At 44.5% G+C, this 288,358-nt stretch overlaps 2 protein-coding genes across 2 annotated transcripts; both read left to right on the plus strand.

Moving 5' to 3' along the window:
- The first annotated feature begins 19,008 nt into the window (after positions 1-19,008).
- On the plus strand, positions 19,009-43,500 carry LOC140198438 (HEPACAM family member 2-like). Its single transcript, XM_072259528.1, has 4 exons — positions 19,009-19,111; positions 26,227-26,535; positions 34,037-34,297; positions 43,406-43,500. Exons 1-4 carry the CDS (start codon positions 19,009-19,011, stop codon positions 43,498-43,500), a joined length of 768 nt encoding a protein of 255 aa, XP_072115629.1.
- A 31,760-nt stretch (positions 43,501-75,260) lies between these two features.
- Positions 75,261-219,682, plus strand: LOC140198124 (uncharacterized). Its single transcript, XM_072259067.1, has 17 exons — positions 75,261-75,463; positions 92,978-93,268; positions 101,120-101,380; positions 102,377-102,493; positions 108,567-108,668; positions 111,982-112,095; positions 122,643-122,744; positions 129,773-129,877; positions 151,727-151,837; positions 154,702-154,770; positions 160,633-160,746; positions 185,079-185,171; positions 203,296-203,403; positions 209,596-209,688; positions 212,076-212,171; positions 217,988-218,034; positions 218,536-219,682. The coding sequence occupies exons 1-17, from the start codon at positions 75,415-75,417 to the stop codon at positions 218,611-218,613; spliced, it is 1,950 nt and encodes a 649-aa protein (XP_072115168.1). The 5' UTR covers positions 75,261-75,414; the 3' UTR covers positions 218,614-219,682.
- The last annotated feature ends 68,676 nt before the right edge of the window (positions 219,683-288,358 follow it).

A 288,358-nucleotide genomic window follows, 5' to 3' on the forward strand; every position in this document is an offset into this window, starting at 1 on the left:
TTGAATAAACCATAGGATCTCATCACATTATATAAAGAGACTGTTTTGATAAATAAAGAGTTTCATATCCACTAACTTCTTCAGTGACTTAGTCACCGTTACATCATTTGAGGGCTGATCCGTGATATGCTGTTGACCCTCGAGCAGCCGAGGTCATGTGTATTTCCGATCTGCCTGGGCCAATGACTATGGCATCACAAAGCAGCAGGAAACATAGCAAAGAGCTGGAGAGGTAGATATAAATGTGTAGTTGTGAGTTTGTGTGTGTGATTCGTACCAGACAGCATTGGGTAGTTTGCTGAGACGGGGCCAGCAGTTGTGAAAGGTGGTCACTGACCATTTGGAATAGCAAAGGGATGCATGTTTCCTCATTCAGTGGGCAAAGGCATAAGTGTACCAGAACACTTGGCTAGTGAGGGAGATACTGTTGGGAACTGGCTACCGGGAACACTTGGCTAGTGTGGGAGATACCGTTGGGAACTGGCTAGCAGGAACACTTGGGTAGTGTGGGAGACACCGCTGGAAACTGGAACTGGAACACTTGGGTAGTGTGGGAGATACAATTGAGAACTGGCTACCAGGAACACTTGGGTAGTGTGGGAGACACCGTTGGGAACTGGCTACCGGAACACTTGGGTAGTGTGGGGTTGATGGCTCTGGGACTGCACTCACTGGAGTTTAGAAGAATGTGGGATGGTGGGGGGGGTGATCTCATTGAAACCTATTGGATATTGAATGGCCAAGACTGAGTGGATGTAGAGATAATATTTCCTAAGGAACACACACAAAATGCTGGAGAACTCAGCAAGCCAGGCAGCATCTATGGAAACAAGTAAACAGTCAGCATTTTGGGCCGAGACCCTTCATTAGGACTGGAAAAAAGGATGAGAAGTTAAAACAAGAAGATTGGGGGAGGGAGGAAGAAGTAATAGGTGATAGGTGAAACTGGGGAGGGGGTAGGTGAAGTAAAGAGCTGGGAAGCTGACTGGCTTAGGAGATCGAGGGCTGGAGAAGGGGGAAACTGTTAGGAGAAGACCATGGAAGAAAGGGAAGGGGAAGAAGCACCAGAGGGAGGTGATGGGCAGGTAAGGAGATGAGTGAGAGAGGGAAACAGGAAAGGGAATTTGAAGTGGGGGGGGTGGAATTACCAGAAATTCAACATGGATATTCATGCCATCAGGTAGGAGGCTACCCAGACAGAATATAAGGTGTTGTTCCTCCAGCTTGAGTGTGACCTCAGCACGGCAGTAGAAGAGGCTGACTGACATGTTGGAATGGGAATGGTAAGTAGAATTGAGGTGTGTGGCCACCGGAAGATCCTGCTTTTTCTGGTGGATGGAGTGTAGGTGCTTGGTGAAGTGGTCTCCCAATCCATGTCAGGTCTCAAGTGTCCACTATAGGATATTTCCAACAGTGGGGGAGTCTAGGACCAGAAGCCACAGCCTAACAATAGAGTTGTTGATTGGTAAGGGTGAGGAGAAGGCAGGAGAATGGGAATGGGAATGGGAATAAGAGTGGGAATAGGGTGGCATGCTAACACAGTGGTCAGCTCAGTGCCGTACAAAATCAGTGACCTGTCTTCAATTCCAGCTGCTGCCTAAGAGTGTGTATACGTTCTCCCCGTGATCGCGTGGCTTTCCTCCAGGCACTGTGGTTTCCTCCCACAATCCAGAGACGTAGCGGTTGGTAGGTTAATTGGTCATTGTAACTTGTCCTGTGATTAGTCTAGGATTGAATCAGGGAATTGCTGGGCGGCATCACTGGAAGTGGCAGTAGGGCTCATTCGACAATGTCAATAAGTGAATAGATAAATAACTCAGCTATGTATTTAAAGCGGAGGCTGATAGGTTTTTGATTAGTAAAGATGGGGAGAAGGCAGAATGGGGTTGGGAGCAATAATAAATCAGCCATGAGTGAGTGGCAGAGCAGAGTTGACAGGCCAAACAGCCTAATTCTGCTTTGTCTTACAGTCTAACTGGAGGCAACCAGTAGTTTTCACTGGGATCTTGACTGGAGGTTCAGTGACGAGAAATTTGTTCTCTGCGTTGGATACGTTCCTCCCTCCAAATAATGGGAATTCAGAATCGGGTTTATTGTCACTGACGCATTTCATGATATTTATAGTGTGACAGCAGCAGTACAGAACAAGTTATCAAAATCAAAATAAGTTACAAGCATAAATAGATATTGCAAAAAGGGGAAAACAGGTTGTGGGGATGTACACTGCTGATTCCTGGAATGCTGACTGTGGGTTTTTAATGCACCTGTGGAGGTTTAGCTGAGTCTTTGTGAATGGGGAGGTGTCCGAACCTACCTCCAGGAGTGTTTTGGAATGGTGGTGACTGTGAGCCTGGACAATATGGGCCATCATCTGATGGCTTGGGCAGAAGAACCCGTCAGTGTGCGGTAGCATTCATACACACACACACACACACATGCACACCAATAAACCCAGTTTGGGGCAGAACAGCATTCTGGAGCCGAGTACACAGGGGCTGCATTTCCAGTGAGCTGTGCTTCATCTGTGACCTGACAAGCTCTTCCACCAAGATCTCACACAATTGATACTGGTGTGATCTCAAACCATGGTGGATTTTACAAGGATGTTGCCTGGATTGGAGAGTGTGCCTTATGATAATAGGTTGAGTGAACTTGGCCTTTTCTCCTTGGAGCGATGGACAATGAGAGGTGATCTGATAGAGGTGTACAAGTTGAGGGGCATTGATCATGTGAATAGCTAGAGGCTTTTTTCCCCAGGGCTGAAATGGCTAATATGAGGGGGCATATTTTTAAGGTGCTTGGAAGTAGGTACAGAGGGGATGTCAGGGGTAAGTGTTTCACACAGAGAGTAGTGGGCACTTCCAGCAGCGGTGATGGAAGCCGATACAATGGGGTCTTCTAACAGACTCTTAGATAGGTAAATGGAGCTTAGAAAAATGGAGGGTTATGCGCTAGGGAAATTCAAAGCTGTTTCTAGAGTAGCCCACATGTTCGGCACAACATTGAAGGCCATAGTGCCTGTAGGGACTTTTAAGAGATATTTAGTTAAGTACATGAATGTGAGGGAAATTAAAGGATAGGGACATTGTGTTGGCAGAAGTGGTTCGATTAATTGGCCATTTAACTAATTTAATTGGTTCTGCACAACTCTGCGGCAAGCAGCACGCTTCATCAAGTTTAAGCTCCTTTCCTGCTGCTGCAATCAGGTAGAAGGTACAGGAGCCTCAGGACTCGAACCACCAGGTTCAAGAGCAGTTACCACCCCTCAACCATCAGGCTCTTAAACTGAAGAGGATAACTACACTCATCTATTGAGATATTCCCATGACAACTGATCTCACTTTCAGGACTCTTTATCTTGTTATTTCAAGCTCTCATTATTTATTTATAGATACATTTAAACAGTTTGTTGTCTTCTATCCTCTTGCTCTTTCATTGATCCTGATTCTATAGGTTGCTGAGTATACCCTCAGGAAAAAGACTCTTAGGATTGTATGTGATGACATGTATGCACCCTGATAATAAATTTGACTCTTAACTTTGAAGTTAAAATTGAAATACCTTTGCTACCCAAAAATACCCAAAGTCAAAAGGGATACACTCCTCGACAAACTTGGGAACATGGCTCCCTTTGTAAAATGAGACGTAACGAGCCTGGGTGTTATCCTTGGTTCAGGTTTGAATTTTAAATCCCACATAAAGAAAGGGAGCAGAGCACAATTACCACACTTAAGAAATATTGCAGATACATTTTTGCCACATAATTATGTAAAAACTAATTCACACCTATATATCAAATAGACTAGATTACTGAAATGCACTTTTACTGGCCTTCCAAAGCAACCTATTGACAAATTCAGCTCATTCAGAACACTGTTTCTAGACGTTTAACCAAAACCAGTATGAGGGAAGTTCTCACTCCCAGACTCAGGGCCGGAGTAACCTAGTAACAAAAGTAGCATATGCTACGGGCTCCGCCCGCACTAAATGCTTGTAAATTGCAGTCTGGTGAAATCGGCATTCTCCCCGTATTCTCACGATTGTTAGAGTGAGTTTTGGGTAGACGATTCATTTACACTTAAATAAATGACTTCAGCCATCAGTCTTCTGTTCTTTGACAAAGTACTGTGGATTGAGTTCATAACAATGCATTTCCTAAAAGCTGTGAACCTAGTTTCATTCTGATAATAAAATTTACTTTGCACTTTTGAGTTTTGGGGAACCGCCTTTGATTCTGAGAACAAACTGAGACTGACAGCTCCGGCTCCCGGTAGCAGCCCGTCCTCAGACACATACAGCCAATCAGCGAGTACCGCTGGGAGAAGCATGCTCTCATTGGCTGAGGAGTGTCAGAGGGCGGGACGGTGTGCGCTCGGAGCGGTGTGGGGAGAGGCCGGAGATAGGGGGCTGCAGTTCGGGTAAAGACTGCAACACCAGTCGGGGTCTTGAATCCTTCCAAAGGCAGAGGTGAAGAGACTGGTGGAGATTCAGTGAGATGTTTCTGCAACTCGGAGGGCGGCCGGTCTTTCCCCGCCGTGGATCGGGGCCTATTGTCTGGAGCTGCCTCCCTGACCCGACCCTTGCTGCTGGGGTCAAGTGAGGTCACTTTTTATTGTCATTTCGACCATAACTGCTGGTACAGTGCACAGTAAAAACGAGACAAAGTTGTTCAGGACTATGATGCTACATGAAACCGTACAAAAACTACGTAAAAGCAACCCAGAAAAAAAACTACACTAAACTACAGACCTACCCAGGACTGCATAAAGTGCACAAAACAGTGCAGGCATTACAATAAATAATAAAGACAATAGGCACAGTAGAGGGCAGTAGGTTGGTGTCAGTCCAGGCTCTGGGTATTGATGACTCTGATGGCTTGGGGGAAGAAACTATTACATAGTCTGGTCGTGAGAGTCCGAATGCTTCGGTGCCTTTACCGGATGGCAGGAGGGAGAAGAGTTTGTATGAGGTGTGCGTGGGGTCATTCATAATGCTGTTTGCTTTGCGGATGCAGCGTGTAGTGTAAATGTCTGTAATGGCGGGAAGAGAGACCCCGATGATCTTCTCAGTTGACCTCACTATCCGCTGCAGGGTCTTGCGATCTGAGATGGTGCAATTTCCAAACCAGGCAGGAATGCAGCTGCTCAGGATGCTCTCAATAAAACCCCTGTAGAATATGATGAGGATGCGTGCTGGGAGATGGACTTTCCTCAGCCTTCGCAGAAAGTAGAGACGCTGCTGGGCTTTCTTTGCTATGGAACTGGTATTGAGGGACCAGGCGAGATTCTCTGCCAGGAAATTTGGTGACAATAAACTGCGAATATAAAGAAAAAATAAATAAATGAGAAATAAATATCAAGAACATGAGATGAAGAGTCCTTGAAAGTGAGTCCAGAGGTTGTGGGAACAGTTCAGTGATGAGGTTACTGCATTTCAGTGAGGTTATGCCCCCAGCTTCAAGAGCCTAATGGTTCAAGGTTAGTAACTGTTTCTGAACCTTGTGGTGTGGGCCTGAGGCTCCTGCACCCTCTTCCTGATGTCAGAAGAGAGCATGTCCTTGGTGTGGGTATCCTTCATAATGGATGCTGTTTTCCTGTGACAACACTCCATGGAGATGTGCTCAGTGGTTTTACCCATGATGCACTGGGCTGTATCCACTACTTTTTGTATGATTTTATTTTCCAGGGCTTTGGTGTTGACATACTAGGCCACGATGCGGCTACTGTCCACCGCACATCTGCAGATGTTTGTCAAAGTTGTGCTTCTATTTGTCACTCATGGTTACCAAATGCAGTGGAGAACACTCATTTTCAAAACTGAAAAAAGATTAAAAATGAACTAAGGAGTGCCATGGGTCAAAACAGATTGAACAATCTCACACTAATGAGCATTGAACATGAACCTCTGTGTGAAATAGGACCTATCAAATGTGACAGTGGGAAAGTGTGTATGGAACCGGAGGAAATAGCAGAGGTACTTAATGAATACCTTACTTCAGTATTCACTATGGAAAAGGCTCTTGGTGACAATAGTGATGACTTGCAGCAGACTGAAAAGCTTGAGTATGTAGATATTAAGGAAGAGGATGTGCTAGAGCTTTTGGAAAGCATCAAGTTGGATAAGTTGCCAGGACCGGATGAGGTGTACCCCAGGCTACTGTGGGAGGCGAGGGAGGAGATTGCTGAGCCTCTGGCGATGACCTTTGCATCATCAAAGGGGACAGGAGAGGTTCTGAAGGATTGGAGGGTTGCAGATGTTGTTCCTCTATTCAAGAAAGGGTGTAGAGATAGGCCAGGAAATTATAGACCGGAGAGTTTTACCTCAGTGGTTGGTAAGTTGATGGAGAAAATCCTGAGAGGAAGGATTTATGAACATTTGGAGAGGTATAATATGATTAGGAAAACTCTGCACGGCTTTGTCAAGGGGAGGTCGTGCCTTACGAGCCTGATTGAATTTTTTGAGGATGTGACTAAACACATTGATGAAGGAAGAGCAGTAGATGTAGTGTATATGGATTTCAGCAAGGCATTTGATAAGGTACCCCTTGCAAGGCTTATTGAGAAAGTAAGGAAGCATGGGATCCAAGGGGACATTGCTTTGTGGATCCAGAATTGGCTTGCCCAAAGAAGGCAAAGAGTGGTTGTAGATGGGTCATATTCTGCATGGAGGTCGGTCACCAGTGGAGTGTCTCAGGGATCTGTTCTGGGCCCCTTACTCTTCGTGATTTTTATAAATGACCTGGATGAGGAAGTGGAGGGACAGGTTAGTAAGTTTGCTGATGACACTAAGGTTGGGGGTGTTGTGGATAGTGTGGAGGGCTGTTAGGGGTTACAGAGGGACATTGATAGAATGCAAAACTGGGCTGAGATGTGGCAGATAGAGTTCAACCCAGATAAGTGTGAAGTGGTTCATTTTGGTAGGTCAAATGTAATGGCAGAATATAGTATTAATGGTGAGACTCTTGGCTATGTGGAGGATCAGAGGGATCTTGGGGTCCAAGTCCATAGGACGCTCAAAGCAGCTGCGCAGGTTGACTCTGTGGTTAAGAAGGCGTACGGTGTATTGGCCTTCATCAATCGTGGAATTGAATTTAGGAGCCAAGAGGTAATGTTGCAGCTTTATAGGACCCTGGTCAGACCCCACTTGGAGTACTGTGCTCAGTTTTCGTCACCTCACTACAGGAAGGATGTGGAAGCCATAGAAAGGGTGCAGAGGAGATTTACAAGGATGTTGCCTGGATTGGGGAGCATGCCTTTTGAGAATAGGTTGAGTGAACTCGGCCTTTTTTCCTTGGAGCGACGGAGGATGAGCGGTGACCTGATAGAGGTGTATAAGATGATGAGAGGCATTGATCGTGGGGATAGTCAGAGGCTTTTTCCCAGGGCTGATGTGGTTGCCACAAGAGGACACAGGTTTAAGGTGCTGGGGAGTAGGTACAGAGGAGATGTCAGGGTTAAGTTTTTTTACTCAGAGAGTGGTGAGTGCATGGAATGGGCTGCTGGCAAAGGTGGTGGAGGCGGATACGATAGGGTCTTTTAAGAGACTTTTGGATAGGTACATGGAGCTCAGAGAAATAGAGGGCTATATGTAAGCCTAGTAATTTCTAGGGCAGAGACATGTTCGGCACAACTTTTTGGGCCGTCGGGCCTGTATTGTGCTGTAGGTTTTCTATATTTCTAAATAGACATTTCCAGTATCATCAACAAATTTGCTCATGCTAAATCTAGAAAATCAAACTTTTAAATTGTGGTTTTGTTACTTTTGACATTTGAAATTGATACCTACATGTAAGTAGTACTATTACTGAAGTGTCAGACATTTGTTGTATTATCTGGCTGTATAGCAAATGAAAAAAAATTGAATTACTTTACTATGCAAGTAAATAATTTATGTTTTAATACTTAGGTGCATTTTTTAAAATTTAGGGCCCCTTTATAACATATGCTACAGGCCCCGCACTAGCTTAATCCGGCCCTGCCCAGACTGCATTGGCTTCCCGTAGCTTTCAGAATTGATTTTAAAGTTTTCGTACTTGTTTTTGAAACTCTTAATGGTCTGTGACGTACATTACGGAATCATTTTCGGTTTATAATCCTGCTCGAGTTCTCAGGTCTTCTTCTGCCAGTCTCTTAAATTTAAACAATCTCCCTCTGCCTGGCCTGCTGAGTTCCTCCAGCATTTTGTGTGTCTGATGTCTCAATTAGCCAGTACTACATCACGTGAGCTTTTCTCTGCCTCCAGCCTAGAACATGGGAAAAACTCAGCAAGTTGGAACATCTTTGTATGGGGAATAAACAGTCAACGTTTCAGGCCGAGACCATCCTGTTTGTCTCCCTGACCTCAGTTAAGAAATTCACGTGATGCGATACTCTGCTCTGCATTGTGCCTTAAAATTTCACTCCGTAGCTGGTAAAATGTACCCATAACACTCTTGAATTAAATTGACTTGAGTCGACTTTATTTCTTACATCTTTCATGTACACGAGGAGTAAAAATCTTTATGTTATGTCTCAGTTAACATGTGGAATTTATAGTAATTTATTATATATAGTATGTACCACAGGACAGACAATAAAACATAAAAATACAATTGTGTCAGCATGAGTTAATCCGTCTGATGGCCTGGTGGAAGAAGCTGTCCGGGAGCCTGTTGGTCCTGGCTTTTATGCTGTGGTACCATCTCCCAGGTGGTAGCAGCTGGAACTGTTTGTGGTTGGTGTGACTTGGGTCCCCAGTGATCCTTCGGGACCTTTTTACACACCTGTCTTTGTAAGTGTCCTGAATAGTGGGAAGTTCACATCTACAGAGGCTGCAACACTCTCTGCAGAGTCCTGCCATTGAGGGACGTACAGTTCCCACACCAGGCAGTGATGCAGCCAGTCAGGGTGCTCTCAATTGTGCCCCTGCAGAAAGTTCTTAAGGTTTGGGAACCCATACCAAACTTTTTCAACTGTCTGAGGTGAAAGAGGCACTGTTGTGCCTTTTTCACCACACAGCTGGTATGTACAGACGACGCAAGATCCTTGGTGATGTGTATGCAGAGGAACAACCCCAGATCCATTGATGCCAATAGGGGTGAGCCTGTCTCCATTCCTCCTGTAGTCCACAACCAGCTCCTTTGTTTTTGTGGACATTGAGGGAGAGGTTGTTTTCTTGACACCACTGTGTCAGGGTGATGACTTCCTCTCTGTAGGCTGCCTCTTCGTTATTTGAGATTAGGCTAATCAATGTAGTGTTGTCAGCAAATTTAATTAGCAGATTGAACTGTGGGTGGTGACACTGTCATGGGTATACAAAGAGTAAAGAGGGCAGCTTAGGACACAGTCCTGAGGGGCTGCTGTGTCGAGGGTCAGAGATGAGGCAGCCCACTCTTACCGCCTGCCAGCGATCTGACAGGAAGTCCAGGATCCAGCTGCACAAGGCAGGGTGGAGGCCGAGGTCTCTGAGCTTCTTCTCGAGCCTAGACAGAATTATGGTGTTGAATGCTGAACTGTAGTCCAAGAACAGCATTCTCACACAAGCAACCCTTTTCTCCAGATGTGTAAGGACGGTGTGTAGAGCTGTGCCTATTGTGTCATCTGTCGATTGGTGGTGTTGGTAATGAATTGTAGGGGGTTCAGTGTGGGTGGCAGCATGCTGAAGATGTAGTCCTTGACCAGCCTCTCAAAGCATTTGCTTATTACTGTGGTGAGTGCGACAGGACGTCAGTTGTTCAGACATGTTACCTTGATCTTTTTAGGTACAAGGACAATGGTGGATGTTTTGAAGCAGGAGGGCACTCTACAGGAGGGAGAGATTAAAAATGTCTGTAAACACACCTGCCAGTTGTGCCGCGCACATGCTGAATACCTGCCCTGGGATGCAGTACGGTCCTGCAGCCTTGCGACTGTCCGCTCTTTGGAAACATCTGAGTACTTCAGCCTAAGAGATGACCAAGCTACCGGTCACATCAGCTGTAGGTCCCCTCAGGGGCTCAGTGGTGGCAACATCGAACTGAGCGTAAAAAGGAGTTAGCTCGTCTAGGAGAGAGGCAGCGATGTTGGAAACTCCACTGTGTTTAGCTTTAAAGTCTGATGGTGTGCAGACCTTGCCATAAGCTGCGTGTGTTGTTGGTGGAGAGTGAGTCCGAATGTTGTCCCTATTGTTGTTTCACTGCCTTGGTGACTTTGCGCAGATCGTAGCTGTATTTCATGATCTCCTGCTGATTACCAGCAGTGTAAGTTCTGTCTCACGTGGCAAGTGCAGCTCGCATGGAACTGTTGATCCAGGGTTTCTGATTCAGGAAGACCCTGACCAGTTTCTGAAAAGCAACATCCTTGTTGCACTTCTGGATGAAACTCGTGACCCCTTCCGTGAACTCAGAGACATCCTCATCATGGAAGATACTCCATTCGACGTCATCAAAGCAGTCCTGCAGCATGGAGGCCGATTGTTCGGACCAACAGTGGACGGTTTTAACTATGGCTGCCTTTTGTTTCAGCTTCTGCTTGTACTTTGGCAGCAAAGAGATGGTGGAGTGATCCAGTTTTCCAAACAGATGGTGAAAGAACGCTTTGTAAGCATTGCGGACGGGAGAGTAGCAATGATCAAGTATGCTATCTCCTAGTGTGCTCACTTGGATGTGCTGACAAAACTTTGGAGAGACTTCAGTCACCAGTGACGATGAAGGCAGCCTCCGGGTGTGCAATCTCCAGGGTGCTGATGGTATCGTACAGTTCCCTGAGAGCCAGGACAGTATCAGCCTATGGCGGAATATTCACAGCTATGATAATAACAGCCATGAACTCTCTGGGCAGCCAGAAAGGTCTACACAGCAGCACCACGTATTCCGAATCCAGGGAACAAAAGGATTTGAGTGCATGCACATTCTGGGGGTCGCACCAGGCATTATTAACCCTGAAGTGTACGCCATCTGCTTTACTCTTCCCAAAGTATTTTTAGACCTGTCCGCACGGAACAGGGAGAACCCAAAGAGCTCGGTGGCATGATCTGGTATCTCATCCATCAGCCAGCTTTGGGACCCTGCCTCCACTCCCCACCGTTCCACAGAATTTTAATTTGATGAAAGATGTCCTTTGGTCTGCCCAAAACTCAATGGTCTCCCAGCAGGGTGAGGTGTCCAAAAGGGAGTGCTGCGAGGGTCGCAGGCTGCGGAAGGACGCTCCGGAACTCGGTGCAGCCCATGCAAAAGGCAGAGTTCTGAGCAAGGCGAACGAAGGGACTATTTTAAGGGAGAATCACCTAAACCAGTCATGTGAGTCAACGGCGCAATGTCTGTTTCTTTGGCCTCTCTGAAGTTCACACTATGTAATGTACCAACCATGAACCCAAATGTTCTTTCTGAGCTGTCTCTACCTTTGTATATGGAAATAACTCGGAAAATATGTAGCTCAGGTGATAAATAGTTGGGTTGAGTTGTTTGATGATCTTGGCAATTAGGCTAGGATTAAATTGGGGCAACACACACAAAATGCTGGAGGAACTCAGCAGGCCTAGCAACATCTATGGAAGGGAGTACAGTTAATGATTTGGGCCAAGACCCTTCATTAATCCCGTCTCCAGGCTTCTTGGTCTTGAGGCTGTATGTGACACTTGAAACCTCACCAAACTCTCTCTGAGACAGTAAAAAGCAAGATCACTCAACAGACCCAACAACACAACACCAAAATATAGATCACAGGCTCCAACAGTAGTAGAACCAAATGTGAAAAAAAAAGTTGACTTAGTTGACTTTGTGGACCGTCTGCAGGATGTCATGGTTGGCCGTGTTGTTCGTCGGCACCATCTTCTGACTTACTTAAGCAAATCATCTGTACGGGGCCAGAGGCTGCCGACAGCAGCTCGACAGAGTCCTCTGTCCTGGGCCACTCTGTCAAGTTGTCCCCAGGTGTGGTCTACCTTCTTGGTGTATCCTTCCTCTCCCAGGGATGAGGACTTTGGAGCTTCTGTAGCAGTGGGTTTTTACAGGATGAGGTTGCTAGCCCCGTGCCTACAGTTTTGAAGACCCACACCTCACTTTAACAACAGTTTCTGCCCCACTTCCCTCAGGTTCTTGAACTGAACTGAAAAACCTAACACTACCTCAGACACTACCGTCCAGCGGAATTAGTCCTTACTCTTAATAATTTCTCCTTTGGCTCCTCCCACTTCCTCCAAACCAAAGATGTAGCCATGGGCACCCCTATGGGTCCCAGCTATGCCTGCCTTTTTGTTGGCTTTGTGGAACAGTCCATGTTCCAAACCTATTCTGGGATCTGTCCCCCTCTTTTCCCTCGCTACATCGATGACTGCATTGGTGCTGCCTCCTGCACGCATGCTGAGCTCGTTGACTTCATTAACTTTGCCTCCAACTTTCACCCTGCCCTCAAATTTACCTGGTCCATTTCTGACACCTCCCTCCCCTTTCTTGATCTTTCTGTCTCCATTTCTGGAGACGGCTTATCTACTGATGTCTACTATAAGCCTACTGACTCTCACAGCTACCTGGACTATTCCTCTTCCCACCCTGTCTCTTGCAAAAATGCCATCCCCTTCTCGCAATTCCTCCGTCTCCACCGCATCTGCTCTCAGGATGAGGCTTTTCATTCCAGGATGAAGGAGATGCCTTACTTTTTTAAACAAAGGGGCTTCCCTTCCTCCACCATCAACTCTGCTCCCAAATGCATCTCTCCCATTTCACGCGCATCTGCTCTCACCCCATCCTCCTTCCACTCCACTAGGAATGGGATTCCCCTTGTCCTCACCTACCATCCCACCAGCCTCTGGGTCCAACATATAATTCTCCGTAACTTCCGCCACCTCCAATGTCCAATGGGATCCCACCACTAAGCACGTCTTTTCCTCCCCCCCCCCCGCCGCTTCTGCTTTCCACAGAGATCACTCCCTACGCGACTCCCTGGTCCATTCATCCCCCCCCCATCCCTTCCCAGTGATCTCCCTCCTGGCATTTATCCTTGTAAGCGGAACAAGTGTTACACATGCCCTTACACTTCCTCCCTCACCACCATTCAGGGCCCCGAACAGTCCTTCCAGCTGAGGTGACACTTCACCTGTGAGTCGGCTGGGATGATATACTGCGTCAGGTGCTCCTGGTGCGGCCTTTTATATATTGGTGAGACCCGACGCAGACTGGGAGACCGTTTTGCTGAACACCTATGCTCTGTCTGCCAGAGAAAGCAGAATCTCCCAGTGGCCACACATTTTAATTCCACATCCCATTCCCATTCTGATATGTCTATCCATGGCCTCTACTGTCAAGATGAAGCCACACTCAGGTTGGAGGAACAGCACCTTATATTCCGTCTGGGTAGCCTCCAACCTGATGGCATGAACATCGACTTCTCTAACTTACGTTAATGCCCCTCCTTCCCTTCACACTCCATCCCTTAATTTATTTATTCCTCCCCCCCTCCTTTTTCTTCTCTCTCTCTGTTCTTCTCACAATAACTCCTTGCCTGGTCTCCATCTTCCTCTGGTGGTCCCATCCCCTTTCTTTCTCCCTAGGCCTCCCGTCCCATGATCCTTTCCCTTCCCCAGCTGTGTACCCTTTTTGCCAATCACCTTTCCAGCTCTTAGCTTCACCTCTCCCCCTCCTGCCTTTTCTTATCATTTCAGATTTCCCCCACCTACTTTCAAATCTCTTACTATCATTTCTTTCAGTTAGTCCCGACGAAGGGTCTCGGCCCAAAACATGGACCATGCTTCTTCCTATAGATGCTGCCTGGCCTGCTGCGTTCTACCAGCATTTTGTGTGTTACTACCTCAGACAATAATTTTTCTATCTCTCTTTCACTCTCACACTAGTGTCATTGTTGGTTTTTGTACAAGTGTAAAATATGAATATATTATGTTAATTTTACATGAACTTATGTTTGTAATGTACTGTGCTGCTACCTCAAGCAGCCAGTGTTCATGGCATTTATACCCAAGTATGCTTGGATCTGACCAATGCAAAGCTGAAACCTGAGGTGCTGTATTGAAGGCAGCATCCCGGTAAGTCTCCTCTATATTGTCCCCAAAGTATCACAGCCTTTCTGTTGTGTGGCAAACAGAACTGTACACAGAACTCCACCTGTGGCTGAATCAAAGTTTTATAAAGGTGTACCCTGACCTCCACACTCTGTATTCTATACCCTGACTAATGAAGGCCAGTGTCCCACATATCTTCTTCACCGCCTGTCTATCCAACTTTCTACATGGGTCCTTGTCAAATGCCTTATTGAAGATCACATTGGCTACATCAGCCACACTATCATGAACATATCTTGTTACTTTATAAAAGCCAGATAGGATCTTCCACCAGCAAAACTATGCTGACAATATCCAATGAACCCTCTGCCTTCCAAGTGGAGATTAATCCTGTCTCTAAAATTGTTTTTCCCAGTAACATCCATACACACAAGCCTGAGGATTCTCTCCTGAACACATCTGCGACATTCACTGTCCTCCAGTCTACTGGCACCTTCTCACCTGTGGCCAGTGGACGTTTAGAGATTTCTGTCACAGACACAGCAGTTTCCTCCCTATATCTTGTATTAAACCATCTAATACATTCATCATTTTTAATATTAACATACTGTAAAATATCCCCGTCCCCTTCTTTGAAACCTGCAAATAAAATATCTCCTTCATGAATATAAATGTGTAGTATTCATTCAAGACTTTGCCACGTCCTCTTGCTTAAACATCAATTGGCCCCTTGGTCCCTAACAGGTTCTGCTCTTTGTCTGGTTGCCCTCTTGCTCTCAATATCCTTATAAAATGACTTGAGAATTTTGTTAATCTTGTCTGCAGATTTTATTTCATGGCCTCTGTACGTCCATCCAATTTTTGCAAATACCACCCACACCTACACATTCAATATTCCTGAAGGACCTTTGCCATTTTCAGGATTCCTTTCCTGCTGAATGCTTCAATCAATCTTTAACAACCCTTCTTTAACCCTTTATCTCTAGTGTTTTCTGTACTGTACTTACCTTTCACATTGACTTTCAACACTCCCTATCTTACAGAGTGTTGGGTATACACTCAGTGGCCACTTTGTTAGGTACACCTGCTCATTAATCTGATCATGTGGCAGCAACCCAATTCATAAAAGCATGCAGACATGGTCCAGAGCAGGGCTTCTCAATCTTTTCTTCTGCTGTGGACCCATGCCATTAAGCAAGGAGTCTGTGGACCCTGAGATTGGTGCTAGACAGGGTAGCTTGACTATCTCAAAAACTGCCGAGGATTTTCCTGCACAACAATGTCTAGAGTTTACAGGGAATAGTATGAAAAACAAAAATAAACACATCCGGTGAGCAGCAGTTCTGTGGGCATTAACACCTTGTTAATGAGTGAGGTCGGAGGAGAATGGTCAGACTGGTTCACTCTGACAGTAACACAAATAACCACACGTTATGCAGTGGTGTGCAGACGAGCATGTCTGAGTGTACAACATGTATGTGAACCATGAAGTGAATGGGCTACAGCAGGGAAAGACCTACCCCGAACAAGAAACGTGTGCTTAATGAAGTGGCTACTGAATGTAGGTTTATCTACGAGCAGCTGCTCCCAGTCTACTTTTGCTAGACCCCATCAATTCGTACTGAAGGGGACCTTACCTCACATTAGGTCATTTACTTTGTAGAACAGAGAACACTATATAGATCACGATGTTGTGCGGACCCGTACAAACCTACTCAATGATCAGCCTAAACCCTCCATCCTGCATTGCCGATAACCAACCCCCATCTTTACTTATCCAGGAGCCCACTTCGAGAGTCTGTAAATGTCACTAACGTACCAGCCACAATCACCACCAGCAGAGCACTCCAGACATTTACCATTACTCTCTGTGAAAAAACATCTACCTCTGACACTCCGCTATATTCTCCTCCAATCACATTAAGAGTATGCCCTCTTGTATTGGACATTGCCACCTGGAGAAAGGTGCTGGATGTTCACTCTATTGATGCTCCATATTATCTGATACAATTATCTCAATCAAGTCACCTCTCATCCTCTTTTTCTCCAAAGAGAAATACCCTAGGTCGCTCAGCCTATCCTCATAAGACATGCTTTGCTTTCTCATCCAGACAGCCTCCTGGTAAATTTCCTCTCCACTCTCCAACACATCCATATCTTTCAGATAATGTGGCCAGAACTGAAAACTACCCCAAATGTGGTCTCACCAGTTTCATTGAGCTCTTGAACACAACCCCCCGACTAATGAAGGTCAACAGCCCATATACCATCTTAAACACCTCATCAATCGAGGAACCCCAAAATCTTTCTGTTCCTCCACACTACTAAAAATTCTGTCATTGAACTTGTACTCTGCCTTTAAGTTCGACCTTCCCAAGTGCTTGCATCCTATCTACATCCTGTTGTAGCCTACAACAACCTTCTACACTATCCACAACTCCATCAGCCTTCGCATCATCTTTAAGACCATGCACTTTCTTTCTCTAAACTGCCATGAAAGTTGCGGGGTTATGATCACTGTTGAGATTGCCCACCCATGTATGCTGCAGCCATATGCCCAGCTTCATTCCCTATGATCAGATCCAGTACTACCCCTTCTCCAGTACGACTATCTACATACCAGTATAATGACTGGTTGCATCATGGCCTGGTATGGAAACACCCATGCCCTTGAATGGAAAATCCCACAAAAAGTAGTGGATACGGCCCGGTCCATCACAGGTCCCTCCAACCATTGAGCACATCTACATGAAATGTTGTCGCAGGAAAGCAGCTTCCGTCAGGGTCTCCCACTGCTCTCTTTTCACTGCTTCCATCAGGAAAAGGTACAGGAGCCTAAACACTCACACCATCTGGTTCAGGAATAGTATTCACCCTCAGCTATCAGGCACTTGAACAAAAGGGGATAACTTCACTCGATTTCACTTCCCCCATCACTGAAAAGTTCCCACAACCAATGTTCCCTCTAAGGTTTGTGCACGCACACATCTTTTGCTGCTAGCGCACAAAAATTTTAAACTGTGGTCACCCTCTGTCTTGTTGGAATGCTATGTTTATTTCACGATCGTACACAATCACATTTCCTTTTCCAGTTTCTGATGTGGATGTTGTTGACATTATAGAGTTTGCGATGATTTGTCTGCAGATTTTGGAACTGGATTATTTATCCTGTTTTTAGTGAAGAAATGATTGAATCAGTCAGTGTGGAGTGGAAATAACATCACCTTCTCACTGGTACATCTCACAGATGTGTACTTAGCCTACTGATCTACTCTCTCTGCACCCACTGTATGTGCCTAGCACAGCTCAAACACTATAAACTGAGACTCAGCTGTAGCTGATGAATCAACTATTAACAGAAATTCAGATGGTGATAAATCAGCTGGTTGAGTGAAGTTGCAGTAACAACCTTGCTCTCAACGTCACTAAGTTCAAGGGACTGATTGTGGACTTCAGGAAGGGGAAGTGAAGGGAACACATACCAGTCCTCATTGAGGGATCAGTTTCAAGATCTGGGTTCAACATCTTTGAGATTCTATCCTGGTCCCAACGTATCGATGCTGTTACAAACAGGCATGACAGCAGCTATAGTTCATTAGGAGTTCGAGGAGATTTGGTCAGTCACCAAAGGCAGTCAGAAATTTCTACTGACGTGTACGGGGTCTTTCTTTTTTCATATGTTAAATTTAAAATGGCTTCTTTGTTATGTTATATTTGGGAATGCTTCTTTGTCATGTTAAATGCTGAGAAAGTCTCTAGCTGGACATTTGCTTGGGTTAATACAGATAGCAGGGTGCTATTAGCCAATGGGTGTTCATGTATCGTTTTTCGGATGATAATGCTGTCTCATATGACTGTGGATGGAGTTTTGACGGAGAGTCGGAGGAGAGACGGGGAGGACGGTGGACGTGTGGAAAGGCTCCAGTTGTCACTTCGGGTGGTCCCGAGCCGTGAGTCAACAGGATCCGGGTGGTCATCAGGAATTGATTGAGCTCCAGCAGTTGCGCACGAAGAACTTGGACTTTGATAAGTCTGGCGCCTCTTTTTTTTCCATTACTTCCTTTTCTGTATCGAATTTATATTAACTTCATAGACTTGGCAATATCTATAAAGTGTACTTGGTAAAACGTACTGGGTGTGCTGGCTGATGATTGATGTTTGGGATTGATTCCGGCGGCAACCGACTCCGTGGGAAGCGTTGAGGCAGGTGCTGGGTGGGATTTCCCCTAGACATTCCCACGGGCAGCAGTGGAGGCCAAGTCATTGGGTGTCTTTAAGGCAGAGATTGATAGGTATCTGAGTAGCCAGGGCATCAAAGGTTATGGTGAGAAGGCAGGGCAGTGGGACTAAATAGGATAAAATGGATCAGCTCATGATAAAATGGCGGAGCAGACTCGATGGGCCGAATGGCCTACTTCTGCTCCTTTGTCTTATGGACATATACGAGCCAATATAACTGAGTGTTACAGACATACAGTGGTGCAATTGTAACGAAAACCAATTTCCCCCGGGATCAATAAAGTATGACTATGACTCTTGCTGGTATAGCCACCTCAAACCCTGTCACTCCTGTTTCAGGTTCCTCAGCACCAACCGTATAAATCTGAGTATAATCACTATACTTTTCCATCCCATGATAGTTAAATGCAGTTACCAAATCAGTTTCATCTTTTAACTCGGACGTTTTTAGATTTCCAAGTAAACCTCATTCGCAGAAATAGTCACGTATTTATAGGCAGAAAACCACCTTGACTAGTCGTGCTTGCATCATAACAGTCCACCACAAACAAGTGGGAAGTTTCCTTATTTGCTACAGTGCTCTCACCCTCGACAACCAGTAGGAGTTCCCCACTTTTCCACTGCCAATTAAAACGCGAATTTAAAACTCATTACGCACGGGTTCTTCTGAAGATGCAAGTTTTTATTCGCCACACGTGGTTCATTTATTAACAAAGTCCATTTGTTAATTTTAAAAAGTTCGACTTCTTCACTCTAACGGTACCCAGGACCGGGCGGCTTCAGACTAGATTTTGCTCTCACATGAACAGCATGTCCCGCATCTGCAAACCCTCTTCGAAGTCGTGGCTCGCTCTTTTCCTGCTGCTGCTGTGTGTGTGTATGTGTATTGCGTTCCCTTCTGGAGGTAGGAAAGCCGGAAGGGGGTCGCGGGCTGGTTGGGGTGGGGAGCATTAGGTCGGAGTAGGTGTGGGTTCCCCGCGACCCGCCGTAGCCGGTTGAATCACCTCTTGATCCTGACTCTGACGTTTATTGCCGAGACCTCAATGGTGGTGAAAGATGCAATATACCCGGTGTCAAAACTGTCCTGCCGAAGAGGTCTCGACCCGAAACATCGACTGCACTGTTTTCATAGATGCTGTCTGGCCTGTTGAGTTCCTCCAGCATTTTGTGTGAATGAACGAGTTTTGAGTATTATACTAAAACACTAAACTGCTCCGCACAATTAGACCAAGCGCGATTTTGTTGTTTGCCGCTGTACCTGGTGTAAAGAGGCCGTGACTTTATACGTTTAAAATCACGAATATAGGTTGGGTTGACTCGTTCTCTGATCTTGGTAACCCCTTGAATTGAATGAATTGCCAAGGTCTGAAAGCAACTCAGCCCACCCACCCGAGCTACATGTTTTCCCAGTTATTTCCATATGCTAAGATAGAAACTTTGCAAAAATAACGTTCTGGTTCGTGGTCAGTACGTTACATAGTGTGAACATTTAGTGAGGCTAAAGAAAACGAGACTTGCGTAATTGACTCACATGACTAGTTTAGGTGATATTCCCTTTAAGTAGTCCCTGCTTTCGCCTCGCTCAAAACTCTGCCTTTTGCACTGGCTGCACCAAGTTCCGGAGTGACCTTCCACAGCCTGAATGAACCAGTCCGTTTCGGACGTCTCGTCGCGCTGGGAGACCACCGAGTTTCCAGCAGACCAAAGGCCACCTTTCAGCAAATTAAAAGGCTGTGGAGAGTGCAGGCGAGGTTACAAAGAATGCTATGCAAACACGAGGAATTCTGCAGATGCTGGAAATTCAAGCACACACATCAAAGTTGCTGGTGAACGTAGCAGGCCAGGCAGCATCTCTAGGAAGAGGTGCAGTCGACGTTTCAGGCCGAGACCCTTCGTCAGGACTAACTGAAGGAAGAGCTAGTAAGAGATTTGAAAGTGGGAGGGGGAGATCCACAATAATAGGAGAAGACAGGAGGTGGAAGGATGGAACCAAGAGCTGGACAGGTGATTGGCAAAAGGGATATGAGAGGATCATGGGACAGGAGGCCCGGGGAGAAGGAAAAGGGGGAGGGGGGGGGAACCCAGAGGATGGGCAAAGGGTATAGTCAGAGGGAGAAAAAGGAGAGTGAGAGAAAGAATGTGTGTATATAAATAAATAACGGATGGGCTACGAGGGGGAGGTGGGGCATTAGCGGAAGTTAAAAAGTCAATGTTCATGCCATCAGGTTGGAGGCTACCCAGACAGAATATAAGGTGTTGTTCCTCCAACCTGAGCGTGGCTTCATCTTTCAGTAGAGGAGGCTGTGGATAGACATGTCAGAATGGGAATTGGATGTGGAATTAAAATATGTGGCCACTGGGAGATCCTGCTTTCTCTGGCGGACAGAGCATAGGTGTTCAGCAAAACGATCTCCTAGTCTGCGTCGGGTCTCGCCAATATATAGAAGGCCACATCTGGAGACAGGGTGAGAAGAGGTTGCAAAAATGCCATCCCCTTCTCGCAATTCCTCTGTCACCGCCACATCTGCTCTCAGGATGAGGCTTTTCATTCCAGGACGAGGGAGATGTCCTTTTTTAAAGAAAGGGGCTTCCCTTCCTCCACCATCAACTCTGCTCTCAAATGCATCTCCCCCATTTCACGCACATCTGCTCTCACTCCATCCTCTTTCCACCCCACTAGGAATAGGGTTCCCCTGGTCCTCACCTACCACCCCACCAGCCTCCGGGTCCAACATATTATTCTCCGTAACTTCCGCCACATCCAATGGGATCCCACCACTAAGCACATCTTTCCCTCCAACCCCCCCCCCCTGCTTTCCACAGGGATCGCTCCCTACGTGACTCCCTTGTCCATTTGTTCCCCCCATCCCTTCCCACTGATCTCCCTCCTAGCACTTACGTACTTATCCTTGAAAGCGGAACAAGTGCTACACATGCCCTTACACTTCCTTCCTTACCACCATTCAGGGCCCCAGACAGTCCTTCCAGGTGAGGTGACACTTCACCTGTGAGTTGACTGGGGTGATATACTGCGTCCGGTGCTCCCGATGTGGCCTTCTATATATTGGTGAGACCCGACGTCGACTGGGATATTGTTTTGCTGAACACCTACGCTCTGTCCGCCAGAGAAAGCAGGATCTCCCAGTGGCCACACATTTTAATTCCACATCCTATTCCCATTCTGATATGTCTATCCATGGCCTCCTCTACTGTCAAGATGAAGCCACACTCAGGTTGGAGGAACAACACATTATATTCCATCTGGGTAGCCTCCAACCTGATGGCATGAACATTGACTTCTCTAACTTCTGCTAATGCCCCACCTCCCCCTCGTACCCCATCCGTTATTTATTTATATACACATTCTTTCTCTCTCTCGCCTTTTCTCCCTCTGTCCCTCTGACTATACCCCTTGCCCATCCTCTGGGTTTTACCCCCCTCCCCCTTTTCATTCTCCCCGGACCTCCTGTCCCATGATCCCCTCGTATCCCTTTTGCCAATCACCTGTCCAGCTCTTGGCTCCATCCCTCCCCCTCCTGTCTTCTCCTATCATTTTGGATCTCCCCCTCCCCCTCCCACTTTCAAATCTCCTACTAGCTCTTCCTTCAGTTAGTCCTGACGAAGGGTCTCGGCCCAAAACGTCAACTGTACCTCTTCCTAGAAATGCTGCCTGTCCTGCTGTGTTCACCGGCAACTTTGAAAGAATGTTATGGCTGCAGTTTAGTGCCTAGGGAGTGAAATTTCAAGGCATATTGCAGAGTGGAGTATTGCATTGCCTGAATTGGTTAATTGAGAAGTCAGGGAGCTAAATGGGATGGTCTTGGCCTGGAACATTACTGTTTATTCCCCATCCAAAGAGATCCCAGCTTTCATCCTGTGTTCTAGGCTGGAGGCAGGGCAAAGTGAGGCAACACTGGCTAAGTGAGACATCAGACACTGAAACGCTGAAGGAACTTGCCTTTAAACCAAATTTTAAAGTGTAGAATCAAAATGTGAACTATCTTTGATAGAGATGAGCAGCTGCAGAGGTAAACATGCCTTGATGGGAGTTGTGTGCAAATCATCTTTCTTCCTCTCCATAGGTGCAGCAGGTTTCGCAAATGAAACAAAGTGCGGCGTTTTATTCTTTTTTTTTAAAAAAAAAAGCTATACCTTTTATTAAACTCAAAAGAGTGCTTTAAAAACCCTTTACATAATTACGTCATCGCGTCAGACCAGCCTCTTAAAGTAAAACCCCAACGCAATGTCGGTGGTTGTGAATTATGTACCTTTCCGCCAATTACTTAACCTGCAGTGTTGACTGATCTCCCGGGGTACTCCAGCATTTTGTGTATTCCTAGTAATCACAATGTAACTTTATTTATCGACCACTTTTCATACAAATAATGCAGTTCAAAGTGCTTTACAGTGGGATAAAGTACAAATATGAAAACCGGATAGGATCTCCCACCAGCAAAGCTGTGCTGACAATATCCAATGAACCCTCTGCCTTCCAAGTAGAGATTAACCCTGTCTCTCAAATTGTTTTTCCCAGTAACATCCATACACACAAGCCTGAGGATTCTCTCCTGAACACATCTGCAACATTTACTGTTCTCCAGTGTACTGGCACCTTCTCACCTGTGGCCAGTGGACGTTTAGAGATTTCTGTCACAGACACAGCAGTTTCCTTCCTAGCTCTTGTTAGGCCTTGGGATTTTATCCACCTTTAGGTCCATTAAACCATCTAATACATTCATCATTTTAAATGTTAACATACCGTAAAGTATCCCCATGCCATCTTTGAAACCTGCAAATAAAATATCTCCTTCATGAATATAAATGTGTAGTATTTATTCAAGACTTTGCCACGTCCTCTTGCTGAAACATCAATTGGCCCCTTGGTCCCTAACAAGCTCTGCTCTTTGTCTGGTTGCCCTCTTGCTCTCAATATCCTTATAAAATGTCTTGAGAATTTTGTTAATCTTGCCTGCAGATTTTATTTCATGGCCCCTGTATGTCCATCCAATTTTTGCAAATACCACCCACACCTACCCATTCGATATTGCCGAAGGACCTTTGCCATTTTCAGTGTTCCTTTCCTGATGAATGCTTCATTCAATCTTTATCAAACCCTCTTTAACCCTCTATCTCCAGTGTTTTCTGGATTATCTTTCACATTGACCCTCAACTCTCCCCATCTCACAGTGTTGGGTATACAATTGAAGTCAGAAGTTTACATACGCCTTAGCCAAATACATTTAAACTCAGTTTTTCACAATTCCTGACACTTAATCCTAGAAAACGTTCCTCGTCTTAGGTCAGTTAGGATCACTACTTTACTTTAAGAATGTGAAGTGTCAATAATAGTAGAGAGAATGATTTTTTTCAGTTTTATTTCTTTCATCACTTTCCCAGTGGATTAGAAGTTTACATACACTTTGTTAGTATTTGGTAGTATTGCCTTTAAATTGTTTAACTTGGGTCAAACATTTTGGGTAGCCTTCCACAAGCTTCTCACAGTAAGTTGCTGGAGTTTTGTTCCATTCCTCCAGACAGAACTGGTGTAACGGAGTCAGGTTCATAGGCCTCCTTGCTTGTACATGCTTTTTCAGTTCTGTCCACAAATTTTCTATCAGATTGAGGTCAGAAAATGCGGAAAGCAGAGGGAGGAAGGGAGGGAAAGATGTGCTTAGTGGTGGGATCCCGTTGGAGGTGGGGATCGCAGGTGCTTTCCGCAGGGATCGCTCCCTACGCGACACTCTTGTCCATTCGTCTCCCCCATCCCTCCCCACTGATCTCCCTCCTGGCACTTATCCTTGTAAGCAGAACAAGTGCTACACATGCCCTTACACTTCCTCCCTTACCACCATTCAGGGCCCCAAACAATCCTTCCAGGTGAGGCGACACTTCACCTGTGAGTTGGCTGGGGTGATATACTGCGTCCGGTGCTCCTGATGTGGCCTTCTATATATTGGCGAGACCCGATGCAGACTGGGAGACTGCTTTGCTGAACATCTACGCTCTGTCCGCCAGAGAAAGCAGGATCTCCCAGTGGCCACACATTTTAATTCCACATCCCATTCTGACATGTCTCTCCACGGCCTCCTCTACTGTAAAGATGAAGCCACACTCAAGTTGGAGGAACAACACCTTATATTCCGTCTGGGTAGCCTCCAACCTAATGGCATGAACATTGACTTCTCTAACTTCTGCTAATGCCCCACCTCCCCCTCGTACCCCATCTGTTATTTATTTTTATATACACATTCTTTCTCTCACTCTCCTTTTTCTCCCTCTGACTATACCCCTTGCCCATCCTCTGAGTTCCCCCCCCACTTGTCTTTCTCCCTGGGCCTCCTGTCCCATGATCCTCTCATATCCCCTTTGCCAATCACCTGTCCAGCTCTTGGCTCCATCCCTCCCCCTCCTGTCTTCTCCTATCATTGTGGAACTCCCCCTCCCCCTCCCACTTTCAAATCTCTTACTAACTCTTCCTTCAGTTAGTCCTGACGAAGGGTCTCGGCCTGAAACGTCGACTGTACCTCTTCCTAGAGACGCCGCTGGCCTGCTGCGTTCACCAGCAACTTTGATGTGTGTTGCTTGAATTTCCAGCATCTGCAGAATTCCTGTTGTTGACATAATTACGTCATCTAGTCAGACCAGCCTCTTAAAGTAAAACCTCAACTCAATGTCTGTGGTTGCGAATTATGTACATTTCCGCCAATTACTTAACCTGCAGTATTGACTAATCTCCCGGGATACTCCAACATTTTGTGTATTCCTAGTAGTCACAATGTAACTTTATTTATCGAGTACTTTTCATACAAATGATGCAGTTCAAAGTGCTTTACAGTGGGATAAAGTACAAATATGAAAATACAATAAAAACTAAAACAGGAAAATAAAAGACAGATGTTAATAAATCGGTTTTGATCTGGTGTTTAAAAGTGTTAGCTGAGGCTGCATCCCTTAATTGTTTTAGGTACTGAATTCCACAGTTTAGGAGCTTGGTTCTAAAATGTTGAACTGCCTATTAGCTTTTGTGGGAGATTATCTAAATTTAAGAACATAGGAGAGAGACTACAGCACACAATGTTGTACTGACCTTCTAACCTACTTCATGAGCAATCTACATCACCCATAACTCAGATAGGCACATGGATAATGTCCCTAGTGTATCAGTCTCTACACTGCCCTCAGCAATGCACTCCAGGAACTTAACACTCTTATTATTAATAATAATAATACTTCTGACATGTACTAAATTCATAAGAGTTTTCTCGACCTCCAGCAGGACCACAATCTTAGATGTGGTTTGGATGCTTGCGTGCCTCAATGACCCAGAAAGCTACGTTGGCTGGAGTCGGGGTCTTGTGCCTTGACTCTTGGTAGGGTCACCAATGCCGAACAGGTGAAAGGATAGAGGCCAGGCTAAGCGTGGTCTTACTGGTCCTCCAGGTTTGGAGGTTGTACTCAGGGTGAGTGACTGACTGGTAAAACAAAATTGTTACAGAAACAGCAATGAAGAATCCTCCATCTGTGTGCGATAGTGTTCCTGGGTCTCCACCAGGAACTCGCATGGCTGACAGTGAAGGCTGAGCGATTGACAAGTTGAAGGAATCCCTGGACACTGCTGGAGACGGAGGACCTTCATTGCTGCCCTAAACATCAGTGGTGTAACAGGCAGAAAGTAAGCAGTTGTACTTCAACCAACACACGTCAATAAACTAACTTTGGATTGCTGGACACTTGGCTCGTGTTAAACTTTGCACAGTGTCAATGAACAGCTGGGGATGAGGAAACGGGTTTTATGTGTACGAATTTTCTACACTCTACAATATTCTTTGGGTAAACGTCAGCTAGCGTAGGATGCGTGGCTTTGGGATTTTGTTAATCAGCAGGGATGATATAGGTCACAAGTTCTACCTGTTTAGTGATGTCAGGTGCACCAGTAGCCTGTAGTTTTCTCGTCTGCTTCACTTCCCTGTTAACACAGGTTCAGTGATTTTTTTTCTCTCTCTCTGTTGCCCTCACCAGCTGAATGGGAACGGATGAATGGAATGATTGGTTCATCCGTGTTACTGGATCCTAAAGTCAAAGCTGATCCCAGCAAGGAAGAAATTATTTGGACGTTCATCGCCAGGCATAGAAGCCCTCTCACCATTTTGCATCGCATCCCAGATTACCTGAAGTGGGCAGAGCCCAGCGTGCAGTTCAGGTCGCGTTTACAATTTATTCCATCTAACGGCTCTCTGATGATAAATGGATTAAAGGCCGGGGACCAAGGAGATTACAGCTTCACGGCAGCTGATCGTACACTAAAAATAATACAGCTTTTCCTCTTCTGTGAGTGTTTTCATTTGTTCGTAATGCAGTTTAAAAATGGCTCACTGCAGGTTCTGTAGTTAATAAAAATCCAAACAAAACCTGCAAACACTGGAAACCAGAAATAAACCAGAAGATGTTGGGGGGGGGGGGGGAGGGGATGAAATACTTCAGGGCAGGCCGCATCCCTGGGGAATGAAATATTAAATGTTCAAAAGACAGACCCTTATTGGCCCTGAATTTATTTTTAAGGTTTTGAGGACAGAGGGGAGTTAGGGGGTTTAGTTAGGTTTTAGGGACAGAATGTGGGGGAATTCGAGCTCAAGCAGGAGCCTAAGTCTACACCCGCGCATTTGAAGGCCAACAATGAGGAGGTGGGACGTCCATGGTTGGGTGTAGGTCTGGGGAATAGTGGATGAGCCTCCCCCCCCCCACAAGGCTGGCAAGTTGTTGGCCGGTTCCAGAGTTGGGGTTCCATGTGGTTGAGATGAACATGCTCTGATGACACCACTAGGTTCCTGAATTGGCAAGTTCAGAGCCTGAGGCCCAGAGTTCAATGATCAGGGTAGCCTGGGATTGATGCCGAGGATCAAGACCCAAGAGTTGAACTGGAATTCTGGGGAAGTCAAGGCCTGCTGGCCAGAGCTGAGTCTGCTGGGTAAGTGGAAGATTGGTATCTCCAAGTCCTCTGGAGGCCGATCCTGAGGGTAATGGTCTGTGTGAGCATGGTTGTGAGGGAGGACTGGGGATTATATTATTGCTTGTTCTGTGCTATTCTGACAAGCATTGTGGAAATGCTATGTTGATGCAGGAATGTGTGGCAATACTTACAGACTGCCTCTGGCACTCCCTCACGTGTATTGGTAATGCATGAGATGCATTTCACTCTGCTTGATGTAACTAAACTTGCTCCTCAAACTTTCCAACTTTTAGGGTGGTGGTGAAGATGGCGAAGGCAATGGGCAGAATGTTCTGATTGGGTGAAGTCATGTGGTCAGTGGGACCAGACTAAGCTATCATGCCAGTGCAGTTTGTTGCTTGTGTGGTTCTGCTACAGTGGGCTGTGCCCAGCAGGTGAGACAGTAGGCAGTGTGAAAGAGAAGAGTGTGGCAAGGGAAATGGCTCTTGCATTTGAACAAAGAGCACGTATTATCATAAAGGAGGCGAACTCAATATTGAGTTCTGTAGCCTGCAACATGCCCAGGCGGAGGATGTGGTGTTCCTCCAGCTTGTGTTGTCCCAAAGAAGAGGGCAGGAGGTCACCAACCGGGAGATGAGAAGGGGCATAGTGAATTACAAGTGTCAGAGTGTTGAAGCTCAGGGTCACTGCTATGGACTGATTCATAAAACCATCACATAGCCTGTGCTTGCTTCCTCCGGCTTGGGGGAGACCAGGTTATGATCTCCGAATGCAGTCTGGCGAATGGGAAGAAATGCAAGGTCAATGGCTGCTTCTGCTGAAGTTCTCAGTATCTGGGTGACGGGGTGGGAGGGGGGAAGGGGAGTGCCTGCAACGCCATGCCTGTGGGGCAGTGTTAGACAGGAATGAATGTGTGGCCAAGTGAGCGATTCCCTACAAAGTGCCAAGGATTGGAATTGGAGGGGGTAGAAAGAAAAGAGATGTGTCTAGTGTGGAATCTTATTGGATCTGCTGGGAATAGTGAAAAATGATCAGTTAACTGTAGGGGCTGGTGGGGTGAAAGTGAGTATCAGGATTCTGGATCTTTGCTCATCCCTCTTGACTGATAGTTCTTTTTTATATATAAATATTAGACTTATTTGTCACATGTACATCAAAATGGATGGTGAAATGAATCAATTGTGTCAAATTAAATCAGCAGGGATTACACTGGGCACCAACAAGTTTCGCTGCCCTGCTGGCCCACAACTCGCCCTGAACTGTATGTTTGGAGTGTGGGAGAAAACTGGAACTTGTGGGGGAAAAAAAACCCCTGCAGTCAGGAGGGGGCGGGGGGACGTAAAAACTCCTCCCAGAGAGCAATGTCAATTAAACTAATCTCACATCTCTCACGACGTTCTGCCGATTGCAATGCCATTGTGCCAGTCTTTTACCTTGCCTCTTACATTTTGACCATCCAAAGATGAGAACATAGAGCATAAAATAGTACAGCACAGTACAGGCCCTTTGGCTCACAATGTTGTGCTGACCCTCAAACCCTGCCTCCCATATAAGCCCCCGCCTTAAATTCCTCCATATACCTGTCTAGTAATCTCTTAAACTTCACTAGTGTATCTGCCTCCACCACTGACTCAGGCAGTGCATTCCATGCACCAACCACTCTCTGAGTAAAAAACCTTCCTCTGATATCCCCCTTAAACTTCCCACACCTTACCTTAAAGCCTTGTCCTCTTGTATTGAGCAGTGGTGCCCTGGGGAAGAGGCACTGGCTATCCACTCTATCTATTCCTCTTATTATCTTGTACACCTCTATCATGTCTCCTCTCATCCTCCTCCTCTCCAAAGAGTAAAGCCCTAGCTCCCTTAATCTCTGATCATAATCCATACTCTCTAAACCAGGCAGCATCCTGGTAAATCTCCTCTGTACCCTTTCCAATGCTTCCACATCCTTCCTATAGTGAGGTGACCAGAACTGGACACAGTACTCCAAGTGTGGCCTAACCAGAGTTTTATAGAGCTGTATCATTACATCGCGACTCTTAAACTCTATCCCTCAGTTTATGAAAGCTAACACCCCATAAGCTTGCTTAACTACCCTATCCACCTGTGAGGCAACTTTCAGGGATCTGTGGACATGTACCCCGAGATCCCTCTGCTCCTCCACACTACCAAGTATCCTACCATTTACTTTGTACTCTGCCTTGGAGTTTGTAAAGTGTACCACCTCACACTTCTCTGGGTTGAACTCCATCTGCCACTTCTCAGCCCACTTCTGCATCCTATCAATGTCTCTCTGCAATCTTTGACAATCCTCTACACTATCTACAACACCACCATCCTCTGTCGTCTGCAAACTTGCCAATCCACCCTTCTACCCCGACATCCAGGTTGTTAATAAAAATCACAAAAGGTAGAGGTTCCAGAACAGATCCTTGTGGGACACCACTAGTCACAATCCTCCAATCTGAATGTACTTCCTCCACCACCACCCTCTGCCTTCTGCAGGCAAGCCAATTCTGAATCCACCTGGGCAAACTTCCCTGGATCCCATGCCTTCTGACTTTCTGAATAAGCCTACCTTGTGGAACCTTGTCAAATGCCTTACTAAACTCCCTATAGATCACATCCACTGCACTACCCTCATCTATATGCCTGGTCACCACCTCAAAGAACTCTATCAGGCTTGTTAGACACGATCTGCCCTTCACAAAGCTATGCTGACTGTCCCTGATTAGACCATGATTCTCTAAATGCCTATAGATCCTATCTCTAAGAATCTTTTCCAACAGCTTTCCCACCACAGATGTAAGGCTCACTGGTCTATAGTTACCCGGACTGTCCCTACTACCTTTTTTGAACAGGGGGACAACATTCTCCTCCCTCCAATCCTCTGATACCATTCCTGTGGACAACGAGGACATAAAGATCCTAGCCAGAGGCTCAGCAATCTCTTCTCTCGCCTCATGGAGCAGCTTGGGGAATATTTGGTCAGGCCCCGGGTCTTATCTGTCCTAATGTATTTTAACAACTCCAACACGTCCTCTCCCTTAATATCAACATGCTCCAGAACGTCAACCTCACTCATATTATCCTCACCATCATCAAGTTCCCTCTCATTCGTGAATACCGAAGACAAGTATTCATTGAGGACCTCGCTCACTTCCACAGCCTCCAGGCACATCTTCCCACCTTTATCTCTAATCGGTCCTACCTTCACTCCTGTCATCCTTTTTTTTTCTTCACATAGTTGAAGAATGCCTTGGGGTTTTCCTTTACCCTACTCACCAAGGCCTTCGCATGCCCCCTTCTTGCTCTTCTCAGCCCCTTCTTAAGCTCCTTTCTTGTTTCCCTATATTCCTCAATAGCCCCATCTGATCCTTGCTTCCTAAGCCTCATGTATGCTGCCTTCTTCCTCCCGACTAGATTTTCCACCTCACTTGTCACCCATGGTTCCTTCACCCTACCATTCTTTATCTTCCTCACCGGGACAAATTTATCCCTAACATCCCGCAAGAGATCTCCAAACATCGACCACATGTCCAGAGTACATTTCCCTGCAAAAACATCATCCCAATTCGCTCCTGCAAGTTCTAGCCTTATAGCCTCATAATTTGCCTTTCCCCAATTAAAAATTTTCCTGTCCTCTCTGATTCTATCCTTTTCCATGATAATGCTAAAGGCCAGGGAGCAGTGGTCACTGTCCCCCAGATGCTCACCCACTGAGAGATCTGTGACCTAACCCAGTTCATTACCTAGTACTAGATCTAGTATGGCATCTCCCAGGTCGGCCTGTCCACATACTGTGACAGGAATCCGTGCTGGACACACTTAACAAACTCTGCCCCATCTAAATCCTTGGAACTAATCAGGTGCCAATCGATATTAGGGAAGTTAAAGTCACCCATGATAACAGCCCTGTTATTTTTGCACTTTTCCAAAATCTGCCTCCCAATCTGCTCTTCTGTATCTCTGCTGCTACCAGGGGGCCTATAGAATACCCCCAATAGAGTAACTGCTCCCTTCCTGTTCCTGACTTCCACCCATATTGACTCAAAAGAGGATCCTGCTACATTACCCACCCTTTCTGTAGCTGTAATAGTATCCCTGACCAGTAATGCCACCCCTCCATCCCTTTTTCCACCCCCTCTATCCCTTTTAAAGCACTGAAATCCAGGAATATTGAGAATCCATTCCTGCCTTGGTGCCAGCCAAGTCTCTGTAATGGCCACTACATCATAATTCCATGTATGTATCCAAACTCTCGTCTGAGATAGCTGTACTTGAGCATTCGTAGAATTCATTCAAGAAATAAAAAGCAGGATAGACAAAGGAGAATCTGTAGATGTTGTGCATTTGGATTTTGAGAAGGTGATTGGCAAGGTGCCACACATGCATCTGCTTAACATGAGCCTGTGGTATGACAGGAAATATTCTCGCACAGATGAAGCAGAGGCTGATTATCAGGAGGCAGAGAGTGGGAGTAAAGGGAACCTTTTCTGGCTGACTGCTAGTGACCAGTGGTGTTCCACAGTGGTCTGTGTTGGGCCAATTCTTCTACATTACATGCCAATGATTTGGACGATGGAATTGATGGCATTGTTGCAATATTAAGGTAGGTGGAGGGGCAGGAAGTTTTGAGGAAGTAGAGAGACTACAGAAGGATTTAGACAGATTAGGAGAATGGGCAAAGAAGTGCCTGATGGAATAGTGTCAGGAAGTGTATGGTCATGCACTTTGGTTGAAGAAATGAAAGGCTAGACTATTTTCCAAATGGAGAGAAAATAAAACAAACTGGGGCACCAAGAGACTTTGGAGTCCTTGTGCAGTACTCCCTAAAGGTTAATTTGCAGTTTGAGTCTGTGTTGAGGAAGGCAAACGCAATGTTAGCTTTCATTTCAAGAGGACTAGAAGATAAAAGCAGGGATGTAATATTGAGACTTTATGAAGCCCTGGTTAGGCCTCACTTGGAGTATTGTGAACATTTTAATGCCCTTTATCTTCGAAAGGATGTGCTGAAACTGGAGAGGGTTCAAACAATGTTCACAAAATGATTCCAGGGTTAAACGGCTTCTCATGAAGAGCGTTTGATGGCTCTAGGCCTGTATTCACTAGAATTTGGAAGAATGAGGGGTGATCTCATTGGAATGTAGCGAATGGTGAAAAGGCCTTGTGAGAGTGTATATGGAGAGGTTGTTTCCTATGGTGGGAGAGTCTAAGACCAGAGGAAACAATGGTAAAATAGAGGGGTATCCTTTCAGAATGGAGATGAGGAGGAATTTATTTTGCCAGAGGGTGGAATACTTTGCTACAGGCAGCTGTGGAGGCCAAGTATTTATGTATATCTAAAGTAGAGTTTGATAGATTTTTGATTGATCAGGTCTTGAAAGGATACTGAAGAGGTGGGGGGAAGGCAGGAGATTGGCGCTAATTTTATGGCCTAATTCTGCTCCTCCATCTTGTGGTCTTGTAATGGAACATGCCTTTCATACATCCAATTGGTGTCACATCTCCTCAAACATTATAGGTACCCACAGCTTATTATCAGTCTACGTGTTTCTCAAGCTATCAGCTTTACACTGTCAGTTCTGTTAGTTCTCACCGCTGTAGCAGGCTTAATTTAGTAGGTGGGTGGCAGGGCTCCTTCCCTCCGCTAGCCTGCAGGTCACCCTTGTGCAGGGTGTGGCACCTACTTGGCACCGTCACCCCAGATCAGGGTCGCGTGAAGCCACGGGAGCAGCTGGTGAATGGTCGTACAAGCAGACGCTGCATATCACAGGTCCTGGTTCTACGACCACTGACACCAGGCAGACAATCTCTGAAGAGTATTATAACTGGCTGGGGTCACCCATCTTGTAAAGACACCGCACAGAAGAAGACAGTGACAAACCACTTGTGTGGAAACTTACCAAGAATATTCATGGCTGTATCCGACACGGCACATAAAAACCAACTGAATGCAGTAGGATGCCCTGAGTACCTTTCAGAAACACTAACAAAAATAATAATTCTGATGAGGTTGAGGCCAGGCAAGAGCATTTTCACAGCAAAAAAAAGGGGAAAGAAAGAGTTTGTCATAAACTTATAAATGGGCTTCAGTGACTTTTAGAACATTGCACTCTAGGGTGGATATTGAGGCCTCCAACGTTGCAACCACCTTCAGTAATAAGGTTTCAACTAAGAACAAGATGGAGTCCTTGGTAATAATGTCAAACACCCACACTTGGGTGGATTATAGCAGTCCAGACCTTAAAGAACTTGAGCAAATTTTTCAACCATTACTTACCTTTGTAGAGAAGAGTGGGGACAGTCTGCTGTTTTCCTGTCCCTGTTCTTCTCTCTGCCTTGACACCACATTAACAGCCATCCGTCAATTCCTGTTTATACATGGCAGTTGCCACACACCACCTCACAGGTCTGACCATGAGCTCACTGGGTGTGAGTTTGTTGTGATGCACAGTTAATTTATTTTTTTATTTATTCATTTACAGGATGTGGGCGTCACTAGCTAAGCCAGCATTTATTGTCCATCCCTAGCTGCTCTTGAGAAGGTGGTGATGAGCTGCTGCTTTGAGCCACTGCAGTTCCTGAGGTGTAGGTACACCCAAGGTGCAGTTAGGGAGGGAATCCCATGATTTTGACCCAGTGACAATGAAGGAACAGCGATATTTTTACAAGTCAGGATGGTGAGTGACTTGGGGAATTTCCAAGAGGTGATGTTCCCAGGAATCTGCTGTTCTCGTCCGAGATGATGGTGGTTGTGGGTCTGCCTTGGGAACTTTGTTGTTGCAGAGTGTTGATCTTTCCAATGCATTTAGTGTGTTGCTGGGCGGTAAGTTTTCATTAGAATTGTTCACCATTCATTAACCACACTCTCCCCTTTAGGTCCTCTATCAGAAGATCTGATCGCCATCAATACCATCTTCATTGGTTCCACCATCCAGCTCACCTGTAAGGTTGATGGAGATCCTCTGGAGTATCAGTGGTGGAAAAATGGAGTCCAAGTCTCCCATAATGACCAGATGATAGATGGCAACAGGACTCTCCTGATCCAGAATGATGCATGGAATGAGAGAGCCACATACGTGTGTGTGGCAAGCAATCCAGTCAGCTCTGTCAGGAAGGATTACATCCTGACAAGACCTGGTGAGCTAAGTTTTCTGAGGGTAGCTTTTCATCACCATCTTCTGTTGGTGAGCTTTAGAAAATAATCTGTCAGCACTGCAGCCGAGATGGCCAAAGGCGGGCTGGAGTTCCAACCAATGATGTGACGTAGAAAGTCCATCAGCTCTTTGAGTAATCCAGCTACTTCACATATCTCTTCCCTTTCCCAACTGCCCAATCAATGATCTTTCCAGAGCCTATGGAAGCTAAGAGTGTGAGTGCGAAAAGAGCAGACTCTGGTAAAGCCAGTCTCTTTTCTGCAGCTCAGGCAAGAAGAGTGAGCATTGGGTCAGAGCCATATCTTTCAGGAGAAAGGATGAAAGGAGCAGATTCGGGCAAGGCCGGTGTTTTGGGGCTGTGCAGGTGTGGAAATTGGCATCAGAGGCCTGACCTCAGCTGCAAATAAAAGTAGTCTCAAGTGGAGTGGCCATTGATTGAGTGAACCAGTGGTAGAGAGGGAAGGCTTTGGCTTGACAGAATTCTGCATGAACAGGTAAATGTGCATTTAAGAAGAGGCAAGCCTTTTTTGGTGTGGAGTAGACAAAATGGAATGCTCCTGTCAGATGTGGGAATTCAGCATATCTAACTGTTTCCCTGATGACTGCATCCGCGAGAAGTGCACCCAATTTCAGCGCCTGACTGACCGGGTCAGAGATTTGGAGCTGGAGTTGGATGTACTCTGGATCATTCGGGAGGCCAGAGATATTATAGACGGGACTTCAGAAGAGGTGCTCATACCCAGAGTATAGACTTCGGACGGTAGATGTGTGCCCACTAGGAGAGGTAAGGAGATTAAGAAGTCAATGCTGAGTTCCTCTGTGGCCATTGCGCTCAGCAACAAGTATACCCTTTTGTGTACTGCTGGAGTGGGATGACCCATCAGATCACGGCAGCAGCTCTGGCTGGTTCTGAGCCTCGACAGGGGAGGGTGAAGTCAGGCAGTGTCATAGTTATAGGAGACTCGATAGTTAGAGGGACAGAGAGGAGATTCTGTAGCCACAGAAGAGACACCAGGAATGTGTGTTGCCTCCTGGTTCTCGGGTCCATGACGTATCAGAGCGGCTGCAGGACATTCTTAAGGGGGATTGGGTATAACCAGAGGTTGTGGTGCATATTGTCACCAATGACATAGGCAGAAAATGGGAAGACGTCCTGTGCAGTGAGTATATAGAGTTAAGAAAGCGGCTGAAGGCAATGACCTTCGAGGTTGTAATCTCCAGATTACTCCTTGTGCTGTGGGCTGGTGCAGAGGACACAGATTCAAGTTCTTGGATCATTGAAACCTTTTCTGGGGAAGGAGTGATCTATACAAGAGGGGTGAGTTGGACCTGAACTGGAGGGAAACCAATATCCTGGCTGGGAGGTTTGCTGATCTTACTATGGAGAGTTTAAACTAGTTTTGGAGCCCCAGATTAGTAAGGGAAGGATCAGATCAGAAGATAGATATCCAGAAAAGTATTGAAAAGCAAAATTGAAATAATAGGTATGATGGGCAGGATGTTTTGAAGTGTGTATATTTAAATACCAGGAGTATTATGGGTAAAGATAACCTTGGAGCATGAATCAGTACATGGGACTATGATGTTGTAGTCGTTACTGAAACTTCTTTGAGAGAGGGGCAGGAATAGGTGATTAATGTACCAGGTTTTCAAAATTTGAGAAAAGATAGAGGAGGTGAAAGAGGGAGTGGAGTTGCACAAGTGATCAGGGATTATCACAGATCCGGTCAGAGGAGAGATAATGGAGGGGTCAGATACTGAGTCTGTTGGGAGGAACTCGGGAATAGGAAGAGTGCAATGATGGGATTGTACTACAGACCCCTAATAGCTACCAGGACATTGAAGAACAGGTATGTAATCAGTTTAAGGAAATATTTAAAAATGATGGGGTTGTTTTCATCGGGATTTCAACTTCACTAATATACTGTAAATTAGGACTTTGGTGTAAGATGTTTAGATAGATCTGAATTTAAGTATATCCAGGAAGGTTTCTTAAATCAGGATGTGGATGGTCCAATGAGAGGAGGAACTGACCCCCTCCCATTCTTCTAAATTCCAGTGAGTACAAGCTTAAAGTTGCCAAATGCTCTTCATATGTTAACCCCTTCATTTCTGGAATCATCCTCATGAACCTTCTCTGGACTCTCTTCAATGACAACACATCATCTTTTCTGAAATTTGGGGCCCAAAACTGTTGACAATAGTGCAAGTGCAGTCTGACTGGTGTCTTATAAAGGCTTAGCATTAACTCTTTTTTTTTATATATATATTCTATTCCCCTTGAAATAAATGCCAGCATTGCTTTTGCTTTCTTTACCACAGACTCAGCCTATAAATGAACCTTTTGGAAGTTTTGCATGAGGACTCCTAAGTTCCTCTGCACCTCTTTTTGAACATTCTCCCCATTTAGCTAATAGTCCACATGATTGTTCCTGTTACCAAAATGCATGTTCATACATTTCCCAACACTGTATTCTATTTGCCACTGCTTTGCTCATACTTCGAATTTGTCTAAGACCTGCTACAATCGCATTACTTCCTCAGCACTACCTACCTCTCTACCCATCTTTGTATCATCAGCAAACTTTGCCACAGAGCCATTAACTCCATTATCTAAATCATGGACAAACAATATGGAAAGCAGCATTCCCAATACAGACCCCTGAGGAACACCGCGAGTCACCAGCAGCCAACCAGAAAGGGCTTCCTTTATTCCCACTCACTGCCTCCTGCCTGTCAGCCATTCCACTGTCCATGCCAGTGTCTTTCCTGTAATGCCATTGGATTTTATCTAGTTAAGTGGCCTCGTGTGGCACCTTATCAAATGCTTTCTGAAAATTGAAGTAAATGACATGCACTGCATCTCCTTTGTCCCGGCCTGCTTGTTACTACTTGAACTCTAACAGATTTGTCAACCAAGATTTCCTTTTACAGACACCATGTTGACTTTAACTTTATCACTGGTCTCCAAGTACCTCAAAACCTCATCCTTAATAGTAGACTCCAACACTTCCTAACCACTGAGATTAAGCTAACTGGCCTATAATTTCCTTTCTCTTGCTGTCCTCTCTTAAAGAGCAGAGTGACACTTGCAATCTTCCAGTCCTCTGGGACCATGCCGGAATCAAGTGATCCTGGAAAGGTCATGACCAATTTAGAAACATAGAAAACCTACAGCACAATACAGGCCCTTCAGCCCACGAAGCTGTGCCGAACATGTCCCTACCTTAGAACTACCTAGGCTTGTCCATAGTCCTCTATTTTTCTGAGCTCCATGTAGCCATCCAGGAGTCTCTTAAAAGACCCTATTGTTACTGCCTCTACCACCGCCGCCGGCAGCTCACTCCACACACTCACCACTCTCTGTGTTTTTAAAAAAACAAAATAACTTGCCTCTGACATCTCCTCTGTACCTACTGCCAAGAACCTTAAAACTATGCTCTCTGATGCTGGCCATTTCAGCCCTGGCGAAAAGCCTCTGACCATCCACATGATCAATGCCTCTCATCTTATACACAAGATAACTGCATCATCTTATGCGGTCCTTAACTTTCTTTGTCAGCCACAGTTGCCTACCCCTGCCATTTGAGAACTTCTTCCACTATGGAACATGTCTATCCTGCAGCTTGTGTACTATTGCCTAGGTGCTGTGAAATGCAATGTTTCCATATGATATCCCTCATCAGATCTGTGCCAGCTCACAGGACAACCCCACGTCCCTGCTAATTTTCCCCTCTAATCTATTCTTCCACCATTTTCCATCCACCCTAGAAGTAATTTACAGTCATCATTTTGCATCCCAACCATTTCACTTATGGAATGTGGGAGGAAACTGCATTACTGAGGAAAAGCTGCACAGTCCCAGGAAGAGTATGCAAACTCCACACAACAGCCCGGGGCCAGGATTGAACCAAAGTTATTGAACTATGAGGAAGCAACGCATTTAGCATAGCATACATTTAGGGCAGGGGTCCCCAGCCTTTTTTGCACTGCGGACTGGTTTAATATTGACAATATTCTTGCAGACCAGCCGACCCGGAGGGGTGGGGGGGGGGTAGGGTTGCCAATGGACAAGAGTAGCAGTCAAATATGTTGTGTTTACCCCGAGAAAGACTGCAATAACCATGAAGCCTTGTGCGGGCACCAGTGCGCATGCGTGTACGGGCAGTTTTTTTTCTACAAATCGTTTTTGGCAATTCTGTTCGGGTGGGGGGGGGGTGTTAATCACGACTGGAATATCGGTGATAAGTGGCTAGTACACTCAATTTCATTTCTAAAAGGAGTTATCTAATGAATTTAATATTAAACACACCGCATATTTTCCTCGCATGGATATAGTGATAAGTCAATTATCGGGGAGGACGGGAGATTGAAGTAAGTGTTGAACGAACTTCCATTAGAAGTGGTAGAGGCAGGTTCAATATTATCATTTAAAGAAAAATTGGATAGCTATATGGACAGGAAAGGAATGGAGGGTTATGGGCTGAATACAGGTCAGTGGGACTACGTGAGAGTAGTGTTCGGCACGGACTAGAAGGGCCGAGATCGCCTGTTTCCGTGCTGGAATTGTTATATGGTTATATAAGTAAGTCTATAGCATCATAACATTTTAAGTAATGTTTGGATATTAAACACACAGCACAAATTTTCCCCGTATGAACTTATAAAATAATTGCAACACACCAATATCACTGAATCGGTGGGAGCCCTGGGCTTGTTTCCCTGCAATAAGACAGTCCTATCGAGGGATGACAGGAGACAGCGATACTCGAAGGGGGTTCCTTATGTCCAGTCTATTCTGCAATTTAGTTTTTGTTGCATTCATTGCAGAAAATCCTGCTTCGCAGAGATATGTTGAAAATGGAAGCAACATTTTCAGTGCTTTCGTGGCTATCTCAGGATATTCAGACTTGACTTTGATCCAGAATGCTGGCAGAGATATCATGTCAAACATACTTTTCAGCCCGCTGTCATTTGCAAGCTCGAGGAGTTGATCTTCTTCCTTCTTCCTGCGCTGACATGGATGACGCACGCGTAATGACCTCGCGTGCGTTCATGCTCAACAGTGCGTGACAGGGAATGAGGAATGGTGCAGCTGACTCATATCGCCAAAACATATTGTTTCCTCGTGGCCCGGTAGCACATACTTTGCGGCCTGGTACCAGTCCGCGGCCCAGTGGTTGGGGACCACTGATTTTGGGGGTCTGTAGTAGAATCCAAGGTTGTCAAGCCGAGGAGTGGTATTGGGGACAATCTCCCACTACCTAAAAGTGCCCCTCGTGGCATGCGTCTCAAATAGCCTCTGACAACCAAGTCCAACTCCTGTCCTTCTCGTGTGGCTTAGACTCTAAGCCCGGTGGAACAGTTTCTACTGACAGGAGAAGGGGTGAAGGTGGATCTTGGCACCTTAAAACCAGTGCTTCGGGTAGATGGAGCTCATCAGCCTGGGAAGGTAGTCCATCTAAGAGAGGGAAAACTGATTTCAAACCTCCGCTGCCCTGCGGCCATACCCACTCATGGGAAAGGCTTCGAGAGTAAACCCTGTGGACAAATCCGGAGCTGGAGTCCCTACGGCAGTCAGCCGTTGCCTTCAACCTCATTCTGGCAACTCCTGCGACAACACTGGTGCCAAGCTGTATCGGCCCTTGCCCTTCCCTTGGACAACATTGGTGGTGTGGACAGGGCAGACTTGCTGCATAGGCAACTGCCGGTCTTCAATACAACTTTGCCCAGTCCTGCACCCTGGAGAGGTCACTTCCAGGTGCAGATCCATGGTCTCGCGAGATTAACAGATGCCATCCTCATCATCAGTACAATCCCATCAGTGTGATTGCACCCTTCCCATTTCTAAGTTTGCTTTTATTCAATTTGGGGTGATTAAATTGGCGTGCGATTTTCAATGTCTTGCAGTGTCCTGTTGTCTTTGTGGGTTATTGCTTCATCGGGACAGCGGGGCTGTCTGATTGGTCCTGAATTCTTGTGTGTTCCAGGCTGTATTTCAGGGAGGCATGCCAACCCCTCTTTGTGGATCCTTGTCTGGTGAAACTCTGACCTCTGGCATGCTGGCCTTGAGCAGTGAGGCAGAGTATAATAGATGGAACGTTGTTGTACAGAACACTAGTGAGGCTGCACTTGCAGTGTATGATGAGGGCATTAGACAGGAACAGTGATGTCCATTATTAATGACCCATCTCCCCACCCCCCACCCACCCAGGACATGCCCTCTTCTAATTGTTACTGTCAGGAAGGAGGTACGGAAGCCTGAAGACACACACTCAGCAATTCAGGAAGAGCTTCTTCCCCTCTGCCATACAATTCCTAAATGGACATTGAACCTATGAACACTACCTCACTTTTTTCTTTTTAAATTTATTGGTTAATATTATTTATTTTTCCACTATTTTAATCTATTCCATATATACTTCCTGTAATTGATTTACTTGTTTATTTTTTTCTTTATATTATATTGCACTGTACTGCTGCTGTTAAGTTAACCAATTTCACAACCCATGCCAGTAATAACAAACCTGATTCTGATTCTAATTGGGATCACCTTTTCTCTGGCAAGTCCATATCAGACATGTGGAGGGTGTTTAAAGATCAATTGCTGAGAGTACAGGAAAAGTGAGTTCCTGTTAAAAGGAAGGACGTGGATGGAAAGATAAGAGAAACTCGGATATCCAGAGAGGTGATGAATTTATTCAAGGAGTAAAAGGAAAATTATGTAAAGCTTCAGAAGTTAATATCAAACAAACATGAGAATTATAAACAATCCAGAAAAGAACTAAAGAAGGGAATTAGCAAAGCCGGGAGGGCCATGGAAACTCCTTGACAAGTAGGATTGAGGTGAACCCCAAGGCATTCTATACATACATCAGAGTAAAAAAGGATAACTATGGAAAGGGGATGGGATCACTCAAGATTAAAGGGGGGAAACATTTGCTTGGATACAGCGAACGAGCACATAAGTATGTCAGGGTGTTTGGAAATCAAGGGGGAGGAAGTGTTAGGTGTCCAAGTGAGCATGAAGGTGGACCTGATGGGATTTACTCAGGTTATTGACGGTCTTTGATCAGTATCTGTGTGTTCTGTCTAGCCACGGTCGAGGTCCTGGAGGACTAGCGAGTGGCTAATATTGTACCTCTATTTAAGAAGGGAAAATGCTGAGAATAATAAACCGGTGTGTCTCACGTCAGTTATAAGGAAATTGCTGGAGAAAATTCTTAGGCGGCAGATATACGAGCATTTGGAAAACCACAGCCTAATTAGGGAGAACCAGCACAGCTTTGTGTGGGGCAAGTTGTGCCTTACCAACGATTGAGTTTTTTTGACAAGGAGTTCGAAGGTTGGGCAGTAGATGTCTAAATGGATTTTAGTAAGGCATTTTACAAAGTCTCTCATGGGAAGCTAATCCAGAAGATCAAGATGCATGGGGTCTGCAGCAAATAGACTGTTTGGATTCAGAACTAGCTTAGAAGACAGAAGGTAGTGATTGAAGGAACTTGTTTGAGCTGGAGGCCTGTAATTAGTGGAATTCCACAGGGATCTGTGCTGGGACCTCTGCTGTTTGTAATGTATATAAATGACCTGGATGAAAATATAGATGGATGGTTTAGTAAATTTCTGGATGATACCAAAACCGGAGTTGTGGACAGTGTAGAAGGCTGGGAAAGAATACAGCACAACTGAGATCAGTTGCAGAGGTGGGCTGAGAAATGGCAGATGGAGTTTAACCCAGATAAGTGTGAGGTGTTACAGCTCGGTACCAGAATGCTGCCTGGTTTAGAGAGCATATGCTATCATGAGAGGCTGGGTAAACCTAGGTTGCTTCCTCTGGAGTGCTGGAAGCTGAGGGTAGATCTGGAGGTTCACAAGATTCTGAGAGGCATAGGTAGTCCTGGATGCCTGATATGGTGAGAGGGGCAAATAAATTAAAGGCCTTTAGGAGAGGTTTGGATAGACACATGGATATAAGGAGGATGTCAGGGTGGCGGGGGGGGGGTGGTGTTGAATTGGTGTTTGGGTGTTTTGGATTTTCTTTTTGCTGGTTCAGTACAACTCTTCTATCTATGGAGATACTTCTGCAGCTTCCTGGTGAGTACGACATTAAATCAGCCTCCACTACAACTCTCTCAAAGCAATCCAAACCCAAAATCCCATTACAGACTGAGTTTGGTTATTACGTGTCTCGGTCATTAATAAAGAATGATCAGAATCAGATGTATTATCTTTGTCTATCGTGAAATTCATTGCTTTGTGGTAGCAGTACAATGCAAGCCATAATAAAAGGTAAGTTATGGGAAGAATTTTTAAGAAGTAGTGGCAAAAGAGAGGGAAGTGGTGAGATGGTGTCCGTGGGTTGTCAGACCATTCGGAAACCTGATGCTGGAGGGGAAGAAGCTGTTCTTAAACGTTGATTGTGTCTTCAGACTGCAAAATCACCTGGCAGAAGTGAGAAGAGGACATGTCCCGAGGCAAAGCATCCTTAATGACGACTGTCACTTTCCTGAGGCACCGCCTCTCGACTGGTGGGTAGGTTTGTGCCCACGATGGAGCTGGTTGAGTCTGCAAACCTGCAAGTTCCCACCCCCCCATCCTGTGCATCCAGTCAAATGCTCTCCACAGTACATCTGTAATATACCATGTCTTCGTGAATGGATCAGCCTGTTGGGCCCAGGATAGATCTTTCAGAGTTGTTGACACCCCGGCCTCCCCAGTGGCCAGTATATCGGCAATCGGGCAGAGATGGTTTGATATGGATCAGGGTGATGTTGCTTCTGATCCCATGCTGTGATCACATTGAGACAGTGAGGTGTGGCAGTACAGGGTGTCCCCCAGAAGCTGTCCCCTTCTAATGATGGGCTGGCCGTTCTGATGTTGATGACAGTGCACCAGGCTGCGACTGTTGAAACTAGATCCTTTGGGTTTAGAAAGTTGGTATGCCAACTGCACCCTCTGCTGTGACTGTCCTGCATTGCAAATTGTGATGCAGCTCTGTAACATTCCATTGGACGTGTCACCCTGTCAGATGTGTGTCAATGTGTGAACTCGGTGTCAGCTTACTGAGCTGTTTCACTCTGTACACTTACAGATGCGGGATATAGCAGCAGCCTTGTAATCTTGAACAAAAAATTCACAGTGATCGGATGTGGACTAGTCTGGTGTGTGATGTCCTTTGGAACGTAGAAGTAAGTAACAAGATTACCAACAATTCCATCACTTTCTGGAGAATTGGGTTACAGTGAAAACTTCCCATCCTGTGTCTCACTGGTACTTCAATTACCGGAAGTGTCGGGAAAACTCCAACACGTACCCCGTCTGTCCCTGACTGGTTACTGCCAATCCTGAACAGTTTTGGCCCGGATTTTATCGGGTTCTGCCATGAGCTCTCAAATACGGAAGTTTAGAAAAGACCAAGGTAACATGTCTGAACGACTGCTGTCCTGTCACACTACCTCAATAATAAGCTGATGCTTTGCTAGGCTGGTTAAGGACTACATCTGCAGCTTGCTACGATCTACAGTGGATCCTCTACAGTTTGCCTACCGACACAATAGCCACATCTCTACACACTGTCCTTGTACACCTGGAGAAGAGGATGCTGTTTCTGGACTGCAGTTCAACATTCAACACCATCAGCAGTCAGGATCCGTTCCAACTGTGATAAGACTGCTGAATGGATCCTGACCCGAATCTGGGCCATACCCTCCAAATATCGGGACCTGCTCTTGGTTTTTTTGCACTACCTTACTTCCCCTTCATCTTTTTACTCACACTTGAGTTAAAAACCAAGTTTTGCACAGGAGCAGGTAGGTACCTGGAATGGGTAACCAGGGGCATTAGTGGAAGCAGGCAGTTTGGTTGAGTTTAGGAGGCTCTGTGATAAACACATGAAGGAGAAGGGAGGGATACAGATGCTACACAGGGGACATTTAGTACAAACTGGCATCAAAATCCACACATTATTGCAGGCCGAATGGTCCATCTGGCTTTGTACTGTTGCAAGTGCTGATGATCTCTCTGGTTAACTGGTTGGGTCGATCCTGGGTGAGACTTGAGGAAACTAAGAAAGGAGGTTTCCTATCGTGGGCGAGTCTAAGACTAGAGGGCACAATCTCAGAATAGGAGGACATTCAGTTACAACAGAAGAGATGAGGAGGTGTTTCTTTAGCCAGAGGGCAGAGGGTGAGGTATCGATGGCCTCAGACAAAGGTGTGGGGGGGGGGGGTGAGAAACACGAGGTGATAGGTGATAGGTGAAACTGGGAGGGAGGGGTGGAGTGATGAGCTGGGAAGTTCATTGGTGATAAATACAGGGCTGGAGAAGTGGGGAGTCTGACTGGAGAGGACAGAAGGCCATGAAAGAAAGAAGGGGGGGGGGTGGAGGAGAGCACCGGAGGGAGGCGATAAGGTGAGAGAGGGAATATGGGATGTCGTATGGTAAAGGAGTGGGGAGGAAAATCACCAGAAGTTTGAGAAATTGATGTTCATGCCATCAGGTTGGAGGCTACCCAGATGGAACATAAGGCGTTGTTCCTCCAACCTAATTACTTCCAGTAATGTACCCCCCACTTTGCCATTCCCCATCCCCTTTTATCTCTCATCTTATCTCCTTGTCTGTCCGTCACATATGGAGGTTTGAGATCTGAGTTTTTCCTCTAGATGAGCTGCCAGCCACAGCTGATGAGTGCCATCTGTCCGAAGCAACTGGTTTTATGCACCAGTAACCCACCTTTGCCTCTCCTGTCAGTAGAAGCAGTTCTGCAGGGCTTATCAGCTAAGCACATATGAAGGCCAAGAGCAGGACTTGGTTGTCAGAGGCTATTTGAAGCACATGCCATTGGGAGCTTATTTCCAATACCCTCCCCCACCACTCCTGACAACAATAACAATCTTAAGGAACCCTCGCTATGACCACCATAATCATTTAGTCAATAAGTCCCCCATTATCACTACTCAACAAGAACCTGGACCCAATGCAGTTTGCCTATCCCCACAATAAGTCAAGGGCAAATGCAATCTCAATGGCTCTTCGAATGGCCATAGACCACCAGGACAATATAAACACCTATGTCAGGATGCTGTTCACCTATAGCTTATATGATGAGAATACACATAAATTAAGATGTTAGCTGGCCTGGGCTGGCACCAGTGGGGTCAGCAATTGGTCTGCCACCTGATTCAGGAGAAAGAGAGATAAGGAAAACAATGGAGCAGCATTTGGAGATGTTAATGAAGGGACGGGAGAGAGTAACGGAAGGAGAGCTGTCAAGATTGTCTCCGCCTTTGAACCCTGCACTGTTTGAAGTGATGGACAGGCGATACCCCAGCAGGGGGATAAAAAGGGACAGGTTCGCTAAGGCAAGACACACACAACACCCCAAGGTAACGAGACCCTGGAAGTGGTGCGTCTCCCACAAGTCGGTGGGAAGTTTTGGACGGCTGGTCGCAGGATCAAGCCATAGACGTACAGGGTGGAAAGGCACGATCAGTGGGAACCTGGTGTGTGTCCACCCTTGCCTGGGTGCCAGGTCCAGACTCCAACTGAGTGATCCATTTCTGCTGGTTTGGCAACCCAGTTACGGGGTACGTAACACTTAGCATTTAACACCATCATTCCCACAATCCTGATTGATAAGTTACAGAACTTATATACTTACCTCTGCAATTAGATCCTCAACTTCCTAACCAGGAGACCACAATCTGTGTGGATTGGTGATAATATCTCCTCCTCGCTGATGATCAACACTGGTGCACCTTAGGGGCGTGTGCTTAGCCCACTGCTCTACTCTCTATATGCACATGACTGTGTGGCTGGGCATAGCTCAAGTACCACCTATAAATTTGCCAATGATACAACTGGTAGAATCTCAGGTGGTGAGAGGGCGTACAGGAGTGAGATATACCAACTAGTGGAGTGATGTCGCAGCAACAACCTCGCACTCAATGTCAGACGAAGGAGCTGATCGTGTACTTCAGGAAGGGTAAGATGAAAGAACACATACCAATCCTCATACAAGAATCAGAAATAAAGCGAGTGAGCAGTTTCAAGTTCTTTGGTGTCAAGATCTATGAGGATCTAACCTGGTCCGAACATATCGATGCAGTTATAAAGATGGCAAGACAGTCGATGGTCGTAAATTTAGTCAGCGCTATCTTGGGTACCAGCCTACAAAGTACGCAGGACATCTTCAAGCAGCGATGTCTTAGAAAAGCAGCGTCCATTATTAAGGACCCCCATCACCCAGGGCATGCTCTTTTCTCACTGTTGCCATCAGGTAGGAGGTACAGCAGCCTGAAGGCACACACTGTGATTCAGGAACAGCTTTTTCCCCTCAGCCATCCGATTCCTAAATGGACTTTGAACCCGCGAATGCTACCTCACTATTTTAATATATATTATTTCTGTTTTTGCACAATGTTTAATCTATTTAATATACACATACTGTAATTGATTTACTTATTTGTATAGATGCACTGTAGAAAGCATTCTTCTAGGTATGGAAGTTGTCCTGTCCAAGACCGGAAGAAGCTGCAGAAGATCGTGAACACAGCCCAGCACATCACACAAACCAATCTTCCATCCTTGGACTCACTTTACACCGCACGCTGTCGGAGCAGTGCTGCCAGGATAATCAAGGACACGACCCACCCAGCCAACACACTTCTCGTCCCTCTTTCCTCCAGGAGAAGGCTCAGGAGCATAAAGACTTGTACGGCCGGATTTGGGAACAGCTTCTTTCCAACTGTGATAAGACTGCTGAACAGATCCTGACCCGGATCTGGGCCGTATCCTCCAAATATCCGGACCTACCTCGGTTTTTTTTTTTTTGCACTACCTTACTTGCCCTTCTCTATTTTCTATTTATGAATTATAATTTAAATTTTTAATATTTACTATCGATTTGTACTCCAGGGAGCGCGAAGTGCGGAATCAAATATCGCTGTGATGATTGTACGTTCTAGTATCAATTGTTTGGCAACAATAAAGAATAAAGTATTTATTTTTCTTCTATATTATATATTGCACTGTTCTGCTGATAAGTTAATAAATTTCATGTCACTTGCCGGTGATAATAAACCTGATTCAGATTCTGGTTCCTTTTCTACTGCTGTTTCCCTGCCTGTCCCCAAAGTCCTGGGCGGACAAGGGAGTTTTGCTCTGCCTAGACATTGTCAGCCCTGCGGTCTCTTTCTTTGCTCTCACACGCAGCAAGTCAAACTTCCCTGATCGGATCATACCTGTTATATACAATGGGTGCCTGAAATTCCTTGCTGGTGTGAAACCCACGGAGTAAATAGTATATCTTTACTCAGAGAGTGGTGGATGCCTGCAATGCACTGCCTCAAACAGTGGTAGAGGCAAATACATTAGAGACTTTAAAAAGACGTTTAGACAGGCACATGAATGTGAGGAAGCTGGAGGCTTATGGACATTGAGTAGGTCAGAGGGACTAGCGTTCGGGTGTTTTTGATTTGCTTTTTAGCTGGTTCGGCACAACACAGCATTTCATTTAAAGTCAAACCCACTAACACCCGGTGGATCAGCCAAGATTAGTAACTAACAAGGCAGTGGGACTCCGAATTATACCCGACAACCAATATCCAAGGCATGAAGGTACCTGGTCAAGAGGTCGTGATCTTGGTTTTTGACCCCAGTCCCATGAATTCTCACAGAATTATCAAATCTGAGGAAGGAGACCTGATTGCCATCTCCCTCAGCTGCTGGATCAGGACTCCCCCAGACTGAATACCACTCGGAGGCAGTCGCGAGAAGGAGGAGACAGGACCTACCCTGCTGACCAAGTTACATGGTTCTGAAAGGCATAGTTACATGGTTCTGAAAGACATAGTTACATGGTTCTGAAGGACACATCTGTGTTCGTGGGACAACAGAAGACATGCAAACAACCAGCAGGAGGGGAATCATCCTTAATGTCACCCACACAGTTTGTTGCAGGTGGGTTTGATCAGGAAATACTGATTATCAGAAGCTTGCAGTCTTATGATCAATAACGAAAGGCAAGAGGCAAACTCACAGTTTGGATTACTTGTTAATGTTAAAAATGTAATCAAGGTGATGAACACAACGATATGAAGTCCAAATGGAGTCCATCTCCAAAACTCTGTCAAGTGCAGAAATGTAATGATTAGAGACCTGATAATCTGAGAGGATTTGAAATGTTATCAAATTAATGATCTGTTCCATACCTGTATTTTTCTGGAAACAGACTGGCTTTGAAACGAAGAATGGTAGAAACAAAATCAAAAGCAGGAGAGGCACAGTGCAGGAAGCCGCCACTGCGAAAGGGTTCGAACCTGGAGCAAAGATCCCACAGTAATGGTCAGCAATTCACTCAGGAAATTAAACCAATGAGATGCAGTGATCCCATTCCCAATACTGAAGCTCATGCTTCTTACACAGCTCCTGGGGATATAGAAGTTGCTTTAAAGACTGCAGATGTACTCCATCTGCTTGTCCTGAGAGGGTGTTGGTGAGTCCCCACTGAAATCTCTGCTGTTCTCACACATTCCAGCACCAACGTGGCATATCCACAATTCTCAGCAGAACAACACAGAACAGAACAAGCAACAAAACAACAACAGCAAAACAGGCCCCATTTCTCCATCCCACCCCACACATCTTTAAACCTGGAACAGGTCTCCAGCCTCCAGCAGATTCAAATTTAGCCTGCAGACACTGGACTTCAACCACCCCAGGTGACTCACAGAGATTCGCAGAATGACCACTGGCCAACAGGCCCAGACTTCTGATTCAACCCTTGACGATTGATCCTTGGCCTCAATCCCAAGCCACGCTGATCACCAAACACTAGGCCTCGAATTCTGGGCTCGTTGGAGCCGTGACCCCAAACACCAGTCTCACCAATTTGCAAACCCAGGGGGTCGTTTGAGCTTGTTTCTCCTGCCCACATGGATCTCTGACTTTGGAACCTGCAGGCAACTCATCCACTCTCCGCTGGCCAGACATCTGACATGTGACCACAGCTACCTCCCATCAGTGTCGCAGACCTTTGAACGTAGAATGGTGACTCTGTCCTGCCTCAAATTCCCCCACATCCATCTCTCAACAACCTAAGTTTTTCCTAATTACATAATAAAGAACATGAACAGAACAGCACTCAAAATTGATGTAGGCTTGGGTGACCCAGTCCCTGGTGCCCTAAGCATCAGCAATAGCTTCAGTCCATCCATCACACCCCATTACTGTCTTGAGACCTTCCATCACATCACCCTGTCGCTGTTCAAACTCGAAGGATGTAATCTCTGCTTGTAACTTAAATTCTTAGTAAATCTACTCTTGTGTTGCACAGAGGTCAAAATGTATCTTCCTAGCCTGGGGCCCAGTATTGCTCTCAGTTCTCCAGCTGTGATCTCACCAGGACTTTGTCTGGCAGTGGCACAACCCGTACTCCCCGTGCTCCAGTTGTCATACGGTGGCCGTTGGTGGCGGAGCCAAGTGCAAGACACACACACTGAAGTACAAGGAACAGGACTTGACTAGAACTGGGACATGACTGGATGCATACAAGGAGCTGGGACAAGAACACAGACTTGGGCTAGGACATTGGCTTGGCAAGCGGGACCAAGACTAGGAACTGGGAACTAGGAGCCTGGGCTTGGACTCCGAGCCAGAGACTGGATAAGCACCCAGAACCTGGATCTTGACTTGGGCTCAGACTCCGGAACCAGGCAAGGACATGACATGGCTACAGGACTGGACATAGCTTGGGTTCCTCGAGGTGAGGACATGACGAGGTTTGGGTTCGGACTCTGAGCTAGGGACCGGAGAAGGACCCAGAACCTGGGTCTTGACTAGGGATAGGACTCCGGAACTAGGTGAGGACAAGACATGGCTGCAGAACAGGACGTAGCTACAGGACAGGACATGGAAATCCTGCACAGGACGAGGCACATAGACAGGACAAGAGTACAAAGCCTTGACTTGGACAGGACGAAGTTCTTGGATGTGAATAGGACTAGACAAGGTACTCCTGCGCTGGACGAGGCACAAGGACAGACGAGAACATGAAGCCTTGACTTGGTCGAGGGAGACAGGAATGCAAAGCCTTGGTCGAAGGAGACAGGAACGCAGAGCCTTGGTAATCTTGAGAGACAGGAACGTGGAACACAAAGCCAGGACCCCTCCTTGGAAACAGGATGTAGGGCCGAGACTCATACACAGAACACTGAGGGACAGATCTCCGCTCAAGGTAGTGGTAAACAGCCAGACCTACCCAGCAGAGGCAAGGGCACAAAGAGACGGTTTCCAACACAAGGTAGCGGCAAATGGCCGGACCTACCTAGTGAAGGCATGGACACAGAGACAGTTCCCAACACTAGGTAGCGGCAAACGGCCGGATCTACCTAGCGAGGGCATGGACACAGAGGCAGTTCAAAACAACGATAGACAGTTCCTTATATTGCTCCAGCGGTTGAACTTGACAGCGGCGCAGGCGAAGGTTACAGGCGAGGCAAGGCTTCAGGCAAGTTCAGACGAGACAAGGCAAGGCTTCAGGAGGAAGGTGAAGGGAAGGGAATAGTCTAGCAACCGAATCTTCTTATTCTTATTCTTATTCTTCCAGTTTAGATGCATCTAGGCGTATTACTGCCCTCTGCAGGATGTATAACTAATTATAGAACTTCAAGGAACTCAAATTCTCGAATATAACCTAGTCTCATGTATAAACTGAATAATAAACTCTTCAATCAGATGTTGATTCTCTTGTTGGCCAAACAAAGATTTAACAGAAAACCAAAATACATTTAAGCCAGATAGCCTTTTGAACATCATGCTTCTTTCAATTTTGTATTGATTACAGCTCAGCAAAACATGCTGGACTGTGTGTGGACTACGACAGTCACATCATCCAGTAGGATGTTTTCCTATTATCTTTAAGTAATAGTTTAGCTCACAATGCCTCAACCTAAGTCTCGTTAATTTCACCATATCTCTATGATTTAAAAGGTAACAGTCTGAGACCTTTCTAATTAGTGGGTGACTAGAAAAAATAATGCCTGCCCCTTAATTCATTTTTCCAATCCTCCTGCCACTTCTTCTCTATATCTTTCTTAATCCTACTTCTCAATTCTGCTCTGCCTAGGGGAACTCTAATTTCTACTTGCCTGCTCTGTAAGGAAGACTTTTCCTGCCTCTCCTACCTGTGAACTGTTTGATTCTCCATTCAGCATATCTTTGACTGCTTCCCACCTAAGCCCTGTAATACCAAGATATTTCTCTGCAGACTTGACTATAATTTTAATTTTTTCGGTTCTTTTGTCTGTTTGCGCTGAACAGTTAATTGCATCTACCAGAAACAGTACGAAATCCTTCTTACTCATAAGTAGTGTATCCTTATTTATCATATTACATCCTTCACAGTTCACTGGTTTATTATTCCCTGCATTTATTTGCTTGATAGTCTTCTTTTTCGCAGCAAATGCTTTCACTGCTTCTGCGTAACTGATCTGTTGAGTTACTTTTACATATTGTATCTCAGCTTCTTTCTTGCTTATAATGAACCCTTGATAAGCTGCACTGTGTTCCTCACCACAATTGCAGCATTTCAGCTTAGCTCCTGCCTCACATTTCCCATATTCGTGTTCTCCAGCGCATCTTCCATATCTTTGTTTCCCTCTGCAGACAGCCGTAATATGCCCAAATTTCTAAATTTAAAGCATCTTAAAGGCATTGGTCTATATATTCTGACCTCATAACACATATACCCCTAAATAAACTAGTTGGCAATCTCTCTTCATCAAAGTTGATCATAACCGATAAACTATCACACTTTTTCCCATTTCTCGTAACTTTCAACATTTGGCCTCAATAATTTTTGCTCCTTTTATGTTCTGTTTAATCTCATCCATAGTAACTTCTGTTGGTATACCCGAAATAACTCCTCTAGTCCACTTTCTATTGTTGGGTATTGAGCATTGTTCTTTTTTGCCGTAAATTTTATTTAATCTTATCACTTTGCCTTGCTGAGCACTATCCCAAAAAATCACTAATAGCGATCCATTTCATAAAATCTTTGCTCTTTTGACTTCACCTAGAAGTTTGTTGATTGTCTTCATCAAATGAATCGGGTTCCATTCACCAGAATATGCTCCATCTTCGCTCAGTGTTACAATTGCTTTAATCTCATCTTCTTTCCGTTGTTTTGTTATCCTATTTTGTTTGTCCCCGACTCCTTAGAGTTTGACATCTCATACCTCCGTTTCCTTTCCTCATTCTCTTCACTCCATTCCTCCATCTCAAACTCACTTTCACTATCTGTCGACCTGTTCATCCTACAGGATATTTTCTTCATCAACTCAGCAGTTGCAACCTCTGTGCTCTTCTCCAACTCCACAGTTCCGTCAGCGGTGTTAACCATTTTGTTGCTCGGTCCCCGGCAGGGACCTGCAAGGCACCTTGGGAATCATAGTCTCCAGCACACTTCATCTCAATACAATCCCACCATCTCATCTCTAATCCCAGCCAGCAAATGAAGCTGAACCCAGGAGCTGTTTATGTAGCCAGCCCAAAGTCAGACTCATGTGCCTCAAAGTTGCTGGTGATGCAGCAGGCCAGGCAGCATCCCTAGGAAGAGGTGCAGTCGACGTTTCAGGCCGAGACCCTTCGTCAGGACTAACTGAAGGAAAAGTGAGTAAGAGATTTGAAAGTTGGAGGGGGAGGGGGAGATCCAAAATGAGAGGAGAAGACAGGACAGGGAGGGATGGAGTCAAGAGCTGGACAGGTGATTGGCAAAAGGATCATGGGACAGGAGGTCCAGGAAGAAAGACAAGGGGGGGGGAACCCAGAGGATGGGCAAGGGGTATATTCAGAGGGACAGAGGGAGAAAAAGGAGAGTGAGAGAAAGAATGTGTATATAAAAATAAATAACGGATGGGGTACGAGGGGGAGGTGGGGCATTAGCGGAAGTTAGAGAAGTTGATGTTCATGCCATCAGGTTGGAGGCTACCCAGACGGAATATAAGGTGTTGTTCCTCCAACCTGAGTGTGGCTTCATCTTTACAGAAGAGGAGGCTATGGATAGACATGTCAGAATGGGAATGGGATGTGGAATTAAAATGTGTGGCCACTGGGAGATCCTGCTTTCTCTGGCGGACAGAGTATAGATGTTCAGCAAAGCGGTCTCCCAGTCTGCGTCGGGTCTCACCAATACAGAGGAGGCCACATCGGGCCCAGTCTACGTTGGGTCTCGCCAATATATAGAAGGCCACATCGGGTGTATTGCGTAACAAAGCTCCATTGACATGGTCATGCCTTGCTTGTACCATTATGCCTCACTGGATGAGTTCTCCTGCCTGATCTGGCTAAACACTGCCATGACATTTTCCTTGACTAGTAATGCCACCCCTCCTCCTTTAATCCCTCCTGTTCTGTTGCAGCTAAAACAATGGAACTCTGGAATATTGAGCTGCCAATCTGGCCCCATCTCACTAATGGCTATATTATGATTATGATTATGAGGACATGCAGTCCTCTTTTATTGTCATTTAGTAATGCATGCATTAAGAGATGTTACATTATTTCCTCTGGTGTGATATCACAGAAACACAGGACAGACCAAGACTGAAAAACTAACAAAAACCACATAATTATAATATATAGTTACAATAGTGCAACAATACTATAGCTTGATGAAGAACAGGCCATGGCACAGTAAAAAAGTTCAAAGTCTCTTGAAAGTCCCACATCTCACGCAGACGGGAGAAGGAAGAAGACTCTCCCTGCCATGTCCAACCACAGTCCGACTCTGAGTCGTCTGAAAACTTTGAGCTCCGATCAGCCCTCCGACACCGAGTACCGAGCACCATCTCTGCCGAACACTTCGACTTCAGCCTTGGTCGCCAGCAGCAGGCAAAACCGGGGATTTTGGGGCCTTCCCTCCGGAGATTCTCGATTGCACAGTGGCAGCGGCAGCGAACCGGGCATTTCAGAAATTTCTCCAGATGTTCCTCTGTGCCTTCTCACGTCTGTCTTCATCAAATCAGAATCATGCACGGCGTCCTACTTACAGATACGATATCATTTCACCGGAGAGCTGCGTGCGCTGCGTCGCGCTGCCATCTTCTCCTCCTGCCTCTATATTGTCATAATTCCACATGTTGATCCATGTCCTGAGCTCACCTGCCTTTCTTACGATACTTCTTGCATTAAAATATACACAGATCAGGACATGCTCAACCTTTTGATTCCTGACCTTGTCTGAAGTCTTAACAACATCTGTCACCACAACCTCTCCACTATCTGTCCTGGTTGCCTTGTTCCTGCAGTTCCACCCCTCCACACCCCCACACCCATGCGGCACTAGCAAACCTAAAACCTAGGATATTAGTCCCCTTCCATTTCTGGTGCAAACTGGCTCTTCTGTACAGGTCCTACCTTCCCTGGAAGAGAGCCCAATGATCCAAAAACCTGATGCCCTCCCTCCTACATTAACTCCATAGCCACATGTTAAACTATATAATCTTCCTATTTCTGGCCTATTCCTGAGATCACAACCCTTAAAGTCCAGCCATTTAACTTAGCAGCTTAATTCCTGATCTCACTTTGTAGAACTTTGTCACTCTTCCTACCCATGTCATTAATACCTGCACGGACCATGACTTAAGACCATAAGATATAGGAGCAGAAGTTGGCCATTCGGCCCATTGTGTCTGTTCCGCCATTCCATCACCGGCTGATCCAATTCTTCCAGTCATCCCCACTCCCCTGCCTTCTCCCCACGCCCTTTGATGTCCTGGCTAATCAATAACCTATCTCTGCATTAAATGCACTTAATGACTTGGCCTCCACAGCCGCTCGTGGCAACAAATTCCACAGATTTACCAACCTCTGAATAAAGTAATTTCTCCACATCTCTGTTCTAAATGAATGTCCTTCAATCCTGAAGTCATGTCCTCTTGTCCTAGACTCTTGTACCATGTGAAATAACTATGCCATATTTAATTTGTTCAGGCTCTTTAACATTTGGAATGCTTCTATGAGATCCCCCCTCATTCTCTGAACTCCAGCACTTCTAGCAGTTCTCCCTGTGACTTAAGCGTGCTGAGGATCATGGCACCTGGGAGGCAACATACCATCTGGGAATCTCATTCTCATCCACAGAATCTCCTTTCTGTTCATCTAACTAACAAATGCCCTATCACCATAGCTTGCATCTTCTTCCCTTTCCCTTCTGAATCACAGAACTATACTCTGTGCCAGGGACCAGGCTGCTGTGACTTTCCTCTGCTAGGTCATTCCCCCCAACAGTATCCAAAGTGATGTACCTGCTGTTGAGGGGGATAGCCACATGGATACTCTTCACTGGCTGTTTAACCCCTTTCCCCCTCCTGACTGTCATCCGGTTTCCTGTGCCTTGCACCTTGGGTAACTACCTCTCTATATGTCTTATCTATCACCGCCTCAGCCTTGCAAATGATCCAGAGTTCATCCAGTTCCAGCTCCAACCCCTTAAGATGGATTGTTACAAGCTGCAGCTGGATGGACTTTTCGCAGTTGTAGTCATCAGGGACACTGGAGGTCTCCCTGCATTCCCATATCCCACAAGAGGAGCATTTCACTATCCAGCCTGGCATCTCTACTGTTCCTAACTGAGCAACTATCAAGAAGAAAAAACAATAAACTCTGCAGGAAAAAAACTCTACCTACAGCTTTTTTTGCCTTCCCTGACTGAAGCCTCTCCTCACTGAAGCCTTGAGCTAAAGGCTCAAAATCCCCACTCTAACTCTGACCGCTCCAACAATGGCTACTCTGCTCGCCACGCCTTACATTAATTAGTTCTTGTCGATCAATCCTGAACGATGATTGGGCGCTGCTCAAAGCACCAAACTGCCAGGGGTCACTGACTTTTCTACTCAAACACGAAACCTGTGTGATCTACGTCTTCTCAGGCTTCTGATCTCTCTGATTGGGTGCTGCTCAAACGTCAATCAAAAAGTAATTCTCCCTATTCTGATAGTGTCTAGGACCTGCAATATTAACTCTGTTTCACCTTCCACAGATGCTGCCCAAACTGCTGTGTGCTTCTAACGTTTTTATTTTTTATTTATTTAACCACACAGCTGATACATTATAAATAGTAAATACCTAAAAGCAGGATTGATCTAATCCCAGGGAGCAGGGTTTCTAATTATTGCTTAATATAATGTAATGAACGGGTATTAAAATTTGTCACAACTGGAGGAAACACAAGTTCCAATGAGGAAAATTGGACTGTGCAATAGGATATCGACAGATTCAGTGAGTGGGTGACAACTCAGCACACGGAGTTTAATACAGGAAAGTGTGAGGTGAAGTAAGAGGAATCAGACTGTTATGTTAATGGAGAGGAATTGTAAATGAGTGAATTGCAGAGGGATCAAGATGTTCTTGTAAGGGAATCACAAAAGATCTGGTGCAGCAAGTAATTAGGAACAGGAGTGACATATTAGCCTTAATTGCAAGGGATTTGGAGTTTAGAGATGGATAAGTATTGTTACAAACAAGAGAAAATCTGCAGATGCTGGAAATCCAAGCAACACACACTAAATGGTAGAGGAACTCAGCAGGCCAAGCCAGTCCTGCTGAAGGGTCTCGGCCCGAAACATCGACTGTACTTTTTTCCATAGAAGCAGCCTGGTCTGCTGAGTTCCTCCAGCATTTTGTGTGTGTTGCTTGTCTCATAGAATTTTGTTTGTTAGTGTTATAAACCTTTCTGTTTGGCATAGTGTCCCGTTGTCTGTTTCATGTTGCTGGAACTGTGAATTAGGTTATTAAGTTTTGTCAATATATGTAAGGTCCTAGTGAATAGGTAACTCGCAATAACTCCCTTTCCAGGCTGGACCGTAAAGTGCATAAATAATTCAGGTGTGCTTCACTGTCTTCATGTCATCATTGGTGGCATACATCATTAGTGGTTATGGTTCTGAGAATTCCCTTCCCAAATGTCTCTCATTTTCCATTTCTCTCCACTACTTTAATTTTCTACCAAGGACCTTTTAGCTTTTAAGCCAGCTTTCTGTCAGCTTCCTTTATACAGGGTGTCATAGAACACAGAACATGACAGCACAATAAAGGCCCTTCGGCCCACAATGTTGTGCTGACCTTTTAATCTACTCCAAGATCAATCTAACCCTTCCCTCCCACATAGACATCCATTTTTTTTCTTTACTCTTCTCTTAAAAATCCCTACCACCACCCCTGCCAGCTCATTCCAAGCTCCCGCCACTCTCTGAGTAAAAGACCTATCTCTGACACTCCCCCTATACTTTCCTTCAAACATCTTAAAGTTCTGCCCCCTCTTATTAGCCATCTCTGTCCTGGGAAAATGTCTTATTCAACGTATGTGTGTAGAAATGACTGAATACCACATCCACAGAGAAACAATCTAAGATTGGTTCAGTTAATTCTTACAGAGTGTCTTTAATATATTGATATTTTTCAGTAAGAATGCACTAAAAAATGTTTCTATTTTTTGAAACCAGAAAAGCATTCCATAACTGAGGGAGCTGTGTGGAGAGAGAGAAACCACAAGCAAGCACATTTCCTGTCCTAGTGGTATCGGCAGTGACCAATGTCTTCCAAAGAGTAACCAGGGCAACAGGGTCAGAGGCACAGAAGGAAATGGTTCTCTACAAAAACTAAGTAGCAGCTTGTTCAGGTGAAATAATTGCTGTGTGCAAATGTACACACTTGGGATTTATACTTGGCTTCTCCGTCAAAAGATGTGTTCAACCAGGAGAGACATTACATTGGCAAATCAAAAGGAGCCAAATGAAACTTCTCCACAGGGAAGGGTAAACAATGATAAAATGATAAATTCATCACCACAATGGTGTCAAAATGGTTGCAGTGATGTGTTTGGTGTGGTCATGTTGTGGGTAGTGCTTGTCGCTCTCACTTTCAGCTTCCATCACTGGCTAGCAGTCTCGCAAAAAGGAGAGCTGAACGCGTAAGTCTCTCCCGGGCAGTACATAGCCTCTCCAACAGCAAGCCTCATGTACTGCCTCCTCACTGGTGAAACTGAACTCCTTCTGGACTCAGGCTGAACTACAGAGGACAGGGAGGAGGTCTGGCCCCCGCACGCGTAGCACGCAGGCCCACCGGCATGTGGACACGCCCTGGTGCTTGTGAACCACATCGCCAGCTATGGGTAAAGAGCCCCACTGCATTGTGGGCAGCCTCGGGGGAGACGAAGGCTACGGGAGTAAACCCAGACAGCAAATCTGGAGCAGAGCCCCTAAGGTGGCTGGACATCATCCTTCCAGCAGCTCCTGCAGCCAAGCTGGTGCCAAACGTATTGCTTCATAAGCTTTCCTTTGGACTACACTGATGAGGCCGAGAGGGGGATCTTGACGACTGGGCATCTCAGGATCTCCATACCTTTGGCCCAAGCTTGTGATGATGATCATCATTACCCATTGTCCTACAAGACAGACGGATGCCAACTGCCTCATATGCCTGATTCCCAAGAGCAATCCCACCTGCAATAATGACTACTGTCCTGTAGCTCTACCATTGCTGTTAATGAAGTCCTTTGAAAGGCTCCTCCTCCCACAGCTACAGGTGTTGGTGAGTGGGCTCACTGACCCGCTCCAGTTTGCGTGTAGGCTGAAAAGAGGCGTGGGTGATGCAGTACTAATGCTACTGCACCATACCTACCCACACCTGGAGAGGCCCGGATCATTGTTTAGGATGTTGTTTGTGGACTTGTCCAGTGCATTTAACACTGTGCAACCCCATCTCATGGGACACAAACTCCAGCAAGTGAACATAAACCCCCACCTCATACTCCTCATCCTCTCCTTCCTCACAGACAGACATCAGAAAGTGAGATGTAACGCTTATATGAGCACCAACAGGCAAATGTCAACTGGAGCACCACAGGACTCAGTTATCTCACCATTCTTGTTCACACTGTACACAGACGACTGCAGAAGCTCACACCCTGGCACTCAGTACACCAAGTACTCAGATGACACAGTCATCACTGACACTACCAACTCTGATGATTCATCAATGAGGAAATCAATAAGTTTGCTGGGTGGTGCTCAAACAGCTATCTGGACCTGAACCCAGTAAAACTAAGGAAATGGTAATGGACCTTAGAAAACAACAGTACACTGTCCTAACCCTGGAAATAAGGGCCCTGTTGATAGAGCGTGTTGGAGAATTCAAGTAACTCGGCATAACTATAGATAACAAAATCACCAAGACCAATGATACTCTCCAAGTGCCAACAATGGCTATTTTTCCTTCAGAAGATGCGGAAACTTCAGCTCCAGCCATCAATTCTCCAGACATTTTAAAAGTGCTTCATTGAATCAATATTAATCTACAACATGGTTTGGAGCAATGGGCACAACCAATCTCTGCCCACTCAACAGAATTGTCAGAATAAGTTGTAAAATCATTGGCCAGGAACAAGAATCACTCAGCAGCATCCATAAGAGATGGACAATGAAGCTCAACAAGTAGTAGAGGGCATTACACATACACTTCACACACACTACACTCTCATGCCATCTGGACGCTGCTACAGGTCCCTGCTCACCAGCATCAGAAGAGCCTTATCCAATTTTGTGTCTTCCTCCATTCACCTTCTCAACACCCAATTTTGAAAATATAGTATGCACAGCACCTTTGACAGTAAGAACAGTCAGTTTTATTATGTGTATTTGTATTTTCAATTACATGCAGTAATTCTGAGTATTTATTTTCTTTTGTGAGTATTTTATATTATGTTTAACTATATATAGTGTGCTGTTGTCTATGTTAAGCTTTGTGATGTCCTTACCACAAAGAAAGTTCCTCACAGAAAGTGAATTGAATTGAACTATAGCAATATAAAACTAATATCTTTATTAAAATAAGTATATTAAATAAATAGATAATGATATAAAAATAAAAACAATTACCTCCACCAACCCAGAAAGCCCATAGCCTTTGTAAAAGCTGGAAAACAACCACAGCCTCACCCCAGATTATTAGCTGGCTTGCTCACCAGGGTGTTTGACTGGCAACTGGAAATCACTCTTGGAAGCAATTAAAGTTCCCTGACTTCATCACATCATTGTCCCTGAGGCCTCACATGGTCATTCCGTCAGAAACCTCAGAGCCGGTGGTTCTGGTAGAACTGGCAGTTCCTTGGGAAGACTGGACTGAGGATTGAGGAGGCACTTGAGTGTGAGAAAGCCAAGTACCAGGATCTGGTAGAGTGGTACCAGAGACAGTGGTGGAGGGCATGATATGAGCCTATAGAGGTCTGGTGTAGAGGGTCTGCTGGCTGCTCACTCTGCAGAGACGATTCTCTCCTTGGTATTATGGGGTTTGCCATCACAGAGGCTGCTGAATGAGCCTCCAGATGGCAATGGATCAACAGATGTGACCCCAGGACCACTGCTGCTGGGACACAAGCCAGGGACTGATCAACTCTGGCTGGTTCACCTGGGTGAGAATGTCTGATGTTAAAGACCTGAAACACCTGATGACCCCAGATTACATCACTAGTGCATCCTCGCAGGTATCTCAGCATCTTTAAAAATAAAATCATAAACTATCAATATAAAATAATTAAAGTGATATGAGTGTCTGTACTAAAGATCTAAGTTGATAATGCTTTGATTATCATAAGGTTTAGACTGTGTGAAGTTAAAAAAATATAGATTTAATTAGTAGGGCATGTATGACATTAAAGTTAAATTATAAACTTTGAGTGGAACTTTACTGGATTTCTTATCGTTTCATTGGGACTAATCTCCATTGTAGCTTTTGGCCTCTCCTACAATAGAAATCACATATTTCAGCAAAGACAAAACTAAACAGAAATACATTACGAACATGAGAAAATCTGTCAGGCAGCATTTATCGAAAAAAGTTAACAGTAGACGTTTCAGGCTGAGACTTTTCATCAGGACTGGAAAGGAAAGGGGAAGAAGCCAGATTTAGAAGCTGGGGGGCGGGAAATAACACAAACATTGATTTCCCCAACATCTGGTAATTTTCCCTCTCCCTTTCCTTTATTCATTTCCCCCCTCCAGCATTTTACCTCTTCTTCTCACCTCTCCCTAATGCCTCTACTCTTTCCCTTTCTCTCATGATGCACTCTCCTCTCCTATACAGTCACTGGAGATCAAGACTGAAAACCTAAGGGCAAGATTGTTGTATCAGAAGGAAATGAGGAGTTGCTGTGCTCTGTGTTTCATGGAAACTTGGCTCACTCTGGACATGCTGGGTATATCGGTAAGACCCGAAGGCTTCTTAGTACATGGGATGGACTGAACTGCTGATTCGGAGAAGGCAAAAGGTGGGGGTCTGTGTTTCATGATAAACTCTTTATGGTGCAACTCTTCAGGGTTTTGTCATATTCTTCTTCCCCTGATCTGGAATATTGAACAATTAAGTGCTGACCATTGTGCTTACCAAGAGATTTCTCCTCTGTGATAGTGACCGCACTTTACATACCAGCAAAAGACAACATTAACCAGACATGGGAGATATTGAATGTGCGACCACTAAACAAGAAACAGCTTATCTGATGAATTCCAAATCATTGTTGGGGACTTCAATCAGGTTTGTTGGAAGAAATCTCTTCCCAGTTATCATCAGCATATAACCTGCAGCAACAGGAATCCCAACACAATTGACCACTGCTATACTATGATGAGGAATGCTTACCTTTCTATGCCTAGACAGTATTTCGGGAAATCTAATCGATTGGCTGAACTTCTCCTACCTACATACATGCAGGCGTGAAATATCACGGACGTTAAAGAGGTGGTCATGGGAGGCAGAGGAGCAGCTACAGAATTGCTTCGAGTTATGGACTGGGCAGTGCTCAAGGACTCGTCAGTGGATCTGAAAGAATACACTACAGTTGTCATAGACTTTATAAAAGCCGTTGCAATGTGTGTGTTCCTGCAAAATCATTCAAAATCTTCCCCAGTCAGAAGCCCTGGATGAGCTATGAGATCCACAATCTGCTGATGGCCTGAAAGTGCCATTCTGGTTTGCCGACCAACTAAGATACAAGGGGTCCAAGTACGATTTCCAGAAAGCCATCTCACGTATGTAGTGGCAATTCTAGACCAAACTTGAATCACTGACAGGTGCTTAACAATTGTAGCAGCCCTTGAATGCTATCGCCTCTTGCAAAGTGAGATGAAGCGACATAGGTGACAACAATGCCTTGCTCCCAGGTGAGCTCAATGCCTTATATGCTCATTTTCATCATCCAAACATGCAGGGACCTTCATGAATCCCCACAGCCCCTGTTGATGCTGTGATTTCAGTCTCTGAGGCCAATGTGAGAGTATCGTCCAGGAGGGTGAACCCATGGAAAGCACCTGGACCAGATGAGGTACTGGCCAAGTACTAAATATATGTGCTGATCGACTGGATGGACTGTTCACCAATACATTTAACCTCTCGCTTTGGCAGTATGAGATACCTAGCTGCAACAAGCAGGCTTTAATTATACTGGTGCCTAAAAAGAATGATAATATACCTCAACTGGATCCTCAATTTCCTCACTTGTAGACCCCAGTTATTGGGATTGGCAACAGCATTTCCTCCACAATCTACCTCGGCACCGTTGCACCACAAGGCTGTGTGCTCAGCCCCCTGCTCTACTCACTTTATACTCTTGACTGTGAGGCTCCAATGCCATATTAAGTTTGCTGACTACACCACTGCTGTTGGCTGAATCAAAGTTGATGATGAATCAGCATATAGGAGGGAGATTGAATATCTGACTGAGTGGTGCCACAGCAACAACCTCTCAGTCAATGTCAGCAAGACCAAGGAGCTGATTGTTGACCTCAAGAGGAGGAAACCGGAGGTCCCTGAGCCAGTCCTCATCGGGGTTTCAGAGGTGGAGACGGTCAGCAACTTTAAATTCTTCAGTATTATTATTTCAGAGGATCTGTCCTGGCAGTGCCTCTACCTCCTTTCATATTTGCAAAGATCCGGCTTGAGATCTAAAATTTTGACAATCCTTTAAAGATGTGTGGTGGAGAGTATATTGACTGGTTGTATTATGGCCTGGCATAGAAACACCAACATGGAAAAGCTTCCAAAAAGTAGTGGATATGGCCTAGTGCATTGTGGGTAAGGCCCTCCCCAACATTGAGCGCATCTAAATGAAGCGTTGTCACAGGAAATCAGCATCTATCTTCCAGGTCATGCTCTCCTATCACTGCTGCCATCAAGAAGAAGGTACAGGAGCCTCAGGACTCACACCACCAGGTTCAAGAACAGTTATTACCCCTCAACCATCAACGCCATGGCTCTAATGCTGTGTGCTGATGATCCTGCTACAAGTAAGTTTTTCGTTGCCCATGTGCACACATGTACTTGTACAGATGGCAACACAATTGACTTTGACTTTGAAATAGACCATCAATGTTTAGGTGGTATAGAAGTTGGCATGAAGGGTAAAGAAACATTCAAATTCTGAACTAGAACAGGAAGCATCACCAGTACAGTCATCAATGTACCAGAAAGACAGGTGAACAGAACTAAAGCAGATTTGCCAAACAGCTTGATTCCTTGTGGGTTCTTGCAGGCATTCATTTGATTTAGAACAGGCATCCCAACCTTTTTAATGCCATGGAAGCCTATCATTAACTGAGGGGTCTGTGGACCCCAGTTTGGGAACCCCTGGTTTAGGGGAAGGGAGTAGTGTTAAGCGGGAAGTTGTGCATGGTGAAAACCAAGCTCAGCCAAACAAGGTAAGGGGCACTGGTTGGTCCTTTTTACCAGGGGAAATCAAAAATCCTCATGATTTAGTGGTGTTGGATAAAATTCAGAGGGATAGACATTCCACGGGGAAAAGGAATCAGTTGGAATTGAGGATCTGGGAATTCATTTTGAATTCTATACCTTCTGAAATAAACCTGCACAAGAATGATTCCAGGAATGAGAGGATTACCATTTGAGGAACGTTTGGCAGCTCTTGGGCTGTATTCCCTGGAGGCCAAGAGACTGAGGGTAGATCTCATAGAAACATTCCAAATGTTAAGAGGCCTGAACAAATTAGATATGGCAAAGTTATTTCCCATGGTAGGGGATTCTAGGACAAGAGGGCACGATTTCAGGATTGAAGGACGTCATTTTAGAACTGAGATGCAGAGAAATTACTTTAGTCAGAAAGTGGTAAATCTGTGGAATTTGTTGCCACAAGCGGCTGTGGAGGTCAAGTCATTGGATGTATTTAAGGCAGAGATAGATAGGTTCTTGATTAGCCAGGCCATCAAAGAGTATGGGGTGAAAGCAGGGGAGTGGGAATGACTGGATGAAATGGATCAGCCCATGATTGAATGATGGAGCAAACTCAGTGGGCCGAATAGCCTACTTCTGCTCCTATGTCTTATGGTCTTACTTTTTTAAAAACAATTTATCCCTTTGTTAACTTACATTGACATGATGAATGGCTTGTGAACCAAGTTCAAGTTTAATTATCATTCAATCATTTACTGAATACCCATGAATACAGCCAAATGTCACCATTAATTTCATGCCCCACCACCTCCGGCATCTCCCATCCTGGACTGCTGCGACAGGCAAGTCCATGACAAAAAGCACAGTCCTTGCTTCAACTGAGGCCACGCAACTCCCCCGCTGTTGGTCTCACAAATAAACCAGTGACCCTGACTTGCAATATTTTACATTACCAATGTCCAATATTGTCTTGCAATCAAAAGGAAAATGTCCAAGACCATCGCTCGCTGTTAGACTGCGCACAGCCTTTGCACACCAACTCCAATGCTGCTCCCGAGCAGGCAACAGCACAGTCTGCACCAAGTGCGGTTACTCCAGCTCTTCTGTTATCACTGCTGGAGTAGACCTGCAGACCGTGGAGTTCTAGCTCTCCGGCAGTGTGTTGTGATCATAAAAAATATTTATAAAAGAGAAACACTTTTGTTTGGTTCTAGAGAAGCCGCTGCATCCAAGCAAACCACCATGTTACCAGTAACAATGAGTCCCAAGACAAAACGGTTAATAAAAATGATAAACCACACAAGCACCAAGTGCCACCTCATGATGAGGGTCCACCTGTCCCCAGTGTTGCAGAAGGTAGGCCTGACCCCACTACCGAGCAACACCCTGGTCAGCCGGATGCTGCTGCATTACCTGGCCTTTTTGGAAGAGTTCTTCCAAGTAAAACATCTTTGCACAAAAGTCCATTAGTCAGTGGTCAACAAGGTACTGCAGATACTGTGGGACAGGGACACTGTCATCCATGGGTTTGTTTCTGAAACAAGCAATCCAAACCATCTAGCAGAACATCCCATCACCAGATCTGACCAACAAGCACCAAGACCTCATTTGGTTTACAGAGAAAGGGGCCCTCAGAGTCGCTGCTTTCCTCTACAGATGACATATGACTCCCAGAGTACGCTACCCTCAGGATGGATATGATGGGGAAGGTCATCCGCCTCTTTACAGATTGTAGATTTGCTAAGAGGCTGTGGAGGCAGATGCAGGGGCCCAGGTTGATCCCCAGCAGCTGTGTAAGAGAGGACTCTCCGATCTACTAGCTGTTCTCAGGGTCACACACCAAGACAGACATCAAGTGCTGCTCGGTGATCAACAGTGAAAGACATCCTTTGCTCTTCCTGAAACTTGTTGATCTTCCAGCACAGTGAGATGTCCATATGGAAATGCTGCTGACTGGCACAGTTCAGGTTCCAGGGATGCATGCTGGAAGCTCCATACAGACAATGCTTAGGTTCTGTCTGGACTCCTTCTGCCTCAACACATGGATGGGTTGAGTTACTGTATATGACAAAACCCCTTGACCATGAAAGGGAAATCACCTCAGGGAGCTTTATGAGGGACAATGGCACTATGCTTGTGGTTTTCTTTAGAGTTTACATTACTGAGAAAAAAGACCATGAATGTAGAGTTCTTTTAATGTTATTTCTCATATTGAGAGAGCTATGGATAGTGTGAACCCAAGTGTAGAATAAGACCTAGAACTGGCTCAGACTCAGACTCAAAATAAATAAGATGACACAAATGAAGTGCAAAGGCAAAATCGCATACAGTAGTACGAGAAATAGAACTCCTCTGATTGAGCACTGAGTGCTCAGCATGGGACCTTTAAATATGGCCAAAATTTCTAATCTAAATTTATACCCTATGATTAAGCAGTTATTACGAATTTGGTACCAGTTTCATAATTTTTTTAATCTCAATAAATTTAACCTTCTTAGTTTAATTTATTGAAATTATTTATTTAAACATTCATTAGGTGATCCTACCTTTCTTCTTTGGAGGAATAAAGGAGTTTATTCCTTCATAGATCTGTTCCAAGAAGGCCGATTGATGTCTTTTGAGAAATTAATCACTAAATACTCTCTCTCGTACTCACATTTCTTGCAATATCTTCAGGTCAGACATTTCTTACAAGAATATTTAAGTAATTTTCCATATACACTGGATTCTAACCTGTTAGATATTATTTTTAAAATGAACCCTTTAGTGAAAGGTTTTATTGGGAAAATTTATAATTTACTGTTACAACAGTACAATTACCCTTCATTTAAGATTAAGCAAGATTGGGAAAGAGAGCTTAACATGTCCTTGATAACAGAGGATTGGTTGCAAATTTTGAAGTTGGTTAACTCTTCTTTGATCTGTGCCAGTCGCTCTTTAATTCAATTTAAAATTGTACATCATTACTATCTGACAAAGGAGAGACTGTCTAAAATGTTTCCTAATGTTGATAGTCAGTGTGATAGATGTAAAACCAAGTCAGCTACATTGACACATGGTCGTCTTCTGTATTGAAACATTTTTGGAAATCTATTTTCTCTACAATTTCTAAAGCTTAAAAAATTAATTTACAATCTAATAAATTGACAGTTTTGTTCAGTATAATCCTTCAATATATTCATGGTATTTCTATATCAGACCAACATGTAATTACATTTGTTACGTTATTGGCCAGAAGGGCTATTTTGTTGAAATGGAAAGATGCTTCTGCTCCCACTTTGATACAATGGTTTTCTCAGGTGATGCTATGTCTTAGCTTAGAGAAAATCAGAAGTCAAACTTTTGATCCTCGATTTGACTTTGAGAAAAGGTGGGGTTCATTTGCCTGCTACTATCATCTGATTTGAGTTAATTAAGATGGTTACCTTCTGATTCTTGTTTAAATGTATTTGAGTTGGTGGATTGATGTTTTTCTTTTATGGAAGCTTGTATGGTGTATAGCTCCAGGGTTGTGCTCCCAATGGTTTTTTTTTCATTTTTTTTTGTTAGCAGGGTTTTTTTTGTTTTAGTTAGTAGGGGTTCTTTTTTTCCCTTTTTTTCCCTTAAAATATTCTTAACACTTCATTTTTTCTTCTTATTATTGAAATATTATTTAGCTTTGTTAATCAGTTATTTGGTAATTTAACTCTTCATTGTACATATTGACGTGTCGACTTGATTACCTTAATGTATTTTTTGTTGATCTCTAATAATAATTAATAAAAAAGATTTTAAATATGGACTTTCCATGAGGGATTGTGGCAGGCTATAGTTGGCAGTCTGAGTCTTAAAGGTGCAACAGCAGCCAACTATACTCCAGGGAACTGGCGATGTTCAGCTTGGACCATGACAATTTCTTTCTTTCTATATTAATACTATCATGAATAAAGTTTATTTTGAAATAGAATAATGCTGTTATATCAACACCTATTCTTGTACGACATTACTGGATTTTTGTTCGATGAAAAACATAGAATTAAACGGGGAATGGGAGACAAAGGGGGCAGAAAAAGAAATTCAGATACCTATCAGCTCTTCCTCATCCTGTCCAATACTGGAACACCCTAAAAGTTACAGCAGAATTTTGCCCTCAAATATTAACATCAGAATCTTACTGCAGGGACTTGTGTTTTAACTGTGCCCCTTACATAACAGGAAACAATACACCCAAACAACACACATAAAAGTTGCTGGTGAACGCAGCAGGCCAGGCAGCATCTATTGGAAAAGGTGCAGTCGACGTTTTGGGCCAGGACCCTTTGTCAGGACGTCTGCTGCATTCACCAGCAACTTTCATGTGTGTTGTTTGAAATTCCAGAATCTGTAGATTTCCTCGTGTTTGCGTTTATGGTACACCCAAAACAGCTTTGAGGATCATGGGACAGGAGGCCCAGGGAGAAGGAAAGAGGTGGGGGGAACCCAGAGGATGGGCAAGGGGTATAGTCAGAGGGACAGAGGGAGAAAAAGGAGAGTGAGAGAAAGAATGTGTGTATAAAAATGTCCTGTCCCATGATCCTCTCATATCCCCTTTGCCAATCACCTGTCCAGCTCTTGGCTCCATCCCTCCCCCTCCTGTCTTCTCCTATCATTTTGGACCTCCCCCTCCCCCTCCCACTTTCAAATCTCTTACTAACTCTTCCTTCAGTTAGTCCTGATGAAGGGTCTTGGCCTGAAATGTCGATGTACCTCTTCCTAGAGATGCTGCCTGGCCTGCTGTGTTCACAACCAACTTTGATGTGTGTTGCTTGAACTTCCAGCATCTGCAGAATTCCTCTTGTCACACTTCATGTCGTTGCTTTGACTCCACTCACTTGAAAACTTAGTTTGAAAGAACTTCATTTTGTTGTTTTGTTGTTCACTCTAATCATGCAGGTGTATTTTCTTCTTTAACATAAAACACAGAAAAGTACAGCACAGGAACATGCCATGCACCCATAATGTTATGTCAAACCAGCTGAAAAGCAAATCAAAAATACCCAGACATTATGTTGGAAACCACATTTTTTAATTTTACTTTTTGTAGGATCTGTACTTTTTTTAAGAGACTCATGGTAGACTCACTGGCAGCAAGCTAAACTAACAGTGTTCATCACCTTTCTCATTTTTCATTGGCTAAGTATTACCCACATGATGTTATTGTCTTAATTATATAGTCTTTTAAGGATTTCTCTTTATCTTATCAGTAAAAGTGATAGATTTTGCTGAGGTGCCATTTTTATTCTTTATTTCTTTGTCTTACATCCCTTAACATTAATTCCCCTCTTAGCATCATTTTGCAGCCCTTTATTTAGTTTGCTTACATTTGTATGTTTGCTTGTACTCTAAAATAAACTAAAATCCTGGAATTAAGACTGCTCACAATTCTTGACTCCTGGAAAAACTCATAGGATCAGAAATCAAAGAAATCCAACAACTAATCCCTCCAGACTACACAATGTCCATATTCCTCCATCTTCTTTACATTTATGTGCTGATCTAAAAGTCTCTTAAAAGCCTCTAATGTATTTGCCTCTACCACCAAACTGGGCAGCGCATTCCAGGCATCCACTCTCTTAGTAAAAACTTACCCCTCACATCCCCCTTGAACTTACCCCCTCTCACCTTCAATGCATGCCCTCTGGTATTAGACATTTCAACAGTGTATAATTTAATCCTAATAAGATCAAGTATCTTTCTCGCTTTTGTGTGTGATAGTTCTTCAGTGGGGTTGACAAGGTGATGTAGTGGCGCCAGATCCAGGAGACACAAGCGATACTATAACCTGAAGCAGAAAATCACCAGGACTGAAGCAGGTTCATGACTCAAAACATCGATTAGCCCTTTTCCTCCGCACATACTTCAGCAGCTGAATCTATGCTGGGTCCAGGATCTCGATGAGCTGATTGTTTGAGTCATTAGGTATAGGAAGCTGATAGGTTCTTGTTTAGTACGGGCATCAAAGGTTACAGAGAGTTAGGGGAGAGGAGGAAGACAGGAGAACTCAGATGAGAGGGAAAATGATCGAATGGTGGGGCAGACTCGATGAGCAGAATGGCCTAGTTCTTCTCCTCGATCTTTTGGTCCTATGGTCTTAGGATGCAGGGCAGAGTAATGGTGAGCTGTTAATACCAATGAGGCATATAGTACTTCTTTTATTATGAAAACAGACTTTATTCAAAAAAAATATATTTACAATAAGAAAAAAGCATTGAGAAGCTTCTTTCAGTTACTGTGCTGCCGCGCACCTGTGCATCCTCAGTGCCCCTCAGTTTCCCAAATGATCTGGAGTTAATCCAGTTCCGACTCCTTGTTGCAGGTGAAGTCATCTGTGACAGTGAAGAATTCCCTGCCTTCCCAGAACCCATAAAGGAGCACTCCATTACTCCATTATCCTGTCTGGCATCCCCGATATTCTAAATATGCATTAAGAAATAAATAACAGAAAAATATTTACCCAGAGCCAAGGCCTTTTCTTGCCCGAGCCTCGATCAGCCAAAGCCTCAACTCCATACTTTAATAATGGCCCGCTCGTACATTGTTCAGCTGGTTAACATGTGGGCTAACCCCAGCACATCCTTAGGTTGTGTTCGTTGCTAACGCAACTGATCCATTTCAGTGTGTTTCAATTACATGCGATAAATAGATGAATCTGAATTTGATTTGTTGAATATTTCATTATTACTCTTACAGTGATGGAGTAGAATTCAGCATGGGCAAGCCTCCTCCTCATGTCTGTATGCATGAGATAAAGAATATATTAAAATCTCCCTATGCTCAGTTCCATAATGAGAAACAACCCAACACCATGTAATGTTCCACACTGGAACTAACTCCATGTATGTATTTAGGTCCCCACTGAGATTGACCCCTGTCACCTGCTCGATTAAAACTGAGACGGTACCCATGTCACGTTTGGCTTCACACCGAGATAGGCACCATCACTTGTCCTGTTCCACTCGCCGGGATACGTCATTCATTCCCGTCTCATCTCCTGGGTCTCCCATGACAAGGATTCTGCACATCTGGTGATGCTCAGCGCTGGGCAGTAGACTCTGTGTCTACAAATTTCACTCCATTTGAAGAGGGACCTCTTGTCCTGTTATGTGGCAGCAGTATTGCTGTTTTCTGCTGCTGATCCTGCATTGTGTGCCTGTTGCAGGGCATACGGACAATGGCACAGGTTTAATCAGGAGTCCCAGCACAGAATGGAGTCACAGGCATTGTGCATGGTCCAGTTTGGGCATTTTCACAGTGCTTTCTGTTTATTCTATGTTTGTTTGTTGGAGGTTGATGTGTGGGATAGGGCTTGGCGAATAATGGAGATAAAAGATGTTTACAGACCCTTCAAAGGTTCATTTGTTATCAAAGTATGTATGCGGTATACAGCTCTGAGATTTGTCTTCTCCAGATAGCCACGAAACAAAGAACCATGGAAGTCATTCAAGAAAAAACATCAACACCCACCCCAGCACAAATAAAAACTTACTAATCACCCCAAACAAAGTCACCAACGGCAACAAGAGCATCAACAACCCCTCCCCCCAAACCAGAAAAACAAATTGGACAGACCACAAGAACAACAAACCCCAAGCCAATCCTCGAACAAAAAACCTCATAAATTGTATTGCTCAGAAAGCAACAAGAAAGAACGGGCAAAAGCACAGAATATAAAAGACATGAAAGCAAAGAGAGTTCAGTCCAATCTATAAATTGTAGAATTTTGGTGGCATCCTCCAACAAACTCGAGGAAGAGGGAGACCAATTGAATGCAGAAGCAGAGTCAGAGCAGCGAGGAAGATAGGTCGTCACACAAGACATCTTATCCATTAGTAATGAGTGATAGACAGTCACCCACTGACACCTTATCCGGTATCAACGAATGATAGGCAGTCACTCAGACACCTTATCCAGTAACAACGAATGATAGACGGTCACTCAGACACCTTATCCAGTAGCAACGAGTGATAGACGGTCACCCACAGACACTTTATCCAGTAACAAAGAGAGATAGACAGTACACAGACACCTTATCCGGTAACAACGAATGATAGATGGTCACTTAGACACCTTATCCATTAATAAGCAACAGACGGTCACCCAGACACCTTATCCAGTACCAACGAGTGATCGAAGGTCACCCAGACACCTTAACCGGTAACAACAAGCAATAGATGGTCACCCAAGCACTTTATCCGGTAACAACGAACGACAGACGGTCACCCACAGACATCCAATCCAGTAACAATGAGTGATAGACGGTCACCCAGACACCTTAACCGGTAACAACGAACGACAGACGGTCACCCACAGATGTCCTATTCGGTAACAATAAGTGATAGACGGTTACCCACAGACACCTTATCCAGCAACAAGAGGCAGATAGTCGGCCCTGAACACTTGCTCACCTTCTGTATTGTTTCAATCTTCCTCAGTGCTTTAAGTGGCGATTAATGAACAGTTCATTCAGCACAATGGAGTCGATCGGGGACCTGCCATGTCTCTAAACTTCACCATGAGGCTGACCTCACTTGTCTCTTGGTATGTTCTTGGAGACAGCAGAATGCTAGAGCACTCAATCAATCTCCAAACTGTAAATCGCTGACTCTAACTGTTCCAGTAACATATCTGAAATAAAGGAAGATGTACAAGAAGTGAAATTATCAATTTTGTGGACTATCTGGAGGACATTACCCGAGGAATCGTTGTTCACTGGTAACATCCTGACCTTCGAGTTTATGATCAGAGTTATACATCCACAGTACAGACATGACAAACATACTTCAACATGAACTTAAACAGTCTTAAATTATACATACTTGTGTAACAAAGCTAAACGTGACACATCTGTTCCTGTGCCTCACTGTTCTATGTTTGATGACACTGAGTCCATGTTGACCACCAGCCATTCATTGAAACCAGTCTGAGATGGAAGAGTACCAACATAAACCAGAAACAGGTAAAGGTGACGATGATGAACCAGTGTGGTCTCCTCTCAACAGTACCAGTAGCCTTTCTGAAGGAAATCACAATCTGGGAGAGATGTGAGCCTGTACCTCCGCTCAGAATAAGGCAAGGATTGTCGTTATTCTGGCCTAGATATTTTGTTTTTGGATGTTGTCATGGAAGTCAGGAAAGTGGTTGGAGGATGTCTCTTATGGCACATACAAGGTACAGAAATGCCCAACCTTGAAAGGGCCAATGGCTGGCTGTCCTTCAGCAGCTCCCACCACTGCTGAAGGACACAGAGGAGTTTGCTGCAGGAAATTAGTAAAACCCAAGGAGTTGATATCTTATATATATGTACATACACTGGGTATCATCTTCAAAATATTACATATTCCAGAAAGGCTCCTGCAGACTGGATGGAAATAAATATGACCTATTTAAGTGAGACAGAAAGTAAGGAAGTCCTGACTTGTCAATTTGACATCAATATTTGGGAAAATATTGGGATATATTATGTATGCAATATTATTCTGTTGGAAAATAAGCAGAATTGGCATGGTCATCACAAAAGGGAAATCAGATGTTTCCAGCAGAGAATGTACCATAAAGTTGGCTGTTTGCCCATCTTTGTTTGTTTCTCATTGATTCTATTGTGTTTCTTTGTATCTACTGTGAATACCCCCAAGAAAATAAATCTCAAGGTAGTACATTGTGACATTGAACATCGAAATCTACAGCACATTACAAGCCCTTCAGCCCACAATGTTGTGCCTACTCTAGACACTTCCTAGAATTTCCCCAGCGCGTAGCCCACTATTTTTCTAAGCTCCATGTACCTATCTAAGAGGCTCTTAAAAGAACCTATTGTATCCACTTCCACCACCGCTACCGGCAGTGCATTCCACACACCCACCCTCTCTGTGTGAAAAACTTACCCCTGACATCCCCTTGGAACCTATTTCCAAACACCTTAAAACTATGCCCCCTCATGTTAGCCATTTCAGCCCTGGGAAAAAGCTTCTGGTTATTGACACGATCAATGACACTCATCATCTTATACACCTCTCATCCTCCATCGCTCCAAGGAGAAAAGGCCAAGTACACTCAACCTACTTTCTTAATGTATGCTCTCCAATCCAGGCAACATCCTTGTAAGTATATGTACTTTGATAGTATATTTACTTTAAACTTTGAAATTGAACTTCCCATTGGATGTGGTGTTTAAAGTCTCAGACAGGTTAGTGAACAAGTTTACAGCTCACTGGAATTGTGGGAAACCTGATGAATGAGGATTCACAAATGATATTCATAATCATCTTTGACTTCTGTTAACTAACTCTTAATCCACTCAAAATAAAGTAATTAACATTTAATACAGAAAGGAAAACCCAGAGGATGCAAATATTTGTGTAATGCTCTGTAATGTTTCACTGCTAATGTAATGGTTTCTCTGTAGCAGCAGTGTTTGGGTTATGACTAGAGATAATGGGGAGGTTTTGGAATGTGCACCATCCAATGAGAGGCATGTTGTTTCATTCTTATGTGTCTGAGAGAAGAGATTTGCGGGCTTTTGTTCAGGAGAAGAGGGAGAGAGAAGATGCCAGAACAGGGAAGTGGGTGCCTGTAGGACTGAGTGGACTTGGAATGGGTTCGGGAGTCGATGATGCCCGGGGGATATCGATAGAGAACTAAAAGATGGGAAACAGTGAGCTCCAATATGCGCATGAGACAGTTTCATTAAAATGGGCCCTTTTTCTTTTTGTTTTCTTTACTAACCTTATAGTCAAATTAAGAATTATAAATCTCAATCATTTAATTGCATATTGTGTACTGTTGTTATTTCATGGTACTGATTTGTAACAGGGGAACACATAATGCAGCATCTACCCAAAAAACATTTCTCAAGTTTGGCCGGGCTAGAGGCTGTCCCCGCCCCCCACCCCCCCACCCCCACCCCAGAATAATGCAGCTGGCTGAACCGGAGGGTTAGATGTGGAATTCGCTGTTTCTTGCTTTAAAAATTGTGAATTTTCTGTATATTAAAAGCAACCAAGCGATTGTGGGCCATGGGTACATCAGGCATGATCTAACTGAATGGCAGAGCAGCAACAAAATATTATTTATCTTGAATGTACTGTACATTGTCCCAATTAGAGTGAATTCAGTCAACTTGCAGTTTTATATTTAATGTGAACCACACCCCAAGTCTGACGTTCACCATTTCCTGATGCTGTTGGTTCCTCCCTCTGGTGTCCAGTCAGCTCGGTGCTCACCAGTCGGTGTCCCAGTCCTGGAGGCTTGAGGATCCCGGCAAGTTCGAGGTGCCGATCGGAGGAACCTGAGACTCTGGAACCATCTCTCAATAGACTGGGACTTTCGGCTCCCGCTTGACACGTGGACATGTTGTCACTCGTTCTCCAGTTCGTGCTTGTTATGGCTCACACGAAAGGTGAGGGTGAGCAACCGGGACCGGGATGTGGGATGCAGGATGGTTCACAGAGACGAGGGAAGTCAGCAGTCACGTGACTTCGGGAATGTTCTCGCCTTTCCCGGAGTCTCTGTCTAGGCAGGGTGCAGAAGAAATGTCTGGTGGAGGACGTGGTCTTTCTGAACTCCGGCTGTGTCAGAGAGGGGGGGGGGGGTTGGTCTCCATGGTATTGTTTTGGTCAGAGTCACAGGATGATGGAACAGTAAACGAGGCCTCTCTGCCTGTCATCAGGGTTTATTACCTTGGCGTGTGGGTGTCAATAGATTTATTGGGGAGCCCCTTTGTGACTGTGGAATTGACCATATTGGTTGATGCCTCTTAAAGTATGAACTGTAAATGGAAGGAATGCCTGTGAGATGTGTGACTTGCACCAGGAGGAGAGCTGTACACACTACACTCATCTACAGAAGCAGTTTGAGGTCCAGATCTCAGAGCTGGGGTCACAGCTGGAAAACCCTGATATTTCAGTGAGGCTGGGGGAGCTGTGGTAGCAGTTTTGTGGAGGTTACCCGACAGTAGGTTGAGAGTGAGGATGAGCACCTCTGCTCCATCTGCCAAAAGCCAAATTTCCGAGTGACCAAACATTTCAATTCTGATCCCCATTCCCATTCTGACATGTTGGTCTATGGCCTCCTCTTTTGCCATAATGAGGACATTCAGGGTGGAGGAACAGCACCTCATATTCCCTCTAGGTAGTCTCCTGCTTCTCCCCTTTCTCCCATGGTTCACTCTCCTTTCCGATCAGTTCCCTTCTTCTTCAGTCCTTTTTACCTTTTCCACACACCTGGTTCCACCTATCACCTTCTAGATAGTCCTCCTTCCCCTCCCCTCCCCCACTTATGATTCTGGTATCTTCATCCTTCCTTTCCAGCCCTGAAGAAGAGTCAGCCTGAGACGGTGACTGTTTATTCATTTCCACCGCTGCTGCATTCCTCCAGCGTTTCATGTGTGTTGCTCTGAATTTCCAGCATCTGCAGAATCTCTTGCGTGTATAGATTGAGGGTGTGTCTGCAGAGAAGGAATGGGTGGGAGCTGAGTGTGTGGATGAAGATAAGAAACTGCAAAAGCTGAAAACATTCATGAGGACATGAAAAGATAAGGGAGTTGGAATAGGCCCCTCAGCCCTTCAGGCTTGCCCTGTACTCAGTAAACACAGAAAATGCTGGAGGAACTCACCATCTCAGCCATCTATGGTAGGAATAGACAGCTGACATTTCAGGTCGAGACCATTAATCAGGACTGGAAAGGAAGGGGAAAGAAGCCAGGATAAGAAGGTGGGGTGAGGGGAAAGAGCACAATCTGGCAAGTGATTGGCGAAGGCACGTGAGCCAGAAGGGGAATGGATGGGTTGGTGAAGGGGGATCAAGTGAGAAGCTAAGAGGTGATAGGTGAAGCCAAGTGAGAGGGAAGGGGTGGGGTGGATAAAAGGGTGATGAAGTGAAAAGATGGGAGGTGATATGTGGAAGTGATAAAGGACTAAAGAAGAAGGAATATCAGAGGACAATGGACCATAGGAGAAAGAGAATGAGGAAGAGCACCAGAGGGAGGTAATGGGCAGGTGAGGAGTAGATAAGGGGTAAGAGGGAGCCAGCATCGGGAATGGAAAAAGGGGAAGGGGAAGAAACTACTGTAAGTAGGAGAAATTGATATTCATGCTGTCAGGTTGGAGGCTACCCTTATGGAATGTGAGGTTCTGCTTCTACAAGCTTAGCGTGGTCTCATCATGGCAGTAGAAGAAGGCCTGGGCCACCCATTTCAATTCCACTTCCCATTCTCATTTTGACATGTCAGTCCATGGCCTCCTCTCCTGCTGCAATGAGGGCAAACTCGGATGGGAAGAGCAACACTTTATATTCTGTCTGAATAGCCTCCAACTACCAGTAATGTCCCCTCCCCCCTTACCATCCCCATTCCCATTTTCCTCTTTCACTTCATCTCCTTACCTGCCCGTCATCTCCCTCTGGCGCTCTTCCCTCCTCCCCTTCTTCAATGGCCTTCTGTCCTCTGCAATCAGATTTCCCATTCTCCAGTCCTTTAACTCTTCCATCAATTGACTCAATGGGCCAAACGGCCCAATTCTGCCTCACTGTGTTTTGATCTTATGAAGTTGAGTGAAGTTATCCGCTCTGGTTGAAACAGTCTGAAGGTTGAAGGGTAATAATTGTTCCTGAACATGGTGGCTCCTGTACCTTCTTCCTGACGGCAGTAGTGAGAAGAGAGCATGACCTCAGTAGTGGCTGGGGAGAGGGGGACCGTGATGATGGACACTGTTTTCCTGCTCAGTGCTCTGTGTAGATGTGCTTAGGACTTTACTCGTGACGGACTGGGCTGTATCCACTACTTTTTGTAGGATTTTCCAATCAAGGGCTTTGGTGTTTCCATACCAGGCTGTGACGAAATCAGTCAATATACTCTACACCACACAGAAATTTGTCAATCAGAGTTTTAGATGTCATGCCAAATCTTCACAAACTTCTAAGGAAATGCTGTGCTTTCTTCGTAATTACACTTACGTGCTGGGCCCAGGACAGGTCCCCTGAAATGATAACACTGAGGAGTTTAAAGATGCTGATTCAATCCACCACTGACCACCACCCCCACCCCCACCACCCCCATGTGGACTGCCTCATGGACCTCCGGTTTCCTCCTCCTGAAGTCAATAACCATCTCCTTGGTCTTGCTGACACTGAGTGAGAGGTTGTTGTTGTGGGACCAATGGATCAGACAGCCAGATTTTTAATCTCTTTCAGAATTCCTGTTTCATCAACACCTTTGATTCTGCTAATGACAGTGGAGTTTTCAGCAAATTTAAATACTGCATTGCAGTTGTACTTAGCCTCACAGTCAGAGTGTAAAGCAAGTAGAGCAGGAGTCAAAGCACACAGCCTTGTGGAGCACCAGTGCTGACTGATACTTTGGAGGAAATGTTGTTGCCAATCCGAACTGACTGGGGCTGCAAGTGAGGAAATCGAGGACCCAAGTGCACAAGGCGGTATCGAGGCCAAGGTCAAGAAGTTTATTTGTTAGTTTTGAGGGGATGAAAGCGTTGAATGCCGAGGTATAGTCGATAAGGAGCATCCTGATGTATGGATTTTTGGTGTCCAGATGTTCCAGGGTTGAGTGACGAGCCAATGAAGTAGCATCTGCTGTGGACCTTTGTGTCAGTAGGCAAATTGGAGAGGATCCAAGTCACTTCTCAAGGAGTTGAATGTTTTGTCCCCAACCTCTCAAAACATTTCATCACTGTGAATGTAAATGGTACTGGATGATAGTCCCTGAAGCAGGTTCCATGTTCTTCTGAGGCTCCGGGTACAATTGAAGCCTGCTGGGAGCAGGTGGGCACCTCAGCATGCCGAAGCGTGATGTTGAAGATATTGGTGAACATTCTAGCCAGTTGATCCATTCGGGCTGAATGCTTTTCTTCGGTTCACCCTCCCAAAGGATGTTCTCACGTCAGCCTCAGAGACAGAACTCACAGGGTCATCGCTGGGGCGGTGGGAGTTTATGAAGGTTCTTCATGAACTGATGATCAAAGGGAGTATACAAGGCGTTGAACTCATCTGGAATTGAAGTCATGCCATCAGTAATTCAAGTTTAGTCCAAAATTGACACTTTACACTTGAGATGGCTTTCTGGAGATTGTACATGGGCCCTGTTGTATTTTTCTTTGTCGCCAAACCTGAATGCCTCTGATCTGGCCCTCAGCAGAGTGTGGATCTCATGGTTCATCCAGGACTTCTCGTGGGGGAAGACTCCGAATCATTGTTTGGACACACTCACCTCTGACTGTTTTTATAAAGTCCAATAAAACTGTGGTGCTTTAATTCAGACCCTCTGATAAGTTTTTGAACTCGACCCTGTCCACCTACTCGAAGAAATCCCATAGCTGCTACTCTGCCTCCCACAGCCACATCTTTGTTGTCCTTAGACTGGCAAAGAATACAGCACAATAGAGATAAATTGCATATATATGCAGATAAATCACAGATGGAATTTAACCCAGATGTCGCCCCTTGGTAGGGCAAATGCAAGGAGACAGTACACTATTAAGGGTAATATCCTAATCTTCTAGAAGTCCATGGAGGAGCACATCGCTCATGTCAGGGACATTTTAAAAAGGCTTCTAGACCATGGGCTTTGTGTCAAGTTGGAAAAGTCCAAATTTCATGTGATGACTTTGCTGGGGTTCATCATCTCAAGACAGACCCTACGAAAATCCAGGCAGTCAGATTGGCCACAACCATCCAGTGTCAAACAAGTCTAACGACTCCTGGGTTTTGGTAACTTTTCCCAGAAGTTCATCAGGAACTTCAACTTAGTGGCATCTCTAGTGATCGTGCTCACTAAGAAATCCATGGGCCCTTTTGTCTGGATTACTGAAGTGAAGACTGCTTTTGTAGAACTTAAACAAAGGTTGACATCAGCTCCCATCTTGGTTTCTCTTAACCCTTCATTGTGAAGGTGGATGCCTCAGACATCAGACTGGACGCTGCGTTGCATCAACAATCACCTTCGGATGGTAAATTGCATCCATGCGCAATCTTCTTCAGACGGCTATCCCCGGCAGAGAAAAACTATGACACTGGGAATTGGGAGCTTCTTGTGGTTAAGTTAGCCTTGGAGGAATGGTGGAACTGGCCCACTAATTGGTAATCATCTTTTGAGTGCCAAGGATTGAGTATTTATAGAGCAGCTGAACTGAGGTTTGGAGCTTAATTGTAACCCTACTAGTGATATTGTCTAGCATTCTGAACTTAAAGAGGGGTAACTTTGAAGATATGAGTCATGAATTAGCTAAGATAGACTGGCAAATGACACTTAAAGGATTGATGGTGGATATGCAATGGCAAGCATTTAAAGATTGCATGGATGAACTACAACAATTGTTCATCCAGTTTGGCAAAAGAATAAATCAAGGAAGGTAGTGCACCCGTGGCTGACAAGAGAAATTAGGGATAGTATCAATTCCAAAGAAGAAGCATACAAATTAGCCAGAAAAAGTGGCTCACCTGAGGACTGGGAGAAATTCAGAGTTCAGCAGAGGAGGACAAAGGGCTTAATTAGGAAAGGGAAAAAAGATTATGAGAGAAAACTGGCAGGGAACATAAAAACTGACTGTAAAAACTTTTATAGATATGTAAAAAGGAAAAGACTGGTAAAGACAAATGTAGGTCCCCTACAGACAGAAACAGGTGAATTGATTATGGGGAGCAAGGACATGGCAGATCAATGGAATAATTACTTTGGTTCTGTCTTCACTAAGGAGGACATAAATAATCTACCAGAAATAGTAAGGGACAGAGGGTCCCAGAGGGTCCAGTGAGATGGAGGAACTGAGTGAAATACATGTTAGTAGGGAAGTGGTGTTAGGTAAATTGATGGGATTAAAGGCAGATAAATCCCCAGGGCCAGATGGTCTGCATCCCAGAGTGCTTAAGGAAGTAGCCCAAGAAATAGTGGATGCATTAGTGATAATTTTTCAAAACTCGTTAGATTCTGGACTAGTTCCTGAGGATTGGAGGGTGGCTAATGTAACCCCACTTTTTAAAAAGGGAGGGAGAGAGAAACCGGGGAATTATAGACCGGTTAGCCTAACGTTGGTGGTGGGGAAACTGCCGGAGTCAGTTATCAAAGATGTGATAACAGCACATTTGGAAAGCGGTGAAATCATCGGACATAGTCAGCATGAATTTGTGAAAGGAAAATCATGTCTGACGAATCTCATAGAATTTTTTGAGGATGTAACTAGTAGAGTGGATAGGGGAGAACCAGTGGATGTGGTATATTTGGATTTTCAAAAGGCTTTTGACAAGGTCCCACACAGGAGATTAGTGTGCAAACTTAAAGCACACGGTATTGGGGGTAAGGTATTGATGTGGATAGAAAATTGGTTAGCAGACAGGAAGCAAAGAGTGGGAATAAACGGGACCTTTTCAGAATGGCAGGCAGTGACTAGTGGGATACTGCAAGGCTCAGTGCTGGGACCCCAGTTGTTTACAATATATATTAATGACTTGGATGAGGGAATTAAATGCAGCAACTCCAAGTTTGCAGATGACACGAAGCTGGGCGGCAGTGTTAGCTGTGAGGAGGATGCTAAGAGGATGCAGGGTGACTTGGATAGGTTGGGTGAGTGGGCAAATTCATGGCAGATGCAATTTAATGTGGATAAATGTGAAGTTATCCACTTTGGTGGCAAAAATAGGAAAACAGATTATTATCTGAATGGTGGCCGATTAGGAAAAGGGGAGGTGCAACGAGACCTAGGTGTCATTATACACCAGTCATTGAAAGTTGGCATGCAGGTACAGCAGGCGGTGAAAAAGGCGAATGGTATGCTGGCATTTATAGCGAGAGGATTCGAGTACAGGAGCAGGGAGGTACTACTGCAGTTGTACAAGGCCTTGGTGAGACCACACCTGGAGTATTGTGTGCAGTTTTGATCCCCTAATCTGAGGAAGGACATCCTTGCCATAGAGGGAGTACAAAGAAGGTTCACCAGATTGATTCCTGGGATGGCAGGACTTTCATATGAAGAAAGACTGGATGAACTAGGCTTGTACTCATTGGAATTTAGAAGATTGAGGGGGGATCTGATTGAAACGTATAAAATCCTGAAGGGATTGGACAGGCTAGATGCAGGAAGATTGTTCCCGATGTTGGGGAAGTCCAGAACGAGGGGTCACAGTTTGAGGATAAAGGCGAAGCCTTTTAGGACTGAGATTAGGAAAAACTTCTTCACACAGAGAGTGGTGAATCTGTGGAATTCTCTGCCACAGGAAACAGTTGAGGCCAGTTCATTGGCTATATTTAAGAGGGAGTTAGATATGGCCCTTGTGGCTACGGGGGTCAGGGGGTATGGAGGGAAGGCTGGTGCAGGGTTCTGAGTTGGATGATCAGCCATGATCATAATAAATGGCGGTGCAGGCTCGAAGGGCCGAATGGCCTACTCCTGCACCTATTTTCTATGTTTCTATATTTCTATGTTTGGTTTGTGCTCAGTTCTTGATCCAGTTTGATATCGCGCCTTGATCCTCACTTCAGATACTCCAGCGTCTGGGTGCAAGCAATCCTCATCAAGGACTCCCACCTCAATATCAGGTGGTTGAGTGATGTCGCAGCAACAATGTTGCTCAGCATCAGTAAGACCAAAGACTTGATAGTGGACTTCAGAAAGGGTAAGACATGGGAACACTCCAGTGGATAGGGTGAGCAATTTCAGGTTCCTAGGGGTCAACATCTCAGAGGATCTATCCTGGGCACAGCATATCGATGCATTTACAAAAATGTCTTGACAATGGCTATATTTTATAAGCTGTTTCAGGAGATTTGTACGTCACCAAAAGTTCCTCCCTGTACCATGAGGTGTATCGGGCAGCAAACTTGCCATTTCTTTAGCGTTTGTCTATTTGACGAGGCTGAGCTGCTGGCTTTTGTTCCAAAGTCTGAATGTTGATGGCACCTCACCACCGGCACAGACCTGTCACCAAAGACACTCACAATTTCTACAAGATTCAAGATTCAAGATTCAAAAAACTTTATTGTCATTCTAACCATACATCAGCTCTGCAGGGCAGAATGAGACAGCATTTCTCAGGGGCAGTGCAAATCATAACATAACAAACGCAACGCTAAATAATAAACATAACAATAAATAGTACGTGATGTGGAGAGCATTCTAGCTGTCTGGTATGGGCGTCTATTGCACAGAGTCAAAATAAGCTGCAGAAAGTTGTAAACCTAGCTCCATCATGCGCAGTAGCCTCCCAAGGATTCAGGACTTCTTCAAAGAGAAATGCCTCAAAAATGCGGTGTCCAGCATGACGGACTCCATCACCCAGAACATGCCCTCTTCTCATTGCTCCCGTCAGGGAGGAGGTACAGGAGCCTGAAGGCACACACTCAGTGATTCAGGAACAGCTTCTTCCCCTCTGCCATCAGATTTCTGAATGGACATGGAACCGATGGACAATACTTTATTTTCTCTTTTTGCATTATCTATTTAGTTTAACATGTACAGTATATATAATTTCTAAAATTTACTGTTTTTATTATTATGTATTGCAAAGAACTTCTGAAACATAAAAATAAATTTCACAACCTATGCCAGTGATATTAAACCTGATTCAGATTCTCATAAATCCCTCGGGCCTGATCAACTGTTTCCTACAACATTGCGGAAGTCAGGGAAGAAATTACAGGATCCCTGGCAGAAATGTTTGCATCATTTTTCTTTCTTTTCAAATCTTTTTATTATTATTATCCAGAATAAACACGAGTACATCAAAGTAAACAGCACTTACATGTCTCAAGAAATAAAAACATTATTTTAAGGATTGGAAAAAAATTTTGTGATGAGAAAAAAAACCCTCCTAAGCAAGAGAATGTGGGATAAAAAAACCCCATTAGGTGTTCAGCCCCAGAGCCATGCATCATACAAAAAGCTTCTAAAGATAAACATCAAACTGCCAGCAAGAAAAAATGTACCAAAAATTTACAATTAGATCGTGGAGAATCTATCAATTAACTCAAATGATAATAGTGAGCAAATGAATGTCATCTTTTCTCAAAATCAAATTTTTTATAATATTCTACAGAATAGCCATTAAGTCTAGGGGCTTTACCAGACTGCATTGAAAAAATGGCTTTATGACTTTCAGCTTCAGTAATTTGGGCATCAAGAATTTTTTGATCCTCAACAGAAATTTTAGGAAAAGCAATCTTTTGAAAGAAAGCATTCATTTTAGAAGAATCTACTGGGCATTGAGATTTATAAAGTTCAGTATAAAAATCTTATTAATTTCTTCATATTCCCAAGCCAAAGTACCATCTTCCTTTGAGTTTTCAAAATTTGCCTTTTGGCTCTAGACATTTTTAATTGAGATGCAAGCAGTTTATTATTTTTATCTCCAAACATATAAAATTGATTCTTCAACTTAGGCAAATAGCCTTCAATAGGATGAGTTAATAATAGGTTATATTGTGATTGAAGTTCCACCCTTTGTTTGAATAAATCAATATTAGGGGAAATAGCATAAATATTATCTAAGTCTTTAATTTGTTTTGAAATCTTATCTAATTCCACTTTAGTCTGTTTTTTAAAGCTTAGCTGAATAAGAAATGATCTGACCATGTAAAAATGCTCTAAATGTATCCCATATAGTTAATTTAGACGTACCCCCATATCATTAAAAAGAAAAAAAATCTTTTATCTGACTTTCAATGGAACTGACAAAGTCAGAGTTTTGCAAAAATGTCTGAGACATACGCCATGGTGGATGAGCAAGAATGACATCATCACATTCAAAAAGCAAAATCAAAGGCACATGATCAGATATAGCAATAGCATCATATTTGCATTTTTTAACACTAGGCAAGAAGCGAGGTTCTATTATAATATAATCGATCCTCGAATATTTTTTATAAACATGTGAAAAGAAAGAATATTCTCTGTTATCAGGATGTAGATACCTCCATAATTCAATCAATCCAAAACTGGTCAAAAAGGAGTTAATAAGTGATGCAGAGCAATTTGGAAGTCGCTGATTGGTTGAGCTCTTATCAATCAAAGGATTTAAACAACAGTTAAAATCCCCACCCATTATCAACATATATTCATTTAAATCAGGCAGTAAAGCAAATACCTTATTAAAAAAAGGATCATCTAAGTTAGTACTGTTCACATTAACCAAAACAACTTTTCTGTTACAGATTATTCCTTTAACAATTAAAAATCTACCATTAGAATCTGACTCAATATCCTCTTGAGTAAATATATTAGATTTAATAAAGATAGACACGTCTTTAGTTTTACTCTGAGAAGTGAAGTGAAACTGCAATCCCCTCCACCATCCAAAAAATCTATTTTGATCTCCCGGCCTGATATGTGTCTCTTGAGCAAAAATTATATCAGGTTAGAATCGGTTAAAGATTTTAAAAGTCTTTTTTTGTTTGATAGGATGATTCCAACCACGTACATTCCAACTAATTACATAAATCCGTTTAAATACCATACTATAATTTTATTTTACTTTACACATGTGCAGAGCGCATACCAATATGGGATGATCAAAAATGGGGGCGATGAAGAATACAACCACATAAAACACGCATGCTCCAGAACCACCCAATGGTAAAAAACTCCTAACTCTAACCACTCCCCCTCCCCAAAGCCCGAAAAAGGTAAGCACTCTATGATAGAATACAAAGCCGCTCTGCTTGTACAGAAAAAAATTTAAAAGGATTTTCTCTCCCTCTCCCTAGTTAAAGAAAAAACCAACTGACCTGGTAAGAGGAATGATAAAGTCTCAACAGAGGAAAGTGTTTACATTCCAGCATCTACAAAGATTAAATATTTATATTTAATCTTTTCTTTAAACAAGAAAGAACCAAAAAAAATGTTATCTTTTAAAAAGAAAAACCAGCGCCACTTTTTATGTTTAACATTATATCCCTAAAAAAAAATTAAATTCAATTATAAGATGCTATAATAAAGCAGAAAAAATTAATAGCATATTTAACCTTACTAAATTTCCAAAACTACCAATTAATAATAACATAAGTTATTAAACCCGCAACTATATATATATAAAAAGAAGCCCCATTAGTAGGAAAAAACTACCAATTAATTAATTAAGAAAGAAACAAAAAAAAGACATCAAACAAGATATTAGGTTAAAGGAACAAGTCCCTTTATCTTCTTTTTCTCAGTTGAATGTCTGAGTAACCATTTAGACAGTCATACTTGAACCATTGATCTTCTTTCCAAAAAACAACCCAATAATATGCAATAATGAACAACTCTCCTTATCTTCTTTTATTAGTCTCGCAATAAAGCATCCAAGTAACCTTCATAAATCTTCTTTCTGAAATGCCAATAATATACAGATAACCAAACAACCTTTCAGACAGTTCATTTGGTAGTGGCAGCAGGTATAGTTTGAACAAACTGCAATGCAGCTTTTGGATCAAAAATGTACAAGGAGGAGAGTTAGAAGGAAAAACTTTAATTCTTGTTGGGTAGCGCAAAGAAGGAAACAGTTTCATATCATATGTCTGTTTTATTGCCAGAGCAAATCTTGATCTTTGTTCCATTACCTCCCTCGGATAATCTTCATAAAAACGGAGCTCAGGTTCCTTAAATCTAAAAGCTCTCTGTTTTCTACCTGTCGCATTATTTTATCTTTAATTTTAAAATGATGAAAACAGACCAAAACAGATCTTGGCTTATTTGGATCTTTAAATTTAGACGTAAAAGCTCTGTGTGCTCTTTCTATAGTCGGCGGCTGTGATAAAATGGTAGGAAATCAGGTATGAAAAAGTTTGCCAAAGTAAGCAGTTAAATCTCCATCTTCAACTCCTTCTTGCAGTCCAACAATTCATATATTCCTTTGGCGAGACCTAGTTTCCAGGTCTATAATCTTATTTTGATATCTTTCCAAACGAGTTATAGCTTCAAACAATTTTTACTTAGTTGTCTTCAATTCCCCTTCGTGTGTAACACCCTGAATTTCCAAGTCTTTAAGTTTTTCCAGAAATGACTTGATCTCATTCTTATTCTTTTCCAGTTGATCTTTAATTGACCCATTCTGATCTTTAATTGAATTCAGTGTCCGGACCATATCTTCAGCCCATGGTGGCATTTCATCAGATCTTTCCTTTCCCATTACCTTTATCACTAGGCTCGGACAGGTTCTTCCCACTCCTCGTAGACATAGACATATTGCTCCCTGTCAAGAATCAGCAATTAAAAATTTTAAATTCGAAGTTTAAACTAGGGGGAGAGGAACAAAACTAAGAGCAGCACAAAACTGCTGCTACTCCATTTACAGACAGACGCAGTCTCCGTTTGCATCATTTTTAGCCGTGGGTAAAGTACTGGAAGACTGAAGGATGGTGAATATTGTACCCTTATTTCCAAAAGCTTGCCAGATCAAACTTGGGAACGATGGCTCAGTGAGTCGAATAGCAGCTGTGGGAAAGTTATTAGAGGGGATTTTGAAGAGAAGAAACAACCAGCATTTGGAAAGGGAAGGACAGATAGGGAAGAGCTCTCATGGCTTTGTGTGAGGGAAATATTATCTCATAAATTTGATTGGGTTTTTTTGAATTAAATTGAATTGACTTTATTACTTATATCCTTCATATATGAGGAATAAAAACCTTTACGTTACATCTCCATTCAAATGTGCAATGTGCAATTTATAGTAATTTATAATAAATATTATGTACTACAGGATAGTTAATATAACATAGAAATACAGTTCCGTCAGCATAAGTTAGGCGGTCTGATGGCCTGGTGGAAGCAGCTGTCCCGGAGCTTGTTGATCCTGGCTTTTATGCTGTGATACCGTTTCCCGGATGGTAGCAGCTGGAACAGTTTGCGGTTGGGGTGACTTGGTTTTCCAATGATCCTTCAGGCCCTTTTTACACACCTGTCTTTGTAAATTTCCTGAATAGTGGGAAGTTCACATCTACAGATGCGCTGGGCTGTCCGCACCACTCTTTGCAGAGTCCTGTGATTGAGGGAAGTACAGTTCCCATACCAGGCATTGATGCAGTCAGTCAGTCAGGATGCTTTCAATCATTCTTAGAATCTGAGGGGCCATACCAAACTTCTTCAACCATCTGAGGTGAAAGAGGCACTGTTGTGCCTTTTACACCACATAACTAGTATGTACAGACTACGTGAGATCCTCAGTGATGTTTATGCTGAGGAATTTAAAGCTGTTCACCCTCTCAACCCCAAATCCATTGATGTCTATAGGGGTTAGCCTGACTCCATTTCTCTTGTAGTCCACAATCAGCTCTTTTGTTTTTGAGGGAGAGGTTGTTTTCTTGACACCACTGTGTCAGGGTCATGACTTCCTCTCTGTAGGCTGCCTTATTATTATTTGAAATTAGGCCAATTAGTGTAGTGTAGTGTAATGAAGAGGTAACAAAAATGATTCAGGATTGGGGAGTAAGTGTTGTTCATGAGAACGTTAACAAGATCTACATGGTAGGCTAGTCTGTATCTGGATTGTTTAACAAGATCCACACTGGTGGCTGGTGGAGAACTTGCACCACATGGGATTTAGGGTGAGCTGTTCACTTGAATGTAAAATTGTCTCAGTGGAAGGAGCTTGAAGGAGAATAGTGTTGAAATTGCAGGGGCCCTGGCAGATATATTTAAAATGACGGTGTCTACGGGTGAGGTGCCAGAGGATTGGAGAGTAGCTCATGTTGTTCCGTTGTTTAAAAAAGGATTGAAAAGTATTCCGGGAAATTATAGGCCGGTAAGTTTGACGTCAGTAGTGGGTAAGTTATTGGAGGGAGTACTAAGAGACAGAATCTACAAACATTTGGATAGACAGGGACTTATTAGGGAGAGTCAATATGGCTTTGTGCGTGGTAGGTCATGTTTGACCAATCTATTGGAGTTTTTCGAGGAGGTTACCAGGAAAGTTAATGAAGAGAAGGCAGTCGATGTTGTCTACATGGACTTCAGTAAGGCCTTTGACAAGGTCCGGCATGGGAGGTTAGTTAGGAAACTTCAGTTGCTAGGTATACATGGAGAGGTGGTAAATTGGATTAGACATTGGCTCAATGGAAGAAGCCAAAGTGGTAGTAGAGAATTGCTTCTCAGAGTGGAGGCCTGTGACTAGTGGTGTGCCACAGGGATCAGTGCTGGGTCCATTTTTATTTGTCATCTATATCAATGATCTGGATGATAATGTGGTAAATTAGATCAGCAAATTTGCTGATGGTACAAAGATTGGAGGTGTAGTAGACAGTGATGAAGGTTTTCAGAGCCTGCAGAGGGACTTGGACCAGCTGGAAAAATGAGCTGAAAAATGGCAGATGGAGTTTAATACAGACAAGTGTGAGGTATTGCACTTTGGAAGGACAAACCAAGGTAGAACATACAGGGTAAATGGTAAGGCACTGAGGAGTGCAGTAGAACAGAGGGCTAAGGGAATACAGATACAAAATTCCCTAAAAGTGGCATCACAGGTAGATAAGGTCGTAAAGAGAGCTTTTGGTACATTGGCCTTTATTAATCAAAGTATTGAGTATAAGAGCTGGAATGTTATGATGAGGTTGTATAAGGCATTGGTGAGGCCGAATCTGGAGTATTGTGTTCAGTTTTGGTCACCAAATTACAGGAAGGATATAAATAAGGTTGAAAGAGTGCAGAGAAGGTTTACAAGGATGTTGCCGGGACTTGAGAAACTCAGTTACAGAGAAAGGTTGAATAGGTTAGGACTTTATTCCCTGGAGCGTAGAAAAATGAGGGGAGATTTGATAGAGGTATATAAATTTACGATGGGTATAGATAGGGTGAATGCAAGCAGGCTTTTTCCACTGAGACAAGGGGAGAGAAAAACCAGAGGACATGGGTTAAGGGTGAGGGGGGAAAAGTTTAAAGGGAACATTGGTGGGGGGGGCTTCTTTCCACAGAGAGTGGTGGGAGTATGGAATGAGTTGCCAGATGAGGTGGTAAATGCGGGTTCTTTTTTAATATTTAAGAATAAATTGGACAGATACATGGATGGGAGGTGTATGGAGGGATATGGTCCGTGTGCAGGTCAGCGGGACTAGGCAGAAAATAGTTGGCAGAGCCAAGAAAGGCCAAGAGGCCTGTTGTTGTGCTGTAGTTTTTCTATGGTTTCTATGGTTTCTATGAAGGAGGTTGGAGGAGGTAGTAATGAGTTGCTATTCAGATTGGAGGCCTGTGACCTGTGATGTACTGCAAGGATCAGCCCTGAATCCACAGCACACGGTTTGCTGCTTAATGGATTCCTGTCATCGTGGAGAGGTTTGCAGAATCTGGTCAAATGTGAAGGGTGTAGCCCGGAGGAGAGGTCTTGGACGCTCTCCAGTTTTATATTAGTTCCATCGCTCATGGAAATATTCTACTGGACCCATTGGATTGTCCTGGGCCATTGGGTATCTGCCGTAAGGGGGTATCCTGTCAGGACTGCACAGACAATCACCTCCCTGTTTCAATCCAGTTAACAGGAGTGACCTGCCACTCATTTCTAACTCATCACCTGCAGCCTATTTAAACCCAGATTTCATCCACAATCACTGTTCACACATACAGACCAGCCAGCCTCAACCAGTTATTCCTAGCCTTCTATTGCCTTGTCGTGTTGAGTTTCTGTTCTCTCTTGTTTTGTGGCCCCCCATGTTTTATCATTTTACAGTTTATTATTAAAGTGATCACCCCAGCTGCTCTGTGTTTGGGTCAAGTCTCCTCTACAGTTCCTGACAGTCTGGGGCTTTGTGGTAACTTTCTTGGGAAGTTGCATGATTACATTTTGACTGAAACACTCTGCTCTGGTTAATTAACACGTACACCTCACCCGTGTGGAGCGAGAGACTGGCCATCCTCGAGCCTCTCCCACCACTGCCGGTGACGTCACAGCTGGTCATTCTGGTTGGTGACTTCAACTGCATCATCGATGTAGCTGGTAGTGCCGACAGCAGGCTGGACAGCACCTCCAGATCCCTGATGAAAACAGTTAAAATAGACAAGCTGCACAATGCCTTCAGCACCCCTTCAGAAGGATGGTGATGGTTTACCGACTGAGTTGTACTCGGCTACGTGGACTGATGGGCCCAAACCTGCTGGAAGTGTACAATGCAATACTTCCAGCTGGCAGCACATCAGACTCCACGAGGAAGGGCAGCATTCCCCTCATATACAAGTAATAGGTGCAAAGGGGTGACATCAGAAATCGGAGACCCATTTTACTGTTGAATGTAGGCTATAAGATCCTGTCCAAGGCCATCACCAATTAGGACAAGTCTGTTCTGATCCACCTGTGCTGTACCTGGCAGGAAGATCTCATCCACAAACTGCATCAGCACAGGAGCACCACAGGGCTGTGTGCTTTGCCCCCTGCTTTACTCGCTTTGCACTGACGACTGTGTGGCTAAGTACAGCTCCAATACCACTTTCAAGTTTGCTGACAACACCACTGTCTTAGGCTGAGTCAAATGTGATAAATCAGCCTCTACTTCCTCAGGAGTTGGCAAAGATTCAGCATGACATTTAAAACTCTGACAAACCACTATAGATGTGTGGTGGAGAGTATATTGACTGGTTGTGTCACAGCCTGGTATGGAAACACCAATGCCTTTCAATCGTAGATCCTCCAAAAGGTATCAAATATGGTCCAGTCCACCATCAAGGAAATCCCTCCCAACCACTGAGCACATCTACACAGAGTGCTGTTACAGGAAAGCAGCATTCATCATCAGGAACTCCCACCACCCAGGTTGTGGCCTCTTCTCACTGCGGCCATCAGGAAGAATTACAGGAGCCTCAGGACTCACACCACCAGGTTCAGGAACAGTTATTACCCCTCAACCATCATCAGGCTCTTGAAACAAAGAGGATAACTTCACTCAACTTCACTTGTCCCGTTATTGTAATGTTCCCACAACCAATGGACTCACTTTCAAAGACTGTTCATCTCATGTTCTTGATATTTATTGCTTATTTATTACTATTATTAATTTGTATTTGCACAGCTTTTTGCACATTGGATGGGGGTGGGCATTCTTTGATTAATTTGTGTTTCTTGTAGTTACTGTGAATGCCCACAAGAGAATAAATCTTATTGTTGTATATGGTTACATATATATACTTTGCTAATGAATTTACTTTGTATTTTGAGCTTTGAATAATTGCCTGGACTGGACTGGGAAGATAAAACTGAAATTGGGACTGTGGGGAGGGCTTTCTCTATCAATATCTGGGAAGAACCTGGTCATCAGGTGTGAGGGGCTTTCAGGCTGCTGTACTTGGTGCAAGTGTTGCCCATGTCCCGCTCCTCCAGCTTGAGAATCACCCGAGCTGTTTTCAGGTTCATCTGGGGGTCCGAGATGGAGTGGGTGAGGCGCAGATCACAACGCACAAATCCCTGTATAACGGGAGCAAAAATTTACCCAATGTGTCCCTCACCCTGATGACCAACTTCATGTGTGGCTGCATCAGGCTGTGTGTGGAACCTAAATACACGGGCACCAGGTACCACAATGTGCTGAGGTTCTGCCTGTCCCCTGTGTTGCCAAGGTGATGAAACTGAGGGATGTTCCTGAAAAGGGGATGAATGAACCCCAGAGAAATCTGAAGGTGTGGCAGTTCAACTTTCTGAGAGATGGAGAATAGAGAAATTTGAAGCCAGTGAATTGACAGTTTTGGAGCCAGTGTAGATCAGAAGCACTGGGATCTGGCTTGAACAGGTATAGTGTGAGAGTGTTGGATCTGCCAAAGTTGATGAGGGGTTTGAAGTGGGAGGCTGGGCCGGAAAGAATTTTCACAACACTCTTATCTGAAAGACAAGTTCCTGTAACCCTGTAAAGAGTGGCACAATATCCATTCAGTATTATGTTCTCATTTGCTGTAGTTTCACAATGGTCTCTGTTTAAGTGTTTCACAGCCACCACATTTTAAATGAGTACAATTATTTTTATTAACAGATAAAGTTAAAGAAGAGGTTGGTCTCCTTGGCTCATCAGTTTTACTGGATCCTGAACTCAAAGTTGATCCCAGCAAGAGTGAAATACTTTGGACTTTCATCAGCAGGAGCATTTTGCATCATGTCCCAGGTCACAGCTTAGTGGAACCGAGTGACCAGTTCAAGTCTCGTCTGCACTTTAATACTTCTAATGGTGCTCTGACTGTGAAAGGATCAGAACATGGTGACCAAGGAGATTACACCTTCATGGTGGATGGACAAGAGCTGAGAATAATACAACTGCGCCTCTTTGGTAGGTAGCTTTATGTTTCATAGAATGTACAACGTCATTCAGGCCATTTGGCCCACAATGTTATGCTAACTTTTTAACCTATTCCAAGAAAAATCTAACCCTTCCCTCCCTCATAGACATCCATTTTATTTCCATCCGTGTGTTTATTCAGGATGTGATTGGGTACAGAATTCATCATAGTTTTTGCGGTTGTATTTTCCAGTTGAGGCTAAGTTGGGTGACTCCCCTGATAGAATAAACAGTGAGGTGTCAGATATTGAATGCAGCCGTCATTCAACCCCATCACTGTGATGTACCTGTCATCCCAAGGAGGAGCCCGTTCGGGATTTGATCCAACGTTCATTGCTGCACTGGTGGGATGAGAGAAGAAGAACTGTTTGTCAAACCTGAGGCTTGGGTTTTCTGTTGGAGAGAACAGAAGGAAATGGTTGTGAAGTGAAAGTGTGGATGGATGGAAATGGTGGAGAAATGGAAAAAGTAGCAAGAGAAGGGATGGGAGTGGAGGGAGGTACAAAATGCATCAGATCAGTGTGGGAAATGGTGAAAGGGGCATGACATGATGATGACAGAAATTTCAATAACAATGATAATAATAAAATGAACTTTATTTATTGAGTACTTTTCACACAGATGATGTAGTTCAAAGTGCTTCGAAGTGGGATAAAAGTACAAATATGTAAAATAAAATAAAATAAAAATAAACATGCAAATAAAAGAGAAAACAATGTTCATTAAAAGCAAGGTTGAATAAATAGCTTTTAAGCTGACATTTAAAAAGTGTCAACTGAGTCTGAATCACTTATAGTTTTAGGTATTGAATTCCACAGTTTAGGAGAGTAGTTCAAAAAAAGCTGACCTGCCTATTTTCTTCTGAGGGAGATTTTTTATTTCATTTTAAGAGACCGGTGGAAGAAAACCTGAGAGCCTGAGCAGGATTATGAAAGGAAAGTGATTCTATGATGTACTCAGGTCACAAACCATTAAGAGTTTTATAAACAGAGAAGACAAGATTAATACTAACTTTAAAAGATACAGAAAGCTCCTGGAGCTGCCAGATTCCACCCCACCTAATTTTTATTGGCATGTTTATGTGGGATATAACCATTGTCTGCACTGTGAAGTCAGTGCTATTACAAAGGAAAAAGTGCTAGGCAAACTGAAAGGTCTTAAGGCGGATAAGTCACCTGGGCCAGATGGACTACATCCCAGAATCCTGAGAGAGGTTGCTGAAGAGATAATGGATGCATTGGTCATGATTTTTCAAAAGTCACTTTATTCTGGCATGGTCCCAGAGGACTAGAAGATTGCAAATGTCACTCCACTCTTTAAGACACTAAGATCATAAGGTATAGGAGCTGAAGTAGACCACTCAGCCCATCCAGTCTGCTCTGCCATTCAATCATGGGCTGATCCAGTTATTGCAGTCATCCCCACTCCCCTGCTTTCACCCCACAGCCTGCTTTCACAACATCCCCTGGATAATAAAGAACCTATTCATCTCTGTCTTAAATGCACCCAATGACTTGGCTTCCACAGCCACTCATGGCAACAAATTCCATAGATTTACCATCCTCTGACTAAAGTAATTTCTCTGCGTCTCTATTCTAAATGAATGTCCTTCAATCCTGAAGTCGTGGCCTCTTGTCCTAGACTCCCGTACCATGGGAAATAACTTTGCCATATCTAATCTGTTTTGGCCTTTAAGCATTCAGGATGTTTCTATGAGATCCCCCCTTATTTTCCTGAACTCCAGGGAATACAGCCCAACAGCTGCCAGATGTTCCTCATACGGTATCCCTTTCATTCCTGGAATCATTCTTGTGAATCTTCTCTGAACCTTCCCCAATGTCAGTATATCCTTTCTAAAATTAGGAACCTAAAACTGCACACAATACTTCAAGTGTCATCTCACGAGTGCCTTATAGAGCCTCAACATCACATCCTTGCTTTTATATTCTATACCTCTAGAAATGAATGCCAACATTGCACTCGCCTTCACCAGCGACTCAATCTGGAGCTTAACCTTTAGGGTATCCTGCGCAAGGACTCTCAAGACTATTTGCATCTCTGCATTTTGTATTCTCTCCCCATCTAAATAACAGTCTTCCCATTTATTTCTTCCACCAAAGTGCATGACCATACACTTTCCAACATTGTGTTTCATTCGCCACTTCTTTGCCCATTCCCCTAAACTATCTAAGTATCTCTGCAGGCTCTCTGTTTCCTCAACACTACCCGCTTCTCCACCTATCTTTCTATCATCGGCAAATTTAGCCACAAATCCATTAATCCCTTAGTCCAAATCATTGACATACATCGTAAAAAGCAGCAGTCCCAACACCGACCCCTGTTGAACTCCACTGGTAACCGGCAGCCAGTCAAAGTAGGATCCTTTTACTCCCACTCACAGTTTTCTGCCGATCAGCCAATGCTCCACCCATGCTAGTAACTCCCCTGTAATTCCATGGGCTCTTACCTTGCTAAGCAGACTTATGTGTGGCACCCTGTCAAAGACATTCTGAAAATCCAAGTACACCACATCCACTGCATCTCCTTTGTCTACCCTGCTTGTAATTTTCTCAAAAAATTGCAGCAGGTTAGTCAGGCAGGATTTTCCTTTCAGGAAACCATACTGGCTTTGGCCTATCTTGTCATGTGCCCCCAGGTATTCCTTAATCTCACCCCCAACAATCAATTCCAACAACTTCCCAACCACTGATGTCAGGCTAACAGATCTATAGTTTAGTTCCTGCTGCCTCCCACCTTTCTTAAGTAACGGAGTAACATTTGCAATTTTCCAGTCATCCAGTACAATGCCAGAATCTATCCATTCTTGAAAGATCATTGTTAATGCCTCTGCAATCTTTCTAGCTACTTCCTTCATATGTACATTCCATCAGGTCCAGGAGATTTATCCACCCTCAGACCATTAAGCTTCCAGAGCCACCTTCTCAGTCGTAATTTTCACTGCACATACTTCATTTCCCTGACACTCTTGAATATCCAGTCTACTGCAGATGTCTTCTACTGTGAAGATAGATGCAAAATATGCATTCATTTCCTCTGCCACCTCTGCGTCTCTCATTACAATATCTCCAGTGTCATTTTGAATTCGTCCTATATCTACCCTGGACTCTCCTTTACCCTTCATATACTTAAAAAAACTTTTAGTATCTTATTTGATATTAGTCAACATCTTCTTTTCATAATTCATCTTTTCCTTCTTAATGACCTTCTTGGTTTCCTTCTGCAAGTTCCTAAATGCTTCCCAATTCTCTATCTTCCCACTAGCTTTGGCTTGCTTGTATACCCGCTCTTTTGCTTTTCCTTTGGCTCCAACTTCACTTGTCAGCCATGGTAGTGTTCTTCTTCCATTTGAAAATTTCTTCTTATTTGGAATATATCTGTCTTGCACTTCCCTCATTTTTCACAGAAACTCCAGCCATTGCTGCTCTGCTGTCCTTCCTGCTAGTGTCCATTTCCAGTTAACTTTGGCCAGTTCCCCTTAAGAAGGGAGGAAGGCAAATCAGGGAAATTATAGTCCAATTTGCCTAACCTCAGTGGTTGGGAACATTTTGGAGTTTATTGTTAAGGATGAGGTTTTGAGGTATTTGGAGACTAATGATAAAATAAGTCAAAGTCAGCATGGTTTCTATGAAGCGAAATCTTTCCTGACAAATTCTGGCATGGATAGCAGAATGGCTGACAGGCTGGAAGCAGCGAGTGGGAATAAAAGGAGACTTTTCTGGTTGGTTGCCGGTGACTAGTGGTGTTCCTCGGGGGGGGGGGGGGGTGGTCAGTATTGGAACCGTTGCATTTCACATTGTTTGTCAGTGATTTAGATAATGGAATTGATGGCTTTGTGACAAAGTTTGCAGATGACACAAAGATAAGTGGAGAGATAGATAGTGCTGAAAAAGCAATGTGATTTCAGCAGGACTTAGACAAATTGGAAGAATGGGCAAAAATGTGGCAGATGGAGTACAGTGTTGTGAAATGTATGATAGTGCATTTTGGTAAAAGGAACAATAGTGCGGAATATTATCTAAATGGGGAGAAGGTTCAAACATCAGCGGTGCAGAGGGAATTAGGAGACCTCATGCAAAACTCCCAGAAGGTTAATTTACAGGTTGAATCTGTGGCACTGAAGGCAAATGTAATGATAGCATTTATTTCAAGGGGAATGGAATTTCAAGGGGAGATAATACTGAGCCATCATAAGACACTAGTCAGGCTGCACTTGGAGTATTGTTAACAGTTTTGGGCCCCATATCTCAGAAAGGATATTTTGTCATTGGATAGTCCAAAGGAAATTCACGAGAATGATTCTGAGAATGAAGGGGTTAACATATGTAGGGCGTTTGGCAGCTTTGGTCCTGTACTCACTGGAATTTAGAAGAGTGTTGGGGGATCTCATTGAAACCTATCAAAAGTTACAAGGGTTAGATAGGGCGGATGTGGAGAGGATGTTCCCTCTGGTGGGGGTATCCAGAACTAGAGGGTACAGCCTCAAAATTGCTGGGCAACCCTCTAGAACAGAGGTAAGGAAGAATTTTTTTTTTAGCCAGACAGTAGTAAGTCTGTGGAATGCTCTGCCACAGACTGCAGTGAAGGCTAATTCCATGTCTATATTTAAGGCAAAAGTTGATCGTTTCTTGATTGGTCAGAGTATCAAAGGATATGGCGAGAAGTCATATGTATGCAGTTGAGTGTGATCCGTGATCAGCCATGATGGAATGGCAGAGCAGACTCGATGGGCTGAATGGCCTAATTCTGCTCCTACAGTGTGTCTTATGGACATATGGATACGTTCTGGGGCACTCTAGTGAAGATCGCTTTGCCCTGCAGTCTGCAGTGGGCTCGTGGTCCGACGCTGATCTGAACTCAGCCGAACTCTCACAACACGCTGGAGGAACTCAGCAGGTCGGGCAGCATCCGTGGAAAAGATCAGTCGATATTTCGGGCCGGAACCCTTCAAGTCCTGACGAAACGCCGACCGATCTTTTCCACGGAAGCTGCCTGACCCGTTGAGTTCCTCCAGCATGTTGTGAGTGTTGCTTTGACCCCAACATCTGCAGATTATTTTGTGTTTTTGAACTCAGCTGAAGACTACTGCACTCCTGGTTTGATTTTCGATATTGTGTGTGTCGTTTGCTTGCTTTTTTCTGTTTGTGAATGTAAGGGGGTTTCGATTTTTATGTTACTGCGGAGGCTAATTAAAATGGCGTCCTTGTTATGTTAATCTGGGGAATGCGGCTTTGTTGTCTTAAACGCTGAGAAAGTTTGCAGCTTGTTGTGGTTTAGAGGGTGATAAGGAATACGTTATTAACCAATTGAGATAGTTGTTATGGTTTTGGTGTATTTGAAGATACTGTTTGCGAGGGAGTTTTGGGGGCAGAAGGCGGGAGAGCGAGACAGAGGATGGACGAGGTGCTGTGAGTCAGCTAACAGGGTCGGACCCCGAGCAAGGAGACGGAGACGGATTCGTGTGGAGTGTCTGGTCGACCACCGTTGCTGGTCCCAGGCGGCCGGTCGAGGTGGTCCGAGGGGGTCGCAGGGTGAAGAAGAAGGTCCTTGAGCTCCAACGGTTTTTGTGCACGAAAAGATTGAACTTTGATAAGTGTGGCACCTTTTATTTTCCTTTTATATTTTATTCTCTTTTAATTATATAGTTCCAGTAATATCTATAAACTGTAAATCATTTAATTGCATCTGGTGTATTGTCTGTTATCTGGGCGGGGTGGGGTACCTCACACAGCATCCACACAAACTAATTGCCCAGTTTGCCGGGGCCGAGGCAGTTTCCCTAGACGACAGCGAGCCGAGCGACCCTGAGGGTGGCCAGGGGGGCTACACGAAATTTGTTCTTTTTTGCGCGTAGGGTGCCTGATGTTTTCTTGAACAGGTTCCATGGTGTTTCTTTATGTGACGGCTTGCGCGAGGATGAATCTCAGAGTTCTACTCTGTATGCATACTTTGAGTCTTTGAATCTTTGAATCCTGCAACAGCGCTCTTTGTACATTTGCTCAATGGTGGGGAGGGCTTCACTCATGTTGGACTGGGTCATATCCATGGCTTTCTGTAGGATTTTCCATACAAGGGCATTGGTGTTTCCATTTGCTGTAGTGCAGCCAGTCAATATGCTCTCCAACGCACATCTATAGAAGTTTGTCAAAGTTTCAGGTGACATGCTGAATCTTCACAAGCTTCTAAGAAATTAGAGGCACTGTTATGTTTTCTTTGTCTTTTATCCTGTCTTTAACTTCCCTTGTCACCCACGGAAGCCTCATCTCCCTTTAGAATACCTCTTCATCTACGGGATATATCTATCTGACACCTTCCGAATTGCGCCAAGAAACTCCAGTCTTTGCTGTTCTGCTGCCGTCCCGGACAGTGACCTCTTCCAACCGACTTTGGCCTGTTTTTCTCTCAGGCCTCTGTAATTCCCTTTACTCCACTGTAATATTGATATATTTTCGCCATCTCAAACTGCAGGGTGAATTCTGTCATATTATGATCGCTAATATCTCCCAAGGATTCCTTTAACTTAAGCTCTCATTTGTGACACAACACCCATTCCAGAATTACTTTTCCCCTAGTGGGATCAACCACAAGTTATTCTAAAAAGCTATCTCATATGCATTCTACAGATTTCCTCTCTTGGAATCCAGCACAAACCTGATTTTCCCAACCTACATGCATATTGCAATCCCCCATGACTATCACAACATTGTCCTTATTACAGGATTTTTCTATTTCCCCTTGAAATTTAAACCCTACATCCTGTCTACTGTTTGGAGACCTCTATATAACTCCCATCAGGGTCTTTTTACCCTTACAGTCTCTTCACTCTACCCACAAGGATTCTACATCTTTCAATCCTATGTCACCTTTTTCTGGTGATATGATTTCATATATCATCAACAAATCCACCTCACTACCTATGCCTACCTGCCTGTCCCTTCGATGCAAGGTGTATCCTTGGATTCTAAGCTCATAGCTATGATCTTCTTTCAGCCACATCTCAGTGATGCCCACAAACCCATACCTAACAATCTCGAACTGCACGACAAGATTATCTGCCTTATTCTGTATATTGCGTGTATTCAAATATATCATCATTAGTCCTGTATTCATCACCTTTTTTAATTTTTCACCCATGGTACACTTCATCTCATCCCACTGACTATAATTTTGCCCCATCATCTGCCTGTCTTTCCTGACAGTTTCACTGCACATTATCTAGTTGTATACCAACTGCCCACCGAGATTGAATCCTCCCCAACAGTTCGAGCAAACTTGACTGCAAGGATATTGGTCCCTCTCAGCTTCAGGTGCAAATTGTCCTCTTTGTACAGGTCATACCTTCCCCAGAAGAGATCCCAATGATCCAGAAATCTGAAACCCTGCCCCCTGCACCACTTCCTGAGCCACTCATTCATCTGTACCATCGTCCTATTCCTGCTCTGACTGGCACGTCTGTGAACCAGCAAATGAACATCTAAAGCAGAGATGAAACAGTTTTGAGTTTTTGCTTCCACAGCTTTGAAGAAGATCATTTGGAATCTTTGAATATTTTTGAGGCAGAAGTCGATGGATCCTGGATAAACAGAGAGGTGAACTGTTATCGTGGGAGATGGGAATATCTACCATCAGGTTCGCTGTGATCTTGTGCAATGGCAGAGCAGGGTCGAGGTTTAAATGGCTTTTATTTCCATTGTTGTGCATATATTTGATGTGTTGAACCGACTGTGCTTTTGTACCTTTGTACATATCTGGTGCAGTGTCACGTGGTAAGATTGCATTCTACATCAAGATAGGAATATCATGGTTTCATATTCTCTCCTTTAGATGAGCTGTCAGAAGGTTCCATATTGACCAACGTTGAATCACTGGGTTCCACGGTCGAGCTCACCTGTGATGTCTTTGGGGATTCGAGTGTGTTTCAGTGGCAAAAGAATGGAAGGAAAATTTCCGAGCATCACCAACTAACAGATGAAAACAGAACACTTGTTATCCCAAGCGCTTCATCTGAAGACTGTGGAGTGTACGCCTGCATCACAGCCAATCCTGTCAGCTCCATCCAGACAAACTACACCTTAATGTTGCGAGGTGAGCTTCATTTATGAATGACATTTTGCAGTTAAAATGTACTCCATATTGGTTTGCTGTTGAATGCAGCCGATGCAAATCAGTGCTGCAACAGAGGGAGGCAAAAGCTGAATTAATTGGGTTCACAGAATCCCAGAATAGTTATCAAAGAGAAGAAAGCAATTTGTCCCTTTAAGAATGGATTGGTTCGATCACTGAGCAAACAACTGAATCCTATTGTTCTGTTCTCTCCCCACAGCTCTGTAAATTCTTTCTTTCAGCTAATTTTCCATCCCTCTTATGAAATTACAGTTGAATATCCCTTCACTATTCCTGACGATGAATTCTAAACCCCAATATACTTTTAGTTCTTCTACCAATCACCTTCATTCCCACTCATGACTGGTTTTAGAAACTTTCACTGTGCCTTTCTTCCTCTTTATGCCTCTATCCATGAAGCCAAAGATTCTATCTTTGTCAAACTACTTTCTTAATCCTTTCTACAAATCTCATAACCCTTTTAGAATTGGTTCCTTGAGTTTGTATGCTCTTCTCATTCTTCCTACTCTTGGGAAGGGATCAATTGGCAGATAATGCACTTTACCGATCAGTTAGAACAAACTGCCCACATGTGCATTTGTGCAGTAGCCCCTAACATCAGCTGGAAAGTAGCACCAGAGTGTGTGGTGACGCTTGCAGTCTGCCTTGCCCTCAGCACATCCTCAGGTTGTGCTGGTTGTTAATGCAAACATTACATTTCATTGTATGTTGTGATCTACATCTGATAAATAAATGAATCTGAATAATCTATTCTTGACAGGTATAACGGTGCATAGTGATTAATGATTCACATAGTAGAGTCAGTCGCTGTCAGCCTGGGTCACAGATTGGTGAGATTAGTCCGGGGTTGGAACACTCCCTTCTCAACAGGAAATTATGGAATGTTATGGTTGTTGCATCATTTGTCATCCACTGCCCGTGAGACGTCTAATGATTTGAATTTAATTTTAATTTCAGGGTTTTCCCTCAAGGACATTATACTGATTGCCACATTGATTGCAGGACAGGTGATTTCTGCACCATCTCTTCATTTAGCCATGTTACCAGACCAGTGGAGGTGGAAAACGCTCGGAGGTATCTGTCATTGATTAATTTGCTCTTGCATGAACTTTCAGACACCACCCAGTAAACCTGAATGAACTTTAATATAAACAAGGGAAAATGTGGGAAATCAATTCACCACCAACCCGCCCCCCACTTCCCCTCTGTCCCAGTGACCTGTAGGATGCAATTGCCCATTTTTCCCAGTTTTGAGGTGCTTTGCAGTGACACGGAATACCTGAAACAGTCCTAGAGTCACCTCTGACCAAACTGCAGAAGATATTTGGGAGAAGTGGCCATGAGAGGAGCTGTCTTCATTCACCCGTGTTTGCTGCATTGTGTTGTCTCATCTCACTGTATCACCAAGTCTGTTCAGAGGTGGGACTGAGGGAAAGATGCCCTTTCATCCTGATGGTGGCTGTGCCTTTGGAAACAGGGACCTCTTTCACGTATACGGCAAAGTTGTGAAGGGAGATCTACTCCCCATCTAGTGTCAGAGGGTTTGAGCAGTTGTCTCTCAGACCTGCTGGTGAGTGTACAGTACATGTGGCTCTTTCTTTCAGACTCGGTGGCAATTCCTCTTGGGTGTCTGTCAAAGTATATTTTGAAAGAACCTCTCTTTCCAATGCTGTTTTCCACATGGGACACCTCTGTCTCCCAGAGTCAAAGAAGATGCAACACCTGCTTTATTACCTCTTCCTTTTCCCCATTCCTGGCACATGTATAACCCCTCAGTGTAAAGCAGTGAATGACTTGTACTCCCAATTCTATGCCCTCACAGCAGTTTCCTGCACATTGGAGAAACCATTACAGGTTGTTGGACACTTTGCAGAACACCGAGGGTAACAGTAAGCTTCCAGTTGCCCATCACTTCAGTGTTCTCTCTGATTTCCCGTCTTTAATCTCTTCTCCAGTTCCAGCAAAGCCCATTGAGGAGCAGCATCCCTTATTCCACACTGAGTCCCAAGAGATGCAATAATGAATTCATCAATTTCAGATAATCAGCCATTCCAGTTTATATGAGAACTGACCACTTCTGATACAAGATCAGAGTCTGTAACTATAATTCTGTTTTCCACTCTCCACAGATGCAGAAATGGAAAGCTAGAATTCTTTTTTTATTCCAGATTTCCAGCAATTGCAGTGTATTGTACACTGTCATTTTTCTTTTTTGTAATGTATTGTGTGAGTATTCGTAGCTTCAGAGTGCGTATGACGTCAGGACGTGAAAAAGGGTTGGATAAAAAATGGAGGTCTGGTGAATAAACGTTGGTTGTTCGATCTATACCGGTGTGCGAGTCACATAAATATTACATGGTGTCAGAAGAAAACGCGGAAAATAAAAAGGAAGAGAAGACACGTAAAAGATGTCACAGTTTCAGGCACCGTCAAGTTTAAGCCTACAAGGTAATCTTGCTGAAAACTGAAAAATATGGATCCAGGAGTCTGAGCTGTTTTGCACGGCTAGCGGCCTAGCTGAAAAGACGGAGAAAGTGCAATGTGCTACGTTTCTGCATGTGGCGGGAGAAGAGGCAATAAAAGTTTGCAACACGTTTGTCTTCCAAGATGATGAGCAAGAAAAAATTGAAGTGTTGAAAAAAAAGTTTCAAGATTACTGCGAACCGAGAAAAAACTTACCGTTTATCCGACACCGGTTCCTGCGTCTACCCTTTGGGATTTCTTCTGCAGCAGAGGTATTCCAGAGATCCGTGGCACAAATGATTGAAGGCCTAGATGGGGTGGTCAACATCATTGATGATTTGCTGATATGGGGTGACACAATTGAGGAACATGATCAGAGACAGAGGAAGCTCCTGGAGAGAGCACGTGAGTACAGCCTAAAACTGAACAAAAGTAAATGTAAGATCAGAACTACAGAGATCAAATACATAGGTCATGTGCTCAGTGCTGATGGGCTAAAACTAGATGATGAAAAGGTCAGAGCTGTGGTACAGCTACCACCACCCAAAGACAAGCAGACAAGAATTGAGGTTCATGGGCATGATACAGTATCTTGCCAAATTCATTCCCAACTCATCAGAGGTCAGCGCTCCACTCCGAAAGCTACTAGAGAGCAACACTGAATGGCATTGGGAAGACAAACAAAAGAAAAGCTTTGACACATTGAAGCAGTTGGTTACCATTGCACCAGTACTCAAGTTCTATGATGTCAATAAACCAGTGACGATGTCTGTGGATGCCAGTTCGGAAGGAATAGGAGCTGTTATACTGCAGGATGGGAGGCCTGTGGTGTATGGATCACGAGCACTTACGGACTGCCAACGCCGATATGCTCAAATCGAGAAGGAATTACTCGCCATAGTTTATGGGTGTGAGAAGTTCCACCAATATGTATATGGCAAAGAAATCCAGGTTGAGAGTGATCACAAACCACTTGAGAGCATCTTCAAGAAGCCACTCCACTAAGCTCCTATGAGACTGCAAAGCATGCTTCTCAAGATACAGAGGTACACTCTCACAGTCACCCATAAGCCAGGAAAAGAACTGCACATCGCTGATGCTTTGAGTCGTGCTTACTTCAAAGAGCAAAAGGAAGAGTTGCTAGGAAGAGAGCTGGAGGTCAACTGGGTTACACCTCAGCTACCCATCTCTGAGGAGAAGTTGAACATGTTCAGGAAAGTGACTGCAGATGATCCTGCTAAATGCTAAATGCTAAGAGACCTTACAATGAATGGATGGCCAACAGAAAGAAAAAATGTTCCAAAGGAAATGCAGAAATACTGGACATTTAAAGAGGAAATCAGCTATGCATCAGGACTAATGTTCAAAATGGCAAAACTCATCGTACCAAACCAAATGAGACAGGAAATGCTCAACAGAATTCATGAGTCACACCTGGGGATAGTGAAATGTAAAGAAAGAGCAAGAGACATTCTCTATTGGCCAGGTATGTCAACTCAGATAGAGGACATTGTGTCTCAGTGTGCTGTCTGTAATGAAATCAAAAACAGCAATCCAAGAGAGCCTCTGCTTCCCCACCCACTACCAGGAAGACCATGGGAGAAGATTGGCACAGATCTCTTTCGCTACAATGGTACAGAATATCCGCTTTGTGTGGACTACTATTCAAAATATTTGGAGATCACCAAGTTAAGTGACACATCCAGTTGAGGGGTCATTACTGCAATGAGGTCGACCTTTGCAAGACATGGGATTCCCGATATCGTCGTTAGTGACAATGGTCCACAATATGCCAGTGGTGAGTTCAGAGGGTTCTCAGAATGCTGTGAATTTCAACATGTTACTTCCAGTCCAGGGCACGCTTAGTCTAATGGACAAGCAGAGAGAACTGTACAAACTGTCAAGAACATGCTCAAGAAGGCACATAGCAGCAACGGTGACCCTTACATTGCTCTGTTTGAATACCGTAACACACCGATTGAGGGTGTGGGGTTCTCTCCTGCGCAGTTGTTGATGGGACGTCGTCTGAAGTCCAAACTGCCAACATCTACAACTCTACTGACTCCTGAAGGTAATGCTCAACTACATGACAAGCAAAAGTACAAGCAAATAATGCAAAAGAGCTACTATGACAGACATACAATACAGTTGCCAGATCTACATACAGATGAAAATGTCAGAATACAGAGAGGGGACACTTGGCAACCAGCTGTGGTTGTGAACAGACATCAACAACCAAAATCCTTCATAGTTTGCACGCCGGATGGAAGAGTCTACGGGAGGAACAGGAAGCATCTGCTGAAGACAGGCGAGAATGAGTTTCCACGTACAGATGCACGGGACATTTCCACAGATACAGACATGGAAACAAACGACACCAAGAATGACGCAGACCCCAAAAACACAGAGGTCATTCGAGAGACTGACACGGATGAAGGTCAAGCACAGTCACAGTTGTATCGCACACGGTCTGGGAGACAAGTCAAACTTCCAGCTAGATGCAGAGAGTAGACATACAGTTTGAGGCAAAGTCACACATGTCATAAGTTCCAAGGGGTGAAATAAAAGGTTTATTAGTCTATGTTAGTAAAAGAAAATACACTGCTGTTAGTATTGTAAAATACAATGCCAAATACAGTACAAGAAGGTAAGATTTTTTTAGTTTATGTCGTGGTTGTTGCACTGTAGGAAGGGCATACCTAGAGGCATTGTTTTGGTAATTCACAGTGTTGTAAAAAAAAATCTTGAGAAGGGGGATGTAATGTATTGTGTGAGTATTCGTAGCTTCAGAGTGCGTATGACGTCAGGACGTGGAAAAGGGTTTACAAAAAAATGGAAGTCTGGTGAATAAACGTTGATTGTTCAATCTATACCGGTGTGCGAGTCACATAAATATTACATTTTTCTCTTTGATTTCTCAGGATTTCTCTCACTCTTCTCTGTGACTGGAAACATCAGATCTCTGCACAAATGTTGTTTGTACTGCTGAGTACCTCCAGCATTTTCTATGATACACTCAGTGACCACTTTATCAGCTGCCTCCTGTACCTAATAAAGTGGCCACTGAGTGTGTGTTCATGGTCTTCTGCTGCTGTAGCCCATCCACTTCAAGGTTCGATATGTTGTCTGTCAAAGATGTTCTGCTGCACACCACTGTTGTAACACGTGGTTATTTGAATTACTGTCACCTTCCTGTCAACTTGATACAGCCTGGCCATTGTCCTCTGACCTTTCAAAGTTTTTGCCCACCAAACTGTCACTCACTGGATTTTGTTTTTTTTTTTCTTTTTAGGCCATTCTCTATAAATCCTAGAGACTGTTGTACATGACAATCTCAGTAGATCAGCAGTTTCTGAGATACTCAAACCACCACATCTGGCACCAACAATCATTCTACAGTCAAAGTCACTTGGATCACATTTCTGCCCCATTCTAGGGTTTGGTCTGAACAACAATTGAACCTCATGACAATGTTTGAATGCTATTATGCATTGAGTTACTGCCACATGATTGGCTGATTAGATATTCACATTAACGAGCAGGTGTACAGGTGTACCTAATTAAGTGGCCACTAAGTGTATTTCAGATTCTCAACATGTGGGGTTTTCCAGTCACTGTATTGTTTTGGACACATTCAAGACATTGTGTTCAGCTCCAGTCACCAGGCAACCGGATGGATTTGAATGACCAGACAGTGACGTTGCCATGGCTGAGCTGCAGGATTTTGCTTTTATTTAAATGCAGAAAGGTGACGATGGGAGATTTCAATGTAAGATGATCAATATCTGAGGAGAAGAAACCATTAACAATGTCAGTTAATATTTGCCCTGGAAGAGAAGTTGGCAGTGAAGAGGATCAATTGAACAAGAAGGGGCAAGATTAGAACGTGGATGGTATATCAAAGTTCAAAGTACATTTATTATCAAAGTATGTATACTATATACAACATTGAGATCCATCTCCTTACAGACAGCCAGAAAACAAAGAAACACAATAGAACCCATGAGAAAAGAAGACTGTCAAACACCCGATGTGTAGAAAAAATGCAAACAATAAAACTAAGCAGATAACATCCAGAACTGAAGTTGATGAAAGTGAGTCCACCGACGCGAAGCCTGACACAGACACATGGTGGCTTTTTAGATAAACTGAAATTAGAACTGAGATGGGATAGAATCCAGTGAGAGGGAGATGCAATTTCAACACCAGGGCAACAGGAACATTTGGCAACATTGATCCAGTGGGCAAAGGGATGGGAGAGAACCACAGAGACAGGTGGACAGTCTCAGTCACACCGATCGATGGGCATCTAACATGTTGTTGGAGCCAAATTACAGAGACAAGAGCAAATCAGGGATTATTCTTGCACTTCAGGTTAACCTTTGAACAAATAATTTAGTGATGGGGCGAAGACTGATGATGCTGAATCAGGTGCAGCTGGATCTGATGGTTTAGAACAGTTCTCACCAAGGACATTTACTGTTATGTCTTTTACATTTGGAGTGTTTGCCATTGGTAACAACTGGGGTGAGAGAGTAACAGTTAAAGTGGGTCAACGGTGGGATTGTGATCAATCCCTGGGGAGTTAGCATTGATTGATGTCCAGAATGACCTCCAGTGTCACAATCAGTCTGCTTAGATTGCTACCAGCTTTCTTACTTGTTTTTTTTTCATTTCTCCACAGGACGTCTGGGATATCCATTTTATTTTCTAAGCCTTTGGATCTGTAATACTTTGACTTTTACCGCCACATACTTTACATTAATTTATTGGTTTCTGGTTGAAGGTACGTGCCCAATACTCTTATGATTCACAATTATTTAATTCAGAATTGTTTAATGTAGTTTCTTGTTAAGGAGAACAAAGTAATTATTATTCTGGAATGATGTAGCTAAATAATGATATTTTAATAATAATGGTATTGAGGTGGAAACAGGTCAACCCTAATCCTAAGGGGCTGCTGAAGAGCTGGATTTGATTGAGGTTTAAATGATATCACAGTGTCAGCACACAGAGACCAGTAGTTTATTGTCTCTCGGTTAGTTTCTTGGAGTTTCTACCCAGTTCCCATCATGAGAGATTTCAGTGGGATGCTCAATATCACCCTCTCAGGACAGGCTGAGGGGAGTAACTACAGGACCCACATCCCCCAAACCATTGTGAGGGAAGTGTTGCATTTTCAGAAGTCTGGTCTTGGCCATTTAAACAAGTGATGGGGACTTCAGACGGTGTTACTGAGGCTACATTTACTCACTGAGAGGAGACCATGGCAGGTAGTCAGGAGCATCTCCAAGTTCCAGTCTAATGACACTGCGGTTTCCCGACAGGAGGATGTTGCACAGGGAATGACATCACCAGTGTTGTGGATGTGGAAACCCCACTAGGGTGTGAGGATGACCACTGTGCACAGCACACTATTGAATTTCTGTGGAGGGCATTTCCACTCTGGAAAAAGTAAAACACTGAATCAAAACGGTGCTTTGTAAGGGAATTTTTGTGGTAACGTTTCTCAGTCCCAACGTGTGGAAATAACTTCCATCTACCATTAATATCTTGAAAACTCCAATTACACCTGAGTAAACTGCAGGGAATGCAGTCCTAGTCTGTGTAATCTCCCATAATTTAACACTCCAGTACACCTCTAACTTTGGATGAGACATTAAACTAAGGAACCATTTATGTTCCCTGGGAGAATGTAACGGATCGCCTGGCGCTATTTCCTGAAGAGCAGCAAAGTTCTCACCAGTGTCCAAGAAATAATTGTCCCAACCAGCATCACAAAAGCAAATTTAGCTTGATTGTCAGAGACAGAGGTGGCAATGGATTACAAATAGTGTACTGTAGCGATTGGTGCTCAGCCCCCTGTTGTTTGTCATTTACATTAATGACTTGGACAAAAATGTAGGTGACATGATCACTATATCTGTGGACAACAGCAAAATTGGTGTGATAGTGGACAGTGAAGGAAGTTATCTAAGTATACAACAAGAGCAAGATCATCTGTGTCAGTGGGCATAGGAATGGCAGATGGTAATGAACTTGGGACAAGTACATAATTCCCTGGAAGTGGTGACACAGACCGACAGGATTGTAAAGAAGGTGAACGGTGTGCTTGCCTTCATCAGTAGGGCATTGAGTACAAGGTTGGGACGTTATGTTACAACTGTACAATCTTTAGTCAGGCCACACCTGGAGTATTATGTTCCGATCTTGTAGACACACTTTAGAATCAGAATCAGGTTTATTAGCACCGGCATGTGTCGTGAAATTTGTTAACTTAGCAGCAGCAGCACAATGCAATACTTAATATAGAAGAAAAAAATAATAATAATAAATAACTAAGTAAATCAGTTACAGTATATGTACATTGAATAGATTCAAAACTGTGCAAAAAACAGAAATAACTTATAAGATCATGAACACGGCGCAGCACATCAGACAAACTAATCTTCCATCCGTGGACTCACTTTACACCGCACACTGTCAGAGCAGTGCTGCCAGGATAATCGAGGACATGACCCACCCAGCCAACAGACTTCTCATACCTCTTCCCTCTGGGAGAAGGTTCAGGAGCTTGAAGACTCATATGGCCAGATTTGGGAACAGCTTCTTTCCAACTGTGATAAGACTGCTGAACGGATCCTGACCCGGATCTGGGCCGTACCCTCCAAATATCCAGACCTGCCTCTTGGTTTTTTTACACTATCTTACATCCCATTTTTCTATTTTCTATTTATGATTAATAATTTAAAATTTTAATATTTACTAATTTTAACTAATTTTTAATACCTTTAGTATTTAATATTTGTAATCCAGGGAGTGTGAAGTGCAGAATCAAATATCGCTGTGATGATTGTACGCTCTAGTACCAATCGTTTGGCGACAATAAAGTATAAACTATGTTCAAGGGCTCAATGTCCATTTAGGAATCAGATGGCAGAGGGGAAGAAGCTGTTCTTGAATCGCTGAGTGTGTGCCTTCAGGCTTCTGTACCTCCTACCTGATGGTAACAGTGAGAAAAGGGCATGGCCTGGATGCTGGAGGTCCTTCATAATGGACACTGCCTTTCGGAGACACTGCTCCTTGAAGATGTCCTGAGTACTTTGTAGGCTGGTACCTAGGATGGAGCCGACTAAACTTACAACCCTCTGCAGCTTCTTTCGGTCCTGGGCAGTAGCCGCTCCCCCTCCCCTGCCCCCGCCCCATACCAGACAGTGATGCATCCTGTCAGAATGTGATTAGATGAGAAAGAGTGCAGAAAAGATTCACCAAGATGGTGGGCAGAGTTAAAGTAAATTTTCACTGTAGCTCCCATTCACAGAATTTGTCTGAATTGTTCAGTCTATGTACATCAGTGAATAGATATGCAGAGTGAAAGCAGCTGTCAGAAACACTCCTGTTTCCTTCCTCTGTTCACCATCTGATGTTCCAACACAAACATCTGGAGTGATGGAGCTGGTGACAGTGTCTGACACGTCTGAGTGTTCGATGAATGCCATGTACAGCTTTTTCCTCTCTGATGGACTGTTGACCAAATCATGAAATGAGGGAAATGAGGTTGCAATCACGTTGAATGCAGTCAGTGAGGAATTTCCACCAGTGAAGAATTGGCATCAAGCTCCAGTTATGAGCAGCAGATTCTACGGAAACTGGTCAAAATTCGAATGGAAATTTCAGCAACTTTATATGAAATTTATGGGGTTCTCCATCTTCAACTGTTGTGGATGTTCGAAGGAAGAAACTATGGACCTTAATGAACTCCTTAAGGTCTGGCCATTGGAACCAGAAGGAGCAGCCAGTGCAGAAAGTGGCAGCAGGTGACATGTATAGACTGAGCTGGAGACCCATGTGGAAAATAGAGTGGGCACCATGAATGATCCATACTTGCCTGGCATTGCAGTTCAGTGTCTTGTTAATCTATACAGGGTCTGCTGGTGCAGGTCTGGGTCACAGGTTGGCACACTGGGTGGGAATTGGCATGTTCCCTTCACTGGGAGATCACTGTAAGAGATTGGTTGTTGCAACCACTGAAGGTTTTCATTGACATTTCTCTCGAGCTTTGTTACATGTTTGCTTATTTGATTTATTTTTAATTGCAGGCATTTCAGCGCTGGACTTTGTAGTGATTGGTGTGATGATCATAGGATTGCAGCTTGTTTCATTTTATATCAGTGTACTTCTGGATGTGACCGAGATCAGGGAGTTACTGGAAGGTATGTGTCATTGTTTAATACACACTTGCATATAAATTTGCAAGCAAATGAAATGTGACATATTTTCAGAAAGAAAAAGATATCAAATTAATTCTCGTCTGAATTATCAACACCCTGTCCCAACTCTTCCAGTCCTGTACATTTGGGTGAAGTTGTCCTGTTCATTCCAGTTATGAGCTGATGTTTTGCAGTGACAGAGAATGCCTGGAGATATTTGGGAATTGTCTCTGAACTGACTCCGGAGGGTCTTTAATAGAAGGGACCCTGAGAGGAGCTGACTCAATCCATTTGTGTTTCACATTGTGTTGAACTTCAATGTAACACAAAATCAGTTTGGGGCTGAGGACCGAGGGAAAGTTTCCCACTGATCCTGATAGTGGCAAGGTTGGGAAGGAGTAGGACTGTCTCCCTTGTGTCTCTCTTGGATACTTACAACAACATTTTCATTCGACAGCAGCTTTCAGCTCTGTGGCTTTTACCCCCAAATTCCTTTCCAGCTTATAAAACATCAAAATATTGTTATTCCTTCCTCATGTCCTCATTCAGGAACTTCCTGGCCAAGTCCACTTCAGAAATAAACTTTCAACACAGATTATAGTTCAAGAACAGTAGCAAAATCTCCAGCTCCTGGCATTAATATAATGAAAAGTACTGTGAAGCTTCAGAGGCAAATTGCAAAATAATATGTCAGCAAGTCGCAGGGAACAATAATGATGCAGGTGACCCTGGACTGAACATTGAGTCAGGTTTGAAAGAAGGAGCACAAACGCAGAGTTTCAGACTGGGAAACTCAGAGTTTGATCTTTGTAGTAAATCAAAGCACACACACCCATGGTGGAGCGATGAAGATCAGGAATTCACAGGAGGAGAGAGTTGGAGAAGTGAAGAAATTTCAAATGTATCTGGACCAAACTGTTGTAGAACTGGGTCAGAAACATAGAAACATAGAAAATAGGTGCAGGAGTAGTCCATTCGGCCCTTCGAGCCTGCACCGCCATTCAGTATGATCATGGCTGATCATCCAACTCAGAACCCTGTACCAGCCTTCCCTCCATACCCCCTGATCCCTTTCGCCACAAGGGCCATATCGTGCTCCCTCTTAAATATAGCCAATGAACTGACCTCAACTGTTTCCTGTGGCAGAGAATTCCACGGATTCACCACTCTCTGTGTGAAGAAGTTTTTCCTCATCTCGGTCCTAAAAGGCTTCCCCTTTATCCTTAAACTGTGACCCCTCATTCTGGACTTCCCCAACATTGGGAACAATCTTCCTACATCTAGCCTGTCCAATCCCTTTAAGATTTTATACGTTTCAATAAAATCTCCCCTCAATCTTCTAAATTCTAACGAATATAAGCCTAGTCGAACCAGTCTTTCATCCTATGAAAGTCCTGTCATCCCAGGAATCAATCTGGTGAACCTTCTTTGTACTCTCTCTATGGCAAGGATGTCTTTCCTCAGATTAGGGGACCAAAACTGCACACAATACTCCAGGTGTGCAGGTGTCAGGGAAAGAAGAAGAAGAATAGCCCTTAACTCAGCAGTGGAGTTATCGGGGCACCATCATGACGGTGTTTCCGTAGCAAGCTATTCCTGTTTTTACAAGGCCGAGTTGCTAGCTCGACGCTTAACCCGACTTTGATTCGAACTCGGGAACCTTCGCTCCGGAGTCCGCCGCTGATACTATTGTGCCACTGAGCGGGAATGGGTCAGGGAATGTGAGGTATAAAGATTTAGCAGGTTCTGAGAGCACAGAAGAGATTTTAATCATTAGGCATAATAACAGGGCACCTAAAACCAACATCCCTGAATCAGTAAAGATCACCATGGTTTTGTGAGAGGGATAGCATGTTTAATCCATTTACTGGCCTTTTTTTTACAGTGATAACGTGCTGTGGGTAAAGGTGGATCTGCTGTGTTTAGATTTCCAGTGAGCATTTACTGTGTCATATCAAAGGTTATTGTGGAGAATGTAAAACAGGAAGAAGACAGTCAGCATAAATGGGTCTTTTCTGATTGTCAGGATGTAAAAGTGGATGCCGCTGTGTTTGGTTCAGGGAACAGAGATTTTCATAATTTTCTGTAATGTTCTTGCTGTGGGAGATGAAGGTACCGATGATATGGTGGTTAAATTTGACACCAGCAGAAGGAGGAGAGTAAATTGTGATAAGGACATATAGAGGGTCCAAAGTGATGAGAATGGGCAAATCATTGACAAATGGAGTTGTAAGGTGGCAGAATGTGGAATTGTTCATTTTGTCAGGGAAAATGAAGGAGTGTATTATTGAAATGCGGAGAGGCTGCAGACGCAGAGGGAGCTGGGATCACTGGGTATCATTAGCAACTGTCTCAATTTCAGCTTCAGCAAGTAATTAGAGAAGGTAACTGAATGTCACATTTATTGTAGAGTGAACTGACTATACAAGAGATAAAGTTATCTTCAGTTAAATAGGACACGTTCACATTCAAGTTTATTGTCATCTGACTGTACATAATACAACCAAACAAAACAAATATTCCTCCAGACCACGGTGCACCCACAAAACACACATCACTGACAGTGCAGAACACAAAATATTACCACAAATACATTAATGAAACACAATTCAGAGTGCATGTAGTGTGCAGCACAGGTAGACAGTAAACAGCTTGCTGAGGGTGAGCAGTTTCAAGTTGCTGGGTGTCAGCATCTCTGAGGATCTATCCTGGACCAGCATCTTGATACAATTACAAAGGAGGCACGACGGCTGCTATATTTCCTGAGGAATTTGAGGACAACTGGTATGTCACCAAAGACACTCACAACTTTCTACAAATGCACTGTGAAGAGCTTCCTAACTGCTTGCTTCACCGTCTGGTATGAGGGGTCACTGTACAGGATCGGAATAAGCTGCAGAAAGTTGTAAACCCAGACAGCTCCATCATGGGCACCAGCTTCCCCAGCATCCAGGAAATGTTTTAAAAGGATGCCTCAAAAAGATGGCATCATCCATTCAGGCCCCACGTTACCCAGGATATGCCCTCGTCTCATTGCTAAGATCGAGGAGGAGGTAGAAGATCTGAAGACACTGACGTGAAGTTCCAAACCAAACTTGAATCGACGATGGGATCCTGGACAACTGTGGCAAGATTTGAATGCTATCACCTCTTATAAAGTTAAATCAAGTGATATGGGAGACAGCAGAGCTTCACTTCCAGATGAACTCAATGTCTTCTCTGCTCACGTTGACTATCAGAACATGAAGGAAACATCACAATCTCCCACATCCTCCGATGATCCGATGATCTGAAGTGCGGGTTGTCTTCAGAAGGGTGAATCCAGGGAAAGCATCTGGACCGGACTGGGTAACTGGCCACGTACTAAAATGCTGATCAACTGGCTGGTGTGTTCACCGAGATCTTTAATCTCTTGCTTCGGCAGTATGTGGTACCACCTGCATTAAGCAGGCTTCATTTACATTGGTGCTCAGGAAGACCGTGGTAACCTCCTTCAATGTCTATCACCCAGTTGCACTGAGATACGTCGACAGTGATGACGTGTTTTGAGAGGTTGGTGATGAAACATATCAGCTCCTGCCTGAGAGGTGACTTGGATCCTCTCCAATTTCCCTACTGGAGCAACAGGCCCACAGCAGATGCCATCTCATTGGCTCTTCACTTAATCCTGGAACATCTGGACAGCAAAGATGCAGACATCAGGATGTTCATTATTATCTACAGCTCAGCGTTCAATACCATCGTCCCCTCAAATCTAATCAATAAGCTACAAGTCCTTGGCCTCAATACCACCTTGTGCAATTGGATCCTGAATTTCCTCACTTGTAAACCTCAGTCAGTTCGGACTGGCAACAACATCTCCTCCACGATCTCCATCAGCACAGGTGTACCACAGGGCTGTGAGCTTAGACCCTGCTCTACTTGCTTTACGCTGATGGCTGTGTGGCTGAGCACAGTTCCAATGCCACATTCAGGTTTGCTGACAACACCACTGTCACAGGCCAAATCAAAGTGTTGCTGAATCAGCATACAGGAGGGAGACTGAAAATCTGGCTGAGTGGTGTCATGACAACAACCTCTCACTCAATGTCAGAATGACCAAGGAATTGATGACAGACTTCAGGAGAAGGAAACCAGAGGTCCATGAGCCAGTCCTCATCAGAGGATCAGAGGTGGGGAGGGTCAGCAGTTTTAAATTCCTGGATGCTACTATTTCAGTGGATCTGTCCTGGGTCCAGCATGTAAATGCAATTCTGAAGAAAGCCTGGCAGCGCCTGTACCATTTCCTCAGCAGTTGGCAGGGATTCAGCATGACATCTAAAACTTCGACAAACTTCTGTTTCTAACTTCGACACTTCTATAGATGTGTCGTGGAGAGTTTATTGATTGGCTGCATCACAGCCTGGTATGGAAACACCAATGACTTTGAATGGAAAACCCAACACAAAGTAACGGATTCATCCCAGTACATCACGGGAAAAGCCCTCTGAACCATTGAGCATATCTACATGAAACACTGTCGTAGGAAAGCAGCATCCATCATCAGGGATTCCCACCAACCAGGTCATGCTCCCTTCTCACTGTGGCCATCAGGTAGAAGGTACAAGAGCCTCAGGACTCGCACCACCAGGTTCAAGAACAGTTACTACCCCTCAACCATCAGGCTCTTGAACAACAGAGGATAACTACACTCAACTTCACTTGTCCCATCTTGAAATGTTCCCACAACCAATGATCTCACTTTCAATAACTCTGTCTCATTATCTCATATACTTGTTATTTTTTTGCATTTGCACAGTTGTTGTCTTCTGCACTCTGGTTGATCATTCATTGATCCTGTTATAGTTACTATTCTAGAGATTTTCAGGGCAGCACACAAGACAATGAATCTCAGGGTTGTATATGGTGATATTTTTGTACTTTGATAATAAAATTGACTTTGAACTTTGAACAATTGACACTCTGTCAAGACCCACGGGATTTTCACGTAGAACAGTACAGCACAGGAACCGGCCCTGAGGCAGAGTGTCTGTGCTGAACATGATACCAAATCAAACTCATCCCTTCTGCCTGAACATGATCCATATTCCTTCATTCCCTGCAGATTCTTCTGCCTGCCTGAATGCCTTTTAAATGCCTCCCCCACCCCTGGCAGCCCAGACACTTGGCACTCTGTAAAATAATTTGCCCTGCACATCTCCTTTAAACTTTTACCCATTGACCTTCAAGCTACAGCCTCTAGTATTCGACATTTCCACCCTGGGTAAAAGACTGACTGTCTACCACAGCTAACACGGGTCTTAACAGACATCTTTAACATCTCTCTGAAACAGTTCACTGTCCCTGCAGGTTTCCAAGCAGCCACCATCATTTTGGTGTCCGAGAGAGACAGTAATTGGCTGAAATGGTTACCGCCCAGTGACACTGACCTCAATAACCATGAAGTGCTTTGAGCAGCTGGTAATAGATCGTATGAAATCCCACCTTCCAGCTACATTGGACCCTTCCCAGTTCACCTACTACTCAAACCACTCATGTCAGAGCACCAATGAGAGTTAACCATAAAACACACACCTTCTGCTTCTGCCTTCCCTGAGTCAGCAGTTTGGTCCATTCTGTGAATCGTGAATCCCTCTGGTCTGTCTGCTGCATCCGGCGTGTCTGGAGAAAGCCACGTTTCGATAAAGCACACAATTGAGCAGACTCTCAGCTGCCTCTGATGCAGCAGTCTTGCCCTCAGATCCGCGATTTTGTTCTCCAGCGACGGCACATTTACCGACAGGATGCCGGGTTGAGGAGGCCTTGTCCCCCTGTGTTTCAGCGTGGCTTGGATCCCCTCTCCTGCCTCACTTTCGGACATGACGATGAGCCTTAAAGGCCCCACACCTGACCGGTCCGAGGCCTTTTAAATGTTATTAATGTTCCTGCCTCAAACACAATATACAGGTTGAATAACCCTTCTCTGAAATGCTCGGGGCCAGAAGTGCTTCAGATTCTGGAATATATAATGAGACAGTTTAGTATCGCCATGATTTCCGACTCTGAATTTATGTGCTACCAGTAAGCAGATTTTGTCTTACACTTGTTCATCACACATCTGTACCTCACAGTAAAAATTATTACATAACACTAATATAGTGAAAGTATAATGTGTGCAGGGTAACAAAAGCAGCACAGCAGCATCAGAGAATACCTGAATCAACAACAAACAACAAACAATGGCAGGATTTCAGTCTCCAGCTGCACTGTCGTGTTTTGATAAAAACGTTACAGCACACTGTATTTGTATTTTTTTTAGGTTTTAAGGTATAAAACAATCAGCATTGTAAACTTGTTCTGGTGTTAGATTTTCAACAGCTTCGATCTTTGCAAACTTATCACTGAATTTCTCGGATCGGAAGGTGCTTTACCATTGGGGATAGTCAGCTTGGCTTTTTGTGTGATAGTTCGTGTCTAACCAATATTTTAGAGTTTTTTGACAAAGTTACCACGAAAGCTGATGAAGGAAAGGCAGTGAATGTTGTCTACATGGACTTTAGCAACTCATTTGACATGGTCCCGCATGGGAGGTTGATCAGAAAGGTTCAGACACTTGGCTTTCAGGATGAGATGGTAAATTGATTAGACATTGGCTTTGTGGGAGAAGTCAGACAGTGGTTGCCTCTCTGACTGGAGGACTGTGACTAGTGGAGTGTCACAGGATCAACACTGGGTCCATTGTTTCTCATCAATATCACTGATCAGGATGATAATGTGGTTAACTGGATCAGTAAATATGCAGATGACACCAAGATTGGGAGTGCATGGTAGGGCACTGAGGAGTGTGGTAGAACAAAGGGATCTGTGAATACAGGTCCATAATTCATTGAAAGAAGTGTCACAGTAAGAGATGGTCATAAAGAAACCCTTTGGCACATTGGTCTTCTTAAATCAATGTATTGAGTACAGGAGTGGGCACATGGCCAAGTGGTTAAGGCGTTCAATTAGCGGGGTCATGAGTTCGAGCCCCAGCCGAGGCAGCGAGTTGAGTTCTTGAGCAAGGCGCTTAATCACACAGTGCTCTGCGACGACACTGGTGCCAAGCTGGGTGCTAATGCCCTTCCCTTGGACAACATTGGTGATGTGGAGGGAGGAGACTTGCAGCACGGGCAACTGCTGGTCTTCCATACAACTTTGCTGAGGCCTGCACCCTGGAGAGTGAAGACTTACCAGGTGCAGATCCAGGGTCTCACAAGACTAACGGATTGAGTACTGTACAGGAGTGGGATGCTATGTTGAAGTTGTATACAAAATTGGTGAGGCCCAATTTGGAGTAACGTGTCCAGTTTTGGTCACCTACCAACAGGAAAGATGTAAATAATGTTGAAAGAGTGCAGAGAAAATTTGCAAGGATGTTGGCGGACCTGACTTATAAGGAAAGGTTGAATAAGTTAGGGCTTTATTCCTTGGAACGTAGCTCACGAAATTATGAAGGGTATATAATTCATTGAAAGAAATACAAGCAGGCTTTTTTCCCACTGAGATTGGGTGGATCGACAAATAGAGGTCATGGGTTAAGTTTCAAAGATCAAAGTTTCAAAGTGCATTCATTATGAAAGAATGTAGAAATTATACAATGTTGAGATTTGTTTAGTTACAGGCAGTCACAAAGCAAGGAACTCAAAAGAACCCAATTGAAGAAAATGAGACCAACTCCCTAGTGCCCAGAGAGAAAGAGAAAAAGAAACACCAGAACAAATCATATAAACAAGAGAAGCGAGCAACAACAACAGCATTCCCAACCAAATTGAGTCTTTAGCAGACTATCTGAGCCGGTGTTTAAATTCAAAGTACATTTTATTATCAAAGTATGTATACATTATACAACCTTGAGATTCATCTCCTAACGGGCAGCCATGAAACAAAGAAACACAAACACTAACCCCATAAATATTAAAAAAGTCTAACACCCAATGTGCAGAGAATAAAAAAAATGTCCGTAAGAAAGTGAAAGAACAAATTCACCCATAAAAAAGGACCTTTGAACCTCCAAACCTCAGTGGTTGAAATTGCATTGATTTTGCAGCGCACCAGCTGGGCATATCCCACGAATTCGCTTTGCCTTTGCTCGTTTCTTCATTGCTTGAGGTGGTAGTTTACCACAATTTATTTAAGATAAAGTGTTATTAATAATGGTTTTAATTGAATTCCGTTGCTTTCGAATTAGCAGTAAGCTGTCTCATGCCTCCGGTAGTGCCATCTTAAATGGAAAAGTGAAAGGTGGAAAGTTTAAGGTGAAAGTTTAAGAGGAAATTTCTTCATTCAGAGAGTCGTGAGTGTCTGCAATGAAGTGCCAGCACAAGTGGTGCATGCGAGCTCGATTTCAATGTTTAAGGGAAGTTTGGATCAGTACGTAGATGGTAGGGATACGAGGGCTGTGGTCCAGGTGCAGGTCAGTGGGAGTAGGCAGTTTAAATGGTTTGGCAGAGACTAGATTCGACAAAGGGCCTGTTTCTGTGCTGTACTTTTCTATGACTCTATAGGTCCTGGCAACATCCTCAATTCTCCTGTGCACACTTTCCAGCTGATGGCATCTCTCCTGTAGGAGGGAGACCAAAACTGTTTCACTACTGTAACAGGACTGGGAACCCGGACATTCAAACATCAAATTTCCCACTGATTTAGGAGACGCCAACAAGGATTTGTGAATAGGAAAGGTCGGCTGGTGAGGGAGAAACTCAATTACAATGACAGTGGGAATCTTGAAGTTGGGTGTTGGGGGGGGGAACGTTAGTGTTTGGTCTGTGAAAGGGGTGATGTTGGAGGTTTAATAGGTGGAAAATCAGTCCTGTCAAGTTTGTTAGCATTCAGTGGGGAAGGTATGCTTCATGGGTAAGTTTAATCTGGGGAGGTAGTGGGATAAAATCTAGACTCAGATAAAATTCCATGATAGGCAACAAGGACAGAGAGAAAGGAGAGAGGCTGATGAATAGTCTGACATACAAGTCTCCATGGAGACAGGAGACTGATGAATAGTCAGACACACAGTTCTCCATGGAGACAGGAGACTGATGAATAATCTGACCCACAAATCTCCACAGAGACAGGAGGCTGATGAATAGTCAGACCCACAAGTCTCCATGGAGACAGGAGACTGATGACACTGGGATCAGGAACAGAAAACAAGTTGCTGGAGGAACTCGGTGGGTCAGCAGCATCTGTGAAGGTAAAGGGGTTGCACACACAAAATGGTCCTGCTGAAGGGTTTCGGCCCGAAACATCGACTCTACATTTTTCTGCCTAGCCTACTGAGTTCTTCTAGTGTTTTGTGTGTATTCCTCGGATTTCCAGCATCTGCAGATTTTCTCTTGTTTGAGGTAAAGTGGTTGTGAACATTTCAGGTTGAGACCTGACGCAGCTTGCTTTTTTTTTACACAAGCATTCGTGGTTTGGTTCATATAGTTGAAAAGCATCAAGGTGATGACCTGGGGGATAACTTTGGATTCTAGTTCATCTTTAAGTAGTCCAGCAGTCAAGAGCTGAATCTTTTAGTGATTAGATAAACCAGTTTATCAGACAGATGTTCAGGCCCATTAATCTTGAGTGTATAGTGATGGCAGAGTCTCAGGGGAATGAGTTATAGTTATAATGGGGAAAAGGGATTTGGTGATATCAAGAGGGTTTGATGTGGACTATAATGTTGGGAATTTGAAAGTGCATTTGTGAGGAAATTGAAAGAAATTCTTTTTCAGAAATGTGGGATCTGAAGACGGTGGGAATTTAGGTGGTCAGTGCAAAATAAGAAACCTGCTCTTCCACAGCCCCCTTTCTTGAGAGCAATTGGAAATGAACAAAAACCACTACAAGAGAGGTGTCCTTGGATCTTGTGCACTGCTCACCACTGGATGTCCTGGACAACCTCTCCCCTTATCTGTATTAAATATCCCAGCATTTGGACAGTTCAGCCTGTACCCTTGAGCTGTTTAGTTTCAATGTTGGAATAAGCCACTGCCTGATGCTGTGAGCAGCTGTTCCAGTCCTCGGCATCAGAACAGGATTCACAGTCAAACAGTGTAACCTCAGTGTTACAGCTGGGGTTGGTTTTTGTTAACACTGGCAACTTGATGTCAGTCTCAGCCCTTGAGATCATGAGGGAATACAGCAGAGAATATCGACAGTGGGCTGTTGCCTTATCTGCTGGACATGTCCAGAGGGAAGCTGCAGTGTATCTGTTTCCACATGCACAGTCAGTGGCTGAGGGTTTATCTAAGTTATCAAATGTAAAACAAATCCTGGTAGCAGCCACAAACTGTGTTTTGTGTCTCTCTGAGCTCCCCATTTGCTGCAGTGGTGAGTGAACTCCTGAACCTCCTTCAATCCAAAGCTCTGACATCTGATCCATTTCAGAGTTGTTTGGATTGCTTGATGTTTAGGACATGCAATATCATCACCAATCGAAACAACCCTGAGTCAAGCTCTGTTACCTGGGGCATTTGTCCATCGATGCATGTGTTAAATCATTCATATTGTCTGGTTATCAAATATTGTAATTTTTTTTTATTTTTGAAAAGGTTCTCACGCATTCAGAATTTGGTCGAAGTGTAAATACGTCTATAATGTTATCCTCAGGGATTGTTTCATCATTGCCTGGATTGTCATCATTACGATTTCAGGTATGTGGTCAAATAAACTTGTATGAAAATGATGAAGTCAGTTCTCTGCAGGGCGGTTGCAATGCATTGAGTATCTCAGTCAGTACATTGTAAGATGCTTTATCAGGACCACCAGCATCTGCAGTCCTCAGCCCCACAACTGGGTGCAGGGAAAGCTGCTGGAGGGTCAGACAGTAATGGCCAAACATCAACAGTTCAGAACACCAGAAACACAGCACAGGTCAGTTGAACACATACAGGTCAGATAAATCACTGGAGGGCACATAGATAAACCGCACTGAGTGATGGAACTTCCAGAAAACATTTCATAAAATCCCTGGCATTTCATATCATATCATATCAATCCCTGATATAGTATCTCAAGGAAGGGAAGGTATGGCAACAGTTTGTGGATGCTGCAATTGGCAGGAGGTGACCAATTGTATCCACAAGGATCTGTGTTGAGGCTGCAACTGTTATAAAAACGGGTTTGTTCCTTGGAGATTAGACAGCTAAGGAGAGATATGATTGGAGCTTTGAAGATATTAGTGCTGCGTGACAGCTTAGACAGAAACTATTTTGCAGGTTGAGCCTGGAACAAGGAAGCAGACGTCACAGAACAGTACAATTCAGGAACAGGCCCTTCAGCCCCCAAAGTCCATACTGAACAGAATGTTGAATTAAACTAATTCCCTCTGTTTGTACATTATCATATCCCTCTGTCCATACATACTCATGTGTCTGTCTAACAGCCTCTTAAACATTACTATTGTATCTACTTCATTATTCTCCCAGCAGCACATTCAACTGTATTTAAAAACACAGCACGGATCACCGGTCATGAATCTCCAGCCAGGAAAACGTCCTTCCACCACGACCCTCTGCCTTCCGTGGACAAGCCGATTCTGAATCTAAACCACCAAATCACCCTGGATCCCATGTATCTTAACCTTCTGGATCAGCCGACAATGAGGAGCCTTGTCAAATGCCTCAGTAAAATCCATTCAGACAACATTCACTGCACTACCCTCATCAACACAATTGTCACCTCCCCAAAAACACTCAGCTGTGTTTAGAATACATGACTTGCCCTGCATGAAGCCATGCTGTCTGGTGCTAATCAGGCCATGATTTCCCAAATGTGCCCAAATCCCATGCCTGAGAATCCTCTCCACTAACTTCCCTACCATTGATGCAAGGCTCACAAACCGATCATTTCTGGGATTATTCCTATTTCCCTCTTGACCAAAGGAACATTATCAACTAATCCCCAGTGATCCAGAATATTATCTATTGTTAGTGAGGGCAATAAAAATATCCTTGTGAAGGTGCCAGTCATCTCTCCCTTACCTCCTTCAGCAATTTGGGATATCCAGTATCTTATCAGTTGCTGATGATTTATCCACCTTGATGCTCTTCAAAAGATCCATCATCCCTCCTTCCTGATCTCAAAATGCCCTTATACATTGGCATGCCCAAACTGCTGTCACTATGCCCCATGTCCTTCTCCCTGGTGAATACGATGCAAAGTACTCATTCTGTACCTCACCTACATCCTCTGACTCCAAACATAATTACACTCCTTTGACCTGTAGTGGTCCTACACGTTCCCTACATTTCCTGTTGCTTTTAACATACGTATTAAATGTGTTAGGTTTCTCTTTATTCTGACTTGCCAATGACATTTCATGGTCTCTTTTAGCCGACCTTGTCTCCTGCTGAGCTCTCTCCTGGTACCTCCACCCTCAGGGGTCCTGTCTGATCTTTGCTTCCTAAATTGGACCTGTCTAGACTGGAAATTTGTTGCTTATTCTGCACATTACGTGTTTGATGGTCTTTTGTTTTCAATAGGTTTCACTGGGTTTTCTTGTTCTGTGGCTGTCTGTAAGGAGACAATCTCAAAGTTGTATATAGTATACATACTTTGATAATAAATGTACTTTGCACTTTGAACTTTTGAAATCTTAAATTAGCTTACTTTCTTTTTGAGCTCTGATCATCTGGTCTTTAAACAACTCCCATGTTAGATGTGGATTTGTCCAATTACAGCAGCTCACAATTAACTTCCACTAGCTCCTCTCCGATAATGTCATGGTTTGCCTTTACCCAAGTTCATACATTCATTTCCATAAGGTCCAGACTTATAATAATTTATAACTTAAAATGTAAGTAGTTGTGATCACGTATGCCAAAATGGTCTCCTGTAAAACGTTGGTCAGCTCTTTGGACTCATTTCCCAAAATAAGTTTCAGGATGGTCCATCCTCTCCTGGGACAAGTCACGTGCTGTTTCAAGAACCCCTTCTGAATGTGCTGAAGAAATTCTGCCCCATTTAAAACTCTTGCATGAAGGAAATTTAGTCAGTGTTGTGGAAGTTGAAGTCACTCACTCAGACAGCCCTGTTGCTTTTATACCTTTTGATAATCTGTCCACTTATTTGTTCTATCTCCTGGTGGCTATTGGACCCATAGTATAGGTAAAGATGGCACTGGTGAGACACAGCAAGACTTTATAGGCAGCAAACAAGACTAGTAACAATTCTATTAATTGTTTGAATTACTTGTTTATTTTGATCACATATTTCTTACTTATGTGGGTTTTTTCCAATGGGTTCCATTGTGTTTCTTTGTTTTGTGGATGTCTGTAAGAAGACAAATCTCAAGGTTGTCTACAGTAAACCCACTTTGATAATAAATGTACTTTGAACCTCATCTGAGTGATAGAGCTCCACCCATATTAGCTCAGTGGATAAGCCATCCAATATGTCCTCTCTGAATGCAGCTGTGACCCTCTCCCTGAGGATTAATGCAAACCCTCCACCACTTTTACAGCCCTCTCTATCTCACCTCAAACACCAAAACTCAGGAATGTTGAGCTACCAGTCCTGTCCCTCTTACAATCAAGTCCTGTAACGGACGCAACATCATAATTCCATGTACTGATCCAGGCTCTCAGTTCTTCTTCTGGAGTCATAAGAAGATAAAAAATAGGAGCAGGAGTAGGCCATCCGGCCCATCGAACCTGCCCTGCCATTCAATAACATCATGGCTGATCTGTCCGTAAACTCAGCTCCATCTACCTGCCTTTTCCCCATAACCCCTAATTCCCTTACTATGTAAAAACCTATCTAACTGTTTCTTAAATATATTTAGTGAGGAAGACTCAGCTGCTTCCCTGGGCAGTGAATTCCACAGATTCACCACTCTCTGGGAAAAACAGTTTCTCCTCATCTCCAACCTAAATCTTCTCCCCTGAATCTTGAGACAATATCCCCTAGTTCTAGTCTCACCTACAAATGGAAACAACTTTCCCACTTCTATCTTATCTCAAAAGACAAACTTCCGTTCATCAACCTGGCCATGCCTGAACCTTTGTATAGACTTGCTCATCATAACATCTGCCTTCGCCACAACCCCTCCACTTACTGTCCTGCTATACTGCTTCCTCTCAACCCCGCACACTCTAATTTAAACCAAATACGGTTTCAGACTGGTATTTTGTTTGACTGTTGGGAATTGTTTTTCCTGGAAGGAAATGCACACTATTATTTGTTAATTTAGTTATGATAATATCACTTTCTGTGTTGTGTGTGAGTTATATGTACTGTGTTGTGCCCCTAGGTCCAGAAGAACTTTGTTTTGTTTGCTGGTATACACGTACATAGTTGAATGATAATAAACTTGAACTTAAACTTGGAAACACTGTAATGTTTTGAGGAAATTGGACTCAGTGCTGTGAGCACTGATCACCCTTGTACTTGGACAGGATTTCCATGTTGGGGGTGTGTGGTAAAATCATTCTGTGTGAAATCCTCCTACAGGGGAACTGCATGGTAATTGTACCAGACTGGGCAGTCCCAGAACCAGTGGGTTTTACCATCACTGTTCCTGCAGCTGTTAATTACCAACCTTCATCTTCAAGGCTCCCAAACACCCTGACAGCAACTGTAGATTCTGCTGGTGCTGATTTCTGTTTCCTTTCTCCTCCAACCCTCAGTCACTCATTGACTCTGCTGATGAATTCTCTTTCAGTTTGATTATTTGAGTGAGTGAGGTGCAGATTTCCCAGATGTGTGTCTGGATCCTGGTGTTCCAGCCCCAAACCCGACCCCCACAAAACCCCAGAAAGTTTGGTGTATAGAGTTGGGACATGATCTCACCGAAGAACTGGAGGGGGGGAATTGTCAACTCCAGTTCTAGTGCTTTGAGTGTCTTCAGTAAAATCTGAATAAGCTGAGAATGCTCAGCAGGTCAGGCAGCATCTCTGGAGAAAGAGAGTAAATGTTTTAAATCGATGAGCTTCGATCAGACTGGGAAAATTTAAAATGTGAAAATCACTTCAGTGCAGAGAAGGATGAGGGGAGCAGAGCAAAGGACAGTGTGTGATAGTTGAGAAATCACAGGGACATTTGGAAGTTAGTCTCAGCCTGGTTGGTAATTGTAGCCCAGTAACTCCGTGATCTCTGTGACTCTCAACGTCCATCATTTAATGACAGTATTATAATGACTCATATACATTGACATCACAATGACATCACAGTGTCAGCTCACGTATGAGGCAGAAGTTTATTGTTACTGGGATCACATCCTCAAGTCCCAACCCAGCATCATCATGAGAATAGGAGGGGTTTCAGTGAGAGGCTCACCATCACCTTGTGAGGGCAGATAGATGAGGAATAACAGTGTCTTTAGTGCAGAGGAACTCTGAATTCTCACTCTCAGAGACCTCCATCTTTGGATAAGACCATAAGATATAGAAGCAGAATTAGACCATTTGGCCCATCGTGTCTGCTGCACCATTTCATCATGGCAGATCCAATTTTCCTCACAGGCCCAATCCCCTGCCTTCTCCCAGTATCCCTTCATGTCCTGACCAAGAATCTATCAACCACTGCTTTTAAAATACGTAAAGACTTGAACTCCACAACTGCCTCTGGCAATGAATTCCTCAGATTCACCACTGTCAAAGGAAATTCCTCCTCATCTCCATTTTAAAAGGACATCCCTCTATTCTGAAGCTGTGTTGTCTTGTCTTAGACTTCCTCACCATAGGAAACATTCTCTCCATATACACTCTATCAAGGCTTTTCAGCATTCGATAGGTTTCAATGAGGTTACCACTCATTGTTCTGACTCCTAGTGAAAACAGGCCCAGAGCTGTCAAACCCTCTTCTTATGACAAGCCATTCTATCCTGGAATAATCTTTGTGAATTTCCTTTGAACCCTCTTCAGTTTCAGCTCATCCTTCCAAAGAAACGGGGCCCAAACCTGCTCATAATACTCCAGATGAGGCCTCACCAGTGCTTTATAAAGTCTCAACATTACATCCTTGCTTTTATATTCTAGTTTTCTTGAAATCAGTGTTAACATCACATTAGCCTTCCTCACCACAGGCTTAACCAGCAAATTAACCTTTAGGGAATCCTGCATGAGGACTCCCAAGTCCCTTTGCACCTCGATTTTTTGTATTTTCTCTCCATTTAGAAAATAGTCAACCCTTTCATCTCTTCAACCACAGAGCATGACCATACACTTCCCAACACTGTGTTCCATCTGCTACTTCTTTGCCCATTATCCCAATCTGTCCTTCTTTAGCCTCTCTATTTCCTCATAACTACTTGCCCCTCCACCTGTCTTCGTATTGTCTACAAACCTTTCTACAACGCCATCAATTCCATCATTTTTGACTTGCAATGTAAAGAGAATCAGTCCCAACACAGACCCCTGTGGAACACATCTAGCACCGCAACCTGACCAGTAAAGGCTCCCTTTATTCCCTCTCTTTGCCTCCTGCCAATCAGCCACTGCTTTATCCATACTAGAATCTTTCCAGTAATACCACGGGCTTGTGGCTTGTTAAGCAGCTTCATGTGTGGCACCTTGTCAAATGCCTTCTTAAAATCCAATGTACAGGATTTGATAGTAGGGTCAATTGATGTTTTTTCTTTGTGTTTTTCCATAAGAGGAAAAGAGTTCTTCTCAATTTTGAAAGGAATACTTCTCTGAACCAGCATCACGAAAACAGCTTGTCTAGTTTCTATCCCGCACTGTTTGTTCAGTCTGTCTCAGTTCAGACTGGATACCTCATTCGCTCTGACTGCACTGAAATTACTTCACTGGCTGAGACTTGCTCCTGGACCAGAGACTGGTGAGAGGTGCAGTGTTTTTGGAGGCTCTTCATCTAGTTGGAAAAGATCACCATGACCACCCCCCCCCCCACAGAAAATGGCTAATTAAAAAAATTTGTAGGGTGTCATTGGCCAGATATTGAGAACAAGAGAAACAGCCTAAAACACAATCCTGTTCCCAGCAATTTGCAACATGAGTCCCTGATATCAGACAAAAAGCATCTGGTGACAATGAGCATTGATTATGCATCAGATAATCACGTGAACATTGTTGTTCTCTCCAAGAAACAGCATTGTCTCCTCAAATGTATCCCGGCCACATCATTGATATCAGCCAGAACTCCCTCTTGCAAAAGTAATGGGAAAAATTACTTGACAAAATGTGGAATGGAGCCAGTAGCCAGTTACACCCACTCACCCCTGCAAGGGTTAACACCTGGCTCTGGTTATCAGTGGTAGACGAGGCAGAGATGGATGAGATTGAAGTTGGGTGATTCAGTGAGTTTCGAGTGAAATTGAAGGACAACTTCATAACCATTTGTTGTGGATGTCAGAAGAATCAAACCATGGACTGTGTGGGATGGCTGGCTGCAGTGTAGTGCACTCCTCAAGGTGTGGCCGTTGGAACAATGGAAGATGCAGCCGGTGAAGAATATTGACAACAAATGACCAGGATAGATTAGACTGCAGAGAATAATTCTGGTCTGGAATAACAGGTCAGCATGTTGTTATCCCACATCGGAGGCCATGCAGAGTCAGTTGGTTCAGTCATGTAGACAAAGTTAGCAAGTCTGGGCAGAGGTTACTACATTTCCTGCCCTGTGGAGATAAGTTTGGTAATTTGTAACAACAGGCAGCTGTTATGATCATTTTTCTGATGAGTTGTTATGTTTACTTATTTGAATTTATTTTTATTTACAGGCCTTTCCACTGTGGGAATTGTCATTCTTGGCTTGGCAATCCTGCTGCAATTTGTGATCAGTTTCATTCCGATATGTCAGTTGATAAAGAAGAATTTGGACGAAGGTATCTCATTGTACTTTCACTCTTGTGTATCAACTCCAGTCACATCTACAAGTAATTTTGGACATTTTAATAAAAACAAGTTGAAAAGCTAAAAAGGATTATCCTCACCCCCAACGACCCCTCTGGATTCCTATGACCTGTGGGATGAAATTGTCTGACATTTTTCCCAGTTATGAAATCCTGATTTGCAGTGTCACCACAGTTGGAATGATTCTGGAGTCACCTCTGATCTGACTCCAGAGGGTCTTTAGAAAAAGTAGTCTCGAGAGGAACATGTCTCAGCTCACTAGAGTTTGATGCATGGTGTTGTCAAATTTCAGCATCATATCAAGTTGGTGTAAAGGATCCCGGTGATGGTGAGACGAGTGAGTGGGTGTTTAGGGCCTTCCTCATCCTTGATACAGTTGAGTGTGGGAAGGCCTCTCCTTCAGGCTGCTAGTAATCTTGCTTGGATATTTACATTGTTTATTTTCAACAGCACCTTCCAATCACTTAATACAAGGGCCAAAACATCAGCTGTGCTTTTTTCCATAGATGCTCTGGCCTGCTGAGTTCTTCCAGCATTTTGTGTGTGTTTCTTGAGAATAACTTAACCACACAGACTATAGTTATCCAAGTGTAACACCCTGGGAAAGGTTTCACTGCTAACCTAATGGTCTTTCTTTAGAAGCTGTGTTTGGGTTATCGTTAAAGATAATGGATGTTTGAATTGTGAACTGTCCAATGGCGGGAGTGTGTTTCGCGTTGTGTGCCTGACACCGGTGTGAGCTAGGTCTTTTGTTCAGCGGAAGATGAAGGGAGAAGATGTAGGAGAGAAGGGGTCATAGGACTTGACCCGGAGCGGGGCCATGATTTGAGGAAGCCCGGGGAGATCGATAGTAGTCCCCTGCGTTGAAGTGACGATGGATAGCCCAGCCATAAAGGGGAGAAGGAGTATGAGACTTGGGCGGAGCAGACCTCTCAGTTGTTAGGTGATTGGCAGTGCTCTGATGACATAAGACGACGGTGATTGGTTGAGAGTTTGAGTAGGCGGGCTGCTGTCGTTGTGAGAGCTGTAAAAGCACAGAACCTCCTTGCCACTTCTGCGGCCTACATGCAAGCACGAGAAAAGGTGTTTGGTGCGATGGGAAGCCCAATGGAGCTCATGACGAGGTTTCAGAATGTGTCAGGAAGAGGGGGAGAAGCTTTCTGTCTGCATTTTTCAACTGGAGAGGCAGCTAAATTGCTTGCAGCGTAGAGGGGCCATTCAGACAGCTGAGGTGAATCAGTTAACAATGGACGAAATACCGAAAGGCACCCAGTCCCAGAACGTGATCACTTGGGGTCTCCACCTGTCTTGTAAGACGCACAATCCTCCCTTGTTTGTTGAGCTGACAAAGAGATAACGGCATTTATATGTCCACTGGGATTCTTCCAGTTTGAAAGAATGCTCCAGGGTTTATCACGAGTCTCTGTGACCTTCCAGCGTATCATGGAGAAGACTGTGGGGGATATGAACTTGCTTGAGGTATTGGTGTATCTGTCAGCTATGTGGGGCACATAGTCTCATGGGATTGAGCAGCTAATAATCTGTCTAAGATAGAGGCAGTGACCACATGGTCAAGGCCCCAGATTTGAGAGATTTGCACTTGTTCCTCGGGTTCTGTGGTTACTATTGGAGGTTTGTGAAGGGCTACGCAAAAAGTGAGTCATCCTTTAAATCATATTCTGTGTGGTTACCCTTCCTTGGGGAAGAAAGGGAAGATGACAAAAGGAGAGGAGAGTGAAGAGTTTTTAGCCCTTCAGAGCCTTTTGGAGTGAGGTGGGATACGAAATGTGAAGAGGCCTTTCAGTTGCTGAAGGAGCTGCTGATAACAAGGACATGTGCTTGCTTTTGCAGACCTCCAATTGCTGTATGTATTTCATACGGATGCCAGCAGAGAGGACCTAGGGGGTGTGTTGTATCAGGATCAGGGCACAGGGTTGAGACCTGTTGTGTTTGTCAGCCTGAATCTGTTGCCCTCTGCGAAAAACTATCCCATGCACATCTTGGAGTCCCTGGCATTGAAATAAGCTGTGGTGGATAAGTTGAGTGACTACCTCTATGGTACCAAGTTTGACGTGAGGACAGACAACAATCCTTTAACTTATATCCTGACCTCGGCGAAATTGAATACCGCAGGCCATTGGTGGTTGGCAGCGTTGTCTGCCTGAAATACCGGCCGGGAGGTAGGAACATTGATGCTGATGCTTTGTCCCGACGTGTGCATGAAGGGCTGGACAGGGATGAAGATTGGGAGAGCGTTCCTGCTCCGGGAGTGAAAGCCATGTGTCTGTTTGCCATTACAGTGAAGGCAGACGGAAGGCAAGGGCAGGATCAAGCAGTAGATCAACTGAGAGCTTCTGATGGCTCCATTCCACAAGCTTACTGTAACTTGACTGCTCAGTTACCAGAATTTAGTCCTGTGGAAGTGGCAGCTGCTCAATGAGATGACCCGGGCATTGGTACCATTTGGTCTGTGGTCAAAAAGGGAGACCCGGCCCAAGCAGAGAAGATGAAACATGCTGCGGTGCCTCCATTACTGAGACAATGGCCCAGATTGGAGATAAGGAACCGGATCCTATATCGGGTCATGTCACCCATGGACTGACCTCAGGGTTCCCAGCTGGTTCTGCCTGAGAAGTATCAGAGGATTGTGTTATATTTTATACTTTATTGTTGCCAAAGAATTGATACTAAAACGTACAATCATCACAATGATATTTGATTCTGCACTTCCCGCTCCCTGAATTACAAATCGATAGTAAATATTGAAAATTTAAATTATAAATCATAAATAGAAAATAGAAAAATGGAAAATAAGGTAGTGCTAAAAAACCGAGAGGCAGGTCCGGATATTTGGAGGGTACGGCCCAGATCCGGGTCAGGATACGTTCAGCAGTCTTATCACTGTTGGAAAGAAGCTGTTCCCAAATCTGGCCGTACAAGTCTTCAAGCTCCTGAGCCTTCTCCCGGAGGGAAGAGGAACGAAAAGTGTGTTGGCTGGGTGGGTCGTGTCACTTCATGACAATTCTGGCCATTTGGGTGTTGGAAAGACCTATGGATTGCTCAGAGATCAGTTCTACTGGCCTCGAATGAAGCCGGAGGTCAAACAGTACTGCAAGTTGTGCACTCGATCCACAGGGGCGAAGACACTGCCTACAAGGGCCGCTCTGTTGTCCCACTTGCAGAGGGCAGAGCCCCTTGACCTGGTGTGTATGGATCTCCTGTCAATAGAGGCTGTTGCCAGCAACATGGCGAATGTCTTGGTCATTACGCCAGATATGCACAAGTTTTCCCCACCAAGGATCAGAGGGCGTCTATGGTGGGAGAAGTATTTCATTTATTATGGCCTTCCCAGGTGGATACATGTGATCAGGGACGGGATTTCGAGAGTAGGCTCATACATGAGTTACTGAACACGCTTGGAGTCGAGAAGTTGAGGATCATGCCCCATCATCGGCAGGGTGGTGCCCAGCCTGAGAGGTTTAATTGGACCTTGCTAGACATGCTCGGAACCTTGAAAATCAACAAGAAGAACAAGTGGAGTCGACATATTGGACATCTGGTCCACTGCTACAACTGTACATGAAATTAAGCTACCAGGTTCTTGCCATATTATCCGATGTTTGGGCGCCAGGCGATCTTTGTGGCGAGGAAGACATACCATTGAAGACATTTGTGTCTCATACGAGAAGGGAGGTGAAAAAGGCTTGTGAATTAGCTGAGGTCACGGCTGCCAAGCAGAATCAAGGAAATAAGAGGAGGTATGATCAAAATGTTAGGGTCTCCTATTCATGCCGGGAGACCAAGTCCTCATAAGGATGTATGGGGGTTCTTCTTTGTATGTTAAATTTAGAATGGCTTCATTGTTATGTTAATCTTTTAAACTGCTGCGTATGTGGATTAAAATGGCTCCTATGTTATGTTAAATGCTGAGAAAGTCTCCAGCTAGACATTTGCTTGGGTTAATACAGACAGCAGGGTGCGATTAGCCAATGGGTGGCCATGTTATCATTTCTTGGGGTGATAATGCTGTATCATATGACTGGGAACGGGGTTTTGGGGGGGAGGCGGAGGAGAGAGGGGGAGGACAGCAGACGTGCGGGAAGGTTCCGATCGATCACTCCAGGTGGTCCCGAGCCGCGAGTCGCCGGGGTCCGGGTGGTCCCGAGCCGCGAGTCGCCGGGGTCCGGGTGGTCCCGAGCTGCGAGTTGACGGGGTCTGGGTGGTCCCGAAGAACTTCCTGAGCTCCAACTTGTGCACGAAGAACTTGAACTGTGATAAGTCTGGTGCCCTTTTCTTTCCATTCCTTCTTTTTCTGTATCAAACTTATATTAATTTCATAGACTTAGTAAAATCTATAAAGTATACTTGGTATAATGTACTGTGTGTGCTGGCTGATGATTGATATTTGGAACTGATTTGGATGGCAGTGGTACAGCAACCGACCGGGCGGAATTTCCCCTAGATATACACGAGCCAATATAGCAGAGCCTTACAAAGAATTTGGAGCTACCTTTGAAGCATAAGTTGGCTGACCGCTGGACGGCTATGCCCTATGTAGTGGAGAGTCAGATGCTAAATGTACCAGTTTTCCGGGTGAAACCAGAGGATGGGAATGGGCCTGTCAAGATTCTCTATCAGAACCACCTTCTGTCTCTGGGAAAAGAGGTGCGGGTTGACCCAGAGCCTGATCTGGAGCCTACACCTTGTAAGAGGACTCTGCGGCATCGCAGGGTGACTGAAGGACCAACAGCAGGTGAGGTTAGACCGGCCCCCACCCCTGAATGGAATACTGACTCGGTGGACGAGGAAATGGGTTGTGGTATATGCTGCCTTTTGCTAACTCCCCACTGACTGAGGAAGAGATTCCCAACCCTTCTCAAGCTGAGTCAGATGAAATCGGGGGGACTATCTGTGGACAGACTGGGTTTCAGCGGGCCCATGAAGGGGATGTAGCGGGGCTCAGCATGGCTGAGGGGTCCAAATTGGAAGAGGGCACGAGTGATAGACCTGAGGAGGCCTCGCCAGGTAGACCAGAAGTATCGCAAAGTATGTCTGAACCTGAAGAAGCTGTATCCCCAATACCTGGGGATATGAATTGACAATAAAGTGGACTGGTCAAAGAACACTGAGGCTGTCTACAAGAAGGGTCAGAGCCGTCTCTATTTCCTGAGGAGACTGAGGTCCTTTAACATCTGCTGGACGATGCTGAGGATGTTCTACGAGTCTGTGGTGGCCAGTGCTATCATGTTTGCTGTTGTGCGCTGGGGCAGCAGGCTGAGGGTAGCAGACACCAACAGAATCAGCAAACTCATTCGTAGGGCCAGTGATGTTGTGGGGATGGAACTGGACTCTCTCACGGTGGTGTCTGAAAGGAGGATGCTGTCTAAGTTGCATGCCATCTTGGTCAATGTCTCCCATCCACTACATAATGTACTGGGTGGGCACAGGAGTACACTCAGCCAGAGACTCATTCCACCAAGATGCAACGCAGAGCGTCATAGGAAGTCATTCCTGCCTGTGGCCATCAAACTTTACAACTCCTCCCTTGGAGGGTGAGACACCCTGAGCTGATAGGCTGGTCCTGGACTTATTTCATAATTTACCAGCATAATTTACATATTACTATTTAACTATTTATGGTTCTATTACTATTTATTATTTATGGTGCAACTGTAACGAAAACCAATTTCCCCCGGGATCAATAAAGTATGACTATGACTATGACTAAGAAGTAGATGACGGGGTAAGGAGGTCTCAAAGCATCAGGAGACCCTCCCCACCCCCCCAGATAGGCTGGCCGATGTAGCAGAAGGGGAACTGACTGTGGCACCTATCACCTTCGTGAGCCATATCACTGCTTGGGTTGGACTTTATGCTTTGTATGAAGGGTGGTAAATTATCTCAATGTAATGAGGACATGACTAATTTTGGTGGGGGCAGAGTGTAACATCCTGGGAAAGGGTTCACTGCTAACGTAATGGTCTTTCCGCAGAAGCTGTGCTTGGATTATGGTTAGAGGTAACAGGTACTTTGGAATGTGAGCAGCCCAATGAAGGGAGTGTGTTTTTCTTGTTGTGTACCTGACACCGACGTGAGCTGGGTCCTTTGTTTGGTGGGAGATGAAAGGAGAAGACACCAAAGAGAAGAGGTCATAGGATTCGACCCAGAGTGGGACTAAGATGCAACGAAGCCTGGGGAGATCGAAGGGGAGATCGAAGGAGGATCGGCAAAGGGGAAACCATGAGCTCCAACTTGTGCACATTAGACTGTTTCATTAAAATGGGCCATTTTCTTTTCTTGCTTTTTCTGTGTTCCTGTACATGGTTCTAACTCTATAATCAAGTTCGCAGATGACACCACGATAGTTGGCCTGATCAGAGGGAATGACAAGATGGCCTACAGGGACGAGGTCCAGCACCTGGCTGTGTGGTGTGCCGACAACAACCTGGCCCTTAACACCCAGAAGACCAGGGATATCATTGTGGACTTCAGGCATGCTAGGAGCCACACTCATGTCCCCATCTACATCAACGGAACTGTAGTGGAGCGTGTATCAAGTTTCAAGTTCCTTGGTGTCCATATTTCCGAGGATCTCACCTGGCCCCTGAACTCCTCCATCCTGATCAAAAAAGCGCAACAGCACCTTTATTTCCTGCGGAGCATCAAGAAAGCTCACCTCTGTCCCAGGATACCGACAGACTTTTACCGCTGTACCATTGAGAGCATACTCACCAACTGCATCTCCATGTGGTTTGCAATTGTCCCGTATCAGACCGCAAAGCACTCCAGCGTGTGGTGAAAACTGCCCAGTGGATTATCGGCACCCAATTGACCACTATTGAGAACATCTGCCATAAGCGCTGCCTGGGCAGGGCAAAAAGCATTATCAAGGGTGCATCTCACCCTAACCATGTACCTTTTACTCTCCTCTCATCCGGTAGGTGCTACAGGAGCCTCTGCTCCTGCACCAGCAGGCACAGGAAGAGCTTCTTCCCTGAGGCTGTGACCCTGCTGAACCTCACATCACAGCGCTAAGCAGTATTGCATCCGTATTGTACTGTCTCAGTACTTTTATATTTGTGTGCTGTAGCACTTACTTTTTATTCGCAGTTATTTTCAAACTAACATGATTCTTTGCATTTCTGGTTAAGTGCTAACTGCATTTCATTGGCTTTGTGTCTGTACTTGGTAAAATGACAATAAACATAGAAACATAGAAAATATGTGCAGGAGTAGGCCATTCGGCCCTTCGAGCCTGCACCGCCATTTATTATGATCATGGCTGATCATCCAACTCAGAACCCTGCACCAGCCTTCCCTCCATACCCCCTGATCCTCATAGCCACAAGGGTCATATCTAACTCCTTCTTAAATATAGCCAATGAACTGGCCTCAACTGTTTCCTGTGGCAGAGAATTCCACAGATTCACCACTCTCTGTGTGAAGAAGTTTTTCCTAATCTCAGTCCTAAAAGGCTTCCCCTTTATCCTCAAACTGTGACCCCTCGTTCTGGACTTCCCCAACATCGGGAACAATCTTCCTGCATCTAGCCTGTCCAATCCCTTTAGGATTTTATATGTTTCAATCAGATCCCCCCTCAATCTTCTAAATTCAAACGAGTACAAGCCTAGTTCATCCAGTCTTTCTTCATATGAAAGTCCTGCCATCCCAGGAATCAATCTGGTGAACCTTCTTTGTACTCCCTCTATGGCAAGGATGTCTTTCCTCAGATTAGGGGACCAAAACTGCACACAATACTCCAGGAGTGGTCTCACCAAGGCCTTGTACAACTGCAGTAGTACCTCCCTGCTCCTGTACTCAAATCCTCTCGCTATAAATGCCAGCATACCATTCGCCTTTTTCACCGCCTGCTGTACCTGCATGCCCACTTTCAATGACTGGTGTATAATGACACCCAGGTCTTGTTCCACCTCCCCTTTTCCTAATTGGCCACCATTCAGATAATAATCTGTTTTCTATTTTTGCCACCAAAGTGGATAACTTCACATTTATCCACATTAAATTGCATCTGCCATGAACTTGCCCACTCACCCAACCTATCCAAGTCACCCTGCATCCTCTTAGCATCCTCCTCACAGCTAACACTGCCGCCCAGCTACGTGTCATCTGCAAACTTGGAGATGCTGCATTTAATTCCATCATCCAAGTCATTAATATATATTGTAAACAACTGGGGTCCCAGCACTGAGCCTTGCGGTACCCCACTAGTCACTGCCTGCCATTCTGAAAAGGTCCCGTTTATTCCCACTCTTTGCTTCCAGTCTGCTAACCAATTCTCTATCCACATCAATACCTTACCCCCAATACCGTGTGCTTTAAGTTTGCACACTAATCTCCTGTGTGGGACCTTGTCAAAAACCTTTTGAAAATCCAAATATACCACATTCACTGGTTCTCCCCTATCCACTCTACTAGTTACATCCTCAAAAAATTCTATGAGATTCGTCAGACATGATTTTCCTTTCACAAATCCATGCTGACTTTGTCCGATGATTTCACCGCTTTCGAAATGTGCTGTTATCACATCTTTGATAACTGACTCTAGCAGTTTCCCCACCACTGATGTTAGGCTAACCGGTCTATAATTCCCCGGTTTCTCTCTCCCTCCTTTTTTAAAAAGTGGGGTTACATTAGCCACCCTCCAATCCTCAGGAACTAGTCCAGAATCTAACGAGTTTTGAAAAATTATCACTAATGCATCCACTATTTCTTGGGCTACTTCCTTAAGCACTCTGGGATGCAGACCATCTGGCCCTGGGGATTTATCTGTCTTCAATCCCTTCAATTTACCTAACACCACTTCCCTACTAACATGTATTTCGCTCAGTTCCTCCATCTCACTGGACCCTCTGGGACCCTCTGTCCCTTACTATTTCTGGTAGATTATTTATGTCCTCCTTAGTGAAGACAGAACCAAAGTAATTATTCAATTGGTCTGCCATGTCCTTGCTCCCCATAATCAATTCACCTGTTTCTGTCTGTAGGGGACCTACATTTGTCTTTACCAGTCTTTTCCTTTTTACATATCTATAAAAGCTTTTACAGTCAGTTTTTATGTTCCCTGCCAGTTTTCTCTCATAATCTTTTTTCCCCTTCCTAATTAAGCCCTTTGTTCTCCTCTGCTGAACTCTGAATTTCTCCCAGTCCTCAGGTGAGCCACTTTTTCTGGCTAATTTGTATGCTTCTTCTTTGGAATTGATACTATCCCTAATTTCTCTTGTCAGCCACGGGTGCACTACCTTCCTTGATTTATTCTTTTGCCATCGAAAAGTTGAATCGAATCTAATCTAATCTATAAAGCTAAATTGTTTATGTGTATGTGGTATGCTGTCTGTTATTTCGTGGTACTGATTTGTAACGGGGTAACAAATCACGCAGCATCCACACAAACAGGAGGTTTTGGGGTTGGGCTCACATCTCAATCTCACACGTTTCACAGGGCTGGAGATTGTCTTCCCTAGACTTGCACAGCCGACGAGAATAGTGACAATATTTCACAAGAATAGTATCAATAGCTACTGGTGTTTGCAGTGTAAATGTTCTCTGCTGATTTACAGGTAAATTACCAAATGAAGTCTGTCTCTGAGAGACAGAGATCAGGAAAAAAGACAGATGACCCCTAGTTTTGTCAGAGAGTTGTATATTAAAGAAAAGCTTAATTGATTATGGAGGGATACAGAGCTCCAGCTGGGGAATTTCAAGATAAGCAACAAGACTGCTCAAAGCACAAAATGATAAGATCAGGTTGTCTCTGGTAACGGAATGAAACCATAAGGCACAGGAGCAGAATTAGACTGTTCTCCCAGAAACTTAAGCCATTACTGCTTTGCTGTCATCCCTGCCAGCATCTCCTTCCAATTTACTTTGGCCAACTCTCTCATACTGCTATAATTTATTTAAATCCCCTAAAATACTGCTACATCAGACTTTCCTCTTCTCCCTATCAAATTTCAAGTTGAACTCAAACCATACTGTGATCACTGTCTCCTAAGGGTTCCTTTACCTTTAGCTCCCTAATCACCTCCAGCTCATTACAAAACACCCAGTCTAGTATAGTTGAACCCTTAGTAGGCTTAATGACAATCTGCTCTAAAAAGTCATCTCTTAGGTGTTCAACAAATTCACTATTTTCAGATGAATTACCAGTATACCCAATATACAGTACATGCATGTTCAAATCTCCCATGACTATCATAATGTTGCTCTTTTAAAAGCATAGAAACATAGAAAACCTACAGCACAATACAGGCCCTTCGGCCCATAAAGTTGTGCCAAACATGTCCCTACATTAGAAGTTACTAGACTTCCCCAGCTGTACTTCTTCCTGTAGAAGCTACCTGGCCTGCTGCGTTCCACCGGCATTTTGTGTGTTGCTTGAATTTCCAGCATCTGCAGGTTTTCTCATGTTCCCCAGAGCCCTCTATTTTTCTCTACATACCTATCTAAATCTCTCTTAAAAGAATCTATCGTATCTGTCTCCACCACCGTTGTGGCAGCCCATGCCACGCACTCACCACTGAGTAAAAAAACTTACCCCTGACATCTCCTCTATACCTACTCCCCAACAACTTAAACCTGTGTCCTCTTGTGGCAACCATTTCAGCCCTAGGAAAAGGCCTCTGACCATCTACATGATTAATGCGTCTCAACATCTTATACACCTATATCAGTTCACCTCTCATCCTCCGTTGCTCCAAGGAGAAAAAGTCGAGTTCACTCAACTTATTCTCCTAAGGCATGCTCCCCAATCCAGGCAACATCCCTGTAAATCTCCTCTGCACCCTTTCTAAGGCTTCCACATCCTTCCTGTAGTGAGGCGACCAGAACTGAGCACAGTACTCCAAGTGGGGTCTGACAAGGGTCCTATGTAGCTGCAACATTACCTCTTGGCTCCTAAACTCAATTCCACGATTAATGAAGGCCAATACACCATATACCTCTTAACCACAGCATCAACCTCTGCAGCTGCTTTGAGCATCCTATGGACTCGGACCCCAAGATCCCTCTGATCCTCCACACTGCCAAGAGTCTTACCATTAATTCTATATTCTGCCATCATATTTGACCTACAAAAATGAACCACTTCACACTTATCTGAGTTGAACTCCACCTGCCACCTCTCAGCCCAGTTTTGCATCCTATCAATGTCCCGTTGTAACCTCTGACAGCCCTCCACACTATTCACAACACCTCCAACCTTTGTGTCATCGGCAAACTTACTAACACATCCCTCCACTTCCTCAACCAGGTCATTTATAAAAATCACAAAGAGTAAGGGTCTTCAGAAGAGTAAGGGTCCCAGAACAGATCCCTGAGGCACACCATTGGTCACCGACCTCCATGCAGAATATGACCCATCTATAACCACTCTCTGCCTTCTCTGGGCAAGCCAGTTCTGGATCCACAAAACAATGTCCCCTTGGATCCCATGCCTCCTTACTTTCTCAATAATCCTTGCATGGGGTACCTTATCAAATGCCTTGCTGAAATCCACATACTGTACACTACATCTACTGCTCTTCCTTCATCAATGTGTTTAGTCACATCCTCAAAAAATTCAATCAGGCTCGTAAGGCACGACCTGCCCTTGACAAATCCACGCTGACTATTCCTAAACATATTATACCTCTCCAAATGTTCATAAATCCTGCCTCTCTGGATCTTCTCCATCAACTTACCAACCACTGAATTAAGACTCATTGGTCTATAATTTCCTGGGCTATCTCTACTGACTTTCTTGAATAATGGAACAACATCGGCAACCCTCCAGTCTTCCAGAACCTCTCCCATCCACACTAATGATTCAAAGATCATCGCCAGAGGCTCAGCAATCTCCTCCCTTGCCTCCCACAGTAGCCTGAGGTACATCTCATCCAGTGCCAGTGAGATATCCAACTTGATGCTTTCCAAAAGCTCCAGCACATCCTCTTTCTTAATATCTACATGCTCAAGCTTTTCACACTGCTGCAAGTCATCACGACAATCGCCAAGATCCTTTTCCATAGTGAATACTGAAGTAAAGTATTCATTAAGTACCTCTGCTATTTCCTCTGGTTCCATACACACTTTCCCACTGTCACACTTGATAGGTCCTATTCTTTCACATCTTATCCGCTTGCTCTTCACATACTTGTAGAATGCCTTGGGGTTTTCCTTAATCCTGTCCGCCAAGGCCTTCTCATGGCCCGTTCTGGCTCTCCTAATTTTCTTTTTAAGCTCCTTCCTGTTAGCTTTATAATCTTCTAGATCCCTTACACTACCTAACTCTCTGAACCTTTTGTAAGCTTTTCTCTTGTTCTTGACTAGATTTATTACAGCCTTTATACACCATGGTTCCTGTACCCTACCATAACTTCCATGTCTCATTGGAATATACCTATGCAGAACTCCACACAAATATCCCCTGAACATTTGCCACATTTTTTCCATATTTTTCCCTGAGAACATCTGTTCCCAATTTGAGCTTCCAAATTCCTGCCTGATGGCTTCATAATTCCCCTTACTCCAATTAAACGCTTTTCTAACTTGCCTGTTCTTATCCCTCTCCAGTGCTATAGTAAAGGAGATAGAATTGTGATCACTACCTCCAAAATGCTCTCCCCCTGAGAGATCTGACACCTGACCAGGTTCATTTCCCAATACCAAATCAAGTACAGCCTCCCCTCTTGTAGGTTTATCTACATATTGTGTCAAGAAACCTTCCTGAACACACCAAACAAACTCCACCCCATCTAAACCCCTTGCTCTGGGGAGATGCCGATTGATATTTGGGAAATTAGAATCTTCCATCATGACAATTCTGTTATTATTACACCTTTCCAGGATCTGTTTCCCTATCTGCTCCTTGATACCCCTGTTACTATCGGGCGGCCTATAAAAAACACCCCGAAAGGTTATTGACACCTTTCTATTCCTAACCTCCACCCACAGACTCCGTAGACAATCCCTCCATGACGTCCACCTTTTCTGCAGCCATGACACTGTCTCTGATCAACAGTGCCATGCCCCCACCTCTTTTGCCTCCCTTCCTATCCTTTCTGAAACATCTAAAACCCAGCACTTGAAGTAGCCATTCCTGTCCCTGAGCCATCCAAGTCTCTGTAATGGCCACCACATCATAGCTTCAAGTACTGAGCCACGCTCTAAGCTCATCCACTTTGTTCACAATACTCCTTGTGTCTATTTTAACACATCTCAAACTGTCCATCTGAGCGTGTCCCTTCTCTATCACCTGCCTATCATCCCTCACACACTGTCTCCAAGCTTTCTCTATTTGTCTATTTGACACGGCTTTTCTATTTCCCTCTGGTGTTCTTCCCTCTTTTCTTTCTTGCATGGCCTTCTGTCCTCCCTTATCAGATTCCCCCTTCTCCAGCCCGTATTTCTTTCACCGGTCAATTTCCTGGCTATTGACTTCACTCTCTCCTCTTCCTCGTTTCCCCTGTCACTTTGAGTTTCTTCCTCCCCTACACCCACTTTCTTACTCTGACTTCTCATCTCTTCTTTCCAGTCCTGATGAAGGGTCTTGGCCTGAAAAGTCGACTCTACTCTTTTCCATAGATACTGTCTGGCCTGCTGAGTTCTTCCAGCACTTTGTGTGTGTTGTTTGGATTTCTGGCATCTGCAGATTTTGCCTTGTTTCCCTTGTCCACATCCCAGCTACTGTTTAGATGGCTGGATATATCTGCCATCAGGGTTATTTTACCCTTGCAGTTTCTTAACTCAACCCACAAGGATTGAACATCTTCTGATCCTTATGTTACAACTTTCTAAAGATTTAATAACATATTTTACCAGCAGAGCCACACTACCCCATCTGCCTACTTTTCTATCCCTGCGATACAACATGTAGCCATGGATATTTAGCTTCCAACTGCAACTATTCTTCAGCCACGATTCAGTGATGGCCGCGACATCATACCCAACGATCTGTCAAAGTGCAGCAAGATCATTCACCTTATTTCTTATATTCTGTGCATTGAGATATAGCACTTTAAGTACTGTGTTTGCTACCCTTAGGAATGCACTGATACTCACCCTGTTGGCTGCAATTTTGTACTATCATCTGCCTGCCCTTCCTAAACGGTCTGACTGCACGCTATCTTTGCTTTTTTACCATCCGTCCTATACTGAGTCCCTTCACTCTTGTTCCTGTCCCCCTGCCCAAGTAGTTTAAACCCTCCCCAACAGCTCTAACAAACCTGCCTGTGAGGATATTGGTCCCCCTTGGTTTCAGGTGCAGCCTGCTCCTTTTGTGCAGGTCATAGCTCCCCCAAGAAATCCCAATGATCCAAGAATCTGAAGCCCTGCCCCATGCACCAGCTTCTCAGCCACACATTTGTTTGCAAATCATCCTTTCTCTAACCTCACTGGTATATGGCACAGTAGCAATCTGGAAATTACTACACTAGAGGTCCTGCACCACAGCTTTCTGCCTAGCTCTCTAAATTCTCTTTTCAGGACCTCTTTGCTTTTCCTTCCTATGTCATTGAAGGGATACATAATACATGCACCCACCACTCTCTGTGTGGAAAAGTTCTAAGCTATTCAATGTTTCCTTATAACTCAAGTCCTCCAGTCTTGGCAACGTCCTTGTAAATTTTGTCTGTAATCTTTCAACATTATTTACATCTTTCCTGTAGGTAGGTGAGCAAAAATGCACACAGTACTCCAAATTAGGCCTCACTAACGTCTTGTACAACTTCAATGTAACACCCCATCTCCTACACTCAACATTTTGATTTATGAAGCCCAATGTGCCAAATGCTTTCTTTCCAACTCTATCTACATGTGACAGCACTTTCAATGAATATTTGACCTGTATTCCTGGATCCCTTTCTTCCACCGTACTCCTCAGTGCTCTACCATTCACTGTGTTAGACCATACCCTGGTTGGTCCTCCAAAGTAAAACAACTCAAACTTGTCTGCAATAAATTCCATCTTCCATTTTTCAGCCCATTTTTCCAAATGATCCAGATCCTGCTGCAAACCCTGATTATCTTTCTCACTGTCCATTACACCCATAATCTTGGTGTTGTCTGCAAATTTGATAATCTAGTTAACTGCATGATCATCCAGATCATTCATCTAGAAAACAAACAACAATGGACCCAGCAGGTTGCTGTGGCAGTCCACTAGTCACAGGCCTCCAGTCAGAAAGGCAACCATTTACTACCACTTTCTGGCTTCGACGACGACGACAAATGAGGTCAGGATCACTGAACTATAACTTACTGGTTTGTTTTTATAATCTTTCTTATACAGTGTTACAACATTAGAGATCACCCAAATATCTGGTACCTCACCTGTCACTAAGGATGATGTAAATATCTCTGCTAGTGCCCCAATGATTTCTGCTGTATCCTGCCACAGGGGCAGGGGGAATGCCTTATCATGCCCTGGGGATTATTCCATTCTAATTTGCCTCAAGACAGCAAACACCTCCTCGCCTGTTATCCATGACCTATCTGCTGATTTTCCTCACTTCTACAGATTCTGTAACTGTCTCCCAAGTAAATACAAATGCAAAAAATCTATTTTAGATCTCCCCGATTTCTTTTGGCTCTACACATGGATTACCATTCTGTTCTACCAGAGGACCAAACTTTGTCTCTTGCAGTCCTTTTGTAAGAAAACTTGTAGACTGAGAGAGACGGGCAGGTGAAATGTAAAGTCAGAGGATTCTGAAAGAACAGATGAGCATTTTAATATTGAGCCATTGTCTGAGGGAGAACCATGTGGGGCAGTAAACTGGATACATTATCGTCACCAGGGAGGAGGTACTGAGCACATTGTCAGAGCTTCCTTCTGCCGAGTTCCAGATCAAGATGGACTTCATCCTGTGGTCTTACAGAATGAGGTCAAGATATAGTTTATGATCAGTATTAATTTTCTCAAGTTCTCTTGATTGGGAGAATGTCACAATGGGGTGCTGGGAACAGACCCAAATGTGAGACACAGACACTGAAGTACAAGGAACAGGACTTGACTAGAGTAGGGACGTGACAGGATTCAGACCAGGAGCAGGGACAAGAACGCAGACTTGGACTAGGAAAAGCGGGACCAGAACTAGAAACCATGGACTAGGAGACAAGGCTTCGACTCCGAGCCTGAGACTGGACTAGGACCCAGAACCTGGGTCTTGCCTCGGGCTCGGACCCCAGAACCAGGCAAGGACATGACATGGCTCCAGAACAGGACATGGCTGGGGTCTAGTGGCCTGAGCTTGGCTGCAGGCTGGGGCCTCGTGTCTTGAGCTTGGCTGCGGGATCCTCGAGGCTAGTGTTCTTGGAGCTTGGCTGCGGCAGCCTCGAGGCCTGGGTTCTTGGAGCTTGGCTGCGAGATCCTCGAGGCTTGGGTTCTTGGAGCTTGGCTGCCGGATCTTCGCCTTGAAATGTAGAGGTTGATAACTTGGAGGCTGGAGCTGAGAGACCGACTGGGAACTGAACATCAACATAGAGCCAGGACTTGTCCTTCGAAAAGCCGGGACTCATTGTTAACATGACACCAACATGAGACAGGACAGTACATAGACATAGAGCCGGGACTTATACTTAGACAAGCCGGGACTCAACCTCTCCACACCAAGGTGGGACAGGTCCACCTGATGGGTAATGGCAGAACGGCCGGACTTACCCAACAGAGGCAAAGACAAGTCATGTCCCCCAACAGGGCAACAGCAAAACGGCCTGACTTACCCCATGGAGGCGAGGACAAGACAAGACAAGACATGATCCCCTGCAGGGCAACGGCAGAACAGCCTGACTTACCCCATGGAAGCGAGGGCAAGACAAGACAGATTCCCCCGCAGGGCAACGGCAAAAGAGCCTGACTTACCCCACAGAGGCCAGGACAAGAAGGGACAAACACCAAAGAATGACAGACAGTTCCATCTCTGCCCCAGCATAGCTCTGAGTCTCAGTTCGGCCAGCAACCTCAGCTGGCTACGGAAACAGCCGGATCCTTACCTCGCTCGGAGTGGCTGGCAGCCACTCAGCTGGCCTGGGAAGCAGCCGAATCCATACCACAAAAACAGCTCCGACTACCGACAGCAAGGCTCCAGGAAGCGATTGTTCTCCAACATGGCCTGAAGATGACAAGTGGCCACACTAGCCTTCCACCAGCAGGTTGCTCCAAGGGGGACTGACAGGACAAAGCAGCAGCTCACTCCCAACCACAAGGTTACTTATATTCCAAGCCCCAAGATGAGAACCTTGTGCCTATAATTAACTCAAACAAGGGACAGCTGGAAGTCCCGGAGTCCTGAGTCCACAGATCGAACCGTGAACCAGAATGCGGACTTCACAGATCGAACTATGACAGAGAAGCCTTCATTAGATTCAAAACCCATTTGTCACTTCTCACCCCTCTTCCCTAAATGGTCAAAATCCCTCTGCATCCCACGAAAATCTTCTTCACTATCAACAACAACACTATTGTAATGAGAGATGCAGAAATGACAGAGGAACTGAATGCGTATTTTGCATCAGTCTTCACAGTGGAAGACGTCTGCAATACACTGGACATTCAAGAGCATCAGGGAAGTGAAGTTTGTGTAGTGAAAATTATGACTGAGAAGGTGCTCAGGAAGCTTGATGGTCTGAGGGTGGATAAATCTCCTAGACCTGATGGAATGCACCCTCGGGTTCTGAAGGAAGTAGCTGGAGAGATTGTGGAGGCATTAACAATGATCTTTCAAGAATCGATAGATTCTGGCATTGTACTGGATGACGGGAAAATTGCAAATGTTACTCCGCTATTTAAGAAGGGTGGGAAGGAGCAGAAAGGAAACTATAGTCCTGTTAGCAGGGGTCAGTTTTGGGCTGATGCTTTTTACGATATATGTCAATGATTTAGACTACAGTATTAATGGATTTGTGGCTAAATTTGCCGATGAAACAAACAAAGGTGGAGGCACGGGTAGTGTTAAGGAAACAGAGAGCCTGCAGAGAGACTTAGATAGTTTAGGGGAATGGGCAAATAAGTGGCAAATGAAATACCATGTTGGAAAGTGTATGGTCATGCACTTTAGTGGGAGAAATAAACAGGCAGACTATTATTTAGATGGGGAGAGAATTCAAAATGCAGAGGTAAAAAGGGACTTGGAAGTCCTTGTGCAAGATACCCTAAAGGTTAACCTCCAGGTTGAGTCGGTTGTGAAGAAGGCAAATGCAATGTTAGCATTCATTTCTAGAGGGATGGAATATAAGAGCCGGGATGTGATGTTGAGGCTCTGTAAGGCACTCATAAGCCCACACTTGGAGTATTTTAAGGCAGAGATTGATAGGTATCTGAGTATCTAGGGCATCAAGGTGCAGCAGACTCAATGGGCCGAATGGCCTACTTCTGCTCCTTTGTCTTATGGTCTTATGGTCTTATTGTGTGCAGTTTTGGGCTCCTTATCTTAGCGAGGATATACTGAGATTGGAGAGGGTTCAGAGGATTCATCAGAATGATTCCAGGAATGAAAGGGTTACTGTATGAGAAACGTTTGGCAGCTCTTGGGCTGTATTCCCTGGAGTTCAGGAGAGTGAGTGGGGATCCCATAGAAGCATTCTGTTTGTTAAAAGGCCTGAACAGATTAGATATAGCAAAGTTATTTCTCATGTTAGGGGAGTCTAGGACAAGAGGGCACGACTTCAGGATTCAAGGACATCCTTTTAGAACTGAGATGTGAGGAAATTACTTTAGTCAGATGGTGGTAAATCTGTGGAATTTGTTGCCACGAGCGGCTGTGGAGGGAAAGTCATTGGGTGTATTTAAGGCAGAGATAGATAGGCTCTTGATTAGCCAGGACATCAAAGGGTATGGGGTGAAAGCAGGGGAGAGGGGATGACTGGAAGAATTGGATCAGCCCATGACTGAATGGTGGAGCAGACTCGATGGGCCAAATGGCCTACTTCTGCTCCCATATCTTAAAGTCTTATGGTCTAATTTCCTGTCATGCACAAACTTAATGATCAAACATTGTGTATTTGCATCCAAATCACTGGTAAAAATATCAAATAATAAGTGTCCCAACACCGATGACTGTCACCAGCTTCTAGTATGAGAAACAATTTTCAACCGTCACCCTCTGCTTTCTACCTTTGAGCTAATTTTGAATTCCCCTGAACCCAGCTGCCCATGGATTCCATGGCACCTAACCTTCCAGACCACAGTTCTATGCAGGATTATGTCAAAATAGTTCACATTCTTTGCCCTGTCTGCACTTTTGGTTACCTCTTCAAAAAAAATCTCTGAAAGATTCATCAAACATGGCTTCCCATACATAAAGCTATGCTGCCTTGTCCTAATCAGATTTTGGTGAATCAAGTCCTGATATTTGTATCCCTCAGACTTCCCTTTAGTAACCCCCCCACAACTGATGTCGGGCTGAGCAGGAAGTGGTTCCCTGGCTTGTCCTTGCTGCCCTTCTGAAACAGTAGACCGACATTAGCGTCCTTCTAGTTTTCAAGAACTTCACTGCTTGCTAATGATGAAATAAATATCACCACAAGGGCCATCTTCTCTAGCCTCCCACAAAGTCCAAAGATGTATTTGGTCAGTCCTGTAGAGGAACTGCAGTGGTAATATGGCCATTTTGTTCTGGGAGTTCCTGATGTTTGGTCAGTCTCAGGACCATTGGGTTTTACTGTCACAGCTCTGAACTTGGAAAGCACTGCAAACAATTATTGACCCTCATCCTTCAGGGATCCCAACAAACCCAACAGCAACCATTAATTCTGCTGGTGCTGATTTTTCTTTCACCTTCCGCTCACACTCTCCATTGAATCAACTGACCCTCTGGTTTAGTTTTGTTATTTAAGTGAGTGTGGTGTAGATTTCCCAGACTTGTATGTGGACCCCAGGATGTTTCGGTTCCAATTTCCACCAGTATGATCGGGCATATTGAGCTATGTCATGGGTTAAACATGTCCCACTGAATGATCTGAGGAACTAAATGCCAACTCCCATGCCAATGTTCTGCATAGCTGTAATAAAAACTGACTGAGCTGGGAATATTCTCCAGGTCAGGCAACATCTGTGGAGGGCGGTGTTTCTAATTGATAAGTTTTAGTTAGACTTGGACGAAGGTATGAAGAACCAAGGGAACAAGAGGAAAGTGTGTGATATCAGAATCAGAATTAGGATTACTATCACTAGCATGTGTCTTGAAATTTGTTAACTTAGCAGCAGCAGTTCAATACAATATATGATATTGAAAAAGGAAAAAAAAATTCTAGTATACGTACATTGAATAGATTAAAAATCAGGCAAAAAGCAGAAAAAATATATATTTAGAAAGTGAGGTAGTGTTCAAGAGTTCAATGTCCATTTAGGAATCGGATGGCAGAGGAGAAGAAACTGTTCCTGAATCACTGAGTGTGTACCTTCAGGCTTCTATACCTGCTAGCTGATGGTAACAGCGAGAAATAAGAGAATTTTTGGGGTGTTGGTCAAAGCACAGCTGGTAATTGTAGCCACAGTAACAGAGTGACATCTGTGGCTCTCAGAGCCCATCATTTAATTACAATATTACAATGGTCTACAGTGACATCACAGTGTCTGCTCATGGATATGCCAACAGTTTATTGTCACTTGGTATCTTGGAATCCTGAGCCAGCATCATCATGAGAACAACGGAGGTTCCAGTGGGAGGCTCACCACCCCCCTGTCAGGGTAAATGGACAGGGAATATCTGTGGCTTCACCAGCATCACCCACATTCTCAGAACCAGTGTTGAGGAAGTGTTGCACATTGAGAGATCTCCACTTTTGGATGAGACATTAAGCCAGAGTCCCATCTGCCTTCTCCGGGAAGGTGTAAATGATCCTTCAGTGTTATTTCCAAAAGAGCAAAAGATTCCTCCCCTGTATCAGAAAAATAATTCTGTTAACCAACATCATAAAACCAGCTTGTCTGGTCTCTTTTTCATGACTGTTTGTTCAGCCTTACTCAGTACAAACTGAGTCTCATTCCCTGCAACAGTGACTGCACGTAAAGTACTTCATTGTCTGGGCCAGAGACTGGTAACAGATGCTGTGAGATTACAGGTTCTGTTTCTCACGTGGAGAAGTTCACTCTGCCCCCTGCTCACAGGAGTTGGCTGAATATTTCAGTTCCTGTGTGACGTCATTTAAACGATATGAAGAATGTTAAGAGCGGTCAGACACTCTCCTGTTCCTGGTACGATGCAACATCAGACCCTGATGTCTGAAATAAAGTCGCTGGTGACCATAAGTGTGATGTGCAGGTGTCAGCCAACTGTCTGGGCATCAACCTGCCCTTCACAAGGAGGCTTTCTCTGCTTGATGGGTTAACGTCTGACCCCAGTTATCATTCGTAAATGATACAAGAGACTGATGTGATTGAAGTTGAGAGTTTCAGTGACTTTCCAGTGAAATTGTGGGAGGACTCCATAACCAATTATTGCGGATGTTGGGAGAATCAAATCCTGGATCATGTGGGTGCTGGTCACAGTGCAGTGAACTCCTAACGGTGGGGCCATTGTAACACCAGAAGGAGCAGCTGATGCAGAATATTGGCAGGAGGTGACCTGGGAAGATTGGACAGCTGATCAGGATTGTGAATTGTCTGTTCTCGATTGGAACAACAGTTAAGCATCTTGTTTTCCCACCTTAGAGGATGTGCAGTCAATTGATTTAGAGTCAGTAAGACAGGGCAGAGGTTGGCATCTGCCTGACCTGCAGGATGAAAGTGGAACAGTTTGGTTGTTTGCAACATTGTGCAGCTGTTATGGTCATTTTTCTGGTGAGCTGTTACATGTTTTCTTATTTGAATTTATTTTCAATTGCAGGTAATTCCATCAATGACACTTTAATTGATGCCTTGTGGAGAGTTGTCCAGCTGTTACCAATCATTGGTGTTATATGTGTGTTGTACTTGATCTGGAAGAATCCTCAAAAAGGTATGTGACTGTGTGATTTGCCTGTGGTGTAAGCTCCAGCCAACTCTCCAAGTAATTTATGACTAATATTAACACAGACATTAATGAAATGAAAAACTTGAAGAAATCAACACCATGTCCCCATCAGAGACCCTACCCACCCCTCTGACTCACTGTGACTCGTGGAATGAAACTGGCATCATTTTTCACCCAGTTGTGAAGTGTTGCTTCACAGTGATCCCATCTCTTACCTGACTCCAGAGGGATCTTTGGAAGAAGTCGAGTTGAGAGGAAGCTATCTCAGCTGTCTGGTGTTTGACACATGGTGTTGATCAACTTCAAAATGAAATCAGCTGAGGAATGAGAGACAGAATCCCCTTTATCCCAGTGATGGTGAGGTGATTGTATAATAGGTATCCCTCTGATCCTCAATAGAATTTAGTGTTGGGAGGCCTCTCATCGATCTTTCCTAGATATTTGCATTGATTTTGTTTCAATGGCACCTTCCAGATAGTCAGCACAAGGGAACAAGTTCCCCCTCTTCTTCTCCAAGTTGTAAACTATCTAGGGTTCAAAATATTGACCTTCCTTCCTCATGGCCTAATTCAAGCAAGGCCTGGCTAAATTCACTTTGAGATCTACTTCAGCATACAGACTAAAGTTGTCCAAGAGTAGAGTCAATGTTTATACAGTAAATGCCCCCTGCTGTTTCACAAATTACCAAATGAAGTCTGTCAGCAAGCCAAGTAAAGCAAGATAAGGGCAGATAACCCCAGGCTTGGTCAGACAGTGGGGTATCAAAGAAAAGCTTGAAGGATTAAGGAAAGGTGGTGAGCTTTAGTGGGGTAAATTCAGAGATAAAGAACAATTTGCTGAAAGCACAAAGATCAAGCTTGCTGAGACGGAGAGGATTAGAACAGAAATATAAAGGTTTATAGACTGCAGAGAGGAAGGGGGGAAGTGAGTTGTAAAGTCAAAGAGGTTTCTGAAAGTATTGATGAGCATTGAGCTGTAATCTGAGTGAGAATCAGTGTAGAGCAACAAATCTGAGAAAACTACAATCACCAGAGAAGAAATACTGAGTCAATTGTTGGAGCTGCCAACTGACAAGTTGCACATCCAGATGGACCTCATCCTGGGGTCTGAAAGAGGCAGCTATTGGCATACTTCATGCATCAATTTAAATGTTCTCCCTATTCTGAAATGTTTCTATTACATTGGACAGCGGCAAACATGATTACTTTATACAAAGATAGCAAGAAATGACAGGAGATTATGGGTGAGGGTGATGTGTGGGAGCATCAGTGGATGTCAGATTTGGAAAGGAGGTGGGGTAGAATATAGAGACAGATGAACCTAGAGACAGATACAATTTTCAGTACTGGAGAGATGTGTAACATTTCGAAAGGTTGATCCAGTGGGCAGATTGAAGGAGTGAAGCTGCAGACACAGATGTATGATCTCGATCACAACCATCATAGCATCCTGGTAAGTTGCTGCAAAGTTAAAGGGTGGAACTAAGGCTTTTTTATTCAGGATAATCTTTCAACGGGCAATTTTGTCGAGATTAGAACCTGGGGTGACGTTCAGTAGGAAACAGCCAGATCTGTTGACTGTTAGTTCAGCCAATTTTTCAGGCAGGACTAGATCTCTCAAAATCGAGTGAATGGAGCTGGAAGATGTGTCATTGGGGAATGACTTGGGTGAGAGAGATTTAAAGAGGGTGGGAATATGGGTAGGGAGCAAAACAAGAGGTCAACTCAGCACCACTTTCTCAAGAACAACTGATCATGAACAATAAATACTCGACCCACCAGCAAGACCTGAATGAATCACAATTAGGTTTATTATCACTGATGTATCGAGTGAAATTTGTCAATTTGTGGCAGCGGTACAGGGCAAGACATAAAAACTGATCTGAGTTACAAAAGTGAATGAACAGTGGAAAATGAATTAAAGGAGACACTGGATGAAGGAGAGGAATCCCGATGATCTAAGTCACCAATTAACAGTGAATCTCCCTGGCATCCTCTGCCCACGTCCACATAAAATGTTCCAGCATGTGGACTGTTCAACCTGCACCTCGTGGAGTTCAGTTTTCAATTTGAACCAGAACACTGTCCGATGCCATTGAACAGCTGAAACAGTGATGTTCTGATTCTCCGCATCAGAACAGGCTGTACTGTCAGACATGGAACTCAGTTACTGGCAAAATGTTGTTAATTACAGTCCTCCAAGTCACTGGGATAATTCAGCAGAACTGATTTACAATGGCCTGATATCCCATCCACTGGATGTCTACACGGACAAACTACAGAGTACCTGTCATTTCCACATGTGATGACTGTGGGTCAGTAAGTTATCAAATGTGGTGTTTCCAGAGGGAACCAGAAGATGCTTTTGGTCCCTCCCTGGTCTCTCCACTTGTTGCCAGTGTGTGAGAGCTCTCTGAACCTCCTTCAGTCCAATGCTTGAATGTCTGGTCCAGTTCTGAGCTGGTTGATTGCCTCATGTTAGGACACTGAGTATCACAATGAACCTGACCAAGCCCGGGTTCATCTCTGTTCACTGCAGCACTTCACTGATGCAAGTTTTGAATAAGTTGTGTAGATTGTAACTCAGGGGGATTACTACCATCAGGGAGGAGGCACAGGAGCCTGAAGACACACATTCAATGATTTAGGAACAGCCTCATCCCCTCTGCCATCAGATTTCTGAACGGTCCGTGAACCCATGAAGATGCCCTCACTATTTTTGCTCTTTTTGCCTGACTATATATCTCATTGTAATTTATAGTATATAAAGTTGCAGAAAACAACAAATTTCACGACATTTCTCAATTCGGATTCTAAGGATTTCAATTAGTTTTAATTTCTTTTCTTTAGTGTTTGGCCGAACTACTATCTTTAGACTGGTATTCTTACTTGGCTTTTCTGTCAGCTATTCGATTCCAGGTAAGTGCTTGAACATTATTCTGTATTTACATGAAATGATGGACTTAGTACTGAGCAGTGGGATAGAATGAAGTGTCTCTGTCAGAACATTGTGAGCTGCTTCATCTGGGCCACAAACACATACAGTCCTTGGCCCCACAGCTGAGACTGGGAAACCTGCTGGAGGTTTAAAATACCTGAATGTCCATTTTAGTTTAAATCTCTGTTCAGAACAACTGGCCACAAAAAATTTCAGGCAATAATAGACAAGTTATGGAAAGTGTTTCTGAACATAATCTGAGGGCATGTCTTTCCTTTCTGGACTCAGTATTGAATTCACTATCTTTAGGTAACTTGCTTACTGTTTATCTTTGTCAGAACCAGCCATTTCTGCCAGTTATACATCTGACATTGCCTCATGTTTTTTCTCTCTCTATTGACAAGTCATGTCCTACAGCCCTGTTATTTGTGATGTGTGACACTGACAAAGAAGCTTTATGTGCTTCTCATTGCAACAATAACTCAGTATATCAGAGATATTCCCTTTGATCCACCCATCCCTGCCCCATCTTCTCTGTTACAGAGTCATAGAGAAGTACAGAACAGAAACAGGCTCTTTGGCCCATCTAGTTCATACTGAGCAATTTAAGCTACCTACTTCCATCGAGCTGCACTGGGCCCATAGACCTCAGTACCCCGACCATCCATGTTCCTATCCAAACTTCTCTTACAGGCCAAAATCAAGCTTGCATATATCACTTGCACTGGCAGCTCGTTCCACACTCTCGCGACCCTTTGAGTGAAAAAATTTCCCCTCGTGTTCCCCTTACTCTTTTCCCCATTAACCCATGACCTCTAGTTGAAATTCCATCCAACCTCAGTGAAAAAAGCCTGAAATTTATCTGAAATATACTCTTCGTAACTTTGCAAACATATATGAAATTTCCTCAGTCTTCTAGGCTCCAAGGAGTAAAATCCAAACCTTTCCAATCTTTCCATATAAATCAGGTCCTCCAAACCCGGCAACATGCTTATGAAAATTTCTCTCTAATCTCTCAAGCTTATTTACAACTTTCCTGTAGGTAGATGACCAAAACTGCACACAATACCCCAAATTATTCTCATGTCTTGTACAACTTCAACATAACATCCCATCTCCTGCACTCAGTACTTTGATTTATGAAGGCTAATGTGCCAAAAGCTTTCTTGATGACCCTATCAATCTGTGATACCACTTTCAATGAATTATGGACTTGTATTCTCAGATCCCATTCCACTACCAGACTCCTTTATGTCCGACTATTCACTGTGTTGATCCTACCAAAATGCAGTACCTCACACTTGCCTGCATTACATTCCATTGCCATGTTTCAGGCTATTTTTCCAGCTGGTCCTGATCCCGCTCCAAGGCATGATGGTCTTCCTCGCTGTTCACTACAGCCCCAATATTGCTGACATCCGCAAATTTGCTGATCCGATTAACTACATTATCATCCAGATATTTGATGTAGATAACAAACAACTGACCCTACACCAAATCCTTGGCACGCCACTGGTCACAGGCCTCCAGTCAGACAGGCAACCATCTATTACCTGCAGTCTGTATAGAGTCCATGAAGTTGATGCCATTTTGCCTTGCTTCTATAGCCTCTGTGTCTGTCTGATGAGTAAATACAGATGTAGAATATGCATTTAAGATCTCCTCTATCACTTTTGGCTCCACACATGTATTACCATTCTGATCTTACAGAGGACCAACTTTGTCACTTGAAATCCTTTTGCTCTGAACATATCTGTAGACTCCCTCAGGATTCTCCGTCACCTTGTCTGCTAAAGCAACCTCAAGCCTTCTTTTAGCCCTCCTGGTTTCTTTCCTAACTGTTCTCTCATTTCTTATACTCCATAAGCACCTCATTTGTTCTTACCTGCCTGTACCTGCAATGTACCTTTTTCTTTTTCTTAAACAAGGCCACAATATCTCTTGAAAACCAAGGTTCCCCACACCTGTTATCTTTACCTTTTATTCAAACAGGCACATACAAGCTCTGTATTCTCAAAATTTCATTTTTTAAGGCCTCCCACTTACCAAATGCACATCTGCCAGAAAACATCCTGTCCGAATCCACACTTACTAGATCTTCTCCTTTACCATCAAAATTGTCCTTTCTCCGATTTAGAATTTTAACCTGCAGACCAGACCTATCTTTCTGCAAATTTTCATCAAAACTAATGACATTGTGATCACAAGATGCAAAGTGTTCTCCTGCACACACTTCTGTCACCTTTCCTATCTCATTCCCTAACAGCAGATCAAGAATCACACATTCTTTCGTTGGGACTTCTAATACTGATTAAGAAAGTTTCCTGAACACATTTGACAAACTCTATCCAGTATGGTCCTTTGACACTATGGGAGTTCAAGTCAATATATTGATAATTAAAATCAGCAACTATAACAACGTTATATTTCTTGCGGCAGTCTGCGATCTCTCCATAAATTTGTTCCTCTAAATCTCACGGACCTTTGTAATATCTGCAATGTGCCCCATTAACGTGTTCACACTTTTCTTATTCCTCAGTTCCACCATAATGCCTCACTCGATGAGTTCTCCAGTCTGGCCTGACTGAACACTGCCAGGATATTATCCTTGACTGGTAAACTATCCCCTCCTCCTTTCATCCCTCCCGCTCTGTTGTGTCTAAAACAATGGAACCCCAGAATATTGAGCTGCCAGTCCTGCCCCTCCTGCAACCAAGTCTCCCTAATGGCTACAATACCATATTCCCAGGTGTTGATCCATGCTGTGAGCTCATCTGCCTTTTCTACTGTACGTCTTGCATTGAAATATACACAGCTCAGGATATCAGTCGCTCCATGCTGAACCTTTTCATTCCTGTCTGTCCCCACAGCCTCTCCACTATCTGTCCTGACACTCTGGTTCCCATCCAGATGCAACCCAGTTTAATAACTCCTCCCCAGCCCCGTGCAGCGCTCACAAACCTTCCCACTTGTATATTAGTCTGCCTTCAGTTCAGGTGCAAACTGTGACTTCTGTACAGGTCCCATTTTCCCCGGAAGAGAGCCCAGTGTTCCAAGAATCTGACGCCCTCCCCTCTACACCAACTCCTTAGCCATGTGTTAAGCCGTATAATCTTCCTATTTCAGCCTCACTTGCACATGGCTTGAATAGCAATCCTGAGATCACAACCCTGGAAGTTCTGCCCTTCAACTTAGCACTGAACTCCTAAACTCACTTTGCAGAACCTCGTCACTCTTCGTACTTACATGGACCACGGCTTCTGGCTGTTCACCCTCCCACTTAAGAACGCTGAGGACCTTATCCAAGATGTCCTGGACCCAGGCACCCAGGAGGCAACATAACATCTGGGAATCTTGTCCTTGTCCACAGAACCTCCTTTCTGCTCCCTAACAAATGAATCCCCTATCACCACAGCTCATCTGTTCTCCCCCCAACCCATTCCCTCCTGAGGTACAGAGCCAGACTCAGTGCCAGAGACCTGACCGCTGTGACTTTCCTCTGCTAGGTCATCCCCCACCCCCCGCCCCCGAACAGTATCCAAGTGGTGTACCTGTTGTTGATGGGGATGGCCACAGGGGTACTCTGCACTGGCTGTTTAATCCCTTTCCCCATCCTGACTGTCACCCAATTTCCCATGTTCTCCACCTTGAGTGTAACTACTTCTCAGTATGTCCTACCTATCAACCCCTCAGCCTCCTAAATGATCCAGAGTTCTTCTAGTTCCAACTCCAAATCCTTAACACAGAGTGTGAGGAGCTGTAGCTGGAAGCATTTCTCACAGGTGTAGTTGTCAGGGACACTGGAGGTCTCCCTGCCTTCCCACGTCCTGCAAGAGGAGTATTCCACTGTCCTGCCTGGCATCTCTACTGTTTCTAACTGAGCAACCATAAAGAAGGAAAAACAATAAAATGTGGAGGGAGAAAGAAAACTCTACCTGCAGCTTTGTTTTTGCTTTCTTTGACTGAAGCCTCTCCTCACTGAAACCTTGAAGAGCTAAAGCCTCAAAATCTCCACTCTAACTCTGACCACTCCATTGATGGCCACTCCACTAGCCACTGCCTTACTCTAATTTGTTCATACCAATCAATCCTGAATTCTGGTTGGGTGCTGCTCAAAGTACCAAACTGCCATGAGTCACTGCATTTTCTGCACAATGGGAAAACAGGAGTGAACTATGTCTTCTCAGGTTTCCCATCTCTCCAATAGGTCCTTGCTCAAATGACTATCAAAAAGTTGTTCTCCCTATTTTGAGAGTGTCTAGGACCTGCAATATTAACTCTGTTTCACTTCCACAGATGCTACGCAAACTGCTGTGTGTTGCCAACATTTTTTTTATTAAAGACAGAGCTGATACATCATAAATAGTGAATATCTAAAAGCACCAGTGATCCAATCCCCGTGGGGGAGGAGAATTTCTAATTATTGATTAATATCATGTCATGAATGGATATTGAAATTCATCAAAACTGGAGGAAAAGCAAGTTCCAATGAAGGAATTCAGACTGCACAATGGGATATCGACAGATTGAATGAGTGGGTGACAACTCAGCACGTGGAGTTTAATACAGGAAAGTGTGAGGTGAAGCCCTTGAGTAAGAGGAATCAGACTGTAATGTCAATGGAGAGGAATTGTAAATGAGTGAATTGCAGAGGGATCAAGATGTTCTTGTAAGGGAATCACAAAAGATCTGGTATGGCAAGTAATTTGGAACAGAAGAGACACATTAACCTTTATTACAATGGATTTGAGGTTTAGAGATGGGGAAGTATTGCTACGGTTGTGCAGAGTGTTGGGGAATCCACTTGATACTGTGTACAGTTCTGGTCCAGTTGTTTAGATTATGAGGACACTTAGTCCTCGTTTATTGTCATTTAGAAATGCATGCATTAAAAAATGATACAATGTTCCTCCAGAATGATATCACAAAAAAAACAGGATAAACCAGGACAAGAACTGCAAGTAGTCCAAAAGTGATCCATAAGAGTAATTCCTGGGATGAATGGGTTTTCCCATCACAAGCAATTGGGAGGTATTTAAAGAAGAGATGGACACATTTTTGAAAGATTGGGGAATTCAGGATTGTGTGGGACTGGGACAGAAGAGGAGATGAGGCCTGGGGCAGATCAGCTCCAATTGTATTGAATGGTGGGGTAGGTTTAAGGAGCTGAGTGGCCGACTCCCCTCTTATTTTCTTGTGTTTTTATCTTCTTACAAAAGAACAATGGATTGTGTCCTTAACACAAGAGATCCTGCAGATACTGGAAATTGGGAGAAACACACACGAAATGATGGAGAAACTCAGCATGTTTGGCAGCACCTATGGAAAGGAATAAAGATTTGATGTTTCGGGCTACCCTTCATCATGACCAGAAAGAAAGGGGAAAGAGCCAGAATGGGAACGTGGGGGGGGGGGGGGGGGGAGGAGGGGAAAGAGTACAAGGTGATAGGTGAGGCCATGTGGAGGGGGAGGTAGGTGGATGAGGGAGGGGTGAAGTGAGAAGCTGGGAGGTAACAGGTGGAAAAGGCAAATGGCTGACAAATGAATCCAATCCGACAGGAGAGTGGTCCATGAGAGAAAGGGACGGTGGAGGGGCAGGGACTTCTGATAGTGTACTCATCAAAATTTGGCCATCTCAACACCAGAAGGAGTACATAGTGCAGAATATTGGCAGCAGGTAACAGGGAAGAGAGAGTAAATCATTCTATTCTTGTCCGGCATAACAAATCAGTGGCTTGTTAACCCAGCACAGCAGGTAGAGTCAAATTGGTTGTGACAACAATTGGCAGCTCTCTGGGTGCATTGTTGCATGTTTGTTTAGTTGAATTTATTTGTAATTGCAGGTTTTTACATCAAGGACACAGTAATATTTGCTGCATCAATCACAATGGTGGTGTTGCTTCTAGTGGCTTGTATTTTATTTGTGATTCTTTACTGGAAAACACTTTGCTCTGAAGGTAAGCGTTATTGTCTACACTTGTGTTTAAACTTCAGGCATCTCTCCAAGGAAATTGCAGTTAATTTTAAAAGGAAAATCTCCCCCACCACTCTGTGTCCCTGAGACATGAGGGATGAAATTCCCCTGTATTTTTGCCCAGTTGTGGAGTGGTGTTTCACAGTGACACCACTGTTGGAACGATTCCAGACTCACCTCTGACCTGGTGTCTGAGATGGTACTTGAGGGTAAAATGTCTCAACTCAATTGTGTTACACACATGATGTTGTCAAAGGTGCTGTGACTCGTGATGTAGAGATGAGGAGTGAGGGACCCTCCATGGAGAGAGTTAAGCTCACCAAGTTTCTGAAATTGCACAAAATTGATGATCTTACCTGGTCCCTCAACACCATCTCTTTGGTCAAGAACATAAGAAATAGGAACAGAAATAGGACATTCAGCCCATCGAGCCTGCCCCGCCATTCAATAACATCATGGCTGATCTGTCCATCAACTCAGCCCCATCGACCTGCCTTTTTCCCATAACCCTTAATTCCCTTACTATGTAAAAACCTAACTAACTGTTTCTTAAATATATTTGGTGAGGAAGTCTCAACTACTTCCCAGGGCAGAGAATTCCACAGGTTCACCACTCTCTGGGAAAAACAGTTTCTCCTCATCTCTGTCCTAAATCTTCTCCCCTGAATCTTGAGGCAATGTCCCCTAGTTCTAGTCTCAACTACAGTACCAATGAAAATAACTTTCCTACTTCTATCTTACCTATCCCTTTCAGAAAGCACAGCAGCACCTCCATTCCTTGAGGAGATTGTGGCTAACCCCCACCCCCATCCTCCATGATAACCAGTTTTTACAGGACCCCAATCAAGAGTGTCCTGACCGGCTGCATCTCTGTCTGGTATGGGAACTGCAAGGCATCTGACCACAAGTCCCAACAATGGATCGCAAGTGTTGCTGAGATGATCACTGGGGTCTCTCTTTCACCCAGTAGATATATTTATCAGGAGTGTTACATACGCAGGGCACTTAGCATTGTCAGTGTTCCCTCCCATCCGTCCAGTCATCTTTCTGATCCCTTACCATCAGGCAAGAGGTACCATAGCATTAGGACAAAAACTGATAGGATGAGAAACAGTTTCCTTCCCCAGGCTGTAAGACTATTGAATTTCCTGCCACAACCCAGGCCTCAAAATGTATGAAGCACCAGTACTGTTACACTGTTTACTTTTCAGTTGTATTATATATGCATCTTGTCATATGTTAATTTATTTGTGGTGATATTACTTTGTGTTATGCACGTGAGTTACATGTACTGTGTTGTGCACATTAATCCAGAGGAAAGTGGTCTCATTTGATGGTTTACATGTATACGGTTGAATGACAATAACTTTAACTTGAAAGTTGCTCATTAATCCTGATGAATGTGAGGTGAGAGAGTGGTGAAGTCCCTTCTCATCACATGGATTTCAGCAAAGTTCTGTTAAAGATCCTCATGGCGCACTCAAGAAACTAAATGTCCATGGGATCGAGGAAAATATGGTGTTGGATTAAAAATTGGTTCAGGAGGAAACAAACAGTGAGGATCAGTGGGAGTTTCAGTGTCTGGACGGACATGTGTGGTGAGTTAAGCAGGGCTCAGTAATAGGTCCCTTGCTGTTTAAGGTTCATGTCAATGATTTGAACTTGAATTGAGGAACACGATCAGGAAGTTTCCTGTTGATCACAATATTAGCAGTTTGGTTGACAGTGAAGAAGAAAGGTCTGGGTCACAGGAAGATATCACTTGTCTCCTTGAATACACAAAAGAGGAAATGGAATTCAGTCTGGAAATGTTTACAGCAGTGCTTTTGGAGAGGGCAAACTAGGCAAGGGAACAAACAGTAAACAGAAAACTAAGACATGGAGAGGAACTGACAACTCTGAATGTTCATGATCACAGATCCCAGAAAGATGGGTTGCTAGGTTACCTGGTTTCTGTCAATTGCAGTAGCTTAAGTGTGGTAGACTTGATGTAGATGTGGAGAGAAATGGTTTCAAGGAGAAGTAATCAGGAATGGACAGCTGAGAGAACTGGCATAGACGGGCTGAACGGCCTCCTTCCATGTGGTAAGGAAAGTGGCGTCTTGCCTTTTGTTTTGTGCACAGAGCTGGTGATGGGAGATGTGAAAGGGTGAGGAACAATACCTGAGGAGAGGGAACTATTCACAATGGCATTAACATTGGAACCAGGAGAGGAGGTTGGTGATGAACAGGATCTAACAGAAGGAGGGTTGAACATGAAAAAGAAATGGACAGAATCCAGACTCAATGCAATTTCAACACCAGGACATCGAGGGACATTTGGGAGGGTTGGTCCAGTGGGCAAAGGGAAGTAGGGAAACTACAGGGGCAGATGCACAGTCTGAATCGCAGCCATTCATGGGTTCAGTGCACATTATTAGAATATTTCAGCATGGTGAATTGTGGAAACAGTGGTGAATTAGGGGTTCTCTTTGCATTTCTGCACAGTCTTTGAATGAACAATTGGTGAAGGAGAGCAGGACCTGATGATGCTGAATAGGGTGCAGCCAGATCTGACGATGGACGTTTAAAGCCATTTTTCACTAAGGACACACCCACACTTGCATCTCTCATTTGAGGGAGTGCAGATGGAGGCTCCACCACAGCAGACACTCAGATGAGGGATTAATGTAGGTTTTCATGAATAAAATGAAGTGAGGCATTTTATGTTTAATGAAACCCGTAACACATTTTATTGAACTCCCAAAGTAACACACAAAAACGCACTAGAACTCTTTACATAATAATGTCATCTCATCAGAGCAGCCTCTTAAAGTGAAACCCCAACTCAATGTCCATAGAAATAGAAACTACAGCACAGAAACAGGCCCTTTGGCCCTTCTTGGCTGTGCCGAACCATTTTCTGCCTAGTCCCACTGACCTGCACACGGACCATATCCCTCCATACACCTCCCATCCATGTATCTGTCCAATTTATTCTTAAAGGTTAAAAAAGAACCCGCATTTACCACCTTGTCTGGCAGCTCATTCCACACTCCCACCACTCTCTGTGTGCAGAAGCCCCCCCCATGTTCCCTTTAAACTTTTCCCCCCTCACCCTTAACCCATGTCCTCTGGTTTTTTTCTCCCCTTGCCTCAGTGGAAAAAGCCTGCTTGCATTCACTCTATCTATACCCATCATAATTTTTTATAGCTCTATCAAATCTCCCCTCATTCTTCTACGCTCCAGGGAATAAAGTCCTAACCTATTCAACCTTTCTCTGTAACTGAGTTTCTCAAGTCCCGGCAACATCCTTGTAAACCTTCTCTGCACTCTTTCAACCTTATTTATATCCTTCCTGTAATTTGGTGACCAAAACTGAACACAATACTCCAGATTCGGCGTCACCAATGCCTTATACAACCTCATCATAACATTCCAGCTCTTATACTCAATACTTTGATTAATAAAGGCCAATGTACCAAAAGCTCTCTTTATGACCCTATCTACCTGTGACGCCACTTTTAGGGAATTTTGTATCTGTATTCCCAGATCCCTCTGTTCCACTGCACTCCTCAGTGCCTCACCATTAACCCTGTATGTTCTACGTTGGTTTGTCCTTCCAACGTGCAATACCTCACACTTCTCAGTATTAAACTCCATATACCATCTTTCAGCCCATTTTTCCAGATGGTCCAAGTCCCTCTGCAGGCTCTGAAAACCTTCCTCACTATCTACTACACCTCCAATCTTTGTATCATCAGCAAACTTGCTGACCCAATTTACCACATTATCATCCAGATCATTGATATAGATGACAAATAACAATGGACCCAGCACTGATTCCTGTGGCACACCACTAGTCACAGGCCTCCACTCAGGGAAGCAATTCTCTACCACCACTCTCTGGCTTCTTCCATTGAGCCAATGTCTAATCCAATTTACCACCTCTCCATGTATACCTAGCGACTGAATTTTCCTAACTAACCTCCCATGCGGGATCTTGCCAAAGGCCTTACTGAAGTCCATGTAGACAATATCCACTGCCTTCCCTTCATCCACTTTCCTGGTAACCTCCTCGAAAAACTCCAACAGATTGGTCAAACATGACCTACCACGCACAAAGCCATGTTGACTCTCCCTAATAAGCCCCTATCTATCCAAATGCTTGTAGATTCTGTCTCTTAGCACTCCCTCCAATAACTTACCTACTACTGACGTTAAACTCACCGGCCTATAATTTCCCGGATTACTTTTCGATCCTTTTTTAAACAACGGAACAACATGAGCCACTCTCCGATCCTCCGGCACTTCACCCGTAGACAGCAACCTTTTAAATATTTCTGCCAGGGCCCCCGCAATTTCAACACTAGTCTCCTTCAAGGTCCGAGGGAACACTCTGTCAGGTCCTGGGGATTTATCCACTTTAATTTTCCTCAAGACAGCAAGCACCTCCTCCTTTTCAATCTGTACAGTTTCCATGGTCTCACTACTTGATTCCCTCAATTCCATAGATTTCATGCCAGCTTCCTTAGTAAATACAGACGCAAAAAACCTATTTAAGATCTCCCCCATTTCCTTTGGTTTCGCACATAGCCGACCACTCTGATCTTCAAGAGGACCAATTTTATCCCTTACAATCCTTTTGCTCTTAATATACTTGTAAAAGCTCTTTGGATTATCCTTCACTTTGACTGCCAAGGCAACCTCATGTCTTCTTTTAGCCCTCCCGATTTCTTTCTTAAGTATTTTCTTGCACTTCTTATACTCCTCAAGCACCTGATTTACCCCCTGTTTCCTATACATTTCATACAACTCCCTCTCCTTCTTTATCAGAGCTGCAATATCCCTTGAGAACCAAGGTTCCTTATTCCTATTCAATTTGCCTTTAATCCTGACAGGAATATACAAACTCTGCACTCTCAAAATTTCCCCTTTGAAGGATTCCCACCTACCAATCACATCTTTGCCAGAGAACAACCTGTCCCAATCCACTCTTTTTAGATCCTTTCTCATTTCTTCAAATTTGGCCTTCTTCCAGTTAACAACCTCAACCCTAGGACCAGATCTATCCTTGTCCATGATCAAATTGAAACTAATGGTGTTATGATCACTGGAACCAACGTACTCCCCTACACAGACTTCTGTCACTTGTCCTAATTCGTTTCCTAACAGGAGATCCAATATTGCATCCCCTCTAGTTGGTCCCTCTATATATTGATTTAGAAAACTTTCTTGAACACATTTTACAAACTCTAAACCATCTGGACCCCTAACAGTATGGGAGACCCAATCAATATATGGAAAATTAAAATCCCCTACCATCATAACTTTATGTTTCCTGCAGTTGCCTGCTATCTCTCTGCAGATTTGCTCTTCCAAGTCTCGTTGACTATTGGGTGGTCTGTAATACAATCCCACTAATGTGGCCATACCTTTCCTGTTTCTCAGCTCCACCCATGAGGACTCAGTAGACAAGCCCTCTAATCTGTCCTGCCTGAGCACTGCTGTAATATTTTCCCTAACAAGCAATGCTACTCCCCCACCTTTCATTCCTCTGCCTCGATCACATCTGAAACATCGGAATCCCGGAATATTAAGCTGCCAGCCCTGCCCCTCCTGTAGCCAAGTTTCACTAATTGCTACAACATCATAATTCCACATGTCAATCCACGCCCTCAACTCATCCGCCTTCCCCGCAATACTAGCATTGAAATATATACACCTCAGAAGATTTTTACCACCACTCACAACCTTTCTATCAGCGGATTTGCTTAAACTTTCAACATCATTTATTTTCACCCCAGCCACACTGTCAGCTCTGGCACTCTGGTTCCCATCCGCCTGCAAATCTAGTTTAAAGCCTCCCCAGTAGCACTAAGAAACCTCCCTGAAAGGATATTGGTCCCCCTGTGGTTCAAGTGTAACCCGTCTCTCTTGTACTCTCATGTCTCTCATGTCGATGGTTGTGAATTATGTACATTTCTGCCAATCACGTTACCCTACAAAGGCCCCTCTGGAATTAACCAAAACCAGCATTGAGAACCTGTCTGAAGCTAGGATCAGCAGCCCGGCTCGGGTCCTGTGCCCATCCAGAGGTGATGGCAGGTGCATGGCAGTGGAATACTCCAAATCTCGGTGGGCTGGGTTAAGGCGATCTTCTGAAATACGTTCAGGTTTATCCCTCTTATACAAAATGCAGAATGGGCTATTGTATGGGGGCCTAAGGGGATGTTGGTGTGCATCATGGCGGACGAAAACAAACGAGGTGGAATGTGGGTCAACAGGAACCCAAGAGTGATGTATTTTGTAGCCTGGGAAAAATACATGCTCAGGACAACAAATACCTTTCCGGGTCTTTAATTCCTCCATCTGTTTCAGATATTTTAATGCAGAAAGTGTCACAATGGGGTGCGTTGGGAACGGATCCAAATGTGAGACACAGACACTGAAGTACAAGGAACAGGACTTGACTAGAGTAGGGACGTGACAGGATACAGACAAGGAGCAGGGACAAGAACACGGACTAGGGCTTGGACCCTGAGCCAGAGACTGGACAAGGACCCAGAATCTGGGTCTTGTCTCGGGCTCAGGCCCCAGAACCAGGCATGGACATGAAATGACTGCAGGACTGGAGGTTGGGGTCTTGAGGCTTGAGCTTGGAGACAGGCTTGGGGTCTTGAGTCTTGAAGCTTGGAGACAGGCTTGGCGTCTTGAGTCTTGAAGCTTGGAGACAGGCTTGGCGTCTTGGTCTTGAAGCTTGGAGACAGGCTTGGCGTCTTGGTCTTGAGGCCTACAGGCTGGGGTCTTGGTCTTGAGGCTAGGGTACTTCAAGGCTTGGGTATGGACTCCAAGCCAGAGACATGGCAAGGACCCAGAACCTGGGACTTGACTCGGGCTCGGACTCCAGAACTAGGCGAGGACAAGATGAGGCTACAGGACTGGACAAGGCTTGGGTGTGGAACTCCTAGGTAGGGCGAGACATGAGGACAGGTAAAGGCACATGGACAGGACTCGGATAGGATTGGACTGGGCACAGACTGGATGAGGACCTTCAGGAGCACGGAGCCTTGGACTAGAAGAGACAGGAGCACGGAATACAGAGCCAGGACCCCTCCTTGGGAACAGGATGTAGGGCCGGGACTCACACACATAACACAGAGCCGGGACTCCTCCTTGGGAACAGGACGCAGGGCTGGGACTCATACACAGAACACTGAACATGAAAAGACGGATCCTAACACAAGATGGCGGCAAACAGCCAGACCCACCTAGCGAAGGTGTGGACACAGAGACAGATCCCAACACTAGGTAGCGGCAAACAGCCGGACCTACCTAGTGAAGGCGTGGACACAGAGACCGATCCCAACACTAGGTAGTGGCAAACGGCCAGGATTACCTAGCGAAGGCATGGACCCAGAGAGACAATTCCACACAACAAAAGACAGTTCTTTATCTTGACCTAACAAGGCTCCGGTCTTGCTCCGGCTGTAAGACTTCAGCGATACAGACAGTGTATCCAGGCTATGTGAGCAGGCAGAGAGTCAGGCAAGGTATCTAGGCAGAGAGTCAGGCAAGGGGGGAAAAGACAGGGAGGGGAACAGGACAGTCCAGCCATGGAATTCCTGGTTTACACAGGTATTTATGTCTCAGTCCCAAAACGAGAAACGTGCCCACAACAGAAACTGGGGAAAACCAGAAACCCTGGCACAAGGAACCATGGACTGGACTGTGAACCGGAACTCAGACTTCATGGACCGGACTATGACAGAAAGAGGGTATCAAAATAGAAACAACAAAATGAATTTAAAAAAACACAGTTCCTGTTGTCACAATCTCAGCTTAATTTTGGTCTATGAGTTACTTATGTAGTATGAAAATAAATAAAACAAAATATACAGAACCAATATGGTAGTGTCAATTCTAAAATAACAAAACAAACATTAGAATCCCACCAACCCTGTACCTTCAACACAACATCAAAAGTATCAATAAACATATCTCATCTTAATGAAGATGAACACTCACTTTGACACACACGTGCTTAACTTCCAAACACGTACAGGCTGGACCCTGAAAGAAATTCTCCTCGTTCACGCTACTCAGCTGATAAGGAACTTCACACAACCATGCCATCCTGTGCCGATAACTTACTTGTAAAAATCTGGGAAAAGCAGCTCCCAGCATTCGATGTTTGTCTTTGCAGAACATTGTAACTCTCCTTTCTAATCCACATGTCACTGTTTTCTCTGAAAGGCACAAGCAGCTATTTTAGTGTTAGCAGGGTACAAGTTCACTTTTAACAATACAAAATAATATTCAGCAATCACCTGGTTACATTCTCCCCTGCAAACAGGTAAGCATCCTCGATTACTCGCTCACTGCAAAGGTATTTTTAACCTCTTTAACTGCTTCTCTGAATGGAGCTGAACCTGGACGAGCCAGTATCTGTGACACTGCTGCAGGACTCATGGAGGCCACATCTCGGACTGACCTTGGTTCGTGATGAGGGTTAGAGTGCTGTCCAGCGTTTACTCTTTCACTCCTGCGGGGTACTACAACAGGAGGACCACCAACATCTGACCCTGTATCATCAGTCTCAGGCACTACAGTCTCAGTTCCAGACATTTTTACAGTCCCAGAAGATATGCTGTCAAGGCTGGAGTCAAGATTCTGTACACCCTGTTCTGACACATCTTCTACCAATATCACATCGTTCTCTAAATCCTCAGAATCTGATTCACGTCCCGAGGACATGAGTTTATCATCTCCTTTGAGGAGCTGGGGTGGGAAGGTTCTCTCAGGGCCTGATGTCTACCCTGTTCACCCTCTTGATAGGCCCTCCCTCCAAAGGTTCCACAGCATATGTGCTGTCTGGTACCTACACCAGCCTGTAGACAGTTGAGTTCCAAGCATCCTAGACCTTACGGCTTTTCTTTACCCCGTACAGTTTGCAGAGCTCAGCTATGACCTCACTTTCGAAGTTACGGTCCTGGTCAGAATGCAACCTCTCAGGAACACTGTACTTCATAAACCATTCACTCAAGAGCACCTTTGCTGTGGTATCTGTCTTTTGATCCTGAGCTGGGAATGCTTGGGTGAAATTTTTAAAAAATGTCTGTGACTACTAAGACATTCTCACGCCCATCAGCTGCCGGTTCAAGCACAGTGAAATCTACAGCAACAAATTTGAGCAGCCCAGAAGCAAGAAATTATTTCATGGTGGGGACAGATCTTAAAGTGAGGCATCTTAGTGAGCACACAATGCGGACAATTTTTGATCCATCATGCCACATCCTTGTGCATGCCCACCCAAACACATCTGCTTCTCAACAAGTGTGGAGTTCGCTCTATGCCTTGATAGCCCATAGAGTCATGTACAGACCCAAACACTTTACTCCTCAAGCTGGTAGGCAGCAGAAGCTGATAACACTCCCCATGCTTCTCATTCTCAACTACACGATGCAGTAACCCCTTACACTCCCTGATCAATGTGTGGGAGCAGGAACTCTCATCAATACGCAGGAGTGGGAACGCATCATTTTTGGTCTTAAGATTCAGTCTCCAATAATTTACACAGTCTTACGCTGCCATCAGTTTCCACTATGAAAGGGTGTGTGAAATCGGCAAAGCTGAGGATGGGTGAAATGGCTAGTTTTGTCTTTGAGCAAGTCAAAGGTAGTTTCACATTCTTCTGTCCAAGACTGTTTTAACAGCTGGTTTGTTTTTCTGGGACACCCTGCATTAAAACACAAATTCACTACATCATGCAGTGGACCTGCAATCTTTGAGAATCCCTGAATGAGCCGTCTATAAGAACTGCAAAAGCTGATAAATGATCTTAAGTCTTTGATTGTAGATGGTTCTGGCCATTGCTGAACAGCCAAGACCTTCTTGGGATCTGTGCCTATCCCCTTGGTTGATATCTGGTGTCCTAAGATCTTAACCTCTGACTGCAGAAAATGACATTTTTCCAATTTCACCTTCAGACCAGTTTCCTTGAGGCGATGAAGCACAGTGTCAAACCTCTCCAAGTGTCCCTGGAAAGTCTGTGAATGCACCAGAATATCATCCAGGTCAAAGTCAAAGTCTGTCCCGAGCCTTTGTGGCCCATCAGGCTGGTGCTTATGCCGGTTTCTATGATGTGAAACGACTGAGAGTACAAGACCCCGCCCCCCCCCCGGATAGGACGCCAGTCTATTGCGAGGTTAACCCCCAGCATTTGTTGGTACCCATTCTCAGCTGGGTGGACTGTGGTTAAGTGCCTTGCTCAAAGACACAACACACTACTTTGGCCGAGACTCGAACCCACGACCTTCAGATCGTGAGCCTAATGCCCTAACCACTTGGCCATGTGCCACATATCATCCAGGTATACAAGCATAATTTGGAAGACCGTTATTCATGGTTGCCTGCATGAGTCTTTGAAAAGTCACCGGCCCATTGTAGACTCCAAATGGCATGTGAAGATATTCATATAGAACAAATGGGGTCAAAAATCAGTCTCATGCATTTCACACTCCTCTACTACTACCTGGTGGTAACCACTCAAGAGGTCTATTGTCAAGAATAATTGCGCTCTCCACAGAGCATCAAGGCTCTCATCAATACGTGGGAAAAGGAACGTGTCCTATTTGGTTTTGAGATTCAGTCTCCGATAATCCACATAATGCTGCAGATGCTGGGATCAAAGCAACACTCACAACACGCTGGAGGAACTCAGCAGGTCAGGCAGCATCCATGGAAACGAACAGTCAACATTTCGTGCCGGAACCCTTCGTCAGGACTGAAGAGGGAGGGGGCAGGGGCCGTATAAAGAAGGTGGGGGGAGGGTGGGAAGGAGAAGGCTGGTAGGTTCCAGGTGAAAAACCAGTAAGGAGAAAGACAAAGGGGTGGGGGAGGGGAGGCAGGGAGGTGATAGGCAGGAAAGGTGAAGAAGGAATAGGGGAAAACACAATGGGTAGTAGAAGGAGGCAGAACCATGAGGGAGGTGATAGGCAGCTGGGGGAGGGGGCAGAGTGACATAGGGATAGGGGAAGGGAGGGGGAGGGAATTACCAGAAGTTGGAGAATTCTGTGTTCATACCAAGGGGCTGGAGACTACCCAGACGGTATATGAGGTGTTGCTCCTCCAACCTGAGTTTAGCCTCATCATGGCAGTAGAGGAGGCCACGTATGGACATATCCGAATGGGAGTGGGAAGCAGAGTTGAAGTGGGTGGCTATCGGGAGATCCTGTCTGTTGTGGTGGACGGAGCGGAGGTGCTCGACGAAGCCGTCCCCCAATCTGCGTCGGGTTTCACCGATGTAGAGGAGGCCGCACTGGGAGCACCGGATGCAATAGATGACCCCAACAGACTCACAAGTGAAGTGTTGCCTCACTTGGAAGGACTGTTTGGGGCCCTGAATGCTGCAAAGAGAGGACGTGTAGGGACAGGTGTAGCAGTTATGCTTGCAGGGATAAGCGCTGGGTGAGAGATCCATTGGGGGGGACGTGTGGACCAAGGAGGAACGATCCCTGCGGAAAGTGGAGAGGGGTAGAGAGGGAAAGATGTGCTTAGTCGTGGGGTCCTGTTTAAGGTGGCGGTAGTTGTGGAGGATAATGTGCTGGAACCAGAGGCTGGTGAGGTTGTAGGTGAGGACAAGGGGAACTCTGTCCCTGTTGTGGTGACAGAGGATGGGGTGAGGGCCGAAGTGCATGAAATAGAGGAGATGTCTTGAAACGGAACACCTCATACTGGGAGCAGATGCAGCAGAGACGGAGGAACTGGGAATAGGGAATAGCGTTTTTGCATGAGGCAGGGTGAGAAGAGGTATAGTCGAGTATAATCTACACACAGTCTTGTGCTACCAACAGCCTTCTGTAGCAACACCACAGGGGAGGCGCACGCACGATCGCTCTCCTGAATCACACCCTTCTTTGAGATGTGCTCTTTCACTTCACTGTATTGATTGGGCAGAGTGTGACATTGCGGCTGTGAAATGGGCTGATCAAGAATTAACTGAATTTCATGCTTGAGCTTCTCAATGTACCCAAGGTCTTCAGCTTCATCTGTAAAGATATCCACATGCTTAGCTAGTAAAGCTCTTAGCTGTGCTTGTTGTTCTTCATTACCCCAATGTTGAGCTTGTTTAGAATTGACTTTAACTTGTGGTTACTACCCTCCTCCTTTACACCAACAGTCACATGTTCAATGCCAGCTGAGATCAGCTGAAATCTTACAGCACATTGCTGATCACTATCTAACACACTCTAACTTTGGCATTATACCCAGTCGGGTATTTGCGAGAGCTATACATCCTCTTGAGAGAGGTTTAAAACCTGTACTGGTACTGTACGGCTACGAGAGTCAACGAGCATGGGAATAACTACTAGACCACACGGTAGAGGGGTGTTCAGTGGCTCAAGTAACATCTTATGGTCAGTACCAACATCCCCTGTGGGCTTCCTAGTCACAGTGGTAACTACAGCAGGTATGTGCTCAGTATCTTTTCCTGATACTCGGACTATGGCTTTCTTTTCAGTAGTTCACATCTGCACTTTCTGGAAATCATCTCTCCAGCCAGAATCCAACTTTCCTTCGAGAGTCGTGTCAAATCCTGCGTAGACAAGTTGACAAATAGACAATTTGTCTGCATTGGCTTATAACGTTCATGCCTACAATGCATGGGACGGGTTGTTCAGTGTTAACAGGATCCCTGACGACTAGATAGACACTATTGGCTATCTTCATGCCCATCGCTTGAACCTCCAGCTCTAGATACCCAAGGTAAGGAATATCAAGACTGTCAGTGGCTATTAACCTAAGCCAGCCAGCAGTGGACAACATATCCTCATCCTCTCCATTCAAGTGTTCTCAAAAGAACTGCTCAGTCAGGGTGCTCACTTGACTACCTGTGTCTTACAGACAATGGACAGTGACACCTGATATCTGAAGCTCAACGACAGTACATGGTCCTCTGGCACGTTGCAGCAACTGGTCACGGGACGTCTGTACATTATCTATGAGGTTGTCCCGAATTGCCCGACTCACAACTGCCTGAGGGCTAGAAGATGCCGGCTCTACATCCCTCGCACTTCACTTCTGTGGGCAATTCTTGTCCACATCCCCCCCCACCTGACACTTGAAACATATTGGTTGCCCATCCTCTGTGAATCTAGGCTGTAACTTGGGTCGACTGCTAATAGCATATGCAATACCCCTCTGTACAGTAAGATCTTTCACTGCTTGAGTCAACTCACCAGTGGCTTTGCTCTGCTCTGCGACTACTTTAAGGACATCATCCAGACTGACAGACTTGGATTCCTGAGCTTTAGGAGGTGAGCACTGTGCCTGGCTACCACCACACTTTGACTTTACGGTCTTTGCATTTCCTGAGGACTCTTAAGAACCACAGATGAGCCTCCTCTCGCACTTCTAACTTCAAGGTCCCAGGGTTATTCCGCACAAATCGGTGGAGCTCCCTTCCAGGGGAAGGATCTCTGATCCCTTCTATAAACTGATCTCCGAGCACCACCCTTTCATTGGCCACAGCATCTTCAGTTGAAAGTTAAGAGCTTGGGCTAGGGCGTGTGAAAACTTTCTTATATCTTCACCCTCACACTGTTTGTGACTATAGAAGCCATGCAACAGCTGGGGTGCACTATGCTTGTCTCTAAAAGCTTCCCTGAGATAGGTGAACAAGTCATCAGCCTGGTCATCACTGCACATCAGTGCTTCTTCTGGAGCTGCACCCCTGAGCAGTGACGTAACAAAATCATACTGATCCTGGCCAGTCTAATTTCTAGCATGAAGTACACAATTGATTTCTTCAATAAAGTCATCAACAGACCTCCCATCTTTCTTAGCATCCCCCGTAAATGGAGCGATGTGTCTTTCCCTTGGAACGTATATGTTGGAAATTTTGCTTAATTTATCAACAGTTGCCATGGTTTCCTCATGCCGACCACACATCTCTCCAATTTGTTCATTGAAATCAGGTTCAGTTTTCTCATCCTCTGAATGTAACACTATGAAAACGCAATTCCTTAAAAGGTCTCTAGAACAAACCTGGAAAAGGGGTTGCTGACATCTCCTGCGGAAAACACGATGACTTCACGGCCGCAGTTGCTCTGGATCACCTTCACAGTTCTACATCCTGGCTTCAGTCCCTGATGTCCCAACCCAGCATCAAGTCTCTACCATGGTCTCCACGTGACACTGTCTCACGGGAACGACTGTCCTGTCCTTCACCACTACGCTATTCTATATTGTAAATTGTACTGCATACAAAAATCAAAACCCTGTAAATTAACTTGGAATTACCCCACTGCTGCAATTAAATTTTGTAGCCTGGGAAGAATACACACTCAGAACAACAAAAACTTTTTCAAGTCTTTAATTCCTTTATCTGTTTGAGACATCTTAATGCAGAAAGCAACTATCAAAAGTTTAACTTTGGTCCACACACTTGTATATCAACTAGTTATGTATGCAGTATGAAAATAAATTAAACAAATATACAAAACCAATATAGTAGTGGCAATTTGAAAAAAAAATACAAACAACTTTAAAATCCCACCAACCTGTACTTTGTACACAACATCAAAAATCTGAATAAATAAGAGGTATATTCACTTTGGCACACAAGTGCTTAAATTCCAAACATATACAGGCTAGACCAGCCTTTCTCAAACTTTTTGCTCTGGATGAACCTTTGTATTAATTTTTGAGTCTCAGGGATCTCCTGATAAAAATTATTTTATCTACAGCTCATTAGCGTGATCTGAAAGGTATAGATATAATAATCCAAAAATAATTGTTAATGTTCTTTTGAGTAGAGAATGAATTTTTAGCCAACCTTTCTTGAAAAAACAGACAGTTAAGCTTAGCTTACTATTCTTGAGATTAATCTCTTTCTTTCCCTTTCATAAAGTTTGAAAATTCATAAGGCAAACATAACAAAATTCTGTTAACAAAAACTGACTTAAGTTAATAAACTCACTTAAGGCTCGGTAAATTTAATTGAAATAAAGGTTGTAAATTGATTTTAATTAATGCTATTTACATGAAAATATACTGACTATACTGAAATAGTAAAGTTAGTAAATAGTAAAATATACTGAATAGTAAAGTTACTAAAAACCATCAGCCAATGCAATATAAATAAAAATATAGCCTAAGACACAATTTTATACAAGACTTTGAAAAAACATTTTCTTACTAAGTGACACGATCAGGCTCAAATATAGGCCTAGCATGTGAAACCTGTGCTTATTTTTGGTGCACAAATACTCAGTTCTGGGTCAAACTTGAGATAAGCACACACAGATTTCACCTTCAACTGAAATGAAACAATCTCTATTCTTGCTCGTGTTGCTTGTTAAACAATAAAAAGCTTGCTGACACATGTACAAAGTTGAAAACTGCAGCAAAATGTTCATTGCTTTCCTATGAATGGCAGGATACTCTTCTTTCACAGAAATCCATAACTTGTCCAGGGGCAGGTCTGTAAATCCCATCTTGAGCGCAAAATCAGAAGGCATCTCTCAAAGTTCTTCCTCTTCTCTCAAAGTCAAGTTCTCAGGCTGAACAGAAGGTTCAAAGAAAGGGTCTCTCACCTTGTCATACACTTGTGTTGAATGGGAGGAAAAATACTGTTCAATTTTGTTATTCCAGGGGGTTTTCGTAAGACTCGAGACTTTCTGATCCTTGCTCACTCTCAAGCCCAAGCAGCATTGGAAACATTTCAAGATTTCCTTTTGCAATATGATTTTTCCAAAGATTCAGTTTTCTTTTAAATCCAAGATTTTTGTCAGTTTAAGTCAAAACATTTTCTCCAGCACCTTGCAGGGACTTGTTCAACTGGTTCTTATGATGAAAAATGTCTGCTAAGTAGGTTAGTTTCTGCAGACATTCTTCATCGTCAAAACACTGAGTAAAATCTGGTCTACTATTTTCTTGCATGTACTCCTGTAATTCACCTTCCAGCTCAGACATCCTGTTGAGAACTCATCCTCTGCTAAGCCACCAGATTTCTGTATGTGGAGGAGATCGGTGTGCTCCTTGTCCAGTTTTTCACACTTTTTTAAACATTCTCAAGTGAACTGGTCTTCGTTTAATAAAGTCAACCGTTTTTGAAGCATCGTCCAGAACTTCTTCATTTCATCTCCAAGAGTTTTGGGCATCAGCGCCTCTCTGTGAAGAAAGCAGTGTGCTGTGACACCATCAGGATTGTTTTTGTTACAAGAGAAATGAAACCCCTCCTGGAGCCATCGAGGGCACCATCAGTACAGACGCCAAAACGGTTCCTCCAAGACAGACCTTTTGTTTCCAGATACAAAGACAAAACATTAAATATATCTTGGCCTTTGCTTGTTTTGGGCAGCTCTTTGGAACAGAAAAAGTTTTCTTGAATTTCACCATCATTTGCAAATTTTAAAAGTGTGACAACATGACATTTATTGGTCAAATCTGTTGACTCATCACCCTGGATAGAGAAGCTGTTGTTTTTCACTTTGTCACACAAAACCTCTTCAACATCATGTGACATGTCATAAACAAGTTGACTTATCATATTGTTTGAGGGTGGCAGCCTTCTCACCCAAACAAAATCCATGCTAGAGCCCATTCTCGAGCTACTATTTATGGACAACGGTGCTCGTCTCACTCACACAGAGGACATGCTACAGGCTGCAGTCACTCAGTTCACCAAGGCTGCAAGGGCTTTGGGGTTAACGGTCGGTCTGAAGAAAACAATGATCCTCCAACAGAAGCCCCCTCGTGGGGTTTACAACCCATCTCAGATTGTCATTGACGACCCCCCTCTCACCACGTTTGAGCAGTTCACCTACCTGAGCAGTGTCATATCCAGTGGCGCTACGGTAGTAAGAGACGTTGACAATCAACTTGCCAGAGGTAGCAGTGCCTGCAGATGCTTCCAGAAACATGTGGAAGAACACCAGCTGTGTCTGTCCACAAAAATCCAGGTGTACAGGGCTGCCGTCATCACAACACTGCTATACGGCTCCGAAGCCTGGGTCTTGTACCGCAGGCAAATCCAGTTGCTCAGGTACTTCCATCAGTGCTGCCTCTGCTCCATCGTGGGGATCAGCTGACCGGATCGTGTCTCCAACAATGAGGTCCTGGTGAAGGCTCAACTTCCAAGCATTGAAGCCACTTTGCTGCTCAGGCATCTCTGCTGGCCAGGCCACACGTCTCACATGGACAACTCCAGGTTACCGAAAGCTGTACTCTATGGAGAACTCCCTCAGGGAAAGAGAGATCACAGTGTCCTGCACAAGAGGTACAAAGACCAACTTAAGCAGCAGCTCTCTCAGCCAAATATCGAGGTCAATGAGTGGCAGCAGCTGGCTTGTGACAGAGACCGCTGGAGAACACTGATCCACGGTGTAGCCAAGAGTTTTCAGGAACCCAGAAGAGCGACTGCTGAAGAGAAGAGCAGGAAGGAAACAGTAGGTTGTTTGTCACAGACCAGGCACAATGGAATAGGACAACTTGGATCACTGGTCCATGTAAAACCCACTGAAAAATAGCTTTCATTGTAGAGACAGACTTTTAGTGTCCGTTGTTGCACTAGTGCAGTGAAATGACTCAGATTGTAATTCAAAAATCACCACAATGGAACATCAGACATGTCTGTAAAACATGGAGGTTAGTAAGATATAAAAATGAGTGAGTCCATTCATTGTTCTGAAAACAAACTTCATGCTCCTCATCAACCTACTGTCCTCTCCTCTGTGTAATGCAGCACTCACCATTTATCAGCGTACAGTCCACCCCTCCGTGTAACACAGGGCTCACCAAATATCAGCCTACCATCCTTCCCTCCATGCAATACAGTTCTCAACATCTGTCAATGGCCAAATAAACACGGCCCTACTCTGCACTGCCACACTGGGCTGAGAGACCTCGAATGAGATTGCTAACGTGTCTGCTCGGTCACTGCCCACCACTGTGAGCGTTAGCGTCACATGTTGCATGGAGTTCAAATAAACCAAGTTTATTTCTTCAATCACAAACTCTCATGGAACCCCAGTGGAGAAAGCCTGGAATAGATGGCTTTGCTGCCAAGTTTGCAGATGACACAAAGATTGGTGGAGGGGCTGGTAGTGTTGAGGAAAAAGGGAGGCTGTAGAAGGATTTAGACAGATGAGGAGAATGGGCAAGAGAATGGCAAATGAAATACAGTGTTGGAAAATGCATTGTCATGCACATTGGTAGTGGAAATAAATGTGCAGACTATTTTCTAAACAGGGAGAAAATCCAAAAATCTGAGATGCAAAGGGACTTGGAAATCGTGCAAAACACCCTAAAGTTTATCTTACAGGTCGAGTCAGTGGTGAGGAAAGCAAATGAATGAATGAAATTTTATTCAGTCAGTACAAACATAACAAAAAGCATCATTTTCAACGATGATTTCATAACAATGATTTCATAGGACAAAATTACAACAAAAAACATAGACATTCTTTAAAACAGACCGAAAGGGCGTAGGCCGAAGCTACAGCTTATTACGCCTACCCCTCTTACTTATGCAACAACATATTTGGCGTCGATCATCACGTCAAAAACAAAAAAAAAATCATAATCTTTTACCACAAAATCCAATTCCAAATATCATTTATTTACATTAGTCTCATTCATTTTAAATCATGTATTTTATATTTGTTCATTAAATTACTTATAAATAATTTTTTAAACTTGTTAAGTGTGGTGCATGTTTTTAAATTCTCACTACAACTGTTCCATAGATTCACTCCTCTGACTGAAATACAATGATTTTTTACATTTGTTCTTATCCTTTGTTTTTGAAATATACATGTTCCTCTCAAATCATGTTGACCTTCTCTCATTTTAAGCAACCTTTGGATACTTTGTGGTAGCTGTCCATTTTTAACTTTATACATAATTTGTTCCAAGGTTCCAAAGTTGTCAAGCCAAGAGTGGTAGTGGGGACAAGCTCCCACTATCTAAAAGTTCTCCTCACGGCATGAGCCTCAAATAGCCTCTGACAACTAAGTCCAACTCCTGGCCTTCTCGTGTGGCTTAGTCTCTAAGTCCAGCGGAACTGTTTCTACTGACAGGAGAAGGGGCGAAGGAGGGTCCTGGTGCCTTAAACCAGTGCTTCGGGTAGATGGAGCTCGTCAGCCTGGGATGGCAGTCCATCTAAGAGAGGGAAACATTGATTTCAAACCTCTGCTGCCTTGCGGCCATACCCACTTATGGGAAAGGCTTCAGGAGTAAACCCTGAGGACAAATCCGGAGCTGGAGTCCCTAAGGCAGTCCGACATTGCCTTCAACCTCGTTCTGGAAACTCCTGAGATGACACTGGTGCCAAGCTGTATCGGCCCTTGCCCTTCCCTTGGACAACATCGGTGTCGTGGAGAGGGGAGACTTGCAGCATGGGCAACTGCCGGTCTTCCATACAACCTTGCCCAGGCCTGCGCCCTGGAGAGGACACTCCAGCGTCGCCTCACCGCGACAGCACAACACAGAAAGCAGCGGTCTACCGGTTATAAGCCTGCGTTCGACTGGTGTAGAGCAAGGCGCCAGGGGTTGCTTTCGACGGAGGGAGAGACCATCACGTCTCACTGGACAGCTTCTGCCCGTCTCAAGCAGGACAGCCCCCAGACAATTAGGTGCTGTCCCGCCACAGTCCGCCCGCTCCACTGGGTGCGTGGGGCTTCGGGATACAAGCAGCCCCAACTGCGGACTGTAAACGCTGTACCAAGCACAACTAGAAGACGAAGAAAGAAGCCAGCACTCAGACCAGGATGCTGGAATATACGGACCATGACAACTGATATATCAGATGAGCTTCGGGAGATCAGCGGCACACGCAAGACAGCAGTGATTAACAATGAACTGTCGAGACTCAAAGTGGACATCGCAACGCTCCAATAGACACGTCTCGCAGAATCGGGAACCCTACGTGAAAGAGACTATACCTTCTTCTGGCAGGGGAAGGGCTCAGACGAGACCAGAGAGCATGGTGTTGGCTTTGCTGTGAAGAACCCGCTGCTGAAGATGGTAGAGCCTAGTGAGAAAACGACAGAGCGGATTTTCTCACTTCGACTCCACACATCTGACGGGCCTGTCAACCTCGTCAGTGTCTATGCCCCAACCCTCTACTCTACACAAGACACAAGGGACAAGTTCTACGACCAGCTCTCAATGATGATACAGGAAATCCCAAGTCAGCAACAGCTGTTGCTACTTGGCGACTTCAACGCCAGAGTGGGCGCCGACCACAACTCCCGGCCAAGCTGCCTGGGGCGGTATGGGATTGGCAGCATGAATGACAACGGGCAACGACTGCTCGAGCTTCGCATGCTCCACGAATTGTGTGTCACTAACAGCTACGACCAGACCAAAGCTCAGCACAAAGTGTTTTGGCGGCATCCCGCTCCAAACACTGGCACCAGCTAGACCTGATAATAACAAGACGCCGTCACCTGAGAAATGTGCTGATGACTTGCTGCTATCAGAGTGCCGACTGCGACACGAATCACTCTCCGGTTTGCTGCAAGATCAGACTTCGGCCGAAGAAGATGCACTGCTCCAAGCCTCCAGGCAAGCAGCGCATCGATGCCGGTGAGACACAACAGCCAGACAAAGCTGCAGAGTTCATCAAGTCACTGGAGGATGCTCTCCTTGCAGACCCACCAGGAGGAGATGCTCAGCAGAGATGGGACCCTCTCAGGGACACTATCCACAGCACTGCACTCAAGGTCTTCGGGAAGAAACGGGGCAAGACACAGGACTGGTTTGATGCGAGCTCAAGTAAGCTCACCCCCATCATCGAGGTGAAGCCTGTCACACTACTAGAGCACAAACGCCACCCCACCCAGGCAACACTGCAAGTGCTAAGGACTGCAAGAAGCAAGGCCCAGGAAACAGCCAGATGCTGTGCAAATGACTACTGGCTACAACTATGCGAGAGCATTCAGTCATCATTTGACACAGGCAACATTGTGGAGTGTACGAGGGGATCAAGAAAGCCATCGGGCCAACCCAGAGCAAGACAGCACCATTGAAAACCATAACAGGAGAGACCATCAATGACAAAGGCAAGCAGATGGAGAGATGGGTGGAACGTTACTCTGAACTCTTCTCCAGAGAAAACAGCATCTCGGACAGCACGCTAGACGCTGTGGAATGCCTGCCTGTCATGGAGGAACTTGATGCATTGCCGACTGCCGAAGAGCTGAGTAAAGCCATCGACAGCCTGCCCACTGGGAAGGCACCAGGATTGGATGGCATTCCACCAGAGGCCATCAAATGTGCAAAGGGCATCCTGTTAAACCACCTGCGATAACTACTGTGCCATTACTGGACAGAGGGAGCAGTGCCGCAACACATGAGAGACTGCGATATCATCACCATATATAAGAACAAAGGGGACAGAAGCGACTGTAACAGTTACAGGGGAATCTCCTTGCTGAGCATTGTTGGGAAGGTCTTCGCCCGTGTGGTCCTGAACAGACTGCAGAAAATAGCCGAAAGGGTATATCCCGAGTCTCAGTGCAGTTTCAGGTCAGAACGCTCCACAATCGACATGATCTTCTCCCTTTGACAGCTACAAGAGAAATGCAGACAGCAAAGACAACCACTCTACGTCGCTTTCATTGACCTTACGAAGGCCTTCGACCTCATGAGCAGAGACGGCCTGTTCAAAATCCCCGCCAGGATTGGTTGTTCCTCGAGGCTCCTCAGGATAGTTCAGTCATTCCACACAGACATGAAGGGCGTCGTTCAGTTCAACGGCTCTTCTTCGAAGGCCTTCAACATCCGCAGCGGTGTGAAGCAGGGCTGTGTGCTTGCCCCCACCCTGTTTGGCACCTTATTCACAGTCATGCTGAAGCATACCTTTGGAACATCAACTGATGGTGTCTACCTCCACACCAGATCGGACGGGAAGTTGTTCAGTCTGTCCCGGCTGAGGGCAAAAACCAAGGTTTGTGAATTACTCATCAGGGACATGTTGTTTGCAGACGATGCGGCACTGGCAACACACTCTGAAGAGCAACTGCAACGCCTCATGGACAGCTTCTCAAGAGCCTGCCAGGACTTCAGCTTGACCATCAGCCTGAAGAAAACCAACGTGTTGGGCCAAGGCGTTCAGCACCCCCCTGCCATTACCATCAAAAACTACGAGCTGGAGGTAGTTCACGAGTTTACATACCTTGACTCCACCATCACAGACAGCCTCTCCCTAGACCCCGAGATCAATAGACGGATCGGACGAGCAGCCTCAACATTCGCCAGGCTGACAAAGAGAGTCTGAGAGAACAGAAAGCTGACGACGCACACCAAAGTTGCAGTCTACAGGGCCTGTGTCCTCAGCACACTGCTTTACGGCAGCGAGACCTGGAGCCTCTACTACAGACAAGAGCGGTGTCTCAATGCCTTCCACCTTCGCAGCCTGAGACGCATCCTGGACATCATGTGGACTGACCGAGTCACCAACAATGAGGTCCTGGCCCACGCCCAGATACCCAGCCTCTTCACCCTGCTCCAACAACGCCGTCTCCGCTGGCTGGGTCACGTACACCGCATGTCAGACGGGAGGATCCCGAAAGACCTGCTGTACGGGGAACTGGCCTCTGGCAAGAGAGCACAAGGGTGGCCCCACCTTCGTTTCAAAGACGTTTGCAAGAGAGACATGAAGTCACTGGAAATGAACGTCGAGAGGTGGGAGGACATCGCAAGCGATCGTTCTCACTGGAGGCTGGAACTACGCAGAGGTCTAAAAAGAGGAGAAGAGAAGCTGAGGCTTGCTGCTGAAGAAAAGCGCACTCGTCGGAAAAACAGCACCAAGACAACACTGGAGGACAGCGCCTTCAAGTGCAGTCACTGCAGCCGAGACTGTCACTCCCGTGTGGGCCTCTACAGCCACAACAGATAACACAGTCTACACAGATAACACAGATAACACAGACTCTAACACAGTCTGAAGCAAGACTTTCCAGTCGCAGATCCATGGTCTCGCAAGGCTAACGGATGCCACCACATAATTTGTATTATTTTGAAATCTACAAAATCTCTGAATTTTAAAGTGTTTAGTTGAGTAAATAGTGTAATGTAATGTAATGTTAACATTCATTTCAGGAAGACTAGAATATAAGAGCAGGGATGTGATGCTGAGGTTTTATAAGGCATTTGTGAGGCCTCACCTTGAGTATTGTGAACAGTTTTGGGTTCCTCATCTGAGAAAAGATGTGCTGGCATTTGAAAGGGTTCAGAGGAGGTTCACGAGGATGATTCTGGAATGAAAGGGTTATCATATGAGGAAAGTTTGATGGCTCTGAGCCTGTACTCACTAGAAATCAGAAGGATTTCAAATTTTGAAAGGCCTAGATAGAGCAGACGTGGAAAGGATGTTTCCCATGTTGGGGAAGTCTAGAACATGAGGGCACATTTGAAACAATTTCCTTGGCCAGAAGATGGTGAATTTGTGGAATTTATTAACAGAGGCTGCTGTGGAAGACAGGACGTTGGTCATATTTGAGGCAAAAATTGATAGGTTGCTAATTGGCCACGGCATTAAAGGTGACGGGGAGAAGGCCAGGGAGTGGGACTGAGGAGGGGTAAAAAAGAATTAACCATGGTTGAATGGTGCAGCAGACTCGATGAGCCAGATAGCCTAATTCTGCTCCTATGTCTTATGGTCTTGCAGCCTTCTAAACAATAATTAGTGAACCCATCAGTCCGAATGAATTAAAAAATCTGGGTGAAGGAAGTGTCCCTTGATCTTATGGTGGAAAATTCCTCAGACGTGTATCACTGGTTACCAATGCACTTATTGGAAAATCACTATCTTTTCCTATGTTAAATGTCCCAGTTTTTGGACAGTTTAGTCTGCACTCACATTGAGTTCAGTTTTTTCTTGGACCAGAACACTGTCTGAAGCCTCGAGCATCTGGGTGTGGTGATGGTTCAGTCACGTTCTCTAGAATAGTACAAAGCTGATTTGCAGTGGATTGTTATCTCATCTGCTGGATATGTACACAGGGAGACTGCAGTGTACCTGCCAATTCTGTATGTACAGACACTCGATTATGGAATATAGAAGTTATCAAATATGTGTTTGTGTTTTTCTGTTGTTTATTGGCTTCTCTGCTTGCTGCCAGTGTGAGAGAGATCCCTGGACTTTCTTCAGTCCAGTGTTCTGATTTCTGAACTGGTTGGGTTTCCCTGTGTTTAAGAAGACTGACTGACTCAGGGTCCATCTTCATTACCAAGAACACATTGCAAATTGATGCTTATGTGAAATAATTTGTGTAGATCTGTTACTATGGCTTTCAAACTGATTAATTTTCATTTATCCAAAGATGTTGATAGATTGAGAAGATGGATGTCTGTCTATAATGTTGGTTTTCTCATTGTCATCATCGTTACTACAATTTCCTGGATGGCATTTAAAGGTATGTGGTCAAATATTATTCTCTATTTTCATATAAATGATGAACTCGGTTCTCTGGAGTTTGGTTGGAATGGAGAGAGTATCTCAGTCAGGATGTTGTGAACTGCTTTACCAGGACCACCAGCACCTGAAGTCCTCAGTCCCACAGCTGAAGTCCTTTCCCACAGGGAGATCTGCTGGAGGTTTAGACTTTAATGGCATTTCACTGATGCTCGTGGAACTGAAGGCAAAATGTTGACCTGAACAGACAGTTGCCTCAATGGGACAAGGCAGAGTGTGGGGATAATCTGCAGAGATTACGTGGCCCATGTTGGGAGAATGTGACTAATGGTGTCCTGCAAGGATTTGTGTTTGGATTACAACTTGTCTCAGATTGACAGAGGGGTGACAGGTTGCATGACCACATTTCCCAATGAAGCAAGAAGTGGGAGCAGCATTATGGTCAACAGGGATTAATAGATGGGAATGAGCAAAACCAGGGATAAATGCCACTCTACAGCCAGACAAATTCATGTGGGCATCAGATTCTGACAAGTCCTTAATAGATCTTGGAGACAGAGAGGAATTTTGTATCCCAAATTACAAGAAGGAGAAATTGGTCTTTAAGGATTCTGGTGTATGTTTGCTGAACCGAATTTGCAGAAACTCGGGCTGTGCTGAATGGATCTGAGACAGTTAAAGGGGGAAATAGTTAAATTTTACAAGAAGACATATTTTTCAAGAAGAAGAGCTTTGTCCAGCATCAGAATCCAGACATCAGGAGTTTGGAGAGGAGGGGAAATCAATCTGTTTCAATTCTTGAGGATAAAAGGCCGCAGCAAGACCAGGCACCAATCAGCATTTGGGATTGATTAGTAAGAGCAAGTTAGCGGAAGGCAGAGGCAAGCACAGCGTCCATCGTCTCAGTAGACATCGTGAGGGTGACGATCTTGAGACCTTAGCTCTTTGAGGCTTCCACAAAGTGAGGCTTCACTCACAGAAAGCAATGGAAAGAAAAACTGAAACTTTTTTTTCCTTCTCTTCTTTATATATGCCCAGTTACAATGTAGAGATGCGAGGCCGGATAATGAAATGGTCCTCTTGTCTGATGTGGGAAGGCAAGGAGACCTCCAGTGTCTCTGAAAACTACAACTGGGTGAAGTGCATCCAGCTGCAGCTTCTAACAAACTGCATTAAGGAATTGGAGCTGGGACTGATCCTTCCAGATCATTCATGATGCTGAGGGGGTGATAGGACATATCGAGTGGTAGTTACACCCAAGATGCAGGACACAGGAAACTGGGTGAAAGTCAGGAAGGGGAAAGGGTTTAAGGAACTAGTGTAAACTGCCCCTGTGGCCATCACCTTCAAGAACAGGTATATCACTTTGGTGAGACCAATACAGAAGAGACGGTTTGTACCTGAACTGGAGAGGGAAGGTTTTTTAATGCTTCTCGGTGGGATTAAACCAGAGTTACAGGGAGATGGGAACCAAGGAACCAGGACATTTAGTGAAGTGGTTGTGGAGGCAGATGTTGGTAAGACCACATATGAAGTTAGAAATCAAAAGATTGATTTATTTTGCGACTAGCGTCCTGAGCTACATATGTTTCAATGCAAGAAGTATTGCAGGAAAGGCAGATAACAGTGGTGACTAGTAGTGTCCCACAGGGTCTGTGTTGGGACTGATTGTTGTTATATTATACGTCAATAATTAGGATAATGGAATTAATGGATTTGTTGCAAAGTTTGCAGATAATATGAAGATAGGTGGATTGACAGGTTGTTTTGAGGAAGTAGAGAGGCTACAGAAAGGATTTAGAGAGATTAGGAGAATGGTGGTGGTGGTGTCATCCGTTAGTCTCGTGAGACCATGGATCTGTGCCTGGAAAGTCTTGCTTCAGTCTGTGTTAGAGCAGCGTCTGTTGTGGCTGTAGAGGCCCACACGGGAGTAACAGTCTCGGCTACAGCAACTGCACTTGAAGGCACTGTCCTCCAGTGTTGTCTTGGTGCTGTTTTTCCGACGAGTGCGCTTTGCTTCAGCAGCAAGCCTCAGCTTCTCTTCTCCTCTTTAGACCCCTGCGTAGTTCCAGCCTCCAGTGAGAGCGATCGCTTGCGATGTCCTCCCACCTCTCGATGTTCATTTTCAGTGACTTCATGTCTCTCTTGCGAACGTCTTTGAAACGAAGATGGGGCCGCCCTTGTGCTCCTTTGCCGGAGGCCAGTTCCCCGTAGAGCAGGTCTTTCAGGATCCTCCCGTCTGACATGCGGTGTACGTGGCCCAGGGTGTTGTTGGAGCAGGGTGAAGAGGCTGGGTATCTGGGCGCGGGCCAGGACCTCATTGTTGGTGACTCGGTCAGTCCACGTGATGTCCAGGATGCGTCTCAGGCTGCGAAATGGGCACAGAAATAGGTGGAACACAGTGTCGGGAAGTGTATTGTCATGCACTTTATGGAAGAAGTGAAAGGGATGACTATTTCCTAAATGGAGAGAAAATACAAAACAATGAGGTGCAATGGGGTTTGAGAGTGCTCATGCGGGATGAGTCTGTGGTAAGGAAGAAGGGAATTGCAATGTTAACATTTATTTCAAGAAGACCAGAATAGAAAAAACAAGGTTGTCATGTTGAAACTTTATAACCATATAAAAACCATATAACAATTACAGCACAGAAACAGGCCATCTCAGCCCTTATAGTCCATGCCGAACTCTTACTCTCACCTAGTCCCACCGACCCGCACTCAGCCCATAACCCTCCATTCCTTTCCTGTCCATATACTTATCCAATTTAACTCTAAATGACAACATCGAACCTGCCTCAACCACTTCTGCTGGAAGCTCGTTCCACACAGCTACCACTCTCTGAGTAAAGAAGTTCCCCCTCATGTTACCCCTAAACTTTTGTCCTCTAACTCTCAACCCATGCCCTCTTGTTTGAATCTTCCTCACTCTCAACGGAAAAAGTCTATCCACGTCAACTCTATCAATCCTGCTCATAATTTTAAACACCTCTATCAAGTCCCCCCTCAACCTTCTATGCTCCAAAGAATAAAGACCTAACTTGTTCAACCCTTCTCTGTAACTTAGGAGATGAAACCCAGGCAATATTTTAGTAAACCTTCTCTGTACTCTCTCAATTTTATTGACATCTTTCCTATAAGTCGGTGACCAGAACTGTACACAATACTCCAGATTTGGCCTTACCAATGCCTCATACAAATCCAACTTCCATACTCAATGCTCTGATTAATAAAGGCCAGCATACCAAAAGCATTCTTCACCACCCTATCCACATGAGATTCCACCTTCAGGGAACTATGCACCATTATTTCTCGGTCCCTCTGTTCTACTGCATTCCTCAATGCCCTACCATTTACCATGTATGTCCTATTTTGATTAGTCCTACCAAAATGTAGCACCTCACATTTATCAGCATTAAACTCCATCTGCCATCTTTCACCCCACTCTTCTAAGTGGTCTAAATCTCTCCGCAAGCTTTGGAAACCTACTTCATTATCCACAACTCCACCTCTCTTAGTATCATCTGCATACTTACTAATCCAATTTACCACCCCATCATCCAGATCATTAATATATATGACAAACAACGTTGAACCTAGTACAGATCCCTGAGGCACACCACTAGTCACCAGCCTCCAATCTGACAAACAGTTATCCACCACTACTCTCTGGCGTCTCCCATCCAGCCACTGCTGAGTCCATTTTACTACTTCAATATTAATGCCTAACGATTGAACCTTCCTAACTAACCTTCCGTGTGGAACCTTGTCAAAGGCCTTACTGAAGTCCATATAGACAACATCCACCGCTTTACCCTCATCAACTTTCCTAGTAACCTCATCAAAAAATTCAATAAGATTTGTCAAACATGATCTTCCACACACAAATCCACATTGACTGTTCCTAATCAGACCCTGTCTATCCAGGTAATTATATATACCATCTCTAAGAATACCTTCCATCAATTTACCCACCACTGATGTCAAACTCACAGGCCGATAATTGCTAGGTTTACTCTTAGAACCCTTTTTAAACAATGGAACCACATGAGCAATACGCCAATCCTCCGGCACCATCCCCGTTTCTAATAACATTTGAAATATTTCTGTCAGAGCCCCTGCTATTTCCACACTAACTTCCCTCAAGGTCCTAGGGAATATCCTGTCCGGACCTGGCGACTTATCCACTTTTATATTCCTTAAAAACACCAGTACTTCCTCTACTTTAATCATCATAGTTTCCATAACTACTCTGCTTGTTTCCTTTACCTTACACAATTCAATATCCTTCTCCTTAGAGAATACCGAAGAAAATAAATTATTCAAAATCTCCCCCATCTCTTTTGGCTCCACACATAGCTGTCCACTCTGATTCTCTAAGGGGCCAGTTTTATCCCTCACTATCCTTTTGCTGTTAATATAACTGTAGAAACCCTTTGGATTTATTTTCACCTTGCTTGCCAAAGCAGCCTCATATCTTCTTTTAGCTTTTCTAATTTTTTTCTTAATATTCTTTTCACATTCTTTATATTCCTCGAGCACCTCATTTACTCCAAGCTACCTATATTTATTGTAGATCCCTCTCTTTTTCCGAACTAAGTTTCCAATATCCCTTGAAAACCATGGCTCTCTCAAATTTTTAACCTTTCCTTGCAACCTAACAGGAACATAGAGATCCTGTACCCTCAAAATTTCACCTTTAAATGACCTCCATTTCTCTATTACATCCTTCCCATAGAACAAATTGCCCAATCCACTCCTTCTAAGTTCTTTTGCATCTCCTCAGAGTTAGCCTTTCTCCAATCAAAAATCTCAACCCTGGATCCAGTCCTATCCTTCTCCATAATTATATTGAAACTAATGGCATTGTGATCACTGGACCCGAAGTGCTCCCCAACACAAACCTCTGTCACCTGCCCTATCTCATTCCCTAACAGGAAATCCAACACTGCCCCTTCTCTAGTTACTCTCTGCTTATCCTTAATGGAGCAAACAACTTTGTTATGTATAGCTGCAAAAAACTATCCTGCACACATTTTACCGACTCCAAACCATCCAGCCCTTTTACAGAATGGGCTTCCCAGTCAATGTGTGGAAAATGAAAATCTCCCACAATCACAACCTTGTGCTTACTACAAATATCTGCTATCTCCTTACAAATTTGCTCCTCCAATTGTCACTCCCCATTAGGTGGTCTATAATACATCCTTATAAGCATTACTACACCTTTCCCATTCCTCAATTCCACCCAAATAGCCTCCCTAGACGAGTCCTCTAATCTATCCTGCCAGAGAATCGTTGTTATATTTTCTCTGACAAGCAATGCAACTCCTCCCCCTCTTGCCCCTCCAATCTTGTCACACCTGAAGCAACGAAATCCAGGAATATTTAGTTGCCAATCACACCCCTCCTGCAACCATGTTTCACTAATAGCTACAACATCATATTTCCAGGTATCAATCCATGCTGTAAGCTCATCCACCTTTCTTACAATGCTCCTAGCATTAAAATAGATTCATTTAAGAAACTCTCCACCTCTTACTCTCTGCTTATCCTTAATGGAGCAAACAACTTTGTTATCTTTTGCTTCCTTCTCCCCTACATCTTCAGTCTGAGTGCTCCTGATCTCTGACCCCGCCCATCCTCCCTCACACACTGTCTACTAGCTTTCTCTATTTGTGAACTAACCTCCTTCCTCTTAGTCTCTACAATTTATTTCCCATTCCCCCAACCACTCTAGTTTAAATTCTCCTCAGTAGCTTTCACAAATCTCCCCGCCAGGATATTGGTCCCCCTAGGATTCAAGTGCAACCCGTCCTTTTTGTACAGGTCACACCTGCACCAAAAGAGGTTCCAATGATCCAAAAACTTGAATCCCTGCCCCCTGCTCCAATCCCTCAGTCACGCATTTATCCTCCACCTCATTGCATTCCTACTCTCACTGTCACGTGGCACAAGCAGTAATCTCGAGATTACTACCTTTGCGATCCTTCTTCTCAACTCCCTTCCTAACTTCCTATATTCTCCTTTCAGGACCTCTTCCCTTTTCCTACCTATGTCATTGGTACCTATATGTACCATGACCTCTGGCTCCTCTCCCTCCCATTTCAGGATATCTTGGACGCGATCAGAAACATCACGGACCCTTGCACCAGGGAGGCAAACTACCATCCGGGTCTCCTGAATGCATCCACAGAATCGCCTATCTGACCCCCTAACTATTGAGTCCCCTATTACAGCTGCCCTCCTCTTCCTTTCCCTACCCTTCTGAGATACAGGGCCAGACTCTGTGCCGGAGGCACGGCCACTGTCGCTTCCCCCAGGTAAGCTGTCCCCCCACCAACAGTACTCAAACAGGAGTACCTATTGTCAAGGGGCACAGCCACCAGGGTACTCTCTAGTACCTGACCCTTCCCCTTCCCCCTCCTAACCGTAACCCACTTGTCTGCCTCCTGTGGCCCCGGTGTGACCACCTGCCTGTAACTCCTCTCTATCAACTCCTCACTCACCCTGACCAGACAAAGGTCATTGAGCTGCAGCTCCAGTTCCCTAACGCGGTCCCTTAGGAGCTGCATCTCAGTGCACCTGGCGCAGATGTGGACGTCTGGGAGGCTGGGAGACTCCAGGACCTCCTACATCCGACACCTGTGGAAGTCCGCCATTTTTCTCAGTGGTTGATCGGGACAGGGCTGCACAAACGCATGTAGGTCAGTCCGTGAGTCAGCGGGAGTATTTAAAAGAGAGCAGTCTGTGGAAGTCGGCCATTTTTCTCAGCAGTTGATCAGGACAGGACTGCGTAAGCATGTGAAAGTCAGCTGGAGTATTTAAAAGAGCAGTTTGACGGAGCGGGCGACGTTGTAGCGGGCGATGGAGTAGAGGGAGACAGAGTAGGAAGGCTTTGCCTCGAGAGGCTTCGGCGAGCAGAGGCTGAGAGAGGAGACTACGCCACAGTTGGTGAGGGTGAGAAGTGGAGATAAGATGACCGCTGGGCTAATTCAGTGTGCTGCGTGCATGATGTGGGAGGTCAGGAACACTGATACTGCCTCTGGCTCCTACACCTGTGGAAAATGTGTCCAGATTCAGCTTCTGAAGGACCGTGTTGCAGCACTGGAGAGGAAACTGGATGACTTTAGGTTCATCCAGGAAAATGAGAGTTTTCTGGACAGGACCTACAGTGAGGTCGTTACACTGAGGATACCGGAAGAGAGAAGGGGGGCGACGATGAGGAAGGAAAGGATGCTTGAAGTACAGGAGACCCTGGGAGATGTGCCTCTTGAAAACAGGTTCTCCCTCTTGGAAGCTGTCGGGACGGAAGATGATGCCAGCTTGAGAGGCGGTCAGGTCTACGAGTCAACAATTGACACTGAAGCAAAGCTGAGGAGACAGAAGTCAGGCAGAGCCGTGGTAGTAGGGGACTCCATAGTGAGAGGTACAGAAAGGGGTTTCTGTGGCAACAGGCGAGATTTACAGATGGTGTGTTGCCTCCCTGGTGCCGGGAGCCAGGATGTCACGGACCGATTGCAGGGAATCCTCAAGAGTGAAGATGAACATCCGGAAGTGGTGGTGCATGTCGGCACAAATGACTTGGGGAAGAAGAGGAAAGACATTCTACTGCATGACTTCAGAGAACTCAGAAGAAGGCTGAAAAGCAGGACTTCCAGGATGGTTATCTCCCATTTGCTTCCAGTTCCTCATGCTGGAATGGGCAAGAACAGGGAGATAATGGATCTGAATGTGTGGCTGAGGAACTGGTGCAGGAATCAAGGATTTACATTCTTGGACCATTGGGGCGTGTTTCGGGGTAAGGATGAATTGTACAAAAGGGACGGGTTGCACCTTAATAAGCGGGGCACCAGCATTCTGGCAGGCAGGTTTGCCTCTGCAACATGGGTGTGTTTAAACTGAGTAGTGGGGGGGAGGGGACGAACTGGAAATATAAGGATGGAGATAGAGGGAAAGTGAGAATAAGAAAAGTGAAGAATGACAGCAGAATCAACAGAGCAGAAAGCTCAAGAAGGGATCGTACAGTATGGCCAAGTGAAATAGGAATTGATATGGGAGGTGAGGGGAGTAATGAATTAAAAGTATTGTATATGAATGCACGGAGTATAAGAAATAAAGTGGATGAGCTTGAGACACAGTTGGAAATTGGTAAGTATGATGTTGTGGGAATAACAGAGACATGGCTTCAAGTGGACAGGGCCTGGGAAATGAATATTCAAGAGTATACGTCCTATACGAAAGGACAGACTGATGGGCAGAGGGGGTGGGGTGGTTCTGTTGGTGAGGAATGATATTCAGTCCCTTGTGAGGGGGACATAGAATCAGGAGACGTAGAGTCAAGTATGGATAGAACTGAGAAATTCTAAGGGTAGAAAGACCCTACTGGGAGTTATCTACAGGCCCCCAAACAGTAGTCTGGATGTAGGGTGTAAATTGAATCAAGAGTTAAAATTGACATGTCGCAAAGGTAATGTTACAGTTGTTATGGGGGATTTCAACATGCAGGTAGACTGGAGGAATCAGGTTGATACTGGACCCCAAGAAAGAGAGTTTGTGGAGTCTGTCCGAGATGGATTCTTAGAACAGCTTGTACTGGAGCCTACCAGAGAGAAGGCAATTCCAGATTTAGTGTTGTGCAATGAACCGGATTTGATCAGGGACCTCAAGGTAATGGAACCATCAGGAGGTAGTGGCCATAATATGATAAGTTTTAATCTACAATTTGAGAAGGAGAAGGGAAACTCGGAAGTGTCAGTATTACAGTTGAACAAAGGGAACTATGGTGCTATGAGGGAGGAGCTGGCCAAAGTTCAATGGAACAATACCCTAGCAGGGATGACAGTGGAACAGCAATGGCAAGTGTTTCTGGGAATAATGCGGAAGGTGCAGGATCAGTTCATTCCAAAGAGGAAGAAAGATCCTAAGGGGAGTAAGGGGAGGCCGTGGCTGACAAGGGAAGTAATGGACAGTATAAAAATAAAAGAGAAGAAGTATAACATAGCAAAGACGAGTGGGAAGCCAGAGGATTGGGAAACTTTTAAAGAGCAACAGAAGGTAACTAAAAAGGCAATATGTTGAGAAAAAATGAGGTACGAAGGTAAACTAGCCAAGAATATAAAGGGGGATAGTAAAAGCTTCTTTAGGTATGTGAAAAGAAAAAAAATAGTTAAGACCAAAATTGGGCCCTTGAAGACAGAAACGGGTGAATTTATTATGGGGAACAAGGAAATGGCAGATGAGTTGAACAGGTACTTTGGATCTGTCTTCACTAGGGAAGACACAAACAATCTCCCAGATATAATAGTGGCCAAAGGACCTAGGGTAATGGATGAACTGAAGGAAATTTATATTTGGCAGGAAATGGTGTTGGATAGACTGTTGGGTCTGAAGGCTGATAAGTCCCCAGGATCTGATGGTCTGCATCCCAGGGTACTTAAGGAGGTGGCTTTAGAAATCGTGGACACATTGGTAATCATTTTCCAATGTTCTATAGATTCAGGATCAGTTCCTGTGGATTGGAATTTGCTAATGTTGTCCCTCTCTTCAAGAAGGGAGGAAGAGAGAAAACAAGGAATTATAGACCAGTTAGCCTGACGTCAGTGGTGGGAAAGATGCTGGAGTCAATTATAAAAGATGAAATTACGACACATCTGGATAGTAGTAACAGGATTGGTCCAAGTCAGCATGGATTTACAAAGGGGAAATCGTGCTTGACTAATCTTCTGGAATTTTTTGAGGATGTAACTATGAAAATGGACAAGGGAGAGCCAGTGGATGTAGTGTACCCGGACTTTCAGAAAGCCTTTGATAAAGTCCCACATAAGGAGATTAGTGGGCAAAATTAGGGCACATGGTATTGGGAGCAGAGTACTGACATGGATTGAAAATTGGTTGGCTGACAGAAAACAAAGAGTAGTGATTAACGGGTCCCTTTCGGAATGGCAGGCGGTGACCAGTGGGGTACTGCAGGGTTCAGTGCTGGGACCGCAGCTGTTTATAATATATATTAACAATTTAGATGAGGGAATTAAAAGTAACATTAGCAAATTTGCCAATGACACAAAGCTGGTTGGCAGTGTGAAATGTGAGGAGGATGTTATGTGAATGCAGGGTGACTTGGACAGGCTGGGTGAGTGGGCAGATGCATGGCAGATGCAGTTTAATGTGGATAAATGTGAGGTTATCCACTTTGGTGGTAAGAACAGGAAGGCAGATTATTATCTAAATGGAGTCAAGTTAGGAAAAGGGGAAGCACAACGAGATCTAGGTGTTCTTGTACATCAGTCACTGAAAGCAAGCATGCAAGTACAGCTGGAGTACTGTGTGCAGTTTTGGTCTCCAAATTTGAGGAAGGACATTCTTGCTGTTGAGGGAGTGCAGTGTAGGTTCACAAGGTTAATTCCCGGGATGGCAGGACTGTCATATGTCGAAAGATTGGAGCGACTGGGCTTGTATATGCTTGAATTTAGAAGGCTGAGAGGGGATCTTATTGAAACATATAAGATTATTAAGGGATTGGACACGCTGGAGGCAGGAAGCATGTTCCCGCTGATGGGTGAGTCCAGAACCAGAGGGCACAGTTTAAGAATAAGGGGTAGGCCGTTTAGAACGGAGTTGAGGAAAATCTTTTTCACCCAGAGAGTGGTGGATATATGGAATGCTCTGCCCCAGAAGGCTGTGGAGGCCAAGTCTCTGGATGCTTTCAAGAAAGAGATGGATAGAGTTCTTAAAGATAGCGGAATCAAAGGTTATGGGGATAAGGCAGGAAATGGATATTGATTGTGGATGATCAGCCATGATCACAGTGAATGGCAGTGCTGGCTCAAAGGGCCGAGTGGCCTACTCCTGCACCTATTGTCTATTGTCTATTGAGAACAACAAGCTGCCCTCACACTCATACTTCCCCCTCTCCTCAAGTAACAGGAAAAAATGGAAACCAAACCTTCTTTCCCTCAACACACATCAAAGTTGCTGGTGAACGCAGCAGGCCAGGCAGCATCTGTAGGAAGAGGTGCAATCGACGTTTCAGGCCGAGACCTAAGCCCGTTGAGCCAAAGCCCTTAAGCCTTCACTCAGCTCCTGGCTTACTCCGCCACCCGCAAATGACGCTGCCCGCTGTATAAGACTGGGTTCCTTTTAAATCTTCCGCGCTTCACTGCTTGCGCAGTTCTGCCTCTCTGAACTTTATGAAGCACTGATGACTACTGTGAGCAGAGTTTGGCCCCTTATCTTAGAAGGGATGTGCTGAACCTGAAGAAGATTCAAAGAACATTTGCGAAAATGATTCCAGTATTGAATAGCTGGTCATATGAAGAACGTTTGATGGCTCTGGGCCTGTATTCACTAGAATTCAGAAGAATGAGGGGTGACCTCATTGAAACCTATGGAATGGTGAAAGGTCTTGATTGAGTGGATATGGAGAGGATCTTTCCTACAGTGGGAGAGTTGAAGACCAGAGTACACAGCCTCAGAACAGAGGGGCGTCCTTTTAGAACGGAGATGAGAAGGAATTTCTTCAGACAGAGAGTCGTGAAGCTGTGGAATTCTTAAGGCCAAGTCTTTGTGTATGGAATATTTAAGGAAGAAGTTGATATATTCTTAATTGATCTGAGCATGAAGGGATACAGGGAGATGGCAGAAACTGGGGCTGAGAGGAAAACTGGATCAGGTATGATGAGATGGCAGAGCAGACTCAATGGGCCAAATGCCTAATTCTGCTCCTGTATCTTATGGTCTTATGAACTTAATGAAAGGTCACAGGGAGATAGAGAGTCCTGTTGCTGCTTGAGGGCATCTGGGACTGGGAAACTAGGGGCAGGAAATTTAATTGCACAACATTGGTTTGTTCCAGCATTTTCCAACAGGGAATCCCTTTTCCTGGAGTGAAAAAGGAATAACACCCACTGTACAAATGTAACCGGGCACTGTGGGTGCTGGTAACCCTCATGCCCCATTATTTCCATGTCAGGGAGGCATGATGTCATTCCCTGTGCAACACTCCCCTCTAGTGGAACTGAATGGTAACTGTATCATGTGTTTTTTGCCGCTCCTGTAACAATTGGTTTCACTATGGCCGCTCTGAACTTGGACACCTGCAGCTATTAATTACTGCCCTTCATCCCTCAGGGCTCCTAAGCACTCTGACAACAACCAGTTGTGGTGGTCATGGTACATATTGATACTAACGACATAGGAAGGAAAAGGGAGGAGGTCCTGAAAATAGACTACATGGAGTTTAGGAAAGTAAGTTGAGAAGCAGGACCTCAAAGGTAGTAATCTCAGGATTACTGCCTGTGCCATGTGACAGTAAATAGGAATAGAAAGAGGTGGAGGATAAATGCGTGGCTGAGGGATTGGAGCAGGGAGCAGGGATTCAGATGTCTGGATCATTGAGACCTCTTTTGGGTCAGCTGTGACCTGTACAAAAAGGACGGGTTGCACTTGAGTCTGAGGGGGATCAATATCCTGGCTGGAAGTTTTGCTAAGGCTACAGGGGAGAGTTTAAACTAGAATTGCTGGGGGGTGGGAACCGAACCTAAGAGGTGGAGGAAGAGGCAGTTCTCTCACAAATAGAGAAAGCTTGTAGACAGTGCAAGAGGAAGGATGGGCAAGACAAAGGGACGTGCTCTGACCGATGGTTTGAGATGTATCTACTTCAATGCAAGGAGAATTTTGAACAAAGAGGATGAGCTTACAGTGTGCATTAGTGCTTGGAGCTATGATGTTGTGGCCATTACAGATACTTGGATGGTGCAGGAGCAGGAATGGTTACTTTGAGTGCCAGATGTTTCGGAAAAGACAGAGAAGGAGGCAAGAGAGGTGGGGGCGTGGCACTGCTGATCAGAGATAGTGTCTCGGCTGCTGAAAAGGAGGAAGTCATGGAGGGATTGTCTATGGAGACTCTGTGGGTGGAAGTTAGGAACAGGAAGGGGTCAGTAACCCTACTGGGTGTTTTATATAGACCACCCAATATTAACAGGGACATCGAGGAGCAGATAGGGATACAGATTCTGGAGAGGTGTAATAATAACAGGGTTGTTGTGGTGGGAGATTTTAATTTCCCAAATATTGATTGACATCTCCCTTGAGCAAGGAGGTTAGATGGCGTGGAGTTTGTTAGGTGTGTTCAGGAAGGTTTCTTGACACAATATGTTGTGACGGGGTCCTGAATTACCCCTATGAACTGTGCTTTTGAAAGAGAGAGAGAGAGAGATATTTGACACCAACAAACAACAGGAATTCTGCAGATGCTGGAAATTCAAGCAACACACATCAAAATTGCTGGTGAACGCAGCAGGCCAGGCAGCATCTCTAGGAAGAGGTACAGTCAACGTTTCAGGCCAAGACCCTTCGTCAGGACTAACTGAAGGAAGAGTTAGTAAGAAATTTGAAAGTGGGAGGGCGAGGGGGAGATCCAAAATGATAGGAGAAGACAGGACGGGGAGGGATGGAGCCAAGAGCTGGACAGGTGATTGGCAAAAGGGATACGAGAGGATCATGGGACAGGAGGTCTGGGAAGAAAGACAAGGAAGGAGGGAACCCAAAGGATGGGCAAGGGGTATAGTCAGAGGGACAGAGGGAGAAAAAGGAGAGTGAGAGAAAGAATGTGTGTATAAAAATAAATAACAGATGGGGTACGAGGGGGAGGTGGGGCATTAGCGGAAGTTAGAGAAGTCAATGTTCATGCCATCAGGTTGGAGGCTACCCAGACGGAATATAAGGTGTTGTTCCTCCAACCTGAGTGTGGCTTCATCTTTACAGTAGAGGAGGCCGTGGATAGACATGTCAGAATGGGAATGGGATGTGGAATTAAAATATGTGGCCACTGGGAGATCCTGCTTTCTCTGGCGGACAGAGCATAGGTGTTCAGCAAAGCGGTCTCCCAGTCTGCGTCGGGTCTCGCCAATATATAGAAGGCCACATCGGGAGCACTGGACGCAGTATATCACCCCAGCCGACTCACAGGTGAAGTGTCGCCTCACCTGGAAGGACTGTCTGGGGCCCTGAATGGTGGTAAGAGAGGAAGTGTAAGGGCATGTGTAACACTTATTCCGCTTACAAGGATAAGTGCCAGGAGGGAGATCAGTGGGGAGGGATGGGGGGAATGAATGGACAAGGGAGTCGCGTAGGGAGTGACACCGACATTTGTTTTTTAAAAGAGTGAGAGAAAGAAAGAGAGAGAGCGAGAGAGATGAAGACCAACTTTTGGACTGTCACTTTAAGGCACGAGGAGGAACTTCTGGATTTCTGCTGAGTTGGAGAGAGAGAGAGCACCATGCAACTTGTAAGTCGCTATGGTGACCGAGGGTGGCGTTATTTGATGGACAATTGATGTTATGATTTTTCGGCAGCGTGTTTATACATTCCAAGGACATGGCATGCTTGTACATTTCTACACAGGCAAAGAAAGGAGGAGTTATTTGAGAGACAGTTGGGACTCAGTACGGTGAGATAAACAGGAGGACAGATGATAAACCTCAGGCACATGTTTTTGGACACTGAATGAGCTTTGTTGTGCCCACAGAAAAAGTGGGTTTTTGGAGGATTGATCACGCGGATCGATCAGTGTCTCATGCAGTGAGAAAAGGGGTTGGCCGGTGGGGAGTTGTCCATGTGTCCACTCTTGCCTGGGTTGATGGCTCCATCACAGGAAAACAGTCGCCTTTGTTGTGGTCACATTCGATGACTTTTAAAGGATTTCAGAGAACATAACGGGAAGATCAACGGTGTTAGCTCACCTGAAGACTCAAATTTCTCCCTCTCTCTCTCTTCATCACTACTCAACTCAACAGCACGAACTGAACTGAACTTTACTCATTATTGTAAGACTATCTATTTACCCCTAGACTTGAAGAAGCTTGGTTTTCATATATTTTTCCACACTTACTTGTATATAATCATTGCTAACCTGTTTGATTTATCTACATTTCTATTACTGTATTGCATAGTTACTGATAAATATTATTAATTAATATCAATACCGGACACCAAAGTGTTTTCTATTTCTGCTGGTTCTTTAACCTGTCACGGGGTATGTGACAATGTAGATAAGCCTACAAGAGGAGAGGCTGTACTTGATCCGGTCTTGGGAAATTAACCTGGTCAGGTGTCAAATCTCTCAGTGGGAGAGCATTTTGTAGATAGTGATCACAGTTCTATCTCCTTTACCATAGCATTGGAGAGGGATAGGAACAGACAAGTTAGGAAAGTGCTTAATTGGAGTAAGGGGAAATATGAGGCTATCAGGCAGGAACTTGGAAGCATAAACTGGGAACAGATGTTCTCAAGGAAATGTATGACAGAACTGTGGCAAATGTTCAGGGAATGTTTGTGTGGGATTCTGCATAGGTATATTCCAATGAGACAAGGAAAGGATGGTAGGGTACAAGAACTGTGGTGTACAAAGACTGTTGTAAATCTAGTTGAGAAGAAAAGAAGAGCTTACGAAATGTACAAAAAACTAGGTAATGATAGAGATCTAGAAGATTATAAGGCTAGCAAGAAGGAGCTTAAGAATGAAACTCGAAGAGCCAGAAGGGTCCATGAGAAGGCCTTGTTGGATAGGATTAAGGAAAACCCCAAAGCATTCTACAAGTATGTGAAGAGCAAGAGGGTAAAATGTGAGAGAATAGGACAAATCAAGTGTGACAGTGGAAAAGTGTGTATGGACCTGGAGGAGAAGACAGAGGTACTTAATGAGTACTTTGCTTCAGTATTCACTACGGAAAAGTAGCATGGCAATTGTAGGGATGACTTACAGTGGACTGAAAAGCTTGAGCTTGTAGATATTAAGAAAGAGGATGTGCTGGAGCTTTTGGAAAGCATCAAGTTGGATATCTCACTGGCACTGGATGAGATGTACCCCAAGCTAGTGTGGGAGGTGAGACAGGAGATTGCTGAGCCTCTGGCAATGATCTTTGCATTATCAGTGAGGATGGGAGAGGTTCTGGAGGATTGGAGAGTTGTGGATGTAGTCCCATTATTCAAGAAAGGGAGTAGAGATAGCCCAGGAAATTATAGACCAGTGAGTCTTACTTCAGTGGTTGATAAGTTGATAGAAAAGATCCTAAGAGGCAGGATTTTGGAACATTTGGAGAGGCATAAAATGATTTGGAATAGTCAGCATAACTTTGTCAAAGGCAGGTTGTGTCTTACAAGCCTGACTGAATTTTTTGAGGGTGTGACTAAACACATTGATGAGGGTAGAGCAGTAGATGTAATGTATATGGATTTCAGCAAGGCATTTAATAAGGTACTCCATTCAAGGCTTATTGAAAAAGTAAGGAGGCATGGAAGCCAAGAGGACATTCCTTTGTGGATCCAAAATTGGCTTGCCTACAGAAGGCAAAGAGTGGTTGTAGACTGGTCATATTCTGCATGGAGGTCGGTGACCAGTGGTGTGCCTCAGGGATCTGTTCTGGGACCTTTACTCTTCGTGCTTTTTATAAATGACCTGGATGAGGAAGTGGAGGGATGTGTTTGTAAATTTGCTGATGACACAAAGGTTGGGTGTGTTGAGGATAGTCTGGAGGGCTGTCAGAGGTTACAGCAGCAGGACATCGATAGGATGCAAAACTGGGCTGAGAAGTGGCAGATGGAGTTCAATCCAGATAAGCGTGAGGTGGTTCATTTTCTTGGAATATGATGGCGTAATATAATATTGACAGTAAGACTCTTGGCAGTGTGAAGGATCAGAGGGATCTTGGGGTTCAAGGCAAAAGGACACTCAAAGCTGCTACACAGGTACACTCTGTGGTTAAGTTGCCAGATAGTGCATTGTCAATCATCAATCTTGGGATTGAATTTAGGAGCCAAGAGGGAATGCTGCAGCTATATAGGACGCTGGTCAGACCCCACTTGGAGTACTGTGCTGGGTTCTGGTCACCTCACTACAGGAAGGATGTGGAAATGATAGGAAGGATGCAGAGGAGATTTACAAGGATGTTTCTTAGATTGGGTAGCATGCCTTATTAGCATAGGTTGAGTGAACTTGGCCTTTTCTCCTTGGAGTGACGGAGGATGAGAGGTGATGTGATAGAGGTGTATAAGATGATGAAAGGCATTGATCGTGTGGATAGTCAGAGGCTTTTCCCCGAGGGGTGGAATGGCTAGCACGAGAGGGCACAGTTTTAAGGTGCTTGGAAGTAGATACAGAGGAGATGTCAGGGGTAAATGTTTTATGCGGAGAGTGGTGAGTGCATGGAATGGGCTGCTGGTGACGGTGGTGGAGGCAGATATGATAGGGTCTTTGAAGAGACTCCTGGATAGGGACATGGAGCTTCGAAAAATAGAGGGCTATGGATAACCCTAGGTAATTTCTATAGTAAGAACTTGTTTGGCACAGCTTTGTGGGCCAAAGGGCCTGTATTGTGCTGTAAGTATTCTATGTTTCTATGATTCCATTTATTCTGCCGGTGCTGATTTTATTTCCCCTTCCTCCATTCCTTCCCGTGACTCTGCTGATTCTCTCTGTTTTAGTGTTGTCATTTGAGTGAGTGTGGTGTAGATTTCCCAGATCAGTATCTGGATCCCAGAGCTTCTGTTCTCAATCCCCGTCCCCACAAAGCCTCCGTAACACTGGCCGTGCGGAGCTGGGTCATTTGTCAGCCATGAACAGTTCGAGGGACTAAATCACCTGCTCCTGGAATTAAAACCTGAATCTGCTGGGAATCCTCAGCAAGTAGCAGGTGAAGCACGGACAAGAAATGGGTTGCAGGGAAATAGGGGGGTGGTTGGGAATGGGGTTGATGAGATTTGCTCTGAGAACTGACAAAGTGTCAGTGACGTCCCTCTGTATCGTGAGGAAATATGAAATCAGCATCACTCATCAGCTTGTCGGTTTCTGTCACACTGCTTTTTGTTCAGCCTTGCTCAGTATAAACCACGTTCCACATTCCCTCCAACACTGACTGCACGAGATCATTGGCAGAGATCTGCTCTTGAACAGAGTGTGATGAAAGGTGCTGTGAACTTGGAGAAGTTCACTGCTGTCCCTCTTCACAGGAAATTAGCTGAGTTTTTCAGTTCATGTGGGCATCAGCCTTCTGTTCAAGAGGCAGCATTCTCTCCTCTTATGACCTTGATCTGGTTACAGATACAGTTATTCAATGTTTTTCATTGCAGGCCTCGGACGAGAGGATGTAGGAGTTGTTGTTACATCGATGGTGGGACTGGTGTTTTCTACAGCATATGCTATTATATTCATGTGCTGGATAAGGAAAGGATCTCCAGGTACCTGTTATTGTCTAATTTGCATTTCAGCAGAAATACCAAGTGACTCACGTTGACAAAATGAACTCCTCCCCACACACTCCACGCCGATCCCCACAGAGTCTCTGGATTCCTGTGGCATCGGGAATGCAATTCTCCTACATGGTTGACAGGTTGAGATATGAAGTGGTGACACAGAATGTCTGGAGTCGTTCTGGAGTCAACTCTGACCCGACTGCAGAGGGGGCTTTGGGAGAAGTGACCCTGGGGAGGGAGTGTCATAGAAAAATACAACACAGAAACAGGCCTGTCGGCCCATCTAGTCTGTGACAAACCATTTAAACTCCCATTGACCTGCACCAGGACCATAGCCCTCCATACCCCTACCGTCCATGTACCGATCCAAACTTCTCTCCAACGTGGAAATCGAGCTTGCATGCTCCACTTGTGCTGACAGCTTCTTCTAGGGTCTCACGACTTTCATGTTCCCCTTAAGCTTTCACCTTTCACCCTTAATCTGTGAACTCTTGATTGTAGTCCCACCCAACATCAGTGGAAAGGCCTGTTTACATTTGCCCTGTCTATACCCCTGATAATTGTGTGTGCCTCTGTCAAATCTCCTCTCGATATTCTACATTCCAGGGAATATAATCCTAACCTGTTCAATCTTTCCATGTCACTCAGGTCTCTCAGAGTATAAATTTCCTCTGCACTCTTTCAACCTTTGCTTCATCTTTCCTGTAGGTAGGTGACCAAAGCTGCATGCAATACTCCAAATTAGTGCTTGCCAACGTCTTGTACAACTTCAACATAGCATCCCATCTCCAGTAGTCAGCACTTTGACTTATGATGGCCAAAGGGCCAAAAGCTGTCTTTATGACCCTATCTACCTGTGACTCCTCTTTCAATGAATTATGGACCTGTATTCCCAGATCCCTTTGTTCTACCATACTCCTCCGTGCCCGACCGTTCACTGTATAAGACCTACCCTGGATGGTCCAACTGAAGTGCAATACCTCACACTTGTCTGCATCAAATTCCATTGGTCACTCTTCAGCCCATCTTACCCCTTCCTCAGGCCACCCTCCCAGGGATATGGTCCCCCTTGTCCTCAGCTACCACCCCGCCAGCCTCCGCATCCAGCACATAATTCTCTGGAACTTCTTCCTTCTCCAACGGGATCCCACCACCAAGTACACCTTCACCCCCCTCCACCCATTTTCTGCTTTCCACAGGGATCGCTCGCTATGCAACTCCCTTGTCCATTCATCTCTGCCCTCTGATCTCCCTCTTGGCATTTATCCTTGCAAGTGGAACAAGTGCTTCACCTGCCATTACCCCTCCTCCCTCACTACTATTCAGGACCCCAAACAGTCTTTCCAGGTGAGGCCACACTTCGCCTGTGAGTCTGTTGGGGTCATATACTGTATCCGGTGCTCCCGGTGTGGCCTCCTTTATATCGGTGAGACCTGACATAGATTTGGAGCCCGTTTCTCTGAGCATCTACACCCCATCTGCCAGAAGAAGTGGGATCTCCCAGTGGCCACCCATTTAATTCTACTTCCCATTCCCATTCTGATATGTCAATCCATGGCCTCCTCTAGTCCATTTAATTCCACTTCGCATTCCCATTCCGATATGTCAATCCATGGCCTCCTCTAGTCCATTTAGTTCCACTTCCCATTCCCATTCCGATATGTCAATCCATGGCCTCCTCTAGTTCATTTAATTCCACTTCCCATTCCCATTCCGATATATCAATCCATGGTCTCCTCTAGTCCATTTAATTCCACTTCCCATTCCCATTCCAATATATCAATCCATGGCCTCCTCTACTGTTGCACTGAGGCCACACTCAGGTTGGAGGAACAACACCTTATATTCCGTCTGGATAGCCTCCAACTTGATGTCATGAACATCGATTTCTCAAACTTACGGTAATGTCCTCCACTCTCCTTCACCATTCCCCATCCCCTTTTCCCTCTCTCACCTTATCTCCTTGCCTGCCCATCACCTCCATCCGGTGCTCCTCTCCCCTTTTCTTTCTTCCCTGGCCTTCTGTTCTTTCCTATCGGACTCCCCCTTCTCCAGCCCTGTATCTCTTTCACCAATCAACTTCCCAGCTCTTTACTTCATCCCTCCCCCTCCCAGTTTCACCTATCACCTTGTGTTTCTATCTCTGCTCCCCTGCACCTACTCCTCATCTCTGTTTCTCCAGTCCTGTCGAAGGGTCTCGGCATGACACGCCGACTGTACTTTTTTTCATAGATGCTGCCTGGCCTGCTGAGTTCCTCCAGCATTTTGTGTGTGTTGCTTAGACTTCCAGCATCTGCAGCTTCTCTCTTGTTTGCACCTGCAATGAACCTCCATTTTTTTCATAATCAGGCCTCAATATTTCTGGAAAATGAAGGTTCTCTACACCTGTTAACTTTACCTTTTATTCTGGCAGTCTCATACAAGGTTAACACTTTCAAAATTTCATTTTTGAAGGTCTCCCACTTACAAAGTATGCTTTTGCCAGAAAACATCCTGTTCCAGTTCATACTTGCCAGATCCTTTCTGATACCATCAAAGTTGACCTTTCTCCAAATTAGAATTGCAACCCGCAGACCATTCCCATCTTTTTTGCAAATTTGCTTTGAATCGAATGGCATTGTGATCACTAGATGCAAAGTGCTCACCTACACAAACTTCTGTCACCTGCCCTGTCTCATTCCCTAAGAACAGATTAAGTATTGCACATTCCCACATTGAGGCTTCTACATACTGATGAAAGAAACTTTCCTGAACACAGATGACAAACTCTATCCCATCTCGTCCTTTTACACTATGGGAGTCTCTGTCAATATGTGGAAAGTTAAAATCACCTTCTTTGCAAAAGTCAACCATCTCTCTGCAGCTTTGTTCCTCTAAACAAAGTTTCAGGGTTTGCATATGGTAACGTTTACCACACCCCTGTTTCCTCATCCTCTGAGTCCGTACAGCATTCAGTGGTTAGGTCCTTTCCAGCTCGTTCCGCTGATTGCTTCTCTGCTCTTCTCCTACTAGGTGTAGGGTCCATGTCAGGCTTTCAGTCAACACACACCTCCTGCCCTGGAGGTAAAATGTAATTCCAATGGAGAATGTTGACAGGGTCATTCCCGGCTTCTGGCTTCACCTGGAAAACTGGCACATTTGGCACCTGGCTGTCCGCTATGTAAGGCGTAGACACTCTGGTATCAGCCAACTTCTGCTTCTCCAAATAGATCAAATGCAGGACTTACAGTACCCTTCAACCTCAGGCTTCATTTGGGGTCAATAGAACCGATCTTGTTGTAAGAAAAATATTACAATGATGACTAGTGAGGCACAGAGAGATCTGTTTTTACTGACAAGGACATTTATTGTTTAAACTAACGAGTATGTGAATTCATACACTAAATACCTTGTGTGCCCACCCGCTAAGTATCCCTGACTCTCCTGCACAGTCAAAGAATAGCAAAGGTATTACCCGGCAAAGGAGTTTACGCTGGCCAGGCGTTCCTCATTGTCCTGATTCACTCACCACGTGTTTCACTCAGGGTTTCTCACGCTTGTATCTGCTGTGGTTATTCTTCAAAGTTATTATTACCAGCACACACAATGCATCCAATTTTATATCATTTCCTAATCAATTCAAATATCGCATTCCTGTGTCATTGGCCACAGGTCACGTGTCTGTCCTCTAACACCTTGTGATTGGCTCTGCTCCAAGCCAGCGTTAATTTATTGCCCTCTTCCCATCAAGTGACAGTCGATAATTTATAGCTCTTTGTTCTCAATCAGCAATGAGCTTGAATCACTTCAGGCATGCATCAACCCCAACATTCACAAACCTGTATGTTATAACCAACCAAAGAACATCTGATTTCCAGTCCAACAGATTAACTGAAGTATCATTGCGTCTTCTTTAAAGCATTGATCAAGCCCAGCATGTCAAGCTCACAAAATGGAGAATAGAGTGTCTTCACAAAATGGCAGCCTCCATCCCCAAGCATGTGGCAGGAACAAAGACAAATAGCCTGTCTGCTTCCACTGTCCTTGATTCATTGAATTGACTGATTTTTAGATTGTCATTCTTTCTGGTTAACAGTCTTGTCAAACCCCAAGTAACCAGAATTGTCATGAAGTGACTTCAACACAATCCTCTGATGCTTCTCAGGAAAAACCAACTGGGAATACTGAGTCCTGTCTGGAGAAGACGTGACCCTGTATAAAACCTGGTTTCTCAACTCCAGTTTACTCCACTCCTTCATCAGTAGGGGTATGGTAGGGTGTTTCATTTTTTCAACTTGGGTCATATCCCCTTCTGTAACAGATGACCAAATGGCACCTTTACAAGGGTTGTCTCACTGGGTTACTGCCAATTCCACAGGACTCAAGGCAGGCAACTGCTTTGTATCCAGATCTGTCAAGTTGCAATAAACTTGTGGAATGGCACAACCCGAAGCTCCCAAATGATCCACAGCTCTATCCTGCCACAGCCTTGCTGCTCATTTCCCTGTGGTGGAAAGCTGGCACAGTACTTTAACACCAGAGGCAGGAACACACTCCCACTCTCCGTCCACTTCCAGCATCTTATGTGATCGTCGGGACAATGAATCCACGTCAGTGTTCTGACTCCCCAGCCGATATTTCAGTCTGAAATCATAAATAGACAATGCTGCTGACCAACGGTGACCTGTGGCATCCAAGTTCACCACGGTCAGAATTGTTGTCTGTCCTCACCTCCAACTTGGCAGCATATAGATAGTCACCTAACTTAGCCACCTCAGCCCAATTTGTGTGTAGGGTAGTTTCATTTGAAGGGTGACAGACTCCAGCGGATGAAAACAATAGGTCTCAACCCTTTGCCCTGGTCCTGATGTAAAAAAAACCCTAAACCCGCAGGGCTGGCGTCAGTATGCAGGACATACGGCAACTGGGGGTTTGCAAAGGCCAACACAGGTGCTTTAGTCAGCAGCTGAAAGGCCTCTTCACATTTTACATCCCATCTTTTCCCGAAAGGCTCCAAAGGGCAAAGATAAACATTATCTTCTTCTCCTTTTGTTCTCCTCCCTTTATTCCCCAAGGGAGGGTAACCACACAGAAGCTGATTCAAAGGATGGCTTACTTTGGAGTAATCCTTCACAAATCTCTGGTAGTACCCACAGAATCCATGAAATGAGTGCAGAGCTCTCACATTCTTGGGCCTTGTCCATGTGGTCACTGCCTCGACCTTGGACAGATACATAACTATGTCATCCTGAGAGACTATGTGCCCAACATAATTGACTGACATCTTGCAGAATTGGCATTTGTCCAGTGACAGTTTTAACCCTTCAGTTTTCAGGCGGTCTAGCACCTTCATTAGTCTCATCTTGTGCTCCTCCAGTGTGGACTCGAACACTATGAGATCATTCATATACACCAGTACCTCAAGCAAGTTCATGTCCCTACGGTCTTCTCCATGAAATGTGCACAGTGTGGGAGATCATATTTTCTAAAATCTGGGTATGTCCCTTACTCATGGCACCAACTCCTCATCACTGATCTCCAGTAGAACTTCCCATCTTGGACTCCTTTGAATCACGCCTTCCCGTCGGATCAAATCCTGCGGCTGCCTCTCCCGATCCTCTCCTCTCTCCATCTCCCGCCAAAAGACCAAGAACGCCACCAGTGTCCGTCACAAATCTCTCTCCGCCCAGCTTTCTCCAGAACCATCTCCCAATTCCACCATTCTGATTGGCTGACTGGCATGACCATGTCAATTGCAGCACTTGATCACTGGGATAATACGACTGAGCTTATTTACAGTGGTGTCTTGTCTCATTGGCTCAGTGTGTACACAGAGAGACTGCAGTCTTCCTGCCATTTCCATCTTCACGGCCTGAGGATAATGGATACCCAGGTTTTACAATATATTTCCAGAACTAACAACAAGGTCTTTAGTCTGTCCAGGGATCTCCACACACTGACAGTGGAGTGAAATCTCTGAACCTCCCTCACTGCATTGCTCTGACACCTGGTCCTTTTCCAACCTGGTGGATTGTCTCATGTTCAGGACATTCATTATCACAGTCAACCTGACCAATCCCAATCCATGTCTGTCCACTGAAACATATGTAGAACTGTTTGTGTTGATCCGTTACTTCAATTTTGAAACAGTTTGAAACAGTTCTAATGTTGTTGTTCATTTCTCCCTGTGGACTCTAGATGACAAGCAGTGGTGGTGGCGACTGAATATTTGTAACATTGTGGCTCTTGTCTTCATCCTCATTGCCCTCCTTTGCTGGATTGTGTCTAAAGGTATGTGCACAAATATTCTTAAATTACATTAAAATGGTGGCTATGGTGCTCAGTGCAGGAATGGAATGAGTACCTCAGTCAGTACATTGTGAACTGCTTTATATGGAACACCAGCACCTGCAGTCCTCAGCCCCACAGTCTACAGCTGGGGACTGGGAGACCTGCTGGAGGTCTGACCCAATATAGACACTGTAGGTTATACAGGGAGTGTCCGGACTTCAAGAAGCTGCTTGATAAACTCCCAAAGGTGAACCTGATGGAACTGAAAGCATGCTACTGACCAGAGTGGAGAATTGATGGTGGCAAATCTGTTGTGACTGCAACTTTCCATCAGATTGAGTCCAGTGATGGGATTTTAAATGGTCACAAACAAGTTTCCAATGATATTGTAACAGGGCAGCAATAAATCACAGAAAGTTGGTGCAAATGGGGAAGAATTATGTCAATGGCTTTTAATGTAGGTGACTACAAAATCTTTTATTGGATTTAAAAAGGACAGGACAAATTGGTTTCTAAATGGTGATCTACTAACCCTGTGTGGTCTGTGTTCATCAAACAATAACGTGTCATGGACACATACACAGTGTCAGTAAAGCAGCCAGTGGGATGTGGGTCTTTAGACCCAGAGTACCGGATACAGGGGAATAGGGGTTGTGCTACAGACATCAAAGCTCTGGTGAAACCACGTCTGCAGATCTGGGCCACACGTCACAGGAAGGACGTATTGGTCTTTGAGGGAGGACAGTGGAAATTTGCTGGAATGTTAAATTACATGCAGAGATTACAGAAACCAGAGTGCACTAGACAGTTGAGGAGTGAAATAATTACAGTTTTCAGGATGTAAAAAGTGACTGACAGGTTGATTAGAAACTGTTTCTGCTGGTCAAGGTGCTCAGGACTTGGAAACTTCAGTGCACCCAACCAGCCCAACAACAGCCATTGATTCTGCTGGTGTTGTTTCGTTCCCCTTCACCCAGCTCCTTCAGTTGACTCTGCTGATCTCCATTTCAGAGAGGTGTGGATTTCCCAGAGCTTCATCTGGACCCTGGGATTCCAGTCCCAGTCCCCACCCCACAAATATCAGTCACTTTATCCATGTGAAGTTGTCTCACAGGTCCCCCGTGGTCCTTTTGAACAGCTCAGGCTCTCAATCACCTGCTCCTGTTCCAGGTCTGTGATCATGTGCTGACCACGAGAGCCTTCTGAGTGTGTGTCACTGGTCCAGCTATCACCAGTAAATGGAGCGTCAGTCTCACCAATCACCATCTCCGTGACTTTTAAATGCCTGTCACTGGGTTACAGCTTAATAATGACAAGATAGTAATGATATCAGGTATCAGGTGAATACGGGGAGACAGTTTATTGTCACTGGGTCAGTATCCTGGAGTCCATAGCAGTGTTACCATGAGAACAGCAGAGGTTCCCGAGGGAGACTCACCCCCACCATCTGAGTGGGAGAGGGGAACCAGTCGGGGTGGTGTGTGTGTGTGTGTGATGGACAGATGGAGGAGTGGGAGAGGGAAACCAGTCGGGGTGGTGTGTGTGTGTGATGGACAGATGGAGGAGTGGGAGAGGGGAACCAGTCAGGGTGGTGTATGTGTGATGGACAGATGGAGGAGTGGGAGAGGGGAACCAGTCGGGGTGGTGTGTGTGTGTGATGGACAGATGGAGGAGTGGGAGAGGGGAACCAGTCGGGGTGGTGTGTGTTTGTTGGGCAGATGAGAGGAGTGGAGAAAGGGAAAGAGTTATCTAACTGATGGAGAATGAGGACAGAGAGAAGGACTATCGGCGTTGGAGGAGAGAGAAGTTAGTGTTTGCATTTGCCTTTTGTAGTGTACTTAGTGCTGACTGTATGGCTGTTATGGACGACATAACCTTGGATCTTGGTGTGTGGGGAATTTTACAGGTTTCATGTGTTTACCTCTTTCTAGGAATTAGTTTTGTGTTTGTGTTTAAAAAATTCAATGCATTTAAATGAACAAGAGAAAATCTACAGATGCTGGAAATCCAAGCAACACACACAAAATGCTGGAGGAACTCAGCAGACCAGGCAGCATCTTTGCAAAAGAGTATAGTCGATGTTTTGGGCAGAGACCCTTCAGCAGTCTTTTCGACTTGTTTGTTTGTCTGTGTTTGTTTGTGTGTTTCATTGTTTCTATTGTATTCCTCTGTTTTACTGTGAATTCCTGCAAGAAAGTGAATTTTAAATTAGTAAACAGTGACATAGTGACTTTGATAATAAATTTGCTTTGAACTATGATTAATTTATTGCTTTGTCTCATAAACACCATTGGACATATGACTATGTTAAATGTCCTTTTAAACTGGTACTGGATCTGGAGAAACAATGTGAATTTACTCAATGGGTTCACTTCTGTGCATTTCAGATCAAAGCTGCAAGATCGACATTCCAATCTGGATCCTGTTCACACTATTAGGGGTCACATTTGTGATAATGTTATCCAGATTCCTTCCAGTTTGCAGTAAGTATCAAAATCAAAGCTTTTTCTAAAGAACTCAGTCACTGTGAACACTTTCCCCTGATCTCACCATCACTTAAAGCTTCTCAAGGGAGCAGTTGAGGGGAATTCTCCAGCACGTTATCAAATCTGTCCTGGCTGGCTGCTGTCAGTCGGGAACAGTTCTGGCTCAGATTTTGCTGGATTCTGTTGGAGGTTCTGCACAGAGGTGCTGGGATCTCTTAGTAGGTGAGCTGATGGGGTTTGGGACTCCTGCTGGATTGTGGAAGTCCAGAACTTTTGATTTGAGTTTAAGTGATTTCCATCCGTGCCTGCATGGAAGTTATTGGAGAGAATTCAAGTCATGGGAGTTGTGTATAATTGGAGAGATCAGGATCTGATTGGGGATTGTCAGTAAGGCCCAGAGTCAAATAAACTGTATCTCTCTAATCTGAGGAGATGGCAAAGAAGATTACTGGAGGCAATGTGAAAGATGTTCTCCATGTGGACTTTAAGACATTTGACTTGGTCCCTCATGAGAGGCTGGCCCAGAAGGCTAACACACCTGGGATCCAAGGTGATCCAGTGAAATGGATTCAAAATCGTTTTGATGACAGAAGGCAGAGGTCGTGTTGGAAGAATTTTTTTTTTTCTGATTTGATGTCTGCACCTACTTGCGTATGGTAGTGAATGGTTCTAGGACTTCTGCACTTTGTGATATACATTAATGATTTAGTTCTGAGTGTAGGAGGTAAGTTTACAGATGACATGGGAATTGGTGGTGTTCTGAATGTGAGGAAAGTTGTCGGTCTACAATAGGATATGGGTCAGATGGAAACTTGGGTAGAGCATTAGCAATGGAACTGAATTCTGACAAGTATAAGGTCATCCATTTTGTAGAGCTGAAACAGGACTTGGATATCTGCAGTACATGGTAGAAATGTTCAACAGAGAGACTGAGGATTCCAAGTGCATAGCAAGACACACAAGATGCTGGAGGAACTCAGCAGGTCAGGCAGCAACGATGGAAATTAATAAACAGTCGATGTCTCGTGCTGACACCTTTAATCAGGACTGGAAAGAAGGAGGAAGAAGCCAGAAAAAGGAAGAGGGGAAGGGGAAGGAGAACAAGCTCAAAGCTAATTTGTGAAGCCAGGTGGGTGCAGGAGGGGGATGAAGGACGATGCTGGGAGGTGCAGGGTAGAAAAAGCAAAGGGCTGGAGAAGGAATATGATAGGAGAAGAGAGTGGAATAGAAACATCGAAACATAGAAACATAGAAAATAGGTGCAGGAGTAGGCCATTCAGCCCTTCGAGACTGCACCGCCATTTATTATGATCATGGCTGATCATCCAACTCAGAACCCTGCACCAGCCTTCCCTCCATACCCCCTGACCCCGGTAGCCACAAGGGCCATATCTAACTCCCTCTTAAATATAGCCAATGAACTGGCCTCAACTGTTTCCTGTGGCAGAGAATTCCACAGATTCACCACTCTCTGTGTGAAGAAGTTTTTCCTAATCTCAGTCCTAAAAGGCTTCCCCTCTATCCTCAAACTGTGGCCCCTCGTTCTGGACTTCCCCAACATCGAGAACAATCTTCCTGCATCTAGCCTGTCCAATCCCTTTAGGATTTTATACGTTTCAATAAGATCCCCCCTCAATCTTCTAAATTCCAACGAGTATAAGCCTAGTCGATCCAGCCTTTCATCATATGAAAGTCCTGCCATTCCAGGAATCAATCTGGTGAACCTTCTTTGTACTCCCTCTATGGCAAGGATGTCTTTCCTCAGATTAGGGGACCAAAACTGCACACAATACTCCAGGTGTGGTCTCACCAAGGCCTTGTACAACTGCAGTAGTACCTCCCTGCTCCTGTACTCGAATCTTCTCGCTATAAATGCCAGCATACCATTCGCCTTTTTCACCGCCTGCTGTACCTGCATGCCCACTTTCAATGACTGATGTATAATGACACCCAGGTCTCGTTGCACCCCCCCCTTTTCCTAATCGGCCACCGTTCAGATAATAATCTGTTTTCCTATTTTTGCCACCAAAGTGGATAACTTCACATTTATCCACATTAAATTGCATCTGCCATGAACTTGCCCACTCACCCAACCTATCCAAGTCACCCTGCATCCTCTTAGCATCCTCCTCACAGCTAACACTGCCACCCAGCTTCGTGTCATCCGCAAACTTGGAGATGCTGCATTTAATTCCCTCATCCAAGTCATTAATATATATTGTAAACAACTGGAGTCCCAGCACTGAGCCTTGCGGTACCCCACTAGTCACCACCTGCCATTCTGAAAAGGTCCCGTTTATTCCCACTCTTTGCTTCCTGTCTGCTAACCAATTCTCCACCCACACCAATACCTTACCCCCAATACCGTGTGCTTTAAGTTTGCACACTAATCTCCTGTATGGAAGAAAAGGAAAGAAGAGGGGTAGCAGGCAGGGGAGGAGGGGGGGCACAGTGGCAAATAGATGAAGAAGGAAGGGGAGGGAGAAAAATTACTGAAAGTTGGAGAAATCGATATTCATGCCATCAAGTTGGAGGCTACCAGATGGAATATGAGGTGTTGCTCCTCCAACCTGAGAGTTGCCTCATCATGGCAGTAGAGGAGACCATGGAATCTCAAGCCCGAGTGGGGACTGGAATTAAAATGGTTGGCCACCGGCATGGCGGATGGTGCAGAGAATGATGTGCTGGATGCAGAGTCCCGTGGGTGGTAGGTGAAGACAAGAGGAACTCGGTCAGTGTTAAGGATACAGAGTCCCGTGGGTGGGAGGTGAAGACAAGAGGAACTCGGTCAGTGTTAAGGATACAGAGTCCCGTGGGTGGTAGGTGAAGACAAGAGGAACTCGGTCAGTGTTAAGGATACAGAGTCCCGTGGGTGGGAGGTGAAGACAAGAGGAACTCGGTCAGTGTTAAGGCACCAAGATGATGTGTGGAGGGCAGATGCCTGTGAAATGGAGGAGATGTGAGTGAGGGAAGCGTCAATTTTGGAGGAAGGGAACTTTATTCCTTGAAGAAGTAGGACATCTCTGATTCCCAGAAAAGAAAGCCTCACCACACGGACACAAAGGAACTGATAGAAGAGAATGGCATTTTTACAGGAGACAGGCTGGCAGGAGGTACAGTGAAGATAGCTGTAGGATTCAGTAGGTTTACAAAAGATATCAATAGACGGCTTACTCCCAGACATGAAGACAAGGAGATAAAGAAAGGAAAGAGAGAGATGTGTCAGAAATGGACCATGTGAATTTAAGGGCAGGGTGGAATTTGGACCATAGCTCCAAGTTCATAGATCTCCAAGAATGAACATTGGTTGTTAGTGTGGAGGAGAACATACATGCATGCTGCTCTTTATAATTTGGGACACCAAGCAAGGTCAGAAATAGAAAGAGGGGCCGGATGAATTTATAGCTGAGGTGCTGTAGCAAGGGGAGAGGTTCAGGTTCTTGGGATTTCTTCTAGAGATGGAAGCAACATGTACAAGAGGGATAGGTTACACTTGAACCAGAGAAGGGTCAAAATCATTGCAAGAACGCTTGGGGATGGGATGGAACTCTGCACAGGAACAACACATGGGATAAAGCAGTAATTTGCAAGAGCAAGTTTTGTATTCGGGATAGCCAGGATAAAGGGAAGGAAAAGAATCAGTCAAACTGCATTTAATTCACAGCATGTGGATTAAGAGGTAACGTGAGTGAACTCAGAATGTGGATTGGCTCTGTGGACTGGGATGTTACAGCCATAACAGAAACATGGCTGAGAGAAGGGCAGGATTGGCAGCTCAGTGCTCCAGAATACAGATGCTACAGGCATGATAGTAGATAGAGGATTGGGAAGCTTTTAAAAACTGAGAGAGAGATACTAAAAAAAAATTAGAAAGAAAAAGATGAAATATGAAAGCAAGCTAGCAAATAATATCAAAGTGGATAGTAAAAGTTTTTACAAATATGTTTAAAAGAAAAATGAGAGTGGATGTAGGGCTGCTAGAAAATGAGGCAGGAGAAATAATAATGGGGGACAAGGAGATGGCTGATGAACTAAATAAATATATTGTATCAGACTTCACTGTGGAAACACTAGCAGTATGCCTGATGTTGCAGTGTGGGAAGGAAGAGAAGTGGGTGCAGTTACTATTAGAAGAGAGAAGGTGCTCAAAAAGCTGAGAGACCTCAACGTAAAGTCACCTGGACCAGATGAACTGCACCCTAGGGTTCTGAAAGATATAGCGTTAGAGATTGTGGTGGCATTAGAAATGATCTTTCAAAAATCATTGGACTCTGCCATAACACCAGAGGACTGGAAAATTGCAAATGTCACTCCACTCTTTAAGAAAGGAGGAAGGCAGCAGAAAGGAAATTCTCGACCAGTTAGCCGTACCTCAGTGGATGGGTAGATGTTAAAGTCAATTGTCACTTGCCCTAATTCGTTTCCTAACAGGAGATCCAATATTGCATCCCCTCTAGTTGGTCCCTCTATATATTGATTTAGAAAACTTTCCTGAACACATTTTACAAACTCTAAACCATCTAGACCCCTAACAGTATGGGAGTACCAATCAATATATGGAAAATTAAAATCCCCTACCACCACAACTTTATGTTTCCTGCAGTTGCCTGCTATCTCTCTGCAGATTTGCTCTTCTAATTCTCATTGACTATTGGGTGGTCTGTAATACAATCCCACTAATGTGGCCATACCTTTCCTGTTTCTCAGCTCAGCTTCTCAGTTTTGTTCAGTCTGTTATAGGAAAGATGCAATGAAACAAAAACGAGTGCAGAAAAGATTTACGAGAATATTGCCAAGACTAGAGTTATAGGGAGAGGTTGGCCAGGTTAAGTGTTTATGGATTGGAACATGGGAGAATGAGGCCTTGTAGAAATGTTTAAAATAACAAGAAGCATAGATAAGGTGGGTGGCATTAGGGTGAGAAAGGAAAGATTTAACAGGGAACTCAGGAGCAACTTTTTCACATAGAGGTTGGTGAGTGCCAGAGGAAGTGGTTGTGGGAAGTACAAACTTTTCATGTAAGAAATACTTGGATCGGTACATTCAGGGACAGTGCTTGGAGGGATATGGGACAAATGCAGCAAATTGGTACGAGCTCAGAGAACAATGTGGTCAGCATGGACTCGTTGGGCTGAAGGGCCTGTACCCATGCTGTATTCTCTATGATTCTACATTGCAACTTTACAAAACACTGGATAGGCCACACTGGGAGTACTGTGTGTAGTTCTGGTCACAACACTATAGGAAGGATGTGGTTGCACTGGAGAGAGTGCAGAGGAGATTCACCAGGATGTTGCTGGATTGGAGGAGTTTGGTGATGGGGGGAGATTGCATCGGCTGGGCTTGGTGTCCCTGGAGTGAAGGCAGCTGAGGAGTGACCTTTATAAGTATACAAGGTTGTGAAAGGCATAGATGGGGTAGAGAGTGAAAATCATTTCCCATGGTATGACAGGGGTATCAAAAACAACTTTTGGGATTAAGCTGAGAGGAAGGAGTTTTGAAGGAGATGTGAGTGATTGGCATCTGGAACACACTGACAGAGGAGGACATATTAAGTTTAATTGTACAAGAAGGATTTAGAAAGCCATTTAAATAGACATGGTTTAGAAGGGTATGAACCTCATATGGACAAATGGGATTGGTGCTGATGGGAAAAAACACAGCATGATGAGATGGGCCAAAGGGCCTGTTTCTGTGCTGTACAAATCTGTGACTCAGCTGTGAATATATGGTGGGTTAAAATAGCAACAAATAATCTTCAACAATGTATATCATTCATTAGAATTTATAAGGGATTATTTCAATCATTACAGGCAGAAATGAAGAAACTGACGAGAACAACCGTGCTGAAATAGAACAGGTATTTTGTTCATATAAATTCCTGCAGTTTTCTTGTTTTTAAATAGTTTGTAAATTCACTGTCATTTCTCCCTCTCTCAATTCACACATGTATAAACTCATTGGAATCTTCCTGCTGTATTTATAACGCCACTCTCTCTCATTTATTGACATATGGGTTAGTGGGAATCATGACCTCTGTTACTGTTGATAATATCTGGTTAAATTTAATTTAATGGACAGTATCCCTTAGTGTTTCATTACATTCTTATTTGGACACTATTATGGATATTTACCATTTCTCCGTGTCTGGTTCAGCAGAAAGTGGTTGTCTCTGTCTGACCCTTTGTAACATCAGTTATGTCCAATTAGTCACCTCTGCCTCTCCCTCATCCCACTCCCCTCCCCTGCCCTGTCCCACACCCCTCCCGTCACTCTGCCCATCACTCTGTGCCATCTTTATCTCAGTGAACAAAGTGAAGATTTGTCATCATGTATAACAAACACATTCTGTCCATTTTAGGATCGTGGAAAAGTGCAGGAATTACAAACTCTCAGCCCAGGTCACGAAGCTGAACCTGAAAATCATCCGGTCAGTTAGAAGGGACACGGCAGCCTTCAGTTCACCAAGCACCTCCTGTGGTTAATGTTCCCCACCAGAATGACAAGGTCTCTCTGAGTCCCTCTCCTTTCCCATCATTTCCAATCTGTTTGTGAAGCAGCAACACTTCCTATTGCTTGTATTTGTTTGTGCCATCGAGACTGACTTCCCCTGTCGTAGCAGAGAGGTGAAGAGCTGGCAGCTGAGAGAGATCAAACAGAACATCCCGATGTCACCATTTTCACTCTCGGCCATGGCATTGCTCTTCCATCACGTCGGTGTTACAGGAGTTACCCTTTGTACCCTCGCAGTAGTCAGTTGGAACTGGAGTTCCTCTGTTCACCTGTTTACTGGAATCTGCAATGAAATCACCCGGTTACAGTTTCAGGACAATAAATCCCATTCATACACGGATCGTTAACCCTGAGCATAATAATGAGGCCGGCATCATCCAACTCGGAGTGACACATCAGTGATGAGCATTTTCTTCATCAATCTACAAACATTGAACTATTGCTCCTGGGCCACCCTGAGAAGGGTCACAGAGTCACACAGCACAGAAACAGGCCCTTCGGCCCACCAAATCCATGCTGACCTTATTGTCCATCTACACTGATCCCATTTGCAATCATTGTGGGATCTACATCAAATCTGTCATTTTCCTGCCCAGACTGTCTGCCGTTAGTCAAACTGAGGACAGTGTGTAGACTCCACCCCACCTTTGTGTTGTTGTATCAGACCAAACCAGTAAATCCAAGCCCAGAAATCCTTTCCATTTTATACAAGTATTAAAACTGCTCTGGCTGTTACACTAATGCTGTTATTAGAAATCCCATAAAGATTGTGATTTCCCCAGTGCCAATACCAGGTACAGCATTTCCTCACAAAATCCTTCCCATTTCTGTACAGTAAGCAGTGAAACTGCAATAAAACTCTGTGAGTTTGAATGTTGTATTGGAGGGTGATTTTGGGATATTTTAATCCTATACTGTATGTACATGTGTACACTTGTATTTTAAACATGTTGTGATGTCTCTTTATAACCATTGCTGATAAAATAAACCACTTCAGTTTTGCTGTTGGTGATAATTCTTTAATGGAATCAGCCTAATTATGGAATAATTTACAATGTCCAATTAACGTCCCACCTTTGGACTGTGGGAGGACAGAGGAGCATCCGAGGAAACCCACACAGTCACAGGGAGTGTGTTCAAACTCTTTACAGACAGTGGTGGGATTTGAACCCAGGTCAAACCCGGTCACTGGTACCATAAAGCGTTGTGCTAACTACTACACAACCGTGCCCCCCGCCCCCCCTTACACCTCAGTAACCTCCTGACAGAGGCTGTTCTGGCTTCATCAATTCCAGACCACATCACTGACTTGCTCCAAAGTCAGTCCAAGGAGCTGAATTTGAGAGGGGAGATGAGAGTGACGGCCCTTGTCATCAAAGCGACATTTCACTGAGTGTGGAATTTAGGAGCCTTACAAAAGATAAGTCAGAGGGATATAACTACAGAAAATGCTGGAAACTCTCAGCAGTTCAGGCAGCATCTGTGGAAAGAGAAACAGAATTAACGTTTCAGGTTGAGGACGTCAGAACTGGGAAAGATTGAAAACAGGTTGGTTTTAAATTACAAGGAGGATGGAGAGAGTTGGTAAAGGGTCAGACTTCTCGTGGGGTACGTTGTAGACGAGATCACTGGGTTTGTAATGAATGAAGTTATTAGGGAGGTGGAACATGAACAAAGGAACATAAAACTCTAGAGTGAGGGAGACGGAGCACACACAAAGGGATGTAAAAGTTGTGAAATGTAGAGCTGTAGGAAATGCCCAGCAGGTCTGTTAATGGAGAGAGAAAAACTGAGTCAATGTTACAGATGGGTGAGCTGCAGCAGAACTGATGGTTCTGAGAGAATTAGAGACAACAGGCTGTCTGATGTTGAATATCGGGTCTGGGAGGCTGCAGTGTGGTCAGGAGGAAGATTTTCATTTACAGTTGAGACAAAGTGAATTGAACCCACTGGCTGGAACCGCACTTTACACAAAGGAAGGTGGGTGTGGTTGTTGGAGTTTAATTATCCCAGTCCCAGGACATTGCAACAGGAGTCCCTCAGGGCAGTGTTCCACACCCGGCCATCTTTAGCTGCTCTGTCAATGACCTTCACACTGTCATAAGGTCAGTTCTGTCAGGCAATGAAACAGTTTGTGCCTCACATACAGAACCTTGGACTACGCTGAGGCCAGGGGTGATAAGTAGCAAGTGCTGTTGGAGGGAGCTGTGAGGGATCGACTGGTGGAGTGTCTGTTGGTCAGGAAACCAATGTGGTGAGAGAATAATAGTCCTCAGTAAAGTGAAACGTAATCTCCTGAACCCTGACCCGTGCACTGGGTGGCAATGTGGGTATTTACAGTGAATGTCAGGGGCTGAAGCAGCAGAGGGTGAAGTGAGTCTGTAACACTTGCTGTGAAGCTTCATGAGAATGGAGTGTGAAAGTGTAGCCTCTGGCGATGTGTTGGACTATTGAAGGGTTAACAAGCTGATTCAGGGCAAGAGGGAGAAGGCCGGTTGGGAGGATTCACTAGTGGTTGCAGTTTGATGGAGTATTTGTGATGGGAGGTAATCTCGGTGATGTAAAGCCACTCTGATGGTGAGATAATGTGTCCCTCAGTGAGAGTGAACCCCCACTGGGATCGTGTTTGTGTTTTAGGGATCAGGGAACGGGTATAATCCTGGTTCCAGACAGTATTCTTCACAGAGTTGATCTGTTGCTGAGTGAGAGTGAGGCAGCTCAAGCAATTGGGGTCAAAGTTTTTTTCAGATCAAAGGCATTTCATCTGATTAGTATTTACAATATTTATATTTTAGATTTCCACTGTCTGTGGCTTTATTTTAAACACAAGAGATTCTGCAGATGCTGGAAATCCAGAGCAAAACACAAAATCCTTGAGGAGCTCAGCAGGTCAGGCAGCGTCTATGAAAGTGAACAACCAGTCCTGAAGAAAGGTCTTGGCCCAAAACGTGGACAATTTGTTCATTTCCATCAATACTGCCTGACTGCTGAGTTCCTCCAGCAGTTTTTATTTTACTTATTTTTAAATTTATTGAGATAAGATGCGGAACAGCCCCTTCTGGCCCTTTGATCAGCGATGACTAGCAACACCCCAGTTTAATCGCCACCCAGTCGCAGGACAATGTAGAATGACCAATTAGCCTACCAACCAGTCCGTCTTTGGACTGTGGGAGGATACTGGAGCACCCAGAGGAAACCCGCGCTGTCACAGGGTGAAGGTACAAACTCCTTATAGATAGCAGTGGGTGTGTGTTGCTGTGGCTTTATTTAGTGATTTCCTCAAACAAGACTTGTTCACTGCCTCTGATCGACGGTTTGAGGGTCAGTGCCATTGTGTCGGGAAAGGAAAGGACACGGGTGTTCCAGCGGTGACCAGCAGAGGGAGTCCCAGGACAATGTAGACTCTACTCCGAAGGGAGATATGCGGTCTGTACAGGGTACCGGTGAGGCTGCACCTGGAGAGTTGCGCATAGTTCAGGTGTTCTTACCTGTGGAAGGATATACTGCTTTGGAGGCGGTGCAGACGAGGTTCACCAGGTTGATTCCAGATATGAAGGGGTTAGTCTGTGAGGAGATATTGAGTTGCCTTGGACTGTACTGGCTGGATTTCAGAAGAATGAGAAGAGATCTTATGGAAACATATAAAATTATCAAAGGGATAGATAAGATAGAGGCATGAAAGTTGTTTTCACTGGTAGGTGAGACTAGGACTAGGGGATATAGCCTCAATATTTGGGGCAGTAGATTTAGGACGGAGATGAGGAGGAACTGTTTTTCCCAGAGAGTGGTGAATCTGTGGAATTCTCTGCCCAATGAAGCAGTGGAGGCTACCTCAGTAAATATATTTAAGATAAGGTTGGATAGATTTTTGCATAGTCGGGGAATTGAGGGTTATGTGGAAAAGGCAGGTAGGTAGAGATGAGTCCTTGGTCAGATCAGCCATGATCTTATTGAATGGAGGAGCAGGCCAGATGGCCAACTCCTGCTCCTATTTCTTATGTTCTTATGAGATGCCAGATGCTGGAATCTGGACTTTAATCCTCACCTTTCACACGGTGTTTGTCTTTGAACTACCTCTCTTGCCAAAACACACCTGGTTCCGTCTGACCATCAGCCCCCAGTTTTTCTGCTCCATCTCTCATCAGCCAGCCCGTGCCTCATCCCTCCCTCTGAACTCTCCACACAATCTTCACCCTACACTCTCGGCCTCGATTTATTGTGACAGAGAATGGAATAATAAGGATATTAAGTGATGCTGACACATCTTATAGTACAGATTCAGGCTCAGCTGGAATATTTGCTCAATTATGTGTAGCTGACTGTATGAAAGACATTAGACAGGATGCAGAAGAGACTTAATTGAATGGTCACAGGGTTGGGAGAACATCAATCCCATGGAGACAATGGAGAATTTGAGGGCTGCTCCCATAGGGAGAGAGGACTACGAGAGGAGATGTTCCAACTCGTGAAGGATTTCATAGAGACAGTTTTCTGGTAGTAGAAATGAAACTTTCAGAGCAAGAGGAAAGAGCAGGTGAAGAGGGTGAATTGGAAAATGTCACCAAACACAAATGAGAGGAACAAGTTTCACATTTGTTGCTCTTTCTCAACTTCCCAAAGTACCTGCCATCCAGTGAAGAGCCTTTTGATCTGTGGCCAATGATGTAATACAAGAAGTACAGAAATTGATGTCCAGCCAGCAAGTTCCAACTCATGGCAACATAACCAGATCATCTGCTTTAGTGAAGTTGATCCAGGACTGGTTTGATTCTGCTCTCTTCCTCAAGATGCACCATTGGCTCTTTCACATTGAACGGAAAGGACACAGGACTTCGGGTTTCATTAGATCTGAGAGGCAGTGCATCCAATTAGCAACACCCCCTCTCTGCACAATTGGAACCATTGGGCCCGGACTTCGTTCTCGTCCCTGGTGTTGGACTTGAACCCAGAGCTGAGTCACCTATAGAGCCACAGGTGTCAGGAGCACCATCTGGGTCTGTACCAAGAAGTGAAACTGGTGAACTGGGATTAGCAGATTAATGTAGAAGGTCTCCAGTTTAGAACAGCTCATCCCACTACAGAGGTGGATTTTGTGGAAAGATATCATAAAATAAAAACTGACAATTCCGGAAACACCTGACAATTCAGGCAGCATTTATGGAAGGTGAAATAGTTAAAGTTTCAATTGTGAGACCCTTCAACAGAATTGAGAAGATGAAGGGGTCCAGAAGAAGGGTCTCGACCCCAAAGTTCAAAGTTCAAAGTAAATTTGATATCAAAGTACATTTATGACACCATATGCAATCCTGAGATTTGTTTTCTTGTGGGCACAGTAAATACAAGAAACACAACAGAGTCACCCAACAGGACAAACAAATAATTCACGTGCAAAAGACAACAAATTCTGCAAATTGAGAGTAACCATAGAAACCACAGCACAGATACAGGCCTTTTGGCCCTTCTTGGCTGTGCTGAACTATTTTCTGCCTAGTCCCACTGACCTGCACACGGACCATATCCCTCCATACACCTCCCATCCATGTATCTGTCCAATTTATTCTTAAATGTTAAAAAAGAACCTGCATTTACCATCTCGTCTGGCAGCTCATTCCATACTCCCACCACTCTCTGTGTGAGGAAGCCCCCCCTAATATTCCCTTTAAACTTTTCCCCCCTCACCCTTAACCCATGTCCTCTGGTTTTTTTCTCCCCTTGCCTCAGTGGAAAAAGCCTGCTTGCATTCACTCTATCTATACCCATCATAATTTTATATAGCTCTATCAAATCTCCCCTCATTCTTCTACGCTCCAGGGAATAAAGTCCTAACCTATTCAACCTTTCTCTGTAACTGAGTTTCTCAAGTCCTGGCAACATCCTTGTAAACCTTCTCTGCACTCTTTCAACCTTATTTATATCCTTCCTGTAATTCAGTGACCAAAACTGAACACAGTACTCCAGATTCGGCCTCACCAATGCCTTATACAACCTCATCATAGCATTCCAGCTCTTATACTCAATACTTTGATTAATACAGGCCAATGTACCAAAAGCTCTCTTTACGACCCTATCTACCTGTGACGACAACTTTAGGGAATTTTGTATCTGTATTCCCAAATCCCTCTGTTCCAATGCACTCCTCAGTGCCATACCATTAACCCTGTATGTTCTACGTTGGTTTGTCCTTCCAACGTGCAATACCTCACACTTGTCTGTATTAAACTCCCTTTGCCATTTTTCAACCCATGTTTCCAGCTGGTCCAAGTCCCTCTGCAGGCTCTGAAAACCTTCCTCACTGTCTTCTACACCTCCAATCTTTGTATCATCAGCAAACTTGCTGATCCAATTTACCACATTATCATCCAGATCATTGATATAGATGACAAATAACAATGGACCCAGCTCTGATCCCTGTGGCACACCACTAGTCACAGGCCTCCACTCAGAGAAGCAATTCTCTACCACCACTCTCTGGCTTCTTCCATCAAGCCAATGTCTAATCCAATTTACCACCTCTCCATGTATACCTAGTGACTGAATTTTCCTAACTAACCTCCCATGCGGGACCTTGTCAAAGGCCTTACTGAAGTCCATGTAGACAATATCCACTGCCTTCCCTTCATCCACTTTCCTGGTAACTTCCTCGAAAAACTCCAATAGATTGGTCAAACATGACCTACCACGCACAAAGCCATGTTGACTCTCCCTAATAAGTCCCTGTCTATCCAAATGCTTGTAGATTCTGTCTCTTAGTACTCCCTCCAATAATTTACCTACTACTGACGTTAAACTCACCGGCCTATAATTTCCCGGATTACTTTTCGATCCTTTTTTAAACAACGGAACAACATGAGCCACTCTCCAATCCTCCGGCACTTCACCCATAGACAGCGACATTTTAAATATTTCTGCCAGTGCCCCCGCAATTTCAACACTAGTCTCCTTCAAGGTCCGAGGGAACACTCTGTCAGATCCTGGGGATTTATCCACTTTAATTTTCCTCAAGACAGCAAGCACCTCCTCCTTTTCAATCTGCACAGTTTCCATGATCTCACTACTTGATTCCCTCAATTCCATAGACTTCATGCCAGTTTCCTTAGTAAATACAGACGCAAAAAACCTATTTAAGATCTCCCCCATTTCCTTTGGTTCCGCACATAGCCGACCACTTTGATCTTCAAGAGGACCAATTTTATCCCTTACAATCCTTTTGCTCTTAGTATACTTGTAAAAGCTCTTTGGATTATCCTTCACTTTGACTGCCAAGGCAACCTCATGTCTCCTTTTAGCCCTCCTGATTTCTTTCTTAAGTATTTTCTTGCACTTCTTATACTCCTCAAGCACCTGATTTACCCCCTGTTTCCTATACATTTCATACAACTCCGTCTTCTTCTTTATCAGAGTTGCAATATCCCTTGAGAACCAAGGTTCCTTATTCCTATTCAATTTGCCTTTAATCCTGACAGGAACATACAAACTCTGCACTCTCAAAATTTCCCATTTGAAGGCTTCCCACCTACCAATCACATCTTTGCCAGAGAACAACCTGTCCCAATCCACGCTTTTTAGATCCTTTCTCATTTCTTCAAATTTGGCCTTCTTCCAGTTAACAACCTCAACCCTAGGACCAGATCTATCCTTGTCCATGATCAAATTGAAACTAATGGTGTTATGATCACTGGAACCAAAGTGCTCCCCTACACAGACTTCTGTCACTTGTCTTAATTCGTTTTCTAACAGGAGATCCAATATTGCATCCCCTCTAGTTGGTCCCTCTATATATTGATTTAGAAAACTTTCCTGAACACATTTTACAAACTCTAAACCATCTAGACCCCTAACAGTATGGGAGTCCCAATCAATGTATGGAAAATTAAAATCCCCTACCACCACAACTTTATGTTTCCTATAGTTGCCTGCTATCTCTCTGCAGATTTGCTCTTCCAAGTCTCATTGACTATTTGGGTGGTCTGTAATACAATCCCAATAATGTGGACATACCTTTCCTGTTTCTCAGCTCCACCTATAAGGACTCAGTAGACAAGCCCTCTAATCTGTCCTGCCTGAGCACTGCTGTAATATTTTCCCTAACAAGCAATGCTACTCCCCGACCTTTCATTCCTCTGCCTCGATCACATCTGAAACATCGGAACCCTGGAATATTAAGCTGCCAGTACTGCCCCTCCTGTAGCCAAGTTTCACTAATTGCTATAACATCATAATTCCATGTGTCAATCCACGCCCTCAACTCATCCGCCTTCCCCGCAATACTCCTAGCATTGAAATATATACACCTCAGAAGACTTTTACCACCACTCACAACCTTTCTATCAGCGGATTTGCTTAAATATTCAACATCATTTATTTTCACCCCAGCCACACTGTCAGCTCTGGCACTCTGGTTCCCATTCCCCTGCAAATCTAGTTTAAAGCCTCCCCAATAGCACTAACAAACCTCCCTGAAAGGATATTGGTCCCTCTGTAGTTCAAGTGTAACCCGTCTCTCTTGTACAGGTCCCACCTGCCCCAGTAATGGTGGATAACTGTGTGTCAGATTGGAGAACGGTGTGTATCGGTGTGCCTCTGGTATCTGTACTGGGTCCAATGTTGTTATGATTATGAAGACATGTAGTCCTCTTCTATTGTCATTTAGTAATGCATGCATTAAGAAATGATACATTATTTCCTCCGGTGTGATATCACAAAACACAGGACAAACCAAGACTGAAAAAACTGACAAGACCACATAATTATAACATATAGTTACAAACAGTGTAAGAATACCATAACTTGATGAAGAAGTCTGTGAGCACAGTAAAGTTCAAAGTTTTTCAAATGTCCCACATCTCACGCAGATGGGAGAGGGAACAAAAACTCTCCCTGCCATGCAACCACAATCCGACTCTGAGTCATCCGAGAACTTCGAGCTCTGAACAGCTCTCCGATACCGAGTACTGGGAGCCATCTCCGTCCGAACGATTCGACCTCCTTCTCAATCGCCAAAAGCAGGCAAGGCCGTGGATTTTGAGGCCTACCCTCCGAGAGGTTCACGACCATACAGTAATGACAGCAGCGAACGGGTGTTTCAGAAATTTCTCCAGATGTTCCTCTATACTTTCATATCCATTCTCCAACAAATCAGAATTGTCCATGGCCCCTATTTGATGGATATGATATCATTTTCACCGCAGAGCTGCACATGCACGGCACGCTGCCATCTTCTCCTCCCTCCATATATATATATCTCCTCCCGTTTGTCATATATATTAATGATCTGGATGATGGGGTGGTAAATTGGATGAGTAAGTATGCAGATGATACTAAGATAGGTGGAGTTGTGGATAATGAAGTAGGTTTTCAAAGCTTGCAGAGAGATTTAGGCCAGTTAGAAGAGTGGGCTGAAAGATGGTGGATGGAGTTTAATGCTAAAAATGTGAGGTGTTACATTTTGGTAGGACTAATCAAAATAAGACATACATGGTAAATGGCAGGGCATTGAAGAATGCTGTAGAACAGAGAGATCTAGGTATAATGGTGCACAGTTCCCTGAAGGTGGAATCTCATGTGGATAGGGTGGTGAAGAAAGCTTTTGGTATGCTGGCCTTTATTAATCAGAGCATTGAGTATAGGAGTTGGGATGTAATGTTATATAGGGCATTGGCAAGGCCAGATTTGGAGTATTGTGTACAATTCTGGTCACCGAATTATAGGAAAGACGTCAATAAAATTGAGAGAGTACAGAGGAGGTTTACTAAAATATTGCCTGGGTTTCATCTCCTAAGTTACAGAGAAAGGTTGAACAAGTTAGGCTTTTATTCTTTGGAGCATAGAAGGTTGAGGGGGGACTTGATAGAGGTGTTTAAAATTATGAGGGGGATTGATAGAGTTGACGTGGATAGGCTTTTTACATTGAGAGTGGGGAAGATTCAAACAAGAGGACATGAGTTGAGAGTTAAAGGACAAAAGTTTAGGGGTAACATGAGGGGGAACTTCTTTACTCAGAGAGTGATAGCTGTGTGGAACGAGCTTCCAGCATAAGTGGTTGAGGCAGGTTCGATGTTGTCGTTTAAGGTTAAATTGGATAGATATATGGACAGGAAAGGAATGGAGAGTTATGGGCTAAGTGCAGGTCAGTGGGACTAGCTGAGAGTAAGAGTTCGGCATGGACTAGAAGGGCCGAGATGGCCTGTTTTTGTGCTGTAATTGTTATATGGTTATATGGTTATAAAAGTAAAAGAAAAATAAATAAATAAGCAACTCTGCCATAGTTGGATGCATCAGCAAGGGAGATGAGGCTGAATACAGGGCTACGGTAGGAAACTTTGTCACATGGTGTGAGCAGAATTACCTGCAGCTTAATGTGAAAAAGGCTAAGGAGCTGGTGGTAGACCTGAGGAGAGCTAAGGTACCGCTGACCCCTATTTCCATCCAGGGGGTCAGGGTGGACATGTTGGTGGATTACAAATAGTTGGGGATATGAATTGACAATAAACTGGACTGGTCAAAGAACACTGAGGCTGTCTAGAAGAAGGGTCAGAGCCGTCTCTATTTCCTGAGGAGACTGAGGTTGTTTAACATCTGCCGGATGATGCTAAGGATGTTCTACGAGTCTGTGGTGGCCAGTGCTATCATGTTTGCTGTTGTGTGCTGGGGCAGCAGGCTGAGGGTAGCAGACACCAAAAGAATCAACAAACTCATTCGTAAGGCCAGTGATGTTGTAGGGATGGAACTGGACTCTCTGACTGTGGTGTCTGAAAAGAGGATGCTGTCCAAGTTGCATGCCATCTTGGATAATGTCTCCCATCCACTACATAATGTGCTGGTTGGGCACAGGAATGCATTCAGCCAGAGACTCATTCCACCGAGATGCAGCACAGAGCGTCATAGGAAGTCATTCCTGCCTGTGGCCATCAAACTTTACAACTCCTCCCTTGGAGGGGCAGGCACCCTGAGCCGATAGGCTGGTCCTGGACTTATTTCCTGGCATAATTTACATATTACTATTTAACTATTTATGGTTTTATTACTATTTATTATTTATGGTGCAACTGTAACGAGAACCAATTTCCCCCGGGATCAATAAAGTATGACTATGACTATGACTATGACTACAACTATGACTATGACTAATAGATATTGAGGACATGAGATACTCTCCACCACATACCTAAAGAAGTTTGTCAAAGTTTTAGATGCCACACAATCTTCACATACTTCTAAGGAAGTAGAGGCACTGCCGTGCTTTCTTCATAATTTCACTTTCACGTAATTTCACAAGGGGCAGTTGACACCAATAATGACCAGAAAATGCTGACGTGTTACCACCAGCACAGAAGCCACAGCCAGCACTGAAACAAGACTGGCACTGGGGAAAGGGCAAACACATCAACCTCCCACCCCCTCCCCTAGCCAAAACTGATAACACAGGCAGAGGAAGTGCCAAAAAGGAGAGGTTAAATTGGAAGGGAACCAACAGGCAAAGGGGTGGGGAAGGAATTCTGCTGAATGCCTCTGCCGCAGGAGACTGGGGAGAGACAGATGCCATAAGCACCCAGCTCCGGTAGAGTGTGAACAGCACAGTGTCCAAAACATACCAGCTTTGGGAAACTGGGAGTTGTAGAAAGGCCAGTAGACCCCCACCCCACCCCACACCTGGAATCTGGGTGCAGACAAGCATCCAGTGCGCCCCAGTTCAGAGAGATGGAGGATGTGGGTCAACTGGAGCAGGATGTTGGAGGAGGAACAGTGACCAATCTCCCCCCAGACACACCACAACATCACCTCACACATTGGAGGACCATCTGCAGTACCTCAGGCTGTTTACCAAGGCTGTGGGCATGACAGTTCAGACTGAGTGACAAGTGGATGAGACCTATGATTCCAGAACTCAAGCATGGAGATACCAACAGGCTCTTTGGACATGCACAGGGAGAAGAAAACTGTGTGTTGTGTGTTGCCAAGGTCAAGGCTGATGTGGCTTTGCCACAAGGGTGTGGTCTATTACATCTCCACAACTACTGTCTGCCTGGTTTGTTTAAGTGGTCGGGTGAAGAGGTTCTTTGTCTGCAAAGGGGTTCAGAGACAAGACAGGATCAGAGGGACCTGTGCAAACTCCAGACAGAGTTGGATCAACTTCTCCTGCTGCAGTCAAAGGGGATGGGTGTGAGGGGAGGAGTTACAACACGTGAAAGACAGGCAACCCCAGCTCTTCCTGCTGAATCCTCCAAGATCACCTTCCAACCCAGGTCCACACCATGGAACAGGATGGGGAATGCTCACACTTCTTGTTCTAAATGGTTCACAGTGGGTACCTGTGATCCTCAGCTCTAAAGAAGAGGGCGGCTCAGTAGCATCCTCACAAATGGACATGTCGGGGATCTGCAGATCCTTCTATGCCAGTCATTATGACAGCGAGGTTGTAAAAATTGAATCTGAATAAAACTCAGGAGACCAGCTTCTTATAATTACAACAGTTTATTGCGCACCTTCCTGAAGGAGTTTGAGACCCAGTTGTCAGAGGGAAACCACGTAAGTACTGCCACCATCCGACAAGTGGGCCCACTCTCTCTAGTTACAGCTGTATACTTATACATAGTAAGCCCCATACATTACTGTTGCAAGATGTCATTTGAACTGGTACGCCCAACAAGTCTGTTGGTGCGAAACTTAGTTACAGGTAAAAGAGTCTGCTAGATCAAGGCTTAATTACAGATGGATGTGCTGTCCAATCCTTATCAGTTATTCCCTTTGCTAGGCCCTGACTTAATTACAGATGGATGTTCATTCCTGTCCTTATCGGTGAGTCCTCCTACTCCTACTCAAATGAGGGTACAATGTCAATGTTATCAAACTCTCAATGTCTCTCTGCAGTCTGAGGAGAACTGGTAATGAGCCTGTCTTAGCTAACTGCTGAAGACAGAGTTACTTCAGTTCAAAAATTCCTATTCAGTCCCAATTATTCTTTTAGCCAGAGGTTACATAGTTTCAAAATGATCTATTTATATCCCCAATTCCTCAAGGTCACAAAACAGCACAGCCTCCCAGAACTTCCTATCCTCTACCTCAAACTGTAAACGGGAGAGTCTGGACCAACCACGGACCCTGGAGAAACTGACTGGCTCCATCCATTCCTTCCACTCGAATAAAATTCCCAGGTGCGAGGGCTTACTGGCTGAGTTACACTCGGCTCTGTGGGACTGAAAGGGACCATACCTGCTGGCAGCATGTCAGATGCCACAGGAAAGGGCATCATTACCCTCATCTACGAGTAGAAAGGGAGATGGATGACATCAGGAGTCGACAGCCTATCTCATTGTTGAATGCAGATTACAAGATCATGTCCAAGGCCAGGATAGGGTCAACTCTGCTCTAAGACGGGTGATCCACCCAGTCCAAACCTGTGCTGTACCTACAGGAGGATCTTTGACAGCCTTGGCCTTGTTGGACATACCATGCCTACGTGTAGGATCGCGGGGAGTGGATGCCTGTCTCGTCATTTTGGACCTGGAGAAAGCTGTCCTCAGAAAATCCAATACATAAGTGATGGACATACTCTCCAAATTAGACTTCGAGACAGGATTCAGGAATTCGATCCAACTGCTCGATACAGATATCTGTAGTACAGTACAAATTAATGGGTGGGAAGAAGAGGCAGGGAACAAGTGTGGATTCAGACTGGTTTTCCATTCTCCCCTCTCTTGTGTGCTGTATAGAACCCCTTGCCAAAGTAATCAGGGTGGATGAGAGCAGAAGAGGAAGAATGTTGGTGGGCAGTGGAGAGATTCAGGCAAAAACTTTGTACATTGAAAACATCAGCATCTTCTGCTTGGATCCAAGGTTAGTTCTCAGACTGATCAGCATCTGCAACCAGCTGAAGTTGACATCAGGGGCCAGGGTTAACCACACGAAGAGTGAGGCCATGCTCTTCAGCAAATGGCGCGACCGATCCAGTGTCCCTTTCACCATCAAGTTCGAATACGTGAATGTGCTGGGGATCTGGTTCCTCGGAGCCAAGATGTAAACAAGAATTGTCTGGAGTGGATTGGGAAGGTCAAACAGAAATTGGGATTGTGTGGAGGTCGCTCCCTGTCAATAACTTGGAACAACCTGGTCATCAGGTGTGAGGTGCTCTCAGGATTGCTGTACTTGGCACAGGTGTAGGCCATTTCTCCCCACCAGACCCCAACCCTTCCACCCACAACCCCTCTTCTCCAACTTGGGAATTACCTGAAAAATCTCCAGGTTCCTCTGAGGATCCAAGAAGAAGTGGGCCAGATGGGTCACAATGCAGAAATCACTTGATAACAGGGCCAAAAACATTCACAATGTCACTCTCATCCTGATTACCACCTTCCTGTGTAGCTACCTCAGGTTGTGTGTGGAAATTAGGTGAAATTTGGTCTGCTGGAAACTTGTTAGTCTCCCAGCAGAGTGAGCGGTCCATGAGGGAATGCCAATGACGGACACTCTGTAGCTCGGTGTAATGTTAGGACTCTGTGGGGAAAGACCTCAGTCTAGGTTCCTTCTGCTACAGGGCAGGGAGGAGATAAATCGGGTGAAGATAAATCGGGTGAAGAAGCCCCTCAAATAGAATGGTATATCGCCTCAGGGGAATGCCTGAGTGGTAATTGTTTGTTTTAATGCATTAACACTACTGAATATAGTGACATATAGTACTAAATGTAAACCTATGAATGAATACGTACTAAATATAACGAGAGAGAGAGAAGAAAAAATGAGAATGAATGTTTGACATTTATAAAGGATTTCTTGCCTGTTCTGTCAATCTCTCACTCCTCTTCTTTGTCAAACAACGTCACAGGGGAATTGTTAAACCGGAACGGAAATTAATAATCACTACTAAACAGGCTAAACCTGATGTGTTCACCTGGGATAGTTCAGGCCGTGTAGAGCCTTGGTTGATGTCGAATCGTTGTGAGTTCACTCTACATCATCCTGCAACTCCACTTCCCGCTGGGAAGCTCCGTGACCCGGTGTGTGGACACTTCTCTGCTCTGTGTGTGACAGTGAACGGGGTCAGAAACCCACAGCAGACCCAGCACCGATCGCCTGGGAACGGGCATGGATCGGATGAGCTTCAGAACCAGGAAACTGCATTCCCGGGTGGAGAAGCCTGGGTCACCCCTCAGTCTCCGGATATTTTCACTATTTCACTTTTTCTCGCTTCTGCTCCATCTTGGTGTGATCGGTGCCGAAGGTAAGGGAATGAGTTCATGTGAGAATCCAAGAGTCACAGTCTCCATTTCCGTGCTCGGAGACCGTGGTGTCACGACAACAAATTGCTGACTGAACGAGCTTTTTCTTTTGGGCGACTGCAGCTGACGTCTGTTGTCCGAGGCATAAGTATACAGAGTATAATTAAAATGACACCGCCATTAGCGTTTTTAACAGCCCAGTACATTAAAAACACGACAAAGATCATTTAACTTTGTTCAGGTCCTGAAATTATATACAACTTACATGAACCAATAAATACAACACATTGGTGCCAGCTGAGAGAGAGGAAGAGGTAGTGTTCGGGGTTTTCAGTTCAATTCCAGAACCTGACTGTAATGAGGCGTGTAAAACTTTTCTTTCGCAAGTCATACTGAACTCCCGCGACATCAGTACATTGAGGTGGTACAAAGGAAGATGTAAAACAACGGAATGAGGTATGAAGTGTTACAGTTCCCCAGAAAGCTCAGTGTAAGTAGACTGTGAGGTGAAAGGGCATGATGAGGTCAATTGTGAGGTCAAGTCTCCCTGTTATCGTACTCAAGAAGCATTCAAGGATCCTGGAGCAAATATATTTGCCATAAATATTAACGTATTCGGAATTTGCTGTAAACGCAAAAGGTCCTGATGAAGGTTCTCAGCCCAAAACATCTATTGCTTATTAATTTCCGTAGCTGCTGCCTTACCTGCTGAGTTCCTCCACCATTTTGTGTGTGTTGCTGCGAATTTGCTGTTTCTGTGCTGACCTGACGTGAACATTGGCCAAAGTATTGAGTACAGGAGTTGGGATGTTATGCTGAAGTTGCATAAGATGTTTGTCATGCCTAATTTGAAGTATTGTGTGCAAGATTTTGTCACCTACCTGCAGGAAAGATGTAAAAGATTGAAAGAGAAAAATTACAAGGATGTTTCTGGGACCAGAAGACCTGAGTTATAAGGAAAGATTGAATAGGTTAGAACTTTATTCCCTAGAATTTGGAAGACTGAGAGGAGATTTGATAAAGGTATACAAAATTATGAGGGATATAGACAGGTAAATGCAGGCAGGCTTTTTCCACTGAGGTTGGGTGAGACAGCAACTGAATGTCGAGGGAGAAGGGTGAAAGGTGAAATGTTTAAGGGGAACATGAGGGACCCTTCTTCACCCAGAGAGGGATGAGAGTGTGAAATGTGCTGCCAGGGCAAGTGGTGAATGCGGTTTCGATTTCAATGTTCAAGAGCAGTTTAGATGGTACATGGATGGGAGTGGTATGGAGAGCTATGGTTTGGGTTCAAGTCGATGAGACGCAGAGGTTTAAATGGTTCAGTATGGACTGGATGGGCCAAAGGGCCTGTTTCTGTGTTGTTTTTTGGGACTGGGAGTTCTAATAAACAGTATTCAATAATTATAAAGAATAGTAAATGATATAAAATAAACTTATAGTTTAAAGAACAGATGTGGAACATAAATACATAAATACCAGTCTCTAGTCACAATATAAACAGCTTTATAAAAAGTGGTTTACAGTGCAGTCCAGTGACTGAGGTAACAGATGAAGGTGGGGCTAACTCAAATGATCAGATTAACTACCTGGTGAAGAAACTTTTAAAATATGAAGTTTTTGTTTCAATAGTCTCATAATGGGTGGGTAGGAGTTGTCCTTGAGCCTGGTGGGACATGCTTTCAGGCTTTTGTATCTACTGCCCAATGGGAGAGTGGAGAAGAGAGAGTGTCTGAGAGTGGATGGGTTTTTCATTGTCCTGACTGCTTTCCTGGGGCAGCGAGGAGTGTAAGTAGAGTCCAGAAACTATTGTTGAACTTTTGAGGTGTAGGTCTCTGAGCTCCTATACCTCTTGCCTGATGCCAGCATCAAGAAGAGGGCATGGCTGGGACAGTGAGGGTCCTTGCTTATGAAATTCATAAGAGTTTTGTTTTCACATTTTACACATGTGGAAATAAGATACTAAGACCATGAGATAAAGGAGCAGAATTAGACGACTTGGCTCATCATGTCTGCTCTGCCATTTCATCATGGCTGATCCATTTTTCCTTTCAACCCCATTCTCGTGCCTTCTCCCTGTATCCCTTCATGCTCTGACTGAACAAGAATCTGTCAACTTCTGTCTTAAATATACCAAATGACTTGGCCTCCACAGGTGCCTGTGGCATAAATTCCACAGACTCACCACACTCTGGATAGAGAAATTCCACCTCATCTCCTTTCTACAAGGACATCCGTTTATTCTGAGGCTGTGTCCTTGGTCTTAGACTCCCCACACAGGAAACATCCTATTCATATCCACTCTATCGAGGACATTCTGCATTTGATAGGTTTCAATGAGGTTACCCCTTATTTTTCTGAATTCCAGTGCAGGCCCAGATCCATCAAAGACTCCTCATCTGACAAGCCTTTCAGTCCTGGAATTATTTTCATGAACCTCCTTTGAGCACCCTCCAATATCAACACATCTTTTCTTAAATAATTTACCCCAAACTGCTCACAATACTCCAAGTGAGGCTTCAACAGTTCTGTAAAAAGCCTCAACATTACATTCATGCTTTTATATTCTAGACTTCTAGAAACAAATGCTAACATCGCATTTGCTTTCCTCACCACCACCTCTAGCTGCAATTTAACCTTTAGGGAATCTTGCTTGAGGACTCTCAAGTCCCTTTGCACCTCATATTTTTGAACATTCTCTCCATGTGGACAATAGTGGGTGAGATACAACACTGGGTTGCACGGGAGGTCGTTCCTGCCTGTGGCCATCGAACTTGCAGCTCCTCCAGTGGAGGGTCAGACGCCCTGAGCCAATAGACTGGTCCTGGACTTATTTTCCATCTGGCATAGTTTGCATTTTGTTGTTTCATTGTTTGTGGTTTTTGTATTGCTATATTTATGCTCTATTCTTGGTTGGTGCGCTGTAATGGAACTCAATTTCCCTCAGGATCAATAAAGTATATCTATCTATCTAAATAGTCTATGCTTTTATTTCTTCTACCAAGGTGCATGACCATTCACTTCCCAACACACTCTTCCATCTGCCACTCCTTTGCCCATTCTCCTAATCTATCCAAGTCCTTCTGAAGCCTCTTTACTTCCTCAAAACTACCTGCTCCCCACATACCTTTGTATTGTCTGCAAACTCAGTGACAAAGCCATCAAATCCGTCATCCAAGTCATTAGCATATAACGTTAAAAGAAGTGGCCGCAACGCAGACCCGCGTGGAACACCGCTAGTCACTGGCAGTCGACAAGAAAAGGCTCTCTGTATTCCCACTCTTTGCCTCTTGCCAATAAGCCAATGCTTTTCTATGTTAGTATCTTTCCTGTAATACCACGGGCTTTTAACTTGTGAAGCAGCCTCATGTGTGGCACCTTATCAAAGGGCTTCTGAAATTCCAAGTACACAACATCCACCAAATCTCCTTTGTCTGTCCTGCATGTTATTTCTTCAAATAATTCCAATGGATTTGTCAGGCAAGAATTGTAAAAGTGTGTTAGGGGGGTGGGTGGTGGGGTGTATGGGTGGGAAAAGGATGTGAAACTGATCACCACCACGACAAAGCAGGAAGAGACCTCAGTCCCACTGGCAGTCTAATGCAATGTGCTTTGAAACCCATCACTGAGGAATGCTTTGGAGTGAGAAACTTCTGATGTGTTGACATAATGTGATCAAATCTAATGAGGTGATTGGAGTGAAGAGAATCTAGTCCTGATTCATATATTTATAAATCAATATTTATTTAGTCAAAGAAAAATACTAAACTCCTCCCCTATTTTGTACCAAAGATGTCCAGCCAAACTCTGACAATCTGGCACACCCGCAACATTGGAGCTGGACTGTCAGAATCAGAGTCAGGTTCCATATCCCAACATATGTTGTGAAATGTGTTGTTTTGCTGATGTAGTATATTTCAATACATTGTAATAAACACTATAAATTATAATAAGTATATATTAAAAAATAAGTAGTGTAAAAAGAGAGGGCAACATAATGAGGAATGGTTCTTGAGCTTATTGTCCATTCAGACATCTGATGGTGACGATTGGGTGTTATTCAGTGTTAATGCCCCAACAGATATTACACTGTATTATAAATTCTCCACAGAATCCGGTAAGTGTCAGGGAAGAGTGAAACCTGGAGAGACTCGAGGACAGTGTGGGAGTGGTTACCAGGTGAAGCAGATCCCAAACCACTGGGATGTCTGAATGGTTGATTGTGAATGATTGGATTTTTATTTTACCTTCAGTCTGTTACTATAGCGCCCATTGGGACAGAGGCTGCACACCAGTATGTGGGTTCTCTTCTGCTTAGTCCTGACATGCAGTGGGAAATGGGTTCAGTGTCCCAGGTTGGACCATGGAGCCTCAGGCCCTGGAAACTTTTGCTCTTGGGTCAACCAAAAGCTTCATCTTCTGTTCAGTTGAACGCAGCAGGCCAGGCAGCATCTCTAGGAAGAGGTACAGTCGACGTTTCAGGCCGAGACCCTTCGTCAGAACTAACTGAAGGAAGAGCTAGTAAGAGATTTGAGAGGGGGAGGGGGAGATCCAAAATGATAGGAGAAGACAGGAGGGGGAGGGATGGAGCCAAGAGCTGGACAGGTGATAGGCAAAAGGGATATGAGAGGATCATGGGACAGGATCATTCACCAGCAACTTTGATGAGTGTTGCTTGAATTTCCAGCATCTGCAGAATTCCTCGTGTCTCCTGTTCAGTAACTGGATGTTGTCTGTCACTGTCCTTTTCCAGTTGCCATTCCCACCTCTGTGTTCCATGCATGAGGAAAGGAAATGGCAAAAATAGTTAATGGATTTCAAAAGAATTTACATAATGTGTTCTACACAACGATGAGAAATATAAAAAGGCACAAAAAACAGTAATGTTGAGGACGGGGAGCAGTTTCAGCAACTGAGAGAAAAAGAAACACAATGGGAAGGGAGAAACAGGAGGAGATCAAGCTTGTGGGGTACATAGACTGAGTGTAAAAGCTGCTATAAATGTGTGAACTGAGAAGGGTGAGAGGAGGTAAATGTACATCCCTTGTTGTTGTGGATGATTCATGTTCTGCATGGAAGACGGTGACCAATGGTGTTCCGCAGGGATCTCTTCTGGAAATCCTCCTCTCTGTGATTTTTATAAATGACCAGGATGAAGAAATAGAAGGGTGGGTTAGTAAGTTTGCTGATGACGCAAAGGTTGAGGGTGATGTGGATAGTCTGGAGGGTTGTCAAAGGTTACAGTGGGACAGCAATAGGATGCAGAACTGGATTGAGAAGTGGCAGATGGAGTTCAACCCAGATAAGTGTCAAGTGGTTTATTTTGGCAGGTCAAATTTGAAGATTGAATATAATATTAATGGTAAGACTTGGCAGTGTGGAGGATCAGTGAGATCTTGTGGTCCATGTCCATAGAACACTCAAACCTGCTGCGTAGGTTGACAGTGTTGTAACAAAAGTGTATGGTGTGTTGGCATTCATCAACCATGGACCTGAGTTCAAGAGCTGTGAGGTAATGTTAAAGCTATATAGAGTTAGACCCCACTTGGACTACTGTGCTCAGTTTTGGTCACCTCACTACAGGAAGTACGTGGCTGATATAGGTAGAGTGCAGAGGAGATTTACAAGGATGTTGCCTGGATTGGAGAGCGTGCCTTATGCGAATAGGTTGAGTGAACTTGGCCTTTTCTCCTTGGAGCGACGGTGGATGAAAGGTGATCTGATAGAGGTGTATAACATGATGAGAGGCAGTTACATGTAGATAGCCAGAGGCTTTTTCCCAGGGCTAAAATGGCTAACATGAGAGGGCATAGTTTTAAGGTGCTTGGAAGTAAGTACAAGGAAGATGTCAAGGGTAAGTATTTTGCACGAAGAGTGGTGGGTGTACGGACTGCACTGCCAGTGAAGGTGGTGGAGGCAGATTCAATAGGGTCTTTTAAGAGACTATTAGATAGGTATATGGAGCTTAGAAAAATAGAGGGGTATGCGGTAGGGAAATTCTAGGCAGCTTATAGAGTAGGTTACACGATTGGCACAACATTGTGGACCAAAGGGCCTGTAATGTGCTGTAAATTTTCGATGTTCTATGTTTCTATCTTCTAATAATTAATGAGATAAATGTAGAATTGTTGTAAATAGGTGTTGGATTGTTGGTGGAGACTTGGTGTGCTGAAGGTCAGTGCTGTGTCTCTCTCTGACAATGACTGACTGATCACATTGTGAACTCCAGATGCAGGACATGAATTTGAAAGAAGTGCAAGTTAATCACTGCTTCACTTGAAAAGACTCTTTGGTTATGAGGGTGGTGGGATGGCCAGAGGTTAAAGAACAGACATTGCATCTGAAAACTGCAGGTGCTGAAAATCTGAAAGATAAACAGGAAATTCAAAAAAAAAGCTCCAAAATTCAGGTAGTATCTGAGGAAAGAGAAACAGTGACTGTTTTCTGTCAGCAAATCATCATCGGTAACTGTTCAGTGTTTCCGATATTTTCTGTGTTCCATTTTGGGCATTGCCTGTCCTGTGGTTGTATGGGGAAGCACCTCATGATACGGAAGTGGTGATTGGGGTGGAAGAGTGGACCAGGGAATCACAAAGGGAGTGATCCCTTTGAAAACCTGATAGGAGATGGGATAGGAGTATGGGTGTGCCAAAATCCTGGCATCAATTGTGAAGTCTAGTCTCAAAAAGGCTAATGGAGGAGAAGGTGAGAACCAGGAGATCTTTGTTCATTGTCAGTACCTCCAGTTGAACTTTGTCTTTTTGTGTGTTTTCCCCCTAGCCGTTAGTCTGTGGTTTTGTATTGCCATGTGCTCTTGTTTGCTTTCATGCCCCATGTGCTCCTGACCCGCTCATGCTCTACTCTGGCCCCTGTATTACTGAGTACTCCGCCTCTCACCTGCTTCTCATTATTACCTGTTTTGCTGCCACTTCTGTCGCATTGTGATCCACCTATCATCTGCCTCTCTGTTTATTGCTCAGTGTAATTTAGTCCTGTGTTTTCACCTATTTGTTGCCAGATTGTGCCAGTGAGTTTTCCTGAGCCTTTCCAGCATTCGTATCTAAACTTTGTCGGTCCGAATTTCGAATTAATCTGTTTCCCAATTGTACTCTGTCTGTCTGAATATCAACTCTGCCTGTTTCAGGATTCTGGTTTTTGGAATTCCCTGGATGTTTTGATCTCTGCCTGAACTTTGACGTTGACTTTGTTTGTACCTCAGGATTTGTTACTCATTTAATATCACTGTGTGCACAGTACTGGGTCTGTGATTGGATCCCTGCTCCAGCATCCTGACAGTACAATCTGGCCAAAATGGATCCAGCAGACCCCGGTCGTCTGAGAGCTGCCCTGAAACAACAGGGAGTGATGCTCGGGAGACACCAGAACCAGCTGGACTCTGCGTTCAGGGCAGTGGAGTCGCTTTCTGCCAATGTAGCCGATCATGTGGCCCAGACTTGGTCAACACCAGCTGTCCCAGAGTGCCCATCAACACTCTGCGACTGCATCTTCTGCCCCGCCCTCCACGTTCTCGCTCAATCCTCCCATCCAAGAGCCCTGTCTGCCTCCTCCAGAAAAGTACTCAGGTGAGCCCAATACCTGCCCCTCTTTTCTATCCCAGTGCACCCACATTTTTGAATTGCAACCAACAACCTTTCTGACTGATCGAGGCAAGGTAGCCTATGTCATCACCCAACTGTCCGGTTGGGTGAGAGAATGGGGAACAGCTGTCTGGGAGGCAGGCTCACCTTTCTGCATCAGTTTTCAGTTATCTTCTGAGGAGATGAGAAAAGCATTTGATCGCTCCAAACATGGGAGAGAGGCTGCCCGTGAAATGCTGCATGTGCACTAGGGGCGCAGATCTGTGTCAGATTACACCATAGTGGCTGGAACTCGGAGGCACAGTACAACACCTTCCTGAATGGCCTCTCCAAAGACATCAACGATGAGCTAGTCACTGAGGACTTTCCTGCCACCTTTGAAGCCTTGGTGGATTTGGCCATCCTGATTGATGTTTGCCTTCAACAGTGCTGCAGAGGGAGGGGTTCCAGAGGGTTTCTGGGGGCACTGGGTGAATTCCAAGCTCCTCAACAGACTACGTCTCCCTGCCATTTGTCCCCTGTCTACAATTCCTGTTCCAGAGCCCGAAACTATGAAGGCTAACTGTACCCACCTAACACCGACTGAAAGACAAAGGAGAATCAGCTTCCGCTCCTGTCTGTACTGTGGCCAACCAGACCGCTTCATCTCCACCTGCCCAGTAAAAGCCAAGTACTAACCAGTAGGACGAGGAGTATTGGTGAGTGTGACCCCTGTCTGGCCCTCCTCGACACCACTCACTCTCATACCTGCTTCTCTGGAGTGGGGCGTCCAACGGCGAGCAGTCTCTGTTTTGGTCGATTCTGGTGTGGAGGGGTGTCTTATCAATTCCGGCTTGGCTGCCCAGTGGGGATTACCCATGTCTGCTCTCCAGTCGCCATTGGTAGCCAACGCCCTAAACGGTCAGAGACTGGCTAACATCACCCATGTCACAGCCCCGGTGAGTCTCAGTTTATCCGGCAACCATCATGAACAGTTAATCCTTTATGTTATTGACTCTCCTCAAGCTCCCATTGTCCTGGGCCAACCCTGGTTAGTTAAACATAACCCCCACATTGACTGGCTCAGTCATAATTCTGTAGGCTAGAGCCCATTCTGTCACACCCACTGCCTCCACCACGCTCAGATCCCCTTGTCTCCAAGCCCAGGTCCCTCTGAGGAATTTCTGGACCTTAGTGCCATCCCTCCTGAACACATGGACCTCAAGTCTGTGTTTAGCAAGTCCCGGGCCACTTCCCTATTGCCTCATCGTCCAAATGACTGTGCCATTGACCTCTTGCCTGGCACATCTCACCCAAGGGGCCATCTGTATTCCCTGTCTGTACCTGAAGCAGAAGCCATGTGTCACGTACCCTGTGATGGGTTAAAGAACCAGCAGAAATAAAAAACACTTTTGAGTCCAGTACTGCTATTAACTAATGATATTTATTATTAACTATGCAATACAGTAATATAAATGCAGATAAATCAAACAGGTTAGCAATGATTATATATGTAAGTGTGGAATATATATGAAAACCAAGCTCCTTCAAGTCCAGTAGTAAGTAGATAGTCATACGATAATGAGTAAAGTTCAGTTCAGTTCGTGGTCTTTAGTTAAGTAGTGATGGGGAGAGAGAGAGAGGGAGAGATTTGACTCTTCAGGTGAGCTGACGCCGTCGATCTTTCTGTTGTCCTCCGAAATCCTTTAAAATTCACCGACTGTGACCACAACAAAGGGGACCGTTCTTCTGTGGTGGAATCATCAACCCAGAGAAGAGTTGGACACATGGACAACTCCCCATCAGTCACTCCCTTTTCACAATGTAAGAGCCACTGATCAATCCGCCTGATCGATCCTCCAAAAACCCACTTTTTCTGTGGGCACAATAAAACTCATTCAGTGTCCAAAATCATGTGTTGCAGGTCTATCATCTGACCTTCTATTTATCTCACCGTACTGAGTACCAACTGTCTCTCAAATAACTCCTCTTTCCTTTCTCTGTGTAAGAATGCACTAGCAGGCCATGTCCTTGTAGAAATGTAAACACGTTGCAGAGAAACCATAACATCGATTGTCCATCAAATAACACCGCCCTCGGTCACCATAGCAACCCATGAGCTGCTCGGTGCCCTCTCTCTCCGAACTCAGCAGAAATCCAGAAGTTAGTCTCAGTTCTTTCTCATGCCTTAAAGTGACAGTCCACAAGAAATATAAACCTTAGGGGTTCATAACACCATCTCAAAGCAGTCTTCATCTCTCTCTCTCTTAAAAACAAGATGTCGGTGTTAAATACTTCTCTCTTTCTCTTTTCAAAAGCACAGTTCATAGGGGTAATTCAGGATCCCGTTACACCCCCTTCCTTCAGAAAAAAAAATTTTGATGAAGGTGAAAATTTTATTTTAGTCTATATGTAAATTATGTAGTTTGAAACAATGCATGTATGATCATCAGATGACGGTGCAAAAACACGTACAATTTCCAACTTAACATCTTGATAAGCAATCAGCTGTAATATTGTCAGTACCTTTCACATGTTTGATTGTCAGGTTATATTCTGCCAATATCAGACTCCAATTTAACAACCTTCCGTTCTTATCTTTCATCTTAGTTAGAAACACCAATGGATTATGATCCGTGTAAACCACAAGTGGTCTCTGGGCAACAGAGAGATTTTGAGGTATCTGAACATGGACCTCAAAATGTTGTAAAGCCAAAATGAGTGCTAGTAATTCCTTTTAAACAGTTGAATAATTTTTCTGGTGCACATTAAATTTCTTTGAGAAATAAGCTACTGGATGCTCAATGTCATCCACACCCTTCTCTAACAGTACTGCCCCAGCAGCTTTGTCATTAGTGTCTGTTGCTATCGAGAATGGTTTTGAAAAGTCAGGTGCTTTGAGCACAGGATGATAACACAGGATGGTTTTCAGACATTCAAATGCCTCCTGGTAAAGGTCATTCCATACAAATCTTTCACTCTTCCCTAGGAGTTTTGTTAGGGAGAGAGCTATCTCAGCAAAGTTCTTACAAAACTTATGATAATACCCAACCATTCCTAAAAACCTTCTTAAAGCTTTCTTGACGGTCGGAACAGGAACCTCAGCAATAGATTGAACCTTGGCCTCTACAGAAGCCAGTAGACCTTGGCCCACCACATAGCCCAGGTATATAACTGTGGCATGGCCAAGCTCACTTTTAGCTAGGTTCACAGTAAGATTGGACTTGGAAAGTCTGTCAAACAGTTTTTCTACCGTTGCAATATGCCCTTCCCACGTGTCATTCCAGACCACTAAATCATCAATGTAAGCCCCTATGTTTTCTAAACCTCTAATCACAGAATTGATCATTCTTTGAAATGTCCCTGGTGCATTTTTCATCCCAAAAGGTAAAACATTGTATTCATACAGTCCAGATGGTATCCCAAATGTTGATATCTCTTTAGCCCTCTCTGTCAAAGGAACACTCCAGTATCCTTTTAACAAGTCAATCTTTGTGAGGTATTTAGCCTTCCCCACTCTATCAATACAGTCATGCACTCTCTTTCCTGGTTCTTCCTTGTTTCCAATTTCTTGTTCAACCATTTTACTTTTCTCAAGGTTCTTTCTGTAAAGATGCTGTTCTATGGTCTGGGCTGTATTTATAATGACGTCATGCCCTTCAGCTGTATACCATCTTAGAATGTCAGGGAATAAATCTTTATGCTTACTAATTAATTCTTTCACTTGTTTTTGTGGTGTAGGTTCCAACTGATGGACCTTATCAGTAATAATTTTCAAAACAAGGGAATTCTTACACCTTGTTGATACTAGATTCAGTGGGTAAACTTTATTTTTCACCCCATTATCAGATTCCACATCCTTTATGACTCCATTTGGTTTCATAACAATTCTCCAGGTGCCATCCTATCGAACAAGTGTTTTATTTTAATTTGAACATTCTGTAAACTTTCCTTTGCAAGTTCACAAATCTTATTAAACCTTTTCCATAATTTTAAAACATAATTAAGCACACTGACACGTTTCCAAATCAGACCATAGTTCTCTGAATAGGGTCAAAGGTCCTTTTGGCCTCTAACCGATCACAGGTTCCAATAGACTACACTCCAATGGTTTTTGAATTGCATCTCCAACAGCAAGTAAGAGTAGGGGAACCCCCTCATCCCAGTTTTTCCCATAATATGTTTTGATCATGGTCTTAAGAGTGGAGTTGAACCATTCCAAGGTTCCTTTGGACTCTGTGTGATATACAGATGACACAACATACCTAGCTTCCAATTCTCCAACTATCCCTTGGAATGTTCTCGGAGTAAAGTTACTACCCTGGTCAAATTGAATTTCTTTGGGCACACCTACTAGTCTGAAAAACTTACTGAATTCTTTTACCACAGTCTTGGCCTTGATGTTTCCAAAAGGCACGGCTTCAGAGAACCTAGCCACAGCACACATATTGATGACCAGCTGCAGTCTTTGGCAATGGGTCTACACAATCCACTATGAGCCTAGAAAATGCTTCACCAGAAGCAGGTGTTGGTTTAAGTAGTGCTACCTGAATATCCTGATTAGATTTCCCATCAACCTGGCAGGTATGGCAAGTCCTGCAAAAATTCACAACATCCTTTCTTAAACTAGGCCAGTAAAATTCCTTCATAATCCTGTTCACTGCCTTTCTCACTCCATAAGGTCCACCTAAAGGTAAACTGTGAGCCATGTTTAAAATTTCAGCCCTGTAAACTTTCAGAACCACCATGTGATGTTCAATAACCCAGTCCTCACTTGCAGGCACAGTGGCTGGTCTCCACTTCCTCATCAACACCCCATCTTTAAGGCAACATCCCACTGACTCTCTCTGAACCTCCTCTCCTGTGAGAGCTATCTCCTTTAAAGCCACCATTTCAGAATCTTTATTCTGTTCCTTTATAAATTCCTTCCTCAATAAGGACAAACCTTTCTCATACACCTTACTCTCCAAATCCTGTGGTAACATGGAAGGTAGAGAAGTCTGTGACACATCATCATAATTCAAACCTCTGGTTTTACTATCATGGGCCTCAGCAGACTTCCTAAACATGCTTCGAGTATCTGCACATGTGAGATAAACATAATCTTGTAGAGGGGTCAACCTCCCCACATTGTTTACTAAACTTAGCACTATCACCAGACTATAAGAACTATGTATACATTGTGGAAGAGGCCAAACAATCCATTTATCAAATTTCTATGACCTTTCTTCTGACTTATCTCCATAGCAACTCCTACCAATAATCCCTCCTGGTTACAAAAACACTCCAAGTTTTGTCTCTCCACACCATGAATTTGCAGGTGTTTACCTCCAAATGTTAAAACAAAATTCAACAGAGTAGAACATCCTTCCTCAGCAGACCTTTGTCCTGCAAGCAGGGTCAAAGGTTGTGCAACCACTCCAACCTTTCCCAGTACTTTATTCGAAAGTCCAGGAGCAATTTTCACCTTATCACTAACTTTTAGCTCACTGTCTAATACAAGTGACTGAGAATCCTCACTTTCCACTGGTACCAAGTTTGACCCCTTATTCACTGAACCAAGATCATCTGACACAAAAAACTGCATTCCTTTCCAACCAAGTCAGACACCTCAGACTTTAACTGAGTTTCAACACAAGGTTCAGTACCCTGTGAATTCACAGATACTTCAACAACCTGAACACAGGCAATCGGGACAGCTGCCTCTTCTGGGCTGTCACTAGTCCCAGTTTCAAATTCAAGGTCACCCCGAACCTCCCAGCTATCCTCTGGGTAACTCTCATCTGGAATAAACTCAACCTCGTGGGTTAAAGCAACTTCATCTGCTTTCTTAGCAGACCCACACACGTTGGCGGCATCCTCTTCATCTAGATATGCCTTTACATGATCAGGAACACAACTTTTAAATTCATCATTCACAATCAGCTCCTTCAAGCTGTAAAAATCAGCAGGGTCTGACACTAAACAGCAGCTACATCTCCCTTTTAAACTGTCTCTGTTTTGCTGCCTCTCTAGCCTCTCTCTTGAACTGTTTTACTTTCAATTGCTCCATCTTTAATTTTTCCAGCAGAAGCTGAAGCTCAGCCTCAGTAGGTTTACCTTCCACGAACATTTTCAACACATCCTCAGTAAATTGCTTCATTGAAATATAATATTCAACTATTTTTCTTTGAATTTCTACCTTAGTCACACCCTCCTTTACCTCAATTCTCAATTCTTTAGCAATGTCCTGCACATCATCCTTTTTGGCTCTTTTCAAAACCACAGGGTTTGGCAATGCCAGAAATTTCCTAACATCCATTTCTGTTGTTTTTCCACACAAGCAATTAAAAGGGATTTTCCACAATCAAGTCAAACAGGCCCCGTAACCAATTTGTTCATATGATGGACGCAGGCCCCAATTTTGTCAAGTACCCCACAACGGGTTAAAGAACCAGCAGAAACAGAAAACACTTTGGAGTCCAGTATTGCTATTAACTATTGATACTTATTGGTAACTATGCAATACAATAATATAAATGCAGATAATCAGGTTAGCAATGATTATATATAAGTAAGTGTGGAATATATTGCTGCTTGAAAAAGGATTCTCTGACCTTAAGGAACGTTTCACCTCTGCCCCCATCCTGATTCAACCTGACACCGACAGGCAGTTCATTGTGGAGGTGGATGCACCTGACATTGGTGTAGGAGCTGTTCTCTCTCAGCGCTCGGCCAAGAATGGGAAGGTACATCCCTACGCTGCCTTCTCTCACTGCCTCACTCCCACAGCGCGGGATTATGATGTCGGAAACCAGGAGCTGCTGGCTGTGAAGATAGCTCTGGAGGAGTGGAGGCATTGGCTGGAGGAAGTCCTGACGAAGGGTCTCAGCCGGAAACGTTGACTGTACTCCTTCCTATAGATGCTGCCTGGCCTGCTGCGTTCACCAGCATTTTGTGAGTGTTGCTTCATTGGATGTTAATAGTCCCTTTGTTTCCTTGAATGCTCTTTCACATCTTTCTGACCATTCCACCTTTGCTGCTGTTTACAACAGTGCATACAATGGATGCAGCACTGTAGCAATGTTGGGGACAAACCGGTGGTAGTAGATTTCAGGGCCCAAATATGACCTGAATTGTGAAACATTTCCAGTTTGAGGGCCTGCAGCACTGCTTCAATCTTCTCTTGTGACTTATGTAAGCCATGCGTGTCAATGACGTGCACAACTGGTACAGTAATGCCGGGCGGGATTTCCCCTAGACATATACGAGCCAATATAGCTGAGCGTTACATATTATATTACACTCTTGAAAAACTCACATTTCTCTCTTTGCATGCAGACCATACTCACTCAGCCTGAAAACATTTTACCAAGGTTCTGGAAGTTCTCTTCATCAGTCTTGCTAGTCACGATGAAGTTGTCAAGGTAATATTATGTTCCTGGGATATCTTGGGCCATTTGGTGCATTGCTCTTTGCCAAGGGGCTGATTCAATGTCAAAGAAGAGATGATTATACTGGAACAACAGGAATTCTGCAGATGCTGGAAATTCAAGCAACACACATCAAAGTTGCTGGTGAACGCAGCAGGCCAGGCAGCATCTCTAGGAAGAGGTGCAGTTGACGTTTCAGGCCGAGACCCTTTGTCAAGACTAACTGAAGGTAGAGTGAGTAAGGGATTTGAAAGTTGGAGGGGGAGGGGGAGATCCAAAATGATAGGAGAAGACAGGAGGGGGAGGGATAGAGCCAAGAGCTGGACAGGTGATAGGCAAAAGGGGATACGAGAGGATCATGGGACAGGAGGTCTGGGAAGAAAGATGGGGGTGGGGACCCAGAGGATGGGCAAGAGGTATATTCAGAGGGACAGAGGGAGAAAAAGGAGAGAGAGAGAGAGAGAGAGAAAGAATGTGTGCATAAAAATAAGTAACAGATGGGGTACGAGGGGGAGGTGGGGCCTTAGCGGAAGTTAGAGAAGTCGATGTTCATGCCATCAGGTTGGAGGCTACCCAGATGGAATATAAGGTGTTGTTCCTCCAACCTGAGTGTGGCTTCATCTTTACAGTAGAGGAGGCCGTGGATAGACATGTCAGAATGGGAATGGGATGTGGAATGGACCGCTTTGCAGAACATCTACGCTCTGTCCACCAGGGAAAGCAGGATCTCCCAGCAGCTACACATTTTAATTCCACATCCCATTCCCATTCTGACATGTCTATCCACGGCCTCCTCTACTGTAAAGATGAAGCCACACTCAGGTTGGAGGAACAACACCTTATATTCCGTCTGGGTAGCCTCCAACCTGATGGCATGAACATCGACTTCTCTAACTTCCACTAAGGCCCCACCTCCCCCTCGTACCCCATCTGTTACTTATTTTTATGCACACATTCTTTCTCTCACTCTCCTTTTTCTCACTCTCCTTTTTCTCCCTCTGTCCCTCTGAATATACCTCTTGCCCATCCTCTGGGACTCCCCGCACCCCCCATCTTTCTTCCCGGACCTCCTGTCCCATGATCCTCTCGTATCCCCTTTTGCCAATCAATTGTCCAGCTCTTGGCTCCATCCCTCCCCCTCCTGTCTTCTCCTATCATTTTGGATCTCCCCCTCCCCCTCCAACTTTCAAATCCCTTACTCACTCTTCCTTCAGTTAGTCCTGACGAAGGGTCTCGGCCTGAAACGTCGACTGTACCTCTTCCTACAGATGCTGCCTGGCCTGCTGCGTTCACCAGCAACTTTGATGTGTGATTATACTGGATGAGTCCCTTGTGAGCGTTGATGGTGAGGAACTTCCTGCTTTACGCCTCAATCTCCATTTGCAGATAGGCTTGTGACAAGTCAATCTTTGATAACTTCTCCCTGTTGCCAAAGATGCAAAAATGTTTTCTATTTGTGGCAGGGGATACTGCACAATACGCAGCACTGAGCTGAAGCTCACCTTGAAATCCCCACACATGTGAACGGCTCTGGCCCTCCCCTTGATCACCGGGACAATGGGCATGGCCCAGTTGCTCCACTCAACCTTGGAGAGAGTTCCAGACACCTCCAAGCTCTGAAGTTCAGCATCCACTTTAGGACGTAGTGGGTAAGGCACTGGATACACTTTATGAAATCTTGGTGTTACTGCTTCATTCAATTCGATAGTTTACAAATACCCTTCTCAAACACCTTCTTATTAGCATTAAGCAGCTGTGACAGTCTCTGGTTAGTGCTACTGCTTGGGATGCAGTTGCCTGTTGGTGATACATTGAGAGCTTTGATTGAGTGCTAGTCTATTTCGATTTTTCTCAAACATTCACGTTGGAAAAATGCAGGCCCTCCGCCATTCAATACATAAAGCTCTAACTGCTGTGTTTGGCCTCCATACATCACATTCACTTTCAGTTTGCCTTTGGAAGATAATTTCACCAGTGTAGGATATTAGTGTCACTGAGGTTTTTGGTAATGATATCTTTGAAACCCGTCTGTTGTAGTCAGCCTCTGAAATTATAGACAAAGCTGACCCTGTTTCCAGCTCCATTTTCACCTTTACACCAGTCACATCTGCTGACATCCATATGATTTTGTGATCTGCTTCAGTAACACTCTGCAGTTCTAAGTATGACAGCTCTCCTTCGTTGGACTCTGTGTTGTCTGATTCTGTTTTTCTTTCAGTCACTTCATGCATTTGCTTATTTTTGTGTTTTAAACTTTTCATTTGGTGTCGTTTTTCCTTTTTGGTTGTGCATTTTGTCAACCTTGCGCACACTCTCTCTGTGTGACCTTATCTCTGACACTTTCTGCAAACTTTTTCTTTGAACCAGCAGTCATTTGGATCATGGGAGGATTTGCCACATCAATAAAATTGTTGGCTTTTTGCACCACTCAGGGACATTTTCTGCATTTCACATTTTAACCTCTTTTTCTGTAGCTCTGCTGTATCTTTTGCTGCTGTCTCCAATGGTATTGCAATAGCCAATGCCTATTCTAAGGTTAGGTCTCTTTCTGTCTGTAGTCACTTCTGAGTGCTTTGACTATGAATGCTACATACAAGCCAGTTCTTAATGCAACGGAAAGTCCATTGCTAAACTCATAGTACTCGGAAAGTTTGCGCAGTTCTGCAATGTATTCAGACATTCTTTCATCCTTTAAATGGTTCTTTTCAGAAACTCAATCTCTCAGCTATGACCAGTGGTTCAGGACTCAAGTGATTTTGTAAGACTGTAACAATTTCGTCAAACACCTTGCTTGCTGGTTTATCAGGGGTTAACATCTGGAGTAAGAGACAGCATGTCCTAGCACCCATTAAGCTAAGAATCATGAGGAATTTCTTTTCCTCATCCATGTCGTTCACCATACAATACAGTTCAACTCTCTAAGTATATGACTCCCATCCTTCATTAGCACGATCAAATTCATCAACTTTCTCAACTGAAGACATCACCATGTTAATTCACCTTAACTTTGTTAGTTGCATGGCTTTCACTCTGTACTATGCAGTTGAAACACCCTGGTTTCCTTGGCTGCATAAGTCTAGTGAAGACAACCTCTGGCCCCACTAAACTTGTGAGATTGAAACATGCTTGATCCCACCCCAGACCCTGCTGCTCCTTCAGTCTCCACGTTGCCGCAGAGTTCCCTTACTAGGTGTAGGGTCCAGGTCAGGCTTTGGGTCAACACACACCTCTTGTCCCAGAGGTAGAAGGTGGTTCCAATGGAGAATCGTGATGGGCCCATTCCTCTGGTTCCATTCAGAGAAGTGGTACATTTGGCATCTCACTCTCCACTAAAGGGAGCCTTTTCTGGCTGGCTGCCAGTGATTAATGGTGTTCCACTGGGGTCTGTATAGGTACCAATTTATTTTGTTTTATGGCAGGATACTTGGTAGTGTGGAGGAGCAGAGGGATCTGGGGGTACATGTCCACAGATCCCTGAAAGTTGCCTCACAGGTAGATAGGGTAGTTAAGAAAGCTTATGGGGTGTTAGCTTTCATAAGTTGAGGGATAGAGTTTAAGCGTTGCGATGTAATAATGCAGCTCTATAAAACTCTGGTTAGGCTACACTTGGAGTACTGTGTCCAGTTCTGGTCGCCTCACTATAGGAAGGATGTAGAAGCATTGGAAAGGGTACAGAGGAGATTTACCAGGATGCTGCCTGGTTTAGAGAGTATCCATTATGATCAGAGATCAAGGGAGCTAGGGCTTTACTCTTTGGAGAGAAGGAGGATGAGAGGAGACATGATAGAGGTGTACAAGATAGTAAGAGGAATAGATAGAGTGGATAGCCAGTGCCTCTTCCCCAGGGCACCACTGCTCAATACAAGAGGACATGGCTTTAAAGTAAGGGGTGGGAAGTTCAAGGGGGATATTAGAGAAAGGTTTTTTACTCAGTGGTTGGTGCGTGGAATGCACTGCCTGAGTCAGTGGTGGAGGCAGATACGCTCGTGAAATTTAAGAGACTCCTAGACAAGTATATGGAGGAATTTAAGGTGGGGGGTTATATGGGAGGCAGGGTTTGAGGGTCGGCACAACATTGTGGGCCGAAGGGCCTGTAATGTACTGTACTGTTCTATGTTCTACGTTATATGTCAATCATTTGGCTGATGGAATTGACAGCCTTTGACAAGATGCCACATAAGGCTGCTTAATAAGCTATGAGCCCATGGCATTACAGGAAAGATTGTTGCATGGATAAAGCAGTGGCTGTTGAAACTTTATAAAACACAGGTCAGGCCTCACTTGGAGTATTGTGAACAGTTCCGGGCTCCTTATCTTAGAAAGGATGTTCTGAAGCTGGAGAGAGTTCAAAGGAGATTCACAAAAATGATTCCTGGATTGAATAGCTGGTCATATGAAGAGCGTTCGATGACTCTGGGCCTGTATTCACTAGAATTCAGAAGAATGTGGGGTGACCTCACTGAAACCTACCGAATGGCAAAAGGCCTTGATAAGGTGGATGGAATGGGGAGAGAATGTTTCCTATGGTGGAGGAGTCTAAGACCAGCGGACGCAGACTCAGAGTAGAGGGACATCCTCTTAGAGCAGATGAGGAGGAATTTATTCAGCCAGAGAGTGGTGAATCTGAGGAATTCTTGGCCACAGGCAGCTGTGGAGACCAAGTCTTTATGTATATTTAAGGCAGATTTTGATAGGCTCTTGATTGTTCAGGGCATGAAGGAATATGGGGAGAAGGCGGGAGATTGGGGCCGAGAGAACCATCTGATCAGCCACGATGAGATGACAGAGCTGACTTAATGGGCCAAATGGCCTACCTGTTCCTTCATCTTATGGTCTCGTGGTCTTGTGCATCTGCGGTGTGAGAGGAACCCACTGTCAATGGTTGACAGAAAGCCCATGTGTCAGGGATGAGGAGATCAGATCTGGATAGTTAAACATTATGTATCTAATTAGTCACTATGTACTGGTAAGGTTCTAACTAATTTGACTTAGTGGTTTTCAGCATTATTACTGAGAATGCATGTGTATTAAGAGAAAAAAAAGAAATTTTTGAATGTAATTTTTTTTTATTCTGACTCTCTGCCCACTGAGTGTATTAGACAAAACAGCAGTCAGTAAACAGTAAAATACTTGGGAAGACATTCTTGACAATTTGTTCCTCAGAAATATCCTCATTACTGTGCTCAGTCAGGGATGGCAGATAATAGGGATAAGAAGTTGGAGTGAAAACAAAATGATGAAAGAAAGGTGGAAATAACATTAAAAAAGCATCAGTATCACAAGCTGAGCTTTTGAAGAGATATACATGAACATAAGAAAGCAGAAAATCCTTCAGGAAGGGATAGCAGAGATAGAAAAGCAGCAGCTGAAAATACACTACGAAAACTTTGTGAAACTAGATGCATGTTAAAGAAAAATTTCCAAATTCAGGAGCTTATCTAAACAGCCCCACCTCCAGAAAAAGAAAACCTGTTGATCCACTGTTTCTCACCAGTAAGGAAAGGAATCATCTCCCCTATCTGATTTCACATTCTCCAGAGCATTCCTACCTGGGGTGAGGTGGGTGGGGGGAGGTGCCCCTGAGTTTGGAGCAGGAGCTACTGGTTGTTATACAAGTGTAGAAATACACAAATGCCATAGTATGAGTAACAAATGTTTCAAAGGTATCGCTTAATATTGTTTTCCCTTGTTCTACCTTGATGTACTGATGTGATGAACTGATCTGGTGTTCACACTAACTGCACATACATTCTGACACACGTGTGTGTGCCATAGCTTGGCAGAATTCCCAGAAATGGACAAAGCTGGAGCTTCTGTGGCAGTCACTATGAAACCTTTGCCACCAGTGCCAATATTGCAGTACATTTTCAATACAGTAAAAAGACAATGGTGTGACGTTAAGGTTAAACTCAGTCCATGCAGACTCCAGAAGGTAACTCCAGCAGTTTTTGGCCAGGGACTTCGAGAAGATATATTCACTAATGAATATACTGTATCAGGTTTATTATTATCGGAATGTGTCGTAAAATTTGTTAACTTAACAGCAGCAGTTCAATGCAATACATAATAAAGAAGAAAAATGAATATAAATAAGTAAATTAATTACAGTATATGTGTATTGAATAGATTAAATACTGTGCAAAAACAGAAATAAAATATATTAAAAAGATGAGGTGGTGTTCAGGGATCAAAGTCCATTTAGGAATCGGATAGCAGAGGGGAAGAAGCCGTAGCTGAATCACTGAATGTGTGACTTCAGGCTTCTGTACTTCCTATCTGATGGTAACAATGAGAAAAGGGCATGCCCTGTGTGCTGGAGGTCATTAATAATGGACGCTGCCTTTCTGAGACACAGCTCCTTGAAGATGTCCCGGATACTTTGTAGTCATGTACCCAAGATGGAGCCGACTAAATTTATAGCCATCTGCAGCTTCTTTCGGTCCTGTGCAGTAGCTCCCCCACCCTCCTCCATACCAGACAGTGATACAGCCTGCCAGAATGCTCACCATGGTTCATCTATAGAAGTTTTTGAGTGTTTTTGTTGATATAACAAATCTCTTCAAACCTCTAATGAAGTATAGACGCTGTCTTCCCGCCTTTATAACTGCATTGATACGTTGGGACCAGATTAGATCCTCAGAGATCTTGACACCAAGAAACTAGAAGCTGCTCACTATCTCCACATCTGATCCCTCTATGAGGATTGGTATGTGTTCCTTCGTCTTGCCCTTCCAGAAGTTCACAATCAGTTCTTTCGTTGTACTGACGTTGAGTGCTAGGTTGTTACTGCAAAACCACTCTACAAGTTGGTATACCTCGCTCTTGTACACCCTCTTGTCTCCATCTGAGATTCTACCAACAATGGTTGTATCATCAGCAAATTTATAGATGGTATTTGAGCTATGCCTATCCACACACCTGAGGTGCACCAGTTTTGACCATCAGCAAGGAGAAAATATTATCACCAAGTCACACAGATTGTGGTCTTCCGGTTAGGAATTTGAGGATCCAGTTGCAGAGGGAGGTACAGAGGTCCACGTGCTGTAATTTCTCAATCAGGATTGTGGGAATGATGGTGTTAAATGCTGAGCTATAGTCAATGAACAGCAGCCTGACATAGGTGTTTCTATTGTCCATGTGGTCTAAGGCCGTGTGAAGGGCCATTGAGATGGCTCTGCCGTTGACCTGTTGTAGCGATAGGCATATTGCAGTGGGTCCAAGCCCATGCTAAGACTGTTCAGTCTAGTCATGACCAACCTCTCAATGCATTTCATCACTGTAGATGTGAGTGCTACTGGGCGATAGTCATTAAGCGGAAGTACCCAGTTTCCCCTTCGTGGGAACAATAGGTCTTCAGTCCAACATCATGGGTGAACACCCAGTGGTGAGGGTGAGATGATGACGGAATTTGCAGAAAACCGTCTGTAAAAGAAAACCCCACATTAATGATGAAAGTATGACTAACGAGAGAGAGAGATAGATATGATCCATGATCAAATCAGTAGGCAGAGAAATGAAAATTTTTGGTGCTGATAAGTTACAAAGGATAATCAAACCAGTACTGAAACTGAACTAAAAATAATATTGGGACAGAAACTGATCAAACAAGATTCAAACTCATCAAGTGAACAAGTAACTCTCCATGGTGGTATGAGAAGGGACAGAAAACCCATGCTGGCACAACATCTCTGTGGAGACAAAGCTACTGTAAAGAGAAAGGCCTCTGCATCCCCATTGTTCATGGGTGGTCTCATAAATAAAATCATGGGGTGATTTAAAATTAAGCAAACAAATCACTAAGGGAACTAGACTGATATATGCATACAGTCAGTGGTCATTGCTGGGACCTAATGTACCTCTTAAGGTGAGCACTAAGTACATGTTTGTGATCTTCTCCTGCTAGAGGCAATCCACTGCTAAGTTTAACATGTTGTGCTTTCTGAGCTGCTCTTCCACACACCAGTATTATAGATGTGGTTATTTCACTTACTGTCACCTTCCTGTCAGTTTTAACTATTCTGACCATTCTCCACTGACCACTCTCATTAACAAGGCGTTTCCACCCACAGAACTGCCATACACTGGATTTTTTTTTTGTTTTTTTACACCATTCTCTGAAAACTCTACGGATTGTTTTGCATGAAAAGAAACAGGAGATGAGCAGTTTCTGAGATACTCTAACCATCACCAATGATTATTCCGCAGTCAAATTCACTAAATTTCTTCCCCATTCTGAAGTTGTGTCTGGACAAGCAGTGAACCTGTTGACCATGTCCGCATGCTTTTGTGCATTGAGTTACTGCCACATGATTGGCTGATCAGACTTTTGCATTAATGATCAGATGTAGGGGTCGATCTAATGAAGTGCCCAATGTGTGAATAAGAGAAGCAGCAGAGATAAAAAAATACACTCTACAAAAAGTTTGTGAAACTAGATGCATGCTAAATAAATGTTTCCAAATTCAGGAGCTTATCTAGCCAACACCATCTCCAGACAATGAAAACCTGCTAATCCACTGCTTTTCACCAGTATGAAAAGGAAGCAAATCATCTCCCTTATCTGATCTCACATTCTCCAGAGCATTCCTACCTGGGGCAAGGTGGGGCTGGGGGGTAAGGGGGTGATACCCCTGGGTTTGGAGCTGTAAGTACTGGTTGTTAAACAAGTGTAGAAATACACAAATGCCATAGTATGAGTAACAAATATTTCAAAGGTATCAGTTGTACCAAAACTATATGGGGATGTTCAGAGTCAGGAAAACAGACCCCTTTTAAAGTTGTCACAGATGTATTACCTGTGAAATGGATAAGTGACCTGGATGGAAGTGTAGATGTCTGGGTTAGTAAGCTTGCTGATAGTACAAAGACTAGTAGTGATGTGGGTAGCGTAGAAGACTGGCAAAGATTACAATGGGACATAGATCAGTAACAGATATGGGCAGAGAAATGGCAGATGGGGTATAACCTGGCAAATGTGAAGTGTGGTACCTTGGTAGATCAAATGTAAGGAGACAGAATACTGTTAAGGATAAGATCCTTGACATTTTTGATGAGCAAGGATCTCGGGGTTCAAGTTCATAGCTCATTGAAAATGGCTCGATAAGTTGATGGGGTGGTTCAGAAGGTGTATGGCATGCTTGCCTGTATTAGTCAAGGCACTGAGTTCAAAAGTCAGAAGTTATGTTCCAGCTTTATAGAACTCTTGTTCAGCTGCATTTGGAGTATTGCAGAGAGTTCTGGTCACCCCATTATAGGAAGGGTTTGGAGAAGGTACAGAAGAGCTTTACCAGGATGCTGCTTGGATTAGAGGGCATATGCTATAACGAGCGGCTGGTTAAACTTGGGTTGTTTTCTCTGGAGCAATGGAGGCTGAGGGGAAATCCGTTAGAGTTTTATTAGAATATCAGAGGCATAGATAGAGTAGACAGACAGCATCTTTTTCCCAGGGTTGAAATGTCTAATACTAGAGGGCATTCATTTAAGGTGAAAAGGGTATGAAAGGGCAAGATTTTTATACAGAGAGTGCTGGCTGCTTGGAGTGCTGGGACAGGCAGAATCTGTAAGACCATAAGATATAGGAGCAGAAGTAGGCCTTTCGGCCTATCGAGTCTGCTTCGCCATTCAATTATGGGCTGATCCAATTCTTCCAGTCATCCCCACTCCCCTGCTTTCACCCCATACCCTTTGATGCCTTGGCTAATAAAGAACTTGTCTATCTCTGCCTTAAATACACCCAATGACTTGGCCTCCACCGTCGCTTGTGGCAACAAATTCCACAGATTTACTACCCTCTGACTAAAGAAATTTCCCCGCAACTCAGCTCCAGGATGTCCTTCAATCCTGAAGTTGTGCCCTCTCGTCCTAGAATCCCAGACCATGGGAAATAACTTTGCCATATCTAATCTGTTCAGGCCTTTTAACATATGAGATCCCCCCTATTCTCCTGAACTCCAGGGAATATAGCCCAAGAGCTACCAGACGTTCCTCATACAGTAACCCTTTCATTCCTGGAATCATTCTCATGAATCTTCTTTGAACCTTCTCTAATATCAGTATACCCAAAATAAAGAGCCCAAAGCTGCACACAATGCTCCAAGTGTGGTCTCACGAGTGCCTTATAGAGCCTCAACATCACATCCCTGCTCTTATATTCTATACCTCTAGAAATGAATGCCCACATTGCATTCACCTTCTTCACAAGTGACTCAACCTGGAGGTTAATCTTTAGTGTATATTGCACAGGAACTCTCAAATACCTTTGCACCTCTGCCTTTTGAATTCTCGCCCCATCTAAATAATGGTCTGCCTGTTTATTTCTTCCACCAAAGTGCATGAGCATACACTTTCCAATATTGTATATCATTTGCCACTTCTTTGCCCATTTCCCTAAACTACCTAAGTCTCTTTGCAGGCTCTCTGTTTCCCCAACACTACCAGCTCCTCCACCTCTTTATATCATTGGCAAATTTAACCACAATTCCATTAATACTGTAGTCTAAAACATTGACATACATCGTAAAAAAGCAGCGATCTCTACACTGACTGCTGTGGAACTCCACTGGTAACCGGTAGCCAGCCAGACTAAGATCCCCTTATTCCCTCTGTCTGTTTTCTGCCAACCAGCCAATGCTCCACCCACGCTAGTAACTTTCCTGTCATTCCATTAGCTCTTATCTTGCTAAGCAGCCTCATGTGCGGCACCTCGTCAAAGGCTTTCTGAAATTCCAAGTACACCATGTCTACTACATCTCCTTTGTCTACCCTGCTTGTAATTTCTTCAAAGAACTGCAGTAGGCAAACATTAGAAAGATTAGACACTTTAAAGAGACATTTTGATTGGCTCATGAACGCGAGGAAAATGAAAGGATATGTACATTAGAACATAGAATATAAAAATCTATGGCCTGTTACAGGCCGTTCAGCCCACAATGTGGTGACGACTATGTAACCTACTCCAGAGAGTGCTTAGAATTTCCCTAGCCCATTGGCCTCTATTTTCCTAATTTCCATATACCTAACTAGGAGGCGCTTAAAAGACCCCACTGTATCCACTTCCACTACTGCTGCCAGCAGTGCATTCCACACACCCACCACTTTCTGTGTGAAAAACTTACCCCTGACATCCCCTCAGTACCTATTTGATGCCAGGGCGTCAAAGGGTATGGGGTGAAAGCAGGGGAGTGGGGATGACCGGATGGATTGGATCAGCCCTTGAATAATTGGCGGAGCAGATTGAAGGGCCGAATGGCCTACTTCTTGCTCCTATATCTTATAGTCTTATTTCCAAGCACCTTAAAACTATGCCCCCTCATGTTAGTCATTTCAGCCCTGGGAAAAAGCCTCTGACTATCCACACGATCAATGCCCTTCATCGTCTTATACACCCCTGTCGGGTCACCTCTCATCCTCATCGCTCCAAGGAGAAAAGGCCGAGTTCACTCAACCTATTCTCATAAGTTACGCCCTCTAATCGAGGCAACATCCTTGTAAATATCCTCTGCACTCTCTCTCTAGTATCCACATCCTTCCTGTAGTGAGGTGACCAGAACAGAGTACAAGTGGGATTTGACCAGGGTCTTGTATAGCTGTAACATTACCTCAGGCCAACGCCGGCCCCCTAGGCCTGAGTCGACTTAGTAGTAGTTACCTCACAACTCTTGAACTCACTCATGGCTCATTTCCCTGGTGAATACTGAAGCAAAGTATTCATTAAGTACCTCTGCTACCTTCTCTGACTCCATGCACACATTGCCACTATCACACCTGATTGGTCCCTTTCTTATGTGGCTCATCCGCTTGCTCTTCACATACTTGTAGAATGCCTTGGGGCTTTCCTTAATCCTGCTCATCTATGCCTTTTCATGGCCCCTTCTGGCTCTCCTAATTCCATTCTTAAACTCCTTCCTGGCACCCTTGTAATTTTCTAGAACTCTAACTGGTACCTAGTTTCTTGAACCTTTCATAAGCTTCTCTGTTCTTCTTAACTAGATTTTCTACATCATTCGTATACCATGGTTCTTTAATCCTACCACCCTTTCCCTGCCTCAGTGGAACATATCTATGCAGAACACCATGCAAATGTTCCCTGAACATTTGGCACATTTCTGCCATCCCTGCGAACATCTGCTCCCAATATATGCTCCCAAGTTACTGCCTCATAGCATCATATTTCCCCCTACCCCAACTGTATGTTTCCTAAATTGTCGTCTGCTATCCCTCTCCAGCGCTATGGTGAAGGAAATAGAGTTGTGGTCGCTACCTCCAAAATGCTCTCCACCAAGAGATCTGACACCTGACCATGTTCATTTCCCAATACCAGATCAAGTACAGCCTCTCCTCTAGTTGCCTTATCTACATATTGTGTCAGGAAACCTTCCTAAGCATACCTAACGAACTCCACCCCATCTGAATCCCTTGCGCTGAGGAGATGCCAATCAATATTAGGAAAGTTAAAATCTCCCATCACAACAACCCTATTATTATTGCACCATTCCAGAATCTGCCTCCCTACCTGCTCCAAGATATCCCTGTTACTATTTGGCGGGGGGGGGTCTATAAAAACACCCAGTAGAGTTATTGCCTCTTTCCTGTTCTGACTTTCACCTACGCTGACTCAATGGACCATCCCTCCATGACTTCCTCCTTTTCTACAGCCGTGACACTATCCTTAATTAGCAATGCCACGTCCCCACCTCTTTTGCCTCCCTCTCTGTTCTTTTTGAAACACCTGAAGTCTGGAAAACTCAGCAGACATTTCTGCTCCTGAGACATACAAGAATCTGTAATGGCCATGACGTCATAGTTCCACGTATTGATCCATGCTCTCTGTTCACCCACCTTGTTTATGACGCTTCTTGCATTAAAATAGACACATCTGAAACCATCTGGCTGAGTGCATCTTTGCTCTAACATCGGCCTATTGCTCCTCACAAACTCCCTGCAAGCTGTCTCCACTGGTGCTCCAATCTCCCCAACCTCTACTTCTTCACTTCGGTTTCCACCCCCCTGCAAATCTAGTTTAAACCCTTCCCAAGAGCATTAGCAAACCTCCTCGCCAGGATATTGGTCCCCCTTGGATTCAAGTGCAACCTGTCCTTTTTGTACAGATCACACCAGCCCTAGAAGAGGTTTCAATGATCCAGAAATCTGAATTCCTGCCCCCTGCTCCAATCCTTCAGCTACGCGTTATCCTCCACCTCATTCTATTCCTATACTCACTGTCATGTGGCACAGGCAGTAATCTCGAGATTAGTACCTTTGAGGTCCTGTTTCTCAGCTTCCTTCCTAACTCCCTGTATTCTGATTTCAGGACCTCCACCTCTTTTCTAGCTCAGAATCAGAATCAGGTTTATTATCATTGGCATGTGTCGCAAAATTTGTTAGTTTAACAGCAGCAGTTCAATGCAATGCATAATACAGAAGAAAATAAAATACAATAATAAATAAATAAATCAATCAATGTCCTATGTCGTTGGTACCAATATGTGCCATGACTTCTGGCTGCTCACCCTTCCATTTCAGGATATTGTGGACGCGTTTAGAAACATCACGAACCATGGTACCTGGGAGAAAAACTCCCATCCTTGTTTCTTTCTCACGCCCACAGAATCGCCTAGCCGGCCCCCTAACTATAGAGTCCCCTATTACTGCTACCATCCTCTTTCTTTCCCTACCCATCTGAGCCACAGCATGACTCAGTGCCAGAGTCATGGCCACTGTTGCGTCCCCCATATAGGTTGCTCGACCCCAACAGCACCCAAAATGGAGTACTTATTGTTAAAGGGGACAGCCACAGGGATGCTCTCCACTACCTGATGCCCTCCCTTCCCTCTCCTGACAGTCACCCACTATCTGTCTCCTGTGGCCCTGGGGTAAATACCTGCCTATAGCTCCTGTTTGTCACCTCCTCACTCTCCCTAACAAGCCGAAAGTCATCGAGCTCCAGCTCCAGTTCCCTAACTCGGTCTCTAAGGAGCTGCAGCTCAATGCATCTGTTGGAGATGTGGTCATCAGGGAGACTGGAAGTCTCCAGGGCATCCCACATCTGACAGCCAGAAGAGAAAACTGGCCTCGCAGTAATACCCACTATTCTTGTTGGAGGGTGGAATATGTAACCTACCTGGCCCAGGACTGTCTTCGCCAAAGCCCTACTACTCTGACTTACACTACTCCAATGACCACTCCGCTAGACAGTGTCTCTCTTTTATTTCGGAGCTTTCTCAGTGTTCTTGTGTGATGATGAGCTACTGCGTCTGCGCACTTCTCCACGACCTGTGCGAAGTTCACTCTTTCTTCAAAGCAATTGGTCCGCAGATAATGCGCCAAGCCCTGTGAAATGCTCTTTTTCTAAACTTTCTTCCCTAACCTGAGAAGCTGTCTCACTCTTTGAATTGACTGATCTGGAGACAAAAGAGATTAGCTTCATTAGCCATTTGATTACTAATTTAATTGGTTCAGCACAACATTGTGGGCCGAAGGGCCTATTCCTGTACTGTACTGTTCTATGTTCTGTGGATCACCCATGGTGGAAGTTGAGAGGAAAACGAGGCTCAGTGTTTCTGTTGAGGATGACAACAGTCAATAGATTATGGCAGCAGCTCTTAAACTATCAGTACCACAAGTGAACAACACACTGAATTAGTGACTGTGACATGGACAGTTAGTGATTCAGAATAATTGGAGAGTCATAGAATCATTGAGCCCTACACCACAGAAACAGGATCTCCAGCACATCTAGTCTGTGCTGAACTGGTGTTCTGTCCAGTTCCATTGACCTGCACCTAGAACACAGCTCTGTTACCCTCCAATCCATGTACGTATCCAAACCTGTCTTAAACGTTCCAGTCAAACCCTCATCCACCACTTCTGCTGGCAGCTCGTTCCATGTTCACACCACCCACTGAGTGAAGAAGTTCCCTTTCAGGTTCCACTTACATATTTCACCTTTCACCCTTAACCTATGGCCTTGCTCCTTACTGTCTGTGTCACCCAGGACATGTCCTCTTCTCATTGGTACCATCAGGGAGGAGGTACAGGAGCCTGAAGGCACACACTCAGTGATTCAGAAACAGCTTCTCTGAATGGAGATTGAATCCATTAACACTACCTCACTACATTCTTTTTCTCTCTTTTAGCACTATTTACTATTTTAACTGTTTTACATATATATTGTAACTTGCAGATTTTTGTTATTTATTGCAATGTACTGCTGCCGCATGACAACAAATTTCACGACAAATGCCGGTGATATTGAACCTAACTCTGATTCTACTCTTCACTTGTCACTGTAACACTTTGTTCTGCATTGTTATTGTTTTCCTTTGTACTGCCTTGACGTACTGATGTGATGGATTGCTCTAGTGTTAAATCTGCTGTTCAAGGGGAGCTCAGTGAAACCCTCTCTCACTGCTTCTCCTCTGTGATGTCTGCTGCCCTCCGACTCTTCCACCATGTGCTCACCAAGACCCTCTACCACAACCACGTAACCTTCCTGGGAGCTTGTCTGTGCCACCATCTTGTGCCACATGGCTTCCAGTACCGTTTTCAGGTCTCTAGGTCTGGACCCACTGAGGATTCGTGGTACTCGTGTTTAATTGACTGCTTCTCCCTCCACATTCCACACGTCACTCTTTCTGCCATGCAGAGATACCTGAAGACTCTGTGTCAGTATCTGCCACAGCTCTGGGCCTTTCTCTCTTCAGCCTGTCATGGACCTCTCTGAAGTTCTATCCACCACTAGATCCATGTCTTCACCTGCCAGATCTTCACCTTCCGCACATCCAACAAAGGTTGAAAGATTGACCACTCTGCAGCGCGTGTCTCTCACCTCTCCACCTTCCCTGAGCACCCTAAACCTCGTCTCTCCTGTGACACCATCAGCTCTCTTCCCCCCCCTCTGATCTCAGCTCTGATCCTTACCATGTCTTCTCAATTTCCCCCGACCTTCCCCCCTTTGAGGCAGTATGTTTTTTCCTTAGTGAGGGCCTCACCTGTGTACCCCTGTGAGTTCCATGCCCACCACAGCACTGGGCTTTTCTTCCATCACCGCTATCTCCAAGCCCACTTCTTTGGCAAAGATTTCACACCCTGTGCTGATAATCCATTACCCTGTCTTCTATCCCACTCCATGAGGCCTCAGAGTCTCCATTTCTTTCTTGACAAAGAACCAAGCAATCCTCCTCCACTACCATCCTCTTCCGTCTTGCAGAACTGGTCCTCACATTCAAATTTTTTCAAAATTCGGCTCCTCCCTCTTTCTCCAAACTCAAGGTGTAGCCATAGGAACTCACATGGGCCCTACCTATGCCTGCCTCTTCGTTGGCAATGTAGAGCAGTCCATTTTCAACCTTCCTCGGTTATACTCCCCAACTCTTCCTCTGCTACAATGACAACTGTATTGGAGCTACTTCGTGCACCCATGCTGAGCTCGTCAATTTTATCAAACTTGCCTCTAACTTCCACCCTGGCCTTAAATTCAGTTGTTCCATCTCTGACACATCCCTCCCCTTTCACGTTCTCTCTGTCTCCATCTCTTGAGATAAACCGTCAACCAACATCTTTTATAAACCTCTGATTTCTATGATTGTGGCGACTAACCTCTTCCCTATCTCTTGTAAAAATGCTATTCCCTTTTCTCTGTTTCTTTGCCTCTGCTGCATCTGTTGGTGACGCAGCACAAAGTTTCAAAAGGCTGCTGATGAAATCAGCACTGGGTCAATAAAAAGAAAGGAGGTGTAGGCACAGCGGCCATTTTTGGAGTGGAGAGGGAAAGGTAACAGGCAGTCAGTGCACAGTATCCCTGTGGCCGTTTCCCACAATAATAAGTATAACACTTTGGATACTGCTGAGCAGCGGCTGGGTCTCTGGCGCTGAGTCTGGCTCTGCAGCTTCGAAGGGAATGAGGAGAAGAGGAGTGCAGTAATGACAGGGGATTCCATGATTACAGGAGCAGAAAGCAGGTTCTGTGGACGTAAGAGGGAAACCCGGATGGTCTGTTGCCTCCCAGATCCCAGGGTTAGAGCTGCCTTGGACAGAGTCATCACATTCTAAAGGGGAGGGTGAATGGCTGTAAGATGTGGCACATATTGGCACCAACGACATAAGACCATGAGACCATAAGACAAAGGAGCAGAAGTAGGCCATTCGGCCCATCGAGTCTGCTCCACCATTTTATCATGAGCTGATCCATTCTCCTATTTAGTCCCACTCCCCCGCCTTCTCACCATAACCTTTGATGCCCTGGCTACTCGGATACCTATCAATCTCTGCCTTAAATACACCCACTGACTTGGCCTCCACTGCTGCCTGTGGCAACAAATTCCATCGATTCACCACCCTCTGACTAAAAAAATTTCTTCGCATATCTGTTCTGAAAGGGCGCCCTTCAATCCTTAAGTCATGTCCTCTCGTACTAGACTCCCCCATCATGGGAAACAACTTTGCCACATCCACTCTGTCCATGCCTTTCAACATTCAAAATGTTTCTATGAGGTCTCCCCTCATTCTTCTAAACTCCAGGGAATACAGTCCAAGAGCAGACAGATGTTCCTCATATGTTAACCCTCTTATTCCCGGAATCATTCTAGTGAATCTTCTCTGTACCCTCTCCAACGTCAGCACATCCTTTCTTAAATAAGGAGACCCAAACTGCCCACAGTACTCCAAGTGAGGTCTCACCAGTGCCTTATAGACCCTCCACATCACATCCCTGCTCCTATACTCTATTCCTCTAGAAATGAATGCCAACATTGCATTTGCCTTCTTCACTACTGACTCAACCTGGAGGTTAACTTTAAGGGTATCCTGTACGAGGACTCCCAAGTCCCGTTGCATCTCAGAACTTTGAATTCTTTCCCCATTTAAATAATAGTCTGCCCATTTATTTTTTCTGCCAAAGTGCATAACCATACACTTTCCAACATTGTACTTCATTTGCCAATTCTCTGCCCATTCTTCCAATCTATCCAAGTCTCTCTGCAGACTCTCCGTTTCCTCAGCACTACCAGCCCCTCCACCTATCTTCGTATCTTCAGCAAACTTAGCCACAAAGCCATCTATTCCATAATCCAAATCGTTGATGTACAATGTAAAAAGAAGCGGCCCCAACACGGATCCCTGTGGAACACCACTGGTAACCGGCAGCCAACCAGAATAGGATCCCTTTATTCCCACTCTCTGTTTCCTGCCAATCAGCCAACGCTCTATCCACGTATGTAACTTTCCCATAATTCCATGGGCTCTTATCTTGTTAAGTAGCCTCGCGTGTGGCACCTTGTCAAAGGCCATCTGAAAATCCAAATATGCAACATCCAATGCATCTCTCTTGTCTAGCCTACTGGTAATTTCCTCAAAAAATTGTAATAGGTTTGTCAGGCAGGATTTTCCTTTAAGGAACCCATGCTGAGTTCTGCCTACCTTCTCATATGCCTCCAGGTACTCTGTAACCTCATCCTTGACAATCAATTCCAACAACTTCCCAACCACCAATGTCAAACTAACAAGTCTATGATTTCCTTTCTGCTTCCTTGCCCCCTTCTTAAATAGTGGAGTGACATTTGCAATCTTCCAGTCTTCCGGAACCATGCCAGAATCTATCGACTTTTGAAAGATCATCGCTAATGCCTCCGCAATCTCCACAGCTACTTCCTTCAGAACACGCGGGTGCATTCCATCTGGTCTAGGAGATTTATCTACCTTTAGCCTATTCAGCTTCCTGAGTACTTTCTCTGTCGTAATTGTGACTGCGCACACTTCTCTTCCCTGCCACCCTTGAGTGTCCGCTATACTGCTGATGTCTTCCTCAGTGAAGACTGATGCAAAATACTCGTCAGTTCCTCTGCCATCTCCTTATCTCCCATTACAATTTCTCCAGCATCATTTTCTATCAGTCCTATATCTACTCTCACCTGTCTTACTCTTTATATACTTGAAAAAGCTTTTAGTATCCTCTTTGATATTATTTGCTAGCTTCCTTTCATAGTTAATCTTTTCTCTCTTAATGACCTTCTTGGTTTCCTTTTGCAAGGTTTTAAAAACTTCCCAACCCTCTGTCTTCCCACTAATTTTTGCTTCCTTGTATGGCCTCTCCTTTGCTTTAACTTTGGCTTTGACTTCTCTTGTCAGCCATGGTTGCATCCTTTTTCCACTCGAAAATTTCTTCTTTTTTGGAATATACCTGTCTTGCACATTCCTCATTTCTCGCATAAACTCCAGCCATTGCTGCTCTGCTGTCTTTCCCGCCAGTGTCTCTTTCCAGTCAACTTTGGCCAGTTCCTCTCTCATGCCACTGTAATTTCCTTTACTCCACTGAAACACCGACACATCAGATTTCGGCTTCTCTTTTTCCAATTTCACAGTGAACTCAATCATGTTATGATCACTGCCTCCTAAGGGTTCCTTCACCTCAATCTTTCTAATCACCTCCGGTTCATTACACAATACCCAATCCAGTACAGCCGATCCCCTAGTGGGCTCAACAACAAGCTGTTCTAAAAAGCCATCTCGCAGGCATTCTACAAATTCTCTCTCTTGAGATCCAGTGCCGACCTGATTTTCCCAATCAGGTTAAAATCCCCCACAATTATCATAACACTGCCCTTCTGACAAGCCTTTTCTATTTCCAGTTGTAATTTGTAGTCCACATCCCTGCAGCTGTTTGGAGGCCTATAAATAACTGCCATCAGGGCCCTTTTACCCCTGCTATTCCTTAGCTCAACCCATAAAGATTCTGCACCTTCCGATCCTATATCACCTCTTTCTCTCTAATCACCTCCGGTTCATTACACAATACCCAATCCAGTACAGCCGATCCCCTAGTGGGCTCAACAACAAGCTGTTCTAAAAAACCTTCCAATCTTATATCACCTCAATCTCTCTAATCACCTCCGGTTCATTACACAATACCCAATCCAGTACAGCCGATCCCCTCGTGGGCTCAACAACAAGCTGTTCTAAAAAGCCATCTTGCAGACATTCTACAAATTCTCTCTCTTGAGATCCAGTGCCGACCTGATTTTCCCAATCATGTTAAAATCCCATTATGTCGTCCACATCCCTGCAGCTGTTTGGAGGCCTATAAATAACTGCCATCAGGGTCCTTTTACCCCTGCTATTTCTTAGCTCAACCCATATAGATTCTGCACCTTCCGATCCTATATCACCTCTTTCTAATGATTTAATATCATTTCTTACCAATAAAGCCACGCCTCCCCCTCTGCCTACCTTCCTATCCTTCCGATACACCATGTATCCTTGGACGTTCAGCTCCCAGGGACTTGCATCCTTTAGCCAGGTCTCAGTGATGGTCACAATATCATACCTGCTAATCTCCCTAACAGCTCTATTAAACTTTCCCGCCAGAATATTGGTCCTCTTCGGGTTCAGGTGCAACCTGTCCTTTTTGAACAGGTCATACTTCCCCCAGAAGAGATCCCAATTATCCAAGAATCTGAAGCCCTGCCCCCTACACCGGTCTCTCAGCCACACATTTATCTGCTTGATCCATCTATACTTGCCCTCGCTAGCACGTGGCACAGGTAGCAATCCCGAGATTACTACCCTGGATGTCCTGCTTCTCAGCTTCCTTCCTAACTCCTGGAAGTCTCTCTTCAGGACCTCCTCCTTTGTCCTATCTATGTCATTGGTACCAACATGTACCAAGACAACTGGCTGCTCACCCTCCCCCTTTAGAATATTCAGGACCTGATCCGAGACATCCCGTACCCTGGCACCTGGGAGGCAACACACCATGCGGGTATCTCTGTCAGGCTCACAGAATCTCCTGTCTGTTCCCCTGACTATGGAATCCCCCACGACTACCGTATTTCTCTTCACCCTCCTTCTCTCCTGCACAACAGCGCCAGGCTCAGTGCCAGAGACCCGGTCACCGTGGGCGTCCCCTGTCAGGTCATCCCCATCAACAGCATCCAGAACAAGATATTTGTTGCTGAGGGGGACAGCCACAGGTATGCTCTCCACTATCCGGGCATTTCCCTTCCCTCTCTTGACAGTGACCCAGTTTTCTGACTCCTGTAGCCTAGGGATGACTACCTCCCTGTAGCTCCTGTCTATCACCTCTTCACTTTCCCTGATAAGCAGTAGGTCATCAAGCTGCAGCTCCAGATCCCTAACACGGTCTCTGAGGAGCTGCAACTCGGTGCACCTGGCGCAGACGTGGCCATCAGGGAGGCTGGAGTTCTCCCAGGATTCCCACATCTGACACCCTGAACAAAGCACTAACCCTAGGTAGGAAAAGGGAGGAGGTTCTGAAGAGAGAATCCAGGGAGTTAGACAGTAAGCTGAAAAGCTGGACCATCAGGGTAGTAATCACTGGATTATTACCTGTACTACATGCCAGTGAGGGTAAGAATAGGATGATCTGGCAGATGAATGTGCTGCTGAGGAATTGGTGCAGGGGGCAGGGTTTCAGATTTCTGGATCATTGGGATCTCTTCTGCGGAAGGAACCACCTGTACAAAAGGACAGGTTACACCTGAACCTGAGGGGTCAATATTCTTGCAGGCATGTTTCCTAGAGTTGTTGTGGAGGGTTTAAAGTAATTTGGCAGCGGGATGGCAACTGCAGTGATGGGGCTGAGGATGGGCAGTTGGTATACAACTAGTTACAGTGTGCAGTGAGGCTGTGAGGACAGACAGGCAAACGATAGGGCAAAATTGCAGTCAGTGGGATGAGTTAAATTGTAACAAGGGGTCAAAAACAAAAAGGGTGATGAAGGTGTTATATTTCAATGTACACAGTAGATAAATAAGGTAGTTGATCCTGTGACACAGTTAGAGGTGGCAGGTATGATGTTGTGGGTATCTGAGTTGTGGCTGAAAGAAGATTAGAGTTGGGAGCTTTATCCAAGTATACACATCGTATCGAAAAGCGAGGCAGGTAGCCAGAGGGGTTGGGGTGGCTCTATTGGTAAAAATTCAATTAAATCCTTGGAAAGAGATTGACATCAGAAGATGTAGAAACCTTGTGAGTAGAGTTAAGAAACTGCAAGGGTAAAAGAACCCTGATGGGTAATATATACAGGCCTCCAGACAGTTGCCAGAATATGGGCTACAAATTACAAAGAGAGATAGAAAAAGCCTTTAAAAGGGCAACGTTGTGATAATCATGGGGGGTTTAAATATGCAGGTAGATTGGGAAAACCTGGTTGGTGCTGGATCCCAAGAGAGGGAACTTGTCGAAAGCCTATGAGATGGCTTTTAGGCAGCTTGTGATTGAGCCCACCAGGGAAATAGAAATTCTAAAATGAGTGTTTTGTGATGACCCAGATTTGATTAGGAAGTTTCAGGAGGCAGTGAACATAATATGATAGAACTCATCCTGCAGGTTGAGAAGATAAAATCAAATGTATCAGCATTACAGCGGAGTAAACAGAAACTAAGAGACATGAGAGAGGAACTGGCCAAAGTTGATTGGAAAGGGACACCAGCAGGATGACAGTAGAACAGTGACAGCTGGTGTTTATGGGGGAAATACGGAAGACACGAGAAAAATACAACCCAAAGATGAAGAAGTATTCTAAAGGGAGGATGAGGCAACCATGGCTGACAATTGAAGTCAAAGACAGCAACAATGCAAGAGAAAGGGCATATAATATAACAAAAATTGATAGGAAGGTAAAAGAATGGGAAGCTTTTAAAAATGAACAGAATCAACTGAAAAAGCCATGAAGAGAGAAAAGATAAAATATGTGAATGTAAGCTAGCCAATAATGTAAAAGAGGATACAAGGCATTTCTTCAGGTAGATAAGGAGTAAAAGAGAGATGAGTAGATACTGGACCACTCGAACACAGTGGCCTTCCGAGGAGAGTGACTGTCCTGTGCTCCATCTCTGAGCTTCATTTCCTCCAGGTAGTTCATGCTCATGCTCCCCTCCTGGAACCTTCATGGAGACAGCAGTGCACTAGATCACCCAATCCATCTCCAAACAGTAAGTCACAGGATCCAACAGTCTCAGAAACACATTTAAAATAAAAAGTTGTCAAAGATGTAGGAAAAGTGAAATAAGCAGTTCCATCGACTATCCAAAAGTTGTTTGCTGGTGCCATCTTGATGGGGGGAATGGAGGAAGATGAGGTTGAGAGGTATAATAACTCAACCATGATGGAATGGAGGAACCTCAATGGGCCAAATGGCCTAATTCTGCTGCAATGTGTTTTGGTCTTATCGAGTGAAGGTATCTCCACTGGTTCAAGAGCCTGATGGCTGAAGGGAAATGACTGTTCCTGAACCTGGTCATGTGAGTCCTGAGGCTCCTGGACCTTCATCCTGGTGGCAGCAGGGAGAAGAGAGCATGACCTGGGTTGTGGGGGATCCTTGATCATGGATGCTGCTTTCCTGTGCAGTACTATGTGTACATGTGCTCAATGGTGGGAGAGTGGCGGCCCACACATGCAGGACTCGAACCGCCAACGGGAGCCGCGGGCAGACACGCGGTAGCGCGTTTGGAACTACCCACCCGGGGCGGACCTCCCGGGGACAGTCTGACGCCACGTCCACCCCGCGGGTCGCAGGGGCCCATGGGAGGGGAGATTTAAGCATGCGATTTTGAATCAATAAAGTCATTCTGAGTTCAGCTCTCTTCACCTCTGTGTGTTTCTTTAGTAGCACATTTGTGCGCGACTACATTGGTGACCTCGCCGCTCCGGACGGCATCTGGAGCCGGCAACTCAGTGACCAGCCTTGAGTTCAAGTAACTCGCACAGCGCGTTCCCTCTGAAGCTCCCGACTTTCTGGGCCACTCAGCCCCACGTTTGGTTCGAGCAGGCTGAGGCCCAGTTCAATATCAGAGACATTACAGCCGACGCCACGCGGTACTACTACGTGGTCAGCACACTCGACTAGGAGACGGCAGGCCGGATCATCAACTTCCTACGCAGCCACCAATGGAGGACAGGTACACTAAGCTTAAGGCGCTCCTGATCCTTACCTTCGGACTCTCCCGCCTCGAACAGGCCGCGCGGTTCCTACACATGGACGGCCTGGGCGACTGCACGCCATCCGAGTTTATGAATGATATGCGGGCGCTCATGGACGGCCATAAGCCGTGGCTTTTATTTGAACAGTTGTTCCTCGAGCAAATGCCAGAGGATATTCGCCTCCTCCTCGCGAGTGAGGATCTCAGCCACCCATGCAGGGTCGTGGCTAAAGCAGACGTCCTTTGGCAGAGCAAGCAACGTGGAGCAGCCTCCATTGGCCTAGCCACGATCGCGCACCCCAAAGCCCAGTCCTTGCAACTGAAGCCGTCGAGACCCACGGGGGAAAAAGATGAAAGTTTGGAACAATGGTGTTTCTATCACCAAAGATGGGGCTCAGGCGCGCGCGGCTGCCGTCCACTATGTGCTTTTCCAGGAAACTCCGGGGCCAGCCGTCGCTAATGGCTACAACGGCCGGCCACCGAGACAGCCTCCTGTACCTCTGGGACCGACACTCCGGGTGGCGCTTCCTGGTAGAGACCAGGGCCGAAGTCAGTGTACTCCCCCCCCCCCCCCCCCCCCACCGAACATGGACACTCATAACGCAGTCCCAGTCCCCAAACTCACTGCTGCAAATGGCACCAGCATTCGGACACATGGCCCGCGAACTATCTCACTGCATTTTGGGTCCAGCCGTTTCAATTGGACTTTCATGTTGGCACCGGTGTCACAGCCACTGGTAGGGGCAGATTTCCTACGAACCAACTGCCTCCTGGTCGACCTAAAAGGCCGGCGTTTGGTTCATGCCGAGATGTTCCAGACCTTCCAGCTCGGAGAAGCCAAGCTACCGGCCCTCCACCTGGATTCCATGACCCTCTCGGGTAACGAATTCGCCAGGTTGTTGGCGGAATTCCCCTACATAGTCACCCCGCAGTTCTCCACGGCCGAACCCAAGCACGTTGTGCAGCACCACATCCCCACGCAAGGGCCGTCGCTGCACGCCCGAGCTCGCAGGCTCCCACCTGACAAGCTCCACCTCGCCAAGGAGGAGTTCCGTAAGATAGAAGAGATGGGAATCGTATGCTGCTCAGACAGCCCGTGGGCAACACCGCTGCACATGGTGCTCAAGTCCGCAGGTGGATGGAGGCCCTGTGGAGACTACAGAAGGCTCAACGATGCCACAACCGCCGACGGATACCCGGTACCCCACATCCAGGACTTCACAGCGAACCTGCACGGAGGGACCATCTTCTCGACAATGGACCTGGTCAGGGGATACCATCACATCCCGGTGCCCCCCTGACGGTCCCAGGCAAGTTCGTACCAGAGGCCCGAGGTTCAGAAGAAACTCCAGCAGTGGTGCTAACAAGGCTGCGGGACAAGGTAGGGACCCTGGCACCGGTCCTGAGCTCCAGGCATGGTCCCACGCCATCCTTCACCCCTAAAGACCTTCAAGACTGTGAGTACATTTTTATTCGCAGGGGCATGCACAGGTCACCTCTACAGAGGCCGTACGAGGGATCCTTCAAGGTGATCCAGCACAACGGAACCACGTGTGTCGTGGAGGTGGGTGACTGGGAAGAGACTTTTACAGTGGACCGCCTCAAACCGGCGCACTTGGACATTGAGCAACCAGTGAGGATACCCACACCGCGCCAGCGAGGCCGGCCACCCAGGCAGGCCACACAGACTGGGGGCTCCACTCCCCCGATGGACATTTCTGGGGGAGTGTGGTGTGTCCGCCCACACACGTGGGAATTGAGTCGCCATCGGGAACCGCCGGCAGACGCGCGGTAGCGCGTTTGGAACTACCCGCTCGGGGCGAACCTCTCGGGGACAGTCTGACGTCATGTCCGCCCCGCGGGTCGCAGGGGCCCATGGGAGTGGAGATTTAAGCGCACGATTTTGAATCAGTAAAGTCATTCTGAGTTCAGCACTCTCTGCCTCCATGTGTTTCTTTCGTAGCGCATTTGCACGCGACTACAGGAGGGCATTACCTGATGACGGACTGGGCCGTATCCATTAGTTTTTGTAGGATTTTCCATTCAAGGACATTGGTGTTTCCCTACCAGGCTGTGATGAAACCAGTTAATATACTCTCCTCCACACAAAAATTTGTCAGTTTTAGAGGTCATAACAAGTCTTTGCAAACTTCTTTGGAAGTGAGGCACTGCCGTGCTTTCTTCTAATTGCACTTATATGCTGGGCCCAGGACAGGTCTTGTGAAATGATAACACGAAGTATTTAAAGTTGTTAACCCTCGCCACAACTCATCCCCCGATGAGGACTGGTTCGTGAACCTCCAGATTCCTCCTCCTCCTTGGTCTTGCTGACACTCTGAGAGAGGTTGTTGTTATGGCATCTCTCTCCTACTGTATATGCTGATATGTCACCAACTTTGATTCAGACTGTGACAGTGCTATCAGCAGCAAACTTAAATACAGCATTGGAGCTGTGCTTAGCCTCACGGTCAGAGCATAATGCAAGTAGAGCAGGGGCTAAGCACACAGGCTCATAGTGCACCTGTGATGATGGAGATTTTGGAAGAGATATTGTTGCCAAACTGAACTGACTGGAGTCTACAAGTGAGGAAATTGAGGATCCAAGTGCACAAAGAGGAATTGAGGCTGAGGTTTTGAAGTTTGTTGATTAGGAGATCATCATATTGAATGTCAAGGTGTAGTCAATAAAGAGCATCCTGATGTATGCATCTTTGCTGTCCAGATGTTCCAGGGTTAGGTGAAGAGCAAAGGAAATGGCATCTGCTATGGACCATTGTGCCTGTAGCAAGCTGTGATGCACACATAAATGCTGTCAGAATGTATATGCAGGTAGTGTAAACGTGAGATCAGTTCATCACATCAGTACATTAAGGCAGTACAAGGGAAAGCAATCACTCTGCAGAATAAAGTGTTACAGAGAAAGTAAAGTGCATGCAGACAGTAAGGAGTGAACAAGACCATTACGAGGTAGATTGTGAAGTCAAGTGTCCATTTATTGTACCAGTTCATGCAACAATCTTATAACAGTGAGGTTGAATCTGTCCTTGAGTCTGGTGGGTGGAATGTGCTTTCAGAATTTGTATCATCTGTGCTAGGGAAGGGGAGAGAAGAGAGACTGTCCAGGCTGAGGGGTGTTTGATCATGCTGGCTGAGTTACTGAGGTAATGAGAAGTGTAGAGGGAGAGGAGGTTGGTTTCCATGATGTGCTGAGCTGTGTCCACAGCTCTCTGCAATTTATTGCAGTTCCAGACCGAGTAGTTACTGTAGCAAGCTGTGATACATCTGGATAGGATGCTTTCCATCGTGTATCTATAAAAAAAATTGTCAAGTGTCAGCAGGAACTTGCCAGAGTTCTTCAGCCTCCTGAAGAAGTAGAGGTGTTGGTAAGCTTTCCTTTCTGTAGCATATGGTCTTCTTGTTGGTGATGTTTACTGCTGGGAACTTGAAATTCTCAACCCTCTCATCCTTTGCCCCACTGATGTGGACAGGAGCATGTGCACCTCCTCCTTCCTGAACTCACTGACCAGCTATTTCATTTGCTGACATTCAGTGAATGGAAAAATCTGATTCGTACAATCTTTTAAATAGGCCAGAAATATAACAAGGGAGACTAATGTGTGATGAGCATTATGTCATACCAAGCCAGAAATTTTACCAACCAAATTTTACATACTAACTTCGTGTGCACCACAGTTTCAAAGGTGACATCAGATTGCATAGAGGGAGAGAAATTTTAACAACAGTGTGTGAAGAGAGTCGACACATTTTGCACACCACAGTTCCCATGGAGAGATGGATTATGCAGAAGGTAAGGGACTAATATCCTAGTGGGAAGGGGTTACCGGTGCTGCACAGCTGGGGAGGGGAGGGCGAGGAGTGTGTTGAGTGGTGGTGGAGTTTAAAATCGAGTTGCCTTAAGTTTCCTTAATCAGTGCATAGAAATCTCAACTAGAAAGAATGTGATACTACATCTCCTATTCGGGAGTGAGACAGGGTAGGTGACAAAAGTAGGTGATCATAATGCTATTAGTTTTATGGTAATTATGGAAAAGGATTGATGTGGTTGGGTTAAGATGCTAAATTGCAGAAAGGCTAAATTTGCTGGTATCAGAAAGGATATGGCAAATGTGGATTGGGACAGGTTGTTTTCTGGGAAAGGTATACTTGGGAAGTGGGAAGCCTTCAAAATTGAAATTTTGAGAATACAGAATTTGTATATTCCTGTCAGGATATGAGGCAAGGATAATAGATTTTGGTAACCTTGATATTTGACAGATATTGAAGCCCTGGTTAAGAAAAAGTAGATGCATAATAGTATAGGCAGGGAGGAACTAATGAGATACTTGATCAGTATAAGAAATGGAAGAGAACAATGAAGAAGGAAATCAGGAGGGCTAAAAGATAGTCCTGATGAAGGGTCTCAGCCCGAAACATCGACTGCACCTCTTCTTAGAGGTGCTGCCTGGCCTGCTGCGTTCACCAGCAACTTTGATGTGTGTTGCTTGAATTTCCAGCATCTGTAGATTTCCTCGTGTTTGCGTGCATAAAGAAGACATAGCTTTGTGCATGGTAGGTCAACTCTAACCATTTTTACTGTATTTTTGAAGGAAGTTACCAGTGTAATGCCCTGGTTAAGATTTCCTGTACTATGTTGTAGGTATTTTATTTTAGCAAAAGCAATGTGTCCTGCTGGTAGAATGTTTTGGTTTTGGAAAAGACAAGAAGCCCTGCTATTCAACTTGGGAATATGTATCAGCCAATCAGGATGGTGGGATCTGGAGAAAGTTCTTGAGAGAGTGTGGCGGGCGGAGATTTGAGCTTCAGAGTGGGACTGAAGGGAAGATTCCGCAGAATGCCGTGGGAATGAGAGTCCCCATTGCAAGAAGTGCTTTGTATAGATCAATATCTCCAAGGCCGAGTGCCAATACTCGTGAGAGAAAGCCAGTTTGTTCAAGATGGACTTCAAGGGAAGTTAGGACTGTGGCAGGTACTTTCAGGCAGAGTGTGGGCTCAACACTGAGTAATGGCTATACCCAGCTTTGGGAGAGATGAGCTCCAATTGTCATGTACACGTTTAGAGTGGTTTAACTGGAATGGGCCTTTTAATTTTTTTTCTTTCTTTTAATAACTTTGATAAAGCTGAAATTGGTAAATATCCTTTCTTTATAATTTTATGCGGTATGCAATCTGTTATTTCTTGCCAATTGATAATTGGGTTTGGGCAGTATTTACAAATTATTCACTGAAATTGAGATTTCTTTAATCAGAACATCATGACGTTCCTGTTTGGTTTGAACCTGAAGTCATACTGACCCGAGATGTATATTGTTTATGAAAGGTGCCTTCTCACCGCTGAGTCACGTGGCTGTTGTTGCACCGGGAACGCTGAAGGCGAGGCATGGATGTTGTTTACATAGACTTCAGCAAGCCCTTTGAAATGGTCCCACATAGGAGATTGGTCAAGAAGGTTTAGGTGCTTGGGATTCAAAATGAGGTAGCAATTTGGATTGGACATTGGCTTCACAGGAGAAGGGAGAAAACAAATTGTGGTAGTAGATAGTTACCTCTCTGACTGGAGAGCCATGATTAATGGTGTGCCACAGGGATCACTGTTGGATCCATTAGTTATTTGTCACCTATATCAAAGATCTGGATGATAATGTAGTAATCTGGATCAGCAAATTTGTGGATGATACCAAGAATGGGGGTCCAGTGGACAGTGAGGAAGACGTTCAAAGCTTGCAGCAGGATCTGGAGCAGCTGGAAAAATGGGCTCAATAATGGCAGATGGAATTTAGTATAGATAAGTGTGAGGTGTTGCACGTTGGCAGGATCATCCAGGCTAGGACTTGCAAGATGAGGGGTAGAGCATAGAGGAGTGTTTGTAGAACAGAGAAATCTGGGAATGCAGATGCATAATTCCATGAATGAGGCATGACATGTAGGTATGGTTGTAAAGAAAGCTTTTGGCACATTTTGTGCACGGGGGTTGAGGTGCTATATTGAAATTGTATAACCACTGGTGGTCATAATTTGGAGTACTTTGTCCAGTTATGGTCATTTCTATAAGACTATGAGACCATAAGATATAAGAGCAGAATTTAGCCCATCAAGTCTGCTCTGCTATTTCATCATGGCTGATCCAATTTTCCTCTCAGCCCCAGTCTCTGTCTTCTCCCCATATCCCTTCATACTCTGATCAGCCAAGACTCTGTCAACCTCTTCCTTGAGTATACTATACATAAATACTTGGCCTTCACAGCTAATTAGAAACATAAAAACATTGAAAACCTACAGCACCAAACAGGCCCTTTGGCCACCATGCTGTGCCAAACCTGTTACTTACTTTAGAAATTACCTTGGGTTACCCGCAGCCCTCTATTTTTCTAAGCTCCATGTACCTATCCAGGAGTCTCTTAAGAGACCCTATTGTATCCGCCTTCACCATTGTCGCCGGCAGCCCATTCCACGCAGCCGCCACTCTCTGCAAAAAAAAAAACTTACCACTGATATCTGCTCTGTACCTACTTCCAAGCACCTTAAAACTGTGTCCTCTCATGTCAGCAATTTCAGCTCTGGGAAGAAGCCTCTAGCTATCCACACGATCAATGCCTCTCATCATCTTACACACCTCTATCAGGTCACCTCTCATCATCTGTAGCTCCAAGGAGAAAAGGCCAAGTTTATTCAACCTATTCTCATGAGGCATGCTCCCCAATCCAGGCAACATCCTTATAAATCTCCTCTGCAACCATTCGATAGTTCCCACATCCTCCCTGTAGTGAAGTGACCAGAATTGAGCACAGTACTCCAAGTGGGGACTGACCAGGGTCTTTTGTAGCTGTAACATTACCTCTCAGCCCTTGAACTCAAACCCACAGTTGATGAAGGCCAATACACCGCATGCCTTCTTAACCACAGAGTCAAACTACGCAGCAGCTTTGAGTGTCCTATGGACTCGGGCCCCAAGATCCCTCTGATTCTCCACACTGCCAAGAGTCTTACCATTAATACTATTTTCTGCCATCATATTTGACCTACCAATATGAACCACTTCATACATATCTGGGTTGAACTCCATCTGCCACTTATCAACCCAGTTTTGTATCCTATCGCTGTCCCGCTGTAACCTCTGATAGCCCTCCACACTATAGTTAGTTTCAATATAATTATAGAGAAGTATAGGTATGGACCCAGGGTTGAGATTTTTGATTGGAGAAAGGCTAACTTTGAGGAGATGCGAAAGGCTTTAGAAGGAGTGGATTGGGACAATTTGTTTTATGGGAAGGATGTAATAGAGAAATGGAGGTCATTTAAAGGTGAAATTTTGAGTGTACAGAATCTTTATGTTCCTGTTAGGTTGAAAGGAAAGGTTAAAAGTTTGAGAGAGCCACGGTTTTCAAGGGATATTGCAAACTTGGCTCGGAAAAAGGGAGATATCTACAATAAATACAGGCAGAATGGAGTAAATGACGTGCTCGGGGAATTATAAAGAATGTAAAAAGAATCTTAAAGAAATTAGAAAAACTAAAAGAAGATATGAGGTTGATTTGGCAAGTAAGGTGAAAATCTAAAGGGTTTCTACAGTTATATTAATAACAAAAGGATAGTGAGGGATAAAATTGGTCCCTTAGAGAATCAGAGTGGACTGCTATGTGCGGAACCAAAAGAGATGGGGGAGATTTTGAACAATTTCTTTTTTTCGGAATTCACTAAGGAGAAGGATATCGAATTGTGTAAGGTAAGGGAAACTGATAGGGAAGTTATGGAAACTATGATGATTAAAGAAGAGGAAGTACTGGTGCTTTTAAAGAATATAAAAGTGGATAAGCCTCCGGGTCCTGACTGGATATTCCCTCGGACCTTGAGGGAAGTTAGTGTAGAAATAGCAGGGGCTCTGACAGAAATATTTCAAATGTCATTAGAAACGGGATGGTGCCAGAGGATTGGCATATTGCTCATGTTGTTTCATTGTTTAAGAAGGGTTCTAAGAGTAGACCTAGTGATTATCGGCCTGAGAGTTTGAAGTCAGTGGTGGGTAAATTGATGGACAGTATTCTTAGATATGGTATATATAATTATCTGGATAGACTGGGTCTGATTAGGAACAGTCAACATAGATTTATGCGTGGAAGGTCATGTTTGACAAATCTTATTGATATTTTTGAAGAGGTTACTAGGAAAGTTGACGGAGGTAAAGCAGTGGATGTTGTCTATATGGACTTCAGTAAGGCCTTTGACAAGGTTCCACACGGAAGGTTAGTTGGGAAGGTTCAATCGTTAGGTATTAATATTGAAGTAATAAAATGGATTCAGCAGTGGCTGGATGGGAGACACCATAGAGTATTGGTGGATAACTGTTTGTCAGATTGGAGGCCGGTGACTAGTGGTGTGCCTCAGGGATCTGTACTGGGTCCCATGTTGTGTGTCATATACATTAATGATCTGGATGATGGGGTGGTAAATTGGATTAGTAAGTATGCAGAAGATACTAAGATAGGTGGTGGTGTGGATAGTGAAGTAGGATTTCAAAGCTTGCAGAGAGATTTAGGCCAGTTAGAAGAGTGGGCTGAAAGATGGCAGATGGAGTTTAATGCTGATAAATGTGAGGTGCTACATTTTGGTAGGACTAATCAAAATAGGACATACATGATAAATGGTAGGGCATTGAAGAATGCAGTAGAACAGAGGGATCTAGGAATAATGGTGCATAGGTCCCTGAAGGTGGAATCTCATGTGGATAGGGTGGTGAAGAAAGCTTTTGGTATGCTGGCCTTCGTAAATCAGAATATTGAGTATAGGAGTTGGGATGTAATGTTAAAATTGTACAAGGCATTGGTAAGGCCAAATTTGGAGAATTGTGTACAGTCCTTGTCACCAAATTATAGGAAAGATGTCAAAAAAATACAGATAGTACACAGAAGATTTATTGGAATGTTACCTGGGTTTCAGCACCTAAGTTACAGAGAAAGACTGAACAAGTTAGGTCTTTATTCTCTGGAGCGTAGAAGGTTGAGGAAGGACTTGATAAAGGTATTTAAAATTATGAGGGGGATAGATAGAATTGACGTGGATAGGCTTTTTCCATTGAGAGGAACGGAGATTCAAACAAGAGGACATGAGCTGAGAGCTAGGGGGCAAAAGTTTAGAGGTAACATGAGGGGGGAACTACTTTACTCAGAGAGTGGTAGCCATGTGGAACGAGCTTCCAGCAGAAGTGGTAGAGGCAGGTTTAATATTGTCATTTAAAGTAAAATTGGATAGCTATATGGACAAGAAAGGAATGGAGGGTTATGGGCTGAGTGCAGGTTGGTGGGACTAGGCGAGAGTAAGCGTTCGGCATGGACTAGAAGGGCCGAGATGGCCTGTTTTCTTGCTGTGATTGTTATATGGTTATACAATCTACAACACCCCCAAACTTTGTGTCATCAGCAAATTTACTAACCAATCCCTCTACTTCCTCATCCAGGTTCCATGCCTCCTTACTTTCTCAGTAAGCCTTGCATGGGGTACCTTATCAAATGCCTTGCTGATATCTATATACACTACATCTACTGCTCTACCTTCAACAATATGTTTAGCCACATCCTCAAAAAATTCGATCAGGCACGTAAGGCATGACCAGCCTTTGGCAAAGCCATGCTGGCTATTCCTAATCATACTATGCCTCTCGAAATGTTCATAAATCCTGCCTGTCAAGATGCTCTCCATTAATTTACCAAGCACTGAAGTAAGACTCACTGGTTTATAAATTCCCATCTATCTCTACTCCCTTTCTTGAATAAGGGAACAACATCTGCAACCTTCCAATCCTTTGGAACCTCTCCCATTCCCATTGATGATGCAAAGATCATTGTCAGAGGATCAGCAATCTCCTCCCTCACCTCCCACAGTAGCCTGGGGTATATCTTGTCCAGTCCCGACGACTTATGCAACTTAAGCTCCTTCCTTCTAGCCTTATAATCTTCTAGATGTCTATTGTTACCTAGTTTTTTGAACCTTTTGTAAGCTTTTCTTTACTTCTTGACATGATTTTCAAAAGTCTTTGTACACCATGGTCTGTGTACCCTACAATCCTTTCCTTGTCTCATTGGAACGTACCTATGCAGAACACCACGTAAATACCCCCTGAACATTTGCCACATTTCTTTCATACATTTCCCTGAGGTCCTCTGTTCCCAATTTATCTTTCCAAGTTCCTGCCTGATAGCTTCATATTTCCCCTTACTCCAATTAAACACTTTCCTAACTTGTCTGTTCCTATCCCTCTCTAATGCTATGGTAAATGAGATAGAATTGTGATCATGATCTCGAAAATACTCCCCCACTGAGAGACCTGACACCTGACCAGCTTCATTTCCCGATACCGGATCAAGTACAGCCTCTCGTAGGCTTATCTACATACTGTGTCAGGAAACCTTACTGAACACACCTAACAAACTCCACCCCATTTAAACTCCTCGCTCTAGGAACATGCCAAACAATATTTGGGAAATTAAAATCTCCCACCACTATAATCCTGTTATTATTACACCTTTCCAGAATCTGTCTCGAAATCTGCTCCTCGATGTCCCTGTTACTATTGAGTCGCCTGTAAAAAACACCCAGTAGAGTTATTGACCCCTTCCTGTTTCTACCTTCCACGCACAGAGACTCAGTAGACAATCCCTCCATGACTTCCTCCTTTTCTGCAGCTATGACACTATCTCTAATCAGCAGTGCTATGCCCCCACCTCTTTTGCCTCCCTTCCTGTCCTTTCTGAAACATCTAAAGCCTGGTACTCTAAGTAGCCATTCCTGCCCCTGAGCCATCCAAGTCTCTGTAATGGCCACAATATCATAGCTCCAAGTACTGATCCATGCTCGAAGCTCATCAGCTTTGTTCATGATACTCCTTGTATTAAAATAGACACATCTCAAGCAATCGGTCTGTGCACATCCCTTCTCTATCACCTGCCTATCCTCCCTCTCACACTGCCTGCAAACTTTCTCTATTTGTGAACCAACCGCCCCTTCCTCCGTCTCTTCAGTTCGGTTCCCACCCCCAAGCAATTCTAGTTTAAACTCTCCCCAACAGCCGTAGCAAACCTCCCTGCCAGGATATTGAGGCTGCTTAATAGCTATGAGCCCATTGTATTACAGGGAAGATTCCAGCATGTATAAAGCTGTGGCTGATTGGCAGGAGGCAAAGAGTGGGAATAAAGGAAGTATTTTCTGGTTAGTTGCCAGTGACCAGTGGTGTTTCACAGGGGGTCTGTGTTGAGACCGATGCTTTTTACATTATTTATCAATGATTTAAATGATAAGATCGATGGCTTTGTTGCAAAGTTTTCAGATGATACAAAGATAGGTGGAGGGGAGGTAGTTTTGAGGAAATAGGGAGGCTACAGAAGGACTTAGACAGGTTTGGAAAATGGGCAAAGAAATGGCAGATGGAATGTGTTGTCGGGAAGTGTATGGTCATGCTCTTCAGTAGATGAAATGAAAAGGTTGACAATTTTCTAAATGGAGAGAAAGTACAAAAATCTGAGGCACACGGGGATTTGAGAGACCCTTGTGCTGGATTCCCTGAAATTTAATTTGCAGGTTGAATCTGTGGTGAGGAAGGCAAATGTGATGTCAGCATTCATTTTGAGAGGACTAGAATATAAAAGTAAGGTTGTAATGTTGAGACTTTATAAAGCACTGGTGAGGCCTCACTTGGAGTATTGTGAGCAGTATTGGGCCCCTTATCTTAGAAAGGATCTGATGAAGATGTAGAGGGTTCAAAGGAGATTCATGAAAATTATTACAGGATTAAATGGCTTGTCTTAAGAAGAGCGTTTGATGGCTCTGTTCCTGAATTCACTGGAATTTAGAAGAATGAGGGGTGACCTAATTTAAAGCTATCGAAGAGTAAATGGTTTTGATAGAGTGAATGTGGAAAGGACGTTGGTGAGAGTGTCTAAGACCAGAGGATCCAGCCACAAAATAGAGGGGCATCCTTTTTGAACGGGATTGAGGAGGAATTTCTTCTGCCAGAGACTGGTGAATCCATGGAAATCTTTGCCTCCGGAAGTTGTGGAGGCCAAGTTTTTAATGTATATTTAAGGCAAAGGTTGATAGATTTTTGATTGGTATCCATCATTAAGGAGCCCCATCATCCAGGACATGCCCTCTTCTCAATGAGGAGGCACAGGGGGTTGAAGACACACACTCAGCGTTTCAGTAGATTCTTCCCTTCTGACATTCGATTTCTCAATGGATAATAAACCCATGAACACTACCTTACTTTTTTCACTATTTATTTAATTTATTGTTTAATATACACATTGCAATTTATAGATTTTATTATTATTATGTATTACAATATACTGCTACTGCAAAAGAACAAATTTCATGACCTACGTCAGTGATGTTAAACCTGATTCTGATTCAATGATCAGCTTCAGCCATCTTAAACTGTCGGTTGAAGGTGGAGGGGCAGGTAGTGTTGAGGAAGCAGTGAGGCTGCGGGAGGACTTTGACAGACTTGGAGAGGTGTCAGATGGAATACGGTGTCAGGAATTGTATGGCCATGCACTTTGGTAGGAGGATTCAAAACATAGATTATGTTCTAAACAGGGAAAAAAATCAAAAAGCTGAATTGCAGAGGTATTTGGGAGTCTTCAAGGATTCCTGAAAGGTTAATTTGTAGGTTGAACTGGTGGAGAGAGAACTGGATGGAATGTTCACATCCATTTCAAGAGGTCTCAAATATAAAAGTAAGGATGTAATGCTGGTGCTATATAAATCACTGGTGAGGCCTCACCTGGAGTATTTTGATTACTTCTGGGCCCCTTATTTAAGAAAGGATGTGCTGACATTGGAAAGGGTTCAGAGGAGGTTCACAAGAATGATTACTGGAATGAAAGAGTTATCATATGAGTAGGGAATGAAGTTTCTGGGCCTCTACTCACTGGAATTTAAAAGAATGAGGGGGATCTCATTGAAACGTAATGAATATTGAAAGGCCAAGATGGAGTGGATGTGATGAGGATGTTTTAGCTTTCGCAGGCGAATCGAGGACCAGAGGGCACAGCCTCAAAAGAGAGGGATGTCCATGCAGGCTCAGGCTGAGTGACCTGGACAAGAAATGTAATTCAAGAGCTAACCATAGACATAAAATTGGCATCTTTGAATGTGATCAGTGTAAAGAATACGGTGTGATATTTCAAGGCCTTACAATAACTGGCCAAGGTCAAGGCCGATGTGACTTTTTTACAGGAGTGTGGGCAAACACACTCTGCAACTACCAGAGTTGGTTGTGATGGTGGCCCCATGGTCTGTCTGCGAGGCTGGGAGCAACGATTGTCATCCTTCTGGCTGGGAATTCTGTTACAGGGTGACAACTTCTCCATCACCCAAGTCAGAGAGGTGGTTGGGGGTGGCTCCTTGTGGCATACATAATGTACTGAAACACTCTGCTCTGGTTAATTAACACGTACACCTCACCCGTGCGGAGCGAGAGACTGGCCATCCTCGAGCCGCTCCCACCACTGCCGGTGACGTCACAGCTGGTCATTCTGGTTGGTGACTTCAACCGCATCATCGATACAGCTGGTAGTGCCGACAGCAGGCTGGACAGCACCTCCAGATCCCTGATGAAAACAGTTAAAATAGACAAGCTGCACAATGCCTTCAGCACCCCTTCAGAAGGATGGTGATGGTTTACCGACTGAGTTGTACTCGGCTACGTGGGACTGATGGGCCCAGACCTGCTGGAAGTGTACAATGCAGTACTTCCAGCTGGCAGCATGTCAGACTCCATGAGGAAGGGCATCATTCCCCTCACGCAAGCAAAACAGGGAAAGGGGTGACATCAGAAACTGGAGACCCATTTTACTATTGAATGTAAACTATAAGCTCCTGTCTGAGGCCATCACCCATGGGGTCAAGTCTGTTCTGGGATGGGTGATCCATTCGGACCAAACCTGTGCTGAACCTTGCAGGAAGATCTCCTCCACAATCTCCATCAGCACAGGAGCACCACAGGATCTGTGTGCTTCACCCCTGCTCTACTCACTTTACACTGACGACTGTGTGGCTAAGTACAGCTCCAACGCTACTTTCTAGTTTGCTGACAACACCACTGTCGTAGGCTGAGTCAAATGTGGTGATAAATCAGCCTCTACTTCCTCAGGAGTTCACAAAGATTTGGCATAACATCTAAAACTCTGACAAACCTCTATATGTGTGTGGTGGAGAGTATATGGTCCAGTTGTGTCACAGCCTGGTATGGAAACACCAATGCCTTCAAATGGTAAATCCTCCAAAAAGTATTGGATACAGTCCAGTCCACCATCATGGGTAAAGCCCTCCCAACCACTGAGCACATCTACACAGAGCGCTGTTACAGGAAAGCAGCATTCATCATCAGGGACTCCCACCACCCAGGTTGTGGCCTCTTCTCACTGCTGCCATCAGGAAGAATTACAGGAGCCTCAGGACTCACACCACCAGGTTCAGGAACAGTTACTACCCCTCAACCATCATCAGGCTCTTGAACCAAAGGGGATGACTTCACTCAACTTCACTTGCCCCATCACTGTAATATTCGTACAACCAATGGACTTGCTTTCAAAGACTACTCATCTCATGTTCTTGATATTTATTGCTTATTTATTACTATTATTATTTCTTTTTTTTGTATTTGCACAGTTTATTGTCTTATACACATTGCATGCGGCAGGTCATTCTTTAAGTCATTTGTGTTTCTTGTTACTGTGAATGCCTGCAAGAAAATAAATCTTATTGTTGTATATGGTTACATCTATGTACTTTGATAATAAATTTACTTTGTATTTTGAGCTTTGAATAATTGCCTGGACTGGACTGAGAAAATAAGACTGAAATTGGGACTGTGGGGAGGGTGCTCCCTATCAATATCTGGGAAGAACCTGGTCATCAGGCGTGAGGGGCTTTCAGGCTGCTGTACTTGGTGCAATTGTTGCCCATGTCCCACTCCTCCAGCTTGAGGATCACCCAATCTGTTCTCAGGTTCATCTGGGAGTCCAAGATGGAGTGGGTGAGACGCAGATCACAATGCACAAATCCCTGTATAACGGGAGCAAAAATGTACCCAATATAACCCTCGCCCTGATGACTAACTTCATGTGTGGCTGCACCAGGCTGTGTGTGGAACCTAAATACACGGGCACCAGGTACCACAACGTGCTGAGGTTCTGCCTGTCCCCTGTGTTGCCAAGGTGATGAAACTGAGGGATGTTCCTGAAAAGGGGATGAATGAGCCCCAGAGAAATCTGAAGTTGAGGCAATTCAACTATCTGGGAAATGGAGAATAGAGAATTTAGAAGCCAGTGAATTGCCAGTTTTGGAGCCAGTGTAGATCAGAAGCACTGGGATCAGGCTTGAACAGGTATAGTGTGAGAGTGATGGATCAGCCAGAGTTGATGAGGGGTTTGAGGTGGGAGGCTGGGCCGGAAAGAATTTTCACACACTCTTGTCTGAAAGACAAGTTTCGGTAACCCCAGTAAAGAGTGCCAAAGTATCTTTTCA

This window comes from Mobula birostris, chromosome 5, assembly GCF_030028105.1.
Source record: "Mobula birostris isolate sMobBir1 chromosome 5, sMobBir1.hap1, whole genome shotgun sequence".
In the NCBI taxonomy this organism is placed as follows: domain Eukaryota; kingdom Metazoa; phylum Chordata; class Chondrichthyes; order Myliobatiformes; family Myliobatidae; genus Mobula; species Mobula birostris.

Bases quoted from the DNA above. Each gene is read 5' to 3' on its own strand.
- LOC140198124 (XM_072259067.1), top strand. From the start codon at position 75,415: ATGTTGTCACTCGTTCTCCAGTTCGTGCTTGTTATGGCTCACACGAAA. The intron at 129,878-151,726 runs GTATCTCATTGT...TTTCAATTGCAG, and splicing joins AAAGAAGAATTTGGACGAAG to GTAATTCCATCAATGACACT. The intron at 160,747-185,078 runs GTAAGCGTTATT...ATTTATCCAAAG, and splicing joins GAAAACACTTTGCTCTGAAG to ATGTTGATAGATTGAGAAGA.
- LOC140198438 (XM_072259528.1), top strand. From the start codon at position 19,009: ATGAACAGCATGTCCCGCATCTGCAAACCCTCTTCGAAGTCGTGGCTC. The intron at 19,112-26,226 runs GTAGGAAAGCCG...TGCCCTCACCAG, and splicing joins TATTGCGTTCCCTTCTGGAG to CTGAATGGGAACGGATGAAT. The intron at 34,298-43,405 runs GTGAGCTAAGTT...GTACACTTACAG, and splicing joins TTACATCCTGACAAGACCTG to ATGCGGGATATAGCAGCAGC.